The sequence below is a fragment of the Panthera leo genome, chromosome C2, assembly GCF_018350215.1.
Source record: "Panthera leo isolate Ple1 chromosome C2, P.leo_Ple1_pat1.1, whole genome shotgun sequence".
In the NCBI taxonomy this organism is placed as follows: domain Eukaryota; kingdom Metazoa; phylum Chordata; class Mammalia; order Carnivora; family Felidae; genus Panthera; species Panthera leo.
This window is the reverse complement of record NC_056687.1, coordinates 114,233,563-114,521,920: the sequence shown is the minus strand read 5'-3', so window position 1 is coordinate 114,521,920 and position 288,358 is coordinate 114,233,563. Positions and strand designations below refer to the sequence as shown.

The window sequence follows — 288,358 nt, the reverse complement described above, 5'->3', positions numbered from 1 at the left end:
ATTCTCATGATGGGGGATCATAAGCTATTATGTGTCAAATACTCAGCTACTGTGAGAAGCTCGTAGTAGGTGTTCATTGTCTTAATTTCATGGCTAAACATCCTGCGAACCCTTCCTTTCTCATGGCTCTCCTCACCTTTTACACAAGTTGAGCAGATACTTGTGCAATCTGCTGTTTTCTAAAGTCACAGACCTAGTTTCCGGGAAAGTAAAACAAAAAACCATACATGACTAAGCTAAGTGACAGAATTGGCTGGGGTCAGTGTTTCTAATGATCCATGCCACTCAATTATTTATATGCATATATTATATATTAATTATGGTTGTCTGAACAGGCAGACAGCCCCATGGGAGCAGAGCAGAACCTGGGGGCAATTACACACTTGGAAGTCAGTGGGCCTGATAAGTCCACACATCCATTCTGACTTTATAGGACTCCTGCCAGTTGTGGAGTTCAGGGGCTGGGGCCAAGCTCAGAAAGGCAGAGTTGGAATAGTTAAGTCAGGGACCCAACCAACTGGGCCCAAGGGCTGAGTTTCAGAGGGGTGCTTGCTCCTGAGGAGGATGGCTGTGGTGAGCCTCTCATCAGAGTGAGAGAGAGAGACTCTCTGATGACCACTTCCAATGACACTCAGTGGCACATCGACTATGGATAATATTAAGCCTAGACCAGTTGTCGGGCTGGGGATGAATTAAGGCCTGAAGTATGATAGTAGTGGCAGGGATGGAGAGAATATCTGTAGGGAATATTGGTATGAAATGGGGAAGGAGAGGGAGGAGCGTAAAGAAATTTCCCCTTCTCTGCTGAGAAGCAAATGGGGAGGTTGATAGACATACGAACTTCCCAGCCACACCCCCGGAGATTCTGATGTAGTAAGTCTGGAGTGGGACCCAGGAATCTGTGTATGTCATTCTTCATACAGGAAGATGACTTCTAAGTCTTTGGCTTGGGGTATTGGATAGAAGGAGTGTAATTCAGTTTTAGCTGATAAGGTTGAAATGCCTTTGGAACAATACAGTAACGGTGACTGAATCTTTTGGGCCTTCACACCGGTGCTTTATAGGTACCGTTTAATTTAATCCACACGACATCCTCATGAGGGAATTACTATTATCAGGCCCATTTTGTAAATGAGTAAACTGAGTTATAGAGACATTAAATCATTTGCCATTATTTACACAGATAGTAAAGGACAGATCTGGGTTTTAAACCCAGGCACACCTAACTCCAAACCCTTTGTTCTTTGTTCTAGTGGCTGCTGAGTCCATTTATACCCAAGCAGCAAGTAGCGCCTGAGCTGAATCACAGGTCGGGCTGGAGACAATGATTTGCAATGAAAATTTGTTTTAGATTGCCCAAGGAGGGCCTGCGGAGAGAGGAGAGTATTTGGCTAAAGATGGAGCTGTGTTCCTGTTTTCAGAGATGGGCAGTGGATGAAAAGGCCTTGAGAACCAGAGATGTTCAAGGAGAACCTGGAGAGATGGGAGTTTTATACACTAAGCAAGTTGAGTTGCCAGAGAAGTAAATTTAAACACAGCAGAGAGCTCCAGTAGACAAGTTATCCACTGAACACGGCCAAAGAGGGGTAATTTTTGACCCTGCCTAGGAAGGTGGGGGAGAGGCTCCGGCCATGTCTCTGCAGATTGAGGACCAAGAAAGAGATGAGGAAGTGAAGACAGCGAAGGAAGGCCAGTTTTCCAAGAGGCTTGGCTATGACGAAAAACCCTGGACAGATCTGCACAAGATGTTACTTGTGTCCGTCTCTGAGTAGCAGGATTATAGGTAACTTTCATTTTCTGACTTCATTTTTTCTTTCTTTCTCAGGCTGCATCGTTTTAACTGAGAGGAGCAGGGCTCCAGGAGGGGCAAGTTGCAGGGAACAGGTTTGCCTGGATGTGAGGAGAAAAACGTCGGCCCCGCCCTTACCTAGGAACAGACAAACTACAGGAACTTTTTGAAAAGAACATGCAGCATTTAAAAAAAAAAAAAAAATCGGGGCACGCCTGGGTGGCTCAGTCGGTTGAGCGACCAACTTCAGCTCAGGTCATGATCTTATGGTCTGTGATTTCGAGCCCCACGTCGGGCTCTGTGCTAACAGCTCAGTGCAGAGCCTGCTTCAGATTCTGTGTCTCCCTTACTCTCTGCCCCTTGCCCATTCATGCTGTCTCTATCTCTCATAAATAAATAAATAAATAAATAAATAAATAAATAAATAAATAAAACTTAAAACTTAAAAAAAATCTTCTTTAATTTCAACTTTAAAGATTCATCATGTATTGACTATACATCTTCAATAGGAAAATTATTTAAGGAGAAAAATAAGGACGTTTGGGGTTCAAGAGCAGAAAGGACACACAGTCATGGCTAGAGGGGCCTGCAAGAGTCTTTCAAGTTGGGGGTACTTGTGCCTGTTTACAGCCCCAGGGAAAGGAGCCTGGGAATGGAAAGATCCTGGCTGGATCAGGCTATCTTAGATGTGATAAGGCTGAGAAAACTGGGGCCTGGCAAGAGAGGAAGCCAGACTCCAGGGAACAAGAGCATCTCCTTGTCACCCATAACTTGTGGATAGTCCATCACATTTTCAGCTTCTGCTTCCAGTCTGGTTTCCAGATGTTTATATAAAGTGTTTTCAGTACAAAACGGATCTTTTTGTAATGTGATCTCTTTCACTTAATATTGTAGCATTTTAGTACGTCATTAAATATTGTTTTAAAATAATATGTTAACACCTAATAATCCCTTATGTAGATGGTATGTTTTGGGGCTAATGAAACATGTATTCCGAATGCTTTCTAGAAAAATTATATCAATTCCTTTCCCTTCAGGAATAGATCAGTCCCACTTCACCGTATTTTTACAACCTGTGGTGTTATCAATTTTTTCATCCTTGCCAATTTGATAGGGAAAACAGGATGCAGAGTTATAGATTTTAATTTGCATTTCTTTGGTTATCTTCAAGGTTAGCCATTTTTATGGGTTTATTAGTCATGTATATTTCCACTCTGAAATAGTCAGGTCCTTTTTTTCTTTTGTTTGTTATGATCATCTGTTTTTATTAACTTGAAATACATTTTAAAATATTAAATATGTTAATATTTACCTGCCATCTGGATCCTATGTTTTTAATTAAAAAAATTTTTAAATAAAATACAAAAATAAACACAAAATAAATAATTTTTTTCTGGGAACGGCCAAACCTCTATAGTTATTATGATATTATATCTGCATGTTACAGTGATGAATGACAATACCTGTAAGTATTTATATATGTTCCTTGTTGAGGACATGTTTTAAATGCCAGCAGGCATCAGCAGCAGCATCATTATTTCATGCTTCAGTATTTACCCCAGGTATTCTTTTCCTTATTTCTCACTGGCGTTGAAGATTTTCTACTATTATTATTGTATGGCATTTCACTAATGTCACTAGAAAGTAGGTTTCTTCATGGAATGCCAAGTGTTGAGAGGTGAGCAGCAGATGAACTGTGTGGTTTGTCTATGAAACGTCTAATTCTTTCAGTGAATTAAAACAGGAAGAAAAGCAGCATTTCATAGTGATTAAGAAGGGCTACGAGCTTTGGAGTCAGAAAGCCCACGGTCCCTGGTTACTAGCTGGCAGGGCATCTGTGGACCATGGCGCCTCTCTGAATTTCAGTTTCTTTCTCTGTGAAACGGGAATGCTCGGTCTTACAGGTTTTCATGGGAGTTCAATGAAAGGATGCATGTGCAGTGTTCAGTCCCAGGCCTGATACACGGCAAGCACCCCATAAATGGCTCCGTTCTTGGGATCATCTAATGAGATGCCAAAGCAGAGTGTCTTCCTGTGTTAGGTTACACTGTGATTCTACTTTTCCAGCATCTTTATCAAATCCTTACAACCATGAGCCCTCTTTTTATTTATTTTTTTAACGTTCATTTATTTTTGAGACAGAGACAGAGACAGAGCATGAGCGGGGGAGGGGCAGAGAGAGAGGGAGACACAGAATCTGAAGCAGGTTCCAAGCTCTGAGCTATCAGCACAGAACCCGACACAGGGCTCAAACCCATTAACCACGAGATCATGACATGAGCTGAAGTCAGAAGCTTAACCAACTGAGCCACCCAGGAACCCCACAACCATGAGCCCTCTTAAATTCTGCTCTCTGTAGACTTAACTTTGATCTTTTTATGGAACTGTGATAAAATATTACAAAGAGAACCAGAAAGCGATTATTATTGTCTGGTCATAGCCTAGTAATAGTTTTTCTGATAAAGGACCTAGATAAAGTGATTAGCTACCCACTTAACAATGGAAGCAAAAAAAAAAAAAAAAAAAAAAAGGTATTACTGTGATCAAATAAATTAGTGTTTGCATGATGAACTTTCAAATATTCAAAGCTACCAAGGAACTTAGCTATAGATGGGTATGGGGAAGTCAATACAAAATGGCACAGTTGCTTTTATCTGTCCATGAGGTAGAGAAGAAATGTCTGGGATGGATCCCCATAGCAATGGCTGTTGGATGGAGAAGTACTTGTTCCCGCATAAAAATCCAACATTAGATGTCTCACGGCATATTGTGGTTGCTTCAAATACAGGAATGAGCAACCAGATTTTGATCAGTGAGCTTGATTTGAATTCTTTCAATGAATTAAAATGGTACGAAAATTGGAGTTCAAAACAAAATTCATTCTCCCCTTTCTCGACTTCTCAAATTGCTAAAGTATAAGAGAAAACTTCCTGGCCGCCTTGCTTTCAGAATCTAGAAAATGGAAATAGGAGGCAAACTCGGGATCTTCTTGCAGAAACAAAAGCCATCTCTCAATTGTACTGCAGTCCTGGTCGTTCACAAGCAAATGCTGCTCATTCTCACCCTTTAATCCAACTCGCATCTTGCCTCCATGGTCTTGCCTCGGAGGCCTCCCCCTTTGGTTCTCAGTAGCTCCTTGTCCCCTACTTTCTGCTTGGTTCTCATATTTAAACATTCAAAATTGCTTATTTGTGTCACACCCCTGCATCATCTGTCCCTTTTCTAGGAACAGGAGTCCCATGAGGGCAGGAGCACACGCCTTAGCACCATTTACCCCAGCACCCAGCTCGGGGTCCAGTCCAACGCAGGCTCAGTGTACCTCCTGCAGGCACACTTGTGGACTAAGACACCTTCCAAGGTAAGCTAACAGTTCAAATCAATGATCTCCAGATTGACTCTCCTCTTCTCATGCTGGCTCCCCTTTGTATTTGATGAGGACACATACTTGAAGTTTCTCCAGACATGCTCAGTTCAGGCCTTTATCAGTTCTCCATCAGTCTACTAACTCTCTCATGGGGTCTCTGGGAGGGTAAATGGAACGCTAGGCAGTAATGTGGTTACCTCTTCTCTCTTTACTCCATACTAGAATTTTCTTCGAAAGTGAGTAAATACATAGCTATACTAGGGTATTTTCATGCCTTCATTTGCTCAATAAAGATAAAGCTAAAGATAATAGCTCATCGACAAATAAAAATAAAAATTTAAGTGGCATCTTTGTGATATTCACCTGAACTAGAGCCTGAGGATCTCTCTCTCTCTCTCTCTCTCTCTCTCTCTCTCTCTATATATATATATATATATATATATACTTCCTTATCTCTCCAATTCCACAGGACCTCCAGAGAAAGCCTTTGCTTCAAAGCCTGCCTTTGTTCCCCCACCCCCATAAATACCAGGGCTTTCCTTTAATCTACACCATTCAGCCTCAGGCCAGCATGCTTGGGCTTTGGGAGCTCACCGGGGGCAAAGCTTTATTGTTTTTTAGGTAACAAAACTAATACAAGTTCATGGCTACACAGAAACATGGTAGCACAGGAAAAACACAGGAAAATGCCAATCAGGTAAATACGAATGCTGAAAGAACTGCCTTTTCATGAGAAAAGCTAACAAGCGCCAACATTGTTCCAGGAGCTTTTTTTCCCCTATGGACTTATTTATCTAAGTACAGAAATAGCAATGATTCATTTCAAGGGAAACATCTTTAATCTGTCACAAACATTTACTTTTTTTAAAAGAGGCAACATTTTTGTTAGAGTAGGAGGAGAAAGATGATTTCGTGGTAACCCAGCAATTAGGACAGGCTTGGTTCAATGATTATTTGTTTGAATGAATGAATGAAAGCAAATAACATCACTCTGAAAAACAAGATAATTGCTCTATATTGAGAATGTCCATTTGGCCACATATCTTCTGCCTTTGTCTAAGATTTCCCTCTGTGCAACATATGGGCAATTCTTCTGAAGTATTGACTCCCTATTGGGGGAAGTTTTGAAAAGTGCTTTGGAGTCTTTACGGTGAGCATGTCCAGGGTCTCCAGCCAAAGTTTATGGTGTTTAATGGAAAAAGCTAAGCCAGAGATGAGCCCAGATCTTTGTTTATCCAGAAATAAACAAAATCTTTGAGTTTGTGACCTGATTAGAATATAAAAGAATAAAAAGCTGTCCGTCTGAAGTCCCAAAGGCTTAGCCTTCCAGTTATGTGAGTGTTGTCTATTTTTAAAGCGTGTGTGCAGTGGGGTGGGAGACTGAAAGAACACCATGTGTCTCCTGCCATCATCCATATAGAATTTCTACCAAGAGGTATTTCATCTGAATCTAATCGTGGGAAACAATCAGACAGATCCAGATCGAGGGGCATTCTGGCCTGGACTCTTAAAACATAAGCGAGCACGTATATGCGAACCACCAGGAATTGCAGGAGAATTTAGAGATGCCATTTTTTTCTATTGCCTCCTGATTTCCACTGTCTAGATTATGAAAGTGAGCTAGCCAGGAAGTAGACTCTTTTGCTCTGGAAATTAAATTAATTTAATATAGATCATGGCAAAGTCCTACTCATTACCTAATTAAGAGGAACATCTCTCCTTGAGTAAAATTGGTTGACCTCATTATCTTAGACCAGAAGCCCTAAGAGAATGCAGCTGCCCCTAGAACATATATTCCTGAGCTAATGAAATAAAAGCCAGAGTCACACTGTGCAATTTGAAGTTTTCTCTTTTTTACTCCCAATCGTCTCACCTCTCTCAGGCATGTATTACCTGATAAGGTACTGACATTTTGAAGTTTTTCTCTACTCTGTCAAGCACTGCTGTGCAAAGTGGTCCTATGAATGAAGGTGATTTTGGTTTGGGGGACATTTGAGATGTGGTCTTCTCATAAGGCAAAGGAGGCACCCACCAGTTCTAAAATATATTCACCGTCAGAAGTCTAGAGAAGAGCAGGAGGCACCTTTCTTAAATTAAGCCTCTCATCCTACCATTGCCTTTGGAAAACCTGCCGTTCCATTTTAACACTCAGAAATATAAGCAAGGAGTCAAAGCTAATCACAGAGTTTGGTTGGCTGGATTGGGTTTATATTATATATTTTGTGAGTCAATTGATTCAGTCTGTCCTTATTGAGTCCTTGCTATATTTGGGAATTCTAGAAGACACAGTAAGAGGGTAGAGGTCACTGATGGGGGGCTGGGAGGTCATTAAGCAGCTAGTATCTAATTATCTAATTAGCTACTTAATTTGAATTGAAAGGAGGGCTAAAAAGGAGGAATATATTGTGTTGTGAGAGCACAGGACAGAGGGTCTAACCCCTTCTGGGGAATGCAGCAATGCATCCCCGAAGAAGCAGTATTGACCGGGGTTCTGAAGTAGGAGTAGGAGTTGACCTAAAGGAGGCTGATGGGCAGGAGAGGGTATTTCCTGAGAGAAGCTAAGTGGTGGGTCCCAGGGTGCTTTGGGGCACCTGGCAAGTGGAGGTAAATAGAGATCAGAGGCTCCAAACCTTGCAAGTAGGTTCAAGTTCTGCCAGGTTTTAATCCTGACAGCAATAGGATGCCACGGAATGGTTTACACAGATGAGAGATGCTGCACAATAGGAGCCTGGGAACGTTTAGAAAACATTTAGTTCTCTGCATAAAACTGTGTACACCATTCAGATTACTTCATTGGGATATATTCCTAAATGGAAAATTATTTAGGTCGGAGGAGGTGAAGTGGTTTTATTGTTGTTGTTTTTACTTTCATTGTGGAAATTTTTACACACATTAAAAAAATGGAGAAAATAGCAAAATGAATCCCCATGTAACCATTTCCCAGCTTCAACAATGATGGGTATATAACCAGTCATTTTTCATCCACACTCCTATGCAAACACACCCAATCTCCAACGGATAATTTTGAAACAAATTCTAGACATTATTTCATCTGTAAATACTTCAAAATGTATTCTAAAATACAAAAAAGACTTTTTGTTTTTAGCCTTCACTATAACACCATAATTACATCTAATAATAATAATTCTTTAATAAGGCCAAATATTCATATAGAGTGGCGTCAAGATTTTAAATGCTTTGGATGCACATTATTAATCTGCTTCTTGGAAAGTCTAAAATTCTATTTTCACCAATCATGTTGAGACTGCTCACTGTACTTCCATCAAAATTGTATGTTATTTTTCTTACCTTCACCAATTTAATAAATGAAAAATGGTATCTTGTGAATAGTGAAATTTGCATTTCTTTTATTACCAGTGGGTCTGAACATTTTTTTAAAAGCGTATGAATTATTTATGCCTTGTCTTTTGCACACTGTCCACTCCTGGCCTTTGAGCATTCAGCAACTTGAATCTTAATGTTTTACTGAGACATTTGCATGAACCTTTGTTAGAAATGTGGTGAGTCTTTTTCCCATGTGCTGCTTGGTAGAAACTTAGCGCTGTCAGGAACCTTAGAATGTCATTGAAGGAAAAAAGAAAGAAATCTGAAATTTAAAACTCTCCCAGAGTCATCCAGTCCCACATCCACCCTCTACTTCAATAGTTTGCCTGAACCACTCCTGCACTTCTCTGGCAAGATGCTAATCTGGCTTCTGTTTAAGCATTTCTAGTAATGGAAATTGTCAATGTTTCAGGAGCATTAGCCCTGAATAAGGGCTGTAATTATTGGAAAATGCCTTTTATTGACCTAACATCTTTACATTGAACTTCGTAACTTCTACCTAGTTCCATCAGGCAGAACTACCCAAAATGTCTTTCCCAGCAGATGACATCCCTTTAAATCTTTGAAGAAAGCATAGTTCCCTAAATTCTCCAAGCCCACATTCCAGTTGCTTCAAGCACTCATTTACTATAATTTCTAAGCTCGTCATTATTTTGATGATTCTCTCCTAAACATACCCAAACCTAATGTTCCTAACGAAACGTCTCTCTCTAGCTCCTTATTTCCTTATCTGCAGAATGGCTTGCAGTACACAAGAGACAATAATTCTTGTGCTGCTGCTCTATAAAACTGATTATAATTTAGTATATTTTTGAAGTTTATTTATTTATTTTGAAAGAGAGAGAGCACACGCATGCCCACACCAGCGAGGAGCAAAGAGAGAGGGATAGAATCCCAATGCGGGGCTTGAACTCAAGAACTGTGAGATCATGACCTGAGCCGAAATCAGGAGTCAAGCGCTTAACCGACTGAGGCCCCCGGGTGCCCCTATAATTTAGTATTTTTACAAATTCTTAAAATAGTCTCTGATGTAAATCAAACTTACATGGAATGAAGCTTTTAGAATTAGAAAGAGACCATTATAAGTCATCTAATTTTCTCATATATATTATTCTGATATTTTCTATCAAATTAAAGTAGCACACGTTACAAAGTTGTTCAGGTTCCATACAAACCCAAAATTTATACTGCGTGTATGTTTTTGTGGTAGGGTATTGTGGTCAGTATATATTTTCCTAACCTTTGAGGATCCTGCAAAAATTAGATTGTGAAATACCTTATATAGTGCCTAATGCTTTTTTGTTTTTTAAGTTTTATTTAAATTCCAGTGTAGTTAACATACTGGAACTACTGTAGTTAACATTCCCCGTCAAAGATATTACAGGTGGTGGAATCTGCTAAAATAACTCGGATTAGACAACAGGGATAGGGCTCATAAAAAACGTCGCTTTGGGCTGTTACTAACGAATCGAGGCAGGACTTTGTAGCAGACTGTGTTTTCCAAAAGAACCATAACAATAAATCCTCAGGGAATTCTTAACCCAGTAACTCCAGAGATCTGTGAGGAACAATAAACTGTTGTTTTAAGCCCTGAAAATTTGGGTGGCTGAATACAAAGCAACAGATAACTGGAACTATCTTTCCAAACCACTCTCAATTTTTATTTGTTCTCTTTATAAACGATGGATATGATTCATTAACAGAAATGCTAACGAGAGGCACTGAAAAGTATTCTTGATTCCTTAATCCTCATTTGTAAAACCACTGGCCTTCATTCCTAATATTCCAGTTCCTTCAACTGTATATTTGGCTTATATGTTATATTGCCAGAGCCCTTGAAGCAAGACTCTATCTATAATTCCCACTTCACAGATGAAGTGCTCTCGACTCAAAGCTAAGAAATGCTCCCAGCGAGTAATAGAGTGAGATTCAGACCCCTGGCTCTCTAACTAATTCTGGAGTTCTTTTCACATTCAAAGTTGGTGAAAAGGGCAAGATACTTGGTGTGGGGAAGCCCTGGCTTTGGTTGGGCGTTAAAGAATTCAAGGCAAGTAGTGTCACGTCTGTGACAGGTCTGTTTAGTGCAAACTAAACAAGAGAACGCATGTAAAGCATTAAACCCAGTGCATGCCTTTGGTAGACAGTCTCCAAATAATTCCTCCCATCTCTGTACACACAAGCCGCTCCTTGCCCCAAGCAGCACAGTCTGTTACTCCTCCCCTTGAATCGTGGGCTGGCTTGCTGACTATTTTTCTAGTATCTAAAGTTTGCATGAAGGCTTTCTTAAAAATGCTGGCGGGATGAAAGTGGCATGTTTAGTTATTGCGGTGAAAACCCTTAATTTGGCTGGCACACGTATTAAGGATACTTCTGAAATATCACCATAATTATTGAACTCAAAGTACTTTTTCCCCTATTAAGAATAACAAGACAAATATTGACCCACGCATCTGTAGATAGTGAATCTACTGAAATCTAAATACAGAGATGGCCTTTAGCAAGCCTGGCAATCAACTGAAACTTTAAGTGTGACTTGCTTATGATGGGCACACTGCAGTGAAAATGACATCCTGGGGCTCCTAAGCCAGTGCCATAAGAGGACAGGCAGTTTCTACGCCTTTGCTGTTAAAAGGATTCCCCTTGGGCTGTCATGCCAGGAGGGAGCCCAAGTTAGCCACACAGAGAACTGCAGTCAGCCAGCTGAATGCAACCACATGGGAAATTCTAGGCAGGACCAGCAAAATGAGTGTCCATCCAATAGTCAAATGGTAAGAAATAATAATTCATGTTGTTTTAAGCCACCACATTTCAGATGGCTCAATCAGCAGAAGATAACTGAAATGCTGTCACATACGAGTGTTCAATAAATATAACCTTTCAGTATTACTATTATTCAGAAGTTGGTATGGTATTTATTCAGACAAAATTGGCAAAAAAAAAAAAAAAAAAGTTTGCTACGTGGGAGATGGGAACAGTGTAGGATGGTAAAGAAAATTCTCTTGAATCCTTCATGGATTTTCTTTTTTTTTTTTTAATGTTTATTTATTTTTGAGACAGAGAGCACACACACACACGACCAGGGGAAGGGCAGAGAGGGAGACTCAGGATCCAAAGCGGCCTGGTGCCGATGGCAGAGAGCACACCACAGGGCTCAACCCAGGAACCCTGAAACCATGACCTGAGCCGAAGTCAGAGGTTCAACAAACTGAGCCACCCAGGCACCCCTGGATTTTCATTTTTTATATGTAATTAAGGGGCGCCTGGGTGGCTCAGTCAGCTAAGTGTCCGACTTCGGCTCAGGTCATGATCTCCCGGTTTGTGGGTTCGAGCCCCACGTCGGGCTCTGTGCTGACAGCTCCCAGCCTGGAGCCTGCTTTGGATTCTGTGTCTCCATCTCTCTCTGCCCCTCCCCTGCTTGTGCTCTGTCTCTCTCTATCAAAAATAAATAAAAAATGTTAAAAAAAAAAAAAAGATTAAAAAAAATTAAAAAATAAAATTAAATGTAAAATAAGAGGGGCGCCTGGGTGGCTCAGTTGGTTGAGCGTTCGACTTCAGCTCAGGTCACGATCTCGTAGTCTGTGAGTTCAAGCCCCGCATCAGGCTCTGAGCTGTCAGCACAGAGCCTGGAGCCTGTTTCAGATTCTGTGTCTCCCTCTCTCTCTCTCTCTGTACCTCCCCTGCTCGTGCTCTGTCTCTCTCTCTCTCTCTCTCTCAAAAATAAATAAACATTAAAAAAATTTTAACTAAATAAAAAATAAAAAAAAATAAAATAAAATGTAAAATAAGAGCTCAGTTCATTCCACCCTGGAGAATCCTTGTTGCTATGATTGCTGAACTCTCCAAGATGGAATCTGAGACACTCAATCATTAATTTCTTATTTGACCTGGAATCTTGCCTCCATCAAATAGTTTATAAATACATGGCTTGTAACATTCTTGCTTTTCTTCCTGACTCCAATCTTTCTGTAATTGCTGTCTAAACAGACACTGCAACACTCATTTATCAGATTTACAGGTCTGAACCTCCTTCCTGGGTGATATAGCATCTTCTGTAGGCAAAAATATGAATATTCCACTCTCCCCGCTTCCCGGCCACCCACACACATCTGGAGTTTTAACTTCCTTTATCTATTTTAAACAAAGTAAAGATGTTAGTGGAGACATGTCTCCACTAAAAATGATTTGCTTTTCTTCCTCCAACCAGTGCTGAGCCCCATGGAAGAAATTTTAATTTGTTTTCTCAACAAGGGCATCTTGTTGCTTTAAGGAAATACTGAGGGGGAAAAGCAGGGCTTATGCTTGCAAATAGGAATTTTTTGAATCCAAAACTGGCAGGGGGGGGCAATTTTTTTTATTTCCCTTCTTTTTCATTTTGCATTTTTTCAAATTTTTTATTTAATTTCTAATTAGTTAAAAAGGAATTTTTAAAGTCCAGCCTTTCAGGAAGGGGTGCCTGGGTGGCTAAGTCAGTCAAGTGTCCAACTCTTGATTTTGGCTCAGGTCATGATCTCACGATTCGTGAGTTCAAGTCCCACATTGGGCTCTGCGTTGACAGCACGGAGCCTGCTTGGGATTCTTTCTCTTCCTCTCTCTCTCTCTCTGCCCTTCCCCAGGTCTCTCTCTCTAAATAAATAAACACTAAAGAAATTTAAAAAAATAAAATAAAATAAAATCTAGACTTTCAGGCAAAATGGCAAATGGACACAGCTGATTTCACCCCTCCTAAATTCTCACGTACACAGCAGTAAAGGTTTTTGGTGTTTTAAGATATATGCCCACAAAGATGTGGAGAATAGGAAAGGTAACTGCAACAAAAGCAGGAAAGCTCTAAAGCCAGACGAGTGGCAGAGAGAAAACTGAACCTGGAGGGTCTTCACTTTCTAGGGCTGCTGTAACAAAGTGCCAGAAGGTGAATGGTTTAAATAACAGAAATTTATTTCACACAGTTCTGGAGGCCCAAAGTCCAACATCAGAGTTTGGGCGGGGTGGGTTCCTTCTGAGGGCTGTAAAGGAGAATCTATTCCATGCCTCTCCCCCAGCTTCTGGTGGTTTTCTGGCAGTCTTTGAGTTCCTTGGCTTGTGGAAGCATCACCCAGTCTCTGCCTTCATCTTCATATGGCATTTTCCCTGTGTCCACGTCCCTAAGTACAAATACCTCCTTTCTAGAAAGACACCAGCCATACTGGAATAGGGCCCACCCTAATGACCTCATCTTTTTTTTTTTTAATGTTTATTTATTTATTTTGAGAGAGAGAGAGAGAAGTGGGGGGGAGGGGTGGGCAGAGAGAGAGGGAGAAAGAGAGACTCCCAAACAGGCTCTGAGTTGTCTGCACAGAGCCCAGTGTGGGGCTCAATCTCATGAACTGTGAGATCATGACCTGAGCCAAAATCAAGAGTTGGATGCTTAACCAACTGAGCCACCCAGGCGCCCCCCCTAATGACCTCATCTTAACTAATTATAGCTACAAAGACCCTATTTCCAAATAAGGTCACATTCTGAGATACAAGAAGAAGGACTTCAACATAAAAACTTTGGGAGGACACAATTCCACCTGTGATAATGAGCCTACCATAGGAAATATGAGAACCAAGGCAATTTATACCATGGAATCTCGCAAATTCCCACAAATACATGTCACGAGCTGTCTCTGGAGGTGGGGTAAAGAAGCAAGACTGAGGGGCGCCTGGGTGGCGCAGTCGGTTAAGCGTCCGACTTCAGCCAGGTCACGATCTCGCGGTCCGTGAGTTCGAGCCCCGCGTCAGGCTCTGGGCTGATGGCTCAGAGCCTGGAGCCTGTTTCCGATTCTGTGTCTCCCTCTCTCTCTCTGCCCCTCCCCCGTTCATGCTCTGTCTCTCTCTGTCCCAAAAATAAATAAAAAACGTTGAAAAAAAAAAATTAAAAAAAAAAAAAAAAAAAAAAAAAAGAAGCAAGACTGAAATAAGCAAGATGGGATCAAAGCTGTGTAAACACCTCAGAAATTATATTTATCCCACTTCCGCCGGAGGCTAATTCTCTGGAGCTGAGCTGTCCAGTGGGGTAGCCACTAGCCAAATGTGGCTAATTAAGTTTAAAGTTAAACTAACTAAAATGATATTGAATTAAATACAATTAAACATCCTCAGTGCCACCAGCCACACTCAGGTGCTCAAAAGCCTCATGTGGCTAGGGACTCTCTTATTAGACAGTACAGAAACAGAGCGTTCCCATCACTGTAGAACATGCAATTAGACACGCTGCCCTGGAGAAAATACAACAGGTTGTCTGGACCAGAGAAATGGCAGATGGGGTTGAACACGAAGGCAGCCATTAAAAAGAAGGGGATAGAGTGAAATCTGTGCTGCTGGATGCTAGGAAATCCGCAATCACACAGCCCTCTTCCTACCTTGATGTATTATTTTAAAATTCCAAACTGTATTTGGCCATTAGGAGCTCCAGCACCAGCCTATGTGCTCTACAAGAGATGCCCCAATAGTGATGAGGATCTGATATTTTCTTTCCATTACAGATGGCTGGGAACTGGGGTGGGCCCCACTGTAGACATGACTGGCCGCTACTGTGGTGCAAATGCCTGGACCACTAATAGTGACAACAGTGCAGAGATATCCCTGTTGGCTCCAAGAGCCCTAAGAGTGGTCCTCAATGACCAGGTTTATCCTTAATGACAAGAGTTAGCTAGCTGTAAAACTTCGCTGTAGCAGACTTTATAGAGCCAAATGTATAAAGAACGTTTCAAGTTCTCTGGCACATTTATTTCTAAGTGGATGTGAATTTGTTTGGCACGGTCATTGGTAGTGTGATTTCTATATCATTAACTCTTGCAGGCATCGGTTTCTATATCAAGAAATTAAATGATCGCTAATGAAACATTCTGAAATGCTATTTAGGGGGAAAGATTGTTTCCTGATTTCTTCCTAGAGCAGGATGTGGCTTCTAGAAAATTTGATTTTCTTCCACTGAAATATATCTTTCTTTATTGAAATTTTCCTTGAGATAAGTGTAGATTCATATACAGTTGTAAGAAATAACAGAGAGATCCTGTGCATCCTTCATTCACTTTGGAATATCTATTTAAGTGGTTTGGGATTGGTGTTCTTTCAAATTATGTAATGAAATTATTTTCTTCTGACATGTACTATTGATTTTCTATGTGTACATAAATAATGCAGACAACTAAGTCAATTACACTCTCTAACCCTCATTTTTTAATGTTTAAAAGGAAGAACTAGGGTGCCTGGGTGCTTTAGTCGGTTAAATGACTTGACTCTTGATTCTGGCTTGGGTCATGATCTCACAGTTGTGAGATTAAGTCCTGAGTCGGGCATTGTGCTGACAGTGTGGAGTCTGCTTGGGATTCATTCTCTCTCTCTCTCTCTCTCTCTCTCTCTCTCTCTCTGCCCCTCCTGTGCTTATGCACACATGTATGCACTCGTGTACGTGTGCTCTCTCTCTCTCACAAAATAAATAAATAAGCTTAAAAAAAGGGAAGAAGTTGTACCCATTCATTCGTAAGGGTTTACCCAGTTCTGATGTTCTAATAGAATCTGAGATCAAGATCTGTGGCAAACCACAGCCACCATTTCCATAACAGTCCACAAGCTAAAAATGGTTTCTACATTTTTAAATGGTTAAAAAAATCAAAAGAACATAACTTTTTGTGACATGTGAAAATTACAAAAAGTTCAAATGCCAGTGTTCATAATAAAGTTTTATTGGAACACAGCCATGCTCGTTTATTTACATATTACCTACGGTTGTTTTCATGTTGCGATAGCTATGACAGAGAGTCCCGCAAAGCCTAAAATACTTATTGGTTTTTTGCAGAAGAAGTTTGCTGACTCCTTCTTTAAACCATTCATGCCTTTTCTAGAAACTTATCCTGAGGAAAAAGCAGAGATGTCTAACACTAAGGGATTTATTACATAAAATGTTACCTGCGCCTGATGGAGAAGTATGCAGTCATTAAAGGCAACGTCTCATAAGATAACTTAATGAAATGGAAAGGGGTGCCTGGATGGCTCAGTGGGTTAAGTGTCTGACTGTGGCTCAGGTCATGAACTCACGGTTTGTGAGTTCGAGCCCCACATCGGGCTCTGTGCTGGCAGCCTGGAGCCTGCTTCGGATTCTGTGTCTCCCTCTCTCTCTGCCCCTTCCCTGCTCACACTCTGTCTCTCTCTCACACACACAAATAAACATAAAAAAAAAATTTTTTTTAAGATAATGAAATGGGAAATGCTCACAGTACAATCACTGTTCAATTGAAAATACAGATTTAAGGTGGGGGGGATGGGTTTAATGGATGATGGGCCTTAAGAAGGGCACTTTTTGGGATGAGTACTGACAGTTATATGTAAGAGATGAATCACTGGGTTCTACTCCTGAAGTCAAGACTATACTGTATGGTAATTAACTTGAATTTAAATTTAAAAAAAAAAGAAAAGAAAAAAAGGAAATACAGATTTAAAAAGAACATGCTCATGATACAAATTTTGTGAGAAAAAAAAAAAACCTTTCCATGCATTTATATGGCTAGGAAAAACAAAACAAAACAAAACCTGATGAATGCTCTCAGTGCTTATCTTGGATGGAGGGTTATAAGTGGTTGCCATTCTCCTCTTCATTGCATTCTGCATCTTCTAATGTTTGCACAAGTAACATATTTTCTAGCTGAACATATCTTCTAGCTGAATAGTCATTTACAGATGTTGTTAGCAGAGAATTAATATACCTCCTTATAGTTTGTCAAAAATCATCAGAATGCAAAGCATGGGAAAATCTGAGCAAAAGGGAATTGAAATTCTAACTTCTTACCTCATAATACTTTGTAAATATAATAGTGTTAATTCTGTGGTGGTTTTATATTCACTTGAAAATGTAGTTAGGCTCTGAGATACCATTTTCTATCCATCAGATTGACAAAATCTTGAAAATCTGAGTAACGTTGGGTAAACAAGAATTTTCATATATTTATGATGAGAGCATAAATTAGATCAGCCACTTTGGATAACAAGTTGCCAATTAAAAAAAAATTCTTTACTGTTTATTTTTGAGAGAGAGACAGAGCATAAGTCGGGGAGCATAGAGAGAGAGGGACACACAGATCTTGAAGCAGGCTCCAGGCTCTGAGCTGTCAGCACAGAGCCTGACACAGTGCTTGAACTCATGAGCTGCGAGGTCATGACCTGACCCAAAGTCAGATGTTTAACCAACTGAGCCACTCAGCATCCCTGCCAATTTTTAACAAGATTGAAATTGCACATATCTTATTCCCCGGCCTACCCATTTCTAATTATATACTCTAGAAAGTTCCCTCATTTGTGCAAAAGGATAAAAAACTCAGGGCAAAACTGTTTATAAATACAATTAAAAAAAAAATTAGATGCATTCTATATTTCCATGGTTAAGGAAATGCATTACTAAAATGTGTTTTATTCATGTGGCAATCTCATACAGCAATTAAAATGAATGAACTCTATATTATCATAATGATATCTTAAAAAGTAATATTGAATGGGCACTTGTGTGGCTCAGTTGTTTAAGCATCTGACTCTTGATTTCGTCTCAAGTCATGATCTCATGGTTTGTGAGTTCAAGCCACACATTGGGCTCTACACTGATGGTGCAGAGCCTGCTTGGGATTCTGTCTCTCCCTCTCTCTCCACCCCTCACTTGCTTGTGCTCTCTTTCTCCCTCTCAAAATAAATTTTAAGAAAAGCAATATTGAATAAAAAAAGGAAGGTGCAAAAATAGATGTATAACATATCTATGTAAAGTGTTAAAAATCAGAAGATTGTATATGTTCTTCATTATTACATATAAAAACAGAAAAATATTTGAAAGCATAGACCTAAAAGATACCTACCATATTTGTGATAGCAGCCACTCTGGAAAACGAAAAAGAGAATTAGGAGTACAGAAAAAGTTAAAGGGGATGCAACTGTATTCATGAAATTTTATTTCATTCCCAAAACAAGAAAGTTAAATATATATGACATAATGTGAATTTCTGGTTTTGTTGGATATCTGCTTGTATTTTATATGCTTTGTGTTTTCTCGCCTTACTATTGCTTTAACAGCTCAAGGAAGTCAAGATGGATAAAATTCACAGACTACTATAGTAGGAAAGTGAAAAGGATTTCTAAAAATAGAGAGTACTGAGTAATCTCACAATTTATTATGACTATTTTGAATTTCTAGCTATAAGGATGGTCTTCTGAGGTCTTATCTCTAAACCTTATTATCCCAGGAAGTCATGTGATGTGCCTACTGCGGTTTTACATTAATGTCAGAGTCATCTCCACCCAGTCCGTAACACTTCCATGTTCTATGATATTTACACTGATAGACATTGCCACCCTTTAACATAACTATAGAAGAGGGTAGGATATTTTGTTTCAAAACGCAAAGACTGTCTCACAAGTAAAACAAGAATCACAAAGGTTATTGGGGGGAAAAAAAGAGAAAAAAAATAGGTAATTGTTGGTTATTCAAAAGATAATTTACAGATTCTTTCCTCAGAGCAATTATTAATTAATATCAGCTTTCAGAACAGTCATCTACACTTCATCTACATTTTATCAAATTCTGTTTGTAAAATTTTCAATGGCTTTCTATATATACTTAAAAAAAATTATATAGGCGCACCTGGGTGGCTCAGTTGGTTAAGTGTCCATCCTTGGCTCAGGTCATGATCTTGGGGTTTAGGAGTTTGGGCCCCATGCCGGGCTCTGTGCTGACGGCTCAGAGCCTGAAGCCTGCTTCAGAGTCTCTGTCTCCCCCTCTCGGTCCCTCCCCAGTGAGTCTCGGTCCCTCCCCAGCTCACACTCTGTCTCTCTCTCAAAAATAAATAAACATTAAAAAAAAATCACATATAGCTGAGTGGTTAAGAGTACAAGTAATAGATTTAGAATACCTATGTTTGTTTTTTTAAATTTTTTTAATGTTTATTTATTTTTGAAGGAAAGAGAGACAGAGTGTGAGTGGGGGAGGGGCAGAGAGAAAGGGAGACACAGAATCGGAAGCAGGCTCCGGGCTCTGAGCTGTCAGCACAGAGCCAGACGTGGGGCTCGAACCCACGAACTGTGAGATCATGACCTGAGCCGAAGTCGGATGCTCAACCGACTGAGCCACCCAGGCGCCCCTAGAATATCTGTGTTTGAATCCAGATTATGCCATTTACTATTCATGTGAGTTTAGGGAAGTAATTTAGTAATTTAGCTATTTAGCCTTTCTAGTTTTTTAATCCATGAAATGGGAATAATGATAGTACCTATTGCACAAGGTAATTACAATTATTAACTGGGTTAATACATATGAAATAAAAAACAAAGAAAAATGCTCAGTAAATGTTGGCATTTTATATATTCCTTTAATATATTCATTTAATGGATGGCTAAATGACAGTATGACATTCCCCAAATGCTATGCACTTAGTAGGTATTCAGCAATACTGATGGCAATGAACATGAAACAGCCCAAATTTAGACATGAAATCCATTAAGTCACTGCAAAATCATTATTCAAGCCAGTAGATTGCTTTACATCTATTCTTGCATATTAAGGCCCCCATCATTCTTGGCACTTGATGTCACAATACAACACAGCTGTAATAATCTGCTTCTATAAGGCCCCAGAGCAAGATGGTAGTTTCCTTGAACCATGGCTTTCAGGAGGCACACAGTTGTGCAAAAACAAAGTGACTATCCCAGTACAGACAACAACAAAATGATAGAGCCTTCATAAAATTTTACTTCCTATTTAGCCTTCTCATCTTTGAGCCTAACCATCTCAACTCTTTATCTTTTCTTATACATGTTGTCAACTCATTTAATTTTTCCACTGGTTCTTTCCCTAGTCCCTCATGTGTACTTCACATGAGGAGTGGAACAGACTTCCAAGCTGGATAGGAGAGCCAGCTACTTTCCAGTGCACGAAGCACACTTAGTTTTATCATTATAGATCAAATCAAGGCACTTCCAAAATAAGAATGCTGCAGTGTCACAAGGGTTCAGCCTCTGGTACAGAGTTTTAGCTCTAGAAATTATGACTTAATATTGGGTGGCATGCAAGTATATGACTAACTCACAGTAAGTAGCCTTACGCTACATATAATTGAAATCTGCCACATACAATAAATTTCCTGGAGATACTGAAAATATACGGTCGTAATTCTGTATGCTAGTTTTGATGTGTAGAACCATAGTTTCTCTATATTTGTAATGTCCTATGGATGTTTCTTTGGAAGGAACACAGAATATATGTGACAGGAAGATTCTACTATTAAACAATAGAAGCCCCCCCCCAGAAAATAAATCCTTGCATCTTAAAGTTTTAATATGTCTACTTTGATTCTGTTCAATAGCACAAACTTCTCAACCGGGAGTAATAAGATCAAAGATAATTTAGAATTTTATTAAAAATAGTACCACCTCTCCCAACCCCCCAAAATAAAGACTTTAGCTTTTATAACTACATTCAAATCACTCAAGAATAAGCTAAAGAATTAGCTTACGCTTTGGGATCTGCAGGCCGCCAATTTTGTGTCTCTGTGTTTTCGACACACTTTTCTCTCAGATCTTAATTAGAAAGATTTTTCCATTCAAACCATCTTGTTTCATGTGGCACATTCTGCCAGCCAAGCCCCATGACATTTTAAAATCCAACCTTCTGTAGTAAGTGAAGGCTACAAATAAGCAATTAAAGAGAAGGAAGTAATTAGCTTTTCTTAGAAAACATTGAGGTGATTAAACTCCCTGCTTCCCAGTTATCTTGAGGTGTGGCTTGCTCTACTTATTTTTAGCAGCAGTAAAACATATGTGTCTTCCTACACTGTGACTGACTATGTGTTCCTAGGTCTAACTGGAATCTAAAGTATTTTCCACCATGGAGATTTGTATAGGGAAAGAGCAGAAAAGCAGCCTGAGGATTTTTAGGGCTTATGGGGGAAATCGCGGTTTCTTCATTTGTTTGTCCTTCCAGAAGGCAATGTGATGGGAATGTAAGATTGTAGTCTTTGAGGAAGTTGGCTTCCCCAACTGTCTCCTCTGGTTCTGGGTCCGGTCCTAACTGTGCAAATAACAAGCACTGACCTGTGTTGCAGTCTGTCTCTCTCCTTGCCTCTTGCTGAGCCCATATAAAAGGAGTACTCGTGCTCTGAATTCTGTGACTACAATGATTCTAAACTTCCACTTAAGGTCACTAATCTCTCACTTCAAACTTCAAGCACAGGTAGAAAACACTGTTCCATTTTAACTCTCTCTTTTGAGTACTTAAAATTTGTTTCCTGGGAGGGATGCCTGGGTGGCTCAGTCAATTAAGCGTCTGACTTCAGCTCAGGTCATGATCTCAGGGTTTGTGAGTTTGAGCCCCATGTCAGGCTCTGTGCTGACAGCGTGGAGCCTGCTTTGGGTTCTCTCTTCCTCTTTCTCTCTGCCCCTCCCCTTCTTGTGCATGCTCACTCTCTCTCTCTCTCTAAAATGAAAATAAGTGAACTTAAAAAAATAATTGTTTCCTGTGGATTAAGTTCTTATTTGATGGCATCATCACAAGCTCTTTAAAAAAATAAAAAGTAAAAGGACGCCTGGGTGCCTCAGTCAGTTGGGCATCCCAACTTCAGCTCAGGTCATGATCTCACAGTTCATTAGTTCAAGCCCCACATCAGGTTCTGTGCTGACAGTTCAGAGCCTGGAGACTGCTTCAGATTCTGTCTATCTCTCTCTCCCTGCCCCTCCCCAACTCACAGTCTCTCTCAAAAATAAATAAACATCAAAAAAATTTTTTTAATAAAAAAATAAAAAGTAAAAACTTTGCTTACAAATAGGTCAAACCTATGCCACTAAAACAAATAAGTACCTCTACAGAAATGCAATGCTTTGCACCATGGGAACACATTCTAATTGGAGGGGAGCCAGCATGGGAGTGAGAGACTAGCATTCAACCTCATTCATGGCATGAGACCATATCCTCTGGAGATGAGCAATAGGGATGCAAAGAAATGCTGAGGCACCAGTGGGGCGCTGGAGGGGTGGGGCACAGTAGGGTTTTTTGAAGGACAGAGTGGCATCATTAGAATGAGAGACTTGAAGGAGAGAAGAGCTGTACGTGAGCCTGGGGAAGAGATTTGAGGACAGAAAAACAGGTGGGAGAACAGGTAGATCTTAGGACACCCATCCTTTAAAGACCTTTAAAAGTCCTTAGGGGGGACCTGGGTGTCTTAGTCTGTTGAGCATCCATCTGACTCTTGATTTTGGCTCAGGTCATGATCTCAGGGTCATGGGATCAAGCCTTGCTTCTTCTCTCTTTCTCTCTCTCTCTCTCTCCCCCCCCCCCCTCTGACCCTCACCCCACTCATGCACTCTCTCTCTCTCTAAAAATAAAATAAATAAATATATGTTTAGAAAAGTAAAATAAAAACCCCTAGGAGAGCTTATTTTTTTAATAAGGCACAAAACTCTCTCAGTCTGCAAGCATTTTAATGTTTGTTTTCCTGTTCCGAAATACCCATTTGATATTTACCCACCCCTTTAATAAATAACTTTGAAACAGTGGGGTAGGGCATGGGGGAAGGACATCATAAAGATGGATGGGGATGACAGATGGGGAGGGGCAGACTGATTTCTAAAGTCATCACGTTAGATGAAAGTTGCATATATTGAAAATTTATCTTGAAAATTACCTAAATCTCCCATAACACAAAGAATATGAGGTTTCTTACAACTAAAGCAGTCCAACTCCTTGTCCAAAGTCATTTGCATATTTTCTCCCTGGACTTTTCCCAAGTGCATGGACTGTGTTGGGCTTGACCACATCCTTTGTCTGCTTACCATAATCGAGGTAATCAGCAGTTTAAAGGGCTTCCAATCCACCATGTAAAGGAAAATTCCCTTTGATACAAGGCACTGATGCTGAGACTTCACTATGCACGCATTCTAAAGTGTGTGCGTATGTGGGTGCATCCTGCTGGAGGGCAGCTGGGATAGGACTAGTGTGATCTCCACCGTTAATTTCAGGGCTTGATGAGGAAAGGCTTGAAATAGTCTAGTGTTTATTTGTTCTTTTTGTATGGAATCACCTTTGGTCATCAGCAAGACGAGAGAGGGACAGAGAGATGGAGAGACAGAGAGACAGAGAACAGACCTGGGAGGGGTCAGTGAAGACACTTGGGCATGAGAGATCATAAAACCAGAAGTGTGATCGCCTCCCACTTTGATAGGTGAGGGAAGCTCACTACTCCGAGCTGGAAAAGAGAGTCACCCTGCCACATTGGTTACATTTTGTTCATCTTCTAATACTTCTTAAGAACTTATTAGTGTCTGTCTGTGGGACTACATGGGCTCTTAACTTCCTCAAGGACATATTGATTGCCTGACCATGAGTAAGTATTTCTACTTCGTGATAGTTTTAATTTACTTTCCCTTTAACACTCCACAATTCCTGACATGATCACTTTCCTGGTGGATAAAACAAATTGAAGAAGAAGGAATTTTGCTTGTTGTAGAAAGAAGGCCATTTTTGTTCTAACAATTCTTTTTATAGAGATGGAGATTACTATTTAAAAGTTACAGCTTTTCTACTCTTTGCTCCCTCTCTCACAGGAGAAACTACTACTTGAGCCCCATGGCCAAAGAAAGTATTTTCAAGGTGACTTTCTTACAAACATGGGACAGAGAGTGGGTCTTTTCTATATGAGCATAGTTTTGTTTAAACCTGACTCTGATTAAATAAATCAAAACTCGGGGAGCCTGGGTGGCTCAGTCGGTTAAGCGTCTGACTTCAGCTCAGGTCACGATCTCACGGTCCGTGAGTTCGAGCCCCGCGTCGGGCTCTGGGCTGATGGCTCAGAGCCTGGAGCCTGTTTCAGATTCTGTGTCTCCCTCTCTCTGCCCCTCCCCCGTTCATGCTCTGTCTCTCTCTGTCTCAAAAATAAATAAACGTTAAAAAAAAAAATTAAAAAAAAAATAAATCAAAACTCAACTATTGATTCTCAGATAGGAGTCAGAAAAAAAATGCTTTTATCTCAGCACTTTCAGATGGCTCCATTGAAATAAAACTGCTGTTGACATCTTAACTCTGGGTCTAATTGCTAAGTTGGAAACTGAGCCAGAGATGTGATGTGTGAAATACAAACTCTGTGGAAGATTCACAAATCACAGTGCTTGGAACTGGAACGATCTTTTCAACCAGGAGGACATGTTTTTGTTTCTCCATTCCATTTTTAAAAATAAAATTTAGATGCATAGCTTCTATAATTTTATTTCAAATGAAAGCAAACATTTATAATGCTTTATAGTTTACAAAGACTACACACTTTTCATATATTACCTTACTTAATCTTCACAACAAACTTCTAAAGTGGGTATAAATTTGGGGCACCTGGGTGGCTCAGTCGGTTAAGCGTCCGACTTCGGCTCAAGTCATGATCTCGCGGTCCGTGGGTTGAAGCCCCGTGTCGGGCTCTGTGCTGACAGCTCAGAGCCTGGAGCCTGTTTCAGATTCTGTGTCTCCCTCTTTCTCTGACCGTCCCCTGTTCATGCTCTCTCTCTGTCTCAAAAATAAATAAATGTTAAAAAAAAATTTTTTTAAATAAAGTGGGTATAAATATTAGTCCTCTTTGACAGATGAGAAAAGTGAGGCTCAACCAGCCTAAATTCCTCATCTAAGGGCTCTAAGCGGCTAAGTTTCATGAGTGCGACATTAAGCCAAATTTCACTCCAAGTTCTAGCTTGGAGTTCTTTCCACTACACTTGGCTCTCCTCACGTCAGTCATTCTCCTGCATGTTTCATTTGCAAATCTTTTCCTGAAATTGTGGCCCAATCACTGAAACATAAAAATATACAATGGTTACAAATGGCCTGCCTTCTTTTCCACAAATTCTCATTTAATTTAATTCCACAGATATTTACATAACTCAGTGTTGATGACATAGGGGCTTGCCCTGTATTGGGAAGGCAGGTTATCAGAGCAGACTAAAGACTGGAATCAGACTGGCTGGGCTTGAATCCCAGACTCCCACCTCCTCAAAGTGTGACCCTGGGCAAGTTTTTGCACATTTTTCCTCTTGTGCGTAATGGGTATAATGATATCATCTCCCTCATAGGCCTGTTGTGGTAACTAAATGTGGTAATTAATATTGAGCACTTAGAACAATGACTGAGACTTAGTAAGAACCCACTAAGCCCTGGTTAATATTCTTTGGAAGGACAGAGATTTGTGGTGACCATACTAGATACATAACTATTTGAAGTGCATAAATAACTCTGGCAGGCTGGAGGAAGCTGACAAGTACCATAGAATAGGTATTAACCAGGTATTATTAAGATTCCAACTAGGGAGGCAGGAGCCAAACGAGGAGGCTGTTGGAGAAGGCCTGTTACTGTAGGGAGAGGATTATAAAAGATAGAACAGAGACAGGTTTTCAGACAGAAAACATGGTGACTGAAATTATTATTTAACAGTTGTTTTAGAGCAGTGCAACCACTGGTGCCAAACTTCAGGCGTGGGACATAGGAAACGGAAGGGCTTCCAGACTTCCCCAGCTCCCATTCCTAGGAAGCATCTGACCTGAATGGCCGAACTTCTCAGTGAGCTACTATGTGGTGATGCCACCAGGCTTCGGGAAGACAAGCGCAGTATTCCCGCCAAGGAGACTAAAACTCCCAGGGTACAGCCTGCCCTCCCCTTCAATTCTGACTTACTCGGTGACTCGCCTAAGTCACGTAGCTCCCTGGGGACCCCTCCTCACTTCTTGCCCCTTCCCCCTTCTGCCTCCTCCTTCCCTTCCATGTGATTCTATCGAATGATGTTTTCGCGTGTGTGTGAAGGATGACGAAGACATGAAATCATTCTGTAAAATTAAAAAATACCCCGTGGTGAAACGATGATTAAACAAGACATAAAAATCAAACCAGCAAAGCAGAAATATCTTCTAATCTTCACGCGTACTAGCTTACTCACTCGCAAAATGAATTTAATTGTGCCTCAGACCCTCAGGCTTGATACTGCTATTTTATAGAGGAGTCGACTGTGACACACAAGCGACGTGCCCAATAGAAGCCCACGAGTCAGGAGTAGAGCCAGCGAGATGCCTGAAAGACTTGACCCCTGGCTGAACTAGCAGCCCAAAGGGGACCTCCAATTTACTTTCTGCCACATGCTCTGGTGGCTCAGAGGGCTGTCCTCAGGGCTATTAAGGTAAGCTGCAGAAAAAGTCCTATAACCGTATGTTAATAATCTGGAGACCTCCTCCATCTTGAGGAGGTCCATCATCTCTATCTTAACTTCATCCTTTAAATTTCCCAGAACAGGGGCGGCTGGGTGGCTCAGTCAGTTAAGCATCTGACTCTTGATTTTGACTCATCATGACCCCCAAGGTGGTGGGATCGAGCTCTGTGTCAGGCTCCAGCTCAGCCTGGGATTCTCTCTTTCTCTGTCTCTCTCTGTCTCTGTCTCTGTCTCTGTCTCTCTCTCTCTCACTCTGCCCCTCCCTGCCCAAAATAAAATAAATAAAAACTGAAGAAAACATTACTTAAAAACCAAAGACACCTGAATAGAAAACAGGCAAAAGATGTGAATAGATCTTTCATAAAAGACGATATATACAATTAGCCAATAAACACATAAAAAGATGCTCAACATCATTAATCATCAGGGAAACACAAGTGAAAAGAACAAAAATATACCACTTATCCATTCCAGTGGCCAAAATCGGAAAGACTCATTCCGATTTTGAGGTGTGGTTAAGCTTAGCAGCTGGGACCCTCATACACTGCTGGTGGGAGTGTAATATGACACAGCCACCAGAGAAAATTATCTGACAATTTCTTACAAGGTGTCCACGTGAGCCTGCGATTCCATTTCTAGGTACTTAACCGAGAGAAAAGAAAACATGTGCACACAAAGACTTGTACATATATGTTCCTAGCAGTCGTATTCTGCGGAAGGCAGCCTCTAACAGGGATCCCGATGATCTCCGCTTCCTAGAATTTAGGAAGGTTCCTTTGTGTGATACCCTCCACTTCAGAGGGGGCTGAAGCTAGTGACTTAGCTCTCAAAAGAGATTATGGCAAAAGTGACCAGAGGTCACTTCTGAGATTAGGTTACAAAAGACTGGTTTTCATATGTTTGCTCTCTCTTATTCTCGCCCTCACTCACTCTGACGAAGCCACTGGGGCATATTACGAGCTTCTCTTTGAAGAGGACCGTATGACAAGTATTTGAGGGAGGCCCCTGACTAACAGCCAGGGAGGAACTGAGGCACTCAGTCCAACAGCTCTCAAGAAACTGAATCCTGACGAACACCATGAAGATGAGAGCAAGGAGCCTGGCCAACATCTGGATTACAGCTTTGGGAGAGACCTTGAGGCAGAAGCACCCAGCTAAGCGAGATCCAAACTCCTGACCCATAGAAACTAGGATATAATAATATTTCCTTTTTAAATCACTACGTTTTGTGGTAATGTATTATGCGGCGATAGCTAACACACATTCATAGAAGTCAAAAACTGAAAACAACAGGACAATAAACGTTGCAGTATATTCATTCAGTGGAACGCCACATGGCAATAAAAAGAAACTTCGGGGACGTCTGGGTAGCTCAGTCAGTTAAGCGTCTGACTCTTGATTTCAGCTCAGGTGAGTTCCAGCCCTGCACCAGGCTCTGTGCTGACAGTGCAGAGCCTGCTTGGGATTCTCTCTCTGCCCCTCCCCCACTAACAGGCATGTGCACACACGTTTTCTCTCTCTCTCTCTGTCTCCCAAAATAAATAAATAAACGTTAAAAAAAAAAAAAATTTTTTTTTAATGTTTATTTATTTTTGAGACCGAGAGAGACACAGCATGAACAGGGGAGGGTCAGAGCGAGGGAGACACAGAATCTGAAACAGGCTCCAGGCTCTGAGCTGTCAGCACACAGCCCGACGCGGGGCTTGAACTCACGGACCGCGAGATCATGACCTGAGCCGAAGTCGGCCGCTCAACCGACTGAGCCACCCAGGCACCCCAATAAATAAACTTAAAAAAAAAACTGATACATGCAACAACATGGATGGATCTAAAACCATTAAACTCGTTAAAACGAACACACTGCAAACAAAAGAGGACATGTAGTATAATCCCATTCATATGAAAGTCTAGAAAAGACAAAATCTATTCAAAGTGACAGGGCACAGATCAGTGGTTGCCCTGGGCCAGGAGGTGGGGGTTGACTGCAAAGAAGCAAAAGAAATTTCTGGGGTTATGGACAAGTTCTATGTCTTGAATGTGCCAATATACACACATGGGTGTCTATCTTTGTCATAACTCATTGGATTAAATACTTAAAATAGATATATAGGCATATTTTACCATATGCAAATTATGCTGCAACTAAATTGATTTGCAAAGTTAAAAAAAATCCCAGAGCAAATACAAGGTGTGATTCTATGGCAGCAATTTTTAAATGTCTGTAGGAAATGAATAGTTTCCTAGCAAATGTAAATAACCAAAATTGGCCCAAAAAGAAATGGAAAACCAGAATATACAGTGGCCACATATAATAGATTGAAAAGATGATTAAAGAACTACCAAAAGCTACTTAGAAATTATTGAACTTCTTGATCCCTAGTTTGTTACTCTGTAAAATGGAAATTAATACTTAACTCACAGAATATTTTAAGAATTGAGCTAACATGCTTAGTATAATACTTGGGATAAAGTAAGTGCTTAGTACTAGTTTCCCTGGTGTGCAGTGGTGTTTTAAGCCCTTTATTTTTTTTAAATTTTTTTTTTAATGTTTATTTTTGAGAGAGACAGAGACAAAGTGCAAGTGGGGGAGGGGCAGAGAGAGAAAGAGATACAGAATCCAAAACAGGCTCCAGGCTCTGAGCGGTCAGCACAGGGCCCAGTGCAGGGCTTGGACTCAAGAACTGTTAGATCATGACCTGAACCGAAGTTGCAAGCTTAACCGGCTGAGCCACCCAGGTGCCCCAAGCTCTTGAAATGATAACTTCACTTCTCTTTCCAGATGAAAAACACAGCATTACTTAATTCAGTCAACAAACATTGGACTCCTCCTTTTGAGGCTCTTCCCAAGGAGAGTCCCAACTCCACAGGAAGGAACAGAGTCTCTCTGTGTTTTTCTTTCCTAAACCTAATTGTGGAGAGAAAAGAGAAAAGACGACTACAAGCAGGAGGAAGGAGGGTAAACCCTCAGAAAAGAAAAAAACTGCGGGGGGAGGAAGGAGACATCTTAAGAATATCTGAAGCATATTCAACGCACATTCGTCTACAAGCCGGGAGCAGGATGCAACACCAGTTGTGTACTGAAGAGTAGTGAGGTTTCAGACGTCTAAGCCACAGGGAGGCCAAGCTAGATCTCAGCATCTGAAGCCAAGAGGAAGATCGCTGGAAGCAGAGCTTTTCACGTGGGTGCCTTCACCTCCCTCCCGGTCTCAGGGAAGCCTCTGGGCTGAGGGTGGAGGCTGCACTATCTGGGAGGTTTAGGAGTGGTGTTGGAGGAATGAGCGTCCTGCCCGGGTGGAGGTCTGAAGGAATGTGGCAGATCATTTTTTTGCTGGCCTCCCCACACCCTCCCACCCCCCGGCGCCATACTGCATGACTGTTTCTCTTGGCCCCCTCCACGATCTGGGAATGTTCTAGCTTTCAGATAAGTGCTGGAGCTTTCTGGAGCTCTGACCTGGGTGATACTGAATGCTGGGGAGCACATCTGTGGATAGCAAGGAGGAGACTTGGCTGTTATCCCAGGGAGCACGGGTGAACTCCAATACAGCCATTACCATATCCCCTCCACCTTCAAATACACCTTTCCCCACACTCACACAAAGGGTAAACATCAGAGAAGCAGGTCAGGCTCTGAGGGACAATTGCTAAGAATCTGCCACTGCATCATAGGAACTTTTCAGTAACTTCCATAGGTGACTTACAATGAATTCCCTCCAGACTAAAGTGCACATTTTAGGCAAGGGAACTGGCATTGCAATCAAACAGATCCATTGGGCTCTGCCATTCAGCAACTGTGTGGTCTCAGTTTTTTCATCTCTAAAATGGGGATGATTATATCACTTCCTTTGAATGGTTGTTTTGAGAATGAAATGAGATAGCATGTGTTGAGTGCTGCCCCTGGCTCATAACAGAGACTCAGTAAATATTAGTATTGCCTTGACCACTGTCATTTCACACATGTCCCATAGGACTGTGTGCAAGACAATTCACCCCATTCTGCTAATTTTCCCCAGTGCCACTTACTAAAAGCTGCAGAGAGGGGTACCTGGGTTGCTCAGTCAGTTAAGAGTCTGGCTCTTGGTTTCTAACCTTGGGGTTTCATGAGTTCGAGCCCCAAGTCGGACTCTGTACTGACAGTGGAGAGCCTGCTTGGGATTCTCTGTCTCCCTCTCTCTCTGCCCCTCCCCACTCACGCTGTCTCTGTCTTTCTCAAAATAAGTAAACTTAAAAATTTTTTTAAAGCTGCGGAGAAATTTAGACAGATCTGGTATACTCTACAAAAGACAGACAAGCATTTGTGGAGCACAAGCTCTGCTCCTTGCAGGTACTGGTCATTAAAGGTGATTTCTGGTTACCTATTACCAAAACCACCCCAAAAGAGAGTGTCGTAAAACAATGTATTATTAACTGTCATGGTTTTGGGGGTTGAGTCAACCTAGTTGGCTTGTTTTTGTATAATAACAGTAAGTGAGGAGCTGAGTTATCTAAAGGCTTGCCTGGTTTGGGCATCCAAGGTGGCTTCTTCACTCCCTTTTCTGGTATCTCAGTGACCCTTCCACATGACAACTTTCTCTCATAGAGCAGTCTAGACTTCTTATGTGATGGCTCAAGGTTCCAGGAAAAAGAAAGCAGAAACTGTCAGTGATCTTAAAGCCTAGAGGTCCAGAGCCTCTTCTGCCATTTTCTGATGACAAAGCAACTACAGACCAGCCCAGATTTAAGGAAGAGGAAGAGAGTCTACCTTTTAATGGGGGAGTAGCAATGTGTACCCAAAGGCAAGGAAGTGATTGAGGCCAAACATCTTTGGAGATAAACTACCAATGGATACAATACATGAGTTCCATGTGGATAAAAAACACAAGATATTTACTCGTATGATTTTACTGTTTTTAGCTGATAGTTTTTCATCCAAATATGTGATAACAATCACTTACCACATGCCTCAGGCTTCTGAGTTCCTACCACAGAAATTGATTTCTCAATGAAGGGAAAATTCAGTGAATGCATCAGATCATGACATTTTTTCTGTTAGCTAAGATGGCTTTGTCACTTTAGAACACTTTTTACCCACAAATTTCATCCCCAGCTGAGCATGTCACTTTGCGCTCATTGTCTTATCTTCAGAGTAAAAACCAAGGCTTTTGACCAGACCAACAGTCTGCTCTTATCCTATTCCATGACGCTGCCTTATCCTTCCATTTTCCCTAATCCCAGATTCCAAAGAGTTCTACTTACACAGGCAATTCTTCCAACTGGAATAAATCATATGCTTTAATAATTCCCTGTACTCTTCAAAACACTTAGCTTAATTTGTATCTTTATATTTGAGAGATTGTTGGACTAATTTCTCCCTTCCTCACTAGACCCTAAGCTCAGGTGCCATTTATCTCCAGCATGTAGGCCTGTGCCTAGTATATACCAGGTAGTCAATACTGTTCTTTGAATTAGTAAATATTTCCTCTTTCCAGAACTATTTAAAGGTAAAAGAAGGTAAACCCATTAATATGGAGAGAAATTTTAAAAATTCATTTTCAAAAACATAATGTTTGATTTTTAACTGTTAGACCTTAGAGATCTTGGTATCCAACTTAAGAAAAGTAAAATTGGGGTGCCTGGGTGGCTCAATTGGTTAAGCGTCTGACTTCAGCTCAGGTCATGATCTCACGGTTCGTCGGTTCGAGCCCCGTGTTGGGCTCTGTGCTGACAGCTCAGAGCCTGGAGCCTGCTTCAGATTCTGTGTCTCCCTCTCTCTCTCTCTGACCCTCCCCGACTCATACTCTGTCTCTTTTTCTCTCTCCCAAAAATAAATAAACATTAAAAAAAATTTTTTAAAGAAAGAAAAGTGAAATTATTGGAGTCTGGAATCAAGCAGTACAAACAAAGTAAGCTTTCAGAATGCCTTCCACAGCAGTAGATATGACCTGAAGCACTCTAGGTGGTCTCTACTAAAGGGCTATTTCTAGATTTGAACTCTTACTTACTATTCCAATTGCCGTGTTCTCCATCTCACATTCCTTCTCACTTGCCTCATACCCAGCTACCCACCCCTGTCTGATGGATGTTACAGTGTAGTTGGCTTAGAATCTCCCTAAAAATCCAAACCCCTTTGGACAACATCTTTCAAAAGTCTGTCCTTGCCTCACCTCCACACTCACATATAACTCTGGAATCCTCTACTAAATTCCAATACCCTGATTCTCAGCATATTCAGACAGAGCCTCATTTAGCCTTGGGGCTCCCCAAACTGGAAACACACATGAGCGAGGACTCCAGGAATCTTCTTATTCTTACTTTTTATTAAGGAAAATTTTAAAGGTAAAGAAAATACCATAATAAACTGTTATACTCATCACGCAGCTTTAATTATTATCAGCTCATGACCAGTCTTTTTCCATTCACACCTCCACCCACTCATTTCCCCTCTCCCCTGGATGGATTTCAGTAACTATCTCCAAACGATAAGTACTTTAAACACATGCACACAAGTAAAACACATTATCACACCTAAAAATACTCCGGGCACTCTTAATTTTCATAACTACTGATTTCAGTCTGAAAAATACTGACACAATAAAGCACCATAAAGTTAGCCCATCTTTACCACTGCCCTTCCCAAATATGCCACAAAAGTGCAAATATGCACTCTTTAAAGAGCCAAAAGACATGCATTTCTGATGGCACTGTTATTGTCTCATATAAGAAATGGTACTAACAGATAATTGGCTTTGCTTTTATCAATGTTCTCCAGACGAAGACCACCAGGAAAACCTGTAGTTGAACTAGCTGAGCTTTTGCAGGTTGCTGCGAAGGCAACACACACATGGAGGAACCTGGAGCATCTCAGTAAGAGGGTGTCAGAAAGAGGCTAGTAAATAATTTGAGCTTCAGTTGGGTAATTCAGGGGAGAGTCTTAGGAAGCAGGGACTTACTCTGGATTGTCAGAAAGTGGAGGCAGTTTTTTTTTAAGTTTATTTATTTTTGAGAGAGGGAGAGAGAGAGCGCAGGGGAGGGGAGAGAGAGAGAGAGAGAGAGAGAGAGAGAATCCCAAGGAGGCTCTGCACTGTCAGCACAAAGCCCAACATGGGGCTCAAATCCACAAACCATGAGATCGTGACCTGAGCCGAAATCAAGAGTTGAATGCTTAACCGACTGAGCCATCCAGGCACCCCTGGAGGGAGTTCTATGATTGGACATCCCAACAGGTCTTCTCGTGGGGAGAAGAGACTAGAGAGTCACACTCAGTCAGTGAGCAAGGGGAATGTTTTGTGTTGCACAGTGACCTCGTTTTTGTCTCAATCATGGTCTGAGAGTGACCTTTTTGATATTGATATTTGTAAGATTGTTTCTGTTCAGGGGCACCTGACTCAGTCTGTTAAGTGTCTGACTCTTGATTTTGGCTTAGGTCTTGATCTCATAGTTGGTGAGACTGAGCCCTGTGTCAGGCTCTGTACTAACAGCAGAGCCTGCCTGGGATATTCTCTCTCTCTCTCTCTCTCTCTCTCTCAAAATAAATAAACATTTTATAAAAATTGTCTCTGTCCAACAAAATGACATCATGAGTGTCAGACCAGCTTGTAATAGTATTGACATCTAACTGTGAAAGTCAAATCCATTCTGGATGTTGTAGGCAACTTTTTTTTTCTTATTATCCTACTACTTTCTAGGGTATATGAATTCGTTGACGACTACTATCTTTAGTCCTGGTTCTATTTGAGTTTCTGAACCCACTTTTCCTTTTAGATCATTTTGATCCCTCCCTCATTATTTATTAGTGTGTGTGTGTGTGTGTGTGTGTGTGTGTGTATTATATTATATTATATTCAAGTGTTAATAAATTTCCTTAAATCTTTTTCTGGAGAAGATAAATGAATTCACGCATTCCTCTTGAGATCCAAGGGAATATAATTGTTTAAAAATAGCTTCCAAAATTTTAATGATTATAAAATTATGATATATGAGACAGGAAAGATTAAAGAATACAGTATAATGTGACCCATGTGAAACACTGGCATGGAATTCAAAGGCTTCTGTTAAGTGCTGAGTGTGTGGCCGTGATTTAGTCACTATCTCACCAGACCTCCCTTACATCATCTACAATATAACTACTTTGGGCTAGATTATTTTCTACTTCTATCAGTCTCTGATTCTAGAGCATAAAATAGTCTTAGCTATGTTATATGTATAGATACCTCCTTCCTTCCTTCTAACTCTTTATCATGGAAAACTTCAAATATGGATAAAAATAGAGAGAATAGTAAAGCAAATCCCAAATAACCATCGTCAACTTCCCAGCTACCAAATTCCCAGCCCTGGCCAATGTTGTTGTGTTTCTACACCCACCCACGCCGGTGGCTATTTTGAAGTAAATCCCCAGATATCGTCTTGTTTCACTTGGTTTTCATTACTGGAAAAAAAAAATTTAAGAAAAAGGACAATTTTAAAATGTGGAGCCCTACAATATCGCATTTGCTCATATATAGAAATTTAAGGAGAGTCTTCATTTAATAGTGTGACTGCAAATGAACAGCAGTTTTATCAGAAGGGGTCTTAAGATGCATCATGGTCAGTTTTACAGGGGAAACAAAAAGTAAAGACTTTTTTTCAGAGTATTCTTCGCATTTAAAAATAGTTTTCTGAGGTGCCTGGGTGGCTCAGTGGGTTAAGTGACCGACTCTTGGTTTCGGCTCAGGTCATGATCTCATGGTTCCTGAAATCGAGCCCCGCTGTCAGTGGGGAGCCTGCTTGGGATTCTCTCTCTCCTTCTCTCCCTGCCCCTCCCTTCCTCGTGTGTACACATGACCTCTCTCTCTCTCTCTCCCAATAACAAATAAATAAACTTCAAAATATAGTTTTCTGCAGCCATTTGTCAGCTCTAATTGAAACAATCATATAAATGGGACCGAGGATCAGAGCTTGTGAGCCACAGCAAGAAGAAAGTTCAGTTCCAGCTGCAGTCAGCCATAATCTGTTTTTCTGCTTGAGCCTCAGCTTTGGGTAAGCTGAATACCTGGGTCCACAGTTACACTTGGGGCCTCCCCAATGTTGTAGGAAATCAATGAATATGATAGCGCAGATTCCACAGAGATTCATATTACAGGTAGGATTGCCAGAGAGCAAATAAAAATACAGAATGGCCAGTTAAATTCAAATTTTGCATAAATAACAAGTAATTTTTTAGTATGAGTATATCCCAGAAACTGCAAGGGATGTACTAAAAAAAATTCACTGTTTATCTGAAACTTAAATGTAATTGGGGATCCTATATTTTATCTGGCAACCCTAATTACAAGGCATATGCTATGGTTACTCTGGCTGCATAATAAAACTTAGTGGTTTAAAGCAATAATAATTATATATCATATCTCCTATTTTCTATGGGTCAGGAATTCGGACAGAGCACAGGAGGCTAGCTTCTGGTGTTTCTGCTTCACGATGCCTGGGGCTTCAGCAGGAAGACAGGCCCAGAATCATCAAAAGCTTATTCATCTGGGGGCGCCTGGGTGGCTCAGTCAGTTAAGCTTCCAACTTCGGCTCAGGTCATGATCTCGCGGTCCGTGAGTTCAAGCCCCACGTCGGGCTCTGTGCTGACAGCTCAGAGCCTGGAGCCTGCTTCGGATTCTGTGTCTCCCTCTCTCTCTGACCCTCCCCCATTCATGCTCTGTCTCTCTCTGTCTCAAAAATAAATAAACATTAAAAAAAAAAAAAAAGCTTATTCATCCAATGTATCTGGCAGTAGATGCTGGTTGTGAGCACAGCACATAGCTGTTAGCCAGAATGTTCACGTGGGGGCTTCCTTACAACATAGTAGATGGGTTCCCAGGGCAAGAGTCCCTAGAGAGAGAACCAGGCAGAAGTTGCATTACCTTTTATGACCTAGCCTCAGTGTCATTTCTACCCAGTTTCTTTGTTGTTGTTATCGTTTTTAAAAATTTTTTAATGTTAATTTTTGAGAGAGAAACAGAGTGTGAGCGGGGGAGGGGCAGAAAGAGAGGGAGAGAATCCTAAACAGGCTCCAGGCTCTGAGCTGTCAGCACAGAGCCTGACGTGGGGCTTAAAACCAGGAGCTGTGAGATCATGACCTGAGCCAAAGCGGACGCTCAACCGACTGAGCCACCCAGGAGCGCCTTGTTTCTGTTTTTAAATGTCTATTTATTTACTTTTGAGAGAAAGAGAGAGAGCACGAGGAGGGGAGGGGCAGAGAGAGGGAGGGAGAGAATCCCAAACAGGCTGGGATTGTCAGATGGAGTCTGATGTGGGGCTCGAACCCACAAACCATGAGATCATGACCTGAGCCAAAGTCAAACGTTTAACTGAGCCTCCCAGGTACCCCAACTTCCACCCAGTTTCAAAGGGAAGGAACATAGATCTGACTCTCTTTCTCACGTTGTGAGAACAGCATGGAGGGTGAATATATATATATTGGTACAGTCATCTTTAGAAATACAGGCTGCCACAGCTTGTCACGTCATTTAGATATCTTATATCTGAATATCCACCTGTAAAGATAGGTAACCATCCCAGCTATAACTTAGAATGGAGAGTCTCCTCACATGCTATTTTCATTAACGTTCTGTTGGACAGCTAAAGTGTAAATGTATACATTTACAATTGTAAGGGTAAAATGCCAAAATAGTCATGATTGTGAAAGTTGTTTATTTTATATACAAAAGCAACTGTTAAGAACTACTACTAAATAGATCAATAGGGACATCAATCGACAGTTTATGCAATAATCCTGACCTTTGTTGGGGTGTCTGAGTGGCTCAGTCAGTTAAGCTTCAGACTTCAGCTCATGTCATGATCTCACAGTTTGTGGTCTGAGCCTCATATTGGGTTCTGTGCTGACAGCTCAGAACCTGGAGCCTGCTTCACATTCTGTGTCTCCCTCTCTCTCTCTCTGCCCTTCCCCCACTCACGCTCTGTCTGTCTCTCTCTCTCTCTTTCTCAAAAATAAATAAACATTAAAAACATTTTTTTATTTTTTTTTATTTTTTTAAGGGTTCATTATGTTATTTTTTTATTTTTTTATTTTTTTATTTATTTTTTTAATATATGAAATTTAACATTTTTTTAATAAAAATAAAATAATGCTGACCTTGGTGGAATTGCATTTCATTCATGGTTATTTAAATTCCATTTAAGCCATATCTTTCAAGGAAAAGTCAAATCGGAAATTCTTTACATATTAGGAGGATATATTAAAAGCATAAAGATAACTTTACCACTTAAAATGTCATGGGCAGGAGAAACTCCAAAATCACACAATGACATCTGTGATAAATCATCCTTGATCCAGACAGGGTAATGCTATGATTCCATATCTTGTGAATATATATACAATGAAATATTATTCAGCCTTAAAAAAGAAAAAGATCTTGTCATTTACAACAAGGATGAATCTGGAGGACATTGTGCTTATGAAATAAGCCAGACACGGAATGAAAAAACTGCATGATCTCACCTATACATAGAATCTACATATTGAATACGTAGAAGGAAAGGTAGCATGGTGGTTACCAGGGGCCGGGGAGGTGGAGGAAATGGAGAGATATTGGCCAAGGGTGCAAAGTTGCAGTACGTAGAATGAACAGAAACCTACTGTACAACATGATGACTATAGTTAATAATACTGTATTGAATCCTGGAAATTTTGTGTAAAGAGTGTATGTCAGTGTTCTCATGACAAAAACAAAGGCAATTATGTGAAAAGATATGTTAATTTGCTTGACTATGGTAGTCATTTCACTATGTATATGTATGTCAAATCATCATTTGCATGCCTTAAATATATATGATTTTTATTTAAAAAAAAAACCTGGTATGAAGAAAACAAGGAAGTATTAGACAAAAGTGAGGTGTCCCCAAATACCTTGTTTTTCCACCAGCTTCAGTTAAATGAACAGCTATTTAGTATCATAAACATGCAGGATATTGGCTTCAGCAGCAGAAATCTAGAGGTAGACAGTGTTGAGTAATTACTGATCTGAGGCTAGTCAGACTTATAAATTTACTCTACTAAGGGGTGCCTGGGTGGTTCAGTCAGTTAAGCATGTGACTTCAGCTCAGGTCATGATCTGAGTTCGAGTCCTGCGTCAGGCTCTGTCCTGACAGCTCAGAGCCTGGAGCCTGCTTCACATTCTGTGTCTCCCTCTCTCTCTGCCCCTCCTGTGCATGCTCTGTCTCTCCCTCAAAAAACAAACATTTTTTTACAATTTAATTTCATCTACTAAAAGTTCAAATAATAAAATTGCAATGATAATTAGGCATGTTGGTAAAGTTTCAGATTAATTCTCATATAGCTCATGTTTATTCTATGAAGCTGATCTTTGGCTTTGGCCTCAATTTTGTATGAATATTGATTTTAACATTTGTTTGTTTAACATTTGGCCAAAATAAGTACAATGTCCACAGTGACCAGGGAAAATGTAGCATATGTAATCGATAGTTCTAAGCTTTCTACACAAGTTCTGTTTCCCTGTTTCCCTACACAAGTTCATTGTTTTTGAAAAAGCGCAGGTGAGGGAATTAACTTTCTGACAAGAAAAAACATACAAATGAATAAAAATAAAGATAAAATTTGGGTTGAAGAGGGAGTGTTGGCATAAAAATATTATAAATCTAAAAGGAAGATGGATGGAGGAAATTGGGCCTCCATAACCACAACATGGGAGGAGAGATTACAGGATGCAAAGGAGAGGGGCTGGGGGAAGAAGGGAAAGCTCGAAGAATGTGAGAGAACGTTGGAATAACAGTGTCATGGAATGCAGTAGGGAATACATGAGTAAGGCAGGAAGACTGCTGAACAGTAGGGCCCTTCCTACTGGACCTCAGCATGAATTTTTAATGGGCTTACGTTTTGAGAACTACTGCCTTAAAACATGCAGAAAACAGGGCAAGCCAGAGTGATGAGAAGCTCTCTTCCAATCCCAGAATCTTCTGAAATCCCCAAGTTGTCCATGACTGTCTCAAGAATGGAAATTTACTAGAGCAAGTAGCAACTGTCTGAAATACCCCACAAAGGGCAGAGCCAGTGGAAAGTCAAAGGGAGGGTATCTTTCTGGCCCCAAATAAATATACTAATAACTGTGTACAACTTTACTGTGATCCTAGGGCCATATGTATTTCCTAGGACAAAACCACCAGCATCGCCTAGAAACTTGTTAGAAGGGCAATATCTCGGGCCCCATCCCAGACCTTCTAGATCAGCATCTGCATTTTAGCAAGATAGCAGATGATTCACATGCACATTAAAGTTTGAGAAGCCCTGGTCTATAACTTTGCTAGAAGCTTCAGTATACATATGGGTAGTCACAGTAATGCTAATCTCAATAGAAATATATTGGGCCTCTGCAATGTGTCTCATATGATAGCGGGTACTATGAAGACCATCAAAGATCTCTGGGACGTATTTTCTACCCTCTAGGTTTAAAGACCATAATTAGGTAGGAAGGTTTTTTATTTTATTTTTGTTATTAATTTTTTTTTTTTTTTTTTTTTTTTTTTTTGCAATTATAGTTCAGTCTTCAAAGTCTATGAAAGGAAAACAGTGTATTTCACTTTGGCTTCCCGTGGTTTGGAGCTGGTCATTCAATTTCAAGTGAGGGAAGTATATCCTTGAACTCAGACTTCTGGACCGCACCACTGACAGAGGAAGGGCAGCAGAATCAGCACAGAGTAAGTACATGTCACACCAGCTGCCTACACCTTTAAGAGATCTGCCCAAATATCGATCGGTCCTAGATATCATTCTTGTGCCTGATACATAAGGGCTTAATAAATATGCCAAAAAATAAACGTGTGAAAGTTAAAACTGACCTTTCAAAGTTCAAAGCTCATTGATATGATCAGCGCTTTAAGTTCTGTCTTTAAAACTTGGTTTTAATGTTTTCGCTGCCTCAGAATGTGGTCTTAACCATACTTTTTGCTCTCTTTGCTCATCCTTTTATAGTTTGGAATCAGTCCTTAAAGTCAATCAATGTGAGCATCTTCAGGCAGTGGGACAGCATGAGCCCTCCAGCACTACCTTTTCCTTTCATTAAGACAAGCAGTGTGTAGTTTTGGGTTCAAGGGCTGACGTGATGCTTTCTAGCTGTTTGGGTTTCAGCAAGCCCCAGACCCCTCTGAGCCTGTTTCCTCTGGTATAAGAAAGAGGCAGTTACTGTAACCACCTCAGAGGGACGTGGTAGAGATAAAATGAGTTAAAGATGAAAAGCATTAAAGTCATACATAGCATGTAACAAGTGTACAAGAAATATTGACTACATAACCTTATTGAGATTTATTCCTGACAACGAACAGTTTCAAAGAAGCATTTTTACCTTCTCAGAGGAGCCTTTCCTGCCTCACCTGCATCCCCCTGCCACTATATACGCTTTCATGGCTTCCTCTATGCCATGGCACAGGTCACAGCTGGCTATTATGTTTCTGAGACTATGTGATTAACAAGAAGCAGCATAGCATGTGGGGCTAAGAGCACAGACTTTTGTTTGTTTTAGCACAGGCTGCATGGAATCAAATCCTAGCTCTTGCTACTAATTATAAGGTCTTGGGCAAGTTACTCTCTGTCTCTCAGTTTTCTCATCAGTAAAATGCACATTAATAATAGAACCTATTTTACAGGCACCTGAGTGGCTCCGTCCAGTAAGCGCTGGACTTTTGATTTCGGCTCAGGTCGTGATCTCATGGTCATGAAATCGAGCCCTGCATTGAGGCATTCAATGCAAAGCCCCCTTGGGATTCTCTCTCTCTCTCTCTCTCTCTCTCTCTCTCTCTCTCTCTGCCCTTCCCCTGCTTGCATATGCTCTTTCTCTCTCTCAAAATAAATAAATAAGCTTTTAAAAAATAAAAAATAATAGAACCTACTTTATACAGTTGCTATGAGAAATATATTGCTTGGCATGTAATGAGTACTAGGCATGTTTTCTATTGTTAACATTATCAGTATTTATCATCCTTTCCTTATCAGCTCTATTTAACATTTCTCCAGTGCCTAGTTCAGTGCCTGATACATAAGGGCTCAATAAATATGCTAAAAGAATAAATGAATGAAAGCTAAAATTGACATGATTTTAGCTCATTGATATGATAAATGCTTTCACCCAGTTGTTTTCAATACTATTTTCCAAATTTCAATTGTCTTCTTTCTGCTTTTGTTCTTCCTTTCTAATCTGTATGTGAATTTTTTAAAGCAAATATGACCAGGGAAAAATAGTATCAAAAATAATTGGGGAAGTACCTACCCAAAGGTACAGACCAAGAGAATAATGTATAATCTTACAAAGTCAGAGGTGTAAATATAAAAGAACAAATGTGTTAAAATTTCCCTGCCTTGTAAAAACCTTAACGTGGATTTCTAAACTTGGTCTCTCTTGCAGCCCATGAGTAGATTTCATTTTAAAAAGAGGATGAGAACCCTCAGTTAGTGATGTTATACTTTATGGAGAGTGGGTGGAGGCTGAGTTCCTGTTGAAAGTTAATTTTCTACCTATAACCATAGTGACATGAAACAATGCTAAAACCAGTCGATATTTGGGCAGCTCTCTTGGACAGATTTATCAGCCAGGGCTCATGCTTCTCTGAGAGGTCAAGCTGTGTCCTTTTGTACAGAGAGGGCCACACAACACCCATTGGAATCATAAGGCAGCACATGCGTGCATTTGCTCTTTCCGGTTGTGAAAACAGCTAGAAATACTGACTTTTACTTGTTAATGGCACCTGCAAGATCCCCAAGCCCAAATCTTAACTCGGGCTGTGTCTACTCATATGAATAGAGGGAATTACCCAGATTATTCAGCCTATAACTAAGAAAAGCCCTTAATCTGATACTAAATCCACACAGGCAGCCTTCCTTGTGATAATGTAAGAGTAGATGCCAGTTTGGGTTACCAAGATTTTACACTGTGGTAGTTAAGAGCACAGTCTCTGGAGACAGATTTCCTGGGTTCAAAATCCTACCTCGACCATTGTGACAATTTAAAGTATCAAAGACTTTGTGGCCATCTTTCCTGGAGAGATGAGGTCTTTGCCCCTTCCACTGAATCTGAGATGACTCTGACAATTCTGACCAAGGGGATATAATAAAAGGAGACCTGTCCCAGTTTCTGGCCCAGGCCTTAAGAAACTGGCAGCTTCCACTTTCTTGTCTCTTGGATCCTTAAGCCACCATGAAAAATCTGACTACACTGCTACAGAGACCACAAGAAGAACCCTAAAACTAAAGGGGGAGGTGAGGGCCCCATTGAGCCCAGTCTTACAGCCCTTCCCATCAAAGCACCTGGCAGGTGAGTGAAGCCTTCATGGGCCCTACAGACCAATGCAATGCAGTCTTCAGCTGAATAAGAGCAAATAACCCCAGTCAACACCACCTGGGACAGAAGAATCACCCAGTTGATTCCTCACCTACAAAATCATGATATGTATAATAAAACGGTTGCTATTCCAAATACAAAGCTCTAACGTGCCTTATGATACCTTGATAGATAACTAGAACAACACTTACTAGTTGTTTTGGTTTCCTCACCTTTAAAGTAGGGACAATAATTACAAGACCTACCTTAGCAGGTTGTTCTGAAGATTAAACAAGTAGTAACGCAAAACCCTTAGACTAGTGCCCAACACATGGCGATTGCTCTGTAAAATTTGTCTCCTGTTAAGCTTGGATGACAACTCTTATTAGCTTTCTGAGACAGAGAAGTCTGAGAGTGGGCCCCATGTCATCTAGTCTCCAGGCCATCTGGACCTTTTATAGTCTCATCTCAACCAGGACACGGGCCCCTTTTAGAGCACACATGTTGAAATGACCCCAAGTATGAAGGACTAGAGTTTACCATTCCACCTAAGATTAGCTACTGCCTTCCTGCAGGCCAGCTATCTCCCATCCCTCAGGACAGTGGAGGCTGAACTGGTTCCCAGTCCTGATCCCAACTCACGCCCCTCTGCATGATCCAGCTCCCCCAAACCACGCTTCATCCCATCTTCAACTTTCACTTGTTACCCTTTCTTTCCCTCAAATGACCCCTCCCCTTCTCCCTGCTAACACAGATTCCTTCACAAACACTTGGGAAATGAACAAGCTCCAAGTTTCCCAAGGATGTTCTGGGTAACCTAGTCCTTCAGGATGTGCCAAAACAGAAGAGTGCTGTGCATGGTGAAGTTTTGGAAACACTGGACACTACATTTCTTAACTTTCCTTCGATAATTACAAGTGCATTTGCCAATTACAAGCCCTAAAAAGTTATGCCATTCAGAAGTCTATTTAACTTTGTATTATCTAGATTTTTACAAACATACCTTGACTGTGAAACACTTTTCTGGTACAACAAGACTTCTTGGAAGGAGGGACCACTGAACTAAGTCCTAGGGATGTGGAAGAGGGAAGCAGGTGAAGGGAGCAGAGAAGAAAGCAAGAAGATGATTGACTTGATTTGGCAGGAAGGCAAATTAGAGAGGGATGGGTTTAAGGTATGAGAGTCATGGGAGGCTCCTGAGGGTTTTAGGCAAGAGCATATTAGATCAGATTAGCATTGGCTCTTAAAATATTTTTGACCCTTATTATTATTTTTAATGTTTATTTATTTTTGAGACAGCACAAGCAGGCAGAGAGAGGGAGACAGAGGATCTAAAGCGGGCTCTGAGCAGTAAGCACGATGTGGGGCTCAAATTCTCCAACTGTAAGATCATGACTTGACCTGAAGTCAAATGCTCAACCGACTGAGCCACCCAAGCATCCCTTTTGGAGATCTATAAGTAAATTAAACATGTTGCATTATTACCCATTATCTACACGCACATTATAAAACTTTCATAAAATGGCTGCAATTCTTGTTACATGCAATGCCCACTAATATTTTCTGTCATTTCTTTCTCCTTTTGGAAATCACATTTCAGGAGCTGTTTCAATTAATGTAGGCAAGCAAAGATGGGGAGCTAAATTGTTAACACCTGAATATGAATGTGTCGGCCCCTCATATTCTCCATGATGTGCTAGATAAATAAATAAATGAGAGTGATCTCCTTTCCGAGAAGCAGAAGAGCCTATTCTAGTTCTTCTGCTAAGGAGCAGTTAATTCTTATACTCTCTGTGCACGATTTCCATTGTCTCTTGTCTCAAGTAAGAGGTTGTAATACCATCAAGGACAGAAAGTAAGTCAGATTTTTATTGTTGTTGTTCATCAGAACAGCACTTGGCATATTGGTGGACACATTGTGGGCACTTCAAACACACTGACTGGTTGCATTCCACTGAATTGATGATTCTTCATCCATTGCAAGGCAAAGACGTTTAGCAGGCTGAGAAACAGTAGTATGCTTCGCCTAAGTATTGTGCACACCCCAGCAGGTGATCAGTCACCTGGAAAATATCTCCTACTCCTGTGCTTATTGTCTCATCACAGAGAGGAACCCCTGGACTTCCTGCTGCTTAATCTCCAGCAGTCAAACCTCCCAGAGGGTGAAGTCCAAGACTGCCACTGAAGGATGTTTGCATCCTTGTATTCTTTCTGCAAAGATCTCTACTGTCTTTATGTCCCTCCCAGAGCTGCCATCTGCTTTCACTTCTGAGGTCTTTTTATAGGACTGGATCCAAAATGGGACGCAGTCTCAACTCCCCCGCTCTTTATGATCTCTGAAAAAGAGGTCTTGAGCCTTTTTGGCTTAAGGGCTTCACTGCTCAACAGAGAGCAAGCAACAAACCATCAAGCTTGGGTGTCACAAGAACAACTGCCAGAATCTCACAACATTTTTTTCTAGTGCCTAGAGCAGTCTGTTGGTGACTCCCATCCCTTCCTGGGGGTAAATTTCTGCCTCCCTCCCCCCACTTTTCTCCAGATTAGGTGTTCCACTTCCTGCTTGCAGGTCTGAAGGCACAATTAATAGCTGAACAATAAATGAGTTAGTCATCCTCCAAGTGTTGAAGTCTCAATGGCCAGAGCATTCCAGAAAAGTGACTATCAGCGTTTCCTCTTCTCCACACAGGAAATAAACGACCTCAGCCCTCTCCCTCACAGTTACTCATGTGCCACAACTTCTCAAAAATTGTGAAAGGACTGTCTGGGCTCAGACCTAGTTTGTGGCGACATGGCTAAACATACCAAGAAGGTCAGTAATTATGGGATCCGTTATGGTGCCTCCCTCAGGAAATGGTGAAGAAGACTGAAGTAAGCCAGCAGGCCAAGCACGCTTGCCCTTTCTGTGGCAAAACCAGGAGGAAAAGACAAGCTGCGGGTATCTGGCATTGCAGTTTGTGCATGAAAACGATAGGCAGTGGTCCCTGGACATACAAAACCACTTCTGCGGTCACAGTCAAGTCAGCCATCAGACAACTGAAGAAGTTGGAAGACCAGTAGAAATTCTACCATTTGAAACATTGTTAGCTAGCCTATAATAAACGGGAAATTCACATAACAAAATTACTTTGGCTTGTTGTTAAATTTATTAACTAGATGTTCCAATTTTTGTTGCATTAATCTTGCTTTCTCAAAAAACTTGGAAATTAAAAATCCTTCTAATTTTTATTGGAAAGAAAATTGTGGAAGGAAACTGAGGTGTGGTGCACAGTACCCTTTACTAGCATCTATTCTCTCAGATAGTGTAGACTGGCAATTCCAGTTGCTGGTCTGAAAAGTCTAGGATGTCAAGGTTGTGTTGACTAGTGTTATTCAAATGCCATGATGGGAAATTCTAGGGACCAAAGGCCCTGGCAAAAGAAAGAAGGTTACCAGGACCCAGGGGGTTGGGGGTGAGGGGGCTGCCTAGCTTCAAGGTGGCATCAATGATGATTAATTCAAGCCTTACATTTCTAGAACCTTGTCTTCTTCTGTGGGATTACTCTCAAGACTCCCTGTCAAGAACTGGAGGGTTATAAATAAAGCCGATTTGCACCTGCTTGGAGTGTTGGAAAACAACTTCCAGAAAAGTGATAACAGTCCTTATCTGTTGGTGGTGGGAACACAGTTGGTTCTCCTTTTCATCCTTCTGTTTGTCTGTATATCTGACTTTTTAACCTCAATATATGAATATTTATAGGATTTTTAATAAGGGGACAAAATCAAAATTATTGTTCAGAAGGAAGTATGTCCCACTGTTTCCATATATTTTGCACATAGTGACATTCTATTTATATTGAAAAGATAATCTTTTTTTTTTTTTTTTTTTTTTTTTAATTTCTGAAAAGGAACATCTATTAGGGAGACCATAGCCCAGGTTTCGGCAACATAGCATCTTGATTTATAATCTTAGCTCCTTGCCTTATTATGCTGGAATGACCTTGAAAAATGTACTTTACTTGTCTGAGCCCGAGTGTCTTCACCTATAGAGGGGCATGATATCCTCTTCACAGAAGATGAGGAGCATTTAAAGTGCTCTTTGCAGGGCGCCTGGGTGGCTCAGTCGGTTAAACGTCTGACTTTGGCTCAGGTCATGATCTTACGGTTTGTGGGTTTAAGCCCTGTATCGGGCTCTGTGCTATGTGCAGCCTGCTTGGGATTGTCTCTCTCCCTCCCTCTCTGCCTCTACCCCCACTTGTGTGCTACAAATAAATAAACAAACTTGAAAAAAATAATAATCATTCTGATTTTATCCTTTAAAAAATTTTTGTAGGTCCGGGCCCAGTGATACCCAATGAGGCCATCAAATTGTTATTTTCGTATTGAGGAAAACAGAAGCTCTTTTGGATAATTCTTTTGCATTCCAGGCTTTCAGTGGAAACAAAAAGACATACACTGTAGACCATTAAGTACTTGTGAGACATGATTTTAGGATGCAACTCAATTATACAGTGATTACGAAGAGCCTGGGGGAAATATTTCCTTATCTGGGTAGTGACATTGACAGATTAAAGGTGCACAAATTCTAAATGCTGTTTGTTCCAGCCCTGTGTTCGATTGCAACAATGTGAGTGTCTTGCCTGTGTTGGTGGATTATTAACAGAGGTTATTGGTCTCCATGGCAAAATTATTGCTCTGCGCATAATCTCATTTATGGAGTGCAGGAAAAAAAAAAGGACTTCAGGTCAGGGAGAATATATAAATGTCCATCGTCATCAAGGGTGTGCTACATCTGAGAAGCAGAAGCAACTCCAAGGACACAGCTCACAGGCTGATTTGGCTCTCAGCTCCAAAACACGGATTGAACTGGGGACATTTACAAGGACGCTCTGGCTGATAACTTTGAAGAGACCCCGTGAAGGCAGCGCTGAAGAGCCTTGTATCGCAGACCTGTATTGTGCTTCCCCAATATGTGCACGGGGGGCTGCGCCAAGTGCCTGGGGGGCACCCTCATCCCCCTCGCCTTGTTTGGCTTCCTGGCTAACATCCTGTTATTCTTCCCTGGAGGAAAAGTGATAGACAATAACGACCACCTTTCTGAAGAGGTCTGGTTTTTCGGAGGAATATTAGGAAGCGGGGTCTTGGTGAGTAGGGAAGCCTTAAAATCCCCCCAGAGAATTCTGTCGAATCCTTTTAAAATTGGGTACTTTTGAACAAGAAGATATTTCATTGCTAACAAACGCCCAAGCATTGCATGATGAAAAGTCAGTGTCTTAATGATTTCCCTTCTCCATTAGGACCTGACGAGAGCGTGTCCACTAAATTTAATAAGTAATGAATTCCCAAGATTGGGCTGGCAGTTCTCATGGGTCAATTGAATTCCACGAACCAGACTGAGGGCTGCCAAATTTCTATATTTAAAAAAAATTTTTTTTCAATGTTTATTTAGTTTTGAGAGACAGAAACAGAGCACGAGTTGGGGAGGGGCAGAGAGAGAGGGAGACAGAGAATCTGAAGCAGGCTCCAGGCTCTGAGCTGTCAGCACAGAGCCAGGCGCAGGGCTCAAACTCATGAACCGTGAAATCATGACCTGAGCCGCCCAGGCTGATTTCTATATGCTAACAAGATAGTGCTGGGGGTTGTAGACACACACTTTCTGTCAAACTGATTGACTGAAAACCACCAAAAGAAGCAGGTGTTGGTGGATTCCTCTTCCACTCATTCACTAATGATACATTTACCCCTTGTTTCCAGTAGAGGATGGGAACCTCCAATTTAGAAAGAGAGAGAGAGACTAGACTCACTTTTCATAACGACTGCAGACAAGTTTCTTATCGCTATCCTAACCTACCATGTAAATGGAAACTCAGGGCGTCAGGTCCTGAAGTCTTGCCTCACTGAAGCTGCAATTAGGCCTCATGGAAACTAGACACTCAGTAATACTCAGTTAATACTCCATCTACTGCACCAGCCATGCTCTGTAAGTTCTTGCCATACCCTTTTAGCCCCTGAGTCCCACATCACGGACATAGCTCCACTCACAGCCAGGCAGGCACAGGCTCCCATTTCTCATGTCAGACCCAGTCTGAGGTGCTTCTCTTGCTGACAGATGATTTTCCCTGCGCTGGTGTTCTTGGGCCTGAAGAACAATGACTGCTGTGGATGCTGCGGCAACGAGAGCTGTGGGAAGCGCTTCGCGGTAAGTTAACCCAGAAGGCGGCTGCCAGAATGAGTCCAGGGTGCACTGTCTTCTTGTGCTTGGCATGGTGGGGATGGGGATGAATCACCAGCCCCAGGCAGGACTCTGGAGGCAGCTGGCACATACCTAAATAGGGATTTCTTGCTGGTGCAAAATAACAATAATAATGCAATTTTAAACACTAAAAAGCCCCGATACTTATAGGATATGAGTATCATTTTAGATTTTGTAAAGAGGCAGGGATGTCACAGCTAGATAACTGGAGTGGGGCCATATAAAGAATGCAGGTGCCTGGGTGGCTCAGTCAGTTAGGTATCTGACTCTTGGTTTCGGCTCAGGTCATGATCTCACAGTTCATGGGATCAAGCCCTGAGACAGGCTCCATGCTGACAATGTGGAGAGTGCTTGGGATTCTTTCTCTCCCTCTCTCTGCACCCCCCCCCCCAAAATAAATGAATAGACTTATAAAAAAAAAAAGAATGGCAGGCATGGAAGGCAGGAATGGGGGCTGTAAGTCTCCCCTCTGCCACTGAGAGGCCTGAGACCGTGGGCAAGTCTTTTCCCTTCTCTGGCCTGCATTGTCTCATCTGTAAAGGGAGTTGGGGCAGCATAAGGGCTGATAACAGCCCCTCCCCAACAGCCCTCTAAATTCCCCATCTACACTGCTGCCAGTTTCACTGCCTCAGTGCCCAGTACTTCCCCACTTCCACCCAGACGTTGTTGACTCAGGACTTCTGTTTCCTTTCTTGTTTCGTGCAGTCAAGCATCTTTCAGTAGGTGAGCTAGAGAGATTAGGCATCACCACTCCAGCCTGGGAAGTGGGGTTGGGTCCCATCCCTGCACCTGGACGAGTCACTGTACTGCCCTCTGCCTCCCTTTGCTCATCTGTACAATGAAGATATTGAACTAGATCAGAGTTTCCCAAGTATGGGACAGGCTCTGCTGGCAGTCAGGTGGGCTGTATCTTTCAATAGCATAGAAAGTTATTCCCTTGTCAATTCTCCTTCAGTCCTTTTGATTTTATCAAGAGAATATTCAATTTTGATTGGAAAGAGGTCTTTGCCATCCCAAACCCTCATAATCCCCCTTTTTAACAAAGGGAGAACAAACGGGCGCCTGGGTGGCTCAGTCAGTTAAGCGTCTGACTCTTGACTTCGGCTCAGGTCATGATCTCACAGTTCGTGATATCTAGCCCCACGTCAGGCTCTGCGCTGACAGTGCAGAGCCTGCTTGAGATTCTCTCTCTCTGCCCCTCCCCCACTCTCTCTCATGCACACTTCCTCTTTCTCTCAAGATAAACAAATAAACTTTAAAAAGCAAAAAACAAAGGGGGAATAAGTTTCAGGCTCCAGGAACACAAGCAACAAGAACTAAAAGTTCGAAACTACTGCACTGTCTTTGCTAATGTTTCTAGCTCTTCACTCCTAGTGGTGATATAAATGAATGCAACAGAGAGTTGTCTTAAAGAAAAATATTAAGAGCACGGGTACACTGATATGGCAAAAACAAAGAAGGTCAAACTGGAATTACTGTCTGGCTGATGAGTCAGGACTGTTCCTGCCCTCGTTGTCCCCCTGAAGTTCAACTGTCCTTCTAACAGGCTCATGAACCCCAAATGATGAATTACTCAAGCTTAACTTAACTTCTTAAAGGAAAAGGTATAGCCATCTGTTCCCAAATAGAATCTTTTCTAACATTTCTTCCCCATTATTATTTGCTCTTTTACTTAATCAAAAAATATTCACTGAGCACATATGAAGGGCTGAGGCTGGTATACTGTGCATACAGTTACGGTTTTCTGCGTGCAAAGATCATTCAAAGAGAATGTTCTTACCTTCTAAACACCATCATGAGTCCCAAGTAAGCACGGATCATTTTTTTTTGGCATTGATTATTATAACATTTAAAATCATCATTTACAAAGAGATGTAAAAATTAACCATGATTTATTTGATATAGTTGTATAACATGTGTTTTACACATGTATGTTTTTATATAATTAATTATAAGGGAAATGAAGAATTATGTAACTCATTTGCCCTTTGAATGTAATCCTGTTATACCTTGTGGATTTTTGGAGAATAAGCTGAAGATGAGAATTTGAAAAAGAACTGGCAATTAAGAAACTGGATGAAAATTAAAAAAGAGTCATTGCTTAGAAACCTAACAGCTCATTCTCTGGTATTGAGTAGAAGGCTGAAGATTACCCAGTATCAAAACAAGGGTTTTGTTTGTTTACTTTTTGTTTTTAGGTTTATATATAACCACAGTGAAAAGTGAAATAATATTCAAAGTATTGTGCGAACCTTGTTTTTTAAATAGACTTAAGCGAAGTCCAAAAGAAAGGGAGAAAAGTCATATTTTTACAAGCACAGTTGCATTAATAAAACCTGAAACATTTGGTCTGCCCAATTCAGGTTGTCTGTCTGAGCTCCCCAACCGACTCCCCCACCCACGAAGGATCTGCCCTTGGTGTGGGTTGAGGATGACTCCTCCAAATGACTGGCCGATAGTCCACAAGGGCAGTGCCCAGCAAAGGACCAGCTCTGCCAGACTGTCAACCAAGACAACCCACCACAGCCACCTTGGACCAGGGATGCAGGGACAGCCACCCTCTAGGTGGCCAGCAAAATTCCTTTTTCTTTTTTTTTTTCTTTTGTTTTGGTTCTTAATCAGTTGCCAGCTTTTGAAAATAGAGATACTACGGAAGTATTTAGATATCCTACTTCTTTTTCAAAAAATAAAAAGATGAATGAACCTGATACTTGTGGGCCTGCATTTTGACACAATGATGGCCTACAGTGGGCATGGCGGAGTGTTTCCTATAGGGTCCTCCAAGGGTTCTTGAGTTCATGCCTCTGTTTCAGAGCTCTGTTTCCTTCATGTTCTCAGGCTCTGGAGCACCAAGCAATAATCATTTTTAAAGAAAGGAATCTAAAACATTTTGTCAGACAAAAAGGAAAAGGCTGCAGCATACTTGGATTAGTACTATAATGCTGAAGATTCAAATTATTTTTCCAAAGGCTCACAGCATTCCCCGCCAGACGTTTAAGGGACACTAGGCTTCTGCAGAACACTGTTTAAGAAATCCAGCTAGGTATAGGGGCGCCTGGGTGGCTCAGTCGGTTAAGCGTCTGACTTCGGCTCAGGTCATGATCTTGCGGTCCGTGGGTTTGAGCCCCGCGTCGGGCTCTGTGCTGACAGCTCAGAGCCTGGAGCCTGTTTCAGATTCTGTGTCTCCCTCTTTCCCTGACCCTCCCCTGTTCATGCTCTCTCTCTGTCTCAAAAATAAATAAATGTTAAAAAAAAAAAAAAAGAAATCCAGCTAGGTACAAAGTCCTATGAGATGGAAACAAATTAGGCCAAGGGCTATGGGGCTAAATCCTGTCGCTGTTTCCACAGTCTTGCTCTCATTTGTTTCCTGGCCTCTCTGTCCTCTCTGCCTTGCTAAAGTCTTTCTGGAATACTTTTCAGAAGTCACTGCATCATTCTCTTCCCCTTCCCTGGCTGTAAAACCAGGATAATCAATAGATAGTAGAAGCAGGATATGGTGGTTGTAGAGATAAAGCAAGACAATGAGCTGGAAAAAATCTTGAGATCACCTAACCAATATTTCATGGTGAAACCAGAAAATGGAGGCCAGCTCTCCTCTGAGGCCAAGCAAACTTGAAGCCCAGACTTGGGGGCTGCACTCTTTTAAATAAATTAAGCTGTGGCTTAATTCAATCGGTTAAGCCTCTGACTTTGGCTCGGGTCATGATCTCATAGTTCGTGAGTTCAAGCTCCTTTTTGGGCTCTGTGCTGACAGCTCAGAGCCTGGAGCCTGCTTCGGATTCTGTGTCTCCCTCTCTCTCTACCCCTCCCCCCCCCCACTTGCACTCTGTATCTTTGTCTTTCAAGAATAAATAAATATTAAAAAAATTTTTTTTTAATAAATTAAGTTGAGAAAAGTGAGCCCTAGGGCAAAAACTATGAGAGGAAGGTGGCTTCTGAGGTGGGCTCTGAAAACCCAGATGGGGGATTTACTTTTGGGTCTCCACCCCCTTCCTCCCCTACAAGAGGTTCTCAGTGGCCTCCCAGCACTTTATCTGTGGCTGGTCAGGGTCTCCGGCACACTAATCCTTTAAAAAAAAAAAAAAAAAAAAAAGATCTCTCAGAGTCCCTAGGATCTCTTTTAATTTTATCCACTCATTCATGTTAAGTCTGTGCTTTAATAACAGCCTTTTGGGTATGCTTGGGTGGCTCAGTCGGTTAAGTGTCCCGACTTCGGCTCAGGTCATGATCTCGCGGTCGGTGAGTTCAAGCCCCGCGTCGGGCTCTGTGCTGACAGCTCAGAGCCTGGAGCCTGTTTCAGATTCTGTGTCTCCCTCTCTCTCTGACCCTCCCCCATTCATGCTCTGTCTCTCTCTGTCTCAAAAATAAATAAATGTTAAAAAAAAAAAAAAAAGATAACAGCCTTTTGAAGACCTTGGCCTTGACTCAAAGGAGTATCTAATAATGGGACTGAAGGGTAGATTGATAAAGGAGATATTAGGGGCAGGCCAACATTTCGGCATCCTCAACGCATATCAGGTAGATAAAGGCCCACCCCACCCACAGGCAGGGCCAGATGGTTGACTGACATGTCTCCAAGGAGGATCTTGATTACTTCTGAAATTAGTCGATTCAATGTGGAGTCAGCACTTCTGCAGTGCCTGGCTCACCAGTGCCCCCTAGGGACACCTCCTGTGTGAGCACTTCTGAAGGGAACATTTCCTGAGGCCAAAAGCACTGACTCTTTTACCTCTGCATTCCTTGGTGTGACAGCCAGTGTGAGGGGAATTTAAGAAAGACAGTTCTTTTGGGGCGACTGGGTGGCTCAGTCCGTTGACCAGCCAACTTCGGCTCAGGTCATGATTTCACAGCTCATGGATTCAAACCCCGCGTCGGGCTCTGTGCTGACCGGTCAGAGCCTGGAGCCTGCTTCCGATTCTGTGTCTCCCTCTCTCTCTGCCCTTTCCCCACTCACACTCTGTCTCTCTCTCTCAAAAATAAATAAACATTTAAAAAATTGTAAAAAAAGACAGTTCTTTTGAAATAATAGATCATCTTGAAAGAAGAAATAAAATATGAAGAATATCTTGAAAGAAGAAATAAAAAACTAAATGTTTTTTATGCTTCAAAATCCTCTGCTGTGAAAGAGATAATGCACACATGTCCCTTCCTAAGGACGCTACAAGGATGGGGGAAGATGTTGCAAGCATCCGTGTGCCCAGGAAGGGAGAGGAGCAGCAGGTGGCTGGGTAGGGAGGACACAAATGGTTGTTGAATGAGTGAAGCAAATGAATGCTCAGGAGGGATTTCAGGTGATTTCTATACTTTATCGGATTCAATTCTCACACTAACTCTTTGAGTTTGGCATTAAACCCCCTGTTTTATAACTAAGGAAACAGAGGTGCGTTCAAGTTAAGTTTCTGTTCATCACACTCCACCCCGCCAGCCCTCCCCCACTTCCCAAGTGTGATGAAGCAGAAAACATAGAACGTTAACATCCTAAAGGGGAAAAAATACATCAGGTCATCTCTATATATCTCAGAATAATTGTTAAGGAGGAACCTTCATGCCCATCAGTGATGTTTCCGCAACACGTTGCTACTACTCAAGTCTCTAAACGCTGTCCCCAAGCCACCCATTTTCCTCTTCCCTTCCCAGGCCCCAGTGGTTCCTCCATCGGGTTCAGCCAACCTAGGTACACAACTGGCCAAGAACACACCATGGGCAGCAGCAGAGCTGGGGTCCAATCCCATGTCCTCTGCCTCCAGAGCCTGCCGGAGAGGAAGGTTTTAAAGCTGACAGATGGTGAATTCGAGGGCATTTCATCATAGGGCATGTTTATCTTCTTTTTCAAGGGAAGTGTTTACAGCATATACTTAAACACATTTCTTTAACAATGTGAACAGAACGTGCGTTCTTAGAGTTGGCCTGTTATTTTTCTGCCAAGCGTGATGCTCTCGGTATTTGTGGAAAGTAAAGTGTGTCAGGATATGGTAATAAAAACATTACAATATAATAATGACATTTATCAAGTGCTTATTAATGTCATAGGAAATAATCCAAAACTCAGAAGTAGGCAAAAGAGGGGCGCCTGGGTGGCTTAGTCGATTGAGCATCCAACTTTGGCTCAGGTCATGATCTCACAGTTCCTGAATTCAAGCCCCGTGTCAGGCTATGTGCTGACAGATCAGAGCCTGGAGCCTGCTTCAGATTCTGTGTCTCCCTTTCTCTCTGTGCCCCTCCCACACTTATGCTCCCACGTGCTCTCTCTCTCTCTCTCTCTCTCCCTCCCTCTGTCAAAAAATAAATAAATAAACTTTAAAAAAAGAGAAGTAGGACAAAAAAGATTTCTAGGTATCCTATCAGTGAAGTACTGGGCATTATCTAATAGCCTACCCCACTTGAAGGTTATCTGATCCTGTGGAGATGTGTACTTTTGATTTCCTATTTACTATCAATTAGCCTATCTTTCATAATGATCTCCCTGAGCAGGTACTTATTTTTGAGCCTTATCTTATGGAAGAGGAAATGGAGGTCTTAGAAAGACTAACTTCCCAAGGTCATAAAGGAGAGAACCAAGACTCAGACCCAAATCAATATGTCTGTAACCCACGCCCTTGACCACTGCACAGTGGTGCCTCTCTTTACTATTTATTCATTTTGACTAGGGAAAGCATCGGCATAGTACAAAACCTACAAAGGGAGTCTCACATTCCTGACTCAAAAGTCTGGCAACTCCTCTCTCTAGAGGTTACCTCTGTTCCCAATTTTGTGTCTCCTTCCATAGATATTTCCAGGCCTTTTGCCTATTTTTTTTAAATGTTTATTTATTTATTTTGAGTGAAAGAGAGAGACCACACGTGCGTGAGCAGGTGGGGGCAAGAGAGGGAGAGAGAGAATCCCAGGCAGGCTCCAAACTTAGCACAGAGCCAAACACAGGGCTGGGCTAGATCTTGCGACCATGAGATCATGACCTGAGCTCAGATCAAAGATCAAGAGTCCAACCAACATTTAACCAACTGAGCCACCCAAGTACCCCCACCGTGCCTGTTTACTTTAACAACAATTTAGAATGTCTACCCTCGTGTATTCAACTTGAGCTTAATAACTTTTCTTTTAATATGAAAAATTTTTTACCATGAAACTCATGATATAGTTATCTTTAACATAACTAAAAGTTAGTGGTTTTAAGACTGATAATATCTCTGAGTAGTGAGTTTGATAATTTTTTAAAGACTTCTGAATGCGAAATTACTTAAAGCAAAGACATAAAGTTTACCCTGCTTTGGGGCACCTGGGTGGCTAAGTCAGTTAAGCATTCAACTCCTGATTTCAGCTCAGGTCATGATCTCACAGTTCGTGAGTTCAAGCCTCGAATTGGACTCTGTGTTGATGGTGCAGGAGCCTGCTTGGAATTCTCTCTCTCCCTCTCTGCCCCTCCCCCACTCATGCTCGCTCTCTGTCTCTCCCTCTCCCTCAAAACAAACAGACTTTAAAATTTTTTTATTTTTTTTTAAAGTTAAAAAAAAGTATACCTTGCTTCATATGGTTCATCCGATTTGGAAAAGTGATGAAAAATCAGTTTGGGTTGTTTCTTTATTTTAACGGGAAGTGTTTCAAATTTGGATACAAAATCAGACCATGCCACCAGTAGATTTCTGAGGTTGTAACCTGATGCTGCATTTTCTTCAGATAGTTTTATCAAGAAGTAAAATATTATTGATTCAGTTGGGAGTCACTGTGCTCCTCTCTTCTATCATATTTCCCTCCTCCCTAAGAGTACCCATAATCATAAATTCAGTGCACACTATATCCATACGTCTTTTAAACTTTTGCTACCAAAGATCAGTTTTTCAAATATTCTAGACTATACTGTCCAATATAGGACAGCCATTGTTCACATGGGGTTATTGAGCAGTGGAATGTGGCTGATCTAAATTAAGGTGTAGCATACGTATAAAATACACACCAGATTTCACAGAATTACTACAAAAACTGTAAAGTATCTCATTAGTAATTTTCATATTGATTATATGTTGAAATAATAGTTTTTGAATATGTTGAGTTAAAGAGAACATATTATTAACATTATTCTCACTGGTGGTTTTTTTGTTTGTCTTGGTTTGTTTTTGTTTTTAGTTTTTAAATGGTAGTTACTGGAAAGTGTTCAATTACATATGTGGCTCTCATTACAATTCACTGGACAGTACTGGTATAGAGGTGCTTACGATGGAGACTGCTTGCAAAGAGAAATACCATCTAACTGATATTTTTTACTAACCTGGTTTTTCATTTACTCAGACTTGCCTAACATGAAGAACGTGTGCATTTGTACTCACTTTCTGCATCTTTAAATATTTGCCTGCTAAAATGTTCCAGGAGTGCTATCTAAAATCCTTTACTCAGCTCACACAGCAGGAATAGCGAGTCAGACTTCTCCTCTCACTACTCATCAGCAGATGTTGAAACCCTGGGTTGTTTTAGTTCAACCCTGGATTAAATGAGATAAGGCATCTAAGGTTCTCACTGAATGGAGCTATTTTTATTCGCTAAAAGGCGAGATGATTGCATTAAATGGTTTTTGGGATCTTTGGTACAAAAATTAATTATAAGCGTATTTAACCATTGATTTAGTGGAAATCCTGGCTTTTGAAGACTTTTAACCAGTTTTAAGATACCTTTAAGAGACCTTTTCTTCACAGAATCTGCTTTTCATTGAGACAACCCAATCCATCACAAAGAACTGCACTGTCAACAAATGTTTTCAGACCATTCAGAGCCTCACTCTGAATTGAAAAAAGGTAACGAGAAGAAACTGCCCTGAGCATAAGTTTTTAATTGCTGTACTAGAATGTTCTGGCCATTCCTAGAGTTACATCAGCTGTGTCTAACTGACCAGCAATTTTGTTGGCCCAGAGACAGAGAACTAGGCAGATAAACTGTCACTAAGAATTGAAGCAGCATTTTCCAAAAGGTGTTCTTATAAGAACTCATGGAAAAAAAGTTATAGGTTCCAATGAGACCAGGAAACTCTGCAAATCACCATATACACCCAAATATAAGGCTAAACTGCATATCAAACCATCTTTTATTTTCCCATAAAGAAGTTTTTTAAAAAGCTCTTCGAGGAGTGCCTGGGTGGCTCAGTTGGTTGAGTATCTGACTTCAGCTCAGGTCATGATCACACAGTTCGTGGGTTCAAGCCCTGCTGACAGCTCGCCTGGAGCCTGCTTCAGATTCTGTGTCCCCCTCTCTCTCTGTTTCTCTCCCGCTCAGGCTCTCTCTCTCTCTCTCTCTCTCTCTCTAAGTAAATAAACATTTAAAAAAATTTTTTAAGCTCTTTGACTGACATTAATATACAAACGTTGAATTATGGGCACATACTTTAATCACATTCTATAAAATTTTAATACATTGATTTTGAAATAAGTCTTTCCCCCACTCATTTATTTTTAAACGTATTATTGCTTTTTTGACACCAGGTCTTTGCTACTACTACAGATACCTTTTGAGCCATCAAGAGTTTCCCACAGCACATCTTCCCTTCCATTTAAGTTTGGATACAACATTTTTGTAGCCATGTATGATGCTGGTCAGGGGAAATTTCACTCAGTCACCAATAGCAATTCACGTCAGACAAAGACAGTATTTGAACACCTCTCTTTCAGGTGTATGTTAACGATCCCCACAACTGTCAACACTACGTATGCTCATTTAGAATGCCCTTTAAAAGGTTTGTTAACTGTAACATTCAGAACTAGAAATTGCGAGGCCAACTTTCCTAGAATAATTAATACATCAGTGTTCAGAAAAAAAAATTGTTTTTCTCTCCCCCAGAAAAAAATTTTTATACAATTCTCTCAGCTAAAATTACTTGGGTTGTTTCTGACCAATGTCTTCCCCCATGCGGTACTTGGTTGTTCAAAATAAAGTATTTGAGAAAGTGCCCAATTGTCTGATAGACAAAATAAGGACTCAACTCTGAGGCAATTTCCTCACTTATCAGTGATAACTTGGGAGCTAATAATTTTGTTTATATTCCAGCATACATAGTATATCCCCTTCCTGGAGGTTCACTGACTTCAGCGTATCACAAAGATTTTTAGAAGTAAAACAGGAGTGAAGCCTATTTAACTTCATATAATCCAGAAATCTCCAAAATTGTTCACCTAGATATCCTTTGGAAAAGAGATGGCCTGTTCTAACTCGATAAATTGAACAAAATTTTCATTTACTTCTTACCTAGATTATGTTCAGTAATGTTACTAATGGTGAGAATGGATTTTGGCTACCCTAGACACAAAACTCAAAGGGAAAATGTCAAATAATGAGTAACATGAAACCATAGTCTTTGAAAACATCCAACAAGTAGTTATTTGGTGCCTTTGAAAAGGTGGGAAGAAGAAAAACCAAATACATGATGGCCAGGGTAAAGCAATGTCCTACCTATCTTCAAATAACTCATTGTCCATGACGGCAAGGAGCTTATGTTCCGGTTGGGGAAGACGGACATAAAAAGCTATGCATAAATGTCTTGTGGGCACTGTGCCATGAGAGAAGTTTATATAGTCCAGGGTACTGGGGTAAGAGATGAAAGAGAGGATGGTTAGTTTGACATAGGAAGTCTGATAAGACTTTATAAGGCACATGGGGCAGAGGTCAGTCTTGGATAGTTGCACCAAAAATACATTCACATATGATATGAAAACAAACACCAGCTAAAGTGGAACTCCATTATTACATAGATTCCAATTGTCCAGGCACTATCAGGTCCTCTCCACCCCCAAACCCATCCCTGCCCCGCCCCCTGGCCAACTATATTCTGTGATAAGATTGTTAGTAATACACAGAAGGGAGAAGGGGAGTACCTGACATTTAACTTAAGTTGTCATGTCTACCTTTCACAACAGACCTTGTAGGCAGGCCTTATCATGCCCATTTCATGCCAACTAGGCACTCCAGACCAGAAGACTTTTAAGATCACTTCCAATTCTAAGATTCTTTGATTCTGTAATAGACAGCCTTTCATATTAGTCCTGAGAAAGAGAAAGATCAGGAGGAGATTCTATTCTTAACAAGGTTAAAAACCATGGTTCAAAGGTATCAACCATAACTAGCACTTCAATCATCAATGAATAGGTAAAGAAAGATATGGGAATGGGGGGAAGAAGGGGAAAAAAGATACCAAAATTCATTCTAGGAGACACCACAGTTCCCACCTACTGTGAAGACTGGCTCTTACCCCGTAACTTCCCTGGAGACACTATGCTCAACGACAGACTGGTTGGTTAGGTGTGCTGGGGGTAACCTCTGGAACACCTTAAGAACCCGCCTATCTCTCTCCTTCTCTTTCAGATGTTCACCTCCACAATATTTGCTGTGATTGGATTCTTGGGTGCTGGATACTCATTTGTCATCTCAGCCATCTCAATCAACAGGGGTCCTAAATGTCTCATGGACAATAGCACGTGGGGCTATCCCTTCCACGATGGGTAAGGTGCACCCTATGATGTCCACGTGTCCCCACAAGGCAGGTAAATGGCCCAAGGGAGACCCTGCATAGGTCCTGTCACCTTCATTTGACTAGTGTCGGGCATGTTGCTCCTCTGAAGCAGAGCTGGAGAGGGGGTGGAGTGAACTTGCCCAAGATCTCACTCTAATTGCTCTTTCTTTTTTTTTTTAATGTTTATTTATTTTTGAGAGACAGAGAGGGACAGAGTGTGAGAAGGGAAGAGGCAAAGAGAGAGACACAGAATCAGAAGCAGGCTCTAGGCTCTGAGCTGTTAGCACAGAGCCCGATGCGGGGCTCGAACCCACGAACCATGAGATCATGACCTGAGCCAAAGTTGGACGCTTAACCAGTTGAGCCACCCAGGGGCCCTTTTAATTGCTCTTTTGACAGACACCAGGAGAAATAACCAAGAGGGGGTGCTTCAGCTGGCCTGAGAGAAGGAGATTTGCAGTGTCATTACTGACACCCCGACATTTATGAGCAGCGACATGAGGCAACTAATAATATTAATTAACAGAAAGTGGTGGCTCCCATTGAAAATCTTATCATAGAAAACGAGAATGATTACTCACTAACAGGGCTCAAAGGCTCCCTAGATCGTCTATGAGTAGACTATCTTTTCAGGCGCAAATTTATGGAAAATGACATTGAGAATATTGTAGATTCTTCACGAGACTTAATAGAACTGGTTAAAATAACACTGCATGTTGTCATGGAACTCTGTAGCTGATAAAGAACGTCCCCCCCCCCCCACAACAAATTTATAATTTAATCCCCACAACAACCGCAAGCGGTAGTTATACCCTGCCAAGGCAGGCTTAATAATTTTGGCTTGCTCAAAGTCGCACAGCTGGTTAAGGGCAGAGGCAGGGCTCAAACTCCTACCTTCCAACTTTTGAGTTCTAGTATCTTTAAAAAAAAAAAAAATTTCTTTAAAGTTTGTTTATTTTTGAGGGAGATAGAACGTGATCTGGAGAGGGGCAAACACAGAATCTAAAGTTGGTTCCAGGCTCCACAGAGCCCAATGTGGGCTCGAACTCATGAATCGTGAGATCATGACCTGAGCTGAAGTCAGACACTTAACCGGCTAAGCCACCCAGGCGCCCTTGAGTTCTAGTGTCTTTAGACTACACACCCTTCTGCCCATAGACTATACCGTGCACCACAGTAGACAGTAGCCATATGTAGCTGTTCAAACTTAAATTCATTCAAATGAAATAAAGTTAAAATTCCTCAATCACACTATCAGTATTTCAAGTATCAGCAGCCACATGTGTCTAGTTGCAACTGCATTGACCCTCACCGATACAGGACATTACCACTGTCACAGACGGTCTATGAGACAGTGCTGCACCAGCCTCTGACCTCCAGGAGGGCTTGGACCATTTCTGCTTTGTTCATTACCACCTGGCACAGTGACTGACACATCTAGGTGGTCAGGAAATGTGGTTGTGAGGTGCCCCTACAATGGACGATGGGACCGTGCCTAAAGAAATCTGTAGGACAACAATTTATTAACTCTACATGTTCATTTACAACGAGAGTCTAAAGAACTTCAAAAGCAGGCTTTAGATGAGGAGACAGAGGGTACTGGTTCTGTTATGATACAGCTCACAAGAGTTTCGTGTAAAGTATCATCCCTCCTTCTAAAGTTAAACAGGAGGGGGCGCCTGGGCGGCTCAGTCGGTTAAGTGTCCGACTTCGGCTCAGGTCGTGATCTCGCGGTCCGTGGGTTCGAGCGCCGCGTCAGGCTCTGTGCTGACAGCTAGGAGCCTGGAGCCTGTTTCTGCTTCTGTGTCTCCCTCCCTCTCTGACCCTCCCCCATTCATGCTCTGTCTCTGTCTCAAAAATAAATAAACATTAAAAAAACTTTTAAAAAAATAAAGTTAAACAGGAGTACAGGCCTCTAAACATCACATGCAGGGATTCCCAAAGGCAATGGTTGTACTGTGCCCCCTTACCTTGCAGAGGACTGCTGGGGCCCCGCTGCCGTGGGGTTAGCCTACGCATAGAAATCAGACACCAGATCCATTTCCTGAGGTTCTTCCCCTGAGAGTTTATGAAACTACAGATTATGTCTCCTTCTAAGGACCCTTCTCCTATTATTTCCATCAACAACAGAAGCGCAGTATTAAACACGCTTTTGTATTTACTGTTATGTGAATGATACTACCCTTGACGAACTCAAAATCAATTAGAATGAATCTATGTCCAAAACAAAGGACGGAGAAAGGAAACACACTTGCCCAGTAACGCCCGAAGGCAGTACAATAGCATTAGACCCTAACACCCTCCCTGGCACACCCGCTCCCTGCTTGGGATGGAATGGGATCCATGCCCAAGGTCAGGAGAGTGACAGCTGGTCTGTGGGCCACTACAGGAAATGCCAGCGTGGGGGAAGGACAGGAAACCACTTTTCAAAGTCCTCTGTCCTTCTGGTGAAGCAAGTTTTCATGCACATCATAGCCCTTTACTGCACATTACTCCGTGATAGATGCTTTCACAAATGGTACCGGATCTTCTCACAACAACTAACCCATTCATTAACTTGTATCAGATCAGAGAGGTTTAACAGTACAAACAGAACAGAATAAACTTTGCAGGCAAGCAGGCACATTTCAGAATTCTCCACCCTCCTCTGTTCATGGTAAGGCTTTGATGATTCTTTGACAGGAGAGAGGTTTGAGTGCCACCATATCTGCATAGTGGCTTCAAACTATCATGGGATCAAATATCGCTGTGTAGGGGTTTATTACAAAACTATGTAGCCTACGCTTTCCAGGTGATCGATAGGCTATTTAAGAGTGATTTTGACTATTTGTGGTTTGGTTTGGTTTTTTTCTCCTCACGCCCTGACTTTGGAATTTAATCCCACAGAAGGTGCAAGTCCTCTCTCTGTACAAGGCGTGAAATATGCCAAGATTGGCACAGGATAAGGCTCTCAGGAGGGGGGGGATCTAGGTGGAATGTGTCACATGGCATCCTCTCTGCCACCTGGCAGTCTCCTGTCAGCATTCCATTGTCTCCTACATCCTGTGTCCTATCTTCTCAGGCAAGAACTCACATTCCTTTATGACCTTATCTCCCACAGCAGCTCCAACCCTTCCCTCGGACTGCAGGGGCTCAGCTTGAATTTTTATAACAGTAATCGAACCTCGGTGGCTTGGTGTTTTTCCGTTAACAAAGTGCTTTCACCCACATGTTTCATTTGATCCTGACAGAAAACTTGTGGGATTATTAACTCTCAGAGAATGCTCAGAGAATGTCTGTTCACTGCAAGCCTGAAGCTCGGGGTGAATGTGGGGGAGAGGAACAGAAGGGGACACCACCTGGGGACGTGGTTGACAGGCCAGAACTTTGGGACCTCAGGGACCAGCGGAAGACTTCAAGCAGAACATGCCACCGCCACCTGGGATTTCTAGGACGATTGTGATGTCAGTGATGTGGAGGATGAAGACATGCTCAGTAAGAAGAGACAAAAGTCGGAGATTGGAGTAATAATCCTGATAAGGTTATCACCAGCAAGGCAGTGGAATTTGGCTCCAAAGGACACAGATTTCAGAGATCTGAGATGGAATCATCAGGATTAGGTGTGAGGAAATAGAGGGCAGGTTATTGAGTTGGACTCCAAGATTTCCAGCTTGGGGCACAAAATTCAGGGCTACTCAATGCCATAGGACATAGCCTGGGTTGGGTTTGTTTGTTTGTTTGTTTGTTTTTCCCTCAGAAATGTTTGTTGGCAATCTTGTTAAAAGAGCAAAGACAGTTAACTTTCTCTGTCATGAGAACCATACTAAAGAGGCCTCCTAGAAGGAAAAAGAAACCTAGGACATTTTGAGATACACCCTCTTGCCTTCCTTTGAAGTAGGACCTCCTCCCATCCAAGGTCTTCCTTTCTAAGACAATTGGCTACCTCTCCCTTGACCCTGAGCTGCTGAAAGGGAAGCAGCTGGCACAAGGCATGGGGACAGCCACAGAAGGGAGAACCAGAGGAAAGGCCAAGGACGATAGCAGTGGGGGAGGGACAAGGGACCTGGCCAAGCACAGCACTCCCCCGTCTGGCTGTAACCCTGCCTGCTCCCTGGGGAAGGTGAGGTGTGGTGAGCTCTTTCACACCAAAACACAGAAGTGAGTACAATAAATGTTCTGCCTGGACTTTCAGTTTAGACCATCTGCATTTGTACTTCAGAGATTGCTCATCAGCAAGGAACCCCGTAAGCTGCTCTTGAACACATTCCCTAGAGCTGAAAGCCACACTGACAGGGGGATGCGGGCTTGCCCCCCGGGCTTTCCAGCTTTCAGGAAGCACGAAACACTCATGGATGTCAAGCAGCTTCGCTCTTCGCCTGACTGGACTTAGGGACCAGTCACACCCCTGCCACATACCAGTGGGGTCATCTTGGGCAGTGCATTGACCTCTCAGCTCTTCCTCTGTCAGATGGGGTAACAGCATGCTCTACGTCACAGATTCAGGCAAGAATGAAAGAACGCGATGCACAGAAAGCCTTTGGCACAATTACTGCCACATGCTGTTTGCTAAACGTTCAGCCTTATTATTCTTTTTTGTGAATATAACTCATTACCGTGAACAGATTATGCATTAGAGCTTTCTGAAACGTTATGCTTTCATAATGATTTTGTGATTTAATTCCTATCTTTTCATCCAGTCACATGAAGGCTCAAAGAGACTATTCCCTTTATCATGGTACAGGTAACCTTAATTGACAAGCTATTATAAATATGTTGTATAAATCAAATGTAATAAATAAGTCATATTTCAAATATACCGAAGGGATATAATCACTCAACATAGGGAGTTCGTGTAATGATTAAGAACATTAGCTGCAGAGTCAGACAGACCGAAGACCACATCCAGGCACTTCCGTTCACTCGCCTCAACCTCTTAATCTGTGTGTATATGTTCGTTCGTTCCGTGAGTGTTTTGTGGAGGCTATACTCTATGCAAGGCCTCGTTCAAGTAAAAGAACACGTCCTTGTGGGATTCAGAAAGATGATGTAAAGCACGTGGGCAGGACCGGTACGTGACAGTTGCCGTTATTTATCGATCACTCCCTGTGCTGGAACTGGGGACGGTGTTAGGAGACACGGTCTCTGTCCACATGGGCATACAGCCCTGAAAAGAAAAACAGGAAAATGGACAGACGGTGATAGCACAGGGTCCTAGGTGCTCTTCCAGAGGAAACACAGAAAGCTGGGAGGCACAGAAGGGCTACCAACGTCAGCTGAGGGCAGGAGGAGGATCGGGGAGTTTGTCCCAGGGGATGTGACCCCAGAACAAGCCAGGCAGAGTGGGCCAGGCAAAGCATTCAGGAGCCCCTCTTCTTTCCGTCAGCTGCCTCTGTTGCTTTCAAGAGGTGAGTCTCATGAAACCCATGGCTTTCTATACGGATATGGCGGGATTACTACAGCTCAGATGGAAATACCCTTCACAATAATGGGATGCTTTAAAACTCCAGTCAAGTGGATTTAAACTGCCTCAGCTCTCCTTGCTTCACAGAATGTGGAAACATGATTTTCTCCACAAAAAATTAGGGCCCACTGTCTCGTGGGGTTGGGGAGTTGGCCACAACAATCATTGCCAACATCTCGGGGAGCCTCAGGCCCTGAGAATCTGGGAGGAGAGAAGAAGGGTCTGGAATGCGTATTTATGGTGGTTTGTGGGGGATGAGGTGGGTGGAACTGAGAGGATTTCTTTCTCCAGGTGCCCAAACTCCACCCTTACTTCCAAGGCTCCCCCGTGAGCATTGCACCAATTTCACCACCAGGAGGTGCTGTCATCCCATCTCTGCACAAACTCTTGCAGAGGGGAAAAAACTCAGGATTGCCAATTGCTTCATCTTAGAATCCTTTCTTTATAAAATGTGCCTGGAAAATATTGTGTCTTCACGACTTTCTATAGTCAAGTTTGGAAACTGTAAAGATAGACAGGACTACATCGAAAAATGCGGAACAGAAAGTTGAGTGTTTACAAGTAATTAATAAAAGGAAGTTTTCCACAACGGTACATAACATACAGTACATGATCTTTGTGAATCTTCACAATTGTGAGGTTGTTCTCAGCCCATTTTATAGATGAAGAACTGATGCTATGGGGGTGGGGGGGGGAGTAACTTGTATGAGGAATACACAGAGAGTAAGATGAATGCTTGGATTCAAACCAGGTTCAACTCAATCCAAAATACCAGGCTCTTTCCTTTAGACCACACTGCTCAGGTTAAGTAAAATAATAAAAATACTAGCGTTTACTGAGCACTTACTATATGTTAGGCACTGTCCTAAGCACGTCACTAGTGGTAGTTCAGGTAATTGTCACAACAACCCTACAATTTAATGATATTATTTCCACTTTACAGATAAGTACACAAGTCACACAGTTAATGAGCAGCTATGGAAAAGTGAATCAATGCTCCAAACAATGCAGTGTTTTACTTTTAAATCAAGAGCAAAATGCTCCTTCTTTCCTTTATTCCTTGTGCTCTATTAAACTCCAGGGTATCTGCCATCATTCCAAAGATTTTTGAAAATCTTAATATGGAATGTATTTAAAATGAGCACTGATGCACTGGAGAATTTGTCAGAAACAGGAGGTAGATGTTAATTTAGTAGCCAGAAGGAGTTTCCCATGGAGTCCTTGAAAGGATAGAGGATACATAAAGGCAGAGGTAGAGACCAATTTGTGGCCCTAAGAATGTGAGAAAAAATTATAGTAATCCACAGCATTTATCCACTTTTACTCTTGTTTTTGTCTGAAAGACAATAGGTTTCCCATTTCTCCTTCAAGACACAATGCCCTTTATATTGTAGTAAACTCCTAATATATATATTTTTATAAAATATTGCAGTTTCTCCTGTTTCAAAATTTTATAAACTATGTATTAAGGCAGCAGATTATTTCTTCCTTTTAATTAATTAAATCTTTTTGCATGCGGAATCCCTACATGTTAACAAAAATACAGTTGAGCAAAATTCGCAATTTGGCTAGAATTAGGCCTTCAAACATTAAGCTCTTCCCTTTAAGTGTCCTTTTGACATGACTGTACTTTACAAGGCCACTAGACTTGACAGATAATTTTGTCAAAAGCCCAAATGGTCCCTAACAACAACTGGCAGGATAATGGCCATGAACATTTGTAAGAGTCTACTCCCAGGGTATCTTCATTTTCCCAGTCCCCTCATAGATACTGGATTTACCCATCCTTTTGGTCCCCTCACAAAAATCACTCTGTCACTTAGTACCTATGCAACCTAGGGGTAAGCCACTTAACCTCTCTGTGCCTCAATGTCCTTATTTGTGAAATGGAAGGTTCCTCATTAGGTTTCTATGAGAAGGTTCTCATAAGGCTTCTATGCGGAAAAAAATGAGTTGATATGTGTACAAAATTTAGAGCAGAGTCTGGCACATAGTATATATTTAATAAAAATGTTAGGTGTTGTTTTTAAAATTATTATTATGGGATAGGTTTCCTTTTTTTTTCTTTTTTCTCTTTTTAAATTTAATAGAGATAGAGTGTGTGTGTGAATGGGGGAGAGGGGCAGAGGGAGAGAGAGAATCATAAGCAGGCTCCACGCTCAGCTCAGAGCCCAATGTGGGGCTTGATCCAATGACCCTGGGATCATGACCTGAGCCAAATCAAGAATCAGATGCTCAACCAACTGAGCCATCCAGGTGCTCCATTATGGGACATTTCTCTTATGGAGCTTATGTTTGGGATGGAAAGTATTGCAAAAGAAAAATCATTATGGTGTCTTTGTAGCCCAACGTATTGCATATGTTTTACAAATGTCTCCTTTCTCCTCCATATTTTGGACAGGGATTACCTCAATGATGAGGCGTTATGGAGCAAGTGCCGGCAGCCTGCCGATGTGGTTCCCTGGCATCTGACCCTCTTCTCCATCCTGCTGGTCATAGGCGGAGTCCAGATGCTTCTCTGTGCCATCCAGGTGGTCAATGGCCTCCTGGGGACCCTGTGCGGAGACTGCCAGTGTTGCAGCTGTTGTGGGGTGAGTTGAGGTCCTGGTCCTTTCTCCTTGGCATGCTCAGGAGGCCAGGGTAGGCCACCAGCACTAATGGGGAGAGGGTGGAGACAGCAGTAGCTGCAGAAAACCAGGCTGGAAAGGCCAGGCAGCCCTCTCTACCAGCTCAGGGGAGTGGTAACACTGTGTGGCTGACCCAGGCTGACGTGGACCAAAATTCTCAGTCTCAGACCCAGTTGACCACAATCCTGGAGGCAGAGGACTCTAAATACATGTAGAAGTTTACAATAATGTTTATTATTATTTATACGAAGACCCCCAGGAAGTGGGCATTTGTCATACACATGTATTGTCAATAACATGTCATGGTCTGGCCCAAAACGTTCTCACTATTCCCTAAATAGATCTAGACAGTGGATGGAAGTTGCCAAGAAATACATGGAACACACGTCAGGGCATTTTCTTTTCCCCAGAAAAGAACAGAACATACCAATGCAAAACCTAACACTGGATGAGATTTCTGATATAGAAGAGAGAAGTGGTTCTCACGCAGGGCGGGAAAAAAAGGAAATCACTGAGGATTTAGTCTCCAAGTATGATTATAAATTATCAACAATATAAAAAGTAAAAATAAACGTATGGCCTTCAAGACTGTGATTATTTCAACTAGTGACCAAACCAGATCAGGCAATTGTTCAAACACACACAGAATTATTTAAAAACACAAACTGACATATGAGGAAAAATTAAACAGAACTTGAGAGTCCCATAATTGAGGAACTATGTAAATAAATATAAACTGTGACCTATCTATTTAATACAATATTATGTCCAAATTTTATTTTATTCTTTTTTTTTAAGTGTATTTATTTATTTCAAGAGAGAGACAGAACATGCATGTGGGGGAGGGGCAAAGAGAGAGGGAGAGGGAGAATCCCCAGCCAGCTCCACACTGTCAGCACAGAGCCCCATGCGGGGCTCAAACTCACAGACTGTGAGATCATGACCTGAACCGAAAACAAGAGTCTGACGCTTAACTGACTAAGCCAGCCAGACGCCCCAGTTATGCCCAAATTTTAAATGTTTCCAATAATTTTCTTTAAATTTCTAACAAGCATTATACGTACACAGGTCAAAAATTAAGTCTGTGTGTCAGAAACATACAGCGGTATTCAGTTGGAAAGCCTGCCCTGTCTTCTACCTACCCAGTTCCTCTCGGTCTCTACCTGATTTCTTCTATATCCTCTCAGAGTTTCTTCGTTATTGTTTTTATTCACCCTCCCTGAAAAAGATTTTTAAAACTGTAATAATACTGAAAATGCTTATGAGATAGTGTTATTTAAAAAGAGCAAGATACAGAGGCACCTGGCTGGTTTGGAAGGGCATGTGACTCTTGATCTTAAAGAATTGTGGGTTCAAGCCCCACACTGGGTATAGAGATTACTTAAAACTAAAATCTTTAAAAAAGATAAAAATAAAAAAAGCTAGATAAAAAAAAGTATACAAACAAACAACCATGTAAATAAGAAAAAAACACTATGAATTGAAAAGAAACCTAGAGGAAATCCAACCCAAATATTAAATGATGGGTAAGAAGGAAATAACTTATTTCCTTCCTTCTAGCTTATATTATTCAAAAAAAAGGTTTAACAATCATAAATTTTAAAATATACAAAATATAAATAAAAAGGTCCCCCAAATTAACTGTAAAATGCATGTATTACAAATAAATTTCACTGAGTATTGGGTCTTTTGTTCTGTAAATTTTCAGTTCTATCATGTTGTATTTAAATTTTTTGGTCTTTAAACACAAATGAGAAGAAAAGAAAACTACCAGTGAGTAATCCATCAAAATGATTTTTATGATAGAAGTTAAGACTATTGAGCATCTAAATCTTATGGGTCATCCAAAATGAATTCATGCTTGCTAAATCATCTCATTTCAAACACTTTCATTATTTCCTTTTCTGACACAGAAGAGAATCATATATTTAATTAGGAAGCAAATTTTCATTGCAAGATTTATTAGAAATATAGCTGCCCTTTAAATAGAAAATAGTTTATTAAATTTGAGGATTATCTGTAAATTTAAAAAATATGTCCATAGGTGCCAGTACATTGACTTTTTTCAGTGAGTGTCATCTGTACAAACACTATATTTTAACAATTTTAACAAGTAAATCACTTGATAGTCAAAAGACAGTAGATGGACTCCATAGCTGTCAGTGCATGTGAATCGGAGAATCAGAAGGTGAATATACACCTCCTGAATACGCCTCCCTCCCTCCCTCCCTCCCTTCTCCCTCCCTTCCTTCCTTCCTTCCTTCCTCCCTCCCTTCCTCTATTCCTTCTTCCTTCCTTCCTTCCTTCCCTCTTCCTTCCTTCTTTCCTTCCTTCCTCCCTCCCTTCCTCTATTCCTTCTTCCTTCCTTCCTTCTTTCTCCCTTCCTTCTTTCCTTCCTTCCTTCCTTCCTCCCTTCCTTCCCTTCCCTTCCTTTCCCTTCCTTCTTCTCCAACTTTTTATTTGAAAAACTTCAACTGTACATAAAATTTAAAGGGACAGTAAAATGAACACCTGTATAATTTCACCTAGATCCACAAACTGTTCATATTTGCTTGCTCTCTCTTTCTGAACCACTGGAAAGTCATTTGCAGGCATGAAGAACCTTCACTACCAGATATTTCAGTGCACACGAGAGCTGCATTTTTTAACGATCAGTCTGCTGAGGATTCCTTTCTTGCTGGCAGCTTGCCTCTCGTACAGCTGGTCAGCATCCCCTGCAGCGTCCCACTGTGGGGGGACTTGGGCTCACGGCCTAGTTCCACAACCTCCTAGCTGAGTGACCCCAGCAAGCTTCCTAACTTCTCAAGTCTTAGTTACCCCAACTGCCTCTTGCCGAGCTTTTACGGAAAGCGTGCAGATCCACCCGTTCAAGCAGAAAGTATTTATTGAGAGATTTCTGAGCCTGGCACAGTCCTTAAATGAGGTAATAGATGGAAACGTGCCTTAAATACAAGCTATGAGATCGGGGTTGAATGCCAGCTGCACAGTCTTGGCAAAGTCAGCTGCACGCAACTGTTTCTTTGTCTGCAAAATGCGGTTTTTAAACCTATTTCCTAAGGTTGCTGAGTCTAACACAGGGTGATAAATATGCATCGACATCAACGGCCAGAAGGCTCAGGCCATTGTACTGATTGTTCTTTACTAAGATATGAAAATTGGTGAGGCAGTGCAGCTTCAAGGAAAGGGGCACAGTCTCTGGGATCAACCTGCCTGGGTTCAAATCCAGGCTCCTCTATTTCTTTGTTGTGGCTTTGGATACTCACTGAAGCTCTCTGCACCTCTTATCAAAAAAATTTTTTTAAACAATGCAGGGGAGCCTGGGTGGCTCAGTCAGTTGAGCGTCCAACTTTGGCTCAGGTCATGATCTCACGGTTCATGGGTTCGAGCCCCGCGTCGGGCTCTGTGCTGACAGCTTGGAGCCTGGAGCCTGCTTCGGATTCTGTGTCTCCCTCTCTCTCTGCCCCTCCCCCGCTCATGCTCTCTCTCTCTCTCTCTCTCTCTCTCTCTCTCTGTGTCTCAAAAATAAACAAACATTTTCAAAAATAATAATAAATGGTACAAAATAAATTGAAACCTCATCTCTTATAACCTAAAAACAGGTAAGCGACAGATTAAAGCTCTGAAACAGAAAAGTATTGAAAATATTCAATAGGTAACTAATACCTGGTAGGAATAATCAGGACGAAGGTGGGGGGGGGGGGGGGGGAGGGGAGGAGAGAAGAAAGCAAAAACAAAACAAAAAAAGAATGATGTCATAATTAACTTTTCTACCTTCTAGGGAGATGGACCAGTTTAAATCTCCTTGGTGAGCTGTTCTAACTCGACGGCAGTTGGGACGTTACACTAAACTCATTCTTCTTTCTGGGGTTGGCACTCCCCATCTGCTTCCCTGACAAAGTTTAGGGACAGCGGAACTATCCTTTCCACTTTCCAAGACAGCTTAGCTCACGGCTTAGCTCAACTTAGATGTTTATGCTACTTTCAAATAAAAAATAGTTTGGCCACTTCAGTGAGGTTTCCAAATCTTTCAAATTAGCTTCCTTTCAGAATTGAAGAACAGGTTCAAAGCAAATTTTTCATGATTTTTCTTTTCTAGTGAAAGATATGTAAAGTCACATGTACTGCCACACTGCTTCTTTGTATATAGAGCTGTTTATATCTCTGGAAGTTTTACATAATTCATAGGAGAGGAGCTCATTAAAAATGAGAAACTAAGACCAGTTTTTGTTTTCAAGATTTATGAGGAAAACAGAATGACTGATGTATTCTAAATAATTTTATTTAGTGTCTTTTTGGCTAACATATTTGAATCACCTGTGTCTAGTCTTTGATTTTTCTTATGTATATTAAATTAAATCATAATTCAGAGGTAATATAATAAAGATTGTGTGTGTTTGGGAAGGAGGGGGAAGACTGAATGAATACTACACTTTCTTCATCTTTTCTGCAAATGGCTTCTTTTGATCCAACAAAAACAATGTTTTAGAAAAGTTGACTTGGGTAATAATTTTGTCAGCGTATGACCAGGATGAAGGTAATAGGTATTATTAATTCTATGTGTTATATTACGAGATTAACTTTGGTTTTATGAATCAGGCACCATCAGTCAAATCCATTCTGTTGATTTGATCTCCACCACACCAGCTTGGGAATCCTGGGAAAGTTATTTCTTAAGTCTCAGTTTCCCCAGCTGCAAAAGCACTGCTGAAAGGCAACCAACCATCCAAGAAATTTGGAAGCTCCCCCAGGGTGAAACAAGGAGGCCTGTGGGATTGTCAACATGACTGATGTACAGTAAAAAGCGTCTCAGAAGAGGTACAAGCCAGAGTCTCACTTCTGTACCTGCCAGGCTCTTAGACTACACTATGTAGGGTAGGCACACTGAACCTAGGTTTGCCACAGTCATCAGTAAAGCAATTAACAACTGCCCACTCAGCGTTGGCCATAGGGCACTGGAGACATGGAGTTTACACACTCTGATTTTGCCCTCGCTACAGTGAGAACTCTGAGATCAGAGACCACATCTTGTGCTATTTAATAGGCAGAAGGAAGAAAGGCGAGCAGATAGGCACTTAAGATCCTACACCGAGGGTGCCTGGGTGGCTCAGCTGGGTAAGCGTCTGACTCTTGATTTCGCCTCAGGTCATGATCTCACGGTTTGTGAGTTCGAGTCCCACATCAGGCTCTGCGCTGACAGTGTGGAGTCTGCTTGGGTTTCTCTCTCTCTCCCCCTCTCTCTTTGCCCCCGACATATGCGTTCTCTCTCTCAAAATAAATAAGCTTTAAGATCACACACACACAGTTTCAAGTCAGCGTAGAACACTGGTTCTCCAATTTGATTGTCAGAATCACTTAAAAAATGTCCTGAAATTACAATTCCTAAGCCCCAGCCTATACCTACTGCATCTGAAAATCTAGGCATACGGCATAAAAGCCTATATTTTGTCTATTACTGAGTGTTAAAAGCCTTTCAGGTGATGCTAAAAACCAGCCAGTTTGAGCAACCGTTGACTTTAGACAGACTACAGACTGACAGGCACCAAGGATGAAAATGAGTCAGACCCTATTACAGCCCACCGGGAACTCACCCTCTACTGATTAATGTTAATACAGTGTAGTACGTACTAAATCCTATAAAGGGTGACATAGGTAATTATGGTCCAGAGGTTCAGAGACATCAGGCCATTAGGACTGATTCCCCTACCCAAGTTATTTGATGAGGAAATAAGAATGTAAAGGGGCACCTTAGGGGGTTCAGTTGCTTAAGCATCTGACTCCTGATTTTGGCTCATATCATGATTATCATGGTCCTGGGATCCAGCCTCTCTTGTGTTGTTGGACTCTGTGCTAAGTGGGGGGCCTACCTGAGATTCTCTCTCCCTCTTCCTCTGCCCCTCCCCTGCTCAAGCTTGCTTGTGGGGGAGCATGCATGTGCATGCTCTCTCTCAAAAAAAAATGTAGGGGCTCCTGGGTGACTCAGTCGGTTACGCATCCAACTTCAGCTCAGGTCATGATCTCATGGTTTGTGAGTTTGAGCCCTGAATCAGGCTCTGCACTCTTAGTGCAGTGCAGAGCCTGCCTGGGATTCTCTCTCCCTCTGTCTCTCTGCCTCTCCCTCACTGTGCTCATTCTCTCTCAAAATGAATAAATAGACTTAAAAAAAATGTAGGGGCGCCTGGGTGCCCCAGTGGGTTAAGCGTCCGACTTCAGCTGAGGTCATGATCTCACAGTTCTTGAGTTCAAGCCCCACGTCAGGTTCTGTGCTGATAGCTCAGAGCTTGGAGCCTGCTTTGGATTCTCTCTCTCTCTCTCTCTCTCTCTCTCAAAAATAAAACATTAAAACAAATTTTTAAATATAGATAAGAGCAATCGATTCCTTATTTAGTGGTTTTCACTGATTCACAACTTTAAAAATGAAGAAATTGTAGTCATCATCATATCTGATCTCATTACTATATAGGTGAAGAGCTAAAACAATTCTTTGACAAGTTTTTACACAAAAGGCCATTCTTTGACTCCAATTACCATAAATTTTTAAAAAATAGCTTACCATGGATTAGAGGGCTTATAGGAAGAGACAGGAAACAAAGGGTAAAGATGTATGGGCCCCTCCTTGGTGGATCCTCCTACACACACACACACACACACACACACACACACACACACACACACACACTTGGTCATAAGACTGTCTAAAAGCTTCTCTTCAGGGAGTTGCCAACTTTGTGTTGATTTCACACATATATGACTTAATTCTTTATTCTTTGGACTACAGATTCTTTGAGGCAAGGACAGTGTCTGATTCAAGTCTGAACCTCCAGTGCCTAGTACGCAATCAATAAATTTGTTGTGTCAGTGGAGCGATATACATATATGCAGCCATACACACACACACACACAACACACACACAAAGAACTTGCCCTTGGTAATTGTGGGAGCTAGCTAGCAGTCTCTGAAAACATGTTGCCTTCACGTCTGAGGCTAGAGCTGAGGTCCACAGGGCAGGCCGGCAGGAAGAAGAGATGAATGTAGAGCGTGAGGCAGTGAGAATGAGCTGAAACCCACATGAGCTAAAGCCGAGGACAGACAAAACCCATGTCAGTTCTCGTTGCCTCTGGCTTTGGTGGTAAGGGCGTCCTGCGGAAGCCAGGGCCCTTTGTCACAGAGCTAAATACCCCCCCACCTGGCCCAGGGGTCTGCGAAGCTGCAAGGGATACTGGGGGAGCCTGCAGGGTGGCCGTAGGGCCCAGTTGCTGCTCATTGTCAGTGAGAGGGGGCAGTGGACTGGCAACAGTGTGGATGAGCTACAAAACGGTGCTGCCTCCCCTCTGCCCTCCAAAGCTTGCCCGAGTTGTTCTCGGGGTGTCCTCTAACAGGAAGCATAGACAAAGGCAGTTTGGGGAATGGAGTTTGGCTTAGCCAAGTTGACATGTTACAAAGCCACCGTCACCAGTTTAGAGAGAGGAATGGTTCTTTCGTTTTCTTGTGTGTGACATATACTATCTCTTAGCGTGGATCAAAGTTTTTCAGGCTCTACCCAATTGACATTTGGCACCAGATGATTATCAAGGTGGGGAGAGCAGTCCTGAGCACCATACGATGTTAACAGCTTCCTTGACCCCTCCCTAGGGGATCTAATAGCAACCTCTCCTCCTCAGTTTGACAAGCAACAATATCTCCAGATATCACCAGATACCCCTTTGGGGAGCACACTCATCCACAGTTGAGAGTCACTGGTCTAGATCATGTGCTGCTTGAGGAGAAGAACCATTAGTTCTTTTTCCTGGAAACCAACACGGTGTTTTACCCTCGGAAAGTGCTCAGTAATTAGTAGTTGAAGGCACCCGTATGTGCATAAAGAAATATTTGCCTATCACCAAAGTGACACACATACATTTAAAAGAAGGTGCTCAGCTCCTTAAATGTTTGAGTTCTGACTTCAGAGCACTGCTTTTCTTGGTCTAAATACTCTCCCAGATGATCTTCGCTGCTGTGGGTTTTTTTTTTTTTTTTTTAATGTTTATTTATTTTTGAGAGACAGAGTGCAAGCAGGGGAGGGGCAGAGAGAGAGGGAGACACAGAATCAGAAGCAGGCTCCACGCTCTGAGCTGTCAGCACAGAGCCTGACGCAGGGCTTGGTCTCATGAACCACGAGACCATGACCTCAGCCAAAGTCAGACACTTAACCAACTGAGCCACCCAGGCGCCCCTTCACTGCTGTGGTTTTAACGACTACGTTCATGACTCCTGTATCTTTATCTCCAGCCCAGACCCCTGCCCTGTCTGCTAAATATCTGTTCTTGAGCATTTCATTTGCATCTCAAAGCAACAATTCTGGGCTGAACTCTTCCAGTCCTCCATGCATGGCTCTCTTGAAACCCTGGTGTCAGAGAGTGCCATCATCTGCATCAAGCAGATGCAGAACTACAGGAAGGACGCTTGAGGACTGTCCTAACTGCAGCCCCTACTACACCCCTGCCCTTTCAGTGGCTTTCATCACACAGCTCCCACTGGCTTCACCAGACCCAGTATCGCTGTGCCCAGGATCTGGGAATCCTTGTCCTTGGCCCCACACACTCTTTCAAACCCTGTTCTTGAGTATGCTGTCCCATGTGCGTGGGAATGTTCTTTCCCTCCTGTTCATCAGGGTAAAAGCTTCTTCTCCTTCCAGACACCATTCAGGGCTCATGCTGTCCAGGTTCTTCATTCCTGATAGTCCCCCCCAGTTCATCGACAGCCCCCTCACACTCTCCCATAGCATCCTGTATACATCAGAATGGCTGCCCTTCCCCACATAACATTTCCTTCTTTCCCTCTGGACTGAGAACCCCTTGAGCTCAGAAACTTCATCTCATCCATGTTTGGACCTCTCCCCAACCCTGGGCCTGGAACCTAGGAAATGTGCACTGGATGGGTGCTATCATTGTCATGACGGTGTGACTGAATTATTCTGCTCAGGGCAAAGAAAAAGCTCCCCCCAACCACTTGAGAATCAAGCATCTGGAATAATAATAATAATAATAATAATAATAATAATAATAATAATAAAAAAATAACCCCAGCATTTCTTGGTAACACCCAGAGTAATATACATGCATAATTTCACTGAGTCCACAAAACAACTGACCAAGTGCTCACAACTGTGCATGCCTCACATGAATGCTGCTTTGTCTTCCCCCAGCTTTAGAGAGGCTCCTCTCCTCCCTGAAGGCCCCTGAACTCTGCTTGCCCCCACGCCTGAGCAAGCACGAAAGTGTCCCTTTATTAGTTTATCCAGGGAATCGGCTGACCACAGGGAGACACATTTCCTGTCAGACCCCAGTGAGCATGCCATGAGCTTGCCCAACTTCCCATTGCTGCCAAGGTCTGCTTACCCCGACCCGTGTAAAAAAAAAAAAAAAAAAAAAAAAAAAGCCTTTTCTGTTTGTTTTTGAGACGCCCGCAGATTCCTGAGATTGGAGATTTTCGTGTTGCAATAGTCCTTCGGAATAAAGTTTTTCCTTATCTAAGTCTGTTTTTTTTTTCCATCTGACACAACCCTGTGATATAGAAACTATGATTAGCTCATTGCGCATAAGAGGAAAATAAGGCTTAGAAAAAATAAACTTTTCCAGGGCCCCATAAACAGCAAATGAAAAGTCCAGGATCTAAACCCAGAGAGTCTAACTATTGGAAGGTAAGAGTCCCACTCTCAGGCACTGTGCTGCAGACCTCACTAACTCTCCTCACAGCATCCAGGGAGAGATGGTTCCTTCTGCTAAATTAAATTCCTATATAGAACTGAAAGTAGTAGCCTTTTGTCATTTTTATGTCATCACTTATACTGTTCATGCTAGCCTGTAGAGTGCAATCAATTAAACAGCATGAAATACAATTCATGCTAACCTGAATTAGTGCAATCAATTAAAATATCAGAATCCAAATCAGCACTTTTATATAAACTTTCAGAGCACCTATATAAAAGGCAACCAACCACACACAGTCATCCCCTGCCCCTGTCCCTTGCTCACTCCTATGCCTTTTATGTCCCAATTATTTCTACTCCAGGTGTTATCCCCTCTGTGTAGAAGAATCGGGAATGCGGAGGCGGGTTTCAAAATGGAGAGGAAAGAAGAGGCAGGCTCCTAAGCTCTCGGCCTCCCATGCAGCAGCAAGGAGGCTTACCCGGTCACTTTGCTGCCGCCCATGGCGAGCTTACACTTGCAGAGCATGCCGTCTGATGTGGAAATCAGTCCCGACATGCGTCAAACCCCTTCAGCAGTCACAACCCATGGGGGTAGTTGTGCTATTATTATCGCCCTTACTGAGAAGTGAAGAAACTGAAGCATGAAGAGCCTGAGCAAGAAGCCCAGGGTCATAGAGTGAGTCAGTAACAGAGCTGGCATTAAACCCAGGACTCCTGGCTCCAGGGCCTGGGCTTCCCCCTCCCCCAAGCAGGCTCTCCTACCCCATCTCCCACCTCTCTTCTCATAGGTCCCAGTCTCATCGGAAAGGCTGTCCCACCGCCCCACTTCAGCTCTGCTGCTTTCCACCGGCCAGACCAAGGTTAAGCTTCTTCTGAAGAAAGCTTACTGAACTGAGTTCAATGAACAGCAGAGTTAAGCCAAAGAGGAAAAACCACTGGAAGCTGATGTCAATGATCTGTAGCTGAAAATGCCCCGGTCTAGGCTACTTTTAAATACGTGTGTCTTTGCCGGCCAGGCTTCTTCAGAAGTGTTTGGGGTTCACTATTGCAGTGTGTGGCACTTCCTGGAACAGGGGAAAGAGGGAGAACCGGCTGCCTAGACGTTCAGTAACCGTGCAGCCTTGGAAAAGCTTCTCAGTGTGTAAGTGAAAGTGATGAGTCAGGCTGTGGCGAAGGTCTTCTCTAGTGCTTTTAGGCTCTAGTTGGGGGACCGTCAGAAGTAGCCTGGGTTATTAACACCTTGGTCCACAGAGCCTAGCTCCTTTGGAGAGCTTTTAAAAATCCCTGTGTTCAGGATCCACCTCCAGAGATGCTGATTTAATTAAAGGAGATTGGAGCCCAGGCATCAGTCCTTTAAAAAAAAAAAAAAAAAAAAAAAAGCACCAGGTGATTCTAATAAGGAGGCCAGTTTGAGAACTTCTGCTCTGGAGTGTTCTCAAACTTGAGTATTCATCAAAAATACCTGGAGGGCTTATTCCCACCCCAAAGTCTCTGATTCAGTAGGTTTGGGCGTGGGGCAGCTCAAGTAAGTTCCCAGGAAATGTTGATGTTGCTGGCTCAGACTCCACACGTCAAGAACTCCCAAAGTGTTCACGCCCTCTGAAATGGTACATGTAGTGGGATGAGTATTTTTTTTCCCCTGCCCTGGAGAGAAAGCTCATAGATGTCATCAGATTCTCAAAGAGACCCATGACCCCAGAGAGGTTAAGAGCCAGATTTAGAGTCAAATCATTAACTTTAAAACTTTCTGTAGGCAGGGTTTCCTAGGAGACAATTTTGCAGCCTTTCCAGTCTGAAAGCAGCCTCAGGAGTGTGTGTATGTGTGTGTATGTGTGTTTATGTATTACCCGGGTATTGCCGGGCTGTATACCAACACACTGACCAGTCTACACTTGGTTTCCCACCTAGAATTTGCACTCGGGACATCAGGTTGGGGAGGAGGGTAAATATGACAACTTTCTTGAGCACCAAGTGTGAATTTTGTGGGGAAGCAGAGCGAGAATGCCCAGTGGTACTACTGAAACAGAAATAAAACCTCTACAGAAAATCATGCTGTCTCATGCCCATTGACGTTAGAGTCATAAACTTGAGAAAATGAGTGTTGTGCCATAACAATCACCCTGAGGATCAGTTAAATAACATTTCACCTGCATGAATTACCCTCACCCTCTCATCCAAAACGTGGCGTGGGAAGCTCATACATAAACTTTAATGTGCATGATTTCTCATCCTTTCAAATTTTCTACTTTTGTGAACGCTTTATAATATACACAACACATTAGAACCATCATCTATGCATTACTAACTTATAAGTAAAGAAATGAACACGTAAAATGCATATACTGGTGCTTCATGATAAAAAGTCTGGAGACTACTCACCAGGTGTGGTGGTCATCAAACGTGAGAGTGAGCCAGAATCACCTGGAAGCTTGTTAAATAAGTGCAGATTCCCAGCCCTCACCCTCCTTCAGATTCAGGAAGTCAGAGAAATTCACATTTAACACTAACATCTGAGGATATTCTGAGGCAGGTGATCCACTGAGTCCACTATAAATCTTGTTCTGAGAATGCCTTAATTTTTTTCCCTTTTTTTTTTTTTTTTTTTTAGCTCTGTTCTTAAAAAACAAAACAAAACAAAAAACCCACACAACTTTTCTCACCCAAAAGCCACAGGCCTTGGCAAACGGATATATAGGTGAGTGCAAACAGGGAAACAAAAACATCAGCCTCCGCCGGAACTTTCTACTTCCCCCTCCTTGAGACCCCACCCCTTACCCAGTCTGCAAGGTGAGGGGCCCAGGGGGCTGGTCGCCACACCCTGGCAGAGCCAGCTGCTGCCCTCTAGTGGCGGCTCAGCATACTGGCTCACTCAGCAGGTAGTTTCTCAGCAGACAGGTTTGGCCATCTTTCTAAATATCTCCCCGTAAAGAATTCTCTTCCCAAAGCCTCATCAGTTGAAGACCTGGACGTGTGAACAGAAAAGCCAATCAAAGATGGCACTGTGCAAAGGAAGGGTTGCAGTGTGAAAGACAATATTCTCACAAATTCATCCATTCAACAAATATTTTGAAAATAGTTTTGAACCGTCTACCAGGCATTGTTCAAGGTGCCAGACATAAAACAAACAAAAATCCCTGTTCTCATGGCACATGGGGAAGTGAATTATCTCTTACTGTTATATGGTGATAAGTGCTCTGGAGAAAAATATGGCCTGGGAAGAAGAGAGGGAAAAGCTCACAAAAAAGAAGGAAATGAACATTTGATGACCACCCGTGAATGGGTGTTCTATGTAAGTCACTTTTCTTAATCTTCACCTCTCTCTCACCATACCCCCCTCTTTTTATTACAAGAGCCAATTTTACATGTAAAGAAACTGAAGTTTCAAAACTGTAAGAGACTTGGCTAAGGCTATGGTGTTAATTAATAGCTGCATGGCATTGAACTTAACTGGTTGGAGGAATGAAGCCCATGGCAAATTTGTAAAGGGGACTGCTCACACATGCCCTTTCTTAATGCTCACACACCCACCTTCTCCAGGACTTGCAATGCTGCATGGAATGTGCTAGACCTCAATTTTCCCTATTAGTGTTTCCCTCTTCTCATTCTCTGAGACTCTTATTTTACTCCATGCTAATTCCATAAATGGATTCTCTTCCTAGAGGGTAAGAGATTACTGACTGTTGATCATTTGCTAATCCTGTAAATTTGTTTTCTCCACTTACAGCCCAATTAGTCACATCATCAATACTCAAGCGAGAGAGTTGAGTTGGGACCTTTTTCTGAAACAGTCCTAAATCTCAGTGATAGAAATGTCAGGGCCTCAGTTGGACAGTGATGAACATGCTTGCTGAAATTATGTCACTTTTGTGTATTAGAGTCATAGTTAAAATATCAGTTTCTCAACCTCCAGTCTAACGATTGGAGTCTCAAGAAAAAAAATGCTGTAACAAAAAGAGTGTGTGTTTGTGTATGTGACAAATCCATCTACCTCTCAATGTGGAGTATCTGTTCATACACTAAGGAAGATTCTAGAATGGGAGGGTTTAGTGCCATGAGGAAGCAAGCATTTTATGGATAAGGAGACTAAGAAATGACACGCAGAAAGGTTAAGTGGATTTCCAGAGATTATAATTACAGTTGATCCTAGAACAGTACAAGTTCAAACTACATGGGTCCACTTATATGTGGGTTTTCTTAGATAAATACAGTACAGTATTGCAAATGTATTTTCTCCTCCTTATGATTTTCTTAATAATGTTTTCTTTTCTCTAGCTTACTTTATTGTAAGAATGCAGCACATAATACATATAACATACAAAATATGTGTTACTTGACTGTTTTTGCTATCAGTAAGGCTTCCGGTCAACAGTAGGCAAGTTTTGAGGAGTCAAAAGTTTTATGCAGATTTTTAACTGCACTGCGGGTCACCCCTAATCCCATGTGTTGTTCAAGGGTGAACTGCATATATCTGTCATTTGTGATAGAGCAGGCGGGCCCTAATGCCTGACTTCCAAGACTGAGGTTTTAGCGGAGTTTATTTCTTTGGTTTTTGTCTACCCATCTTCAACTCTCATTCTTTGAGGATGTGAAGAAAACAGATTGAATTGAATAGAAAGACTTAATATTAAAAAGATGTCAATTCAGCCTAAATGACTCTAAAAGTATAATGGTACTACAGTAAACACATACATACACACACAGAGGAACTAATGATGTCTAGTTCCTGGCACACAGTAGGTTGTCAAAATATACATTGTTTTCCTTCCATTTGTGCTTCCATGCCTCTGTTTACCAGCTCCATGTCCCCAGAATGCTCTGCCTCATCCTACCAGCAAGCCCCAAGTGATCTCTCTCTCTCTCTCTCTCTCTCTCTCTCTCTCTCCTGAACTATGTTGGCATGCACTTGGTGCTAAATACATGGCAGTATATTATCTTCTTGGAGGCAGAGGCCATGATCTCAATTTCCTTCTATCCTTACAGCGCCAAATAGGCCCTTGTCCTTGGAGAGGGCCACCAACTTCTCTCTATTCCAGTTCATCTTCACTTTTCTGCATGTTTTCCTTAAATCACTCTACTATTGGAAACCTGCCCATGGCTTCCATTGTTCAGGCTAAACTGTAACTCTGGAACAAAGCTTTGGAGCCCCTTCAAGGATTATCTCCATCTATTTTGTTTCTTTACTTACCTCCTGCCTCACTGCCTTCCTATACTGTCCCTCCAGGGCCATGGGCCTTCTCACCATCGTGCTTTCAAAATTCTGGGCTTTCATATATGCTGTTTCCTTTTCCTGAAATGCCTGAGAATCTCCTAGAAGCTAAGGTTCACACTCCATGTCCTATTTGAGGTTGTTCACTCCTTTTCTTCCTTCCCTCTTCTGAGCTCCCATTACTCTTTGTCCTGTAATATGTGGCCCTGACTAAATATATGGCTCATCTAGAGAGAGAGTTAAGTTTTCTTCATCTTCGTATGTTTCTGATGCTTATTTAGTGCCTTCAGGATGGCAGGGGCTTAGCAAGTACAGAGTGGGTTCAATATATATTTGCTGGTCGTCTGATATTAGTGGCCCTGAGAATATTGGGAGATATCAAAGAAGATCCTGAGAGTCTTACATTCTTTGGCATCCTTAGGAGAAACCAAATCTGGCTTAGGACCAAGGGCCTCAGACCCACCTTAACTCTCTCCTACTGCTGGAAACACAACTGACTATGTGGAAGATTTGGTGAAAGGTCATTTCAGAAGAAAATGTTGAGAATTCCCCACCTTAATTCTTATAATTATGTCTTTCTTTCTGTTCTTTTCTTTTCTTTTTTATGCCAGCCTCTTCTTTCTTTTTCTTACACAGAGATATACTAGCACAGGAAATCCTTTGATCTGCAGGATTACAGCGAACAGGGCTGGCTTCAGGATGTTGACTCTTCAATTACAGAGGGCCCCACCCTCATAGGAGCTCTACAGTTTAATGCTCTAATGTCAATTCTTTTTTTTTTTTTTTTAATTTTTTTTTCAACGTTTTTTATTTATTTTTGGGACAGAGAGAGACATAGCATGAACGGGGGAGGGGCAGAGAGAGAGGGAGACACAGAATCGGAAACAGGCTCCAGGCTCCGAGCCATCAGCCCAGAGCCTGACGCGGGGCTCGAACTCACGGACCGCGAGATCGTGACCTGGCTGAAGTCGGAGGCTTAACCGACTGCGCCACCCAGGCGCCCCTAATGTCAATTCTTAATACATTTGAGCAAGGGCCCCATATGTTCACTCTGCACTGAGTCCCACAAATTATGTAGCCAGTCCTGCCAATGAGTACAAGATGCATCCTTCCCAACTCTCTCAATTTGCTGGGATTTTCCCAATTTTAATACTGAGAGTCCTGAGTCTTGGGAAACCCTTCCATTCCAGGCCAGCCAGGACACTTGGTCACCCTATTTCTGGTCCTCAAACTGCAAACATATGAGGCATGTGTCACTTTGTTCAATTATTAATATGACCTAATGACTTGCAAGCAGGAGAGTCCATTTAAGACCTACAAAACTTTATGGTAAACTCTGTGACCCCTGCAAATTATTACTTCCAAACACAACTTATATATCTCTGTGAACCACAGTTAAGGCTTTATCATCTCACTTTTAAGTTACTACAAGGGACCTATTTCAACAGACAGCCTACAGGAAAGAACTGCAAAATCTAAGGTCAGTGGAAGGGTTTCAGTGAGTCTATGAGCCATCTGGAACTAAGTGCAAAATGTGTGTGTGAGCATCTTACTGTGAACACCTAAAGCTTTGATCAGTTTCTCAAAGCCTTCAGAGACAGGGAAAAAAGAAAATGCATTGGCTAATTGTTTTTGTGAATCTTGAAATTTGGGAGCATTCCAGAGAAAGTTCTAAGGAGTTCTGCTGTGAGGACCTGAATGTACCTTCTGAGGCATGCCTGGAATGAATCTATTCTGTTTTAGGGCCAGAATTCACAGACCCATCTCACTCCAGTGACTAGAAATTCATCCAAAAAAGTCTAACATGACATAATGTGTCTGATCTTAATTCTAAATTCATTTTAATCCATTATATATATTTAACTATTCTGGGCACCAAGACAGATATCATAAATTTTCTAGATTTTAATCTTACATGTACAATACCTTCATATGTGCTCTCAATGGAAGATAAGTAAATTATATACCTAGGAGCTTTGATATCCACACAATATTAATCATAATTTTTAAAAATCAGTGTCCAAAGGGGAAAAAACATCTTAAGTTTGGCAGCTACAATTTTTTTAATTGGAAATACAAATACATGAATTTTTAACATTGCAATCCTAAAAGAAAAAAAAATGGAAACTTGGATACACTATAAACATGAGTCCCAGTTCTGAGCTAGTGTGGCTGCAATGCCTGTCACCCCATCAATTGGTGACAGATTTGTTTACTCAACTAAATCATCTAGAAAGTCCCTTCCCTCCTATTTTGCAACCCATCTTCCCCACGTGTCACCTCTGAAACTATTCACTTACTTGGGGAATACAATGTGCCAAAAAATTAACTCACTCAACAAATTTACTGGGCATCCACCATGATGTGGGCATCGCCCTAGGGACTGGAGATACAGTGGTTGTTCAGTAAAACAGACCAAGTGACCAGCCTCATGCCTTTATCAATTTACATTGCCACCAACAGTGCACTAAGTGTCCCCATTTCCCCAAATCCTAGCTGATGCTTCATGTTACCAGTCTTCAATTTTGCAATTTGCTAGAAATGAAATGGTACCACATTACTATCTAATTTCCATTTTCCTGATTAGTAATGAAGTTGGCAAGTTATTTAGCACCCAGTTTCCCATCCTATACACTTTCAATTCATATCTTTGGCCCATGTTTCTATTAGACTGTTTTTCTCATTTGACATGCAAGAGCTTGTTGTATATTCTAGATAGTATCTTAGGTCGGATTCTCTGAAGCAAACCCTGATACAAGTGACTTACTAAAGAAGCATTACTTAAGAAAGGATTTTTCAAGGGAGTGGGTATTTACAGGGGAAACTGGTAAGAGAGTGGGGAAACAGGACAGGAAAGGGAAGGAGACAAGAGTGTGCTCTCAGGCCAAGTCCTAGAGAAGGCAGTCTCTGCCTGATCCCACAGGGCACTTTGAAATAGAAGTTACATAGCCTCCTATCATTGGCTAAAGGTCTTGTTGTAAAATATAAATTCGTATGCATCTAGCTCGCTGCATGTGTGGGGGCAAAGTGACTGCAGTCCTTTTAAAAAGAGCCACAGATGTTAGCTGTTGGAAGCAAAAACGCATCAGGGTGGGGGATAGGAGGCATAAAACAGTAAAAAGGAGTCTACGGTGATCTAGGTGGAGAGCTGACATCACTCCCTATAGCATTATGAAAATATCATTCAATTACACTATTAATTCAAGAAATACAAACTGGGGGGGGTGGAGATACAAATTGTAACAGTAAGATGTTTTCTACCTACGGTATTTGCAGATTTAAGAGTTAGTAAAAAGTTCTCACCACAAAAAAAGAAATTGTAAGTATGTGAAATGACACATGTATTAACTAACCTTACTGTGGTAATCATTTTCCAACACATACATAAATAAAATCACTCCATTGTCCACCTTAAACTTACATAATATGTCAAATATATCTCAGTAAAGTTGGAAGAAAACCAGAAAAGAGACTACTTTGTATTATACTTATTGATAAAAATAGAAAATACATTTTTCATTCAATGTTTGAACTCTATATATTCTAGATATCTTCCCAAATATTTAATGGAATTTTATGGAATGGAAAGAAACCAGAAAATGTTAATATTTTAATCAAATTTGATTACTTTTATTTTTTAAATTTTATTTATTTAAAATTTATGCTTTATTTTGAGAGAGAGAGAGACAGCATGAGTGAGAGGGGCAGAGAAAGAGGGAGAGAGAGAGAATCCCAAGCAGGTCTGTGCTGTCAGCACAGAGCCCAATGTGGGGCTCGATCCTACGAACTTTGAGATCATGACCTGAGCCAAAATCAAGAGTTGGATGCTTAACCAACTGAGCCACCCAGGCACCCCTGATAATTTTTATTTTTGAAACCGCATGTTTGTAAGAAGACTTCTCAATCTTGAAAACAAACAAACAAACAAGGCAACATTCAGCTCCAGATTGGCAATGGTGAGACAGGCCTTTGTGTCTGTTGTTACTGGAAGTATAAATTGGTACAGTCCTTTTTTTTAAAAAATATTTGACAGAATCTATAAAGTTTAAGATCACATGATGTAATTGGGGCACCTGGGTGGCTCAGTCGGTTGAGCGTCCGACTTCGGCTCAGGTCATGATCTCACAGTCTGTCAGTTCAAGCCCCATATCGGGCTCTGTGCTGATGGCTCGGACCCTGAAGCCTGCTTCCGATTCTGTGTCTCCCTCTCTCTCTGCCCCTTCCCTGCTCATGCTCTGTCTCTCTCTGTCTCAAAAATAAATAAAAACATTAAGAAAAAAAAAAATTTTAAAAAAAAGATCACATGATGTAATCATTCTTTTCCTATTAATTTATCCTTCAGCCATACTCACACGAGAACAGGCTGTTTACTGCAGCACTATCTTGTAAACGCAAAAACTAAAAAGAATCAACTGGCTAGCAGTAGGGGACACCCATACAAAATATTAGTTGTTAAAAATTATCCAGTATATTGAGGCGCCTGGGTAGTTCAGTTACGCTCTACTAATTTCTGCTCAGGCCATGATCTCATGGTTCATCAGTTGGAGCCCTGCATCTAGCCCTGTATTGGGCTCTGTGCTGACAGTATGGAGCCTGCTTGGGATTCTCTCTCTCTCCCCCTCTCTCTTGCCACCCCCCCCACCCTCTCAAAATAAATAAATAAACTTAAAAAAAACAGTCCAGTATACAACTATGTGTACTGGCATGGAAAGATACCCATGAAGCATTGGATGTATTTGTTCTTACTGTATAGCCCTATGCAAATGACTTAACCTCTTTAAACCTCAACTTCTGCATCCATAACATGAGGATAATGTTAATGAAATGATAGGGTCACCATGCAGATTACATTAGGTAATATACATCACATGTTTTGCATAGTGCTTGGCGCATAGTAAATGCTCAATAACTACTAGTCATATCATTATTATTGTTAAGAGAAAAAAATGAAGGCTTGAAAACAGCATGTATAATTGTTTCTCTTTTGGTAAAAAAATACAACCTACATTATAGGAAAAGATCTTACATAATTTTTAAAGTGTGAGACTTGGGGGATAGAGAAATTTCACTTTTTTACTTTATACGTGTTGGTACTTGTAACATTTTCAAATTGAGCACATTACCTTAGAAGTGATGAAATATCGTTTTTTTTTTTAATTTTTTTTTAACGTTTATTTATTTTTGAGACAGAGAGAGAGCATGAACGGGGTAGGGTCAGAGAGAGGGAGACACAGAATCCGAAACAGACTTCAGGCTCTGAGCTGTCAGCACAGAGCCCGATGCGGGGCTCGAACTCACGGGCTGTGAGATCATGACCTGAGCCGAAGTCGGCCACTTAACCGACTGAGCCACCCAGGCGCCCCGGAAATATCGTTTTTGAAAAGAACACATGAGGGGCACCCGGGGGGCTCGGTTGGTTAAGCATCCAACTTCAGCTCATGTCATGATATCACAGTTCATGGGTTCGAGCCCCACATTGGGCTCTGTGCTGACAGCTCAGAGCCTGGAGCCTGCCTCAGATTCTGTGTCTCCCTCTCTCTGCCGTTCCCCCACTCATGCTGTCTCTCTCTCTCTCTCTCAAAAATAAACTTTAAAATTTTTAAAAAGAATACATGATACTACATCAAAATAAAAAGTACCTGCACAGTAAAGAAAACAACCAGCAAAAGTCAAGACAACCTTCTGATGGGAGAAGATACTGGCAGATGATACATCTGACAAAAGGTTAGAATCCAAAATAAAGAACTTATACAACTCACACCAAAAAAATGAATAATCCAACTAAAATGAGCAGAAGATGGGGCGCCTGGGTGGCTCAGTCAGCTAAGCATCAAACTCTTTGTTTCATCTTGGTAGTGATCTTGCAGTTTTGTGAGATCAAGCCCCATTTATAGCTCTGTGCTGATAGTGTGGAGCCTGCTTGGGATTCTCTCCTTCTCTCTCTCTGCCCCTCCTCTGGCTGTGCTTTCTCTCTCTCTGTCTCAAAATAAATAAATAAACTTTAAAAAAAAGTTTATAAAAAAAATTTTTTTAAATGAGCATAACACATGAACAGACATTTCTCCAAAGAAGACATCCAGATGGCCAAAAACACATGAAAAAATGTTCAACATCAATAGTTGTCAGTGAAATGCCAATCAGAACCACATGAAGTATCACCTCACACCTGTTAGAATGGCTAAAATAACACAGTACGTGTTGGTGACGATGTGGAGAAAAGGAACCTTCGTGTTTTGCTGGTGGGAATGCAAACTGGTGCAGCCACTGTGGAAAACACTATGGAGGTTCCTCAAAAAATTAAAAATAGAACTACCTTACGATCCAGTAGTTCCACTACTGGGTATGTACCCAAAGAATATGAAAACACTAATGTGAAAAGATACTTGCACCCCTATGTTTATTACAGCATTATTTACAATAGCCAAGATATGGAAGCCCAAGTGTCCATCCATAGATGAATGGATGAAGAAAAGGTGATACACACACACACACACACACACACACACACACACACACACACACAAATTGGAATATTACTCAGCCATAAAAAAGAATGAAACCTTGCCATTTTAAGTGACATAAGTCAGAAAAAGACAAACACAGTATGATTTCACTTATATGTGGAAATTAATACACAAAAAAAGAGACAAACCAAAAAACAGACTCTTAACTATTAGAGAACAAACTGATGGTCACCAGAGGGGAGGTGGGTAGGGGGATGGGTGAAATGGGTGAAGGGCATTAACAGTATACTTACCGTGGGGTGCCTGGGTGGCTCAGTAGGTTGAGTGTCAGACTTCAGCTCAGGTCATGATCTCACAGTTCAGGAGTTCAAGCCTCGTGTCAGGGTCTGTGCTGACAGCTCAGAGCCTGGATTCTGCTTTGGATTCTGTGTCTCCTTCTCTCTCTCTGCCCCTCCCCTATCATGCTCTGTCTCTCTCTTTCAAAAATAAATAAACATAAACAAAAAAATTTTAGAAAAATAAAAGTATACTTACTGTGATGAACACTGAGTAATGTATAAAATTATTGAATCACTACATTGTACACCTGAAACTAATACAGCACCGTATATTAATTGTCCTGGAATTAAAAAAAAATTTTTTTTTTAATTTTTAAAAAAAGAATGTATGAGACTTAAGACTCTGGAGTGTTGGTAAGCTGTTTCCACCACCATCTCTCCTTTCTGCTGGTTAGCTTCTGCTTGAAAATATTCTTCTGCTGAGAGTGCTGTCCCCTAATGTTTCTGTGGAGTGGACAAAGTTATTATAATAGTGAGAATCAAGGGACTCAATGGAGAGAGAAAATACACTGTCACAAGCCCACACTCAGATAAGCTGCTTTTAGTTTTGAAACAAGAAGCCACACTATATTGTTAATAACACAGGAAAGACTGAGAATCTTATAGTTTTTTTTTTCTCCCTCTTCCTGAAATATCCACCCCTACTCGCTCCACAAGGACAACTTTTTGTTTTATGTTTATTTATTCGTTTTGAGAGAGAGAGAGAGAGAGAGAGAGAACACCCACGTGTGCAAGCAGGGAAGGGGCAGAGAGAGAAAGGGAGAGAGAAAGAATCCCAAGAAGGCTCTGTGCTGCCAGGGCAGAGCCCGAGGTGGGGCTCAGTCTCCCAAACTGTGAGATCGCGACCTGAGCCCAAACCGAGAATCAGACACCTAAATCACTGAGCCACCCAGGCTACCTGAGTATCTTATAGTTCTGACACCTCAATCAAATCGGTGAGGGTGTTAGAAGGGCAGTGTACTTTTTTAAAAATTATGTATTTATGTATATATAAATTGTACATATAACATATTAATTACATACACACTAAAAAATCTCAGTGGATTGCTTCACATAAAGTGGGAACCAGAATTCCGTGGATATTTAGAATATCGAAGACCAGACATCTGAGCCAAAACAATGTTGGCCCACAAAATTTTCTTTTCTTTCATTGTCTGCCAGGAGGGTTACATAAGCTTTTCTTCAGTACCACTCAAAGCCTTGAGTAAAAGGAACACACACAAATAATGAAAAGACAAAGGCTCCAAGTGGAAATTGAGTTGTATTTATTTTTCTTATACAGAATCAGAGAAGTAAAAACCAGTACCAAACTCCAGGTAAAATGGTTTGATATGATTGATTTGGCTGCATACCTTCTGTACGCACAGCATTCTAAATTAAAAATAAACACACATATGTCGTATTACAAAATGTAGAAGTAAATTTTCTTAAAAAAAAAAAAAGTTAAAAGTACTAGCACATAAATGATGTAGTGTTTTAGGGAAACGGTCTCTGTCAATCGCCTATTTTCCCAGTGAAATTAATCTACAATTTCCTTTTTTAAAGCTTATTTTTTTTTCTTCAGAAAAGTTGTACTTTCAGAAGTTACTGTCTAACTATGTCATGAGAACACAACTTATAATTAGCAACACTTCTCTCACCTTCTACAGAGAGCTTTTCTACCACGCTGGGGTCAACAGCACCCACCCCACACACTGAATGTCCCACTCTGTTTAACCTGCCTCCCTGATGTGGCGATCAGTGAAAGAAAGGGCCTTTCACATCCTGAATACTATGGGGAAACACTAACAATTAGTTAGATTTAGTAGAATTGCAAATAGGTTTTGACAATGTATTTATCTCAAGAAAACGTGTTTTATCAGGAAAAAAAAAATACCTGGAAAGAAAGATCTCTGAAATTATTTTTCCATTTCAATTGTTAATATGCCTTTTCTGTGGCACAGGTATTGGATGAAATGTTGAAATTTGCTGATTTAGGACTAAAAAGACTAGACATCCTGGCATTCTTTTATAATAAGAAATATAAATAGCACCTTGTCATGAATTCTGCAGGGATTTTAACACTTACAATAATAGGAAATACCCTTTAAAAAGTTGTTCTTACGTTTAGATTTCTAGCTTTAGTGTTCTTTAACAAAGGCCATATTTTATGGCCTTAAAAACAAAACAAAAAATTACATCTGGCTTTGTCTATTAAGTAAACACATAGTCACGGTTCATATTTAATTCTGGAAAAATATTTGTTATGTTCATTAATAAATGTTCCAACTAATTTCACTAAAGAAAAATTCTTCTAGTAGTTTCTAATGCCACAAGCTTACTAGGAAATTACTTCTAAAAATTGATAATACAAATCATCGATGTTTTAACTACTTTAAAAAAGAGGGATATCTGTTTCTTTTACACTTAATAACCTGAAAATGAGTCTATAAAAATATTTTTAAAAAATACAGTAACACTGCTCAGTTTCGTTAGGTCCCTTGTTTTTTGTTTTTCTTAGAAAGAATGTACAACTCTTACTGCTCACAAAAGAGAAAGAGAAATAGTGCTCCCTTCAATTTAGTAGCAACATAAACATCTACCCCCGTCTCTCTCAGAGCGCTTAGAGAGAGAAGGAATCAGAAGAACATAGACCATGGGTCCTTCGGGGAAAAGAAATCACTTCATTGTGTCGGAAGCAACAGTGGGCGTTATGCTCTTGTCCACAGACACGCTCAGCATCGTGGACAGGGCAACACCAGCCCTTCCCCTCCTTCTTCCACATAAAGTGCACCAAAGCCTTTTCTCCTACAACAGAGTCTACTGGTATGAAAGTTGTAGTAGAAAATTGTTGCTTTGTTCGTTCGGGGCACCTCTCTGACCTCCTGCTTGTCTTGCTTCTGGGGTATCATCACTTGTCAATGTCCATTTCACATCTAGTCCTTTCCACTATATACCGTGACTTTACTACTTCATCTCTGACCTTTTCACTTGCCTTCTTTCCAACAAGATAAAATGTATTCTGCCTGTCTGTATTCTGGTAGATTGGAAAGGATCTTATGGAAGATCCCCAATAGATAAGCCCCCGTGGGAATTGAAGGTTCCTCTCAGAGACCTGAATTATTAATGTCTTTCAAAAAAGATATTAAATTCATAGATTATAAATAATGTCAGTTCAAAATATTAAACAATCGAGGACTTCATCAGCAATGCAGGCAGAGGTACGTGCCGGCTGAACCTGATGCTCTCTCTCAGTCCTTAAAAGCTAATAAAAAATGTTTTTGGTTACATAAGAGGTATTGAGTACATATTTCATGCCTTTTTATACCAACTGTAGCAAACAGGGTTAGGATAACATACTTAGGAATCAATTTTACTGAATTCAGAAACATACGTCTCCACCATACACCCTCAGAGGGCATTTTTTTTTTTTTACACGTCAGTCAGAGATCTGCTTCATCCTTCAAACAGTTTCATAGATAAGATTATTTAAACACTTGAAATCTTGAAAGCAAAACTGATAAGCCTTCAGAATTTGAAAAGCAACAGTTTCCTGTGTGTGCCATCAGTTTGAAAGCTATGTATGTTGTCCTGATGTCTTCAGAAAAGCTTTTCAAAAGACAAAAATACAGTTGCCACTGATTTATCAAAAACGTTTGGCTGCCCTTTGTCGTCGGCTACAAAATGATTGTGCTGTATAAAAGAAACATCAAATTCTAAGCTGCAATTAAAAAAAATCCAACCTGTAATTTTAAAAAAGTTTTGTTTAATAAATGCTCATCATTAGTACCAAACTGGTCTCACGTTCCTGCTCCTCTCCTGCTAGAAGGACAAGTTGTCTAGACGCTACGCAGTAGAGTAATGATAAAGGACAAAGTACAAAAGATCATGTGTGCCTTTGCAAATACAGAGTAAAAGAACCATCAGGACCAGCATGGATTCAAAACTACATTGTATTCCATACAGCAGAGATCTACTATCAATACAATGATTTTTAAAGCTCAAGTTAAATAATTTTTTAAAGCATTTGGTACTACTGTCATCAATACAGTTTTTGAAACTGTAAATCGGGTTTAATTTCATGTACATTTCCTGGACCGAGCCGCCTGTCACAAGTCACTGCCTGTGGTCAGCTTTCTGTGGCTTATAATCAATTGACATATAAATTTCAACTAACACCCCTAAAGCTTAGTCATGGGGCAGCAGATAGAAAAACAGAGAAGCAATTCTGTGTAATCAATTCTGCAGAAACAATTCTGCACAGCCCCGGATTCACAGGAATTCGGGCCTGCAGAAAATGAAAATAGAGTATTTATTTATTTATGTTTCACTTGAGTTACTGTCAAATCCAGGCGATGATTAAACTGGCCACATGGAAAGGAGGGAGGGAGCATTGAGTCATGGAGGCAGAAAGTGGTATACCTGCAGACTTACTCTGCTCCATTGCTTTTTCCAAGAGGCCCAGGAAATGTCGGGTCACGGCTGCATCCAAGTTACAATGGTACTGATTACAGCCAGGTTAGAAAGGGCTCGCTTTTGTTGAGAGCAGACTCTACATCATTGAAGAGGGGGATCAGATCTTCAGATTCCAAAGTTCCTAGGTCAACGTTTGTTCCCGGAAGACAATCAAGAAAATCGGGGAAACGGGTCTGCTGAGGATTGATGTTCATGGGTGTCTGTCCTGCGTTTTCTCCTATAACAGAATAAAAGGTGACCATTTTAATTCCTTTAAGTTCTTGAAGAGCTGACAGCTCTCATATCATTAACACAGTCCTTACATTGAAACAGAAGATTATACTGCTACCGGTCTAAAACAGCTCATCTCTGAAAATTGTCAGCTGCCACGTTACTGAAACTGAGTTTGTGGGTGCTCGCTCAGAAGATATGCAGATGGAGAGTGCCTGGGTGGTTCAGCCGGCTGAGTGTCCGACTTGGGCTCAGGTCGTGATCTCGCGGTTTGTAGGCTCAAGCCCCACGTCGGGCTCTGTGCTGACAGTTCAGAGCCTGGAGTCTGCTTCAGATTCTGTGTCTCCCTCTGTCTCTCTGCCCCTTCTCTGCTCGCGCTCTGCCTCTCTCTCTCTCTCTCTCTCTCTCTATCTCTCTCTTTCTCTCTCTCTCTCTCAACAAACAAACAAACAAAAACATTAAAAAAGGGGCGGGGGAGAGGGATGCAGGTGCTGGGTGAATCCTTCCCTCCTGGGTAGACATGTGCAGGATGGATAAGCCCAGCAGATAGCAAGGCACTGTGGATCTGACCTGTGATCTGCACCTTCCCATGACAGCTACATGAAGAGCTGTTTTGTGAAAGGCTAGAGAGGCCCTCCCTGTAATAAATACCTTACTACAGAGCTATATTCTAAGGATTTAATTGTAAGCGTATATTTATCCACGTCATCCCTCTTTATGCTCAAAGACAGTACTGAGGAGTTTCCTTTCACCATGTTATTAAAAAGCTGTCTTCATTGATGGCTCTAGGGATCATTTTAAAAGTATTTTATAAGGTGAGTTCTGCAAGAGAGAAGGAGAGGGAAGATCCCAAGCAGGCTCTGTGCTGCCAGGGAAGAGCCCAACAGGGCACTCAAGCTCACAAACTGTGAGATGACACTTGATCCAAAACCAAGAATCGGACACTTCACGCACTGAGCCACCCAGGCACCCCTATTTTTTTCTAAAACAGGAAAAACAAGTTTATCCTCAATAATAATATCTTTTTTTTTTAATGTTTTATTTATTTGTGAGAGAGAGAAAGTGACAGAGCATAGGTGGTACTGGGTAGGGACAGAGAGAAAGGGAGACACAGAGTCCAAAGCAGGCTCCGGGCTCTGAGCTGTCAGCATGGAGCCTGACGTGGGGCTCAAACTCATGACCCACCAGGTCATGACCTGAGCCGAACTCAGATGCTTGACCAGCTGAGCCACCCAGGTGCCCCAATAATAATATCTTTCATCACTGTCTAATATCCATTTAGATTTTGTCTTGTATTATTATATGTCCTGAGTTTTCTTGTCTTCATAAATTCTCTCTTACCCTTTTTCTCTGTCTCCTGCCGGTTACATAGCAGCTTACAATTCTCTTTGCTTGCATATTTAAAAAACGTTTGTCAAGAAGATCTACGTCCCATGATATAAGCGAGCACAAGGTTGATAACAATATTTTGAGGAATTTGTTTGGTTGACATGATCTGCATGTATTAATTGTATTTTTTTCAGCCTATTGCATACCTTACCATTGTCTCTTAAAATATGTTGTATAAAAAAATAATAAAGTAAGTCCTGCGGATCACCCATCCTCCACATACACACACACCTGGCACCCCACAACTATCTACTTTTCTCACAATGCATATGAGTCACACTGCACGTGAGCATATTAAGGTTCTGAGAAGTCTTGTTGTAAAGAAACTGGTTTTATTTTGTTTAGGCCACTATTACCTAATAAACCCATTTAATCATCCAATCCTATTTTGGCAGAATTTATATCCTAATGGAACTGGAGTCCACAGAACACAATTGAGAAAATGCTGTTCTAGAAAAATGAGATGCCTGGGATATGACACGAATGACACATGTTCTTTATGAATAATACTGTAGGAGAAAATGTACTGACCTTGGTGGCAGTGGACTGAGCTTTTTAGCTGTGTGACCTTAGACACACTTAATTTGTCTGAATCTCAGTGTATCCATCTGAAATTGGGGCTGTAGGTATCTTCTTCCCACAATGGAATAAAGCACCATATAATGTCTGGTTCCAGGAATCACTCATATATACAAACTTATACAAATACCCACATACAATAACTATTGATTATGCTGAGAAAGAAAAACCTGGGAACTCCGTCACTGTTGCTTACACAATATCAGAACAACTGATTAATTCAAATAGCCCTGATCAATTTTGAAGGGATAAAATAGACTTCAGAGACTGAGGGGCATCGTTAACTAAGGCCAGCTTCCACCCCAGAAGCATTTGTAAGAAACTTGTTAGATTAGCTTTTGTGTCTTGTAAGTACATTAGCCTTTCTGGAAAGGGTTCACAGAAATTTCATTATTCTGAGCAAAACCAGAGAAAATTCATTCTAACCATATGCATTTACCAAGGAAAAAAATCACATCTTTCTGAGTGATGAGGGAAACATAATCAAACTTGCATTTTGGTGATAGTAAAGTTTAATGGCTCTTCTATAACTCATACAGTATCAGTGACTCTTGGCAATATTTTAGAGGACTTTCTTTGCAAAAGGCAGTAATTTGAAAAATTAAATCACATTTGACATGCCCTCAATATAGTGTTACTGATATTGAAAAACAGTATCAAAATAGAACAGAAAACCCAAAATAACTTTTACTACCCACTGGAATGTAACAGATGGAAACGAGGCTTACAAAAATGATCTACCCTGAAAAACTATCTGATCTAAAATGCTGGGTGTCGTTTTTCCTCATCTCCAGTTAAAACCATTCATCTCTATTGATTTCCCATGAAAATGTTGTCATAATAATACATTTTACTTTTAGCCAAACACAATCTATTTTAAAGAATTTCTGTTATCCTTTCTTCTCAGACATGGAAAGCATGAGGAGACTAGTTATAAGAACCTTCACTAAGGTTAACAGTTAACAGTTTTAACAGTTTTAAGGTTAACAGTTAACAGTTTTAAAATCACTCTCTTTGGACCAATTTTGCAATCTCGGAGGGATATTTTTGGCCCTTGCCGTTTTATACATTTAAAAAGTGGGAGAGACAAAAAAAACAGGCAATTCTTAAAAAGATACGTTCTTCTGATTCCTTCTCTCTCTAAGCGCTCTGAGAGAGACGGGGGTAGATGTTTATGTTGCTACTAAACTGAAGGGAGCACTATTTCTTCTTTTCTTTTGTGAGCAATAAGAGTTGTACATTCTTTCTAAGAAAAACAAAAAAGAAGGGACCTAACGAAACTGAGCAGTGTTACTGTATTTTTTAAAAATATTTTCATAGACTCATTTTCAGGTTATTAAGTGTAAAAGAAACAGATATCCCTCTTTTTTAAAGTAGTTAAAACATCGATGATTTGTATTATCAATTTTTAGAAGTAATTTCCTAGTAAGCTTGTGGCATTAGAAACTACTAGAAGAATTTTTCTTTAGTGAAATTAGTTGGAACATTTATTAATGAACATAACAAATGTTTTTCCAGAATTAAATATGAACCATGACTACATGTTTAAAAAAACACGTATGAATATTCTGGAAGAGTGGATGACTTCCCAGCTTTTGCTCTCGTTGTTCCCTTTACTCTATTCCCCACTGCATCCAGTTATGGGTTGCATGTGTGATTTGCAAAGGGAGTGCTTAGCTGGCTTCTTTCCATTCATCATGTGGTCAGTGAATCTAACAGACATTTTCTAGCCACACTTGAGCTGTGCCCACCGCCAGTTGGTCCTCCAGGTTTATGCCTACTTCTTTGAAAGCCTTCACAAACATGACCCTAAATTCCCCAGGCTGACGCTCACTTAACCAGGATAACTTGGAAGCCTAGCTTTATCAAGTTCAATTTGTCCTTACTTCAGCCTCTCAGAAGGGGAGAAGAGAACTTTGGGCCAAGCTCTGTGATCTCACGACTCCCCACAATTCCATGAAGTAAGCACATTACTCCCACTTATAGGCGAGAAATCCAAAGCCCTGGCAGGTTCTATCACTTTCCCAAAGTCACTACTGAGAAGTAGAGAAACAAAGATTCACCTTGGGTTGCCTATCTACAAAGACTATATTCTTTTCATTATATCACGTAATTCCATATTTTGGCTTCAAAACATTCCCTACTTACCTACTTGAGGTCATTTTTAGAAGCCATAGAATGAACCCATCTTTCTTTCTTTTCTTTTCTTTTTTTTTTTTTTAATGTCAGGTTGAGATTTAGAGCTCCTGAGTCTTTTCTTATTTAACTTTTGGTTTTTATCTTTACTGGCTTCCCAGTGTTTAAAAGATGAAAGCAAACAATTATTAAATGTAGGAAGGAGCTACTTCATAAGGCTGTTCCCAAGAGGACACAATAAATCTCACACTAAAAAACAGAGAGATGAAGAAAGTAAGGGAGGGAAGCAGGAGGGAGGGAGAAAACCTAAGTAATAAATCGAAGAACAACAAAACAAACACTTCAAACTATTCTTGTATGACTCCTCACAAGAAGGTCTGTGCAATCGTCCAAACATGTCGATGACGAGCTGCAGGGAGACCCCAAAGCAGCTGGTCCATCCAACCCACTGCACTCGTAAGGTGCCCAGCTGAGTCTGACTCTTGTCTGACCAGTAGTTTAGCTTCAGAGCACAGAGAGCAGTCATCTAAGAGCACAGTGTAACAGATACAGACACTGTGGATGATGGCACTGGCGAGAGGACTTCTTTTCATCACGGACAATTCACTTACTATCCTCAGTGATGACGGAGGAGAAATTTGAATGAATAAATGCCAACAGTGGACCCCTCAGCCGTCATTTATTTTTGGTTCTAGACTATCTTCTGGGAGTTGAGCACTTTATGATTTAATCTAGATTTGGCTAATAAGACCAAATTTAGCTTTTGCAAGTGAAGGACTCACTCCTGGAGAAGAAGAGGAGACGTGACCAGAAGCCAGCTGGGGCCTGGCCTAAAGGTGGGGCAGGTTGGGGACTGGGTCACTAGGTCAAAGTTACCCTGACTCTTCTTTATATATATATAATTTTTTTTTTTTTAATTTTAGAGAAAGAGAGAGGACGCAAGCAGGGAAGAGGGATGGGGTGGGGGAAGAGAGAGAGAGAGAGAGAGAGAGAGAGAGAGAGAGAGAGAGAGAGAATCCTAAGCAGGCCCTTCACTTAGCATAGAGTCCAACACGGGGTTCAATCTCACGACCTTGGGATCATGATCTGCACTGAAATCAAGAGTAGGAGACGCCCCCCCCCTCAAAAAAAGAGTCAAACATCAAATCATCAAATGCTCAACCAACTGAGTCACCCAAGCGCTCCCTTTATTTTTTTCTTAAAATTTTTGAGAGAGAGACTGACTTCTTTTTTTATTGTTGTTTTTTTTAATGTGTATTTATTTTTGAGAGAGAGAGAAAGGGAAAGAGCATGAGTGGAGTAGGAGCAGAAAGAGACAGAATCCGAAGCAGGCTCCAGGCTCTGAGCTGTCAGCACAGAGCCTGATGAGGGGCTCGAACTCACTAGATGGGAGATCATGACCTGAGCCGAAGTCGGACACTTAACCGAATGAACCACCCATGAGCCCCTGACTCTTCTTTTTAATTGCTGAGGGATGTTACCATGTTGGGACTCGGAGCTGACAATTTAGAATCTTCTGAGTTGCTTAACTTTCCAAATGCCCACTACCAATTGCTCTCCAAATGCAGCAAATGACATGAAAAGATATGAAGTCCGACTTCACAAGAGAAAAAGTGGCCCATATATTACAACTGCAAGCTAGAAGGGCATAAATATTCCACTGTGGAAGAATGGCAGAGTAGACAGTGTGGCATTAATGCAATTGTGAGGGGAGGGTATATGAAGGAAGCAAGGAAGGAAGGGGGGGGAAGGAGGAAGGGAAGAAAGAAAGAGGGGAGGAGAGGAAGAATGAGAGGGAGGGAGGGAAGGGAGGGGAGAGAAGGAAGGAAGGAAGGAAGGAAGGAAGGAAGGAAGGAAGGAAGGAGGGAGGGAGGGAGGAAGGAAGGAAGGAAGGAAGGAAGGAAGGAAGGAAGAAAAGAGGGTCTTGGGTGCCTCAGTTGGTTGAACGTCCAACTTCAGCTCAAGTCATGATCTCATGGTTCATGAGTTTCAGAGCCCCTCATCCGCCTCGCTGCTGTTAGCTTGTGTTCTCTCTCTCAAAACTAAATAAACATTTTTAAAAAAAGAAAGGAAAGAAAGGAGGGAAGGGAGAGAAGGAAGAAGGGCGGGAAGGGAAGGAAGAAAGAGGAATTTAAAATTCCGTGCCATATATAAAACTGCATTTGTATAAACTGTGGAAGAAAGGACTAGAATTTATTAATAGTGCCTGAGGTTTGGGTGGCTTTTCAGTTGTCACTTTATGTTATTGTTGAGATGACGTGTTTCTGGTGGGATGCAGAACAGAGAGGACCAAGGGGGCGATGCAAGCATGCAAACACACTGCAAGTACCCGCAGGCTTTGCTCTCACCTGTGTCCATCTCGTCCACATTGCTGAGGAAGTCCTCTGGGGTCGTCGGGACACTGTAGCACCCTAACCCAAGGCCACTGTCGGTGCTCTGCTCCCTCGAATGATAGGGCCCTCTGGGGAGCAAAATATGGGAGAAACTTCAATGCAAGCCCACGCCAAGAAATTCCAAAATAAAACCACAGGTCACAAAAACCCTAAACTGGTGCAGTTCTGCCATTCTGTCCCGCTTTCCAGGTAATGAAGGGAGGCAGACTTTGCACCTCCCATTAACTTTAAAGCATGCACACCAATGTCAGTGAAATTAAAAGACTGTAGGCAAATAAAAGCGGCCTTTCATGGTAAATTGACACTGATTTCCTTTCTATCTCAAAATAATAAGTTGAACCATGTTCTGCAAATAGAGTATGATGGCATTTATGTAAATTTCTTAAAAAAGAAAACAATGTTCAATACTACTTATGAATGCATACATTAACAACCAAAAGGAAGTATAAAAATATGTGTGATGGATACACCAATTTCTGAATAGTGGCTACCACTAGGGAGGGAAGAAGAGAAAGAGACAGATTTCAGTGGCGGTGGGGATGGGTTTAAATATTAACTATAATACTTAAAAAAAAAAAAGATCTATGGCAGTATGGCAAACGTGAGTGTTGTATACATGGGTAAATCCTGTTATTTATATTATTCTGCACATTTGTAATATTTCAAGTCAACAATTTCAACAATTTAAAAATTTAAACAATTTAAACAATTTAAAAATTCCTTTTCTTCATTATCATGAATTTAAAAATTCCTTTTCTTCATTATTTCACTTACTGTTTGTTTTCACCTCTCTTTCTGTTTTTAAAAACTTTCAGAATTGTATTTGTTTGTTTGTTACAAGCCCCTGCAAGAGCAGAAAAGACACAGGAAATAGAGCACTGCCCTTTACTTGGGTTGAAAAAGCTACAATTAAGGTTTGACTACTTCTACTCATGAACATGTTTCTGGCCAAATTATCTTTTCTTTCTGCTCACATGCTTCATATTTTAAAAACATCATCTCTTTGTTTTAATTAAATTTTTTTACTGTAAAATAGTTTTAGACCCATGTAGAAGATGTAAAAAGAGTACAGAGTTCCTGTGCACCATTCACCCAGCTTCCCCAAGGACATCTTATATAACCATAGTACAATTACCAACATCAGGAAATGGAGAGCTTCCCTCTATCCCCACCCCACACTTCAAGCTCCCCACCTTTCCCCAACATAAACAAAGACCCATTATACTCTAAGACCACATAATAAAGAAAGCAAAAAGAAGTTACTCCAAAATGCTAACTTACCCATTGAGGAAAGGATCTGAGCTATTATTAGTGATGGATCTCATGTCTGGGGTCATGGCTGGCGGGTTGACAGCAGGCTGAACAGTGACTAGAGTCTCGGCTTCCATGGGGAGCTGTCTACAGAGGGCGGCTTCCTACAGAAATAGGACAGTCAGAGGGAGAGGCAAGTTATTCACTCATTTTCACGAGAATTGGAGCAAAGTATGTTTCACATGAAAACCTTCCGCCAAACACAAAGCACTTAACGTTTGTTCCCAATCAGTCAAAATCATCAGGAAATCATTACTGTTCTTTCTCTGGATAAAGTCTTACTGGCATAAGTCACTTTCTGACATCTACAAAGTTAATGAGAAGGTCCGTGACTATCTACCTCAGGACACTTCTGTAACAACTGTCCCACCCATCCAATCATTTAAATACTCAAATCATATAAAGGCGTCGAGACACTTTCTCAGAGACAAGGCTATTTTTATGCCAGATGCTCAGACCAAATCTAAGTCAATCAAAGCAACTGAACTCCTTTGATCTAGCAGGTACATTCTGGTCTTTGCCACAGAGTCAGGCTCTACATCAAATCGTATCTGCGTCAACCAGGAGAGCAAAACAACCAGTTAAAAAGTTTGTTAGTCGGTCAGTTTTTCTATTCGACTAATCATTCTGTTGACCTGATTAAAATGACTGAAGGTTGCGGAACCATGCAGAGCCAAACCCAATCTCACTAACAACAAACTGATAGCATATGGATTTCATTACCAAAAATTAGAATGCTAGAATTATTTTTTTTTTTTTAAGCTGGCATTACTTTGCCAAAAGAAGTCAATCCAAAAGGTTATGAATTTGACTGCAATTACTTTCTCCGGGTAAAACCTCCAGGGAGTCTCTCTCACTTTGACAACCATGAGCAGACATCAAATTCCTTTCAAATTTGCTGCTCTTTCCAGAGAAGAATACTTTTATATGTTTATACTCGCATCCAAAACCAAAGTTCGGCCCTTCCTATATTTATGCCTATCAGTTTCCCACTTTCCAGCCTGAAGTCATTGGTCTTACCATCCCTCAAACCCCAAAACCATGGCTACAATGGCAAACAGAATATTTAGGCCATCTAAATTACGGTATCTTTGTTAGATCTCTTCCAGCCCTAACATGCTATGATTTTAGAGAGTAACTGCTGTCTAGACAAGTCTAGTGAAGTCATCGGCAATAAAAACTTTCGGTTACTAGAGTTCATTGTACTGTTATGGGGAGTTATGGTAGTGTGACTCTTATAAAACATGAGACACCTGATTGATAAGAAACTGCATTGTTAATTTGTATTGAAATAAACACCCTGGCTAGAAAGGGCCTCTGGCTCACTTCTGTTCTGGTTGCAAATAACCAGAATACTTAACAAATTTTCTCCAGTAATCCAAAAAAAGCAAACAAAAAAAAAAAAAAAAAAAAAAAAAAAAAGGAAGTTAAAAAAAGTTTTTTTTAATTTTTATTTATTTTTGAGAGAAACACAAGAGCGCAAATGGGGGAGAGGCAGGTAGAGGGAGACACAGAATCCAAAGCAGGCTCCAGGCTCTGAGCTGTCAGCACTGAGCCCAACTTGGGGATTGAACTCACAAATTGCAAGATCATCACCTGAGCTGAAGTTGGACACTTAACCAACTGAGCCACCCAGGTGCCCCAAATGGACTCTTTTTTTTTTAAGGTTGATTTTAGTTCATAATTCCAATCTTGGAAGTACTTTCTGAATAAATCTAGAAAAATTAAGTTGTTTTCTGATAGTTGTTTTTACATTGTAGGATATGTGCATTAGAAAACTTATTCTCCAACCAAAGCTTACCGAGGACCTCATAGAGAACCTGAACCTGAACCTGGTGTGAGAAGACCAGAGTCCACCATGCACACTCATACACACAAACCAGTCTGAAAACATCTAGTCAATGATAAAATTTCTACTTCTTTGATTTTTTTATTTTTTTAACTTTTCTTTTTAACGTGTGTTTATTTTTGAGAGAGGGAGAGAGAATGGGGGAGGTGCAGAGAGAGAGGGAGACAGAAGATCTGAAGCTGGCTTTGCACCGACGGCAGAGAGCCCAACTCAGGGCTTGAACTCACAAACTGTGAGATCATGACCTGAGCCGAAGTCAGACGTTTAACTGACTAAGTTACCCAGGCACCCCTCTAGTGTTTTATAAACTGTGAATGCAGAGATCCTGTGGTCAATAAACTTCACGACATAAAAAATCAACTTTAACTAGCACATTCTATTTTCTAACCATTCTAAATAAATGTGGGGTTTACCCTTAAATGGTATGCTTTTGAACATACAAGTTGAAGAGACTGCTGCATTTCCTTATATCTGACAAAATTTTTTCACCATACATCTTTTGTTTAACTTTATCTATTTATTTTGGGAGAAGAGATAGTTCGTGGGAGGGGCAGAGAGAGAGAGAGAGAGAAAGAGAGAGAATCCTAAGCAGGCTGGGCACGTTCAGTGCGGAGCCCAATGCGGGGCTCGAACTCACAAACCGTGAGATCACGACCTGAGGCAAAATCAAGAGTCGGAAGCTTAACTGACTGAGCCACCCAGGCGCCCCTCTCACCATGTGTCTTAAGAATACTGGTTGAATTTCCAATACCAATGTGGTCTGAATTTAAATACAATAAGAATTATTTGTGGAACTTTACTGGATAAAAAATATACATGTACGTAATATATATGAACTATTTGTCTTCTATAATGACATGAAAGTAAAATGTTTAAATTAAAAGAAAAACTATCAAAAACTAGCTATAAAATATATAAATTAAACTTTCCTCTTCATTTAAATTATTGCTGGCATATTTCAAATAGATACAATATAAATTTTTACAAGACCGCTTGTGTGTGATTAAATACATAAATAAAATTCAAAAAGACTATAATAACCAAAGCTGAAATAACCTATACTATATTGGGGGAAACGTTTCACTGTGCCATCTGCCAATTCACATCTGTTCCCCCTATTTTAAATTAAAGATAATTGAAGTTCCATTCCTCAGCATCGTCATTTCCCCAACTATTTTGAAGCCTTGACCCCACGTCATCAAAAGAGGCAATGCTATGTTCTGTCTGTAGGGGGCTCACATTATCATTTTCCACCTTCAAATGACTGACGAATGAGAAAGAATACAGAAAGCGTGTTGAATGTACCTGAATAATAACTTTGAGACATCAATCATACTTGACTGAGTTAGAAAGTTATTATAGGGGGCAATACTCTTTCCAAGATTATTCTTGGATTACAAGTCATTCCACACAGCAGTCAAATAAGATCATGTTCGGCCCCTGCTCTACACCCTTCTGGATGGTGCCCCACAAAGCCCAATGTGCCAGCCCTGTCTGCTTCTCCTCCTGTGTCTCTGACATGCTCCCCTCACTCACTCCCTTCCCAGTGCTCCTCCCACTGCCATCATCTGTACCAAGTGTTCCCTCTACTTGGAACGCGCTCCTCGGATCTTCCCAAAGTTCATATGTCACCTACTACCTGCCTCCTACAAATGCTACCTCTTCAGAGACTGCATGAAATTTTCTTCATAGCAACTTAAGTATTTCCTTTTTTTTTTTTAATGTTTTTTCTACGTTTATTTATTTTTGAGAGACAGAGCATGAGCAGGGGAGGGGCAGAGAGAGAGGGAGAGACAGAATGTGAAGCAGGCTCCACGCTCTGAGCTGTCAGCACAGAGCCCAACTCGAGGCTCAAACTCAAGAAATGTGAGATTATGACCTGAGCCAAAGTTGGATGCTCAACTGACTAAGACACACAGGTGCCCCACAACTTAACTATTTCTCTGTCTTTCCCATTAGAATGTTAGAAAACTCCATGAGAGAAGGTATCTAATTTGTCATTTTCACAACTATATCCTCACTGCCTGGAACAGTCTAGGCCTATAGTAGGTACTCAATAAGTATTTAATGAATACTCAATAAGTTCAATAAGGTACTCAATAAGTTCAATGAATAAATGAAAAATATTACTAGACTTCAAATGGGAATATTTTAAATTGTGATTAGTAATAAAAGAAAAAACACACTAAGAACATTCAATTCTCATCTTCTATCACAAATATGAGTGAAATAACGCCCAATGTATACATCTCTCAACTAGCCAGGCACAAACTCCATCCTTGTGTGATGATCCCACTGCTCTCTTTCCTGCTCCTAAGACAGAAGATAAGCTGGAGGGCAGAGTGGTCAGAAGCAGGAATTCTGAGGCCAGGTGCTTGGATGTGAACCTTGGCTCTGCCGTCTCCCAGCCACTTAACCTCTCTGTTCCTCATTTGGAAAGAGAGGATAATGACAGCTTCTACCCACACAAGATCATTTAATAAATGTTAACTAAGTAATATTATTACCTCATGTTCTGTATCCAATCCCAGAAAACAAAAGCAAAAATAAAAACAATCTCAGAAACCACAGTATTGTGTGGAACTGATCCACACTGAGTGGTTTGACATTTCTTCCTGGTCAACTTTCACCTTGGAAGGATTAAACCCGAGTGTGAAATTCATCATGATGAGTCAGCAAAGCTAAAAAAACAATTTTCTTTCCTTCCTTCCTTCCTTCCTTCCTTCCTTCCTTCCTTCCTCCCTCCCTCCCTCCCTTCCTTCCTTTCCTTCCTTCCCTTCCTTCCTTTCTTCCTTCCTTCCTTCCTTCCTTCCTTCCTTCCTTCCTTCCTCCCTCCCTCCCTTTTTTAAATAAGGAGAGGTCTGTAAACTTCTTTATATAACATAGTTTTTAATATACACGGAGAATAGCGAGAAGTTTCACTTCACTTAATTATGTAAGTTCCATATTTAGAATTTTTAAAAGTCTACCTTTTTTTTTGAATGAAAATATTTTCCTATTTCTGTTCATGAATTAAAGGAGGAAAAAAGAGCAGTACAAACCCCAAAGTTTGGAAATAAAAGGACTAACATCACTAAGAGGTCCACATCCAAACAAGGGAGGATTTATTTAAAAAAAAAAATTAGGTATAAAATTAAATCCCAGACTCAGTATGATTTTGGCTGCCACATGACATCTGCTGTCCTACATGCCTGACTTTGGTTTGACCAAGAAGCAGCAGTCAAGACTGACGAAGGTAAAATAGCTAAACCACAGACAGAAGTGGTGGCAGTGGAGTAAGCAAACGGATGTGGAAACAGAGGCTCAGTCAGCCAAGGTTGGTCTAGGCCTAGACTCAGGCCACCAACTCAGAGAGTGGGTGTGGCAGCTGCTTTAGCCTGAGCTGGGGCCCCAGGTCCCCCTAGTCCAGGCAGGAGAACAAAGGCTAGGCTGGAGGCACATCTGAGCTTCTTGGTCTCACTCTCACCTCCCATTTCCACTCCAGTCCAGTGGGTATATGCACAGATGCCTTCCCAGGGTACCCCCACCCTGTCCTCTCGGACAAGTCTTCCGTTTCCTAGACTCCTCGTACTTCGGGTCCCTCTTCACTTAGTTCTATCTCCCCCACCCTTTGAGGTTCTGTTGTTCCATCTTTTCCAGAATGCCTTCCCTGACCACCAGAAGCACAGCAAGCCACCAGCTTCCCCTCTCCTGGCCCTGGACTCCTGAATACACGTATTCAGCTGGGATCTGAAACCCCACGTCTCACAATGCACTCCTCATCTGGCCCCAAAGCAGCACTTCCTGGCTGACTTTAAGCCTTCACCCAAAGCTATCACCACCTATCCCAGCTCAAAATCCAAGTCCACCAACTCCCTCAGCCCCCATAGAAATTCATTCATTTGTACCTGTATTTATTTATTTTTTTAAAAAAAATACGACAGAAGCTACCAGGTGCCCAGGTACTGTTCTTGGCAGCAGGGATACAACAGTGAGCACAGGCCAGTGCCCTACCTCACAAAGGATTCTAGAGAGGGAGAAAGAGGTGGACAAGGGCCAAGCCTTGTGGGTTCTGTCTCCCTGATATCGCCATACTCCAAACCTCCTTTCCATTTCAAGTAGCAGATCAGCACTGCTTCTCTAGATATTCCAAAAGACCTTCCTACCTCCAGTCAACCTCCACATGCAAGGCTACATCCAGGTCTCTGTTCTACACTTTGCAAAGAGTGACCGGAGGAGAAAACTCAGGCTGGAAGGGGTCTGGGTCTCATGACTTACGAAGAAGCAAGGCTCTCAAACTATCATGGACTGTCACGTGGAAGAAGGAAGATTCCTTCCACCACAGATTTGACGCAGATCTGATGAAGGGCTTTCCAGTTAATAGTCTTGTTGAGTGGTGGGATTGGCTCTTCTCAATTCTCTGGGCTACTAGCCACTGGAATTCTCAAGCAGTTGATGAGGGTTAAATGCTATCAGACATGTCCAGAGCTTGGCACAAGAGAGAAAGTGTCCTTGGAATTGGAAAGACTGCAGTTCAAATCCCAGCTTGGCTACTCCCTACCTATAACATCTTGGGCTAAATTCTTAATCTTTCTTGATAGTTTATTCATCTGGGGGAAAAAAAAGACTGCTTATAAAAGAGTCATCTTGCAGGGCTGTTAAACAGATTTAAAAGCACATTTATAAAGAACCTGGCCCACTGAGGCAGTCAACAGAATAAGTTACTGATAGTGTTACAGGTTTGAGGAGGCAGAGATGTTGGCTAACTCTTGCATATCACTTACTATGTGTGGCGCTCTGTTCTGGGCACTTTAGCATTTCATCCTCATGACAACCCAACTGTCTCCATTTTACAGATGAGAAAACCGAGGCTTGGAGAAGTTAAGCGACCTTCCCAAGATGTATCTCCAGAGTCTGTTTTTGTAGCCACCACACTGACAGTGTGTGGCAGAGAAAGAAAAACCAAAGGTTGAGGTCAGGAGACCTCAACGTTTTAGCTCTTTCACCTACTGGCTATGGGACGTAGGCAAGTTATTTCATTTCTCTGAGCCTATTTCCCCAGCTAAAAAATGGAAATACCAACCCCCTTCCTTTAGGCAGTTTAGAGGAGGACTGGATGAAACAGCTTGTTTAACTGTCCTGAACACAGTTTCCCTCCCTGAACTGGGAAAAAGATTGAACTGGACATATTTTATGCTCCTTTTCAACGTATATGGGTGGAGCTAGTGTCCTGGGAATTCACAACACATCAAGTTGTAAGTTCAGATTTTAAAGGCCAGTTTCAGAAAGATCTGGAAAGCTGCCCTTAGTAACCCCACCCCTACCCTTCTCTACCACAACTTTATTTTTCTCTATCCAAGCTGGGGGTGGAAAGACTGTTACAAAATAAAGTCCTGAGAATCTCTTTCAGAGTTTGTGGTTGTTCATCCAGGTCCCTGAAACAAATAATTATACGTGGGTTAAAAAAAAAAAAACGCACACACACACACAACAACAACAACAACAACAACAAACTCCTTTCCTAGCAGCTGGGGAAGGGGGTGGGTGTAAAACAGAGTGAGGGATGTGAAAGACAAATGCTGATTTGTAAGTTGAAGATGTCCCGGGAAGCAAACCTCAAAGCTCCTTCCCTTCCAGCTCCCCACTGGCCTACAGCTTGCCTGTGGAATAAATCAACAGAGGAGGTGAGAAAGTAAACAGCAGTTGAAAGCATCCTGCAGCCCTGTCCATCCTTGGATGAGGGCATGCCTGCAGCCAGCCAGCTCCTGCCCTCACTGGAATGTACTTCAAAGAGAAACAAATGACAATAACCCCTTCTGAGGGCGCTCTGTTTGATTCTAGCGTGTGTGGCCAGGGATTCTACAAAACTGGAAGATTGGCTTGTTTTAATTATAAAGGGTGGGGTGAGTAGAAACAAATGAAAAAATAAAATAAAATAAAAACAATATTTTGAAATCCTAACATTAAAATAGTTACTCTGGTACAGAAGAGTTGCTGTCTCTGCCAAAACCCTAAGGGACTTGAGGGAGAATGCTGAATTATTTACCTTCTTTAGAGGAAAAAAAAATTTTCCCAATGTAAATTTCTTTTTAACTCTATGCCAAGAGATTCTAGAAATTCATTGTCACATTTCCTGGAGCCTCCCTTTTTCAAATACCTCATCATACATTCTCAGCTGCCAGACTGCCGCTATGAAAGAACAGTCGAAACTCTCACACTTTGGGGAAAACATTTGTTGAGTCCATAATGATTACCATGGCCTGTTTGCTGATCTTTCCATTCAGTATGTATACAACTATCTTGTGTTATTCTATAATCTGTGTTGCTCCTTAGAATCATATTAAGGAAAGCATTACAATTTGGATATTCTCTCTTCACTAAGAAAAAAAACAATCAAACAACAACTGCTGAATGGATTTTGAAATGGTCTATTTCTTCATACCCTGGTGATCTTATTAAGATCAGAAGTATGAAGCTGGGTTTTTCCTTTGTGCAAGCTTGGTGACCCTCTATTTTAAACATGTGTTCAGTTTATACCGTTTTTTAAAAAGGGTCCTTGTAAAAAGAATTGATATTATTTCTCAACAACATAGGAGCACCGAGACATTTTAGAAAACGGAGTGTTTGCTGGGACTTGTAGACAAACGAAAACACTGACAGAAGTTAGAACTGAAGCTCTCTAGAAAGGAGGGACCACGTCTGTGTGCTCACTGCCGTGCATAGTACCTGGAGCGTTTGTTGAACAAATGAATGAATGAACTTAAGTAGCTCAGCTATCATAGGTAGATTTACATATTGGTTGGACAACAGTCGACCCTGAAACCTAATTCTATGAAATGCTTTTCGAAAAGTTAAATTATACCTTCTGAAGGAAAGACTCTTTATGAAACAGCCACCATTTATGCTTCACGACCTGTCATCATATAACACTTTTTAACCTCTCTAAATAGCTATTCTTCACATGACAAAAACCAGACTTCAGATCCTTCTCTCAGAGCAACGCTGCTCAGGGCCGGGTGTGTCCCTCCTGGGCCCACAGTCAGGAATGGCTGCTCGAGGCCGGCCAGCTGGCCAGCCAGACCCCGTAGTGGCTGTCAGGCCTAACAGAAATCTGTGAGACCTGCCAGAAGAATTCCAAAAGAGGCCTCCCGCCCAAACCCTCTGTCCCCATCCCCGTTGCCCTGGCAACCAGAGGCCAGGCTTAGTCAGCAGTTTTGTTTGACAAGCTACATTCTCCCGTCCACGGAGCTCCAATTATGAGAGAGACAAGGGTAAAAGCACAGCTGAATTCGTCTAGGAATAATAATGGTTTCTCAACAAGGCAGGCCCTGAGAAGGGACAAGGGGGAGCGAAGGCTTCTCCACTTAAGAATCTTCCAGGGGGCTGACAGGAAGCCCTTGAGGTTAAAATCTTCAAGGCAGAAGGCCCCCCCAGCTTCATATTTAAAAGAATAATACACATGAAAAGAAATACTCTGCTTAGATAAAGTCATGACTCTGTTTTCATGTCAAGGGATTGTTCTTCTCGATGAGTAAATAGTGACTGAGAGGCCTGTTTCTCAATTTCTTACCAGTTACCAAAATTTTCCATTTCATTGGGTAAAGTTGCAAACATGCCCTTTAGGATACTGAGCAACTACTGTGATTTTTAAGCTGTAACAGAATATTCTACAGTTATTGTGGGCATGTGTGGTTCACGGTATTTTGAAAATTATGTCCAGCCCCGTTGTGGAAAGGATCCCAGGCAGCTTACAATACATACAACCAAAGTCACGGCACAACTTCCATGGCTGATACACAATAAATAAATGACTTCCCGATATATTAAGAAGAAGAGATAACAAAATGGGAGTATGACATGCTACCAATTTTGTTTTAAAAAAACACAGCATACACACAGATACATACAAAGACTGGAGAGAAATCACCAGCATCTTCACAGCCACCCTCTCAAAGTAAGAGTATGAGTGATTCTTATGTTCTTGTTGTTGAGTATTTTAAACATTGTTTTACAATGAATGTGTTTTGTCTTTCTTGTATGATGATTTTACTTTATTATTATTTTAATTTATATATAGTAAAATTCACTCTGTGGTAGGCACTTCTTTTTTAATTTTTTATTTATTTTATTTATTTATTTATTTTTGAGAGAGAGAGAGGAGGGTGCAAGTAAGCAAGGGACAGAGAGAGAGAGAGAGAGAGAAGCAGGGCTCACCAGAAGTGGGGTTCGTGTTTTACCCGAAGCGGGGCTCGTGCTCACCTGAAGCAGGGCACAAACTCACCCAAAGCTGGGCTCGAGATCACCGGATGTGGGACTCAAACTCACGAACTGTGAGATCATGACCTGAGCTGCAGTCAGATGCTTAACAACTGATCCACCCAGGGGCCCTGCGGTGTACATTTCTGAGTTTTGACAAATCCATGGGGTTGTGAAATAGCTACCGCAATCAAGCTACAGAACTGTGCCACCAGCTCCAAAATTCCCTGGTGTTGCCCCTTTGCAGGCAGCCCCCCAACCCCCAACCCTGGCAACCACCTCCATTCTCTGTTCCTATAGTTTTGCCTTTGTCCAGAATGTCATATAAATGGAGTCATACAGTGTATGTTCTTTTTTGGACACGCATGCTTTCTTTCATCTCAATCAGAAAAAAAACCCTAGTCAATTATATCTTTAATAAATTAAAAACATTATATTTTTCTCATTAAAAAGAAAAAAAATGTCACAAACTGAATTCAAATTTATTTTTTAACAATAGGAAGATACTGGGAAGCACACCTTCAACTGAGATTGCTTTCTTTTCTAGAGTTGCCATTTTGCTCATCAACTTGAAGCTGCCTCTTCGTGTTTGGGAAACTTCGCAAAATAAAACTCTCACGATCATGGACAAGAGAGAATGTCTTTCACAAAAATTCACTCTCCACAATGTGTGTGATAGATGCCTGTTGAAAGCAGGGTAACATGCACTTTCCTACTATGACTGTGTGCCACAGACCTGGCTGGGATTTCTCTGTGCTTGTTTGGGGCACCCCTTAGCTTGGAGCACCTGCCAACATTCCATGATAACTCATCAGTTATGGATACAAGAAGTTCAACTGTTGCTATAGCAGCCAAGGCAAATTGTAGGGGCCATTTTTAATAAAACTCTCCTACTTTAGAAGATTCCTGGGGCACTGGGGTGGTTCCGTTGGTTGAACATACGACTTCGGCTCAAGTCATGAACTCACAGTTCATGGGTTCAAGTCCCACGTTAGGCTCTGTGCTGACAGCTCAGAGCCTGGAGCCTGCTTCAGATTCTGTGTCTCCGTCTCTGTGCCTGCCCCTCCCCTACTCATGCACGCTCACACTTCGTCGCTCAAAATTAAATAAATGTTAAAAAAAAATGTAAAAGAAAGAAAGAAAAAGGAAAGAAGAAAGAGGAAAGGGGCCTCTCTCTTGGAAATTCTCTCGTGATGAATGCAGGTAGGTCAAGGCTGCCTGCAACGCAAGGCCCCCAAGAAGTCAGCCTGTACAGCTAGTGCCCTTGGGGGAGCAAGAGGAGAGCCACGCTCATTACAAACTGCCCAGGGAGCAAAGACTATTCAGACAGTTGTTGACTACCAAGGGCACGGCAGCGGGACAGGATGAACAACTGGAAGTCTACAGATAATCTTCAGCCCTCATCAGGACCACCATTTCCTCTATCCTTATTCCTGTTTTCTACCAAATTCTAAAAGGCAGCTAAACAGGTGAGCCAAGTATCACCTCTATTGACAGTCCATTTCCCTGTCCTTGCCCTGGCCTAAGTGCAAATAGTGAGGCAGAAAAATCACCAAAAAAAAAAAAAAAAAAAAAAAAAAAAGAAGAAGGAAGAGGAGGAGAAGGAGTAAAGAAAACCCACCAAGATGATAGACATAATCCACACCTGAACAATCAGGCATCTTGGCAAGTGCCCCAGAAAACTATCAGAGAACACTCCAGCACTTTATTGTATGGCCTTAAATAGTATCTTTGACACTGAGTAGCAGGCTGCCTCTGGATGGGAGTGGGGAGACCTTCCACAATTAAAAAGTTTCTTTAGGCCTTTTTTCCTGTATTCCATAATAAAAATAAAAAGACATCAGAACCATCCATTCCATCTCCTTTCCTCCTCCTAACTACAACACACACACACACACACACACACACACACACACACACACACACAGTGTGAACTATGTGAGCCTCCATGAGCAAATCTGGACGTTTCTCCCCACTGTGCTGTACAGGAGAATTGCACAATATGATGCAGCAAAATGCTCCTAGTCCCACAGCCTCAAGGGATCAGTATTTAATGAACTTGGTTGGCATTTCTGTAATACGAACCATCAATACTACATTCTGGTTCAAAGGCACCTATGGTTGGAATAAAGGAAACAATTTGGGGCACTCTTCCCCACCCCTTTGCAGAAATACTTTCTGTGGGAAAGAAAGAGGTGGGGCAAGAGAAAGAGAAACACAGAAAGCGGCAGAAACTGAGAAACAAGCAGTTCTTTGCAGAATGGTGATAGCTTTGTGTAAGAAGAAAAAACTCACTAAAGCTTATTTAAATGTAAAACTAAGAGAAAGCTTATAAATGCTACTATAATACTGTTTAATTTGGTCTATATTACAAAACAGAAAAAATATCCCAAATGGAATTATTATCCTAAGACAAAAAAATAATACAATTACTTCCTGCTAAGAAACATGATACTGTCTATCTAAAAACAGTATAAACAACTGTTACCCTGAAATAACCATGAAAATTCAGACGTAAATCCTCAGGGAAAGAGGCACAACTGTAGTTATATTATGAAGTTGTATTCCTCAAATTCAGAGGATAGTTCTACTGAAGAACAAAGCACAATTTATATTCATTGCCCTCATTTTCAAAGGCCGTGTCTAAAGAATTATTTTAATTCACGATGTTTTTAAAACTTCACACAGTATACATACTTTCATCTTCGAATTTATTTCATGAGAAATACATTATTCATTTATAGATGTCAATGTATATTTTTTAAAGTCTGAGATGTAACTAAAAGAAAAAGTTGTGTTTACCATGATATCCCCACAACACTTGCAAGAAAGCTCTCTGGAACACTTAAAACTACTCACTTCCTTAAATGAGTGAAAGGAAGCCACCCATGTATCTTGCTTCATGTGAGTCAAAAAGGAAAGTCTGAAGAATTAGAACAATAAACGGAAGTTTTCTTCCCTAAAATGTAGCCAGCAAGATTTATGAGACCTAAAAACATAGGTTACATTAGTTTAGCAACACAGAAGAAATAATTCTGTTCTTGCACAGACCAAGCAACCAAGGAGGCAGAAAACTGTGGGTTCCTTCAGAGATTGTCTTTTATTCATTTTCTGAAATGCTGCATTGACCCTGACCCGTAGAGAATACACAGCAACATTCTATCCGCTGACTGAGTGACTGACTGAATGAATGAAGAATGAATGAATGGAGTATGGCACAAAGGTGCCTGATCAATACCCACTCTATCAGAGCCCATATGCAAACATTTTCCTTCTCATTCTCCCTCAATTTTCCCTAATTCTTTTTTATGCTCCATGGTAAACCAAAGACGGTTGCAAATTCTTTGTCATTTTGTCCATGGAACATCCCCTTCTACTATCTGCTTTAATCTAGGGCAAATCTGTGATTTCTCTGACCAAGAGCATATGGCAGAAGTGACTTGGTGACAGTTTTCAGAACCAGACCGTAAGACGTTGGCAGCTTTACTTCTTGTTTCTTGGAACATTCTCTTTGGGAGACCCACGCTGCTATGCAATATGTCCTACTAGTCAGACTGCCTTGCTAGCTAGAGATGCCATATTTAGATGCTCCAGGTTTTAGTCCCAACCAAGCCCAGTCTTCCAGCTATCTTCATCATGATGCGATGCACTTGAGTAAAGCCATCTTGGACCGACCCTCCAGACCAACCCCCCCACCAGTTGAATAGCACTAGGCGGCCTTTGTCAACACTATGTACAGCAGAATTCTACATGCTGAGATCTGCTCAGATTCCTGACCTACAAAATTGTGGATATAACAACATGGCTATTGTTAAGCCACTGTGTTTTGGAATAATATGTTACACAGCAATAGATAATTGGAACACAGTCTTCCTTTCCTTCTAACGATTAGCAGTAGAACTCAAAGGCAGCATGCTAACACCTCTAGTCCTTGTACTCATATGTTTGGCTACAAAGACAATGCAGGTAGATGCTGGGAGGAAAAACTGGGTTCTACTCATACGGTTTGGAGTAGGGTTTGGGCCTTTAATGCTTCTAGAGAAAGATTTACCCTGAAGGCTAGCAGCCACCTACCCTCCAGCCTTGGCACCAAAGATCACGGAGCCTCCAGCAGGCACCACAGAAGGCCATACCTGCCTCATGAGCTCCTCTTGGCGCATTCTAATCCTCTCTCTCTCCATCTGGATCCTCTGAAGCCGAAGCTTCTGCTGCTGCTGCTGTTGAGTGGTCAATGCATTGGGCATGCTCATGAGCCCTGCTGGTGGATTCTGAGTAGGGTGGTTCTGCTGGCTCAGGGTAGTGGATGCCATTTGCTGTTGGTGCTGGTGATTCATCACTATAAGAGAGAACGTGCAGGAGATTAATGAACAGGGCCTATAATACTTATCAAAAAGAGCCCATCAGAATGCTCTGTGCTTTGAAGTATAGATTCCTGAGATTCCTTCCAAAGTACTTTCTTGTTAATCATTAATGTTTAAGTAATTACTACCTTAATTCAATTCATGGAGGCTCAGATACTGGCCCTACTCCTGACTCAATTAACTCAGCATTTGTGCCCTGTTAAAAATTATTTCACACCTTCCCCGTGTCTAGAGCATATTTTAAGCCTTTAAGAACATAGTGGTCAAAAGTAAATTCCACAAAAGGTTACCACAACATATGATTTAATTTTCAGTAGGACATCTGGGTGTGTGTGCACTTTCTCAGACAACCTCCATGCTTACAGCAGAGCTAGGAAGGACATGAGATTACAGATACATAATGGTGGACAATATTATCTAGGATGGATGAGTTATTCACAAGCAAAGACGTAAAACAAAGCGCCTAGACTAGGGACCTACACAGAAGCAGGACACCACTGATGCTTTGTTCGTAAAGGGTACCCCCGGGGGCACCTGGGTGGCTCAGCTGGTTGAGCGTCCAACTTTGGCTCAGATTATGATCTCATGATCTGTGAGTTCGAGCCCTGCATCAGGCTCTGTCCAGACAGCTCAGAGCCTGGAGCCCACTTTGGATTCTGTGTCCCCCTCTCCTACCCTGTGTCTCACTCTCTCTCCCAAAAATAAAGAAACATTAAAAAAATTAAAAAAATAATTTTAAAATCCTTCAATAAATTCTATAATTGGCATTCCCACATACAAAAAAATTATTTTTAAAAAGTGCTAGTTTTTCTTAAAACAATTTACCAGTTAAATGTGCTTAACTTCTGCCTAGGCAATATCCTATAATAAAGAAAACCATGCTTTTGGTTTCTATTTGCTCTTAGATTAGAAACCAAAACAACATAGAGTTTTATATACTTCATTTCTGAGGAAAAACTCCTGATTTTTGCTACATTTGGGATCACTACCTTTAAAAAAGAAAATTATTGGTATCTTTAAGTTTATTCATTTATTTTGAGAGAGAGAATGTGAGTGAGCAGGAGAGGGGCAGAGAGAGAGAGAGAGAGAGAGAGAGAGAGAGAGAGAGAATTCCAAGCAAGCTCCATGTTGTCAGTGCAGAGCCTGATGCAGGGCTCAAACTCATGAGCCGTTGAGATCATGACCTGATCTGAGATCAAGAGTCGGATGCTTAACCAGCTGAGCCACCCAGGTGCCTAGACATATTTTGTTTAAAGTCTAAAGGTTAAATATTTTAGGTCTTTGGTTTGCTATATGGACATCACATAGAAACATGTTTTATAACTAACTTTTCTTAAATGAATTTTAAAGTAGCCTAATCAACCATATATTAAATGTATATGCAGACCCCTCACACACACACACACACACACACACACACACACACACACACTTGAAAGATACCAGCACAGATTTTCTGGAGACAAATTGGTTTCCTCATGCAACAATTAATTCCACGGCAGAAACTTCCTCCGGATGGGGGTAGAGGTAGGGTAAAAACATTCTTTTTTTAAAAATTTATTTATAACCCACTCAAATCTTTATAGCATTTCCTGTGTGCCAGGCACTGGGCTTGTCGTTGGATAAATAGCTCCTGCCCTCACAGGAATTAACAGGCTGTTGGAAGGAATGTGTGAAGAAATGAGGTGAATTTATATGTGGAACTGTGGAATGCTAGTGTTCGACTTTGTCAGGATTCTTAGAAATTATCTAGTCCATCGCTTTAGTTTGTAGAAGAGATTGAAACCTAGGAGAGGTAAAGGGCTGTACTCTGGTTAGCAGCAGGTAGAACCAGTCAACGTGGAGGCCTCCTGATGTCCTGTCTACCTGATCTTCCAACCATCCTTGGCCACCCTCTGCCACACCTTACAGTGAAGAACAGTAACAGCTGCTTGAAACTGAGGACAGCCTGCTAAACACGGTTTGCCTTCAATAGCAAGCAAGTTCCCACTGAAACAGCAGGGTCATCAACACAGGGCCCTGGGCCCAGAGCTGTTTGCGTTACACACGGGAAGGGTTCGAGGAAGGTCCGGAAAGATGGACAACTGTCTGCTGATGAGGACAGGAGCTAACGAGCTCCTAAAGGGGAGGTAAGGATGCTTGTGGAGTACTCTGCCTAATCAGGTGCAGGCTTCCCTTTCTAAACTGAGCTCACCATAAAGAAATCTCACCTTCTGGCACCATTCCTGGCACACAGGGAAACGCAGTAAAACTGTGGGATGAATGAATGGAACCAGCTGGCAATTTCTTATGTTCTCAGTTGGAGAAAAGAAGCACAGCCACAATGGATGCAAAATAATGGGAATGAGTGTTTCATTTCTCGAATGAAATTCTAGAAACTGTTAGAGCATTTTACAAACTCTACTAGAAGGCCTGGGTAAGGGGTCAGGGATTGTGCACACACTGTATCACAGGGGGAAAGTGCTCTTAAAATACAGATTAAAGTGAGACAAAGTCCAGATATCCGGAAAGGCTTAATCCATAAGACTTCTTTCAGGCCAGAAGGAAGCTTAGATGGAAGAACAGTGATTATTTCCAGGGACAGTCATTTCTGAACTTCTGAGAAAGTATGCTCCTATTTTTTTCTGCCATAACTGCTATAGACAAAAAAGAGAAATCTGTGAATTGAGTATTTCCAATCAGAAATCCCCAGACTAGGAGAAAGAAGGTTAAAAAAGCTAGGTTGTTGGTTGGCAGTACAGAGGTTATTAATTTTTAAAAGTGACTGGGGTCCGGTAAGTTAATGATAGGACATTGGAGCAAGGCCATCTTCAGTGATTCGGGAAAACTGCCCTGTCAGTGTTCAAAGACTGCCCCGAGTTCATTCACAATGGACTGTTTCTCAACTCCACACAGAACCAAAGGCTGCTCGGCAGATTTTATTAGCGTCTGCCTCCTTATCTGGGGGAGGTGAAGACTTGGGAGAGCTCTTCGAGAACCACACCCTGGCTCGTCTTCCAAACACCAGACCTCACAGAGACATCAATAGGGAGGAACGGGGGAGATGTTGCTTTCTTCCACTTAATTTAGATTTGATTATGCAGACTACACATCTCCAGTTATTAACTATAGTGATGGGACAAGAGGGGAACTTAGACAAGAGTTTGTTTTCAAGGTCAAGCACACACACCAACAGGATTGTGTATGAGAAGATTCACCACAGTACTGTCTATCATAGCAAAAGACTACAAATTCTATCCACCAAAGGGAGATGATGATCCCTCTATTCAGAGGAATTCTACAGAACTATTCCAGAGAATGAGGGAGTTCTGTGGGTACTTAAATGAACAACATAGAGGAAACACTGTTCGGAGGGGGGAAAAAATTGAAGGGATAGAACTAAATGCATGAGCATGCTATTGCTTGCAGTTAGAAAGGGAGAGCCTGTTTTTTAAAATGTTTATTTATTTTTGAGAGAGAGAGAGAGAGAGAGAGAGACAGGGTGCACATGGGGGAGAGGCAGAGAGAGAGGGAACAAAGAATCTGAAGCAGGCTGCAGGCTCTGAGCTGTCAGCACAGAGTCCGGCACGGGGCTCAAACTTGTGAACCGCAAGATCATGACCTGAGCCAAAGTCGGACGCTTAACCGACTGAGCCACCCCTAGAGAGCATATTATACATACACAGCAAATCTCTCTAGCAGGATACACAAGAGACTGGTGGGTGCCTCTGGAGAGGAAAACAAGGGTCAGAGATGGGAGGAGATCTTCCTTTTCTTCCTCTGTACCATTTTGTAGTTTTCCTATGTGCATTTATTACTTATATAAAACAAAAAAATATAAAAGTAAAACCATAAAATAAAAACGTGGTCACGTATGCATCAAACTCAGTATTTTCTTGATGGAGCTCAAGGAGATAACCCCCAAATTATCTGATAAGCAACAAATAAGGCTTAAGAATATGATCAAGATCATCAAAGCTGAGAGATCACCTGGTACAGCTCCTCCTTGTACAGAAGACAGAAACCAGCACCCAAAGGAAGAGTGGACTTGGTCAAGGTCATAAAATGGTCAGGGGCCTAGAAGCCAGGTATCCTGGGTCCACCGAGGTGCCCATGATTCAACCTGCCACTCTGCTCCATCTAGTCAATTCATTTCGAACTATTAACCTTCTCTGAGCTTGCAGCTCATGAATGTTACTGATGGTTGAGGTTCTTTAAAACCACTGCTTTTGCTAGCTATTCCGAGAAAATGGGGGCAAAAGAAGACAAAGATAAGCAGAGGGGAGGACCTCAGGAGAGCACGAGAAGGCAAAACATGTAAATCTGCAATGAATAGAACACATCTTGGGATAATATTCCAGAACATTTTAGGGAGAGAACAATAGTTCAGTTAAAAAAAAAAAAGGAGGGGGGCAGAGTATCCAAAATACAGTTTCTGAGGCCAAACCAGTTAAGGGCAGACTGCCATTAAATGCCTCAAAAAAGCTCAAGACCTCATCAGCTCTAGACTTTTGCCAGTCCCCACAGAAAGGAATAACCCAAACAGAAGATTTCTCCATTGAAGCAGGAATGCATGAAAACTAAAGCAGAGACATCTATTTTTTTTCCTTCCAAGCGTCAGAATTTAATTTTAAACACACATTTATCTTTTTCATTGTTTTCATCTCTTCTTTTTTCCTCCCTCCTTCACTAATTGGCTTTCTCTTCTGTTTTTGGAAATCAATATAACCATGCTCTGTAGCTATGTGGCCAGAAACATTTCACTGCTATCATTTAGTATAAAAGAAAACACACAGTAAAACAAACTCCACAGCATCTGAGATCCAAACACCCTTTTAATTCAATGACTGTGTCCTTGGTGAAATAAACAGTCAACATGGGAATGGGGTGTGGCAGGGGTTGAGTATCCACGTTGGATACAACCCTTTGGTTAATGCTGCTGAGGGCATTGTACACTGGTGAGCCCTCTGGACTGTTCCAGCAAAAACATTTGGTCACTTCTACAAAGACCCAAGAGTAGGCTCAAGGAGGAAGTTTCCTGAACTCAGTTCTAAGCCCACATATCATTTGCTACCTAAGAAACAAATATGTAAAAAAAAAAAAAAAAAAAAAAAAAGGCAAAGGCTTCACCCCTGAACTTTTGCCTTTTACAGCACAAGGGAATAGAAAGCAATAGCCCATAAAGTGCTTTGGCGGCTTCTCCAAGCCAGGAGCTGCAGACTACGAGGGAGGCTAGTGAATCAGAGGCTGCCCAGTGCGCCTCCTGGAATGTTTGACAAACGTCTTTTTGGCCTCGAAGAGGTTCAGTGACTTGCCATTCTGTGTCCTGGGCTTGCTTCCCTCATTTTAAAAATAGGCTTTGGTCACACACACACACACACACACACACACACACAAATGCCAAGTGAAGAAAACAAAATGTTAAGGGGTTAGGTTCAACTACAAAATTCATCACAGGCCTGGATGGAGCTGGCTCTGAGTAGATTATGGAAAGGACAACAGTGTGCTGAAAGCCAAAGACCTAGAAAGACACAGAAATTACTTTATTCCCTTCAAGTCTTCCTCCCCAATTCACTTGTGCGTCTGGGGAGGAAAAAGAGGAAAGTCTGTAGCTACGTATACATTTCTCACCTCATTCTCAGCCTTCTTTTTCCTTCTGACAAACTTCGCAGCTGAGGGGTCACCATACCTGGCACTTTGAAACCTTTATTATATTTTTTAATGTTTATTTATTTTTTAATTTTTATTTATTTTATGTTTTATGTTTATTTTTAACGTGTATTTATTTTTGAGAGTGAGAGAAACAGAGTGTGAGCAAAGAAGGGGCAGAGAGAGAGGGAGACACAAAATCTGAAACTGGCTCCAGGCTCCAAGTTGTCAGCACAGAGCCTGATGCAGGGCTCAAACTCACAACCGCGAGATCATGACCTGAGCCGAAGTAGGATACTCAACAGACTGAACCACCCAGGCACCCCTTAAGTTGAACCTTTAAAAACACATGGTTCTGTCAACATGTCAGAGGCACAATTCCATTTAAGTGAGGGAGAAGGCCTCCCCAAGCACTCTAGGATTTGGGGAGCACCCCAGCACCTACTCCACAACTGTGTTTGATCTGTGATAGAACTGTGTTCTATCAATAATGGAGAAAGTGTCACATGTTGATGACTGTGGTTCATTAGTTCCATAAAAATGTAATACCCATGAGTTCACACTCATATAAACACAAGGCTGAATACATAAATACATGGAGGGAGAAAAGACAAATCTCCTGATTTAATGTAAATACACTGTCCTTAAGGAGGGGAAGCAAAACTCCTGCTCCCTAGCAGCGGTTTGTGTATAGTGACCCCCTCCCAAAGAGTGCAGTATTGAATGGGCAGAGGGGGATAGTAACTTTACAGTGGAGAACTCTTAGCTATCAGCCAGATGATCAAGGTCAACCTCAACAATGATAAGACATAGTGATAGCAGGAGCCCCAATAAGATGTGACAAAAACAGCACTTCCTCCCCAAAGCCCATCATCTCAAGTCTAATCAGAGAAAAATATCAAATTCCAACAGAGGGGAATCCTCAAAATTCCTAAGCAGTACTCCTCAAAGCTATCAAGGTAATCAAAAAAAGGAGAGTCCAAGAAACTATCATGGCCAAGAACAATGTAAGGAGACATGACAAGTAAAGGTAATGTGGTATTCTGTACAGGACCCTGGAACAGAAAAAGATATTATATAAAAACTAAGGAAATCTGAGTAAGTATGGATTTTAGTTAATGATGATGTATCAACACCAGTTCATCAATTACAACAAATGTAGCATACTAATATAAGGTGTTAATAATATGGGAAACTGAATGAGAGTGTATATGGGAACTCCATCTTTTCAATTTTTCTGTAAACCTGAAATTATTCTAAAAAAACCCAAACCTGTGTGTGTGTGTGTGTGTGTGTGTGTGTGTGTGTGTGTGTGTGTAGTAAGCACGTCTTTAGTAAATACCAGGGACTGTGCAGGACATTGTCTCTTCAATACTATTAATTCATTTTTATAGAGTATATAAAAATGGACAATTTTTATAGGGTATATAAAAAAATGGATAAATACTCCAAAAAAAAAAACCACAAAAACCATGGTCTATAGTGTGTTCTATGGGAGCAAATAGATATTAGGCTAGAATTAAAATAATAATAATAATAATAATAATAATAGTTGCTTCCAGAGGTGTTCCATGGTCAAATAAGATTGGGAAATGTTGGCCTACATAAAGTTAAAAGAGTTCATTTTATTGCAGGATTCCTCAGAGCCTTTAAGGTTCTAACAGACAGTGAGACTTTCCAAGAAGAAGATATAAAATGCAGCACTTCTCAAACTTGGAAGTCTAGTGTTCTCCAGAGCAGGAATACTGGGAAATGCTGGTCCACTGCAACTTAGCAGATGTCTTGGCAGTGTGTTGAATTTGAACTGAAGATGAATTAATATTTATTAAGCTCTTACTATGTGCTAAGCCCTTTACAGTCAACTAAGCAGATGTGTAGGACATGGAGCCAGAGGCAGGAACACAGCAGCCTGGTGAGTGTTGAACAAAGTGGTGTTACTTGCCTAGGGTCACCTACTACTGTTCATGATACAAAGTAATGTAAAAAACAAAGAAAAGCAAAACACAGGGAAAACAAGTGTTAGAAAAGACTGCCAGAATATCTGCTTAAGTTCTCCATAAGCAAAGGCTGATTTAACAGGAAAATTGCAAAGATGGTTTAACTTGTGCATCAGTTTTCACAGGTGGTGAGCAAAACCTTACTGCATTAACTTTACTTCCATATATTCAAAAATAACCTATTTTTTTAGAGTTTTTTTTTTTTACTTGCTTCTGTGATAAAATAACATTAAATGTTCCAAAGAATCCTTCAAACATCTTCCCTTGAGAGAGGGGAGAGCTTCAAAGAGGCTGACTTAGAGCTTTGAATACCTGGGGGCAGTTTCCTCAAAGCAGGTGAATAGGAAATATTCAAATACACACTTGATCTGGGATCCAGGAAACTTCCTCAGTTTGATGTCTGAGCTAGTAAGTTTATATAAATTGCATGAGAAGTACCTTCCAAACACATAATTACCCTACAAGAGGGTATCACAAGGGCCCTGAATCGTGACCATTCGAATAGAAAGCTCTATCATCACTTCATTTTCTGTCCCTACTCTGCAAATGCTGGAACTGAGGTCTGTCACAAAGGGCAACCAACTGCCCTGATCTTACAAGAGACTGAGGGGTTTCCTGCAACACAGGATATCAGGGCTACATCTGGGAGAGCCCAGGCAGATGGGGTGGTTGGTCACCCTAGGCTGTGACTGTCATGGCCCCAGAGCTAACTCATGGTAGTAGAACCTCCAAAGTTTCCAGTTTCCACTCTAATGTGTTTCCTTACAAAGGAACTAATGCCAGTATGAAGTAACCATTTGATATTTAGAACCACAGCCAGGCAGTCCACCCAGACTAGCTCTCACTGTGCCCTCCATGGATTACAACTAGCTGACTGTCCTTTTGCATCCACATTATCTATCTGATAATCAGAGAGGAAATATCACTCCTCCACTTAGTCTGTAACTTTTTAAGGAAATCAAGCACTATTTATGACACTGCATTGCATCACTCATAAGCATGCACTTGATTAAGTCTGAAAGTCAGGAAATCTTTCCTGTTGGATTCTTGGTTGGGCCATACATGCTGAAGAAAAGCTCCTTTAAGAAACACTGAGCTATTCTCTTCAGTGATTTGAACCAATTCTCATCTTCCTGAGAGCTGGATTTGTGCTCTTTATAAGTAAGACCTGAAGAAGGAGCCAAGTCTCCACTTACCCCTTGGAACAAACACCAATGATATGGACTTTCTTTATAGAAACAGAACAAAAATAATTTAGTGTACTTCAGATATGCCTTACTGATGCACAGACATTAAATACTATACTAAGTTTCAGGGTTTATGGGTCAGAAATTGGTAGTAACCATTACTCCCATAATTTTACAAGTGAATATTTAACGAGTGCTTGATTTTTGTCTCTGTTTTCTCTTTACTTCCAGAGCATAGTTCTCTGCTCAGCGTCCATTTCATTTTGCTCTGTTTTATCATTAGTGGTTTACAAACTCACTTTTTCCACAATGCTCATTACTGGTGGGGCCATGTATTCACCCTATTTTGTACCATCACCATAGAAGTTCAAGATGAAGGGGGGTGCCTGGGTGGCTCAGTCGGTTAAGCAACTGACTTTGGCTCAGGTCACGATCTCGTGGTTTGTGGGTTTGAGCCCCGCATCAGGCTCTGTGCTGACAGCTCAGAGCCTGGAGCCCGTTTCAGATTCTGTGTCTCCCTCTCTCTCTGCTCCTCTCCTGCTTGCACTCTGTCTCTCTCTGTCTCTCAAAAATGAGTAAGCATTAAAAAAAAAATTTTTTTTTTAAAGAAGTTCAAGCTGAAGGGATCTGAGTTCATGTAGACCAGGTTCTCAAATGTTTCTTTAGCAATAAGATCCTTCCCCAGAGCCAATGTATGACATGAAGCAGAGGCAACCCTCATGTGCAGGGGTTCAATTCAAAGCAAGCCTAGATCCTGAGCTGGTACCAGTGGGTAAAGGAGCACTTAAATGGCAGCCCTTTTGACTATCTTCTCTAAATCATCTTGATCTTGCTTTCACTCTGCTTTTCCTACAGGCACTTCTCAGCTCTCGTACGACAGTATCAAACCAATTTTAAAAATCTGTTGAACAGACACAGCTTTTGGAGTCCAGATACTAACAAAGCTTAGCTTCTGCTCACTCACATCCCCTAAAATCCTGGCATGGGACCTTGGGACACAATTTAAAACCAGTGGCGTAGGCCAATTCACTCATTTTAGAGATGATCCTTGGAAGGATAAATGACTCCGCACAAATCATAGGCATAGACTGTGACAAACCTAGGCAGCCCACAGAATATGCCAGAATGCCATGGCTGGCATCAGTTGCACTGATCACCATTCGCTGGCCTGTGCTGCTCACCTTCAATAATCAAAAAGTACATACCGAGTTAAATTCAGTGACAAGGAGGGGCACCTAGGGGGCTCTGTCGGTTAAGCTTCCAACTTCGGCTCAGGTTATGATCTCAAGGTTTGTGAGTTTGAGCCCAACGTCGGGCTCTGTGCTGACAGCTCAGAGCCTGGAGCCTGCCTCGGATTCTGCGTCTCCCTCTATCTCTCTGCCCCTCCCCTACTCACACTCTGTCTCTCTCTCTCTCTCAAAAATAAATAGAACATTAAAACAAAAATAAATTCAGTGACAAGGATGTGTTTCCTTTTCCCTATCTTTTCCCGATTTCATGAAAAAGCCTAATGTAGACTAATGTAATTTATTTACTACTACAAAATGATGAAATCAATATGAATCACATGTTTGCATGATCTGGTTTTACAGAGAGTGATATAGGGCTTTCTTCCTCAGTGTTTTTTTTGTTTTTTTTTTTTAATATTTATTTATCTTTGAGAAAAAGAAAAAGAGCATGAGAAGGGGAGGAGCAGAGAGAGAGAGGGAGACACATAATCTGAGGCAGGCTCCAGGCTCCGAACTGTCAGCACAGAGCCCAACACGGGACTCCAACCCACAGACCACGAGATAATGACCCGAGCTGAAGTCAGACGCTTAACCGACTGAGCCACCCAGGAGCCCCACTTCTTCAGTATTTAAAAAAAAAAAAAAAAAAAAAAATTACAAATCAGATCACTTTGAAAAGTTACATTTCATAATTCGGGAAGGTTTAAACAAGAAAAGGTGCTGCCATCAGGTAACACTAGACCTTCTGGCCACAGCAGATTTTGGAAAGTAATGATACGCAACAGGAAGAAGCCAAAACATACAGGTGTAAATCGTTTCTGACATATGTGCAGCCCCAGCCACATCAAGCTTCAAAAATATTTCAGCGTCAAGAGTGTCTGAGTGCAGCTGTGGGTCTTTTCCTCTCTGTTTATGGGCCGTACATGGCTTAACTCATGTGAACTGGCCAATGTCAGGTGTCACGCAGCCCTGTCTGATGGAAAACACATGTCTATAGAGGTAGAAAGACAAATCCAGCCACAGTCCAGCCTTGACTCAGTCACGATACAATGAAGAGGAAAAAAGGGCTGCAGACACGTCTCGCGCCCTTCTTGTGTCTCTCTCAGCTCCTGCCAACAATGAGCCGCTTGTTTCTCTTATTTCCCAGAAACAGTATTAGCCGTCCAACAAGGTCAGCAAAAAAAAAAAAAAAAAAAAGGCAACTTTTCACTTCAGGGTCCATTTGGTTCCAAAAATCTGTAAAGTATTAAACCAAGAAGCTGTACTATCCCAACTTCACACTGAGCCCTTTATTCTGATGCTGGGTGAGAATAACCACAAGGCAATTTCTCAGCCGGCTTGGTTGATAAGGCACAGAGCTCCGGATGCCTACGTTCCTGGCCTCACTGTGTCAAGACTTAAAACCACTTCCAGGCGCCCCAAATTTGACAGGTGGACCTTAGGTCTTCCAGATACCCCCAGCTCTTCTAGTTTCAGACTTGTAAGTGGCCGATGCTTCACAGGAGACTCTGAATTATTAGTACCAGAAGATGACTCTCCCACTTGCTATCCTCTCTACCTGTCTACACAGCAGTATAGTTGACAGACCAGTGTGCAAGTATCCAGGTAACTGTGCTCTCGGAGGTGTACATGATCGAAATGCCTGTAACACTGGCTTTTATGTGTTCCTAGCAAGTGCATGACCTAAAATGCATATATTTTGGCATTTAAAAGATTCAGCCATCAGTTTTCATCAGTGTAATATATCCAGAACAAGCTAGATGTAATGTATCCAGAACAAGTTGGCGTGCGGGTTTCTTCTGGATCCTTTTGCTGTAAAGAAATCACATTTCTTCCACCCAAAGCAGTACCAGCATGTGCTACTCAGATTCCATCTGATTTATGGGACCTCACAAGATTTATCAAAAGTGGCCCGTGACAGGAAGCACATCTATGAAGCTGGCGAACTTAGGCAAATAATGACCTAAGTTGGAAAAAGAGGAAATTGGGCGCTTTGCCGTGCTGCTCCACAAAGTTATCTTTGTGTCTTTGAATTTAATTCGATGGCCTGGCAATAGTAAAACCAACACTATTTTATTATCTTCAGACAATAGGTACACTTTTATCCCGGCAGGAAATGGAAACTCTGATTCATGCATTTATTTTCATTAGTCAGGAGAGAGTTTATTGCAGCTTTTTATTGGTTCGCTTTCCTGAATGATTCTAAAACTACTCCAGGTGCAAAGCGTGGCAACCCAAGCAAAGTAACAGAAAATGAATCTATAGCTGTGTCCCACTGAGAGGGGAGGAGAAAAAGTTGTCAGCGTGGAATGCTAATGTTTAATCTGTTTTCTTTCCACAAGGTATCATTTTAGTAAACATCTTGATTATTTAAAGAGCTAGTACAACAGACATCCAAGAAATAGAGAACTTGAACAACTTATGAAATAGAACAAGCTATTAGTATTCAAACACAGAAAAATTATCAGCCTCACCAAGAATCACAAAAATGTAAAGTAAGAGGGAGCCACTGTTTGGCAATCAGATTAGCAAAGATAATGACATGATGCAGGTGGGTGCTTTGCATCAGGATAGCACTGCTCAGGGGACAAAAAAAAAAAAAAAAAGAATTTTACCAGGGGTAGCAGGATTAGGAAATCTAGTAAAACTATATTCAAGTTTTGGGAACATGCGCATGTATCCCTAGTTCTTATAGGATTTCTAGTGATCCCAAAAAATCATTTACCTCTGAAATGAAAAAATATCCAAGTATTAATAATGGTGGTGTTTGGATGCTAGGACTATAGTTGACTTTTTCTTTCCAGCATTCTACAGTTCATTTAATTATCCATTCACCAATTATCTGCTGAACCCCAGCCAAGTACAAGGCACTGTTTCCAGGTGCTAGAGAGACCAATTAACAGGAGTCCTGGCCCTTCGAGAGATTACAGTCTAGTAGGGAGACAGACAACAGCAAATACATAATGTCATTCTTGAGCAAAGGGCTTTGTACAAATAAATGTGGAATATATTAGGCACAGAAGTTAAGGAAGGCCTCTCTGAGGAGGTGATGTGTGATCTAAGAAAGGTGAATAAAGTGCACAAAATCAGGGTGGGGGCCATACTAAGCTGAGGCACTGTAAGTTCGAGGTCCTAGGGTTGGAAGGTGCGAACCTGTCAGTTTGGAGTACTTGTGCAAAACAGGGAGGCCCACGTGGCCGAAGAGCAGAGTGGGAGGGGCAAGGAGCAGGGCCCCTGGGGCCTCATGGCTGTGGCCAGCACTGCAGTTGACCTCTACTCCAGAGTGATAGAAATCTCCTTTCCGCTCACTGCTCAGACCACATGGGAAACCACCAGAGTGTTTCATACATTATGTAAGTTAAAAATTCTGAAGAAATCCAGAGATGGAAAAGTTCTAGGAGTACACACCTCAGGATTAGCGTCTCTGGGCTATTGTCTCTCAGCCCTGTGAAGTGTTCCGGGGCATCTTTGAGGAAGAAATGAATAAGTAAGCTTTGGAGTGGAGGTAAGGGGAGTTAGAAACCAGAGCAGCTCCACTTTTAAAAACTTACCAGAGGAGATTCTGGTCCCAAGGAAAACAAAACAAAAACCTATACCTCTAAGTTTTATTTGGGAGGCTGTGCCAAGGGGGTTTTGTTCTTAAAACCAAAAGTAAGTAAAATACACACAACAAATAAAGCTCCAACTCTGGATTTTCCAAAGTTTATCCTTGAATCAAACAGAGTATGTGGTCTTGTTTTGGTCTTCAGACATTCCTGGCTGGTGCTCTGAGATCCGGCCATAGCCCAATGTTTAGGCAGGTCACAGAAAACTTCCTTCTAAAACTCTTGGTGTTCTCACCATTGTGAGATTTTTTTGAGGATTGTCACCTAGAGCAATGTCTAGATCATTTATGAGAAATTGAAGGGAGAACTCCCTCTTTGGCATCTATATATATATATATAAAACTGCGTCTCTCCTCAACACCAGGCGAGCCTTTACCTCATAAACTCTTTGACTCCTGTAACTGAACATATCTTCCTCTTTGCAAGAGCCCCCAAGTCTCAAAGCTAAATGTGCATACACCTCTAGCATAGTGCCTGTGGTATACATTTTTCTCCCTGGCTTTACTATTTCCTCAGCCTTAGTCTCCCTTTACCACAACTTGACTCAATTATTTATATATGCCCTTTCTGATTGTGTATTTTGTAAGAAGCAAGAATAGGGAATAAATGAATGGAAGCATCAGTTTCAGTTTAAAACTCTATCTCTGTGTGTATATGTACACAGATATGTTAATGGTTAATTACATAATGTTCTGAGAAGTTTAACCTAGCATGCTGGAAATGGTGTTTGCTCGTCATCCCAAGGAAAGGAGTTCACATACCTTTGGTGGACCAAAAAGCAGCCCATCATATTGCACTGTCTTTACAGAATATACTCATTAGAGGAGCCAGCTGACCCAAGCAAACGAAGCTCCTCCCCCACATCTTCCACAGACACTACCTTAGCCAAGGGATCAAAGCCAACATCACACATACTATGATGAACTGACATCACATGCCTCTTGATAGGACGTGATGAGAAGAATACATCATCACTCGTGATGATGTGGCATTCCTGCCAAAAATGTGTAACCGAAATCTAAACCTTGAGGAAACACCAGACAAATCCAAATTAAAAAACAATCTACAAAATAACTGGCCTATACTCTTTAAAGATATCACGATCCAAAAACACAAGGGTCCAGGAATCATTCCAGGTAAAAAGAGATTACATAGACAGGACGACTAAACGCAGTACATGAACCTTAACAGATCCTGGACCAGAAACCAAAATAGCCAGAAAGGACATTGTTGTGGCAAATGAAGAAATTTTCATACACGGATATGGATTAGAAAGCAATATTCTATACCAATGTTAAATTTCCTGATTTGGATCCCTATACTGTGCTTATGTAAGAACATATTCTTTTAGAAAATACAACCTGAAGTACTTAGGGGTAAACGAGCATGAGGTCTCCAACTTAATCTCAAAAGGTTCAGGAAAAAAAGGAAAAAAAAAAATATATATATATACATACAGAGAAAGTAAGATAAGCAAATGTGGCAAAACATAAACAATTAACAAAGGCAAATCTGGGAGTTCCTTGTACTAGAAACTCTTCTGTAAGTTTAAGATTGTTTCAAAATAAAAGGTGACATATTAAAAAAATAATAACAAGAAAGAAAAACTTCTCAATACACACCCAAAACTCCCTGGAGCCTGAAAATTCTCAGTCTGGCAGGGCCCAGAGAAACTGCGTCATATACGCGCCATTGTATTGTAACATTTTTATCTTTGAGGAAACCCCCACTAAACAATGGTTTTGAGAACTGACCAGGGTTTGAAGGGGAAAGAACCCCGGTTGCAATATGTGCTAAGGATTCTGATACCTCATACTCACTGTTCCTCCCACCCTCCCCACCTCCACACCCAACCCCAACTGTTATTTGGAAATAATTCTGGGTGAAGTTTGTCAGAAGGTACTGACTTCCGGTTATAAAATAAATTAGTCATGGGATGTAATATAAAGCGCGGTGACTATAGTTAGCAATACTGTATTGTATAATTGAATGTTGCTAAGAGTAGATCTTGAACATTCCCATCACAAGAAAGAGAACTTTGTAACTATGTGTGGTGATAGATGTTAACTAGATTTACTGTGGTGATCATTTCCGTAACATATGTACATATGTTACAATACGTACACACTGCAATATGTACATATATCAAATCATCATGTTGTACAACAAACTATTACAATGTTATGTCAAATATATCTCCATTTTTTTAAAAAAGGAAGACAATCTCATATTCAAAAAAATAGCCAGGAAGACAGGAAGGAATTGCCCTATGGGACTGGTTGGAGACAGAGAGAGACAGAGCATGAATGGGGGAGGGGCAGAGAGAGAGGGAGACACAGAATCCAAAGCAGGCTCCAGGCTCTGAGCCATCAGCCCAGAGCCTGACGCGGGGCTCGAACCAACGGACCGCGAGATCGTGACCTGAGTTGAAGTCGGACGCTTAACCGACTGAGCCACCCAGGCGCCCCCTGGAGCAGTCTTTTAGAAGAAACAGTTCTGGATACCTGCCTGACAACAAGACACTGGACTAAAGAATTACAAGTTTTCTTAGGCAGAATCTGAGCTCCAAGAGTTAATTGACTGTAAAGCTCGAGGTCCTTCAGTGAAAGGCCCCCCCTTCCCAGAGTCAGAGCTGAAGAAACTGTTCCACGTTGGCCTTCTTGACAGAAGAAAGAATGGACAAGCTGGAAGGCCAGAGTTGGGTCTGGAGAAGGCACCAGAGAATGTAAACACATGGAAGTATGTTTCAGGCAGAAACCTGTCAGGCCAAAGCCTTCAATTGTAATATGGTTTGGGCGCTGGGACTCCCTCAAATTACAGGGGAAAAAGTTCTGTATTTAAAACCAGGGAAGAGACAGAGAAGATGATACACAAACAAATGACTGAGATGTGTTGTAGATTGGAGAAGTGGGGTCTCCAACAGAATATCCCTCAATTGCAGGGTCTCAGGCAGTAGCAGTAGAAAAACATCAGTGATGGAGGCCAGGAGGCCAGGAGGCCAGGAGCCTTCCCATTTGCAGCTGCACGGAGTGCTCATTTTATTAAGATGGGATGATCCAGTTCCACTTGGGGAGAGATTAGAGTTCCATTCTAATTCACTCAGGCATTATAGCAGTTGATGGGGGTGGAAATGGAATATTTTTCTTGATATTTAAAGTGGACGCTTTGAAGCAGCTAAATCAAAGTCTTGTGAGCCAGGACTAAATCACCCACATTAAAAAATATTTTTTACTTTATTTTCTTCCAGCTCTGCAAATATGTAACTCTTGGCAAAACGGAAAACTCACAACTCACTCTTCACTGGTGTCTGAGAAGTAGAATACTGGAAAGGAAAAGGACTAAAATAATATGGAATGAAATGTATGACATGTACTGGGAAGCAAAATAACTTCAAATATAGCTTCCATTTATGGCTTAGTCAAAAACATATGGATATGCAAGCTGAAAAACAGAGCTTGTGGGAGGATAAGTGCCTGGTGAAAAATACGCTTTTTGGGTACTGACAACCTTAAATCATTTATTGCACAAGAAAGTAGCGCTCCAATCAAACCCCTCACCGTCACCTCAACACACAAGGTGAATCTGCAGCCATTTACTTATTTAGTTTGATAAAAGCAAACCATTTCAACATTGTATTTTTTAAGGAATTCCTATACTTTACTAACAAACATCCCAAAGAAACTGAAAAAAATGAGGAAATTAAAGGGAGGCACAAAAATTTATATACAGGAGTATTTACTGCAACATCATTTATAATGGTAAAAAAAAAAAAAAAAAAGAATCAACCTGTATGTCTCTCAGCAGAAGAACTGGTTAAATATAGCATAGTCATCTTATAGAATATTGTATAGACATTAACATGATGTAATGGTTTACAAACAGAAATATGCCCAGGTCCATTCATATATATATGGTAAAACCTTGGCTTGTGAGTACTTGTTCTGTCAGTGTTCCATAAGATGAGCAAACATTTCTAATGATTTTTAACTTGATAAATGAGCGATGTCTTGCAATACAAGTAGTAATGTGATACCGAATGTCACAGGATCACAACTGAGTCAATGGTTCTTGAAATTCACCTTGATATACAAGTGTTCTGGATTACAAGCATGTTTCTGGAATGAATTATACTCACAAACCAAGGTTTTACTATATATATGAATTAAACAATGAGAATCCCGTTTGTACCTATCAGAATTATAAAGACTAAAAAAGTCTGATAATGGACATTATTGGCCAGAATAGAGGGAAAGGGGCATTTTGATACTCTGTTGGTAGGGTGTAAGTGGGTGTAACCTTTTTGGAGGGAAGTAGAACATCTATTAAAACTTCAAATGCACATAATTTTTGATTTAGGAAGCCCACCTCTGCAAAATTATCTTATTCATAAACAGCATAATTATAAAGGAATTATGTTAATTATGTTAAGCACTGAAGCACTGTTTAGTAACAGTGAACAATTAGAAAAGAATCTAAATATCCAGCATAGGGGACTGTTTAAATAAATTAGGTACATCAATAGTAGAATATTATATATTCCTGGCAAAGAAGGACTACATCTATACATATGAATTTAGAAAGCTCTCTAGGATATGTTAAGTTTAAAAAAGACATATACACCCAAGCATACATATGTATGTGGAGTATTTGTAGAACACACAGGAGGCTGGTAGCAATGTTTTCGATGAAGAGAGAAGGGCTGGGGGTCCTGGTGTGAAGGAGACTTACTTCTCATGAATACTCTTTGGAACTGTTTGAATTTTTCGTGTTACTTTTCTAATTAAAACAGCTAATCAAAAAATACTGTAGAAAAATATTAATTGACGGGTGCCTGGGTGGCTCAGTCGGCTGAGCGGCCGACTTCGGCTCAGGTCATGATCTCGCAGTCCGTGAGTTCAAGCCCCGCGTCGGGCTCTGTGCTGACAGCTCAGAGCCTGGAGCCTACTTCAGATACTGTGTCTCCCTCTCTCTGACCCTCCCCCATTCATGCTCTGTCTCTCTCTGTCTCAAAAATAAATAAACATTTAAAAAAAATTAAAAAAAAAAAAGAAAAATATTAATTGAAATGGAAAGATGTTCATGATATGTTCAATGAAAACTGGGCTACAAAAAAAGAATATAAAAGACTTTCCAACCTTTTTCGTTCACACTTATATTGAAAAAAAAAAAAAGAGAATACTACATGAGAAAACATTGTGTGATTTTGAATGGTCAGATTACAATGTTTTTTTATTCTTTCAGTTTTTGCTGATCAGCTGTTCTACAATGACCAAAGAGTAATTATATAATATGGGGGAAAGAACACTGTTGAATCTTGTTGCCTCAAATATGTTTAGGATCTCATCTTTTCCTGATTTTTTTTTTTTTAAAACCAGGGAAAGGGGGGTGATCTTCCTCTCTTCAGCACTTAATGAGAAAAGACCATGAAGGACTTTTGTTTTCTTGGCTTCTTACAGTATTTTGCTGACTTCATCACAGAGAATTATTCGGAGTCAAGCATGGTGGAACAGCTGTCCCTGACCACCAGCAACTGCAAAACACCCAAGGAATAAATTTAGACTTCCAGAAAGGAAGAAGAAATCAATCTTCCAGTTGATGTGGGGTGGGGGAGGTGATGATCACACACAGGCAGGGACATCACCAGGCACCCCAAAGAGGAGATCAAAGAATGCCCAAATGTCACTCAGCACTTATTAATTTGGAACAAGTGGCCAAAGGACAAACCATCCCGGAATCCCTTCGCCTTAAACTTTAACTGGGTGAAATTCCCCACAACAAGGAAGTTCCTGAGGGCAAAAGACTGGAAGCCAGCCAGCAGATACTACAAAAACTGTCAAAATTATTTTTTAAACTCTCAACAAAGACCCACAGCTTGGTGAAAAAATTAGACTCCATTAAAAATAAGTAAATAATGGAGGTAGTACACACAAAGAAGAGACTTCAAAAAAGTTTTCCCTGGCCTCTACCCCCTTCCTAAGAGGTTCTACGTTCCTTTGGGGTAGGAAGTGCCTGCCTCTCTGGAATTTTTCAGGAGTTTAGCCCTACAGAGGTCTGATTTTCTGGTCAACTCTCAGCAAGCAAAGTTTGAGGGGAGCTTACACACTTACTGAGTGAATTTAGACAATACAGTTCAATAAACTGGATCCCAAAGTACAATGTATTCCCTTGTTTTTAAAGTTTACTTGGTGTGATTGGGGTCAAAACTCTCTGGAAAGTGGCTTCAGCATTCCCGTATCCAATGCTCATGTATATACTAACACCAACAAGTGCCAAAATGACAGATGCCAATGCCATAATAAATGTCTATTTTGGACAAAGAACCCAGTCAAAAAGTTGGTGAGCATATTCAGCATTTGTTTCAGATAACTCAAGGTAAAGAATGGATCATTGGAGTGGGTTTCTGCCATTTATTATTATGGCATTCTCCGATCACTATGCTAAAACACACAATTCTCTTGTAGCTCCCCATACCCATACCTGGCTGATGACCAGGGTCATTTGGGCACCTGAAAACAGCACCCATTCCCAGACCCCAATCTACATCATCTGAAACAGGATTTCCCAGAGGTGGCGGGGGGGCAGCCATTATTCCAGCAGCAGCCCATGACTGCTTTTTAAGGAGCAATCAGACGACTGGATTCTGAAGACTCCTGTTTAACAATTGCCCCCAAGGGATCTTCCTAGTGCTAGATCTGGATCCCCACTGGGAGAAACACTGATCTTAGAGACTAGGGAATTACTCGTTTGCTAATGACTGACTCCGTCAATTGTAGAACCTTAAGGATTCATGGTTTTGTCTGGATTGCACATGGGTCCTAGAGCCTTCTTCCCAAAACCCCATCCTCCTCTCCCTCTATAAAAAAAGCTCAAGACATCAAATGGTTCTCTTTTTTTTTTTGTTTCCTTTAGGCTATTATAAAGGTAATAGAAACACCTTACAGAGAAAATAAAGGGAATCACCCCCAATCAAAAAGGCTTACTATAATCACTACTAACATTCAAAAATACATAATTGATTTACCTAATACATTAACTCTACAAAGTGGTGCACCTGTGATGCATAATGCACTTGGCTAGGGGCTAGAAATACACAGATGGAGAGCAAAGTCTGTGGGAAAGGAGAAACTAAACAGTCTTTTTTTAAAAAAACAAAATTATAGTTCACAATAAACAATTTTTTTCTGCTTTATAAAATTAGAGTAAGATAATAAAGTTCTCCATGTGCCACAGAATCCTTATAACTATTATTTTAATGGTTACAAATACATTTATTTTTGTATTGCAGGCAATTACTTGGGGGTGGCGCTATTATAAATAACCCTTCTTTGTGTACACAATTTTCCAAAGTGTTCATCCAAGCATACTACATAGGAATTTTATCTTAGAGAATATTTTCTTAGGGAAAGTGTAGCATCAAACATTTTTCATGGCTCTTGACACTTCTTATCAAAGAGGAGATTTTCTATCTAAATTTCTAAATTTCACATAATAAAATCTACAAGTGTTTATCACCTAATATTTATTTATCCATGAACAATACGGGTTTGAACTGCATAGGCCCACTTATGTGCTGATTTTTTATAATAAAGTACTATAAATGTATTTTCTCTTGTGATTTTCCTAACATTTCCTTTTCTCTAGCTTACTTTATTGTAAGAATACAGTATATAATACATATAACATACAAAATATGTGTTAGTTGACTATTTACATTAGCAGTTAAGGCTTTGGGTCAATAGTAAGCTATTAGTAGTTAAGTTTTGGGGGAACCAAAGTTACATGTGGAATTTGGGTCTCCCACCCCACGTTGTTCAAGGGTCAACTGTACTGATCTAAAAAAGAGATTCATCCATATTAAGATAAATGGAATATACATATGGAAACACATTTACATAAGGAAACACATTTCCTTATACACTATTACATCTCACTTTATTGCATAAGAGGAACTGAATTAGTCAATTTAATAATGTTTTTAAGGGTGCCTGGGTGGCTCAGCTGGTTAAGCATCCAACTTCGGCTCAGGTCATGATCTCGCAGTTTGTGACTTCGAGCCCGCATTGGGCTCTTGCTGACAGCTCAGAGCCTGGAGCCTGCTTTGGATTCTGTGTCTCCCTCTCTCTCCCTGCCCCTCCCCCACTCACTCTCTGTCTCCCTCTCTCTGTCTCAAAAATAAAAACAATTTTTAAAAATTAAAAAAAAAATAGTAATGTTTTAGCCCTCATTTCACATATCTTTAAAAAGCCTAAAAGAAAAAAAAAAACAAAACTGTAATGAATCTCTTTTTGGAAACTTCAAAGAAGAGAAGTCTTCAATAAGGCTGATTAGATAGAGTGAATTTTGACAATTGATGGCTTCCTCCAAATCTAAGACAAAAATAATGATTTCTACGGTATTTAGATATTTAGAAAACTGCTCCTTCTTTTTTCTAATCAAGAAAAAAAGCCTTTTTAACCAGAACCCCTTCCCTTTTTCCCCGTGCCCACCAATCTTCCTTCCCCGCCATACATGCCCACTTTCTATCACCACATTCCTACCAATGCCTTATCACTCTACCCCCTCCCATAAAGTGTGAAGGTTTTTCAGTTTGTCTTTGGGTTTGTGTGTATGTGCTTGTGCACACTGGGCTAATTTATGCTGCAGAGACCACAAAGTTCAAAAAGTAGAGGGAATATCAGAGCTGGAAAAATCACAGTAGCCAGATGTGTCTGCCACGAACTTACCACATAAATTAGACTAGAAAAAAAGAAAAAAAAATTGGAAAAAGAACAAAAAAAAAAAGATAGCCTACATATAAATCTCACTTTGAGCAAACCTTAGGATACCTTTCTATGTGGTTTAAACAACACTAGACTTCAGTGTCCCTTAGCTATTTTATTTGCTGATAAAATGTTTTTAAGTGCTTTTATACACTTCCTAGAGGGAAGAATAAGCCAATTTACCAAACTGAGCACAGACAAGATTTTCCATCTTGTCTTGAAAAGCATGCCCTGCAAAAAAGAAAAACACACACATGTGTTTATAATTTGAAGTACAAATCAAGACAGACCGGGAGGACTTAGACTCTGGCCTGGTGAACAGCACATCTTCAAAGAGAGAGTGAGTGAGTGAGTGAGAGAGTGAGTGAGTGTGAGTGAGTGAGTGAGTGTGTGTGTGTGTGTGTGATTTTAAAAATTCCTATAGCATTAAAAATACCCTCTGGCTGCACTTTACCAAAAGTTTCTGAACCGGCTAGGGCTGGCAGTCTGGTGAAGTTGTTATACAGTCTTTATTTTTCCTGTTCTGTCTGGGAGGATACTGGCACCCCAGGTCGGGGCCTCACTCCAACAAAGAGGTCTGTTAATGTGTGACAGGAGCCCAGCGCACCATGGTTTATGATCACTAGGATTATCACCAAAAGGGCAAAATTCACTTTCTCTTGGCAGTAATATTTTAAAATACGGGGATATTTTAAGTTGCCTCATGATTCAACTATTTGTGTGCTGAGAAACGGGAAAACCTTGATGCTGGCACACTTGTCGAGGGGGAAATGTCCTTCACACGGAACTTGAGTGTGCCCGCTCTTCACAAACTCCCTGTTAACAATATGATGGAGAAAGAGACAGGTCACGAGCACATACGCCTCCTCATGTTCCCCCAACTGCTGTCTGGGGTCAACAAAATTATATTTGCAACATGTGAGCAAAAGTGCCCAAACGATCCAAGTTGTGGGAATCGTGGTTGGGTTTTCCTGAGGGAGGAACAGGATGGCTTTGTAACAATGCACACCACAGCCTCTTCCTCAGAGTGCACACGGGCCAGAAAAGTGAGGGAAAATCAGGCTACCGGCTACCAATAACAGTTACAACAACATACTTCTTTGGGGCCTTTCTGTATGTTGAGTACTGAGGTACTCAAGACGACTTGGATGAGGTAGGGATCACAGTAGCTAGGGATGTCTGCTCTCATTATCACCACTTCACAGATAAGGAAAACTCAGACTCAGAGAGGCTGATAAACGAAACTAGTAAATGTCTAACCCAAGAGAGACTCAGTTGGGACTCCACGTTCCTCCCATCAACCACTATACAGAAAGGTCTCCTGCCTCCACTCTTCCCCTATCACCGCCCTAACACCCTAACCAGATTTCCTTAGCAGGCCCCATTTTCCCTCAAGCCCATTGTCCTATATGTTAGAATAGAAAGGGAGAGTCCTTTTTTTCCTGTTTCATTTTTCCCCCCCTTCCAAAAAATTTAGTAGTTTTTAATAGTGATTAATGAGAAGAACAACCTATTTAAAAGATGCAAGGTCCTGCCTGGTTTGTGTTATGAAAAAAATATATAATCAACTTTCATATGTATAATCATTTTCTGCCTTCACTGTTACATAAAAGCTGTGATTCTAAGCAAGTTGTGGGCCCCCAAACGATATGGCTTCCACCCAGAGGTAATCTCTCCTCTTTACTTTTTGAAGTTCTCCAAGGTCTTCCTTTCTTCTTCCATTCAGTAGGCATCTCTGGGGACTGAGATGCAAAGGTCACCAAGGTGCTCAGACAGAATCAAATAGGACAAAACCTGACAGGAAACCTGATTTGGCAGATACAAAAACAAAAATCTGAGTTAAAAACTAGACCAAGCCAGAGATGGTTATTTGAAATAAAATGCAAAGAAAGAAAAAGAAAAAGAAAAAGAAAAAGAAAAAGAAAAAGAAAAAGAAAAAGAAAAAGAAAAAGAAAAAGAAAGAGAAAGAAAAATTTTGTCTTTTTTTTTTCATTTCTCTCCTGCAGAGTCAATTTCATTTTACTTAGGCATTTGAAAAGTCAGTGAGTTTAGATACGTAACAAATCTGCCAGCCTACATAGATGCTTTTTCACTGGATACTGATGCAGCCTGACAAAAGTTTGCTCCATTTTTACAAAGTCACTCAATGCCTTTAAGTGATAGGTTTCTTCTCTACCAATTAAAATATGATTGGACTTGCAAATTACATTTCAGGAATAGATGTACTAAAAAAATAAGATATCCATGGATAAGCTTGGGGGGGGGGGGTGCTAAAATATTTCCACCAGAGGGTGCTATCCTCACTGAAAGTAATGAACAGTGTTCCTAATTTAAAGCACTTTATACTCTAACTCGCCCAAAATAAATCTTTTGTTTCTCGTGAGCTTTTATGATGAACAATGAAATTATCTTCAACTCTAACATCCGAAAATTGAATAAAGTAGAAAATAAAAGTTTTCCTTCCACAAAGAATAATGTTAGTAATAAGAATAAAATAATTATAGCTTGTTATGTCCCAGGCACCACATCTAAGCACTTCACACATATAAACTCATATAATCTCTTCATACTGTGATAATAATCCTCATTTTACATATAAGGAAACTAAGGCAAAATTAAGTAATTTCATAGGGTCATGAAGCTAGTAATGGGCAGAGCCATGTATCAAATTCTAACAGTCTGATTCCCAAATCCATATACCTAAACTACAGTAAAACAGAATCCCAATAAAAGGAGATTTATTGGGGTGCCTGGGTGGCTCGGTCGGTTAAGCGTCCGACTTCGGCTCAGGTCATGATCTCACGGTTCGTGAGTTCGAGCCCTGCGTCGGGCTCTGTGCTGACGGCTCAGAGCCTGGAGCCTGTTTCAGATTCTGTGTCTCCCTCTCTCTGACTCTCCCCTGTTCATGCTCGGTCTCTCTCTGTCTCAAAAATAAATAAATGTTAAAAAAAAAAAATTAAAAAAAAAAAAAGGAGATTTATTTCTGAATATACATTCAGAAAGCAATACCAAAGATTATATCACAGTTCTAGAAATGCGTAAAATTATCTTATAAAAGGTACTAATTTTATCATCTCATAATAATATTAACTATATTTTGACATTTTCATACATACATAAATACCTCCCTATAAAGGAGACACACCAATTAAGTTCACTTAGCTGTTAGTTACATTATATTGACAAGACCAAATTTCTAGATTCAAAAAGTAGAAGGATTTGCTCTTTATATTTTTTAAACACTGATAATGAAGAGTATGAACTACGGATAGAGCTATAGCTTGAAATAACATATTCTGAGTAAATCACTTATTATTAAGACCACATTATGACTCTGTAAATTATCCCCAGTCTTTGGTGCTCACTTGGCATTCCCTGTTATATTTCTTTTTTTTTTTTTACATTTATTTATTTTTGAGAGACAGAGAGAGACAGAGAGTGAGCAAGGGAGGGGCAGAGAGAGAGAGAGAGAGACACAGAATCCGAAGCAGGCTCCAGGCTCCGAACTGTCAGCACAGAGCCCGACAAGGGGCTTGAACCCACGAACTGTGAGATCATGACCTGAGCCGAAGTCGGACATTCAACCGACTGAACCACCCAGGCGCCCCCCTGTTATATTTCTATCCTTAGGACGTGTCTGTGATTCGGTGTGGGCTAGCAACACACTGTGTAATGGACAAATATTTAAATATTATTAGGAAAAAAACCCAGAATGTGTGTCTTGAGAAATTTACTGCTTCGATTTATTAGAAATCTGGAAACTAAGGTATTTTAACTCAGGAATAGGTAAACATGTTTCCCACATTCAGATTACAATTTGTTTAGATATACTTTACTAACCAATTGTGCTTCTGTGAGGAAAGGGGTGGCTCAGGTGCACAGGTTGACCCACATGTGCCTTCATTGTTAAACAGTTTCAAGCATTCAAGTTCCTTTTAATTAGTCCACTTTCTACGTGTTGCACAATTTTTTAAAATGAAGACAAGTACCACATAAACAGGGATATTCATTCCAGTATTGTGCAACACACAATAGTGACAACCTAAATATCCATCAGATGGGGGTGCCAGGTGTATGAATATGTGGGACTACTAGGAAATCTTTTAAAAGAAGGCAACTCTGTATGTACAGATATGGAAGCAGAAAAGGCAAGGTGAAGAACAGTAGGTATAATACACTAGCATTCGTGTGAAGAAACACATACCCATGACTGGAAGCACTGGAAGACTCCAGGACTAAGGAATGGGGATTCAGGGGGCATCGGAGTGACTCAGTCAGTTAAACATCTGGCTCTGGATTTCGGCTCAGGTCATGATCTCATGGTTCATGAGTTCAAGCCCCACATCGGGCTTTGTGGTGACAGTGCAGGGTCTGCTTTGGATTCTCTCTCTCCCACCGTCTCTCTGCCCCTCCCCTGCTCATGCACGTGCACTCTCTCTCAAAATAAATAAACTTTAAAAAAAAGGAATGGGGACCTGAGAAAAGTTTACTTTGTGAACAGTGCTGTGAAAAAGTGTTTGAATTTTTGTAACCAAGTCCATGAAAGATTTTTTCCAATTATAATACATTACAAAATTAAAGTTAATACTTTAATAATCAGTCTTTAGAATTTTTCATGAAAGCTAGATGGCTAAAAGAAAGACTGAAACTAGTCTAATGCTACCTAATTTGTGGTTTCTTTACTATACTTGCAACTGCTTTCTATTTGAGCTCTTATATATTGGGGACAAATGACTCATGGGAAGTTTTGGTTTACCACTGTTGGTAGAAGCATTTGTACCATTTTCCTTGATCTGCCCTTTAGATACGGGACACAACAGAAGTTATTCCAAGTCATTTGCTTTTTGGATATATTTTATATCTGCAAGCTTTAAATGGTAGATCCAGACTTCCTGGCAGAACAGACAATATATTTACTTGAAGCTAACTCGGGTTTACTTGAGTTCATACTCACTTTGGCTAAGTCACAGTATGAAGGAAGGTGTCTGGGAATAATGCTCCCTTTTTTATCCTGTTCATTCCTAAAAAATCCAACAAGAGCCTCTTTTCACGCTAAAATTAACTATTCTGTGTACAAAGCAGTATCTGGATACCTGATCTTAAATGGAAAAGTTATCTGAAAATGGCATCATCTTTTATAAGACTTTAAAAGTATCCTCTTATTTTTAGCCTTTGGAAGCAGGGAAAATGCCTACCACAGAAGCTAATTAGTTATGTTGCTGCTGTGTATTCATTCACATCTGATTATCTCTAGTGGGAAGAATTCTAGTTCTAAGGTAAAGGCAATTAGCAGAAAATAATCTTTTCTCAATTCTAAAATCATACTTAAGCATTTTTTTTAAAAGAGAGAGAGACAGAGCTCTCACACAAGCAGGGAAGGGACAGAGAGGGAGAGAAAGAGAGACTTTTTTTTAATGTTTATTTATTTATTTTGAGAGAGAGAGGGAATCTTTTTTTTTTTTTTTAATTTTTTTTAAAGTTTATTTTTGAGAGAGAGAGAGAGAGAGAGAGAGCAGGGGCAGGGAAAAGAGAGAGGGAGACACAGAATCTGAAGCAGGCTCCAGGCTCCAAGCTGTCAGCACAGAGCCTGACATGGGGCTCAAACCCACAAACCGCGAGATCATGACCTGAGCCAAAGTCGGACGTTCAACTGACCTGAGCCACCCAGGTGCCCGGAGAGAGAAGCTTTTTTAATGCATTATTATTTTGTTTAATATTTATTTTATTTTTGAGAGGGAGGGGAGGGGCAGGGAAGGGGGACAGAGGATCCAAAGCAGGCTCTGTGCTAGCAGCAGAGAGCCCAATGCAGGGCTCAAACCCACAAACTGTGAGATCATGACTTCGACTGAAGTCAGATGCTTAACTGAGCCACCCAGGTGCCAAGAGAGACAGACAGAGAGAGAGAAAGAGAGAAAGGGAATGAATCTTAAGCAGGCTCCACGCTCAGCACAGGGCCCAATGCACAACCCTGGGATCAAGACTTGAGCTGAAATCAAAGAGTCAGACACTCAAGTGAGCCACCCAGGCGCCACTACATTTAAGCATTCTAAATGAAGTCAAGGGTGAGCTGCATTGTCCTGGGGCAGGTGTCTTGAGAAGCCACCTGCAAATCACATAAAGGCTAAATGCACTCTAAAGTCAGAGCAGCCTCAGCTGAAACTCCAGACCCTGCCATCCATCCTGTGAGTTTAATGTGATAAGGCATGAAAGCACCAAGCCTGATGTCAATCACACGTTATGCAAAATAATTATAATAAAAGAAGGAAGGAAAGGGATTAGAGGCCAGAATTGTACCTTTGGCAGTCTTCAGGGACCAAATTCACAGAATGGGGGTATGTACCCGACTTGGATGAATGAGAGGAGGCCTAAGTAATTTTTCAAAAAACTCCAGTAAAGACAATTGAAAGAGATGCCGTAACCTTAGCATAAACCTAGGTAGCAAGAGTGTGAGGTGGTAGAAAAGGGGCCAGGAAGGAAGGCAAAGGTGGTGGCAGTGTAATGCACCCAAGAGCTATCTGGGGTGCATGAGGAGGCACTGAGACAACCAGAGCTGCTTCTGAGCTCCAGAGCCCCTTGGTTAAACACTTGTTCATTCACCTCCAGGTGAAAGCTTTAGGCTTACCGAGATTTGGCTGAGACACGGCCATGGACCTCTGGGGTGCTGGGGTGGGAGTGGCAGCAGGGTGGAGGTTCATCGGATTCAGGGACTGATTCATCGCCTTCCTAGGGTCTTGCCACGTGGTGATTTTTTCTATGTGACTAAAAGAAGGAAAACAATGATCTTTTTAATTGTCAGCACGATCATCATTATCACCATCACCAACAACAGCACAAGAGTTAAATGACGCCGGCTCTTCTTCCCTTAGGATCTGCTTACAGATGGCTGACACATTGTGTTTGTTTTCATCCAAGGTCACGCGTGCCCACATACCCCTCCATCCAAGGGCCCCATTGGGGATCTTGCAGGGAACTCTCTGAATACGAGCCCATGACTTAGCTGTCCTAGCTGCCCCTACATGCAAAAACCCTCGTAAAGGCTTTCTGCCTCACCAGTGTATCCTGTCCCAGCCAAGGATCCTTCGGTCCTCAGCTCCTCAGGTGCTTCCCCGCCATTCAATCACAGGGATGCCATGGTGTGAACTCCTCTCCCAAAGCAAGACCGGGCCCTCCCGCCCCGCCAAGCCTCCCACGCTCCCGGGCTCAAGTAATTGACATAATGAGGACACCTCTGTCAGTACCAGCCAAAGACAGAACTCTTGAAACCAACCTCATAAATATGACACTACTGAGCTCTTATTAAGAGCAAGGAAGGCACTGTGAGGTCCAAGCAGGTGATACATAAAACCCCCAAGAAGCTTATGTTCTACTAAGTAAAGTTAACAACTGTTTAGCTAGAGGACAGGGTAGCAGCAATTAAGTGTAGGAAGACCAGCAAGTGCCAGATTATGGAGAAGCCCAAATGTCAAAGCATGAAGGTTTCTGAGGGAAAAGACATGATTAGACTTTTGGTCATACACAACTTCCAGTATTTATATTGTGACTTAATCTCAGAGAAACTGGTACAACATAAGCTGCTGCCTAGAGTTTCCATATGTTCTTAGAAAGAGGGACAAGACCTCCAGCTTTGTCTGCCTCCTCCCAAACCACAACGTAAGTCATTCTTGGTAACTTACGTGCCCTACCGCACACCATCACCATCATCTCTTTTTTTTTTCCCTGAAGTTTATTTATTTTGAGAGAGAGAGAGAGAGAGAGAGAGAGAGAGAGAGAGAGCATGCGCACATAAGCAGGGGAGGAGAGGAGGGAGAGAGAGAATCCCAAGCAGGCTCCACATTGTCAGTGCAGAGCCTGATGCGGGAGTCAAACTCACGGAATCGTAAGAATATAACCTAAGCCAAAATCAAGAGTCAGATGCTGAACCAACTAAGCCCCTGGTGCCCCCAAAAACTTTTTTGAGATTTCATTATATTTTTCTTTTAAAGATGAGCATATTCATCTCGCGCTGTAACTTTGTTTTACGAATTGTATCAGAGTGCTTTTTATATATTGATGAAAGACCACAAAAGCTGACCGCAAAAACCAAACGTCAGCCTTTTGTTCTATGCCTTGCAACTAGGTTTACCTCTCCTAAACTATTTGTCTAGGCCAACCCCCACACACTAGGGACCTTCCCAGATCCACCTGAAAAGAAGCATGATTGTCCTTTCATTAAACACACCTTAATTTTGAATGACAATGGCCTCCTTTGAATCTTTAAGAACGCAAACCACTATTACTATCATTCAATTTAATCCCAAATCACTGTAATACCTGGCCCTGGAGTTTTATTTGTCTCTTCTCTGGCGTGTTTCCTCACATCTGAATGCTGCTAAATGAATGCTGCTAAAATTCCTCTTCAGACTTCTTTATCCTAGACAGCAAGTTATTGCCATGGGGAACTCATCCACTGCCTGAGTGAAAGCCTGGATGTTTTCCCAAGAAGGCCTTTAAATGAGTGTGATTTAAAAAAATATAAAAGTCAGGCTTGATATAAAGGAAGCAAAATTAAGTTTAACTGTTGAGTTTCCATACTGTAAAAGCCATCGACAGTTTTCAAAAATATAATAAAAAATGTGGGGCGCCTGGGTGGCTCAGTCGGTTGAGCGTCCGACTTCAGCCCAGGTCATGATCTCGCGGTCCGTGAGTTCGAGCCCCGTGACAGGCTCTGTGCTGACAGCTCGGAGCCTGGAGTCTGTTTCAGATTCTGTGTCTCCCTCTCTCCGACCCTCCCCTGTTCATGCTCTGTCTCTGTCTCAAAAATAAATAAACATTTAAATAAAAATTTTTTAAATGAACTAGGAGGAATAAAAATTTTAAAACCAAGACTGTCTTGTTAAGAAGAACACAAGTGGGGGGGGGGGGGGGCAGGACCTAAATAAAGAAATGAGAATCACTTACTCCAGCGCAAAAAGACAATAAAGGAAAGAAACAATGGTCTCATTTATACCTTCAGTTTAAGAATTGTAATTCTGTGAAAGCTTTCATAAAATCCTTTTGTCAACTTTTGGTCAAGTGGAAACTCATAACCAGCCTCAGGGGATTTGTCATAGTCGTTTCAGAGTGAGGAACCAATTGATGAGGATGTCAGAGTTGAGTAAACTCCCTTTAGCCAAGTAATTAGAGCCAAGAAACCCTTTGACTAACCATCCCTTCAGGACCCACACTATTAAAACATGTTTTCCAAGGTAGGTATGCCCTGCATACTTTCCACAATGGCACCAGAAGGAAAGGAATTCTTCTCTCTCTTATGAGCCCTTCTCAGACCCCCTGAGACCATGGGTCCTGGTGCTGTGCCAGAAGCAGCATGAGCACGGCCACGGTGAGACAGAGTGACGCAGTGGAAGACACTTAAGGACACTGCTGGGGATAGTGGTAGGAATGACACAGGAGCTGGAATGATGCATTCCCAAAGGCTGGTCCCCACTCTTCTTTCCCATCCTGAACCAGTGGGCTGTGGCCCCCAAAACTGGGGAGAGCAGAAAGGCCCACAGCTAAGTGGTAAAAACGAGCCCAGCTTGCCGAAGGACTGCCACCACAACAGGCTGGCCTCCACCGCCTGGGACAGACTGCTGGGGCTTTCTGGGAGGGCACTCTGGCCCCATCCCAGAGAGGTCTGACGCCAACGAGGCACAACTCAAACGTGGCTTCAAGTCCGAGAACTCCCCCAGGGCCGTGGGAGCCTCCTCAGCCCACCCTTCCAACCCCATACCCAGCCAACGCTTTTAAAGGAGTTTTGTTCCCAGCAGATTTGTTAATTAAAAGTGTCACTCACAGTATTCCCCAAAGACTAGAGTACAAGAGGGAGTCTTTCTTAAGTGAGCAGTTCTCATTGCTCAGAAACCACTCTGAGAAGAAAGCCACTCGAATTCCCAGCCTCTGCAGACCCACCAGTCGACCCGACATCAGCTTTGCTTTAAGGCTCGGCTTCTATGAAGTCCAGGGTGGCTCCCAGTCTGAATGCCAAAAGCAAGAGCATTGCTCACAAGAACTTAATGCATTGCTGATGATTTGATTTGAAAGCTAAATTCTGCTATTGTTCAAAACGTTTAGCTCCTGTCACCCTGTTCCCGAACGCAGGCTAAGCCACTGGCTCTTTCACACTGCTGTCTCATCTCCGCTCCCTCTGAGTTACTGACTCATTTCCTTTCTCGAATTTCTCAGTGTAACCTTACTGTCTGCCAGGACCCACAGTTTAGGATTAATCCCGACTTCCCTGCTACTCCCACCTCTTTCCTGATTTCATTCCTCCCTTGCTGCCCAGTCCTATTCAACCAAATGTCTCTGCTGTTTTTAAAAGCCCAATTTCTCCTGAAAATTTACATATATATTCAATCTGCTTATATATGTGTGTCCAATGAATACATATTCTGTACAGTTCTCATATTTTAAAAAATGGAACAAAAAAGGAAAAAAGGTATCAAACTATTTACGGGTATACATACAAGTTATAGGCCCACGGGTGCTTTTTTTCCTTACCAAACTCTCCTGTACTTTCCAGGTTTTTAACAGTGGCCATGCATTGTTTTCGTAAGCAGTAACAACAAAAATAATTATGAAGGCACAACATGACAAAAAGGAAAATGACGCATGGGCATGCAGGTCACAGGGTACTAAAATGTTATTAAAGATAAACTGTAGATTTGGCTCATAATTGTTGGGTGGCCAAAGGAAGAATGAGGGAAATGGAATTAATCACCTGGCCCCATCTTGTTTACCAAGAAAAAAAATGCCAGTTCCTAAGGATAAGGAAAACTTTTCCCGGCACCATAAGGTCTTTTTCCTGGGCAAAAAAAAACCAAAAAAAACAAAAACAAAAAAAAACCTCCTGTAATTCACAAAAGACCCTGGCCCCGGGGGCGGGGCTATAACAAAGATAAGAGGAGTGGCCTTCCCTTCCCAGACAGTCTTTCACAGTCGCGGGAAGAACAAACCAACTTCTCACCTCCAACCACATCAGGAGTCTCTCCTTAGAGAAGCATCCAGGTCCAAAAAGAGCTTCGGTGTTGGGGACTGGAGCTTGTGTTCAGGGGCAAGAAGGTCAGCGCTTCTCTGAGAAGACGTTTGGCTGGAAACAGTAGTTTATGGAAAGCTATGTTTTGTGAAATAATTTTTCCTTCTTGAATTAATATGTTGCTCAACAGAGATGCAAGTTCAGAAAGCCATTTTATTTATTACGGAAATTCTGTGTTTGAGGTTGAAATGTCACTGAAATGAGCAGAAGAGGCAGCTTCACCTCCCAATGTCCCTCCACTCACCGCCTGGTCCCTCCCATCGGCCTGCAGGGGATCTTTAACTTAGCTCCTATTTCCTCCTTCCAGGCTCCTGCATGACCTTTCACCTTGATGAGCACAAGGGTGCTTGATGAGCCTCCAGGCTTCCCTTCCTCCGTCTTTCTGGTTTTCCTCTGCCCTTCATCCCTTCCCCCACCCTCTCAATCAGATAATCCACTCTCCATCCCACCTCTAGACTCCTATCCCCAGGACAGCTGGGATCCAAGTCACTTCTTGGTTTTTTTTTTAATATTTATTTTGGGGGGAGGCTTGGGGCGGAGGGGGGTGGAGAGGAGGAGGGACAGAGGATCCGAAGGCGGTCTGCCCTGATAGAAGAGAGCCAGATGCGGGACTCGGGTCTCGAATCCATAAACCGCAAGATCATGACCTGAGGCGAAGTCGGATGCTCAACCGAATGAACCCCCCAGGCGCCCTTCACATATCTGAGTTTTAAGGCTACTCTGATCTGTGTGACCTAGTTGGACAAGCCACTTCACTCATCCTGGTCTCAGCACCCAGATCCAGGAGACGGGAGTAAAAGAAGTTAACAAACACACCAGTTCCTTGTTGCAGGGTGAAATAGGTCTGTTCAGGAAAACTAATGACAGCCAAAGTCACCTGCAGATTTCACGGCCAGTTCACTGGGCTTTCCAAGCTCACCTCCTTAGCAGTGAATGCATGGAAGGTAGTAGCTCTGGCCTCAAGCCCAAAGCTCACAACATAGGTTCAAGTTTACTCAACAAGCTTAGATTGTACACCTATTGTGCACTATGCACTAGGAAGGTATAAAAATAAAAGGCATTTTGTAAATATAAAACCCTGACTAGCAGCAGAACCATTAAAGGCAATGATAAAATCTTATCTGTAAAAATAGAACCCACTAGCTTCTTACAGCCCAGGACAAGGCCTGGTGCTTTTAGATGAATTTATCCTCCAGTCCATGACCTATTACATTAACTTTATGGAAGGAAGCCACACAACAAAGACTTTCTGAAATAGAGAAGGTCTATGTAATACATTTTGTATTGCTGGAAGCATACAAAGATATAAAAATAGAAAGGATCCTGAGTGCTTGATTTTGAAAGAATTTAGAGTCCTTCGCAACATAAGCCGCTTGCCTATTTCTATGGGCAAAGTTTTCATCTTTAAATCTAAGTGCTTTGCCTTTTTACTCCCTCTCCTCTCCACCGTCAAGGCTTTAATATGTTAGAGTTTCACATTAGTGTCACACATTACTCAGGGCTCCCTGCAATCAACAGACCTGTTAGGACAGGACTTAGAAGTAGCCTCCAACCTGCCTCTTCTTTTCCGCCACAAACTAGCTAGGCAGTTAAAGAAAACCACACCAATGAAATGCGAATTTAAAGGCAGCCTGGGGTCATAAAACCAAGGCTGACTGGTTCAAAACTCAGTTCACACTCAGTGCCACTTGGATCCAGTCCCCTGACAATCCCAGGCTCTCTTCAACTTCTCTCTTGACTCTCTCTTCTTGGGGGGGTGCCAATATTTCTTTTCCAATGGAACATAAGCTCTTTTGATGACAGAAATGACCCTATGGGGCATAGCAAAGTACTCTCTCTGCACATAGTAAGCATCTGCAAAACAATTCCCTTGCAACCCCCATAATATTCACAAGCCCAATTTAGGGCATAAGTAAATTGTCTTATATTTTTAAATCAGACATTATATACATTTTTTTAATTTAAGAGACCAGTTTACCTACCATCCTGTTAACATTATAGCAAATGTACATACACTGAAGATTAAGTGCTTAAAAAGTGCTAAATGAACTTTGCAACTTGCTTGTTGTGAACCAGTTCAATTAAACCCACCCTTGTTAAAAATGGAAATTGAAACAGATTTGCGTGAGGTTGATAATTTCCCAGACAGAGCTTGCCAAGTAAGTTTGACCCATTGTCAGCAGACAACAAATGCTATGCCAATGCTTAATCCTGTACCAGATGGCAAGACTTGTCCGAGACTCACATTAAAGTTCTGAAACGTTCCCCAGTTAGAATTAAAATACAAATATGCAAAAGCGGTTTACTTTTTTTGTTGTATTTCAGGGATAAATGCTGCCTGCGTTTCAATTACATTAAACATGCTGGCAGTGTGTTCTTATTTAAATTTCCAGACCTAGGAAATGACACATCATATCTTACTCATATCTTGCATTTCTTTGAGTGGCGCCTTTTGTTTTGTTTTGTTTTTTGCCAGTGGTACTTAGTTCTTCCAACTGACATCAGAGGTGGGTCTTAACCACAAGAACAAAGACAGCTGGCATACACACACCCTAATTCTCCCAAGCCCAGACGTACACTCTCCCCAGTACTTCCTCTGCTGTCCCCTAAAACCAGAACATAGAGGAAACTGATCACAGTATGAACCCCAAAGCTGGGGGGAGCCTCATAGCAGGGGTAGCCCCACAGCAAGGGGAGCTCCCATAGTTGTGCTCACAGCCCACGTCTAAATCGGCAACCCAACCTGATTAATAGCCATTCAGTAAACTGTTCCCATCTGCTTAACCCTATCAGTCCAGCTGGATAATGGACAGTAGGCTTTTGAACTACAATACATGGACAATCAGAAATAAAGTGTTGGCTCTTTACCTGGTTGAATAGATGTTTTACTTTATTTCCAAAGCCATCAACCTCCTTCCCACATTTTCATCCTTCCTATTGTCACCCTAACCGATGATTCTTTGTCCCAAAGCAGCTTTCACAACACTATACTTGGCTACAATTCTTTTTCTGTTCTGCCCGAATCCTAAGCGGTACCCTCTCGCTAGTCTGACGCATTACATTGGAATAAAAGATACAAAGAGGTGAAAGTCAGGCTGCAAACGTACATGGCTGACACATCCATTAGCAAAGCATTCGCACCATTCACAGATTAAATCCCAAAGCCATGAAAACTGCCTCATGTCATACAATAAAAGTGACTGTTCACATAATAGAAGTGTGCTTAATGAGAAAGCTCATCCTTCTTTGAAACCACAAGGAATTTATACTTGAAAGGTTCTGGTCAGATTTTCACTTAGGCAGCTCATCAAACATAGCTGTATAGTCTATGACATAGGAATGATAATTCATACATGAATGGGGGATTTTTTAGGATCCTCTAATAAAAGATGATACAAGACCAGCAGCATTATTTTGGTGCCTGTTTCCGGTCTCTACCATTCACTTGCCAAACATTTCAGAGTCCCCTGGAATTCTGAATGAATGGCAGCGATTGTATTTTTAACTACCAGGCTCTAATCCTCGACTTCCATCACAGCCATGCCAAGAAGCCTCCCCTTGTTTAAATTAGCAGCAGTAGTAGCCGCAGCAGCGTGGAAGGTCTCCTGGCACTTCCGCCACAGCCAGCTGTGGTGATCTATCTACTCAAATCCTTTTCCCCGAGCACCACAGACTTTTCCGCAGACTCATTCCCGAACCTGCTCCGTCAGGGCAGAGGCTGAGTCAAGGCCAGCTGCTGCCAGCCCGAGGCACAGTGTGAGCCCACTCGAGGCTGTAATACCCGTGGTTCCTACAGGGCTCTACTTACCCAGTGTGTTGTTGCTGGGGTGGGAAAGGAGGGGACACTGTGAATGTGGAGAAAACCACTTCGGGAAGCCGGTGACTCACCAACACAACCCCAAGGTGTGATTCACTGACCACCTCACTTCAGACGGTGAGCCCTTGTGTTAGAGGCACCCGACATCGCCACTGAGGTCCCCAACATCACCCAAAATGGGCAGACCTAACTCCCCCCCCCCCCCCCCCGCAAACTGAGCCAAACTCTTGCTTAGCCTTATTTTCCCTATTCCCTAAAAAAGCAGAAGGAACAGAAGGACTGGGTTTTTGTTTGTTTGTTTGCTGTAGGCCAAGAGCGCTACTAAAGAACTTTTGGCTGTAATGCAATTTTATTATTAACACTTAGCATTTTTTCCTCTTCTCACGCAGGATCAATAGTGTTATTAAGAGATTTATAAATCACATTAAATTTCTTCCGTTGAAACCAAACAACAACGTAAGAGTTTATTTCACTGTTTTATTATTTCCAGATATCAAGTATAAAATATGTACTTGTACATATTTTCCCACTTTCTCCTTCACAAACAAAAACACGGGATGAGAATGAGGAGAAGTGGAGAAAAGATGAGGTTCTTTATGAACGGTGAATTCTAGAATTATCAACAGGCCGTGAGGAATGCATTCACCCATTTATCCGTTTGACAATCATTTACAAAGGGGCCGTATCTTCCATGAGGACTCAGTCCCAAAATCAGTTTTGGGAAATGTGGGGTGTAGTGAAAATTACAACTGCAAATGCTTTCAGGGCCTATAATGTACAGTCTACTAGGCGTTCTGTACGTTAGACTGTCGATCAGTGAGCCCAAGGCAGCCAGTCCCTTCTAGTGTTAAGACAGATTAGTTACTGTTTCTACCGCCAAGCTCCAGATGAAGTGATGCTGTCCCCAAATACTTATGCTGGGATGTGCTAGGTGTGTAGTGTTGAATTCATGCCACCTGAACAGGCATACAGTCCTAAGTACCTGTGTTGTCTTTTGCTCCAAGAAGGGCGTATCAGAAGATGACCCAGAGTGAGCCTTCGGAGCTGGCAATCAAAATGGCGGGGAGGTAGCGGCAAAGAAATAATGAATGGCGTGGAGGCTAACAGAGCACAAGTCTTATTTTTGTTGTAATTCTAAATTGTCCAGAGCCCGACACTCTAGCTTGGTAGCTATGTGTTAGGTCTGCTCCCCCTTATCAACTGTGTCTGACATCTGGGAAGCAGCTTTTACCCTCACGATCATTTTTTAAAAGAAGTTTGTTTTTAAGCCACGGAACTACTTTAAATTCTAAAATACTTTTGAAAATTGTTTTTCCAGGCTCTCCGTGCCCAACACGTTTCAACGTGTTGTTTTTCCAGTTGTTCTTCCGGTGTGTCTTCTTCACTGACACACAGCTTACCCGCTCTGAACCCTCTCCGAACATAAACCAGCCCAACTAAACTCAGGATATGCCCTCCTTTCTCTGCCTTCCAATGGGGCCAACTGAATTAAATGTCACTTGCCCCAAAGAAGAGGCCAAAGCCTCCCTAAAAACCAAAAATTCTTCTGGATTCTTCTGGCTTCACTTCCATTCATGTGAAGAGATTCCATTCCTTTTCATTGGCTTTGTTTTCCCCAATTATGAGAAGAGGACCAGCCACACGTCCTCTGGTCACCGGAGCCACTTTCTGCACATGGTTGAAAGACATGACCCAGCTGGCACTAGCAATGAGACTGACAAGAACCCCAACGCTCGTCTGGAGAATGACTGCAGGTGTTTTTCAGAGCCAGCGTCCCATTTTGCAAGAAATGATCTGGACGATCGGAGACAAAAACGGAGGCATTAGGGAGCCTGGGTGGCTCCGTCGGTTGAGCGTCCGACTTCAGCTCAGGTCATGATCTCATGGTTTGTGAGTTCGAGCCCTGTGCCGGGCTCTGTGGTGACAGCTCGGAGCCTGGAGCCTGCTTCAGATTCTGTGTCTCCCTCTCTCTCTACCCCTCCCCCACTCATGCTCTCTCTCTCTGTAAAAAATAAATAAACGTTAAAAAAAAAACTAAAAAAAAAAAAACTGAGGCATTAACAGGGATTGAGTGAAACACTGGAGGCGGGGAGGGGAGAGGACTACTGGGGACCTAGATAATCACCAGGCAACACTGCTTATGTTTCGTGTTTTAAACCCAGCCCACATACCTTTTTACATGTATTTTTTGGCATCTTTGGTTGAAAATATCACCCAAGTGAGCAAGGGTGTTCCCCCGGTATGTTTTTGAACTTGGCCTCTGCTATGAACCAGTTAAGAGAACACTGTAACTTCACCTAGCGTGTCCAGGCCTCAGTGTCCTCCACTGTAAAATGGGCATAAAAACATCCTTTTCATGAAGTTGTTTTGAGTATGTCACCAAATAACAAAAGCAAAGCACCTGCACAGTGCCAGACATACATGTGACATTGTGAATATTAATTCCTCCTTTATCCCTGTGTAAATCTATCCCAATGGTTTAAAGGGATCTGAGGAATTCAAATTCAAACCCAGGAAACACACGATGGTACAATGAACCCAAGGAAATGACGGCAGTAATGGTGGGTATCAATCCACTGCAAAAACTGCAGATATACTTGATTTCCCACAGATCGGCTTAGTAACAACTAATTTAGAGAAGAAACATTCTCAAACCACAAATGAACTAGGTGACCACCAGCCCCTCAGGTGGTTCCTGCACCTCCTTTTGTTTTGCCTTGGGTTTTTTTTGTTTGTCTGTCTGTTTTGCATGTAATAATATCAACTCTCAGATCCAGGGTAAGAAAAGGCCGAAGCTGCTTTGTGTTCTTTTCAGGGAGGAGCTTCTGGTGGTGAGGAACATCCCCTGTCAGCATGAGACCTTCTGCCCTCGGGGAAAGTAGAAAGGGATTTTAGTTGGAAGATAAGATTGAACACTAGAAAAAGAGTATCTAATGGCTTTCCATTTTTCCTAACAGATTTCTGTTAGGAATGCTCAGGAAATTTTAGAATAATTTAGTTTTGCAATCATTTACAAGGTGACAATTGTTCACCCCCACAGTGCAGCCTAAAATGTAGGTACAGACCAGTTACAGAAATGCAGGAAGACCTGAAGCTTCTGAAAGTCCACAAACAGAAAAACAAATTTAGGCTAAAAAGTACTAAAGTTTTATACAAAAAAACATATTTGTACAAACTCCAAATAGAGTTAACTTGGTGCCTACAGATGAAGGTTTAATAATAAAAAAAAATACACTATTGCTTTAATCTTTACTTAACAAAGGACAGAAATATGTATCTGTTCCCATTTTTTATGATTTATTTCCCCATCCAAACCCCATTCTTTGCTAAAGTAGCCAGCATTAATTCTCACATAAAATAAATATCTATTTATGTGTGTGCAGTCTTTAATTTGGATATGATCTTAAACTTACAGGAAACATGCAAGAATGTGTAAGGTATTTCCACCTACTGATTCACCAACTGTCATTTTTTTTTGAAAGTTCTGACTGGAAAGTAGCACTAGAATAATCATCTGTTTTTATACGATCCCATAGTGACAGTAATACTTTGGCAGATCATTTTTCAAACTCTGAAGTGAATTTTATTCTGTAACGTAGGCAAGATAAATAAAGACCGAAAAAGGCTAAGATAGCCAATCTGAATAACCAAGTCAAGAAACAAAGTAACACCAGACTTATAATAACATCTGAACAAAAGCATTACAAATTTGGCAATAATGGTGACCCTTAATATCCTTTCATTGGAGGGGAAAATAGACCCCATGTGAGAGGAGAAAACCACAGGCAGAGGATTCCTTTATTTTCAGAGCTGCTGATGGCCACACCACAGTATAGTATAGTAGAGTTAGAGATCAAACATTTATGTTTAAACACTGACTTGGGAAGAGCAGCTAGCTTTTCCACTGTGCTTTTTACTTAAATTGGCCAGGAGAGTTTTCAAACCAGGAGAGAGCCAGTTTATTAAGTCAACCGACAAGTAAGTTTTCTTAGAAGTTGAGAAAATACATGTGAAAAACATTTAAATTCTCAGGCAAATGTCCTTCCAATACTTGGAATAGATGTTCTACTTATACAGATAGACGTTTTGAGGAAAAAATCGTAAATATATCAAAAATCCGCATATCACCCTCTGCAGAATGTGTGATTTAAACAAAAGAAAAAATACAGCTTCAGGAAAATATCTTTTTTTTTTTTTTTTAGCGTTAATTTTTGAGAGAGAGACAGAGACAGAGAGAGAGTGAGTGGGGGAGGGGCAGAGAGAGAGGGCACGCAGAATCTGAAGCAGGCTCCAGGCTGTCAGCACAGAGCCCCATGCGGGGCTCGAACTCATGGACTGCGAGATCATGACCTGAGCCAAAGCTGGCTCCTCAATTGATGGAGCCACCCAGGTGCCCCAGGAAAATATCTTTTCAAATACCCATAAAATGTTCACAAAAGAACCACAACCTCACTAAAGGTCACCCATGCACATCACTGGACTTAAACTGGTACCATCTTTCTGGAAGGCAGTTTGTCAGCACTTAACAAAATCATGGAAAGAGCTTTGATCCAGCAACTCCACTTCCACAAGGCACACGCCAAGGAAATAATTTGATAGTTGTGGCAGAGATGGCTGGCTGCTTCTGAATATCTGCTTCCCCCTTCTTCTTGGTGCTAGGTATGGCCATGAGACTAAGTTCTAGACAATAAACAGAAGTACTATGTGGGATTCTGGGGAAGTTTTTTAAATGGAAGAGATACAGACTTTTCTGTTTTACACCTCGTTCTTTGCTTCAGCCTGGAATGTGAACATGATGGCTAGAGCTGTAGCAGCCCTCTTGAATCATGTGAATGAAAAAGCCACTGAGTAAGAACAAAAAAGTAGAAAAATGATACATGCATGTGCACCATCAAATCAGCACTTGACTGACTTCCTTCAGGTCTCTTTAATGTTAGGGATAAATAAGCAATCTCATTTCGTGTCCCTGTTAATCACAAACATAACTCCAAATCAATACAAAAAGTATGCAAAATGTATGAGTAGAGATGTCCAATTGTAGTTCTGTTTCTATCTTAAATGTGTTGAGTGGTTGAATAAATTAGGGTTCAGTCAGATAACAGAAGACTGAACAGACATTACAAAATGACATAGATCTATCTGTATTTGTTTAAATGGAAAGATGTTCACATACCTTAGCAATATATTGCTAAGTGAACACAATCCCATTTCAGTTAAAATATATACATATGAACGAGGGGAAAGTAGGCTTTATTCATATCTTTAGATTTCTCTGTATTTTCAAAACGTTTTATACAATAAGCATCATTTTTTTCAATCAGAAGAAAAGAAAAGAGATTGAGAAAAGCTACCCTCCTCCCCCACCCTGCCCAAATGAACTCACCTCTTACTTAAAAGAGTAATGTTGCATTCCACATTTGAACCTATAACTGCTAATTACAGCTTCGGAGAATAATTCCACAGCTAGAGCACAGGGTAGAAACTCTTGTCAGTCCCTTAACTGTGAGTTGGAAAAGGCGCCATCATAATGCTCCCGTGAGTGCTTAGCCTAAGGGAGCTCTGAACCAGGGACGGGCACGAAAGGCGGGGAAAGGGGTTGAAGGAAAGGATAAAGAGGATCAACGGACATTCTATAATTAAGCAATATTTTAGGGCTGCCTCTGGCAGGTGTTCGAGTGAGGGGGAGAAGTTGAACGAGGTGACAACAGACAGGAGCAGCTCTCTCCATGGGCAGATCAAGCGGGGCCTATCATCCTGAACACTGTCTACACTTCACAGGACAATCTGAGGCATCTTATATCCAGCACCTGTCAGTTTTGGAGACTCCCGGCTGCGGTGCTGTTATTGCTGTCATCTACCTAATCCAGAGGGGAGAGGCATTTATTGTACCTAGAAAGATTAGGATGAAACGATCTTTGATTGTTCTTACGAAAGAGAATGCATAACTCATGAAACTGTTTTCTTCTTGTCGCTCCTGAATTTTTTTCTTTTAAAGGAAGAAACCTACCCTTGCAGCTGTATTTTTCATCTTTAAGCCCCATGTTAATTATATACTCGCTCCAAATAATGGTTTAAATTTAGTTTGATGACCAACCACAAGCCTCTTTCTCATCCCATTGCAAGGTACTTCCTGCCTTCAGACCGTTTACGCAATTGCCATTGACTTGGAGAGGAACTCCACAAGGAATGAAGCAGGATACAGATCACAGTATTGTCAGAGGAAATGGAATTTTCTTTACAGGATGCATTTAGATTTTTCCTTTCCATGAGCCTTTTTAAAGTGGTGTGGAAGTTGATGGACACTTTAAATATGCTTTCAACTTCTCAGTAGTTCCCCTTATGGACGAGTGTAGAAGGTCTGACAACACAGCAGATAATTCAAAAACTACTTATGGAATAAATGACTTAAAAAAAGAAAGTAATGAAGGAATATATTTAATGGGTTTCCTTTAGCAAATCATTTTACTTCTCAGTGTCTATATCAAATGAATCTTAGGCATATCTTACATATCTTTATCTACAAAATACTCAAAAAGCTCATCCAGGGGGTGCCTGGTTGGCACAGTCAGTTGAGCGTCCTGGCTCTTGATTTCAGCTCAGGTCAGGATCCCAGGGTTGTGGGATCGAGCCCCGTGTCAGGCTCCAAGCTAAGAGAGATTCTCTCTCTTTCTCTCTCTCCCTCTGCCCCTCTCGCCTGCTCACATTCTCTCTCTCTCTCTCACTCTCTCTCTCTCAAATTAAAAAAAAAAAAGCTCACCCAGGAAAATTTGTTCCTTACTGCTCCCAGAAGGACAGAGAATGCTGCAACATCTTCTAGAAAAGATGGTCCTAAAGGACCCCACCTCTGGCATACAGAAGACACTCAAAATATGTGTGTGGAATGAATGAATGAACAAACTGGTATTAATATCCATTAATAATGATAGTCATGATAATAATTCATATTAGTCATACATCCTAATGTTCACAACAATGATGGTAATAATAATGTCTGAGAGTAACAACTGACATTTATATAGCATTTACTATCTTGAAAAATTGTCTTAATTTCATCCTCCCATAACAGATCTATTAATCTCCATTTTTTTTTTTTAATTTTAAGTTTATTTATTTTTGAGACAGAGAGAGACAGAGCATGAACGGGGGAGGGGCAGAGAGAGAGGGAGACACAGAATTGGAAACAGGCTCCAGGCTCTGAGCGGTCAGCACAGAGCCCGACGCGGGGCTCGAACTCAGGGACCATGAGATCATGACCTGAGCCAAAGTCGGATGCTTAACCGACCGAGCCACCCAGGCGCCCCTTAATCTCCATTTTTAAGATCTAGAAACTGAGTTGGGAGAAGTTAAATGATTTAACAGATTCCTCAAGGTTCTATAAGGCACATCAGAGAGTCCAATCTTATTCTCATAGTTGGGTCTGGGGCTTCTTCCACAACATGCCCTGTGAACCCCAAAAGGCTGACGTGAATAACTCAGACCATTAAGAAACAAGGAAAAGAGAGTAAGGACAGTCAGTGCTGCTGCGAACCTGACTCTGTCCTAGAACAACATCTCTTGTAGACTCGGTCCTTCAGAGGAAAAGGCCCCACAAGATAGATTCATCCCCCTCTTGCTTCAAGAACGCACCACCATCCTCCTCATCCCTCCTGCAGCCCTTAAGTCACGTACTGTCATGTGCAAACTTGCCTGCAAAGTTGACCTTTTAACTGCCTGCTTTTAATCAGGCTCATCCTGTCAAGAAAAGGGACTCTCGTAACAGTAAAACAAATTAGCTTTATGTGATCCTGTAGTTGATGCTAGGGAGAAAGGCAAGGAAGAAATACAAATACTACTTCATAAATATGAACCAAACACAAAGCAGAAGCCAAACTCTCTGCTAGGACTTACAAGGAAGAGGTAAATGGACTCTAAAGATGGACTTGGAGATGCAAAGGTAGCAACTGAATGCACCTGCCATGAGCAATGTTGGAAAGCTGAGCCAGAGCTGGGGGTCTGATTTTAAAGGTCCTGCCTCCTGGAAAGTCTGTCCCTTCAGAAACCAGTCTCTGACAATAACAGCTTCAGCCTGACTTGGCCTTAATTTTTATTAATGTTGATTACTATGAAAAATATTTGAGTAGGGCTGATGTTCCATAAAATAACTGTGTTCATTCTCTAATGTTATGTCACTAGGCTTTACAATTGACTATAACTAGAATTCAACACGTAATCTTATCGGAATTTTTCAGACTAAAGCTCAATTGCCTGGCTTATCTTAGCCTCCTTTTGTAGAAAAGTTGGGGGGAAAAAAAACTAATGTTGAAAAAAAACCTAACGTTCAAGGAACATTCTGGAGCAAACTAAGAAAATACAGTTAGTTCATTTAAAAAGTCATTTCAAATGAATGTAAATCCTAACTCCAAATGAAATGTTTCTTTTAATATGAATTCTGATAATACGAACATAATATAACAATTACTTTGACTAAAAGATGAAAGTGTGTGCTAAATTGGGGACATGGCAGGGGGTAGTTGATACTAAGTCACTATGAGGTAATTAGGGGGAGACCCTCCTTAATCTGCCAGTATCATCACTACATGGAAGGACCTCATCTGGAATTTCTACCTAAAATCTACTTCTCAGGGAGCAAAAGCTTTCAGGCTCAGTAACACTGGCTGCGAGGAAATAGGGTTATGGGCAGGGTACCCTCAAGTGTGTTCTACAGGAGTTTAGTCCTAGAAGATCTTCGTCCCTCATACCCACACTCAAAAGAGTTTTGTTATCAAATCAGTTTGGGAAACATTGAATGTTACATTTCCCTCTTAAAATTCATAAAATATATATGTAGCATTACAAAAGGCCCTGGATTTAAATCAGCTTAACCCAATATTTCTCTAATTTATTTCTAGCTGCAATCTTTTTTTTTTTTCACTTTATTAATATGCCGTAGAATCTGTTTTAGGATTTGGAATATACCATCTGTGGTATCTATGGCAGGCATAGCTTCAGATTTAGTTCAGCAGCACAGTCTGAACATACACTATGCTTCAGACATTACAGCAATATTTTTATACCCAACTGGACAAAAGTGAGAAACTACAGGCAGTTCCTACAGAGAGTCACTGGGCAAATGTTAGTACGTTGGTTGCTATGAAGCCCTGATTCCGAAGCATCCTAATGACAGAGTCTATCCGTATCAGAGTTACAGAGATTAGAGATAGAGGCATTTATTGGCATGTATACAGACTGCGTGTGTGTGTGTGTGTGCGCGCGCACACTGAACACAAGTTTGATTCCAAGCTTTTCATATATGGAAATATATACATATATACACGTATATATGCATTCCCATACGTGAAAGCTTAAAACTAAACTTGTTTTTAAAAAGTGAACTCAGCTGTTTGCACCCAGAAGCTTTTAACCTTCCTCCTTACTTTAAAATCGGGAGCCTGTAGGTGTCTATTCTTAGTGTGCTTTCAAAATGCAGCTTCCCTTGGTTCAGGGTCACAGCTGCAGCAAAGCCCTCAGGGTGGCTCCCACCAATCCCCTTGAAACAACTGGTGGGAACCTAGCGCTGGGCCATCAACCCAGCTGTTCAATTTCACTTTCTAACTTTAGCAAGTCACTTCCCCACTCATGTCACTAGGGCATGCCACGCTGAAAATCACACCAGTGAAGGTACATTCCCAACCCCCCCCCCCCCCCTAAAAAAACTCCAGGCACACAGAGCAAAGTCACACTCAGATGCTTACAGCAGTATCTCGCCCAGATGCAGAATGCAGGACCCACACGACCTGATTTACATGGGGCAGGCCAGTGATCTAAGAAAACATCACTAGACACCGCAAACCAGCAGACCTCCGTCTCCCCCCAGTTCCAACCCACTAGAAAGTTACCTATTAGCGGCTGCAGGGCCCAACAGCCTAGAGTCTGGAAGACCATGAAAACCAACCTCCGGTCAGGAGACTGGCACACACACTGTACCATCTGTTGGCTTTCTTACTAGAATGCAGGATGCATACTTTTCCACCCTGTTAATGTAGCATAAAATTGTCATGAAGCCCTCATAATGTAATTACTTGCATTTAATTGATTATACATGCCCTCATTCTAGTTTTCTTTCTTTTTAACTGCGTGCTCATTGTAATTACTTATCCCAAAGCCAGATTCCAGAATTATCTGACTGTTTATTATCCTTTGAGAGTTACTAATTAAAATAATTTCCTTCAGTGAAGAGAGTTGCTCTTTTCCTGAATTTGCCTTGACGCTGCTCACCACAGAGGAGAACTCTAAGAATGCCTTGCTAAGCTCCCCTGTAATTGACTGCCTCCATTGTTAACATATGCGTGGACTTAAAAAACATTAAACCACTTATACAAATGGAAACAAAATGCCCTTTGAGTTCTATTGATAACTTAACCTTTAGGGTTTTGGATGAAATCCCATTTCTCGGGAAGCAGAGGGAGCCACTGAATGAAACCATTATGTAAAACATTGTTGTGGGAATTATTTTGTGTGAAAATATATACAGTATTATCATTTAAAATGTCTTTGATGGCAGGTGGGCTTTCACAATTCCTAACTAAAATATACTATCTTTTATGGCTTCTCTAACTCATGCTCCATTTTTCAGGGAAATAGCGGTGATTTTCAACAGGCAAACAAAGACAAACCATGACACTGGGCATCAGGACAGTGGCACCTTTGGAGGTGGCACAAGGGTCTGCAAGAGAACAAGGGTCTGGAAATGTCCTGCTTCTTGAAAGCTGCTGGTGTGTGTTCAATTTGTGAAAATTCATCAAGCAGTACATTTACGATTTGTATACTTTTCTACAAAAATTACACTTCATTTTTAAAAGTAACTAAGAGAAATTACTTGTTTTTAAAAGTAACTTCTATTTAAAAAAGGGGGGGGGGGGGATATAGTTGCCACCTAGCAGAAGCATTAAGAGTTAACTGAAGGTGTTTATAAGGCATAGAATTAAGAGCGTAGCTCCATTTTTTACTTTGTTTTTTAAGTAGTACACCGAGGGCACCTGAGTGGCTCAGTTGGTTAAACGTCTGACTCTGGATTTCAGCTCAGGTCACGATCTCACGGTTGGTGAGCTCGAGCCTTGCACGGAGCCTGCTTGGGATTCTCTCTCTTTCTGCCCCTCCCATGTTCTCTGTCTCCCTCAAAATAAATTTTAAAAACTTAAAAAATAAAAATAGTGCACAATATTTGGTTGAACAAACCAATGTTTAAAAAAAAAACACACCTGGGAAAATTGAAAAAGTTTGAGTATGTACTGGGTATTAGATGATATGAAGAAATTACTATATGTATCTTGATGTGATGCAATAAGAAATTCACAAAATTGTTTGTTGTAGTACTGTCAAAATTTTTAACCTAATTTAATCATAAGGAACCCATGTGGGTTATTGGTCTAGTCTTTTCTGTGTGTGTGTGTGTGTGCGTGTGTGTGTGTGTGTGTGCGCGCGCGCGCGCGCATTGGTCTAAAGTCTTAAAATAAAAAGTTAATGCTGTTGAAAAAGAAACAAAATGGTAAGGGGGAGAAGGGCAGTGTTCTAAATCAAGAGAGGGATATAACAGGGCACCTGGGTGGCTCAGTTGGTTGAGCATCCGACTTCGGCTCAGGTCATGATCTGGCAATTTGTGGGTTCAAGCCCCACAGTGGGTCCTCTGTTGTCGGTGCAAAGCCCACTTCAGATCCTCTGTCTCCCTCTCTCTCTCTGCCCCTCCTGGCTTGCACACTCTCTCTCAAAAATAAATAAGCATTAAAAAAAGAGGATGGGGCAACTGGGTGGCTCAGTCAGTTAAGCATCCGACTTTGGCTCAGGTCATAATCTCATGGTTCATGAGTTCGAACCCCACGTCGGGCTCTATGCTAACAGCTCAGAGCCTGGAGCCTGCTTCAGATTCTGTGTCTCCCTTTCTGCCTTTCCCCCACTCACGCTCGGTCTCTCTGCATCTCTCAAAAATAAACATTAAAAAAAATTAAAGAGAAAAAAAAGAGGGATATAACAACTAAAAGCAGTATGTGAACCCTGAATGGATCCTGGACTGGGCCCCAGCATGTGCACATGGAAGTAGAATTTGAATAAGGGCTGCATATTAGGCTATAATATTTAACTAAGGTTAATTTTCTTGAGTGTAAACATGCTATTTGTTATTGTCTAAAAGGATGTCCTTATTCTTAGGAGATGAATGCTGATTCACTTAGGGTGAAATCTCATGTTACCTGTAACCTGCTTTTAAATGGATCCGAAGAAAGAAAGAAAGAAAGAAAGAAAGAAAGAAAGAAAGAAAGAAAGAAAGAAAGAAAGGAAGAATGAATTACTGAATCTAGATGAAGGAACCTTTTAAACATTAGTTCAGGTTTAAAAATGTTCAAAATGAAAAGAAAGGAAAAAATCATGGCTAACTTTGTTAGGTATAAAATGGTAATTCTGTTATGTAGGAAAATGTCTTTATATTTTAGAGATACTTATTGAAGTATCCAAGATTAAAACATATCTGTTATTTGCTTGAAAATACTTTCATTAAAAATATATGAAACAAATATGGCAAATGTTAATCATTCTTAATTCTAGATAAGGGGTATATATATATATATATATATATATATATATATATATATATATGATGAGTCTTTAATACTGTTTTTTCTGCTTGCATGTTTGAAATTTTGTATACTCAAACGTCAAAAATAGCAAGTTTTGTGATATTTATTCTCTCTTTAATAATAGTTAAATCCTTTTGGTCTCAAGTTATCATAATAAATTTCAATAGACTTCTTCCCCAATTAATTTTCAAAGGTTTCCATAAATTGGTAGAGACTGGGGAAACACCATTAGTTCAGTGGACCTAGAATTCTCATTCTTTGTAAACAAAGTCAAATAGCACACTTCCCTCTCAACTCCAGTTATGGCAGTAATTAGGGGAAGTGATGGTTAGTGTCCTAAAGGAAATAGTCACGTCTGTTCTGAACCTGAAAGTTCTTTGGACGTTTTCCAAAGACAAGCCAACACATTCCCTGCTGTCTCAGATGCCGCCATTCATTAACACAGCAGTCTTCAGGAATTCATTTTTTCCTTCTGGATCATTCTCCATTGGGGAATTCTCTCCAGTACTTCTAATGCCCTTGCTGAAACCCCCAGAACCTAGCACCACAGAACTCCCAGGAAAATCACTCTGTCACCTGCTGTCAGGACAGCGCACAGATTACCTTCGAAAGGAGAGCCTACGTCTCTGTGACTCTCCAACCCCAGAACCAAGCAATTACAGATTTTCATACACAAGGCAGGGGCGTCTGGGTGGCTCAGTTGGTTAAGCTTCTGACTTCGGCTAGGGTCATGATCTCACGGTTTGTGGATTCGAGCCCCACATCGGGCTCTGTGCTGACAGCTCAGAGCCTGGAGCCCGCTTCGGATTCTGTGTCTCCCTCTTCTCTCTACCCCTCCCCCACTCTCTCTCCCTCTCCCGCTCTCTCTCTCTCAACACTACATAAACATTTAAAAAAACTTAATACATAAGGCAACAACTAGTGCAAATAGGCTGTCGAGGGGGACTTGTCCCTCTTATGCATTGTCTCTGCAGTTAGGACAACAGAGGGCAAAAAGCCCTCAGAGCAGTACCTACTCCCATAGCCTCAGACTCTGGGCTCTACTGCGTAGCAGGCAACAGCATGGGCAGCGGATCCAGACAGAACCTGGTTTTAAGGCCAGCTCTGCCACTTACTAGCTGGCCATGGTCAAGTCACTCAGCCTCTATTTCTTGGTCTCTCTATCTTAAAATGGAGATACCCAATACTGGCTAATAGGTTTGGAAGGGGATTGGGGAAATGGGTGAAGGTGGTCAAAAAATATAAATTTTTTGGTTGTAAATTAAATAAGTCATGGGGATGTAATATGCAGCATGGTGACTATAGTTAACACTACTGTATTGTGTATTTGAAAGCTGCTAAGAGAGTAGACGTTAAAAGTTCTCAGAACAAGAAATGTGTAACTAAGTGAGGTGACAGATGTTAACCAAGCTTAGTGTGGGAATCATTTTGCTATACATATATCAAATCATTACGCTGCACTCCTTAAACTTCTACAGTGGTATATGTCAATTATAGCTTGATAAAACTGGAAACATTTTTTCCCCCTAAGAGAGTGCGAGCAGGGGAGAGGGGCAGAGTGAGAGGGAAGAAAGGAAAAAGGGAGAGAGGGAAAGAGGGAGAGAGATAGAGGGAGATGGAGAGAGACAGAGAGAGAGGGAGAGAGAGGGGGAGAGAGAGAGAAAGAGAGAGAGAGAGAGAGAGAGAGAGAGAGAGAGAGAGAGAGAGATAATGAATCCTAAGTGTGGAGCCCGACACAGGGCTCCATCCCAAAACCCTGGAATCACAAACTGAGCCGGAATCAAAAGTCAGACACTCAACCGAGCCACCCAGGTGCCCCGGAAACAATTTTTAATTAAAAAATTTTAATGTTAGAAATAAAAAGAGGTCTGGAGCCAGACTGCACTCTAGTCCTAGATCCTATACTTAATACTTGTGGCTCAGTTTCCCACCTATACCCATGACATACAAAGACCTTAAAGCCTGGCAGGGAGAAAGCATCAGTAAGCATTAGCTACCATCATCATTATGAGGACAAGAGCATCTGCCCCACAGTTATCTTGAAATTAAAGTTATTAAGGCAGGTAAGGCTCTTAGCATAGTGCCTGCACATCGTAATGGTTTATAAATATTTGCTATTATAATTAGGTTTCCCAATAACTCCGTTAGGTCAGCAATGCCAATGTTCGTATTTTACTGATGGGGAAATAGGATCGAAAAAAGACTCAATGACTTTCCTTCTGTTGCATGCTGACAGCAATGACTACTACTCCATTCTGCATCCTAAAATTCTCCATGCCCCAAGGGTCCACCATGAAGGACAGAGAAAAACTAAAATAGCATTTGCAGATGTACTCATGAACGACAGCCTAACTATCCTGAAGCTAAGCTGAAATTATAAAATAGTAAGTGCTGGGAGTAACTGTAGCCCTGCCCTGAGAAAGATGCTTGGAAGACGTGGACACAGGTGCACTTTACTCCGTGTATATGCACTTTATGCTGAGGGGTGCCTGCGTGGCTCAGTCCGTTGAGCGTCCGACTTTGGCTCAAGTCATGATCTCACTGTTCGTGGGTTCAAGCCCCAGGTTGGGCTCTGTGCTGACAGCTCGGAGCCTGGAGCCTGCTTCTGTGTCTCCCTCTCTATCTCTGCCCCTCCCCTGCTGGTGCTCTGTCCCTCTGTCTCTCAGGAAATAAAATGTTAAAAAAATGTTTAAAAAAGTTAGAAAGTTTATGCTGAAATCGTTTTTCACTTGATTTGTTTTCATCACATTTTAAACGCACCAGAGAGCACTCTCTGAAAAACAAGCTTGTCGCAAATCTTTTTGGAGAGTGATTATTTTCCCTAAAGAAATAAGCACCCCCCCTTATCAATATTATTGTAGATACAGATTTTTCTGTACCTGTGTAACTGAAAAGAATCAGCATTTGTATTCAAGAGAGCAGATGCCTTCGGGTGAGTGCTGTTGGTCCATCTCGGGTAGAACGATGGTCCCAGAACACGTGACAGTGCCTAACACAGGTGGTGCTGGCACCTGATCTACAGGGGACCAGAAAAGCCATTACAGCAAATTCTCCCCACAGATGCTTCATATCATCCCTGTTTCTCAGTAGCATGTCAGATGAGGAGCTAACAGTGCAAAAATCACAGCACAATGCCAAAGTCAAGAATACAACTCAAGAGCACCTTCTTGAAGTTAGTACCAGCTACCACCCAGCTGTTGGTCTCCTATAGAATCTCAAGAATTTTACTGGCACCATTATCTCATTTAATACAATAATCCTGCAAAGAGAAATTATTATCCCCACTTTATGAATGAGGACACTGAGGTTCAAAGAGTTGACGAGAGACTTGCCTGAAGCCCCAGAGCTCATAAATAGGGTAGGAATTTAGACCCAGGTCTGCCTGGCACCAAAGCCAAGCACTCCTGAAGTTTTCTTTAATCTTCTTGTTAGTGTCCCTTGGAAGAAAAAAGAAGATACTCAGAATCTTAAGAATCTGAATCCAAAATTAAAAGAAAATAAATATTTTAAAGAATTAAGCCCAGGAGAGCCCAAGAATTCCCCCATGGGCTCTGTACAGGGCAAGACATCACTTTCTAAACAAATGCAGGCGGCTGGGTTCCGGCCCTTGTGCTCGGCTGACTGTGCATGTGGCCTCCTGGTCGGTTTGCAGCAGTCATCCACGGTGGTGACCACGGGCTCTGGTCTCCTACAGGCTGTCCTGGGCCGACTCATTACTCGGAGATTAACACTCCCGAAGCCACTAATACCTGGGAGGTTGACGAGGTATCAAAAGAAAGGCAGAGAAAGACACAGAGGGAGAGAGGTGAAACAGAAAGGCGGGAAGCACTCGCTCTCACTAAGGAATGTGATTCTAATGCTGGCAGGGACGGGGAGAAAAGCAGTCGACAGCCATCACAGCATCTCAGGTTGGGCTTCAGTTCAAGGGTAACCCAAACTTTTAGCTGCTGCCTTTGCCACAAAGCTGAATTTCTAAAGCTTGCATTTAGGTAAATGTATGTTTTCCACATCTTTGTTCTCTTTTACCTCCCAATTGGCAGGCTTTCTTCCCAGATCTCTTCAAGATGAAAACTCAACTGAATGAGGAAAGCTGCTGGGAGCAAAATGATTCAGATTTTTTTTTTCTAGCAACATAAAATATAGATGGTGTTTTTAATCATTGAGACCTGCAGTGGTAGGTCCACCCTCTCAGTGAGGGGGTGAGAGGGGTAAGGCTTCAAGACACTTTTGCCTGTACTGTCCCCATAGTTTCATATATACAAGAATTTGGCTTTTTTAACTAAAGTACACAAAAAGGAAGAAAACGTTGATAAATTCTCCACATTTTAGTGACACTTATGAGTATCAAAGCCAGGCAGGACTCTTAGCACTTTTACATTTAACTTTTGAGCCCTTGGGGAAAAAAATGCATTTAAACAGACTTTCCTATACGTAAGGACAAACAGTTATACCTTCAAATGCAGACCACAGTTATTATCGGTTTCAAAAAGTCTTGCAGAGATGTTCCAAACACAGATCAGGCTGCCCCATTCCCATCCAGCTTTGTGTAACTTTAATAAATATATTGATAATTAAAATATTGGGATTCTTTAACATTCACTCAAAATACATCCCAGGTATCTCCAGCAACTGTCTTGTCACTGACTAGAACAACCACCATAAATCATGGAGCGCCTACTACAATCTATAAGTAACTTTTTCCCAATAGAACTCCCTTGTTCCTCGAGCAGCCTGTGTTACCCAAAGCCCTCTGGGAGCCTACAGAGCAGACCAGATTTGCAGGTATCTTTGGGGCAGGCTCACTCCATACATAAATGGTTTTATCATTAGTATCCAGCAATATGCATCCAGCAATTCATCACTTATCAGAAAGGCTGTGCTTCTCAAAAGCTACTTTCAAATACAACTTTTAATTAATTAACTAATTAATTAATTAATTTTTTTTTGAGAGAGACAGAGAGAAAGAATCTTAACCAGGCTCCACGCCCAGCGCAGTGCCTGACACGGAGCAGAGCCTGACTCAGGGCTCAATCTCACAACAGTAAGATCGTGCCCTGAACTGAACTAAGAGTCGGATACTTAACTAACTGAGCCATCCAGGTGCCCCTCAAAATACAACTTTTAAAATCAAAGTACCTTGTTTCCTTTCATTTGCATTATGATCAAAGAACTTAATCCTAGGAGATAAAGATGTATCCATCATTCCATGCACATCTAGGATGTTAAGAAATGGAAAAACCTGGGGCGCCTGGGTGGTGCGGCTGGTTAAGCGGCTGACTCTTGATTTCGGCTCAGATCGTGATCTCGCAGTTTATGAGTTCAAGCCCTGCACTGGGCTCTGTGCTCACAGTGCAGAGCCTGCTTGAGATTCTCTCTTCTCCTCTCTCTCTGCCCCTCCCCTGCTCTCTCTCTCTCTCTCTCTCAAAAATAAATGAAAATGTTTTTTTTAAAAAAATTTTAAATAAAACTTTAGAAAAAGAAATGGAAAACCCTGGGACACCTGGGTGGCAGTCATTTAAACGTCAGACTCAATCTCAGCTCAGGTCATGATCTCACAGTTTGTGAGTTAGAGCCCTTCATCAGGCTCTGCTCTGACGGTGTGGGGCCTACTTAGGATTCTGTCTCTCCTCTGTGGTCCTCCCCTGCTTGTGCTTTCTCTCTCTCAAGATGAATAAATAAACATAAAAAAAATTAAAAAGAAGAAAGAAATGGAAAAACCTTAGAAACCATCTAATCTAACCTCCTTGTTAATCTGCCATCTGCTTTATTGTGTCACATTCCCAAGAGACAGCAAGAAGCACCACAATCACATTCATCTTATAGACCATCTCAAACCACCCCACCAAAGAAAGAGAATGTGACTTAGGCATGAGTAGCTTTGCTTTCTGGGTGCCAGACCAGTGGATCTCTCCAGTTTTCCACTGTCAGAGGGCTCTGTTCCCCTTTTTTGAGGACTGGCAGTATTAACAGTCGACCAGTGGCAGAAAACGAGTTTTATTTTTTGCTTATTTTCATAGGGTGAAAAAAATGATCACCCTATTATTGAGGATAACTCATTACATATAGACTTTTAAATTATTATTTGTGTATAAGAGCATTTTAATGATATTTGCACTATAAAATTATCTTCAGCTGACCAAACAATTTTCACTCATACTCCACTCATGTTCTGTTCCTGTCATGTTTGCTTTATGTCGTTCTATAAGGTAACAATTCCAAAACTGTAATGACTGAGGTCTACCATAGGAATCTTGTTCAGAAATTAACATCACTCTGCACAGTATGGACTTGTACATTAAAAGCTGGATATTGGAAGGAAGATTTCATTCAACAAAGTTCATAGGGTGGAAATAACAATGGTCCTAATTAGCAAATGGATTATTCTTAGACCTTTTGCTAGTTTCAAAAGGATAAGCTTATTGGTTCCCATGGCAGAAAATACAGAACAAATAACCAGGTTAATCACTGAAGTTGGAAAAAAAGTTGGCCGGTAATGGTCGTCAAGGCTCTGTGTCCAGGAAATCCCGCCAGACAGGCACTGTTTGCAAATGGCTGGGAAATATGGTCCATTGCCATCAAAAACAGATGAAAAGCAGGATTTGGTTAAAAGAGTGAGTCTTTGCCCGAGCAAAACCTTTCCAAAATAAAGAACAGTGTATGCTGGCTGCCAGCTGACCTTGGCTGAAAAGAGGGGACAGTCCCGCACTGGTGCTCATTATACTCCATCTCAATACTATTAAATGGTGTTGAGTGGAAATAAGACTTAATCAAGGGAAGACCCTGTCAACTCTGACATGTTGGTAATATCCCAAACCAAAATACTCGGATTCTCATTAAATCAGATTTTTTTAACTTAAAAAGTAAAATACACCAAGATAATATCTATTCTGGGGTTAAGAGAAACTATAATAACACAAGCAAGGATTTAGGTATGTGCTCCAAAACATCAAAATTCCAAGAATTTCCCAAGTATCTTTAGAATATCTTTAAATAGCAACAAGGTATATATTATACAGAGTAATAAAAAAGGAAAGGGGATTATTCATAGTTGTATCTTCCAGAAGCCATGTCATTCTTAAGAATCAGCAGCAGTACTCCAATTAAGATTCAACCTGCCACATAGTCTCCTATGGGAATATAATTGAGTTAATATATATAAAATGTCTGGTACATGGGAAGCACTGTGTATTAGCTAAGCTAATAAAGTCATAGGGCTAAAAGGGAAAAGAGAAGCCAGCCTGCCAACTTCCTTACCTCAATCCAAATGTTAAGTGTGCCCTCTTCCTCGTCTAAGAAGCTCAAGCTGGAACCCAATCCTCTGTCCCTGGCCCTCTACTCACCTATAATAAGCATTAACTATACCTCATGGACTTGACTCCTTCCTTTATTCCTTGGTAGGAATCAGGCCACCTTCCTCAAGGCAGGCAGGAGCCACCCTGGAGGACTCATTAGATATACATTAAATGAAGTTCAAATAAAGTATTTCCATAAGTCATGAAACTGCCTATTTAAAATTTACATTATAAACTGTGTGACCAATAGAATATGGTACCAGTTGCCAGGCTTACGTCCTAAGAAACTCACAGCTTTCACCTTCTGTCTCTTATAATGCTCATTCTCAGAACCCTGCCACCATGCCAGAAGGAAGCTCAGGCAGTCAACACAGAACCAAAAAGAAAGAAACTGACATACCCAGCTGATAGCCAACACTAGCCATGAGTGAGTTGCCTTGCAAATGATTCCCCTAGTCCCCAGTCAGCTCACTGAGCAGAGATGAGCTGTTTCTGCTAAGCTGTGTCCAAACTGGTTAGAGCAAAATAAATAATTAATGTTTTAAGCAAAAAAAAAAAAAAAAAAAAAAAATCACATTATCTCAGTAAAATACAGAGCCATGCTCTGGTTCTCCTTTTCTTGAAACTGCAAAGTCAATCCTTCCTTGAGAACTTTCCCATAATTAATACCTAATACTTCTCTAGTTAACCAGCTCAAATACCCCCAAACCAATACATCCCCTGATTCTTCATTCTATAATGTCACGGTAAACAAAGCAGCGTGACCTAGGATATGCAAAAAAAAAAAATTCTGTAAGCTTATTTCTTACAAGATCTTGCTCCTTGTGTACCTTTTAAAGGATCCTCTAGACTACTTGAGAAATAAGATGTGCATGTTTACAATACCCAGCAAACAGTCCTAAAGGCAGGATGGCAAGTAAGCAGCCATGTAAACATATGGTACGGCGTGGATGCCTCAGGACAGGGGTCACTCAGTGTCTGCAAAATGTGAGAGATGGGGTGCATTACACTTGCACTTACATTATCCACAGACATTTACACCAGTGGTTGTGGCAGGTTTTATTTCTGTCAGATTTTAAACGCCTTTTGAGCCTGGACCACATCTCATCTTCACATTCACCGCTAACAACCATAAACCAGGCTCCACTAGAAACACGATCAATATGCATTTCATAGGCACTGAAATAGTTCTGGGGGGAGAAAGGAGGGGATGAGGGAAAAATTTTAAAGTTTTCCCATGGGAGAAAAATCTATGTAAGCTTCAGAAGGAATGTTAGGAAAACTCAGGGCAAAGTCCAGTTAGAATTTTTCATTTCCAAAGTCACAGCATAAAAGGATATATCTTTTACATTCTTTTTTTAAATGTTTTATTTATTTTTGAGAGAGAGAGAGAGTAAGAGAGAGGGGGAGGGAGGGGCAGCGAGATGGGGACAGAGGATCTGAAGCGAGCTCTGCACTGAGAGCAATGAGCCCTATGTGGGGCTCGAACTCACAAACTGTGAGATCATGACCTGAGCCTAAGTCAGATGCTCAACCATCTGAGCCACCCAGGCCCCCGTCTTTTATATTCTTGAAAGAGCATTTGTTCTTACGCTTTTGCTAACAACTATTTTGGAATGAGCTGAGGATTTGGTTTAAAGAATAAGCAAAGGATATGAATTGAGGCAACCGGAGGTGGGAAGATGCTTTCGGTAGCAACAACCTTCCTTCCCTCATTTCACTCTGAGCCCGAGCAACTTTGAAAGCCCCGAAGTCACAGTGTCCTGAATGCATGGAGACATCCGGACTCAATCTCACAGACTTCAAAGGTATAAAGCCCAAGATCTCAGCAGGAACTTAAAACCCCAGCAGTTGATCTTTACCACGACACAACTTTTCAATGATAACTAAACTCTTTAAATAGGAGTTTCAGGGGTGCCTGGGTGGCTCAGTTGGTTGAGCATCCGACTTCGGCTCAGGTCACGATCTCACAGCTCGTGAGTTCGAGCCCCATGTCAGGCTCTGTGCTGACAGCTCAGAGCCTGGAGCCTGCTTCAAATTCTGTGCCTCCCTCTCCCTCTGCCCCAACCCACTCACATTCTGTCTCTGTCTCTCTCACAAATAAACAAACATTAAAAAAATTTTAAATAGGAGTTTCATATTTTTATTATTGCTTAAATTGACCATGCTGATCAATTAGAAAATTAGAAAAGCCTAATTTTAAATAATAATAACAGCCAAGCTTCATCCAACTCCAGACTTCAGCTGTTGAGATCTACTCTCAAACTGCAAAAAACTATTAACTTTGGGCAAGCATTTTTAAAATCCAACAAGCGACTCTGAGTTAATAATTTGGTTTTTCTTACTTTGAGAAGCCAGTGTCCCAGTAGGTCCCCACCCACCCTGGGCTCACACACTGTCCTCATCACTACCACTGGCTGGCTTCCCACCAAGTCCTCAAGAATGATTTACTAAGTTCAGTCAAGTAACTAGATTCTATGAAATAATAAAAGGAAAATGGAGTTCATGACTGAAATCAAGCTGGGTGGAGACATAGAGGGTCTTTTGTTAACAACTATACAAGGGAATGCAAATGAAGACAGGCTTCACAAGGAATTCTGACATCTTAATGAAGATTTATGAAGAATTTTTGGCATGGAAACCACTAACGCAATGAAAAACGGTCACATAAAAATACTGTTTTATGATTTCCTTAGCTTAAAAACAATTCAAAAGACAGTTCCTTCATAATAATCCTAATAATTGAGTGGTGAAGGGTTTTTACTTCTAGAAGTTCTCTCCTCTAATTACACTCCCCGCCCCCATTATGCTCCGCGCCCGCCTTTTCGTCTTTCTTTGGTTAACTCTGAAGTGGTATAGCTCATCAGCTTGCCCTAAAGCTGTGAACTGCCCCACTGATGAAATCATGAGAGTGATTCGATTTCTCTATTCCACATAGAAAGTTTTGTGTTACACAGTTTTCTTTGTTCATGCTCTTAGCAACGCAGAAAATCAACTGACATTTTCCCCTAATAATGATTGGATTATGAGATAATGTCAATGAAAAAAAAAATGCCGTCACGGTGAAATGCTTCACTGGTGCTACGTAAATGTCATACAAAAAAACAGCATGTGAAGCAGTGCAGATCTCAGTAAGGAACACATTTCCCACATCCAAGGTCAGTGATAGTATTTTGTCACAGTCATGGGTTTTATGTTGCATCCATAACATACTGGGGTAATTAGAGAGGCTGTAGTTGATGAAATATATTCAGGGGCAGATTTTTTTCAAGCTTTATAAGCAGTAATAATAACATTACTAGTTGTAACAATACTATAAATAACACATACAAGGTGTTTTCACATTTCATAACATGCAAAGCATTTTTGCTTTTGATTCTCCTAATATTCATTTCATGCTCTAACCCGGAAGAAGTATTATCATCCCCATCTTAGAGGTGAAGAAACTGGATTGGACGTTACATAATTTTCCTAAAATCATGCTGCTGCTAGTCATCGGCTGCTCCCTGGGACAGGCCCTCGACTCGGCTCCCAGCGTGCAAATTTCAGGGCAGTCCTGGAAGGGGTTTGCCACAGGGCTTTGCAAAGGCCCCAGAGTGGACGAGGCTCTCTGCTCATCATCCAGGGAGCTCCTGCACTAAAAAGAAAAGCTGACCTCAGGAAATCAACGCTAGAGGCCTAGTTTACTCCTAGGGATCCAACTCCTCATCTCTTCACTGGAATTCAGAAAATGTAGGAAGTGAAGGAAGGAGGTCAAAGCAAGGGCCCTGGGACTTCCAGGAGGGCCAGGTGCTCCCCCTGTCACAGTTGCTGTTACAAGGACTGCCTTAATCCCCAGTCCCTAGCCCAGCCCCATTCCTTCCAGCCCACATGCTGACCAGCTGCTCAGTACTTCTGTGTAGGGAGTGTTGGGGGGCAGATGTCAGGCAAGCCCAAGGCCCTGGGCCTCCACGTGCTGCCCTTCCTGCTGAAGCGTTGCTGACCCACCCTCACACCCATCCCCCACCCACCACCCCCCGCCCCGGTTTCCTAGATCAGACACACTGGCAGGCCAGAAGGCAGGTGTGAGGACAGGTGCCAGGAGAAACCAGGCACAGGGAAAGGCCCACACAGAAGCTGAGGTCATAAATTCTGCATTCTCACCCACCAAGCACAGATGAGGAAATGTCAAAGAAGGCTTGAGATGCTGAGGCTCACGGTCACCTTATTCATTAGATTTCAGGGTATTCAGGTTCACAGAAAGGCTTTCAGACCTATGCAATGGAGGAGGAAAGGATCACTGACTAAAGAGATGAACAGCACTGCAAAGATCCAGAGACTGGACAGAATATAGTAAGAAGAATTGTAAGAAGTTCAATATGGCTAGGAGGTCGGAGCTAGGTCACGAGGGTCTCGTCAGCTTACTTATGGCATTTGACTTCATCCTAAAGCCAAATGAGGACCTTAAAAAAATTTTTTTAATGTTTATTTATTTGTGAGAGAGAGACAGAGAGACAGAGCACAAGTGGTGGTTTGCGGGGGGGGGGGGGGGGGGCGGCAAAGAGAGACAGAGACACAGAATTCGAAGCAGGCTCCAGGCTCCATGCTGTCAGCACAGGGCCCGACGCGGGGCTCAAACCCACAAATCGTGAGATCATGACCTAAGCCAAAGTCAGACACTTAACCGACTCAGCCACCCAGGTGCCCCTAAAGCCAAATGAGGACTTTAAAACAGATGGCATGATACTGACATTTATCTTTTAAGAAAATGACTCTGACCACCGCATGGCAATAAATCAGAGACTAAGTCAGTCCACAAGGAGGGAGATCAGTTAGAAAAGTATCGCAGAAGCCTGAGCAAGAGACATTGATGCCCTGGACTAGGGAATATGAGCAGGAAAGTTCACGCAGTGGGAATAAGAGGCTTAGAGAAGGGCTGCATGTGATGGGGGAGGAAGAAATGCTGGGTGAGGTTTCAGCTTGAGCAATATTTATGAGCTCCAAAACAATGGGAGAGAAGCATGTTTGGGAGTATTCACTCTGGACATGCTGCCTTTGAGGTCACTGTGGCACACACACCGGTGGATATGTCTAATGGACAAATGGATATAAGGGCCTGAGGCTCAAAAGACAGATGTAAGCTGGGGTTTAGACTGGGGACTTGTCTGCATACAGCTACTAAACCTTCTCTCAACTGACATGTGGCCACACCTTAATTAGAGACCCTATTAAGCCTCAGCCACTCCATAAAGCTGCTTTCTTATTACCAGTTCCTATTGCGGACTCCTTTCTTGAACTCAATAGACCGTACTCCCTGAGGTACCCGTGGGGGAAAGATCAGACAAGTGTATAGACAGAAGGACACTGTCATTGGTCATATACTAATTATTTCATGCATACGTATTTTCCTGTGTCACCAAACCTTTGTTTAAAAGCAAAGAAGGGGGCGCCCGGGTGGCTCAGTCGGTTAAGCGGCCGACTTCAGCTCAAGTCATGATCTCGCGGTCCGTGAGTTCGAGCCCCGCGTTGGGCTCTGTGCTGACAGCTCAGAGCCTGGAGCCTGTTTCAGATTCTGTGTCTCCCTCTCTCTGACCCTCCCCCGTTCATGTTCTGTCTCTCTTGGTCTCAAAAATAAATAAATGTTAAAAAAAAAAAATTTAAAAGCAAAGAGGTATCTGATATATATCCTGGTTTTTCCAAGGCATCTCCTCAAACGGTAATTGAATAAATCTACTCAGCAAACACTGTAATTTAATATATGTCATAAAAGATTGAGACCCACAAAAAAACAGAGAGAACCACAGGATGAGAAAATACCAAGATTTCTCACTAAATCACATGATTAGTAGCTAAAACTGATAATTCTCTAACTGAAGTACCCAGGAAGGATGGGAAGGCAGGGAGGGATAGTGGTTTCATACAAACCTGGGTTGGCATTCCAGCTCCAACATGGATAGAGATGAACCTTGGGCAAGTTACTTAACCTTTCTGTGTCTCAAAAGCCCCCTATGAGAGGGGACGATGGATATACATAACTAAGTCCATTTATAACAAGTACTGGGTACTGAGCGACAGGCAGTAAGACTCCACCTTCATACACCTTGCTGTCAGATAATAGCAAATAATTGATTTCAGTTGCTCTGAAGAAGTGAAGGATAAAGGGCATAAAAACAAGAGAAGTCTTCTATCTCCAAGAAGGTCAGGGAATGCTTCAGTAGAAAGGATCTTTTAGGATGAGACTAACTAAATGGAATTAAGTAAATTGGTAGGGTTAGAGTGAGCGGAATCCCGAGGAGTGGCCAATAAATGTGTGAAAGGTCTGAGGCCAGATTTAACTTTATTTTATTAGAAAAATTAAGGGGCTCTTGGGTGGCTCAGTCGGTTGAGTGTCTGACTTCGGCTCAGGTCACGATCTCACGGTTTGTGGGTTCAAGCCCCACGTCGGGCTCTGTGCTGACAGCTCAGAGCCTCGAACCTGCTTCAGATTCTGTGTCCCCTCTCTCTCTGTCCCTCCCCCGCTCGCACTCTGTCTCTCTCAAAAATAAAAATAGGAAATAGTTATTTTTTTTCAGAAAAAATAACTGAAGTACAAATGTTATCATTTGGATCTAAAATGTTAAGATTTACGTGAAGGCTTTTAAGTCATCTGGTCCAACCTTATCATATACCAGATGGGCATCAGGCCCAGAATGCCCCATGACTTTGTATTAGTAGAACAAGGACAAGAACAGACTCCTAAAAAGTCATCCATACTCCAATAGGGATTTTCTTCACAAGTTTGTGTTAACTAATCATAATCAGATTATCTCCTGAGAGGTATGACTATGCAATGGATTCCCTACTACACCCTCCTAGCCCCTTCCAGAAATTATTATGCAAATTCACCAGCAAAAGGGTCAGCAAATCATGACCTGTAGCCCAATCCCACCCACATCTGTTTCTGTACAGTCAGCAAGCTAAGAATGGTTTCTACATTGTTAAATAATTTAAAGAAACTAAAGTATAATACTATTTAGTGACACATAAAAACGCAAATATCTGTGTCCACAAATAAAGTCTTATTAGCACACAGCCACACTCATTTGTGTATCGTCTAGGACTGCTCTCGTGCTACAACAGCAGAACTGGTTAGTTGTGATAGAGACTATATGGCTCGCAGAGAATAATACATTTATTATCTGGCCCTGTACAGAAAATGTCTGCAGACCCTTCCATCAGAAGATAGTTCATGTGACTTTGGTCAATTTCACCTTCCAAATGAGCCCGCCAACCAGCTGCAGTCACTCACATGCTATTTCCTCTTCTTTGATTACTGAAACGCCACGGCAAACTATTGTTTTTACCAGTTACTCAGAAAACAAAGATAAAAGTTTCCACAGAGGAAATAATAACCTTCCTTTTCCAAGGTCCTCATCTGCCTCACTTCCAGTGAAGTTAAAAGCAATACTTCAGTCATAAGTGTGTCTGCATCATTTTTCTCAACTGAATTCAACTCCAGTGGTTCACTTTTTAGAAGGAAGGGCTCGGGCAGAAAAAAACAAAAACAAACAAACAAACAAAACAACAACTAGCTAGGTTAGCAAAAATCAATTTATACTAAGGAAAAAAAAAGAATGTTTACCACTTGGAACTGAAAACATTTTTCTCTTCCTTTGAGATGCTATTCTTCTAATATTAAAATGTGAAAACTGCCCTCATATACTACACATCTCCTAAAAAGTGAAAATTACAATATACACACTAAAATTTTCAACTTACCAGTTTTCTGGATGAAAACAAAGTACCAAATTCATACCTGTTCAGTGTCGCGAATTATATTTAAGATGTAATGAATTTTTTGTTCAATTTTGTTTCACATTACTTTCCTCCACCAATATACAAAACACGGCCTTGTAATGCATAAACTAGGAAAATCCCATCCCAGGGCCTTTGGAAATAACTTTAAGGGTGTCTATGTTCTCTTACATCATGACCCCAGCTGTTATGCTCCTAAAGTTACAAACGGCTACTCTTCGTTTTAACAGTACATTTAAAGAAACCTAATGTTAGTTCAACATGGGTAAACAGTCTCCAACACTGTATAAATAAAGAATTCTTTGAGTTGTAAATAGAAGTTGCTCAAAGTAGTGGAAGGCTGGCTGAGAAAGACAGAGACAAGGGATGGACACAACTCTTGAAGGGCCTCTCTTTGCCCTTTCCGGCAGGGCAGGGAGAGGACGCCAGAAGTCTGGAAGAGCTCAGCCATCCAGAAGGAAACTAAAGTGGCAACGCCTGAAATCAGCAGCCATTCAGTCACTGTTCACTCATTTGCCAAAACAACTGAACACTATCCTACCTATACAACATCCAGGGGGTTACAAAAAGTAAAAAGGCCTGAACTTTGCCCATAAGAAGACTAGTAACGCAGGTTAAGGTAAAATATGTGTAGGACCAATAAAGGCTATGAAATGGACAATGACATGTGCCAGGGGTGGCTAACTACAGCCTACAGGCCAAATCCAGCTGGCAGCTTGTTTTTATAAATTAACTTTTAATGGAATATGGCCACATCCACTCACTTACGTTTTGTCCGGAAATGCTTCTGTGCTACAGTGGTAGAGTCGAGTAGATGCAAAGAGACCACGTAATGTGCAAAGCTGAAACCTGTTATCACCTGCTAGTATATACTATCTGAAATATTGGAGGGGTGGCCACATAATCTACATTCGAGACTAGAAATTCAATAACCAAACACCAAATAATCAAAGAGAAATGCTTTTCTGGGATCCATCCTTGCCAAAGCTGAACTGGGGACCTGATTAGAAGTTTGGTGCTACTCAAAATCTAGATCAAAGACCAAGAGTTTGAAGTAAACTCATTCTGTGTTTCAATGAGCTCTGGTCAATACCCATTATTTTGTTACAACAGTCACTAGGCAAATGTTCACATAGATTAATTTGAATCCATTACAGACAAAGATAAAACACCTACCAATATATACCTTGGCAGTGGGATCACTGAATCTTGCACTGGAAACCTTAGTTAAGAGAAAAGCAGTGTTAATAATTATTTCCCCTGTCACTCTGTACAGGCAAGTACACAATAAACAGGGTTTGAATAAGTCCCTTAGAAACCCTAGTTGCCTGCCAATTGAGCAATATCTTCTTTTCAGGGAAGTGTCATAAAAGAGATTCTAATACCTCAGGTCGCTAAGTATTTCCTATGGAAGAGGATATGGGGCTGTAGCACTGAATTTCTCCACCAGCAGGATATTCAGTGTGATGAGTAAATTAGCATGAAAAACAGGAGTTGCTCTCATTTGTCATTCTAGAGGTCACAGTTCCACAATCACAGAGTTTGTATAAATAAATGGCTCCTCTTGACCCCTTCCTCATGTCTCTCCACTCACATCCCACCTCTGCTGACCCCTAGGACATTTCTTCCTGGACAATTTTTAATGTTTTATTTATTTATTTTTATTTTTTTTAATGTTTTATTTTTTATTTTTGAGAGAGAGAGACAGCAGGGCAGGGGCAGAGAAAGCGGGAGACACAGAATCTGAAGCAGGCTCCAGGCTCTGAGCTGTCAGCACAGAGCCCGATGTGGGGCTTGAACTCACGAACCGTGAGATCATGACCTGAGCCGAAGTCGGATGCTTAACGGACTGAACCACCCAGGCGCCTCCATAATGTTTTATTTTTTTAACTGCTTGTCTTACATAAGCCTGTTCTAGGGTCCTCTATAACTTAATTATTTTTCTCTTCTGATTAACTTCAGAATAGATAAGCATAAAGAAAATCATTTTGGGGGCACCTGGTGGCTCAGTTGGTTAAGCATCTGACTCTTGACTTTGACTCAGGTCATGATCTCATGGTTCGTTAGTTTAAGCCGCACATCAGGCTCTGCACTGACAGTGCAGAGCCTGCTTGGGATTCTCTCTCTCCCTCTCTCTCTGCCCCTCCCCGCCCCCCCCCCCCCCCAAATAAATAAGCTTTAAAAAAGATATCATTCTGAAAAATTTAATAATTCTGTCAAAGTCAAGGTGGGTAGGCTGGCGACAGAGCAGAGATGCATTTTTATGCTTTCAGAATAAGAGAAAGAACATACCTGATGAGATCCCTGTCCCAGTCATTCTGCTAAATATCCTGTCTCCCAGCATCCACTGTCTCCTAGCCTTTCCCAATGCCCTCTGAGGCCAGCCTCAGAAGGCAAATCGGGAAACATAAGGGCAGAGGACAGAACAGAATCAAGTAGGAAACCTAAACACAGTTTAGGGGACTGGCCTGGGAAGTATGGTAACTGTCTTCCCACCTGGCCTAATCAGATGATGTCATGAAAGCCCACATCCCTCCCCACCATCAGTAACAAGGAAACAGGCAAGAGCCAGGAACCAACTACAGGCAGTAAGGCTAAGGGTAAAAACTTAGTAGTTAAGAAAAGTATCTGGCTTCGCCTAACATATTCACCTCAATACAGCTAATCTCTATTCTTTGTACGCCTCCTTTCATTTTGGTTAACTTACACGCTTGTCTTACTTTTTTAGCAATCAAGTAATCTAGGCTCATGGTGAAAAAAATTGTACAATACAGATAAACAGAAATGAGAAAGATGAATGGGTGGAAAAAAGAAAAAAAGAATAAGAAAATCCACCAAAAGAACCTACTGCTAACGTTTCAGTATTGTCTTCCAAACTAGTTCTTGCTTACATGTCTTTTGAGGGAGGTCTTTCTTGAACTGCTTTCAAACATCAGATTTTACTTTCATTCCATCTGGAAAAAATCAATTCTTCTGAGAGCTATCACTGACATATTTCTCAAAGGCAACGCACTGATGACTAAGAATTTCTTTCCATCTGGTATAACTGTTTGGTTCTATACCTTTTTTCAAATTAATAAGGTCATTTTGACCTAGAAGTCTTTTACAAACAACATGAATATCTTTCAAAAAGAGACATCGGAGTGACAGCTTAGGTGATGGACATGGAGGGGTTCATTATACTACTCTAATAGTATTGCATTATGTTTGAAATCTTCCATTATAAAAAATGCTTTGCACATGCACTTAAATGCTGTTTTATGTGTACACCAAAATGTGAAATATACTAAATGAAAGACATATAACTTTTCACTTTCAAAATGCAACTCTTGAGTAAAATATCTGCCAGCAACCGAAGTATCTATTAATACATGAATGGATAAAGATGCGGTATGTATATACAGTGGAATATTACTCGGCCACAAAAAAGAATGAGATCTTGCCATTCATGGCAACAGGGATGGACCTAGAAGGTATTGTGTTAAATGAAATAAGTCAGACAGAGAAAGACAAATACCATATGCTTTCACTTACACAAAGAATCTAAAAACAACAACAAAAAAGAAGCACACTCATAAAAAAAGAGAACAAACTGGTGGTTGTCAAAGGGGAGGAGGCGTGACGGGGGCAGGGGGCAGTGGCAAAATGGGTAAAAGTGAATCAAGAAAAACAACTGTTGCCATTTCTATTTATATACTCTAGGAATCCTACCATTACCAGCACACCCTACAGAACCATTCAACATATAAACAACAAACAAACAAACGACAACCAAACTCACCAAGATTCAACTGCCCCCAAGATATGAAATTTATGACCATTCAGGTTTTCTGCCATGACTGACTTCCTCTGCTTATGCTTGTTTTCTTCTCAGAATAATTAGCCACCTAAACCCTCAGTAACAAAGATGTCATAAAGTCTTGGCTTGTTTCTAGACTTCTAGGTTAATCATTTCTTTTGCTATTAGAATACATCAAAAAATGGAAGGCAAGAATATATTTTCTTTTTTTTTTAATATTTATTTTTGAGAGAGAGAGAGACAGAACGTGGCAGAGAAGGGGCAGAGGGAGAGGGAGACACAGAATCCAAAGCAGGCTCCAGGCTCTGAGCTGTTAGCACAGAGCCCGACATGGGGCTCGAACTCACAAACCATGAGATCATGACCTGAGCCGAAGTCGGACACTTAACTGACTGAGCCACCCAGGCACCTGAAAAATATATTTCCTAAAAAAGTTGCAAACATCTTTTGATTTAATGCAGAAACACTTAAAACTCAGCTGTGCACATTGGGCTCAAAATACTGGTGTCTGCCATTTTTAAAAAGAGTTTCTTCTTCGGCCCACTGATTTCTCAGACTCCTAAAAATTATGCGCAAAATTATAAGCTATTTGGAAATCGCTTTAAAATAATTTAGCTGGCAATTAATCATTAAAAACCTTAAGACATTTATAAGAGAGAAAGCAGGGGCACCTGGGTGGCTCAGTCCATCAAGCGTCTGACTCTCGATTCTGGATCAGGTCATGATCTCACGGTCGTGGGACTGAGCCCCGCTGACAGCGTGTGGCCTGCTTGGAATATTCTCTCTCTCTCTCTTTCAAAATAAGTAAATAAATAAACATTTTAAAAAGAGAGAGAGAAAGCAGATCTATGAACAAGAATAGCAGAGTGCCGATTACTGCTCAAGCAGGGTGATGACAGTATGTGGGAATTGATGTACATCTGAACATTTCCATAACACGAAGTTTGTGTTAGATCACTGTAAAAATATTGCTCCTATCATGAATACATCTTTTATACCTGGTATAAAAATTATTAACCTTTACTGGAGTGGCCCCTATGCACCCAACACTGTTCCTAGCACTTTACACTCCTGGTTTTATGTCTTAAGAAACGGGAGACCCAGTGAAATAAGCAACTTGGCCAAGGACTCAAGGCAACCGAGATGGAGGAGGGAGATGAGCCACACCACAGAGGTATCTGCCACACATATTGTTTGCTCCCTTTATAAATATTATTGTACGTGAGCATGTCTGTTTCATTGTCACTTGCAGTATTTTAGTGCATCCTGTTTTTCTAGAAAAATGAATCAGCCTCACTCTGTTTATCCAAGATAACAAAACAAAACAAAAAAGGCCCGAGAACAATATTGGTCTGATGGAGGCCATCCTGACTGTAAAAGGAAACGTCCCTGAGTCAATATCCTCAGTGAGAGACATCCCTTCATAAAACAAACCAGGAATATTCCAACGGGGTTCAAATAAGCATAAACATCCACACCGTTCAGTGGAAGCTACTCTGCCCTCACCAGCTGGAAGTTTGACTGCTTTTTCCATCTCATCTCAGATTCATTCCATGAACTGTAGTCCTTCAAATGGCTCTTTAAAGCTGCTACAATGTCTCTTACTTTTCCTTCAATGGAAATGCCCTCCCCCCACCTCTCTTTTCTGCTTATCAAAACTATCCTATCCTTAAAAACCAAGCTGGGGAGGGGGATACTGGGTGGCTCAGTCGGTTGAGCGTCTGACTTTGGCTCAGGTCATGATCTGGCAGTTTGTGGGTCTGAGCCCCACGTGGGGCTGCTTGCCGACAGTGTGGTGCCTGCTTGGGATTCTCTCTCTCAAAAATAAATTAATAAACTTAAAAAAAAAAACCAGCTCAAGAAGCACCCTCCACTGTGGCCCCATGTAACTTCATGGCTGGAACTAAGTGTTTCCTCCTCTGTACTTTCCTAATAAAATGGCTGTTGTCTCCTTTAATAAATTTCCTTCAATTGCCAAGTATCATGATAAGCCATTTTCATATTTCTCTCCAAAATTCAACGTCAGTTATTTAGGGCAAAAGCCATGTATTGATTTGTTATTACATTCCATAGTCCCAGCATATAGCAGCAGCTCAGTGTGCAAAGAGAAGAAAAAGGAGGGAGGAAATGTTGCTTTATATATACAGGCCAGAAATGAGTCAAAGAAGGGGGTTAGGCTCTCAAGTCGCCAAGCAAAACTGATGTAGAAAAACTACTTTTGAAAATCTAACTCAAGATTTAGGTTTGCTGTGCCATTTTTAAACATTCTATCTCTGAATAAAACCAGCATACCCAGTTTTCCCTCCAGCTTTAGGACAGACAGCGGGGAAGATAGCTGGCTTGCACTTAGGTACCATATGCGGTCACACTCTGAGGGTCTCCTTGGAACCAAGACGAGAAGGAAAAGCAGACTCACATCTCCTTTCACACTCACTCCAGGGCACACACTCCTAGAGTTGGAGTGGAGCTCCACGCAAGCCATCTTCACTGTCTCCTGGTGCCCGTCTCTCCCTGGTTCACATGGTTGCACACGGGTACATCCAATGCACATGTGATGCAACTCCGCTGTGCTTCCTCCAGTTCGCAACTCTTAGAGGCGAATGGGTTTCCATGGGTTAGGTGCTTTGTATTTCCAGCTGGCCTCCATCTAACAAAGGATTTTTCTGAAGCCCATTAAAATTCCATAAATCATATCAATATCATTCACGAACTCTAAAAACCTCTCCTATGGATATGAAAATATATGTAGAATATTCCACCATTGGATAAAAGAAAATAACTAGTATGACAATACATGTACATAGAAATACCTGTAAGGAATTTGGGGCCCCTGGGTAGCTCAGTTGGTTAAGCATCCGACACTTGATTTCAGCTCAGGTCATGATCCCAGGGTCGTGAGATCGAACCCCTTGTGATTCTCTCTCTCCCTTTCCCTCTGCCCCTCCCCTGCTCACGTGCACATGTGTGCACTCTCTTTCTTTCGCTCTCTCAAAATAAATAAATTTAAAAACTGAAAGAAAGAAAGAAAGAAAGAAAGAAAGAAAGAAAGAAAGAAAGAAAGAAAGAAAAAAGGAAAACCTATAAGGATATATGCCACAGTGGGCAATGGATATTCAAATGGTGGACTATGGGAGATTTTTTCCTCTTATTTAATAAGGAACTATAAAATTATTTTTTTAATGTTTATTTATTTTGGGGGGGGAGAGAGAGACACACACAGAATGAGTGGGGGAGGGGCAGAGAGAGAGGGAGACACAGAATCCAAAGCAGGCTCCCGGCTCTGATCTGTCAGCACAGAGCCCAATGCCAGGCTTGAACTCACGAACTATGAAATCATGACCTGAGCCAAAGTCAGATGCTTAACTGACTGAGCCACCCTGGTGACCCTTAAAAAACGATAAAATTATTTTTTAAATAATTTTTAAGAGTTACTTTTTAAAGGCTACTGTCAAGTTCTTAGGGATGGACTGAAACAAGAGATTCAAAAGATGAAGTCTGTGTCCTTTGTAGACACGTTCTTTCAAGCACTGAAGAATGGCATGAGGGGCTCCTCGAGCCAGGAGGCTGCGTGCCCAAGTTGGCCACGAGCCTGGGGCTACAATGTCATGCAGCCGACAGATACGTCCGGGCGTGCCGGTGGGTCAGCAGACACTCAGGCGCTAGAACCAAGCTGAGAGTGGGTGGGCCAACATCTCTGAGCATCCATCTGTGCCAGTGTTGGTGCCAGAGGCCCCATACATGTTTATCTCTAATCCTCACCCAAGGCAGGCAAGAAGCTAGATAACTTACCCAAGGTCACATAGCCAGAAAATGGCAGAGTCAGGGCTCAAAGCCAGGTAACTCAGGCTCCAGAAAGTGCTCGGAGCCAATGGAATACAAAGATGTGGTCCCCACACATCTGAAGCTCACAGACCAATGGCCAAAAAAAAAAGCAAGGGGTATTTCATGTCAGATGTGAGGAATATCAGTGAAGGGTAAGGACAGGAGGATTCAGGAATGTAGAGCAGAGAAACCTTATAAAGGGCAGAGGTGAGACGTGAAACCAGTTCTGTCTGGACCTAAAGTCTTTGCGCTTTGCACTGCATTAGGCTGTCTCTCCAAGCAGCAGGAGCCTACAAAGGCAGAGGAAGTGCCAAGTGAGAAGACAGTGACCTGAGGAGTACAAACCTTTCCCCTTTCCACCTCCCCCTCCCCTGAGTACCACCGGGCTCCAGAAAGGGGCAATGGAGGAGCCAACATGGCCCCCAAGCCACTGATATCGGTGTGATACCCACAGATATTAAACCCAGGGGTGTTTAGGCTGCTGGCCAAACAAGGAAATCCAAGATAAACCTGCCATTCTGTCATGACCTCATCCTGCTGAGAGACAGACAGAAACAATGACAAAAGGAATAGCCCTGCTATGTTTTCACGGCACCTTTCAGGAAGAGATGAAATTCACTGTCAGTCACACCTCTCTGAGGTTGTGCTCTGTGGTATAGAGCAGGGACTCTCCTGTAGGCAATCCTATGGGCCCCGTGCAATTTCTCAAAGAATGAAAAATAAAAGCACTGCTTCCCCTCAAACTCTTCACACCAATTGACAGGAATTCCTATAAGGCAGTGTTTTCAGCAGTATTATTAAAATAGAAATTAGGTATAGAGCGCTGGTAGGTATTCCCTCAATTCCCACTCTCTATTGCAGCACTCAAAGGTACTTTCGTTCAAGCTTATTACTTTAGGCTTGAACTGACTGCCAAAGGGAATCCCACATTTTCCTTTATTGCCCAAAGATGAGATGGCCTAGCAATAAGGCCTGCTTGGGTTGCTGGTTAACCCTAAAAATAGGCTAAACCCAGGGATCATATTACACCAATAGTCTGGTTCAATATCTCAGGGATTCAATTTCTAATTTTTGTTTTCCCAATTGGTGGTCCTTTGGAAGCATCTAGGATTCTATCATTGCAACTCCCTTTAGGCGTCCATTTAGGGTCTTGGCTCCATTTAACATCTACACTTTGACTTTTTTTTTTTAATTATATTTAATATTTATTTATTTTTGAGAGAGAGAGACAGAGCGTGAGCAGGGGAGGGGCAGAGAGAGGCGGAGACACAGAATCCGAAGCAGGCTCCAGGCTCTGAGCTGTCAGCACAGAGCCCGTCTTGGGGCTCAAACTCACGAGCTGCGAGATCATAACCTGAGCTGAAGTCAGACGCTTAACCAACTGAGCCTCCCAGGCGCCCCTACACTTTGATTTTTTTCTTTTTTTTAATTTATTTTGGTCTCGGGCTCCATCATATGGCACTCTTGAGCACTGACCTAGTACTTTACATAGACTGTTTTTCTCAATCCTGGAATCAGCCTTGTTGGGTACGTGCTTTTGTTACCATCTCTGTTTGGCGATGAAGAAACTGAGACACAGAGAAATTAAGCGATGTGCTCAGGGTCACACTGTTCCTAACACAGAGTCAAGAACTGAACCCAAACATTCTGACTCTAGAACGTGTATTGTCAACCACTACGCTAGACCAACTCCTCTTAAGGCAGTTGAGGGTGACTCGGTTTCTCTATGTTTTAAGTAAGGTACTCACAAGTGGCAGCACAACATGTGGCATATAAATAAAGGCACAAGGTCATGCGTGGACATCCTAACCTCAGGGGTATGAAACCCAAGGATGTAAGTGGATTTTCTTTGAACCTGTTTGGTCAGCCCTCACATTGAAGCAACAGAATTCACCTTCCGAGATGACAGTCCAATGCAGAGCTTAGCTAGATTGACAAGTCTGGATGAAAGAGAGTATTCAGGGATCAAGTGCCTTCAAATTCAGTTCCAAGTGCCTTAAGGAAGACCCTCTGGGGGAGCTGAGTCTCACGAAACTGCTTATCATGGTCTCCTGCACCACACCGACACCTCCAACACAGAATAGCTTATGTACTCAACACGACAGAGGTGGTTTCTATAGGAGCTGAAATGAATGTCTAGATCATGTTTATCTACAGCCTATCTATCCACACCTCACGATCCAGTCCAAATCCCATCTAATTCCACTAGCAGCACTTCCCTTGCAAAAAGTTATTATCCAGGAATAAACCAAAGTTCCAGGTTGCAGAGGCCACACACATCACCCCTTACATAAAGATCTCAAGCTTTTGACTGCGGTGCCTTCGGTCTACTCTATTCGCTTGGAATGACAAAGTAGAGAGGGTCCAAAGTACCAGAAATTTGGAGCCTCATAAAAGAATCCACGTCACCCCGGAACTGGGATGAATTTTTGCTGAATGAACCACAGATCCCTGAAAACAAATGTGCTGCCATTCTAACTTTATGATCCTGAAAATGTCAGAGAATGACATGCTTTTCTACCTTGTCTTTCGCCTTGCTTGAACTATTTTCAGGTATACTAAACATGGCATTTTTAACAAGGACAAAAAACACTAACAGCTTCTAGGCCTCTCCTACGAAGAAGCGGTCCTTGTTTTTTAAACTTCTCAAGCTTAAGTTTGCTTCTTCACTGTCTACTTTTTAAAATTCCAGACAGTAGTTCTAATCACAGAAGTCTTTGTGAAACTATATTTCTGTGATTTTTTTTTTTAACTCAAGTAATGTTATTGGAAGGAAGCAGAAAACCGCAGTACCCAAACAGAAGTGACTAATGCTGGTAGCAAGTGCTGTAAGACATAAGGCCCCACAGAGAAAGAGGCAGCCGGACCACAGTAGCCTGTTGTATGCTACCATGGCCAGGACTATTTGGAGATCACGTTTCCCAGCTCTCTGGATGTGGTGACCAAAGTAACCAGGTGCAACTCCTTTCACTGGCAATCTTTTGCCAAAGATGATAGAAAGAGAAAATACAAGAAGAAAAAAAACTAAAGAGAGGAAGACATTCCAATAAAACCCTCAATTCAACAGAAGGCAGAAGTCACACTGTATGACCTATGCTCAATTATACTACAGACCTATTTTTAAAGGACGACTTTTGTCCTCTTGTCTGATGGTACGCATTGCAGGTGTTCTCTAAAAGTTTTACACGGAAGACAGACCAGTGACCTAACGTTCAACTCTTTGAATTCCTCTACTATCATTTCAACACGTTGTTGGCACCATTTCCAAATTGGTATGTGATTCTTCTTTGCAGCTTTAAGGATGTTTGTTCTGGATCCCAAAGAGTCAGTATGCCATCATCATTTAACTTTCTTTATTTTTATTCTGTCAACTCTCACTCACTCACCTTTATCTAAAAAAAACATTTTGGGAGAAATCATGAACCCATATCCCACACCCTCTGCCTGTAAAAATAATTGCTCTATCTGCCACTACTCAGTGCCCCCTCCATCTTAGGACATTATTAGAAACAACTACTTGTTCATGAATATAAACTTGTTCATCTTAAAAGCAGCAAGGGGCTTATTTTAGCCCAGTCTTATGTTTCCCTGACAATGAAGTATTAGTTACAGCTGGGTTGATGAAAGCAAATTTGGGATGATGCTATTGTTAATGTTTTCCCCAAGTGCTAGTATCTTTTCTATCAAGGTGGATATTTTTCAAAAACCATGAAAATACAACCAATTGTCAAAGTTATTAGGGATATTAAATAATGAGTGTATACCAATAATATAATATAAAATATGAATAATAAGGGAAGTAATGATAATAATCTTTTGGTATTTACTTCCATATTCCATTTTCCAACAAAACAAAAGCAAATAAAGAATTAATGCACTTGAGGGGCTCCTGGGTTGCTCAGTGGGTTGATTTAGGCTCAAGTCATGATCCCGAGGTCATGGAATTAAGATTCTCTCCCTCTCTCTCTGCCCCTTTCCCTGCTCATGCACGTGCTCTCTCTCTCTCTCAAATTAAAAAAAAAGAATTAATGCACTGGATTCAATAACCAACTAAAATGATTCTTAGTTGATCATCATTCTTTCCCCAATATCCCCTTAAAATCCATAGCAATAATAGCTTTGGACCCAATAATTGCATTTCTAAGAATTAATTCTAACAGTGAAATCATAGCTGCATCTTAAAAATCTATAATTTTTCACATGGCTATTGAAAGTATGAAAACAGGAAACAATCTGAATAATCAGCAATGGAAGCTGGGTGAATAAATTAGGGTAAAACCATAAAATGGAATGTTGGACAGCCACTAAAAGTCATGCTGTGACAACATTAGTTGTGAAATGCATCTCAAATGTATTTATGTTTGCAAAATGTTGTCTTCCTTTTTTATGAATTAAAGCTTATATCCACTGAATAACATCACTTTCATGAACTTGCATTCTGACACCCTACTTGAACAGGAGAGAATAATTCCTACAGGTAGATGTAGTTCTGTATAAATAGAAATGATATCATTGCTTTCTGGACTAATCATCTTCTAAGAGTCCACAGAGAAGACGTAAAACCCTGATGGCCTGGAGGGCTACTACTTAAGGCAGACAGAAGTGGGATACAATGCTAAAATTTCAGCCCTCTCTGAATCACCTCAGTTCATGCAGATCACACTTAACTCTGCATCTCTTCATTACCTTTATGTAATTTGGGCAACACCATGCTCTCGCCCACGTACGCTTGTTATCTCCCCAGTTAGCCTACATGCTTAAAGCTAGGGTCCTTATCTCAGGAGCACTGTAGTGAATGTAAATAGTTACTGTCTGCCTGGTATGTCTTCCCCTCTTCTGGACTTAGAACCTCCCACCCCACCACCACAACCACCATGACCACCTCCACTGAGAAGACGCTCTTCTTCCATTCCAACTGTGTGTTTCTCAGTGACCAGTCCAGTGCCCCGATTCACTGGGTTTGGGGGATGGCAAATTAGCAGATACTGGCATACTGAAGTGAGGGTAGAAGTCAGCCTTCTCTTCCCTTTGAGTTGCCCAGCTGGGATATGGGAAGCTTAGATCTACCTCAGACCACACTCCTGACTGCGGGAGAAGAGGTGTTGTCAGGGGGAAGAGGGATGCTAAGGAAACAGCTGGGAGTCCAAATGATACTCCCTGGATCTGGAATCAACCTTGGTCTCACTTGATAAGCACACAAGCTAGTATGAGCTGCCTATCTGTTGCTTTCAGCGGGGACAATCCTGACTGGTCCACACTCACTCCTACTAGCCACAGACAGGGCTCTACATTCTGTGCTGTGTTCATGGCCACAAGGTCCAGTCAGTGCCTGCCAAGCCCTCCAGGTAACTGGGTTATCACCTTGGAAATGTGGGTCACACAAGATCCAGTTTGCTGCATCCTTCTAAAATACCAGCACCTGTGCTAAGGAGAAAGCACTGGCTCATTCTGTTTCTTAAGAAAATTAGTAAAATAAACCATAATCGCTCAAATTTTCATAGGAAGTCTCTTCTCAGGAAAAATTGTTGTTGGTGAAACAGACAACCCTGCTCTTTTTTATCCCTGCCTTCTGTGACGGAGTTATGGTGACCTGGTTTGTTTATTTATTTTTAATGTTTATTTTTGAGAGAGAGAGAGAGACAGAGAGACAGAGTGTGAGTGGGGGAGGGGCAGAGAAAGGGAAACACTGAATTCAAAGTGGGCTCCAGGCTCTGAGCTGTCCGCACAGAGCCCGACGCAGGGCTGGAACGCACACCACGAGATCATGACTTGAGCTGAAGTCAGACGCTTAACTGACTGAGCCATCCAGGTGCCCCTGTTTATGTTTTTAATGAAGCAGAAATTAGGACCACATGCAAATGAGTGTTTTCTCATAAGGAAGACACACATTGTTGTAAGCATGGCACTAAAAGCCCTGACTCAAACCAAATGCCACCTCCTTAATCACTAATACACCTCCATATATACAGCACCCTAGTTTCCCATTGAAGTACCTACCAAGTCCCTCCCTAGATGTCTGACACCCAGTTGAGCTCATGGATTAAGGTGACACTCATAAACCATTCTTAGCAATAAATGTGCTGCAACCACATAATGATGACTGTAAAGTAATTGTTACTCATGACAAATGAGTTTTCCTGTAGGGCCCAAGAAATAAAAACATCCCAGATGGCTTCGAGTCAAACCAAGGTATAAAGGACAGGACTTAAATTGGAGAAATTATTGTATGTGAGGTTTTCAATGGCAAACAATTGTAAATAAATTAATCCCATCCTGTCAATCCTCCACATACATTACTAGAACCTGCCAACTAATAACAGAGCTTCCAAAAAGGGTGCCAAAAAACCCCACAGACAGTCAGCAGTGCAACATCCAGGGGCAGACCATCTCAGATGAGCATTCTTTATGAGTCATGATCATACTTTGTATGGGTTTTTTTTCTCCCCTAAAATCCCTTCAGTTGAAATCAATCACTATTCAAGAAACAAAGCTAATAACTTTTCTTGGTTGAGACAGAGTTTAAAGAGAATGTATACAATAATATACATTTTTGTACGGTGTGTAAAGACAAAAAAACAATGACTAGAACCAGTGTGATGTTTAGCATACAAATAAAAATAATTTTTATTTTACTTAAATAACTCACATTAAAAACCCCAAAGCAGGGGTTCCTGGGTGGCTCAGTCAGTTGAGCATGTGACTCTTGATTTTTGGGTCAGGTCAGAATCCCAGGGTTGTGGGATAGAGCCCATGAAGCTCAGCGTAGAGCCTGCTTAAGATTTTCTCTTTCTCCCTCTGCCCCTCTCCCCAGCTCGTGCTTTCTCTCTAAAAAAAATAAAAAATAGGGGCACCTGGGTGGCTCAGTCGGTTGAGCGTCCGACTTCAGCTCAGGTCATGATCTCACAGCTCGTGAGTTCAAGCCCTGCATCAGGCTCTGTGCTGACAGCTCAGAGCCTGGAGCCTGCCTCAGATTCTGTATCTCCCTCTCTCTCTGCCCCTAACCCACTCGCATTCTGTCTCTGTTTCTCTCAAAAATAAATAAACATTTTTAAAAAATTTTTTAATAAAAAATAAAATACAATAAAATTTAAAAAATAAAAAAATAATAACCCAAAAGTAGACTCAGTATTATTGGTTAGAGATAAAATCCTACTACTCTTTTTCCAAATTTCAAGAAAAGATACCGAAGGTATTTGCCCATTAAGAGCATCAGTTGGAAAATTGCCCAAACTAAATGGGTGTTCCGATGGGGTGATGAAATACATAGAACACATGGGTGCATCCAAGAATAGTATCAAAAACAAGGTGTTGCCCAACCTTGTCCTATAGTGAACAGGTAGTTGAACACCTACTCTGTCCTAAGGCCACCAAGCAGCTGCTTGGCCAATACTTTATTTATGCCCTACCCTGACCTCTCTTAGTTCACACTAGTGTAATATCCTGCCTGCTTGCCACTTCCCGTACCTCTTCAAAGCAAATCTAGGCCAGATAAGCTAAAGGCTATCAAAAAACATGACATGACACAAGAGAAGTATCTTAGGGACTTAGGGTCGCCAGATTTGGCAAATAAAAATGCAAAATGCCCAATTAAATCTGAAATTCAGACAAACAACAAATAATTTGTTTAGTATAATATGTCTCATGCAATACTGAGGACATACTTATACTAAAAACGTATCCATTGTTTATCTGAAATTCAACTTTAACTGCACATCCGTATTTCATCTGACAATCCTACTTAGGGGAGACATCTGTTGTTGACTACCCATTATCTATTCCCATTTCATTTCCAAATATAATCCAAATTTCCTGGAAAACACCTTCCTTCATTTTCAGCCTTGTAGGGTGTCAGGTGGGGTAGTCAGCCCTGAATTTATGCTGAGCAATGAAATGCAATGAGCAAAGAAATGCCAAGTTTTGGAGGGAAAAACTATTCTTTATTCTCCTAGGGATGAGGAAGCTTGAAAAAAAGGAAAGCATGACAGCTGCCTTAAACCAAGCCCTTCCCTACCCCCACTTTGAAATGCCAGAGAAGCGAGGAAGGAGGGAGAGGTGGTGACAGGGGTAGCGGAAGAGAGTACGCTATGGTTACAGCAGGGACCCCAAAATCAAACCGGTCAAAATTTGCACGAAATGAACCAGAGACATCCATGCTATGTGGCCCATACACAGAGTTTGTTATCCATTGATAAGATTTACAAAGCTCTTGGGGCACTTGGGTGGCCCAGTTGGTTGAGTGTCCAACTTCAGTTCAGGTCATGATCTCACAGTTCATAGGTTCGAGCCCCAGGAGCCCCAGGTCAGGCTTTGCACTGACAGCATAGAGCCTGGGTGGGATTCTGTCTCCCTCTGTCTCTGCCCCTCCCCCACTCAAGTCTTCTCTCTCTCTCTCTCTCTCTCTCTCTCTCTCTCGCTCTGTACTTTTGAGAGAGAGAGAGAGCGAGTGTGAGTTGGGGAGGGGCAGGGACAGAGGGAGACACAGAATCTGAAGAAGGCTCCAGACTCTGAGCTGTCAGCACAGAGCCCAGCGTGGGGCTCAAACCCATGAACCAGGATATCGGATCCGAGCCAAAGTCAGACACTTAACCGACTGAGCCACCCAGGCACCCCTAAATAAATTTTTTTTTTTAAAAAAGATTTACAAAACTCTCTAAGGTGGGTCTTTCCTCTTTCTTCCTACAGTGCAGGCCATGAGGATTTTTTTTTTTTTAAAGAATGTATTATTTTGAAAAAAAATCCTAAAGGCACAAAAACTTCCCACTATTAAGCTAATTTGGACACTCTGCTTTGTAACAGGGAAGCTAAAATGAAGAAACACTATTTTAACAAATAGCACCCACTTTATTCAAATTTTGATTCCTGGTATCGCCCATTGCTTTGTATGATAGGCTAATTCTCCCCGCACCCCGCCCCCCACCAGGGAGCCTCTTTTCCATATGATGGAGTGTATGTGTCCCTACCAACAGGAAATACACATGAGCTTTTGTTTTTTTTTTTTTTTTTTTAAATTTTTTTTTTTCCAACATTTTTTATTTATTTTTGGGACAGAGAGAGACAGAGCATGAACGGGGGAGGGGCAGAGAGAGAGGGAGACACAGAATCGGAAACAGGCTCCAGGCTCCGAGCCATCAGCCCAGAGCCTGACGCGGGGCTCGAACTCACGGACCGCGAGATCGTGACCTGGCTGAAGTCGGACGCTTAACCGACTGCGCCACCCAGGCGCCCCGAGCTTTTGGAAGTAGGGAAAAATGATTACCGAGACCAATTAGCACAAGGAAAACCGTTAATCTGATGATACTCACAGATCATTCTTCTAGCAGTAATATCCACCAAATATTTTAAGGAAAGGTTAAAAGAAAAACATTCTCCCTTAATTGTGCAGAAGGTTTAAAAAAAAAAAAAACAAAAGCCTTCAATTACCACAGCATTTTCAAGTCTGAAATCTTAGGAAGGCCTTTGCCTCTCTATTTAAATAACTCATGCTGTTTATAAGAAACAATTTCACTCCTCTCTCAATCAAACTAAAATATTTGTCTTTGATCGTACAGCAGAGTTCCTCCGGCTCACAAAAGTACTTATTTGTACTTCACACCTATGTATTTAGGACATTTACATCCTTACAGAGAAGGACTTCAAAGCTCATCTAAAATCAAGTTTAATATTTCTTAGATTAGGAACCTGCTAAAACCAAGCTAACCCCCACCAAGACTCGACTATGGCCTCGAAAGCCTCTTCCCAATGCACCCTGAGGTTTCCCCAACATCACTTCTGTGCTTGGTCATTGCTGAATCTGAAGAAAATAGGGTCTCTCTACTGTTTTCCAAATATCAGTAACTTGTTGTCCAGACTCTTGGTGAGGTCTGAAACAAAGCTAGAAGATATCTTTCCCTACACAATAATCTTGGAGAGGTACCCTTTGTTTTAGACAAAAGACTGATCTTAATGCATTAAAAGTTCCTATAAGTTTTAAATAGGGCAACAACACGTATCAGAATAATTTAAAAAATAAACTTTTCAAGTCAGCTAACTCATCTACCCTGCAATACTTGGTTATGAGAATATATAAAAACACAAAAAGTATATACACAAGCACATAGGAAAATACAAGAAGTTAGAGTGATGAGATTATCCACAAGTTTTTCTTTCTTGTTTAAAAAAATTACCGGGGCACCTGGGTGGCTTAGTCAGTTGAGCATCCAACTCTTTATTTTGGCTAAGGTCATGATCTCACGGTTCATGAGATCGAGCCCCGCGTTAGGCTCTGCACTGAGTGTAGAACCTGTTTTGAGATTCTCTTTCTCTCTCCCCCTCTGCCCCTCTCCCCAACTCGTGCACCCTCTCTCTCAAAAATAAGAAAATTAAAAAATTAAAATTTCCAGTTATCATTATCTTTTGGCAAAAGTAATTATTCTAACACTTAAGTGAGCCATACTCGTAAGAGGTAGTCCCAAAATAACTTGTGTAAAATGCAAGTCTTTAATTTTGCTTCTGCCTCAGTTCTAGCAATGAATAGAAAGAGAGAACAGGTTTTCTATACAGGACAAAAGAAAATCAGCAACTTTTCTCAGACCCATAGCCTAATCACAACCTAACACAAATATCTAAAATTTTCAGAGGTCATTTACTGTCTCCACACTCACTTCTGGCCATCTCACAGACAGGATTAAGGACAGGTGATGAGAATTTCTTCGTGCACCTCCTCTAGACTAGCTCAAGCCAGCTCAACTCACTGTATTGTCCAGGCAGCCATGAGCCAGAAATGCAGGGCCAAGATTTGTGGCTTCCTGTGAGGCCCCAGTCATGTGCCCAAGCTCCTCACCCTGGTAAACAGCAGGAATCTGCATGTAAGTCAGGGCATCGCAGCCCTAAGATGGATAGGGAACAGTCATGATGCTTCAAGTAATGAAAAGAGCTAGTAACCCAGATGTTTCCTTTTCCAAGGTCCACAGGCCCTGAAGTCACCCAGGAATAATGTCCCTTTTTTTCTCTCTTTTTTTTTTTTATAACACAGTTTGTATCTTTTTGCTCTAAATTTTCTTTACTCATTCCTTCCTTGTTTCTAAGCTCTACTCAACTCCGAAAAACAGTCACAATCTAATGATGGAAAGGTCAGACTTAATGGAAAAAAGGGGCGTCAGTCCCCCAGCAACAAGTATTCTTTTGTCAAAATCTCCCACACAAAATGGGGTCATCGTGTCAGCCTGGAAATGCCAACCTGTTCACAGTTGCTGCGCACAGTTCAGACTAGTGCAGAGGATGCCAGGCAAGACCTGTCCCCACGCACCTGGGGACAGAACAGAAGAGGGGAGTGAAGATTCAGATATCCCTACAGTCAGTTTTCTCTACATCCCACCAAACTCACAGGGGCAGAAGCTGAGTTTGCATGAGGAAAAGGACTTACTTTCCAAATTCCCTCAAGAGACATGCTGTTGTAAATGTAAGAATTGTATATTTCTAGGGGCGACTGGGTGGCTCAGTCGGTTAAGTGTCTGACTTCAGCTCAGGTCATGATCTCACAGTTTGTGAGTTCAAGCCTCGCATCAGGCTCTGTGCTGACAGCTCAGATCCTGGAGCCTGCTTCAGATTCTTTGTCTCCCTCTCTTTCTGCCCCTCCACCACTCGTGCTCGCTCTCTCTCTCTCTCTCTCTTAAAAATAAAAACATTTTTAAAAAATTTTTAAAAATTGTGTATTTCTAAAACCTATTTATTTAAAACAATAAAAAATCTTTTTGTGATTCTGGGTGTGGTGGCAGGCCTCGCCTAATATCCAGAATTATAGGACTCCCTGATTCTTAATAACCACAACTAGCCCAATCGGTGATATTATTATGAACACCACCCTCCAAGTAAAGTCTGGATCATATTAACATTTTATCCCTTCTTCACCCAGTTACCAAAAAAGGCGTTTTCAGTCTTCACGTACAAACTCCAAATATATGAGCCAATAGATGTTTAAAAACCATAAACACAGCTACATTCTGAGACAACAACCTTCAGGTAAAGCCTATGAAGGAAGCACTCCATCTTCTTTACCTAACCCCACAAGAGTGAAATTCACTCCCTCTGTTTCTTCTTCTCAAAGAAGGTCTCACCCCCTAGTTACTCTTCTCAAATGAGTAAGAGTAAGCTCACTGATGAAATAGTGAGCGGAGCACAAATCTAGACCCAGGAGCAAAAAAGCTCATTAACACACGCAAGGGGAGACCCTTAATTGCTCCAACGAGATTAAGCAGGTCCATCCTGGCCACTGCAACTGGGGTGATGGCCCTGGGCTCTGTGCTTGGCAGGGAGGCCACGAGGCACTGCACCTTACTGAAACTGGCAACTTTAAGCACTTACTTTTTATAGCTTTTATTTTTACCTATTTACTTATTTATTTTTATAGTCATAATGATGTCCCTCTGTACTGGTTGAGTTGCCCTAGGCTCCACACCCTTTCTAGCGTGACCTTGACTCTAAGGAAGCAGGCAAGATAGTTTCCATTTTACACACGAGGAAACTGGAGCTGGCTGAAATTATGCAAGCTCATTAAGTGGCAGAGCAGTGATTCAAGCCAGAATGTCTGACTACAAAGCTCACGAGTACTCCCTATGACAGCTCCCTGCCACTGATGACCAAGTATCTACCCACCTGTCCGTCCGTACTGCGCAAACACAGCCATCAGACCCAGATTTCTACTTTTAAAGCAGAAGGGGAAGGCTGCAGTTGGCAGCTGTAGAAACCACTACAGGGAAGGCCATTTTCCCCCTGAAAAATAAGTGTAATCAGCCAAAGAGTGGAAACAACCGAAATGTTCATTAACTGATGAACAGATAAACAAAATGCAGTATACACATACAATGAACTATTAGCCTTAAAAAGGAATAGAGTACAAATAGATGCTACAACATGGATAAACCTTGAAAACACTATGTCAGGTATAAGAAATTAGTCACAAATGACCACATAATATATGATCCCATTTATATGAAATATCAAGGAGACAAACCTATAAAGACATAAACTAGATCAGCGGCTGCTTAAGGCTAGGGAGGATAAGGGCACACATGTGTACATGCGTGTGTGTGTGTGTGTGTGTGTATGTGTGGGTGGGGGGTGTTAGCTAATAGCTATCTCGCTAATAAAGGGATTCTCTTTGTGGTGATGAGAATGTTCTAAAACTGACTGTGGTTATGATTGCACAAACCCATGGATATTCTAAAACCCACTGACTTGTATATTCTAAATGGATGAAATGTATAGTATGTAACATATCTCAACAAAGCTATGAAAAGTGAGAGTAACTGGTTAAGCAAATTAAGAGAGTCTTTAGCTATTATCTCCTTCAAGTTCCTCTTTTACAAGGAAACCTAGCAGTGAGCACGATATTAGGATCTAAATCAGTGTCCCAATGTGCTCTGCTTCCCAGTCCCATTATTCACTGTTCCCCAGGTGCTGGGTTCAGTGCTAGGCCAGGGATGTTGGGAGACCTTCATCCCTGCCCCCTAAGAGCTCAAATGTGGTTGGGCCTTTTCAAGCCTGAAACAACGAAGGTATAGCCAACAGCTTATCGGCAGCACTGCGTTCAGAAGAGGTGAAGACCACAGACACTGAGTAGTCAGGCAGGAGGTGAGGCCTGAGATGAGCCTTCAGGGTGGAATGAACTGGATAGAGGGCTGGAGAAGAGATGTGAAGGCACTCCAAGAAAGTGAGACGGGAGCGGCCAAGCAAGCATTCAGCTTATACCAAGTCTTTCAGACGAGGTTTGAGTAACATTACAGTCTCACTAGTAGGAAAATGGATACATAAGCAGGAGATCAGCCTCTCCAGGACAGGACGGCAGGGAGCGTTCTGAAGTGATAGGATGAACACCGTCTTTACAGAAGACAAGCCCGGCCACGGTGTGCAAGGGACTGAGGTCAGAGGGCCAGTGTGTTGTAATCCGCAAATGAGGCATCAAGACACACACTAGGGTAAGGGTAATAGCAACGGAGAGGAAGGAAGGGAGACAAAAAGGTGAAAAACAGCAAACCCCAACCATGTCAAGACCTGTGGAAGAGAAAAGAGGGTCAGCCAGGACGCTGACTCTGGGCCCAGACTGCCTGCGTTTATCCTCTCTAGCTGTGCCTGGTCAAGTTACTTAAGTGCTCCGTGCCTCAGTTTCCTGCGTAAAGTGGGAATAAAAATAGTTTACTTCTGTCAAACAGTTGTTGGGAGAATTAAATGTGGACAAGTACTTAGAGCAATGCCTGGGACCGAGTAAGTGCTATGCCTGGGTTTATTAAATAAAGACATGTAAATGCATGTGAAGCATTCTATAACCCAGCTTCTGAAGACAACAGCAACGAGGAAAAACCTCATTCATTATCTCCCATTAAACTTCCATTTTCACTCACTTTCCCCCATTTATTCATCGCTAGGTTCTAAGTTCTAGGAAGAATAAAACATGCTCCTTGCCCCTGAGGGTGGGCCTCCAGGGAGAAACAGGCCAGAAAACAGAACAATGACTATCCTCTGCCAAAATGCATGCCTAATAAATGGTTGAACAAACATGCTTGGTGGGCAGCCAAAAAAGCAAGCGAAAGACCCCGGACCAGGCAGGCTAGTGTTCAGCAGGCAGGCCAGCGATTCTGCTGTTAAAAAGCAGCCGGTGCCCTGAGGTAACGCTCGGCTGCCATTCACCCTTCACCCGAGGCTGCCTCAGACTGGTGAACCACCCAGGAGGCTCTTCCCCGCCCTGTGGACCACGGTGAGCGCCTGGCCCCAGTATCTCCTCACCATGTGTGTCTCCTCACCATTTCAATGAAAGACTCTAAGGCCATAGCTGGAATTGACAATGCTGGCCAGAAAGCTCTGGGCAGAGCGTAAAGACTACAGAGAGGAGGGGTCCGTGCCTTCTCTACATGGGAGGGAGAAACACATTTTGTGATCTTGACTAAAGAGGTGCTCAGAATCAGAACAGGGCTCCGCAACACCCTCAACGGCAGGTGGTTGTGATAATGTGGGCGTGTCTCCCCAATCCAACCCCCTCTCGTGCACACTCACAAGCTGGGGATATGTTGCCTATATCTGAAAGATGTTTAAACTATCATACAAATGCGATGTGTTTTTAGTAACTGGACCTGAGTCTCCTATCTTTAGAGAATTACTAAAAAAAATCTCCCTTCACAAATGATAAAAAATTCAAATGAAGTAAGAATTCAGTTTATACTAGATCTTTTAGATTAGGTGTAAACAACATCAGAGTCCCCTTATCAGAATGGGTAAATAAACTAAAGTATACACATATGATGGGATAGATCTGTGGGCACTGTTATGGAAAAACATTTTAAATAGGAAAAAAAAATGAATGTTAAAGTACAACATGTAAAAAAAATATGTGCACTGCAGGTCCGTATATGCACAGGTATGTATGTCTGAAGGACAGACCATGAACTGAGAAAGGGACTCACACTTGGGGGGGCGGGGGGGTGGGGGGAGCGGGGATCAAGCAGGACAGCAAGTAGAGAGTAAGACACACTGTCACTTTGGCTGAACTTCTCAAAACAAGAATGTGTTTATGTATAATTTGGATGATTTTTTAAAAGAAGAAATGGGAAAAAAAAAAACCCACAGACACTCTTGCAGGTAAATATACAATCATCTATGAATACAGTAAACCTGGTTTATAATTTTATATTCTTCTTCCCTTTATTATGGTCAGAAGGGGGCTCTTTTTCCACTCTTCAGAGATCTGAAAAGACAATACTATTAAATCCTGGTTCTGTGTAACCTTAAGGAGCATGTAAAGAATAAGAGATCCTAAACTGAAACTTAAAATATTTATAATGGATCTATGAGTTAGAATGTGACGTTCCCAAGAGAATCATTTCTTCTGCGTTTATCTGGCTAAACTTCCTTTCAAGTTTGTTTGTGGATGATGGCGATACCACTGGGAATGAACTTGAGGCTGTGTTTAAATAATTGCAACTAACTAGCTCCTCTGACATGTCTGCATTCACTATTGACACAGTTAATCTGCTTAATTACAGTTTTGTTGATATCTCAGATTCCCCTATTTACTTTGCATCCTGAAAAGTCCTTTGAAACCTAAACAATCTACTACCTCTCCAGCTCAGTTTGGAAAGGTTACAATCTTACCATTATTTAAGGGGGAGGGGTGTACTTCCAGCATTGAGTGGAATGTGGAAATAATCTGGGAATAGATAAATATACTGAATTATTCTCAGCAACTTTTGCTCTCTTGGATCATCATTGTTCAGTCTGAGGAAGTGATTTCTTAGAACTTAGAGTAAGAATGACAATTAAATACAGAGGATAAAATACATCCCAAAGTGTAATATACTTTATGTGTACTCACTATGGTGAGCACAGTATGTTCTCGATAAATATTAATTGGTTTATTGCATTGGAAAGAAGTGCTAGATGATTTAAATAATAGAGAAATAAAAAGCATTCTTTTCTTTCGACAAATATTATCTGAACTCATATTATGTGTGCCATGCATTGGCCTGGGTATTGTAGAGTTACAGGCCAGGTAAGATTTGGTTTTTGTCCTTAAGAGTTTATAGTATAAAGAACGAAAATAAAGCATAAGCACTTTCCATTGGGGCATAAGATCAAGAGTTGTCTATTACTGCTAACACTCAAATTCAAATCAAACTTGTCCTATTAAATCTAATCCAAAAGTATCCATTTCTGTTTCTGACCACCCAGTAACATTCTGATTATTTCAAGAGCACGTTCAACATCAGCACTGATCTCAACAAACATTCCCTGGTACCAACATGTGCTGGGCATGAAGGAGAATACAACACCAGGTCCATGTTCTAAGAGCTGACATGTCAGGGAAATCAAATAAATCCATGTATTCAACAACAAGCCTTACACAACATGTTAATGGACAGTAGAAAAGATCAATTGCCAAATTACCCACACAGATCAAATTACTCTGGGGATCTGGAGTAGGAGGTGATCCCTTCTAGCTCCTTGGTCCAATGGGTGTTGGAGAGGAGATGGGGTTGGCTGACTGTTAACAGAGCAAGAGAGGGAAGGCATTCTAGGACGGTGAGAAAAATGACACACTACTCTTCATCAGCAGGTCCAAAGACAAGCCACTCTGTATGAAATGTGCAGAGGCCATGAACATAAAATAGAAAACTGGAGAGAGAAGCTCCCTTCAGGCCCGTCTATTACCATATTCCAAAAAAATCACTGCACAATGACAGACACATATGCCTTGAGATGAAGGTGACCACCTGGAAAGGGATACAAGCCACAAGTAGAGTGCAGTCTAATTCTTTGACATTTGTATTTTTAAAGAGTTCAGATGAAGGGCAATGGCATTAGCATAATACTGGCTGTGGACTTTGGCTTTTTAACAAACGTCAAAAATGAGTTTCTCTTTTCTCTGTGTGTGTTTCCCTCACTCTCTTGGCTCATTTCTCTTTTCTCTTCCTTTATTTTTCTCTCTCCACCCTTTTCTGTGTAAATCAAAAAAAAAAAAAAGAAAAAGAAAAAAGAAAAAATCAATGCCACAAGTCTGTACGTTTAAATTCAGCCCACATGACATTTCCTTCGAGTTTAATTGCTTCCATACAATTTATATCCGCTAGTCACGCTAGACCCCAGAGTATTAAACATGCTCTTGTACAAAGAAGCTCTTGTCCTATAATAACCCCATAATCAAAGTGCGGGAATTATGGGTAAGGCCCAGCCGGATGATGGGCGAAACAAACAGGTTTTTAAATTCACCCAAAGCAGGCTTCGGGCAGGAAACAAATCAAAGCTAGCCACTCCACCATCAGGCTTGAGAGCAGAAACCCCGGAGCACTGGCTCAAACAAAGATCTGGGCATCTCTTGCACGTTCACGGTATCTAAATGAAGTCAGATACTTTATCTTTGGGCCGCTATCAAGAGCCACCACACAATGCCACCCGAGGACACCTGGTTACATTCTCTCTGCTTTCAAGTCAGCCCATCCCAAAAAGTTCCATTGGCGGTCTCCAAAGGCTGCTCTTTCAAATCAATCTTCTTTGTTATTCCGAGTAGACTAAAACGACCTCTTCCATCTCCCTATAAACGAGTCAGGCAGTATAGCAAAGGACACCTACAAACATCTCAAAGTCTCTTATAAACCCTTATTTTTCCAGACACTTGTTCAACCTATCCCATTATCTTCCCCTCCTTAAACAAAACGTTTCCCCAAAGTTCACCTTTGAAAGTTTACCACCGTACAGAGGCACTAACAGGACTCCTTGGATCTCCCTTACCTAACCCACTTTGCACAGGAATTGTGCCTACTTTTCTTACAAAATCCCTTAAGCAACATTGCTGGTCCTCCCACTTGTATTCAGATAAGTGCCTCTCCACCAGGATCAGAAGTTTTTAAAAAACAACAATTTTTGATTCCATGCAATCTCTCCTCATGTTCAAAATCCATTCAGAGCAAGAGCAAAACAATCTGAATTACTTATCAGATCCAGACACTCACACGTCAAAGGATTTATTAAACGTTTCTATAGTTTACCCCTTCGCCTATGTTTCCTTGTTGATTTTCTTTATTTTTACATTTTTTTTAATGTTTATTTTTGAGAAAGAAACAAGAGCAAGCGGGGGAGGGGCAGAGAGAGAGGGAGACAGAATCTGAAGCAGGCTCCAGGCTCTGAGCCGTCAGCCCAGAGCTCGACGCGGGGCTCGAACTCACAGACCGTGAGATCATGACCTGAGCCAAAAATCACTCAACCGAGCCACCCAGGTGCCCCCTCCTTGTTGATTTTCACAGACCAATGATTTTATTTATGAATAAAGGTTAGAACCAATACAGTTTGGGTGGGATACGTTATTCTAGCCTTAGAAACTGACAGATGAAAACATTTTGCTTATTGCCAATGAACTAGTTTTGACCTATTATAATAAAAAAAAAAATCGATTCTATCACTAAAACACAATGTCATTCGACGTTTATTTATCTTTTGCACGCTACACATGTGTATTATTTATTGCAGTAGTCTAGTTCTGGACATATTCAGACCCATAATCTCTTTATGTATCAAGTCACTATACAAACCACAGAAAAATCAGATTTTTAAAACATTCATTTAGAAGCGCATACTTACATTTTGGAAAGGAAACCTTATATTTTAATGGTATGAGTTATTTATTATGCAATGTCCTTTTATCTTGTTCCACAATATGACTTTTTTGTTCTACACTTGGCAGACTTTACTCTCACCGTACAAAACAGACATTGTTTTAAAAACCCATTTGTAATACGTGTCAGTACGTATGATCTTTCACTTCAGCTGAAGCAACCCCGTGGCATCAGTTTGCACCTCCATGCTCACTTGGAAGTTTATAATACTCTTTTTCAACAGCTCTGGAAACTAGACTCCAAAGAGATACATACCAATCAACCAGGATGTTTACCAGGGCCCAGAAGGACCTTGCAGAACGCTTATTAAAAACTTGTTACTGATGCTTTGCTTTAAGGGCAGTATATAAGGACAAAACACTTTCGTTAGCCACACCAGGGGCGCCCTTATCCACACACAAGGTGAGCTGGACATTCCAAGGCATGTGCAACTGGGAAATGCGTGTCCTGTGATGGCTTTCAAATAATTAACTAGGGCTGGCCAACTATTAGGTTAAATGAAAAGCACTGTGGCAAAACATGACTCACTTCACCACGGCTAATAATTTAAAAAGGCTGTGCTGGACCATCCCCTGAGCTGCTCACCTGACAAAGTTTCAGGCAAACGTTTCAGCAATTCTGGATCTAACCTTTAAAATCGTTTCTTGAATGTTGACACTCCAAATTATCCATAATTATTGACCCTACCATCTAATCTGATCCTACTGTTAACTATCTGTTAATAATCACTGACTGCTCAATAGTTATTAAAATGTAAGCAACAGGCAAATACAGAGAACAATGGATCCACTGTCTACCATATGGGTTAGGGCCTGTGGACCTTCACCGAGAACTCCACTTTCCAAAGCCCAAAGCACAGCCCTTGCTATCTTAACACTTACAGAAATGCAACATCAATAAACTCAAGTTTAACTTTTTCAGACTACAGATACCTAAACTTTTTTAAAACCCAAAGTAAAAAAGCAATTACATGTGTAAAATACACTAGGGTGCAGCTTAACCTTTAAGTAGCTCATCCTTTCTCCGTTCCTGCGTTTCCTTCCTTCAAGTTTTTCTACAATATCTATTTATAGTTGGATTTTATGTTGAAATGCACAAAAAGACAAGTACATGTTGAATGACATAATTACTTAAGAATTCGTATTTGCCAAGAGTTCTATTTGCATAGGCTAATATTTCACACAGTACATAAAGACCCATAAAAGTAGAAACAGTTGCACTAGAGAATGTGTCCTCAGAAAACAGAAGTACTTTTATAAGCAACACTGAAGTTCACTGCTTCTTTTATGATTCTTAATCCCACCTACTAACTTGACATGTTTATACAAATCTCAAACCAGTAACAAGGCTACCAGGTGCTCCCAAATTAGCAAAATGCAGCAGAATATAACCAAACCCAAACTGCAACTCAAACCAGTCTGATATAATCAAACGTGTTCCATTTACCTTATATTGTGACAGGCCTCGGACATTTACCTGCATCAGATTTGGAATCCCCTTTGCCAGGTATCAGAATCAATTCCCGCAAGTGGAGAAATAAAGATAGGAAAGATAAACGTTTACCTGAAACAACAGTTACATAATATTCTGAACCATAAATTTTTAACTGATACTCACCAAACATAATCTGCTATTTTTATGGTTGCAATTAAGTATGACACATCCCAGCAATAACAGTCCTATGCACTACAAACTGCGACAAAGGCTTTACCACAGTCAGGATCGAAGACTAATTTTCCTCGTGGCAAGTGATTATCATATCAATTAGAGTCATATTTTTACCCAAGTCTTTGAACTTATCTCGGTTAGTTATGTAACACTGATTTCCAACCTTGTTTTAACAGGCTGTTTGAATAAGCAAATGTGTGGTCTTCCCATATAGCACGGGATCTGTACAGTGAGAGAAACATGCTCCTTAGCAGGGACACTGTAAGAGTCCTGTAGAGTATATGGGAATTTGTGGGATGCCCCTTACCTAATTGAGATGCTTGTTTTCTTCATTTTTCCCTCTTCAAAAACTAGACTATAGAGTTAGTACCCCAGGCCCCATCCCTTGCCCTACCCTGGGGAAAGAAAGAAGCTTCGGTGGAAAAACCATTCACTGAACATCTTTCAGTTCTCGTCTTCCTAGATGTCTAAGAAACATGACACAGAATTAATCGTTCCTTTTTCTTGAAAGATAATTTCTTCCCTGGATTTTCTGCACTGTTTTCTGCATTTCTGCCAACCTCTCTGGCTGGCTGTCTTTGTACCGAGTCAACCTGGACTTTTCTTCTCACCTGTTCAATCTGTAACCTCTCTCGGAGGGATCTCATCCACACCTAGATTAGAATAATTATATAAAAAGTGTAAATATATAATACATAATATAATTAGAGAGAGAGCGGTCTGAAAATACACATGTATCTCCCTTGGATATCTTAAATTCGCCTCAAACTCAAGATTTTAATATTTTCCTCAGCCTCTTCTGAACTTACCGACTGCTCGTTACAATAAGGGCACCTCCATTCATGCCATGTGCAGCCAGCAACCCGCAAATCTTCCTTCTTGCCTCTTTTCCTCACTACCCTTATTTAATCCAACACCAAAGCCTGTCAAATTACCTCCTTAATATCCCTTACACGATTTCACTATCGCTCAAATGAGGCCACTTCTTCCCTTTGCTAGAACCACCAGAGCAACTTCCCAGTGACTAAATCACTTGTATGAGTACCTTCGTTCTAGAGTGGAAGACTATTCAAGTCACTGCTCCTGAACTCTCAAACTGCAGTCAGAACGTCTACCCCCATTTCACCCCAGTAGGGCCCACAGCAGAAAGTGTTTGAAAACCTGATCGGTTTTGGAGCACCAAGGACACCGACTTCCAGAACCACACAAAGCTAAATCCCAGGCTCTGAACCACAGCAACCCCAAGCCTTTCACCCTGAGACCTCTCCATCAGGCATTACATCCAGTTCTCCATAATTTAATCCATATCTACACTCAGTCCCGGGGTTACATAAGGGTCGACAAGGAACAAGAAGCACCTAAGCTGTGCTTCCCCAAAACAACCAACCGCTGCCATTGTAAATGAAGTTGTGTCGTGCATAACAAAATCCCCGGAAGACGCACCCGCAATTGTGAATAGTGGTCATAGCTGAAGAGTAAACCCAGTGGGTGTACTTCTACTTTTCACTTTATAGCCTTCAGTTCTGCTTAATACTATTGCTTTGGGGAAAAGCCAGCTTTTAAAAATAAACCTAAAAGAAAAATCAAGTCAGTAAGAATTATGTCTGTTCATTTTAATCACATTTATCGTTTGCTCACATTTTCTACTTTTTGATGCGTTATCAATTGCTTCTTCAAACCCTGAACTCTAGGCCACAAAATGCTTTTCATGGACAAACTGTTGAGAAAGACAAATATTCAGTATCTTATTGTTTGCAGAAAAGCCACCACAAAGCAATACATATTCTTACTAAATAATCTAGCACATGTATTCCTCTCATCACCACGTTTTGTACTGGGTCCGTAGCTGACAATGCTTGCAGGTAGAGTAGTCACAAGAAAGAGCAGGACTTGGGTTTACCTACAGTGTTCAGAACTGAAGTATATACCAAAGCGTATTTTTAAAGCAATGAGCATAGGGGCCACAAAGACATAAAATATATTATGTACTAGAAAATAGATGGTATACATCCTTTCTGCCACAGAATTTGTCTTCATATTAAGACTCAATATTCAGGGGCACCTGGGTGGCTCAGTCCATTGAGTGTCTGACTTTGGATCGGGTCATAATGTCATGGTTCATAGGTTCGAGCCCCATGTCGGGCTCAGTGCTGACAGCTCAGAGCCTGGAGCCTACTTCAGATTCTGTGTCTCCATCTCTCTCTGCTCTCGTTCGTGCTGTCTCTCTCTCTCAGAAATAAACATTAAAAAAAAATGTTTTTTTAAAAAGGTCCGATATTCAATCTTAGATTGATTATTTTTGTTAAATTAACGAGAGGTATAATGAATTGACTATTTGGTTGATACATAAAAGGTAGTTCGTTTTAAGGATGGATGGAAAAATAAAATGATAAGTACATAAATGGATGGATGGATGAAGACAAAAAGGAAAAAATTAAAAGATGCAGATCGGCACCTTTCAAACGATCTGTGGAAAAAGATCAGTGTTTTTCTATTTTCAATCTGTCAAGACTAACTAGTATGTGGTCCTATTGTGAACGCCTTGTGTATAGCTTGGGCCACATGTGACGCGTCACACAAACTTGGCACACCCAAACTACTGCTGTTCCATTAGACAATCCCACTGATCACGTGCTCAGATATCACAGCAGTATCATTTTGTTATACAAGTTTCTAAACACTCTGGACTTCTGTATCTAGCCTGTCCTGGGCCAGTTACATACATCTGCACACGAGTGTCAGTTCCCCAACCACCTTTGAGGAGCACAGATACTTGATCAGCCACTTCAGGCTGCCATGCCATTCATTCTGGTTGGTTGGGCATCCATCTAACTGGCCAGTGCATCTGCCAGACCATGTATCCTCCTTGTATAAGAAGGGTGGGTGTAATGATTAATAGTTAGGATAGTGGATGATAGATCAATTAGATAACAGACAATCTAAATAGGTCATAAATTAGACAGGAGCCAGACTGCCGCTCTTTGCATAAAGAGTATCTCTGGATGAAGTGTAAATAAACAATGGTTCTCTCTAAACCAGGGATCCGGGGAAGATCGGAAGAATTTATTTTTCCGTTTTCATTCCTCCAGTAGTGTTTGGGCCTATATTATTTTTAAAATTAAAAAGAGAAAATCAGAAACAATCTAAATGTCCATCAATAAGGTATCAGTTAAAACAAACTGTACTACATCCGTACAATGGAATACTATGTGGTCCTTAAAGAAATAAAATAGAGTAACCATTTATGTACCGAAGAATAAATACCAAGATCTACCAAGTGAAAAAAGGTGCAGGTGAGCGTGTACAGTACATTACTATTTGCACCATACTGAAAATAGTCTAAGTGGACATATATATATACACGCATGCTTATACCCACATAGAGTTTCTCTGGAAAGACAAAAGAAATCGGTGCTCTAGAGAAGGGACCAGAGGACTGGGGGAGGGTGAGACTTCTCACAGTATATGTTTTGGTACTGAATGCTTTTTTTTTTTTTTTTTTTTTTTTTTTTGGTACTGAATTCTTTATCATTTACATGTATCTATTACCTATTTCAAAACTTTTGTTTTAAAGAAGTCATCTGAAAACATTTACACATGATTCAGTGTAGTGACTCAGCGTGAAAAGGCTCTCAGTAGGCTTTACTAAGAGTTTAGGAAGGATGTGCCTGAGAGGAAGGCCCCCAGCTGCTCCATCCAGGCATCCTCAGGGGACCAGGGCCTAGCTGGGCTTCGGTGGGATAACTGTGCTACAAGAATCTCAATTTTGCCTGTGCCCACTTGATCAGCCTCAGAGAAAGTGAGAAACTATCCAAAACCACAAGAGAGTATTCCAGGAGCAGCCAGACCCACAGGCTATTCAATTATAAGCAGAAATGGCAGATTCAGTGGGGGTGGGCCTGAGTCAAGGGTAGCCTCATAGCCTACTAACTTGGAAAGCAAAGATCACACACTACTGTGGCACAGCACAAGCTAAATTGAGTAGATGGCTGATGGATACGTCTATGGATGGTCAGATGAACGGATGAACTGTAATGAAAGGCTCTACTGACTCTTTTAAATCAGTATAAAATCCTTAGTTCCTCAAACAACTGGGAAGATCTCAACATAGGAGATAATGGTGGGGTCTTACGCTACATTTAGATAAAGCTAGGATTCGAGTATCTCAAAATTAGGGGATGAGAAAATTGACATTTACTAGCAAAAAGTCAATGTGCTCATTCTAGCTGAGTGACGTTCCAAAGTCTCAATGGGATGTACAGTCATCCACCAACCATCACTTACCTTTTAATCCAAGTCAGGCCAGACTTTTCTTGGTCTAAAAACACACCCGTGGCATTTCTGCCCCTGAACTTCTCTTCCTACCTCCTCTTTCCTAGAAGGCCTCTTTGCTCACCTACCCACTTTCTTCCCATTTTTCAAGGCCCACTTATGTCCAACCACCTTTACAGACTTCTCTGAACACCCTCTCTTCATTCATCTTCCTCTCAGCTGCATCATAGTATGAGGAACTATGATTCTAAACTTTCAGTCCAAGGGGCACGGACAAGATGAAATTACACTCCTGAGCATGGTAGATTCCCATGAGGAATGCTAGTGTACAAGCTTGCAATGCAAATGGTCAGAAGAAAGCATTAAAGGATCCCCTCCTTATCAAGCACCCACCTATTTGATGGGCACTGTGCTCAAGTTATACAATGACAGGCAAGACAAATATCAATCCTGCCCTCACAGAGGTTATAGTGTAGTGAGAAAGAGAAACAATTAAATAGAAACATGGCAGTAGTTTTACGGCTAGGGAGACACAGGGCTATGGGAGAACAATAGCCAGAGCATCTAAACTAGTGTGTTGGGGAGGGCAGGCAGGGACACCTGGGTGGCTCAGTCAGTCAGTTAAGCCTTGGACTTCGGCTCAGGTCATGATCTCACGGTTCATGAGTTCAAGCCCTGCATTGGGCTCTCTGCTGTCAGCACAGAGCCCACTTTGGAACCTCTATCTCCCTCTCTCTGCCCCACCCCCCATACACGTGTGTGTGTGTGTGTGTGTGTGTGTGTGTGTGTGTGTTCTCTCTCTCTCTCTCTCTCTCTCTCTCTCTCTCTCAAAAAGAAATAAACATTTAAATAAACAAACTAGCGTGAAAGGCTGTGAGTCCGGGAAAAACCTCCTGCAGGAGTAGCATCGAAGCTGATGCCTGAAGGTAGCATAGGAGTCAACCAGGCAAAAAGCAAGAAAATAATGTTCCAGGCACAGGTAATAGATGATGCCAAGTTCCTACGGCCAAAGGGAGGACAGCCAATGGGAGAACTAGGAGACGTTCAGCACGGCTGCAAGTTTCAGACCCGTAACCATAATAGAAACGATTGCCCTATTATGACACACCTCCCAAGAGCTTCCACCACACGGACAGCAGCTGCTCAAGGCTCTATCCCCACATAGGTCAGGAGGCAGCTCTTTAGCCTGGTTTCGTCTGTGTTCTCCTCGTCTCCCCAGCTAGACTGTCAGCTGCCTGAGGTCGGAAAACGTGCCACATATTTCTCCCCTTACAGCATACCGCAAGGAGCTAACACACAACAGAAGTTCAGTGATTTTTCATTGTCGATGCTGAAAAACAGCCAAAGATCCTTTCAGTGGCATGAAGGAAATGTCTTTGGAGATGGCACCCCCACCGCCCTCTCTACTGGGAACAATAACAGTCATAAACTTTCAGCCGTGATTACTATGCCAGCCACAGCATGAAGCACTTTACATATATTTCCCAACTGCACTTCATCCAATACTGCCAAGAAGTGAATATCATTTCTTCCTTTCGTATTTATCATCTGCTGTGCCAGGATGGAACATTAAATAAAAGCTAGAAGTTCAGGAAGGAGTGCATGCAAATAAAGAATAAGCTAAAGGAAATTTCGTGTGACCTAAGGATCTGCCATAATCCTACTTCTTATCCTGAGGCGATATGGAGAATTCTCAGTAAAGATTTTAGGAATTACTGTGTCAGTTCATCTCTAAAGAAAATAACCCAGGGGCGCCTGGCCAGCTCAGTGGGTTAAGCGGCCAACTTCAGCTCAGGTCATTATCTCACAGTCTGTGGGTTCGAGCCCCGCATTGGGTTCTGTGCTGATAGCTCAGAGCCTGGAGCCTGCTTTGGATTCTGTGTCTTCCCTCTCTCTTTGCCCCTCCCTCGGCTCACGCTCTGGCTCCCTCTCTCTCTCTCTCAAAAATGAATAAACATTTAAAAAAATTTTTTTTTAACAAAAAGAAAGAATATAACCCAAAACAAGAAAAACAAGCAGTGCTGAAGGAGCATCCATTTAGTAACATAAGCTCTAAGCTTCAGTTACTGAGCTATGGCTAAGAGATTTCCCCACACCCTACCACACCTACCCAAATCTACGACTCCATCTTTTTTTTTTTTTTTTTAAAGATTTTATGTTTAAGTAATCTCTACATCCAACTTGGGGCTCAAACTCACAACCCTGAGATCAAGAGCTGCATGCTCCACTAAGCTAGCCAGGCACCTGGCTTTACACACTTCTCTGCTTTCATTCTCCTCCACCATTTTTATAACTCCCCCTCCCCAATTTAAGAAGAAATATGTAGGCCATTTAGAACATACAGAAAGGTAGAAAGTAAACAAGAAAAATCATCCATCATTCCAGAAAGGACCACTGTAAAATAAACATTTTGGTATCTATTCTCCTAGCGGACACACACACATACCTTTGAAAGTAAAATCAGGATGATATTATCACAATGTACTGTATTTGTTGGTTTTCTTGTGTTATATCCCACTTGTCTGATATTTAGGACTTATTTCCAAGCATTAATAATTAACCATTAAATCAAGACATAAAAATGAAAATATAATACATATCCACAAAGCACACTGGAAAACAAAACACTGTAACTTGATTCAAATATGAAACTCTCAACTATGAAAATAATGAAAGTCACAAAAAAGGTTTCCCAGAGTATAGTCTGTAAAACATTCCTGAGTGGATGGCAGTAGATGATACTTGGAATAAAAATGTTCAAATCACATGAGTTTGTGAAATACTGACTTAAACAAAAACAAACTGGTTTTTCTGATAAGTGACTTTGGAGTCCTTAATGTACACTGTAAAATTCCAAGAGAGGGATAGAGCATGCGACATATCCCAAACTTATTGGTCCAGGAAATCCCATGTTCACAAAGCATCTGAATGGACTAGGGTTCCAAAGAACACACTTTGGAAAACACTCCTCTACTGATATTTCAATGCACTAAAACATGCACAGTCCCCCTCAGACCAGTGGAAGGGCCATCCTCTCAGAATCTGCCCTTCTTTAGTAAGCCAATTACTTCAGTCCTCAGCCTTCCAAACCACCTTTCAAAAAAAAAAAATGCATCCCTTGGCTTGGTTGATCCTATTACTTCTATCACCCTTTCCTGTGGTTAGATACATAATTTAAGGAGGAAGGGAAAGGAGGAAATGATATATAAGGCTGTAATTCCTACAAGTCTTTTTTTTTTTAATGTTTATTTATTTTTGAGAGAGAGAGAGTGTGGGAGGGAGGTTGGGGGGGTGAAGAGAGGAGACGCAGAATCTGAAGCAGGCTCCAGGCTCTGAGCTGTCAGCACAGAGCCTGACAGGGGGCTTGAACTCAGCAACCATGAGATCATGACCTGAACAGATGTTGGCCGCTTAACCGACTGAGCCACCCAGGTGCCCCTACAATTCCTACAAGTCTTAAGTCAACAGGTCAACAAACAAAAACTAAGACTCAGTACTGCCTCAAAACTCTACAGCAATTTCTCTCTCATCAATCTCTGCAATTATAAAGGCAATGAGAAGCAACCTGGGTTTTTTTTTTTCCTTGAAACTACTTTACTAACATTATTTAATGAACCCTTTTAACAAGCCCTTCAAGTATACCTGGATCCAGACATCAATTAGGTCACCCGCCCTCCCTGTCACATCTCTGTTCCCTGTAAAGTGATATGCATCTAATAATGGTGGAAAACTGGATAAGAATAAAATATAAGTAGGCACGGTAGTTATATTATCCATTGCTGGTTTGTTTTTCTCAACACCTCTCTCTCCAGCACCAAGAACTCCAAATTTGACCACCCAGACTGAGTTCAGAAACAAACTCTAATGCTCCATCCACCATTCTGGTAGTTATCTGGTCACCAAGGACACCTAATTATAGGGTCTAATTATGGGCACCTAATTGGCATGAGGCATCATGGTGCAGGGGCATACAGGTTTTAGAATCACACAATTCTAATCCCATCCCTGCCACTCACCTGATATGTGACCCTGGGCCATTTACTCAACTTCACTGAGCCTCAGTTTCCTCAAAAACAAAATGAGGTAGTAATATGTACCTATTCACAGGGTCACTGTGAGGGTTAACAAAAAGTATATACGTGAAAGCACCTAGGATTATGAGAAAAAAGTTTCTACACACACGTTGTGAGTGTGCTCCACAGGGGATTCTGATGTTGTGTCTCTGGAAAGCACGGACTCAGCTCCCTGCCTTGTCTGGCACAGAGCAGGCCATCAAATGTCACTTACCTCCCCTCCTCTTCTCTCTCCACTTCTTGATCCCTCCACCACTCACATCTCCCACCTCACACACAAAATGGCCCAAGTGGTAGCCATCAGCCAGATTCAAAAAAAAATGAAAAGGAGACCCTCCTCAGAAGGGACTGGGTATCCTCTACCCAAGATGCTAAAGTAAAAGGCTACCCACGGTGGGCATTCCCATTTAGGTTTCTTAACAGGAAAACTGACTCCGTCTTATTTTAAATTTACAAACTTGACTTGCAATTCCAGATCTAGGTTGTCGTCCACAGCCGTAACTATAACCAAGAGTCACAACCAGCTTAACCTATTGCCAAAGTTTCTGCATCTGATTTTGACCAGGTAGAGAGTGTATGTGTGTGGAGAGAGAGGAAATGGGAGGCAAGAGCAAACTTGTCCTGAAAGCCTGCTAGATGCCAGACACTTCATTTTATTTTATTTATTTATTTTTTTATTTATTTTTTTTTTTTTATTTATTTTTGGGACAGAGAGAGACAGAGCATGAACGGGGGAGGGGCAGAGAGAGAGGGAGACACAGAATCGGAAACAGGCTCCAGGCTCCGAGCCATCAGCCCAGAGCCCGACGCGGGGCTCGAACTCACGGACCGCGAGATCGTGACCTGGCTGAAGTCGGACGCTTAACCGACTGCGCCACCCAGGCGCCCCAGATGCCAGACACTTCAAATATGTTATCTTACCTAGTCTTTCAAAATACCCCGAAATAGGTATTACTATTACTAATAGGTATTTTACACACAAGGAAACTGAGGCAGCTGGCAATATTTTTTTAAGGACAAAAGGCCCTTCATGAAAACAACTACATTATATTGCCATCCAAAGGTAAAAAAAAAAACAAGCCAGAGTCAGTTCTTTTTTTTTTCTATAATGTTTTTTTTTTAACATTTATTCAATTTTTGAGAGACAGAGAGAGACAGCACGAGGGGCAGAGAGAGAGGGAGACAAACTGTGAGATCATGACCTGAGCCAAAGTCGGACACTTAACCGACTGAGACACCCAGGTGCCCCCAGAGTCAGTTCTTCTTTAAAAAAATAAATTTAGGGGCACACACACAGTTGGTGAGTTTGAGTCCCACATCAGGCTCTGTGGTGACAGCTCAGAGCCTGGAGCCTGCTTTAGACTCTGTGTCTCCTGCTCTTTCTGTCCCTCCCTGCTCATGCTCTGTCTCTTTCAAAAATAAAATTAAATTAACTTTTAAAAGAAAGAAAGAAAGAAAGAAAGAAAGAAAGAAAGAAAGAAAGAAAGAAAGAAAGAAAGAAATTTAAAACAAGTTGTTTTTTTTAAGTTTGCTTATTCATGTTGGGGGGCGGGGTGAGAGAGAGAATAACAAACAGGGATCACAATGTAAGCGCAGAGCCTGACATGGGACTGGATCCCACGAAATGTGAGAGTCGGGTGCTTAACTGACTAAGCAACCCAGGCACCCTTAAAACAAATTTTTAAATAAATATTTTTGATTAAAAAGGATTTGAGGGGCTCCTGGGTCTCAGTCGATTGAGCCTCCGACTTCAGCTCAGGTCATGATCTCACAGCTCATGAGTTGGAGCCCCGCATCACACTCTGTGCTGACGGCTCAGAGCCTGGTGCCTGCTTCAGATTCTGTGTCTCCCTCTCTCTCTGCCCCTAACCCGCTCACAGTCTGTCTCTGTCTCTCTCAAAAATAAATAAACATTAAAAAAAAAAAAAATGGATTTGAAAATGTTACCTCCCACAAATATATATTTTTTTAATGTTTACTTAATTTTTTGTGAGAGAGAGACACAGAGTGTGAGCAGAAGAGGGTCAGAAAGAGAGCGAGACACAGAATCCAAAGCAGGCTCCAAGCTCTGAGCTGTTAGCGCAGTGCCTGATGCGGGGCTCGAATTCAGGAATGGTGAGATCAGACCTGAGCCCAAGTTGGACGCTTAACCGACTGAGCCACCCAGGCACCCCTAGTAAGTTACTCAAGCATGTACTCCAGCAAAATGAGGGCATAAACCAACAAAGAGGAGGACATGAGAAAAGGAAATACTACTTTCAGCCACAGAGAGAAGAAAAGAGAAGTCCCAAGATGACAGCTCTGTTGTAAGCCTAGAGAACAATCAGAATCCAGAATGGCACAGAAAGGTAAAAGAATCTGGGCATAAAAGCTTAGGGAAACAAGACTTGATAGAACTGATGGGATTTAGAACCTAAAAAATTTTGAGAGGCAAATAATATATAAATATATAAAAAGGCAATTAGAACTGCTTGAAAAAATGTTTAAGAAAGTCAAGGTCCAATTATGAAGAAACTAAAAGGTGATACAAATTTAAACAAGTGATGAAGAGTTTGATGAAAAGAAAGAATCCATTTGACCTTGGTGCTTCACATGTTTCTCCTGTGACTGGCCAGGAATCCTGACACCAGACCCAATGTAACAAGTCTAACATTTAATCTTAATATAAAAGGCATTTAAATTATATTTACAGAAATGTACTAATGTAAATGTCTCTAGATTTTCAACTTTAATAATAATTTACGAATAAAAAGGTCAATTTAAGAGCAAAGCACAAAACTTTTATTGATTATGGGTTCAGGGCTTTGGGCTATTGAGGTGTGATCACAAAAAGAGAATGGTAGGACAGGTATCCCCCCAAACCTTCTTGACTTACATAATGGGGAGTCAAGAAACACTGTCAAAAATTGACAAAAAATAACAAAGGTGATCTAACAAACTAAAAACAATATAAATATCAAATTTAGGAGAGGAAAAAAATAGTTTAAGAAGCTAAATTCTCATTTTCAATCAGAAGTTAAAAGCTGATGATAAATCAAAAAAATTGTGGTAAAAGCACATCAGGGTTAAAGAGGTAACAATCTAAGAATTAAGTACAGAAACAGTTAAAAAAAAAAAAACTAAAAGGCTCCTTCTGTGAGCCTTGAGGTGAAGGAAACCATTGTTTTTCAACAAAAGTCCTTCTGTACTATTGGATTTGTTACCAAGTGCATAGATCACTTTGACAAAAATAATTTTCTATGACACGTTTCAGAAAAGGCAAAACACTAAAATTATTACTAAAAATTGGGAGTGGCAGGCAAATGTTATAATTGAAATTGTATTTAAGAGCGAGGGTAAAATATTTTTTCCTATAGAATGTTATTCAAATAAAATTTTTCTGTAAGAAGGTAAGGTTCAACTGAAGCCAAATTTTTTTCTTCTTTGTAATCCTCTACTTTCCAGTTTATGTGTAATAAACATGTATCCCATTTATAACCAGAACTTTTTTAAATTTTTAATGTGATCAGTGGTCAAAGTCAGTGTGCCTGGTGGCTAAGAGCCCAACACCTACACCCCCCAGGCCTGACTTATGAGCTTTAGAGGACAGTGGGAACAGTGCAGCAATTTTCAGAGGCTGTGTGTTTTAACATCAACATCTCCACTTTTACATGTGGCTCTAAAGAAACAACACAGGAAAAGTGTGACGGCTCAGGGAAGGTCCCCTTTAACAGATAACAGAAAGTCATTACATCATATACCTAGGAACAATCTTACCTAAGTAAATGACAAAAAGCTTTTTAAAGCTTCTTAAAGTCCAGGCTTTGTTTCCCATAAAGCTCATTGTTCAGCAGGGGAAGTGACATGGGGGATAAAGGTGGGAGTGAGGAAAATGGAAAACTGCTCTGTAAGTAGAGGTCAACAGATCCAGTCCAGAGTCTGCCATTAAATAACCACGTGACTTTTCCAAAGTCATATGGTCACCTTCTAGCCAAAAAACAAAACAAAACAAAAAAAACTGGCCCTTATTATATCTAAATACTTTCTCATTTATAAAGGCGCTCTCTCTCTCAACTGATATAATCAATAATAGGATGTTATTGGTAGCCCCATCTCATAGATGATGGAGCAAAAGACTTTATGAAAATTCGGGGTCAGTTGTCACCGTTTTTCAAGCTTCTATTAATCCGGCAAAATATGTTGCCTTTGGAGGCTACATAACAAAGTATGACATACAACATTTTAATGTACTCCATTGTTAAACACAGCCCCCCCCCCACTCTAAATTCAGAGAACTCCTGGCGGATTTCTTATCTTGAAAGACAATAGTCATGATGACTTAATTTCTTAAATTCCCTTAGCTACCTGGCCAAATAGTTTCCAGGGGCCATATCAAATCACGCTAACCTATTCCCTCCACATTTTTTCAGCTGTGGTCTTCACTGACTATCCAAAGTGAAATGGAGATATGTTCCGCTTTGGGCTGTGAAGTGGCTGTAGTTGTGGGGGATGGACAAATGAATCAGAGGCAACTTTCTCTAAACCCAAAGCTAACTTCCATTTTTGCCCTAGTTTCAATGATTCAAACGTGTGCATAAATTTTTTTGCTCTTTGGGGGGCTCTTTTTTACCTGGCTTTCCTCAGATATTAGGCAAGCCTAGCTCTTACTTCATATATTTAATAACCACAGTTATACTGATCATGTATTATATATTTGTGGTGTGCATATTTATAAACACAGCTTAAAAGTCATTTGAGACCAAAAAAGATCCCCCTAAATTACTGTAAATTATCACACCTTTTTCTATTTGTATTTATTACTAAATCCATTTCTATAAAAGTCACAATAAATATGCAAAACTGCATTTACCTAAGTAAACTTAATATAATATTATTTTAGAGCTTTATGTACCATAGAAATTAAGGTCATCCTTTAGAACAATACCATCACATTTAGAAAAATGTCATGTTATTACATCACATACTTGAATTCCACCAGCCATTCAGAAGCCAAAGCATTGAGTACATGTCCACACTAACACTCAAAGACTGGGAGGAGGCCAGATGTGGAATAAAATGCCCATCAAGTCTGTTTCAGGACAAGTGCTTCTCAGCATCACACCAACCCCAGAAACAAAATTAAGAACTGCTCCTTGCACAAGATGTCAACAGGTTTGGGATGGGGAAGAATTGGTCACCAGGATGAGTCAAAGACTCGGCTATACTAAACTGCATCCACTACTGTATATTTGTTATCAGTGCCAACTGACAGCAAAGTATCAAATGTGAACACCAAAGAAAGGCTTGATTATATATTTTCTAAATAGCACATAATGTCTTAGCATAACTTTTAAACTGAGGCTTCTCCATCAAATATGGGCTTTAAAATAAACTCTAAGGGGGTGCCTAGGTGCCTCAGTTGGTTAAGCGTCTAACTTCAGCTCAGGTCATGATCTCACGGTTTGTGGGTTCGAGACCCCGCGTCGAGCTCTGTGCTAACAGCTCAGAGCCTGGAACCTGCTTTGGAGTCTGTGTCTCCCTCACGGTCTTTGTCCCTCCTCTGCCTGAGCTCTCTCTCTCTCTCAAAAATGAATAAATGTTAAAAAAAATTAATAATAAAAAAATAAAATAAAATAAAATAAAAGCTAAGGCAAGTTCTAAGATGAGGAGTTTCCCTCCATGGCAGAGAACTGCCAACCAGTGCAAGGCAATCATGAATCAAGTGGACCAGCTGGCACAACCTCCATCTAGACCATCAATAGCCTGACCCGCCCCCCACCCTTGACCTCACTGGTTACATTTCAAGTTCCAACTTGATTTCTCTTTTGTAATAGAATTATCTTAGGGTACCATAATTGAAACAATCTTCTTCATGTCTGTGAATGTATTTTCCTGTACAGTCTAATTTGAATCTAATGTAAAAGTCATTACATCAAAAAGCCCTAACAATGTGGAAGGAAAGAAGAATGACAAAACAGGCTCCTGATTCGATGGTATTTTAGGTTACTAAGTGCGACACAATAAAACTCCTGACCCAATTTCCACACAATTGATTTTCCAGCCCACAACTACTTCACCACGGAGTTGCTCATTACATCACTGTGCTGTGTGGTCATTACATCACTCAGCTGGGAGCAATAAGGCCTATCAGGCAGTGTTCGCTTCTCTAGCTTGCTTTTCCCAAGAATGGAGAGCCTGCAGACCACCTACACTCCCAAGAGTCCCCCTCTTTCCCAAGCCTCAGAAATTTTCTCGAATTTATTTCCGTGTCACATCCCAATGGACCAGGCTCGGGGGCATCTGACTTGGAGTGGACAGGTAAGGGTGTAAGGGTTTGTGCCCAGAAGTCTATATCAATATTCCAGATTCAGGGAAACCTATGTGTTTCAGGAGAATCACTCCAAAACTTTTTTTTTTCTCCTCTTACCTCTATGAGTTTCCAGGTCGGCAATCTCTTGGGACTTCCAGGACCCCGGAAGAACCTTTCCAGACTCTCTACTTCTGATCCTTTACCATTCCAACACCCAGAGACTCACTTCCTATTTCCAGTTTCCCTTATCTTTCGGAAAGAAACGTGTAAGGGCACACAGAACACACACACACACACACACACACACACGCAACACACACACACAAACGCAACGCACACCAACAAGCATGCACACCCTGGGCACCGAGACTCTGTGCCCCCCTGGCTTCAAGCTGACTTACTTGAGGAAGTACCTCTGGCCAGTGGCCGTGAAGGTCATCTCCCAGCCCGGGGGCAGCGGCAGCTCGTCGGTCACATCGTAGGACTGCTGGCGGAGGTGCGCATGTTGCTGCGCTGGACTGCCTGCAGCCCCCGCGCCGGTGCCCAGCTGCAGGGACGCGGGCGACGAGTGCGAGCGGACGTGCTGGGCGCCGCTGGCTAGCCGGGGCCCAGGGTGGCCGCCGGACGAGTCGGTGCTCGATTGGCGCGAATGCGAGCCAGAGTCAGGCTCCTTGAAGAACGACTCGGGCAGGATCTTCTTCCGCCACGAGCTGGGCTTGGGGTTCATGACCGAGTTGAAGAGAGCTTCGAGGTCCGTGTCTAGGTCCTGCGTGACGTGGATCACTTGCTGCCCGGGTGGCGGGAGCGGAGGGGGCACCGAGGCCGGATTCATCTTCTGCAAGGAGAAAGGAGGGCAGATCAGCCTTTCATTTAAAGTCGGAGGAAGGGGTTCGGAGGCAGAATAGAAACAAAAGAAAAAGTGGAAACAGATAGGTGTCCGCCTCAAAACCCCAGACACTCAGCGGTAAGGCCAGCCGGATGGGGGAGGGGTCCCTCCAAGGCTGGAGAATTATGCAACTTTCTTGAAGCAAATAAGTTGCCGGGAGGAGGAGAAGAAGGAAAGGCGGGGGAGGGGGAGTAACTGCACTCAGGAGGTTGCTGCACTGCTGGTGGCAAAGGACAGGTCGCAACTTTCCCCGGCAGGCAGCCCCCCCAAAGTTTAAACCCAAACCAGCTCCACGATGTCTCGACGCCGGAAGCCCAAGGAGCCCAGGCACCCCGGGGTGGAGCGGGGTGAGCGGGCGCGCTCCAGCGGGCTCTACCTGGGCGCGCAGCGAAGCCGAGTCTGGGCGTGCGGCAGCCGCCGTCCCGCCCGAACTCGCCGTCGGGCCTCAGTCGCTCGGGTGCGTCCCGAGCTCGCAGGGATGTAGCTGGGGCCCGGCTGGCAAATCCCGACTCGGAGCCTGGCAGCCGAGGGGCTTCGGCTCTCACATCCCCCGAACTGGCCTCAGGCGTTCGCGCCCCGCGAGAAGGAGGCGGAGGAGAAGCAGACAGCGCGGCCGCCGCGGCTCCCGGACTGTCCCATAAACAAAGTTTGGAGCGAACTCCCACTCCCAGAAAAGAGGCGGGCCCGAAAGTTGAGCTGTTGAATTATGCATGACCTTCAAGTCCTGAGCCTGCCTGCCTCCTCTCGTCCCTCCCCTTCCTTCTCCTCCACCGTCTCCTCCCCCACCCGGCTCCAGAAACCCCTGGGCGTGTTAGGTACTTTGCCGGGTAAGAGGAGACTGGTGCCCCCCACCCACTCCTCCCGGGCGCGCGGACCTCTCCCGCGGAGCCCTGGACCTGCATTCCTTTGAGTTTACTACGGACTTAGGGCGGGATCAAAGGGAAAGTGGCCTGCGCCTGTTTAATCAAGGACTTGTGGACCGAAACTAAGGCTGGGGGCGGCGGAGGGCACGCGAGTGAGCGGCCCAGGCCGAGGAAGGGCCGGTCCTGGGTGCCGCGCCCTCCCTTCCTCCGCGGCGGAGAGGCCTGGAGCGCGCAGAGCGCCGCACTGATCTGAGATTCTGCCTGAGGGCGGGCTCGGGTGCGCCCTGGCGCGGGGAGACAAGGCCAGCCTTTCCACGGGAGTCTGCTTAGCGCTTGTGACCATATTTGGTCTGGCGAGGAGGCATCTTGGCTGTTTGGCTTGCAGTTGTCTGCTAAAGCGCAGACGGTGCCCAGAAAGTGCCTCTGTCACTAGAGATGCGGATTCGTCAATGGGTGCGTTGTAAACAAACAACGTTCAATCCATTCATCCAACCTAAATCTCCTCTACGGGTTACTCAGGTCACTAGAAATTGAAGAAGAAACCTGGTCAAAGCTGGGTGCTGGAAAGGGAGAGCAATCGCGCCCCCCTCCCCCGCGACATCCGCGCGGTTGTGGGAGGATTGGAATGTCCCCGACGCCCTCCAGAGAGCCTGGAGCCGGGATGGAACCCGAGCAGGTGGCTGGGAGTAGAGAGGGTGCGCCAGTGACCCGGAAAAAACCACGCACCCTCCCACCGACTGGATCTAGGAGAGGGGTGGAGACCCCCAGCCCCTAGATCTAGCCTGGCGAGACAACTGCGGGAAGTAGGAGGCGGCCTTGGCCTTCGGAGCAGCTCAATTCCTTCGTTCCCTAGTCCCCTCTCCGGGGTGGGGAAAGAGGGAGGGGGAAGCGGCTGCGAGGTAAGTCACGTTTCACAAAGCCCCTACCCCACCCCATTTGATTCAAACAGAAGTTTGTGAAATAAATCAAATGAGGCAATATACATACAACCGGGACTTCGCCGTGGTTGGACTTAGGATTTCTTGACTTTAGGATGGTGCAAAAAGGATATACCTTCAAACTTTACCTCGAATTTTGAATTTTGATCTTTCCCCAGGCTAGCGATACGCAGTACCATCCCCCGTGATGCTGGGCAGCAACAGCCACAGCTCCCGCTCAGCTCTGCCCTCAGAAGGGTAAACAACTTACATCTGCAGCTATTCCGCAACCCTGTGACAACTGTCATTCGCTTTCACACAGTAGTCAATAAGTTACTGGAGACATTCCACACTTTATTATAAAATGGGCTTTGCGTGAGATGATTTTGCCCCGCTGCAGGCTAAGGTTAAGTGTTCTGAGCACATTTAAGATAGGTGAGGCTAAGTTATGATGCTTCCCTATTAAATGCATTTTCAACTTACGATATTTTCAATTTACAATGGATTTATCAGGACCTCAGCCTACCTAAATCAAAGAAGATATGTAAAACACTTTAAAGAGCACCTAGCCATCTGTAGACCTGCTTGTTAAATAAAATAGAATTGTATTAAGTGCAGGTATTGTACCTCGACATTTTTATAAGGGTGAAATAAAGTCAAAATCTGGAGTTGCCTTGAAGGAGAAAAGTTTACAGGAAAGACAAGACCACCCCATAGTTTTGCCTTGGAGACAGGGGAATACTATATTTGGGGGCCATTCCCTGAATGGCTACTCCCTGTCACTGCCCACAGTAGAGCAGAGCCACCAAAATGAGGCACCCCTCACCCCATCATCTGCACTTGAAGGTGTGTTCCGATTCCAGACTCCCCACAGAGTGGGAAAAATCAGGGCTGCCTTAGAGAAAGATAGCCGTGTGAGTCACCTTCAAAGATAAGCAGACAGAGCATAGCTCCTTTCAAGAGACTCAGGAACCCCAGATTTCCTGTGTGGCTAAGTTCTCTGCCCATAGGACCAGCAGAAGGAAGGGGGAAGCTACCACAGGTCACTCTATGGGAAACAGTATCTTTGCAAGCCATCATCAGAAGCCACCACAGTTAAAATAATTGGGGCAATGAATTATGGAACTAGAGGAAGTGACTAGGACCAGATGGTTACTAATCAGAAGCCACAAGGCTGACTTAATGATTTAAGGATGGAAACTGAGTCCAGCCTTACTCCAGGAAGGTTCTCACCCAAGAAGGAAGGGCCTGCTTTGTAAAGGGTACCTGGCAGCTACCAGAGAAGAAGAAAATGCTAAGGGAGCCATGAGAATCAGCCAGTGAGAATCACAGTTGGGATTGGATGGGTCTCCATTCCTTGCCAAGCTTTAAGAAATAGTGGAAGACAGAGAAGTAGATGCCTGAAATGGAAATTGCCCAGACCAGAGGATAAGTCAAAGGGAAAACCCCCAGTTTTCAAATACCCTATGTGATGTATAGTGGACAGTTGAAGACATTTGCTTCAGTCCTTCAAACCACAGCTTCAGATGACATAACATTTACAAGTACCTCGGATGTGTCAGGTACTACCATGGAGGGGGCATGGTGTAGTGGCTACGTGTATAATCTCTGGAGCAAAATACCTGAGTTGCCTTGAACAAAATACTTGAGCTTCCTATTCCTGGGTTTCCTCCTTTGTAAATTAAGTAGAACCCACTTCACAGGGTTCTAGGTTAAAACACTACCAATTTTATCCATTGACCCATGATAGAACACAAGTTTTGAAGTGCCTGGCTCTACTGCCAATATTGGGCAAGTAATTTAGCTTTCCTAGGTCACAGATTATTCATATACAAGTTGGAGATAATATTATGGCAGTCCATGACATTGCTGCTTTTCAGTGGCCCACCTTCCTGTTAGTCACACCCTTATGGAGTCCCTTCCAGCTTAAATCTGGTCTAGGCCAGTGACTTGCCTTAACCAAGAAAATACAGCACTAAATCTGTGCTAGTTCCCCCCACCGCACCCCACTCCATCCCCCGCCTTAACCCCTAAGAAGGTATCGAAGTTTCTATTTTTGTACTTTTGGGACACCTAAGTCTCTAGGTAAGAAATCCAACTATCCCACTGGAGGGACCACATGGAGAGGCAAAGACCATGAGATACGTGGAAAGAGGGAGAAGTCTGAGCTAAGCCCAGCCCCTCACGGGCCCACGGGCTGACTGCAAACACCTTAGTGACCACTATCAGAATGAGTAAAAGAACTACAGAGCCCAGACAGGCCCAGACTGCAGATCTGTGAGTCAATAAAATGGATATTTGGTTTAAGCCATTAAATTTTGGATTTTTTTTTAATGCAAAATGAACATTCAAAGGATTAAATAAGAAAATGCAAAATGAAATTTTTAACACAAATTCTGTTACATACTAAAGCACTCAACAAATACTGGCTGTGATTTAAGTCTCATGGAGATCTGGAGAATAGATAACATGTTTTATATCCCTATTTTACAGATAAGGAATCTGGCCCAGTGAATTTTAAAGTACGTTGTCCAAGTACATGCAGTGAATTCATGAAAAATCGCTCATATTCAGCCCAGTACTTATTCTAGATCAGAATCCTTTTTCTACTCTCCCATTCTGTGTGAGCCAGGAGTTGCTCCCTGGTATTGTCATTTTAAATCAGTGTACTTCTTCCCACCTACTTATCTCATAGAGAAACTCCACAGTTTTATAAGATAATCAATCGAGAGTAGGGGAATTTTTCTCTCCACTTGCAAAGACTCTCCCCTCGAAGTTGATTCCTGCTTCCTAATTTTCCCCTCAACACTTTTACTACAGAAAGCTTCCCCGAGCCATCAATCCCTCCTCCCTGTCTACATTCAACCAATAGCAAGTGATTCTTTATCCTGGTGTCCCTCAAAACCATCCTTCCTTTCCTACTCCCACAACAGGACCTTATCTCAAAATGCTTGGTGGCCTCCTACCTGGTTTCTCTGCCTCCAGTTTCTCCTTTTTGGCCTCCTGTTGTCATGATGTCATTCCCTGGCCTACCAGCTTTTAACAACTGCCCACAAGAATAAAGGTCAGAGCTGTCAATCTAGCACCCAAGGACTCACAACAAACTGCCATCTTCATTTCTTTCTGACCTTGATTCTTACACAAATGTATCTTCATCCAGTCCAGCCAGGCTCTCACCCAAGCATATTTAGCCTATTCCTTCACTACACATATCACTCTGAACCCTGCTCAAAACCGCCCTCCATACTCCATTGTCAAGCCTCCATTAGTCTCTCTCCCCTAAGTTCACATTATTGTTTTTTTCTTTGTTTCCTTGTCTGTTTCTTTCACACATAATCATATATAACACTGCCTCATATTCTAATTTTTACCTCAGTTATCTCTTGCCTCCTCAACTATAGCTGCTGGGGCTAGAAGAATCTTACATTTCTTTGCGGAATTGCTCCTCTGAAGCCCATAATTCTTTAATGAGGGCCTAAGGAGCCTAATATGATTTTGCCCATTCCTCTTTTAGCACCCGCTGGTGAACTCTAAACAGTTCATAAGGTAGACTCTTACCATTCATTATAGTTTGGGCACTTAAAATGAACTCAGCTCCTCCAGAGAACTGTTTGAAAACTTGTTTGAAAACAAGTTTAAGAGGGCTTCATTTTCTTTTTGTTTTAACCCATGCCTGACAAGGTATTCTCCACACAGCAGTGTTCTGTACAGGTGGTCACCTAGCCCAATGGTTGTCCTGATTTTGTCATCTGCCATATTTGCCTCAGGAAAGCCACAAACTGCTTTTCTCAGCCCTACCCCTCTCAATTGCTGACTTGGTGTGAGTGACTGACTCCAGTTAAGGCGAATGGTCAGAAACTTGGTGGGGTGGGTAAGTTGTTAGAGGACTCCAGCCCAGAAGCCCTTGAGGCAGAACCTGCCTGGGCTTGCTGAACCAGTACAAGAAAATTCCCAGAGCAGGATCACCATTAGCAACTGAAAAGGAACAAAACAGACAAGGACCTTGAATAGATAAGGACTTGAATAATCAAGAGTCCAGAAAACTGTTGCTTAAGATTAATCTTTATTTCAATAGGAGAATAAGTAAGAGTTGACCAGTTCCTTGACAAATCAGATATGACACTTGTGTATTCATAATTCATTGCATCCCAATGTCAAGCACAGTGTCCAGCATACAGCAAGTTTACAAGTACTTAGATCAAAATGAGTTAGCCCTGCTACACATTTTTGCACTTACCCTTTATAGGTACAGGTCTCATTGTCAGGCTTCACTTTTGTGTTCCTAATAAATGCATCACTGGCGTGATCGGAAGGAAGATAATTTTGATAATGATGATGATGGATGGGACTCTGTTCTGCCTAATGTTCTCTATTGCTTCAGCAATGCAGTTAGACCAGAGGAAAGGGGAATTTCTGAGATTTAGTCTTTACTTGGGTACTGAGTGCAGGTGGTTTATCATCCAGTATTTTCACTATTTATTTTTACAGGGGAAGATATTTTTAAGTGGAAAAAATAAATTAATAAATGTTTTCTTCGAGGGGCGCCTGGGTGGCTCAGTCGGTTAAGCATCCCACTTCAGCTCAGGTCATGATCTCATGGTTCATGGGTTCAAGCCCCGCATTGGGCTCTCTGCTGTCAGCACAGAACCTGCTTTGGATCCTCTGACCCCATCTTCTCTGCCCCTCCCCCACTCGCTCTGTCTAAATAAATAAATAAATAAATAACATTGACCAATCAATCAGTCAATACTCTAAGAGAAGAAAAATAGAGATCAACTATCAAGATATATTGCAAAGCAGGGTGCCTGGGTGGCTTAGTCAATTAAGTGTCTGACTTTGGCTCAGGTCATGATTTCACAGTTCATGGGTTCAAGCCCTGTGGGGCATGCTGACACTCAGAGCCTGGAGCCTGCTTCAGATTCTGTGTCTCCCTCTCTCTCTCAGCCTCTCCCTCACTTACACTCTGTCTCTCTCTCTCAAAAATAAGTAAACATTTAAAACAAAGATATATTGCAAAGCTATATTGTCAATTGCAGCATCATCTAAATTAGAAGTTTCCTAAATATTTAACAAGAGATTGGCTAAGTATATGTGAAAGCTTAATATCTAATGAAATTTTTGGTAGCTATCTGAAATAGTACTTCTGAAGACAACATACCAATGTGAAAAAGATGTTTTTTTATTATTTTCGAAGAAATAAATCAGAACCCAGTATCTATGTTAAAAAATTCCTAAATGCTAAAAAATAAGATGTTAAAATAAAAAAGATAAATGTTTCTGTCTATGTACTTAGATCATCACTCTCAGAAACCCAAACCATATTATTAATACCATTGTGGGTATGATGAAAGAACTAATTAGCAGTGTTTGGGGATAAATTTCAATGTTCTTAGCATTATCCATACATTCAAGAAATATATATATTGTTTGAGTGCCTACTGCGTGCAACACCAGAAGTGGTCTTTCAAGCTGAACTTGGAAGAGACTGCCACCTGATAGGAAAGTCATTGGTTGACCATGTCATTGAACTCCTCCCTCTACCCAAAGAAGTCCCAGATCTGGTTACACCAGCTGTTCAAGCCACTGCTCCTCTCCTGTCTTATTTGTCATGTTGACAGGAGCCCAGGATATACAAGCTCTACTCTTATCCCTCTGTCTCAGTATGGTCCAGACTCAAGTGAGGCCACCTTTCATGCCTGGTCATAAAAGATCCATCCCTTTTGGAGCCAAGAAGAGGAGAGAAGCAGTCAAACCAACATGGAATGGAGAGAGGGCCCAGGACTCAAATTCTGCTCCATGAGAGAGCTGACCCGATGACTATGAGTTCAAATCATACTTAAAAATGACAAAAGTTTTCTTTAAAAATATATATTTGCAGATAATCTTAAAGAGTGAATTTATCCTCATGTAGTGTCTGCCCTAATTTGACTATTTGATCATAGACGCTTCTACCTGGCCATAATAATTAAAAGTTGCTAGTATTTCAATTGTCACAGTAACAGTAAATAATATTTATATGTTTTACAGGCTACAAAACAATTTCACCTGTACAATCACACATGAACTTCACAGTAACTCTGAGAATTGGCAGAGAAGCCTCACTAGGCCTCCTATTACACAGAAGAAAACAAAGGTTCAGAAAATGTTGTACCTTCCCAGAGGTCATCAACTTATCACAAGAGAGCCAAAACTCAAACCCTGTCATGCCTCTAGACTTTCATATTATATTTCTCTCACAACTTCTTACCTAAATCAGAGTCTTAATTGCTTCCTCCGTTGTGAGAATACAGAATCCTATCTATTCCTCAAAGCGCGAGAGAGAGGCAATATTTTTAGTTATTTTTCCTCGACTGACTTACAGTATCACTTCACAAATGCTTTGTCATCTAATGGCCATTCAGTGTATAGAGGCTCCTAAAATTTAAATTGAAGTTTAGTTGTCTCCTCCCTCTCATTAAATACATGAGAACTCAAATGCGTTAGAGGATACTTAAAATGCAATCAAACCTTGATTAATGGAGTACTTGCGTGTATTAGAAAACCTTGTGTCATGTGAATCCTCACTACTAATTAATATGAACAGGCAGTCCCTACTTTTTTTTAAAGGGTTTTATTTCTAGAGTTATTTTATAAATTGGTTATTTGAAATTCAGAATGTGTTTTGTTATAGAAAAAACATACATCGCAAATGATGGCTAGGCACCACAGCCATCCTTGGGAGTCCTAAACCTCACTGTGTCCTGATCCTCAGGCTGAGTCTTTCTAGACACTTAGAGGACTGATAAGGGAGACTGAGAGCACAGAAAGCAGGGCAGATTCCTTATAAAGTAGCAGCAAGAGAAGGTTCTTGCAGGGTCAAAGTGTCTCCTGTGACTTCAGGACTACCTGGTTGGGCAAATTCACATTTTCTATATCATACATTCTCAAGAAGTGGGAAGAAAAGTAGCTAAGACTCCTCTTGGCTGCAGGTGAAAAGTTACGTTCACTTAAGCAAAAGGAAGCAGTTATAAGGATACTGCATGAAACCCAAGGAAGTCCATACCTCTCTCACTCTCCCTTCTTTCCCCTCTCCCTCTCTGTATCTTTTCTCTGCTTCTCTTTATATATCTACTTCATCGTTTCCGGACAGACTAGCTTTTTCTGCTCTTCAATCTACATGGCACATGGTTGTCTATGCCTCACGATTTCACATATTACAAGCAGTTCCTCTTAAAAGAGAAATGGATTTTTGCCTCGGTTCCAAATTCCCAGGGAAAGTTCTCTGATTGGTTTATTTTGAATCAGGTGTCCATCTTTGGGCCACTTTTAAAGGTGGGGTGGGGGGAAGAGCAAGATCAAGAATAAGTGCAATGAGCATAACTCTCCTCCCTCATGGGAAGACAGGAAGCTCCCAGAAAAAGAGGTGTAGGCAGAGACCCCCAGAGATGGAATAACTGCCTAAGTTCATATTCTTGGTATTTCTTAGCATGAACACAAGTCTTTTAGCTGTTTGCCTTTCAGAAATAAATCACGACAAAATGCTTGGAGGAACTGCATGATGCTCTGGACAGCTAAACAATTTCAAGGTTACCTGGCTACTAACCTAGAGGCTGCACATTGTAATTCTACTAAATCATCATCTCCCATTTTTTAAGCAAAGATTTCAGGCAAGAGACACTCATTCTACTTATTTCCTCCCATCTGTCACCATTTTGGGTTTCACAGAAGAGAAAATAATCTGAAGATAATTTGAGAAGAGACTTAAAACACCTTGATAAAATGACAAAGAAAAGCTGAATGAGAAGACCCCTGAGATTTAGCCACCATTTTACTAAAAAAATCCATAACTACTGTCTATGAAAATGTCAGTCAAGGCTCTTCCCTCGTATAGACTGCACAGCCAGGAGTACAACATTAGAGATCATAATAATTTAGAGTCTGACTAGTCGGCACTGCATCTATAAAGATAAAGCTGGTTGGGGCGCCTGGGTGGCTCAGTTATGTAAGCATCCGACTCTCGATTTCAGCTTGGGTCGTAATCTCATGGCTCATGAGATTGAGCCCCACTTCAGGCTGTGTGCTGACAGCACAGAGTCTGCTTGGGATTCTCTCTCTCCCTCTCCCCGGCTCATGCTCGCTCACTCTCTCTCTCCCTCTCTCTCTCTAAATAAACATTAAAAAAAAATAAAGCTGGTTAATAGCTTTCAAGGAAAAAAGCCTCTAGAATTTTAGTCTTCTGTTTCTCTTGTAATTGTTAAAAGACTGCCTTACCTACTTAAATGTGGTAACTCATACTTTTCAATGAGGAAGGACAAAGTTCTGATGTTGATTTAAACATATTCTCAAGGGAGAAATCTATCTCTTCTCTCTGTCCCTCAGACAGGTATATTAAGGTGTCCAAGAACTGGTGCTTCATTATGTCACATCACAGGACAAGGTCTTAGGTTAGAAGTGGTGGGTTCCATTCTTGGAACAAAATTAGTCTCCAAAACTGAGGAACCCTTTTGATAAATTCTCTGACAGCTCAGGAGCAACAGCTCTATTCATTCCTCCACATAAACTCCCTTAGACACTCTACTCACCAAAAACATCACATGGCTTTCAAAACTTTTTGTGTTAGCATTTCAACATCCCACAGACAGACTACCAAGAAACAAGTTTCAGTCCATTTGGCTGAAAAGACAGACACGATCTGGTAGTAAATTTCATTCTTACTAATGAATCCTGCCTTTGATTTTCTGGACGGCTTGGCCAAATAGATTTGGAGGCCAAACTTTACAGCCTCCAAAGCAAGCTGTCGGTATGAAAGAGACCATCCTATTTTACCTAAAATCACCACAAAGGCCTCTGTGCCAAGTCCAGATTTTCACCCTTAGTCAATCTTTTCTATTTCACCACTGCCAAGGGGTTTGGTTTTCTGGGAGAGGAAAGAAAAAAACCCACATATAGGCATTTTCCCACTCAGACTTATTTGCTCACAAAGGAAACTTATTGGTGGCCACAAAATCATACCAAAGAAAATCCCAACCACGTTTATTCCTGTGCCAGTTCCATTAATCCACAGCTTAGAGTGGCAGTGACTAACTGGCCTGGGAACAAGACTGCTCTTTCTTTCATTTATCACAAATCCATCTGAAGTCAAAAGGACCTCACTTAAATCAGGAATTTCTATTCTTCTCAAAATGTCATGTCATTTGAATTTGTAGTTCTATGGAATTACAAATATCTTCTAAAGGAGACAAACAAGGTCCCTATCACTGGAGTCCAATGGGTGAGGAGAAAGGAGGGAGCCATGAAAGTAATCCAGGAAAACACTAACAGTGAACCTGCCCTTCAGCAAACAGACAAAAATGGACTTCTAAGTTCTAGAAGACACTAACACGTTCTGTAACTCCCCTGCAGAGTAAAATTAGAGCAAATTGGCCAGAAGAAATACTTGTATTTATAAGATAAGTGTCTGTTTAATCTTCAGTACTCAAACTGTTCATCAAGAAAAAAATTGAGGGGCACCTGGATGGCTCAGTTGATTAAGCATCCAACTTCGGCTCAGGTCACAGTCTCACAGCTTGTGGATTTGAGCCCTGCATTGGGCTCTGTGCTGACAGCTCAGAACCTGGAGCCTGCTTCAGATTCTGTGTCTCTCTCTCACTCTCTGCTCCTCCCCTGCTATCTCTCTCTCTCTCTCTCTCTCTCTCTCAAAAATAAACATTAAATTTAAAAATTTTTTTTTTAATGTTTATTTATTTTTGAGACAGAGACAGAGCATGAACAGGGGAGGGGCAGAGAGAGAGGGAGACACAGAATCTGAAACAGGCTCCAGGCTCTGAGCTTTCAGCACAGAGCCCGACGCGGGGCTCAAACCCACGAACCACGAGATATGACCTGAGCCGAAGTCGGACGCTTAACCGACTGAGCCACCCAGGCGCCCCAACATTAAATTTTTTTTTAATTGAGATGATTACTTGGAAAAGAACTAGCAAACGTGATTTGTGGGTCAATTCAGATCCACCAGGAAGCAGACACCAAGATGGAATTAGATGAGTAAGAGATGTATTGGGGGATATGCCGTGAAGAATAAAGGAGAGAAAGAAGGGTAGGCCAGGAAAGTCTTTGGATTGCAGTGCAGGTCTGACAGCTGTGAAAGGGGGAAAGAAGGAAGGAGGATTGGGTACAAGTGCCTCAGAGTGCAGTGCAACTTGAAGAAAGTCCTAGCCAGGCTGAGGGGAAACTCTAAGTCAATGACTATTACTGGTGTCCCAGAATGCGCGGGAATGACTCAGCTTTAGCACACTGCTGGGCTCAATCACTGGCAGACTGAGGACAGCACAGCCTTCCCCATGTGAAGTGTGCAGTAATTCCACAGGTGTGGCCCTTGGTGCTGTCAGCTGACTGCTCTCCTCACAGATTCCCTGCTGAAGGGAGCCCTAAGCAGTGAACCCACATGACTTTCACTACAGATGTATCAAAAAGACTGACTCCTCCATCCGTTTCAGGAAGCAGTTCTTCCGCGATTCTCATGGACCTCTCTCCTGAGGGGAAACTTAGGTGATTAACGAGACAAATCACAGCCCCTGTTGTGGTAGCTGGTCTTGAGGCCAGAACTGGTATTTATCTTCTCTCTCTCCTCCACTACCCACTCTAAAGTCTCCACAGCCTATGCTGTCTCCTCTACAGGTGCTGATGGCTTGCTTACCTGGTGGTGCAACTCAAACTTTCATCTTTAGGGGACCCAAGCCCTTGGAATCATACCCTTCTCACACTGGGGCTGCTGAGTATGCCCATGCATGGTTATAATTGGGAAAAATAACGTCCAGATGTACCAAGTGGATCACCTAGTTGTGCACATTTCCTCCCTATCTAACGCTTTGTGTAACACCAGCCTTTATTCCTCCCGCTGCTCATGGTCATTGATCCCAGACAGAATGATGGTGACTCTTCTTGCTGTTGTCTCCTGGATACAGGAGTCTAAAGTGTATACATGGTATTCACAGATTATAGTTAAATGGTACTATTGTCGTGTCCCCTAGCAAGAGTGTGCTCCCTTTGGGGACCCGGACCTCCAGCCCTATAGATTCCATAGTTGTGAAGATGGGAAGCACCAAGTTCCCCAATGGACCACTGGGAGTGTTGTTAAATGGGCCCACTTTTTTCTTCCACCCCTTCGTTTTTAGACACATGCATTCTTCCTCTAAGTGATATAATATCATATAAGGGACTTTGATATGGTGTAAACACTGCATCCTGAAGGATGGCACCTCACCCCTGCAGAATATTGCCTACAAGCTGGCACTTCAGCTGTGCCTTGGCTATCAGTATAGCTCATTCTAAATATTGCAATATGTAATACACTCAGTGGATCCTATAGCCAAGGGGTAATTTCTGCCCCTTTGAATTCCCTGATCAAATGCTATGTTGTGTGAAATTTTATGTCTATGGATCAGGCATTCTGTAAGTTTCCAGATAGTAGTGCTAACTGAGGCACTGTAAGCAGGAAGGGTAAATCCCTGCCCAGAATAGGTCTCTATTCCTGTGCAGACAAACTGAATGGAGTGAGCCTACTATAGTCAGCTTGCCAATTGGCTGATTGGACTCTTCCAGGAATAGTACCATATTGGGGGCTCAGTCTTTGTTGTTGGTACATTGAACATTTAGAAGCAGCAGGAGCTAGATTAACTTTGGTAAGTGGGAGCTCATGCTGTTGGACACATGCATAGCTTCTGTCTCTGTTACTTTTCATTTGTCTATCGTGTCAATTCTGGGGTGGTTGATGGCAAAGACTGGCTAACATCAACTGGCCAAATCCATTTTTTCTACCTGGTTTTTTAGTGCCTCTTCAGTGATGAATACTTTTGATGAGCATTAATCTATAACACAAAATCTTCATACTTCATGCCCACTCTCATATATCCGTCTACACGCCTCTGCTTCTGACCTCTTGGTCTTCAGTGTTCCAGTCCTTTCCCTTTCAGGGTTACTGCACAGGAAAGTGTTTATATTTGCATCTCAAGCAATTACCTCTCCTTTAACACGAAGTAAATAACCTTGAAATCCTTGAAGCTCTACCCACTGGGAAGTTCCTGAGCCACTGTCCATTTTTGTCTTGCACCCACATACTGAACCGAATGACCCATAAAGCAAGCTTGGACTTTTTCCTCCCCCTGGTTGGGACCCTACAGGGAATGAGGGCAGCTGGTACATCAATGGTGAATGACGTGGGATCTGGGATACCTGCTCATTCAGTTTACTTACGCCCTCTGATCCTGTTCAGGCTCAATCCCAGATGTACCAATACTCTTAGACCTGTTCAATTGTATGACTTGATGGATCCAATAGAGCCCAGCTTAGTATAGGCAATTGGATATGCCTTCTCACTTAGTGCCCCATGTCCAAGTCCTCTGTCATCAGGTCCTGGTAACAGACCAGGAGCTGTTTCTCAAAAGATGTATAATGCTCTGCTACAGATGACGTGGCCTTGCTCTAGAAGTTCCAGGACCTATGTTGTTACTCTCCCACTGGGGCTTACTGTAAATCCCACACTGTATCTTTTCCTACCTCCAACACAGTCGGCTCTGCCAGGTAATATGGTAAAGTAACAGAGTTGCTTGCGCCACAACCTGTACTGCTATAGAGTCTTGTTCTGGGTCTCTTCCAAAGACAGAGCCTTCCATGAATCCTAGCATTTGGGCCACAATAACATTCCTAGGTATGGAATATGTTGCCTCTAGTACATAAGGAGACCCACCAGGCATTTTGCTTCCTTTTTTATAGTAGGAGATGCAAGATAGAGTGCTCTGTATTTTACTTTGGAGAGGTTGTCCCAAATTACCCCTGACTACTGTACTGAATCCTTATAAACTTTACTGAAGTGGCAGATTTGTGAATCTTTATCAGGTTTATCTCCCATCCTCTGGTGTGAATGTCTCCTACCAAGGCTTCCAGCATACTAGCCACGTCTTGCTCATTCTACCTGATCAGCACAGTGTCACTGATGCAATGCATCAGACTGATATTCTTTGGGATGTTCAGATGGTCCAGATCTATATATGAACTATATATAACAGAGGGTAGGAGAGTTAGCCTATCCCTGGGGCAAAATTATAAAAATAAATGTTGTCCCTTCCACATGAATGCTATTTCTGACCCTCTTTTCTAATTGGAATAGAAAGCAACTCATTTGCCAAATCAACCACCTCATAGTAAGTACCTGAGACTTTATCAGTTTGCACTAGCAAGGAGAACGTGGCTACTTGGTTGAGCTTGCAGTAGTCTAGTCATTTCCGGTCATTCAGATTGGTAAATTAAACAGAGATAAGATAGCGATCACCCATTCCCCTGCACACTTTAGTGGCGGCACTAATCTCTACCACTTTCCTCCCCCGCCCCCAGAATGCAGTATTGGTTTTGATTTGCTATCTTGCCGGGAGTGAGCAGTTTGGCAGGGTGCCATTTCAGAGACTTCTACTTGGTCTTCACCCCCGCCCCACAGTAGTTCTCCCTCCACAGGCCAAGGGTCCAATATGGGGATCAGTCCAAATGACAAGTTTGTCAACCCCAATTATATATTCAGAGAGATGGATCTGCGTACCCAGGGAATCTGCTCTAAGTCAGACTTCAGCCAGAATTCCATTTACTTATCTGGTCCCCATATCTCCATATCTAACTGTAGGCAAAGGGGCATGACAATGCTTCAGAGCTCCAAATGTCAGTATCAACTGAGAACCTCTATCCAGTAATCCTTGAAATGTGAGTATCTCCTTTTCTCCAGTATACAGTCAATAAAGCCATAGAGTCCTTCAGATATGACTGAGAATCCTTAAAGCATTACTTGCAATGGTGTTCCAGGGTCCCTACTCCTGAGGACCTGGCCCACCTCTTTGGTCAGTTGGACTCCTGACTGACAATTGGCTCCAATCCAGGAACTGAGCAATGTTTTGTGATGTTTTATTGGGGTGACCAGTCTTAACTTTCTGCTCCTTTATTCTTGCCTTATTCTGATTATAGATGTAAAACAGTGCCCTTCAGGTTATGGACAATATCTAGAATGTGAAGAAAGGTAAGTAATATTTTAAATGCTATCATTAAATGTCAAAGGTGGCTCATTTAAAAAAGCAATCTTAATAGTCCAAAATATTTCAAGCCATGAACTTTCACCTCTAGGTACAAACCAAACAGAAAATTTTACATATGTTCACCCAAAGGTATATATTAGAATATTTATAGTTCATAGCACTGAAAACTCCAAATTTGAAATATCCAAATACTCTTCAAGAATATGTTGAATACATAAATAATGAGGCACCATGTAGCAGTAGAATGTAGCATGAACAAACCACAACTACAAACATCATATGATCTAGCCTCTGAAATCACCCAGAGTCACTCCACTACATTCTGTTGGCAGAAAGATCACAAAAGTCCACCCGGGTTTTAATGGGCGGGATATAGATGCCACCTCTTGATCAGAAAGGAACAAGGTCACATGATAAGATGAGCAGGTAGGATGAGAAATATTGGTACAGCCATCTTTGGAAAATGTTACCTGACACAGTAAGTGTCTTTCAGTACTGTTGAACAGATGCTGAGTGAATACAAGTTTCTTGGTTATCTGACTATTAATTATCAGGAGCTCCACTGAAACACTGTGGTATAGGATAGCAAATGTCACCATAATAAAAATATTCATTAATATACACTCAAGCATCCCATTTCTCTCCATTTAACACTGAGAGAGTCTCTGGTTATTGGAAGTGGTATATATCCACCCACACAATGCAAAATGAAAAGGTAAATCTTGCAAAAAATAAAAGATTTCATTAAATCAATTATTTTTAGAGTATACAGTAGTCCCCCGCCTTGTTCCAAAACCCCCCTTTGATGCCTGAAACCACAGATATTACTAAATCCTATACTATGTCTTTCTTATACATACCTACCTAGGATAAAATTTAATTTATAAATTAGGTACAGTAGGAGATTACCAACAACACTAATAATAGAAGAACGGTTGTAACAATATACTTTAATAAAAGTTAAATGAATATGGTCTCCTTCTCTCTCAAAATACATTATTATACTATACTTACCCTTCTTTTATGACAAAAAAGTACCTAGTGATGGGATCAAGTGAAATGAATGATGTAGGTATAGTATGTAGCAATAGACTACTATTGACCTTCTGATGATACATCAGAAGAAGGATCATTTCCTTCTGGACTGCAGTTGACCATGGGTAAGCGAAACCTCAGAAAGCACTACAGCAAATAAGGAGGGACTACTGGATTTGTAATCTTGTGTAATGGGTAGATCAGTTAACAACTGGGGGAAAAAATCAACAATGATGATTATATGTTAGCAGAATTATCTGAAAATCCAAAGGTTAAGAAAGACATCAGGGAAAATTAATGAAACCCTTTGATGATTTCTACATGTTAAAGTGAAGGGTATTATGTGTGTTCTTAATTTTTTGTGAAAAACGTTTGTTTATTTTTGAGAGAGAGAGAGAGAGAGAGAGAGAGAGCATGCACGTTCACGCAAGTGGGGGAGGGGCAGCAAGAGAGGAGGACAAAGGATCTGAAGCTGTGCTGACAGCAGCCAGCCCAATGCGGGGCTTGAACTCACAAACCACAAAATCATGACCTGAGCCAAAGTCGGATGCTCAACCGACTGAGCTACCTAGGTTCTCCAGTGTATTATTAACTTTAGTTAGAAAAATTATGTGCCCTCATTAAAAAAAAAAAAAATGCAATACTTGGTCTAGTTTTTCAAGGACTAGCCCATAGTTTCTACAATAATGTAAATTTGGTTATAAGATAAATTATTTTTACAATTTTTAGTTCTAATAAACAGGTACAGTCCAAGTCAGACTTCTTTCTGTGAAATTTTTATCCCTCTTGAGTAGATTTACTTCAGTGGCCTGTTTTCTATTATTAAGAAATAGCGCTCCTATAATCTGCACAAGGTTTCATCCTTCTCTGGAGAGTTAGTACGTGCAACATCAATTAAAAGCACTCCAGCGATAGTATTTTCATAGCTTTCTTAGAAAGCCTATTATATTCAGTGAAATTAAACCTGAGATCTTTACAAGAGTATTCGTTTTTGCCTCAGATATTAGGGCAAGATGAATCTGTAGTTATCTGACAGACACTCTTTCGTCAAATTTTTATTGAATACCTGCTTTGTGCAGACAGTGTGCTGAAGTGCTACGGGAATTATAAAGATGAACTGACTCCATGATGAAAGCATTAATATATGTATTTTCATGCAAGGTCACTGTGAAGTTTACACCACTGTCTCTACCACTAGCCCCCTTCACCTCCACTACCACCACCACCACCATGACCCCCACCTCATCACCTCCACTGCCACCCTCACCACCACCATTAACACCATCATCACCCCCACCACCATTATTTCTACCACCATGACCCCCACCTCATCACCTCCACTGCCACCCTCACCACCACCACCATCACCAGGATCACCTCCACCACTACCACGACCACCCTCACCACCACCACCACCACCACCACCACCACCACCATCGCCACCATCACCTCTGTCACCACTACCACGACCACCCTTGTCACTTTCACCACCACCACCATCACCTCTCCCATCATCATCACCTCTACCCCCACCACTACCATTACCACCCTCATCATCACCTCTGCCACCACCAGCAACAGCCACACAGATCTAACAGCACAAAACACATTTATTATGAAAACTGGAATCAAATAAAGAACTTTATCCTAAAGGTATTTGGACAATAATATCTCTCATTCGTATAATTCAGTTGTACTTCTCTTGGTATATATTGCATGTTGCCAATTGATACATACCAATATGCTGAAACTTTCAGTGTTTTTCAGCATTTTGACATGCTAAGAGGAAATTGTAAGTGTGAAGGACTCATAGATAAGGAAAGAGGAAGTGACTTATCCAGGGTCATGTGAGTGGACAAGAACAGATCAAAAGAAGAACTGACTTCTTGAGTTACTCCCTGTCCAGGGTCTTCCTCTCTTACACATTCCTGGAGTAGGAGGACCAAGTAAAGACTATCAGTTCCACCTGAGGACAAAGTTATCACACACCTCGTAGATGGACAAACTCTCTGAAGAAAAGGAGAAAGTGCAAATCCTCTCCCAGGAGACCTTTGTTAGCTCAATCTGTGGCCAGTTATGTAAATGAAGAGGCCTTGCAAGAGGATGGGGTCAAGAATTTCTTGGGGGATCAGCATGGTAATGCTGTATGGCCTGGAAAGAAAATGATACTTTGCACTTGCATAATACTTTTTATCCCTCCAACAATAACAAATGCGACTTTGTAGTTTCAGCCAAATACTGCAAAGTACTCTACAAATGTTTAACTCGGGAATCCTCAGAACAACCAAGAAAGGAAGACTTTTGAAAGGAAGGAAGCAAACAGCTCTCATCCTCATGATTCAGTGAGGAATCTAAGGTCAGAAGACATGAGTCTACACCTAGCTGAAGGGCACCACTGGCAGGGCTCCTGACATGCAGAGACATTTCTCTGAACACTTTCTAAGGTGACCTGGACAAAGGCTTTCAAAAAGGGCAGAGGTGGACCAAAAAAAGCCCCTGCTCATTCTTCCAGCCTGTGAATCTATGAAGCTTTCAAAAGAGGTTTGGTTCTGAGTCTTTAAAGTTAGTGCTTGAAATTCTCTTCAAAGATTTTTGGCATGTCTCCTAAAAGAATTTTTTAAAACCATGAATCCCTTCACAAAATTTTTAGTTGACATCTAAAATATTTCATATGTTTAAATAATTGCAAAGTCTGTAGTTTCCAGCATATTATTAATAGAGGTATTTTAAAAGAAACCATAGCAATACTCTTTTTAAAATCTCCAATTGAATCTAAAATCTAAGCAATTTTATGCCCATCATCATCCATTTAAAAAATATATATATAAACAGGTTCTTTAACAGTCAGAAATTTTGCATCATTCCCTTTTGTCCTTAAGCTTATATTCTTTTTTTATTTTTATTTTTTTGATGTTTATTTATTTTTTAAGGAGAGAGAGACAGAGCGTGGGGGGAGGGGGGAGGGGCAGAAAGAGAGGGAGACACAGAATCCGAAACAGGCTCCAGGCTCTGAGCTGTCAGCACAGAGTCAGCTTATATTCTTATATCACTTCTCCTATGTACTTTTATCTATAGTATTGTGTCCAAAGGTCTTCCTATTCATTATTATACTTTAATGCAATAAAAATGTTTGTAAATTAAGTTTTTAAATTTTCTGTATTTTTGTTAGCCTAAGCTATAGCAACAAGTAGACTGAAGCGTGTAATGGCTCAACACAAAGTTTATTTCTTTCTTACATAATAGTCCTGGTGAGATGCCCAAATAAACAAGGTGCTCTCCTCCACACAGTGATTAAGGGACCCAATCTCCTTCTATCACATGGTTCTGCCATTCCCCTGAACAAGGATCTAGCTTGCTGGCCTATTTTTTGTGCTTGGTGAGCTAAGAATAGATTTACATTTTTAAAGGGCTATTTAATGAAAAAAAAAAAAAAAAAGCAGAATATGAGACAGAGGCCTTATATGGCCTTGCAAAGCCTAAAATAGTTATTGTCTGGCCTTTTATCAAAGTTTGCCAATCCCTTTCCTAGAGCCTCATTCTTGGCTGTATCTAGCTGGTAGAAGGAGCAAAGAGTGCAAGAAAGAGATTTTACAGGAACGGTCCTGCAAGTGACCCACACCACCTCCACTCGTATTCTGTTGCCAGAACAATTACATGGCCACACTCTCCAGCAAGGAAGATGGGGAAATGTAGGCTAGCTGTGCCCCCAAAGAAGGGGAAAACAAATTTTAGGAAGCAGCTAATAGAATCTACCATTGTCAGGCTCTAAAATATCAAAAAGAATGTTAGCATTATACTTACCAGTAGTGTACAATTTATCAAAACAACCCACACATATAACAAATTAAGAGAAACATTAAACACAAAAAGTAAAATTTTATTAAAGGTGCAGTTCTTAATTAGATGGATGAGACTGTTTTCAATTCGTTCATGTGTCCCAAGCTAGAGCATCAACTTTATTTCTATTTTTCATTTTTATAAATGTTACTGCCAAGAAAATTGCACTGAAATAAGAAAATAGGAATGGAAGCTTTTTTTAAAGGCAGTTTTAACTAAATTACTTGAACTTATTTGAATCATCAGCAAACAACTCAACTAAGGACTCCTTTTAATTTTATGGGAAGTTTTTTATTAGAAACAACTTGACTTGCAGTCAAGTGATTTGGTCAGACCAAAATGATTTACTACCCAGTTACAAAAGCCCGCAATTTCCAGGGGGGCTGCTAAAAATTTCTACTAAGATTTATCAAACAACTACCTCTTTTCTCTTTCAATTAAAGGTGTCTTGCTTACTCTGAAAATAAAAATATTCATTTTAATATACTTTCAACAATACATTATTTATTTAGTGCTTTTGTATAAATCAGCTAAATCAGATTTATATTCTGCTGGAAAAAAAATCTGCATTCATTTATCAATTCAAATAAGTAAGTTAAAACGCAATTTGAGGAATAGTATGAAACCCCTGAGAACTGATGGAACACACCTTCTAAGATAAATTACTAAAAGCCATACATCAGGATATAGAGCTAATGTAATTAATGTAGCCATTTAAAAATGTATAAAACAATTTAGGGGCACCTGGTCGGCTCAGTAGACTCTTTATGTCAGGGTCATGAGTTCAAGCCCCACCTTGGGCGTGGAGCCTACTTAATTTAAAAAAATTAAAACAAAAATTAAAAATGCATAAAACAGTTTAAAATATTCTTTTTCATTACTTAATTGTAATAATTACAATAAAATGTAGCTGAAATTTTAAGGAAACAAGAATGTTAAAAGTCTGGGGCACCTGGGTGGCTCAGTTAGTTGAGCGTCAGATTTCAGCTCAGGTCATGATCTCACGGTCTGTGAGTTCAAGCCCCGCGTCATGCTCTGTGCTGACAGCTCAGAGCCTGGAGCCTGCTTCGGATTCTAGGTCTCCCTCTCTCTCTCTCTGCCCCTCCCCCGCTCATGCGCGCGCGCTCTCTCGCTCTCTCTGTCAAAAATAAATAAACATTAAAAAAAAAAAAAAGAATGTTAAACGTCTTGGTATATTCCTTTGGCAAATGTGCATGGTCTGCAGGTAATGGACCTGGGCATGGAGGGGGGCACAGAAGCGGGGTGGATTAAATACCACTCACACACAAAAAATCAGAAAATAATCCACTAAGGTTTTAAAACTTATTACTTTCCTATTTGTTTAATGAAAGAGAAAAAGTATGAACTGCTAAGAAGTAGTCTGGCAGTTAGCATACTATGTTATTTTGTGTTAATAAGAGTGAGAAAATACACTGGCTTTTTAAAGTTTTTTTTTTAAATGTTTGTTTATTTTTTGAGACAGAGACAGAGACAGAGAGACAGAGCGCAAACAGGGGAGGGGCAGAGAGAGAGGGAGAAACAGAATTCAAAGCAGGCTCCAGGCCCTGAGCTGTGAGCACAGAACCTGACACAGGGCTTGAACTCAGGAACCACGAGATCATGACCTGAGCCAAAGTCGCATGCAAAACCAACTGAGCCACCCAGACACTCCAAAAATACACTGTTTTAAAAGAATAAATGAGAGGGGCGCCTGGGTGGCTGAGTCAGTTAAGGGTCCGACTTCAGTTCGGGTCATGATCTTGCAGTCTGCGAGTTCGAGCCCCGCGTCCCTGCTTTGGGCTCTGTGCTGACAGCTCACAGTCTGGCGCCTGCACATGGGCGCTCGCTCTCTCTCTCTCTCTCTCTCTCTCTCAAAATAAATAATTAAAAATAAATAAATAAAAGAATAAATGATAATTGACTACCACTGGAAAGACATTCCACGATGTCATTTCATATACGTAAGTTTTAATTACTCTATTCAAGTGATGTCCATATAATATAAAGAAAGCACAAGAAATTTTTATCTAGGGTAGTAGAGAATGTAGTCGTCTCAGAAAACATTTCAATTAAATTTTTAAAAATTGCATATCACCCCCCAAGTTGCACAGGTTTAGAGAGCATCACACACACACTGTATTCTGGTAAAAGCGAGGGACACCTAGGAACGCTATGAAAATCCGATGTGTGCCCCATTTAGCTGTGTCACTCAGCCCTGCATAAGCATCAGAAACCTGCACAGCTTCTCCTATGCATAGACAGATTCTTTCCAACTAATGGTCCCTCCTAGGGCTGAATTTTGAGAATAACTGAGAACAAATAGCAGACACCATTTTCAGCGCTTGAAGTGGTCTTTGCCATCATGGGTCTCTTTGAAGAGCTATGCATTCTCTAACAATAATCAGGGAACAAGAGATATGGAGTCACTCCACCTCTACACTCTTACAACATATCTGAATCCAGAGCCTCCCAACACAGGCCCAAATGCTCCACGTCTAAAGCCACAACTCATCCTTAACGGAAAGATCTACCTGGTGATTTTGCCTAATCATCAAAGAAGGCTTTCCCAAAATCAATACTTCAAATCACCCCTTTGTTTTCCTTTTGCCCTATTTCCCAGAGATTCTCAAGACCCTAGAGGTATTATTCCAAGGTAAGATCCAGGATGAATAAGGAGAAGGGAGGTTTTTTGAAATGCAAACTGAAAATGAAGAATTACCTAGTTTTCAGAAAGAACAAGTTGAAAATCTGGAAACTAATTCTCATTAAAAAAAAAATAATAAATCCACGTGCATACACCTTGGAAAGTTGCTTAACTCAGTTTGAAAATTGCTCTTTTAGGGAGATTTCTGTAGATCGAGCCTTTGGTTAGACAAAAACAAATCTATAGGTGAGACCACACACATCTGTTTGTCTAGTCCAGTTTAAGCCAATATACCTGGGGTGCCTGGGTGGCTCAATCAGTTAAACATCTGACTCCTGATTTCTGCTCAGGTCATGGTCTCACGGTTCATGAGATCAAGCCCCCATTCCAGCTATGCGCTGACAGCACAGAGCCTGCTTGGGATTCTCTCTCTCTGCTCTTCCCCTGCGTGCTCTCCATCTCTCTCAAAATCAATAAACATTAAAAAATAATAATAAAGCCAATATTCCTGGTGCCAGCCTTTGACATTCCAATCTCCCTGGGTCTTCCAACTCTTACGTTCTATGTCTTCAAAACTCTACGGTAAGATTAAATGTTTCTCTAAAGGTCAGAGAAAACTGATGACATTTTTTTCAACAAAAGGGCTTTGTGGCCAAGCAGTGTTTTTGGAAGATTAATCTGGCAATATTGTGTAAGGTGGGCTGTGAGGGAAAGAATGTTGGGAGACTAGTTAGGAAGCTATGACACTTGTCCCTGAGGGAGCTCACAAGGGCTTGGACTAAGATGGTAGGAGGAAACCAGAATGACGTTATCTTCCTCTTTTTATTCCTTCCTCCTTTCTTTTTAGTAGAACTTTCATTTGTGTATCCACACCTCAGGGAAGATGATCCTATCCCTGGCTCAGAGGTATATTCTGATTAGCCTAAGCCAACCATTAGAACCCGGCACTCCTTGCCAGTGATTTAGAAATGAGCATGTGACCCAGTTTTGGTCAATGAGATGTGAGAGGTCTGCTAATGATTTCTAGGACAGATTTCTTCATTCTTACTAGGCATACAGGAGATGATGCTCTCTCTTCATCTGCACATTGCGTGTCTGGTGGTGATGCCTACATCTCTAGCTTCTGTCTTGTAACGAGAAGGCCTGAAAATGAGTGAACCAAAAGACAGGAACATTTGAGGTCCCTGATCATGTTGTTCAGCCACCCAGTCTCCCAATTTTTGAGCTTGTATTATCAGGAAAATAAAGACACTGACGAGAGAAATGAGGAAGGTCAGAGCTAAGGAAGGATTTGGAGGAAGACGATGATACTCTGTGTTGTAAACGTTGGGGGCACCTACATGGCTCAGTCAGTTAAGCATGTGGCTCTTGATTTCAGCTCAGGTCATGATCTCGAGCCCCGTGTTGGGCTCTGCACTGATAGCACGAACCCTGCTTGTGATTTTCTCTCTCTCTCTCTCTCTCTCTGCCCCTCACTGCTTGTTCTTTCTCTCTAAAAATAAATAAATACATTTTTTAAAAAATTGGACATGAGGAGAGGTGGTGTTTCTAGATGGAAATGGCCAGCATCTAATCAGAGGCATAAAAATAGAGCTCAGGGGTGAATCAGAGCCCCAAATGTCAATGTGGAGTTATTTGCAGAAACTGGTATCTGTAAAGGGAAGAGAGGCAAGGAGGAGCATTGGCCCTAATATCCCACACCTAATTCTTCTGAGGGGAATCTAACAACAGAGGAAAAATAGTAAATTACCATCTGCTTAAAGAAAAAGGAGAGAGATACCCCCTGCCAACATATACTTTTTTTTTTAATGTTTTATTTTTTTAAGAGAGACAAAGCATGAGCGGGGGAGGGGCAGAGAAAGAGGGAGACACAATCCAAAGCAGACTCCAGGATCTGAGCTGTCAGCACAGAACCTGAAATGGGGCTTGAACTCATGAACTGTGAGATCATGACCTGAGCCAAAGTCAGACACTTAACCAACTGAGCCATCCCGGTGTCCCCCTTGCCAACCTATCCTTCATATTCTAGAACAGGAATCCTCTTTCTCCATAGAGAAAAGAAAGAAAGAAAAAACATTTTCAGCATTGCTTGTTCATCAGCAAAATTTAATGGGACTGTTTCCTGATAGTTTAAGGACTTCAGCAACTCTGGTTGGTTTTGTTTTGTTTTTTTTTTTTTTTAATATTTATTTTTGAGAAAGAGAGGCAGACTGCAAGTGAGGGAGGGCAGACGTAGAGGGAGAGATGGAATCGGAAGCAGGTTCCAGGTTCTGAACTGTCAGCACAGAGCCCAATGTGGGGCTTGAACCCACGAACTGTGAGATCATGACCTGAGCCGAAGTCGGACACTTAACTGATGAGCCACCCAGGCACCCCATAGCACCTCTGGCTTTAAAGCGGAGTCCCAATCATCTATCATCACTTTAGCAATATGAAAATTCGGTCTCATTCATATCGAATCAGAGCATATTCTTTAATTAGACTCTTTGTGATTTTCACAGAAAAGAGAAACAAGAAAAACAAAAGTCCATTAGAGTAGATGCCCTATTTGATGATAATTGCCCCAACTTTAGTATGTCAGGTTTTGTGTAGGATGCCTTTACATATTGTTTCCAGTCCAGCTCTGCCAGGGATATATCGTTAGTCAGATTGACAGATGAGGAAAACACAAAAGCAGACAGATTAACTTGTCCGAGGCCACAGTCAGCTAGAATTCTAAACCAAGTCTGCCTGCTGCCAAGGACATGCCCATTTTGCCACACACCACTGACTTTTTTAAGGCAGAGCATATAGAGCATGAGGGCAATGGGCCTTGGAGTATGCACATTTTTTAATGGAAGAAATCTATGAAAAAGTCAGAAAAGGAGCAGCCCAAAAGAGCGTCAAACCCTGACGTATCTCACCACCATCCAGTCTCCAAATACCTGGATGATTTTGAGACTCTAAAATGTAGAGGGCGCAGTCTCAAGGCAATAGGATACTCCACTTCAGGAGCCACTTTATATTTGCTAAAAATTTCTTTCCCCCCAAATACCATTGACGAAAGAGACCACTGTAATGCAAACAGACCTAGGACTGGAGAGATTAGTGGTCCAAGTTCTGGCCTTGCCCTCTTGTCTTCTCACTACATGGTGTCTTCTCAAACTCATCCACGTTCATGGCTTTTACTACCTTTCCTATGCTGACAAGTCCTATAGTACACTTTCCAGCTCTAGACCCCACATCTCCTCATCGTGCTCCCACAGGCACCTCAGGCACTATGTGGCTAAAGTAGAGCTAATCACCTCACTCTCACCCTTCAGTCTGTTTTTCACCCCACATTCCTTCTCTTGGGAAGTGCCATCACAGCCAACTGGTGGTTGAAAACTGAAATCTGTGCATCCTCCTCCCAGTTACTGTCCCTCTGTTCCAGCGCAATGCTACTGTCTAAACATCTCTCTAGTCTTAAGCTTCCAAACCTTCTTTTGTGTCATGGCACACAAATTAAATTTGTGAAATCTGGGCCTGCTCTGACTGAAATAATTTATTTTTAGTTTAGTTTTTAAAAACCAGGGAATGAACACATAGGTTCATGGTTAATTCATAAAAGCAAGAGCAATGATGCATTTAGGCCTCGGTAACCCTCTGGATCTGGGGTCTGAAGGGCTGGAGGGAACCCTAAAGCCCCTTTCTTTCTCATCTTTCTTCCTTTGTGTTTTATTTTCCTCTTGAAGGCCAGCTCTCTCAGTTTTCCTATTCACTTGGCAGAAGGTGATCCCATCCCTTGAATGAACTAGAAGTTTCTTAAGATCAATTCCAAGGTCATAGATGAAAGGTCTCATTGGTACAGCTTGGATCAAGAACTAATTCCTTGTCCAAGTGACTGAACATTTTTTTCAGCTTTATTGAGGTATAATTAACAAATAAAATTATAATATATTTAAAGTGTACAATGTGAGGATTTGTTATCTGTATATATTACAAAAGGATTCCACCATCAATTTCACATCCATCACCTCACATGTGTACTTTGTGGTGGTGGTTATTGAGAACATTTCAGTTCTACTCTCTTAGCAAATTTTAATTACACAAAATAGTATTATTAACTATAGTCATCATGATATACTTTAGATCCTCAGATCTCATTCATCTTAGGAATGAAATTTTGTACCATTTTACTAACCTGTCCCTACTTCCCTCACCCTCCAGCTCTTGGCAGCCACCATTCTACTCTCTAGGAATTAAAACTTTTCGTTTTGTTTTTCAGATTCCACATATAAGTGATACCATGCAGTATTTACCTTTCTCTGGCTTATTGTCATAATGCCCTCCAGCTTCATCTGGGTTGTTGCGAACGGCAGGACAAATTGACTGTTGCTAAAAAGTCTTAACTATATAAACAAGGTTGCTTTGGCTGTCACTACGTGGATGCAGTGAGAGGTGGAATTATCAGACAAGGCAGAATTACAATCAACCATGGAGATAATCCATTAAAAATTAAGCCAGGACTAGAACACAGGACTCCAAGTCTTCGCAATTTCTCTACTAGGCAGGGGTAACTCTAGACAAAATGGCAGCTCCGGCAAGTGGCACCCTCAGCTGACCCTTTTGTGTCCTGTGTTTATCATCTGTGTACCTGTATTGGAAGGTGATTTGCTAGGCTGCTGATCTCTGTCATGTAATTGTGTATACTTGGATTATAAAATGGACAAATTTATCTTTGATTTTGTTATATATCAGCAATAATAAACACATTTCCTCTTGGCACATCTGAAAAGTGCCCTACCTTCAAAAATGAGCATTGCGCAAACAATATAAAACTCTTACATGCATTGTCTGTCTGAGCCTGGCGGCTTGCTCAATACAAAGAACCTGGGCTTTTGAGAAAAATTCTAAAAGTCTTCCTTTTAAATGCTCTTCAATTTTCAATAACGTTGTGATCTTAGGTAAGTTACTCAACTTTTCAGAGACTCATATTTTTTCATATGCAAAATAGATGTGATAATAACACTGCAAAATTGTTTGGGAAGATTAAATGAGACCACGTATATAAAGTACCCACCAAATAGCAGGTAGGAAGTAATAACAATTACTATGATTCCTTGATTTTCAAAGGCAGCTTTTTCTTGACTTTGCTCTTATAAACCGAAAAAACAAAACAAAACTACTAGACACATTCTGACTGACTAATGAAATAATAAGCAAGATCAGTCTTCCTTTGACTGTGGAGGCCAAAAACCAGTTTAAAGGGCTTCAGTTTTGACTCTTACTTACGAGGCTGGCCATCGCCTCTCTGAGACTGCAGGGGCTGTTCACTCTGTTTTACTGCCTGACTTGCCCCCAACGCCTGAAATCAGCTCTGGCAGGAGAGTATCAATTGTAGGAATTCTCACTTCAGCAAATAAAATCAAGGTTTAAAACGTGGAAGGTGTTCACGTTTACCAGGGACCTAAATCCTCGCTCATCTTGCTACTCACGTGGTGACTCCCCACCCTTCATGCCTTAAGTCCAAATCTACCCACACCTCACTCTGTCGAAAGAAGGTGGAATATAAAGTTTCCCACCAAAGCGGATATTGAAATGTAGGCGTTTTCTCATTATAGAGATTTTAGTCATCCCAGATTTCTCCCTTGAGAGTTGTCAGGACACAAGCTGAAATGAGTAGATTTAGGGACTTGTGTTTGGAAGCCTCGGGTGTTGTTAAGGAGTGTGTCACAAAGTGGGAGCCTGGATTTCAGAGCCCATCTGGGGCACACATGTTGTTTACATCTATAACCACATAAAAGGTGATGAACAACCCAAGAAGGTTTTGCCAACAAAGAGAAACATTTACCACACAGCACTTATAATGGCCAAAATATTAAAAACTGGTTAGAAATTAGTAAATACATTTACAAAACCATTCACATAGATTGATTGAGCTCATCAAAATTCTTTGATTTGGGATTCTGGCAAAGAAAATCTAATTTTTCAAATAAATCATTAGACTAAGAATATCTTCTATGAAAAATAGTGATTAAATATGGATGATTGAACAAATATCTTTACTCTCTCCTCCCAAATACCCCTTAAAATAGAAATAAAGGGATTTGGGGGTTGCCTGGGTGGCTCAGTCTGTTAAGTGTCCAACTCCTGATTTTGAAATTTTTTTTTTAACATTTATTTATTTTTGAGACAGAGAGAGACAGAGCATGAACCGGGGAGGGTCAGAGAGGGGGAGACACAGAATCTGAAACAGGCTCCAGGCTCTGAGCTGTCAGCACAGAGCCCGACGCGGGGCTCGAACTCACAGACTGCGAGATCATGACCTGAGCCAAAGTCGGACACTTAACCGACTGAGCCACCCAGGCGCCCCCAACTCCTGATTTTAGCTCAGGTCGTGATCCCGTGGTTCGTGACATCGAGCCCTGTGTCAGGCTCGGTGCTGACAGCTAGGAGCCTGCTTGGGATTCTCTCTCTTCCCCTCTCTCTACTCCTCCCCCACTTATGTACTTGCTCTCTCTCTCAAAATAAATAAATAAACATTGTTTAAAAAAAGGGACTTTTCTTTTTAAATTAAAAGGAGGAAGAAATAATGATAGCAACATGATTTTAGAAACTGAAAAGTAGGGCAGTTGTTATCTGATTTAGCGAATTGAGAAAGCTAAGTCCTAAACCAGCAGAGAAGAAAACCAGGAAGCAACCCAATTCCCAGGATAGGCCACGCCAGAAGTCCCCCTCTCAAATGTAGCTTAGTTGACTGCCTCTTCCCAGTCCCACGAGAAGATGAGGTTTTCTTCTGTGGAGGGTATAATAAAGATCTCAAAGCCAGAATTAGGGGCACTAGGCATGATTAAGACTGGGAATACTATACTGAAAGCAGAGAGATGTGAATAAAAGTTTATATAATGAAATGTTGTAATCCTCAGTCCACTTCCAGAACACTGGCAGCTTGGTATAACTGCCCCCTGCAGACAGAAAATAAACATTTCTTCCCTGGAAAACTTAAACAGACCAAGAAAAAAGACCTAAAGATAATGGCATTCTCTCGCCACCCCACCGCATATAAATTGCCCAAGCAGATCACCCTAAACTTAACAAGTTTTGTCCATGACACAGAACTTCTCACCAGATCTAAAATATTGATAAAAGGTAAGGATTACCAGACATGTGAATAAAGCCTCCACCAGGAAATATAGAGACAAAAAACACAAAGAAGACAAAACTAGAGAAGAAACAGAGGCTATGGAGCAAAATAAAATCTTCAAAAAAAAAAAAAAAAAAAAAGCTAATATTAATATCTTCAGAGAAGTAGAATAGAGATTATAAGAATAGAATACTACAGGAGTGCCTGGGTGGCTCAATTGGTTAAGCTTCTGATTTCAGCTCAGGTCATGATCTCACGGTTCATGGGTTCAAGCCCTGCGTTGGGCTCTGTGCTGACAGCTCAGAGCCTGGAGCCTGCTTTGAATTCTGTGTCTCCCTATCTCTTTGCCCCTCCCCTGCTTGTGCTCTCTTTCTCTCAAAAATAAACAAACTTAAAAAAAAGAGAGAGAGAGAGAGAGAGATACTAGAATACTCTTGGAAAGAACTCTTGGAAATTTAAAATATTGTAAAAGAATTTAAAACTTAACAGAAGGTTTAAGGTGATAAAGTTGAGGACCTCTCAGAAAAAAAAAAACAAAAGACAAAAAAAAAAAAGGGATAATAGGAAAGAATTAGTCTACAAGGCCCAATATTCTAATAAAAAGGAGTTCCAGAAAGAGAGAATAAAAATAATACTGCGGAGGAACTCATAATAAATAACAATTCAAGAAATTTTTCAAAACCAAGAGACACAAACTGCCAGATTGACAGGGCCCAACGAGTACCTGCTACAATGGATTAAAACAGACAACAACAAAGCACGTCGCTGTAAAATTTCAGAACCCAGGAGATAGAAGAAAAGCCACAAGCTTTCAAAGGGAAAAAGCAGTTGTCATACAAAGAATAAGGAGTCTGAATATTGGAAGACAATATGGGATGGTAATCACTAATTCATATGAGAAATAGAATACCACTTTAGCTTCTGCAGAATAAAGTAAAACAGTAGGTATAACTCTAGGGACATTTGGGGGAGAAATTACGATTTGTTTTCAAATTAGGATTTGAAAACGTACGTTTGTAAACCAGAAAACTGAAAGCAAATGCTCAATGTTTGGAGTTGGATTGAGAAATAGATTATAGCTAGGATTTCTTCTTAATCCTTGGATATCAGCAAAATCACAATTTTAATAGCTAACCTGGGCCAGGTATCTCACTAAGCACTTTTTTTTTAAATTATTTTTTTGAAAAATATTATTTATTGTCAAGTTAGCTAATATACAGTGTGTGTATACAGTGCGCTCTTGGCTTTGGGAGTAGATTCCCATGATTCATCGTCACTAAGCACTTATAACACACATTAGCCTACATATTCCTTATGACAATCTAAATAGGCAGAATAATTACAAGGATTTTACAGATTAAGTTATGCTAATTAAGTAACTTACCCTAGGTCACACATAGTTGGTTAAGAGGAGGAGCTAGAATCCAAACTCTAAAACTCAATCTTTCAATCGCTATGCCATGTAGCCTTGGGAAATAATGTTCATATTTAAATATTTCAGGGGTGTCTGGGTGGCTCAGTTGGTTTCAGCGTCGGATTTTGTCTCAGGCTATGATCTCATGGTTTGTGAGTTCGAGCCTCGAGTTGGGCTCTGTGCTGACAGCTAAGAGTCTGGAGCCTGCTTCAGATTCTGTTTCCTTCTCTCTCTGTCCCACCCCCGCTCTCACTCACACACTCTCTCTCTCTCTCTCAAAAATAAACATTAAAAAAAATTTTTTTAAATAAATATTTCAATCACAATTTTTATAAATTTATTTCTGCCAACATTGACTTCTTAGAGATAGTGAAAATATGTGTACCAGAACTGTATTTTAAATCTTTATATTTTGAGAGAGAACAAAGAGGAAAGAGGGAGATTAGCTTAAAATTATTATGAAATAAAACGCTAGTTTATGATTCTTCACAAAGGAGTATCTTGGTTAGCTGGCAGGACTTCTAGGAAACCTATTTTTTTTTTATTTTTTTTTTTTTTTTTTTTACATTTATTTATTTTTGAGAGACAGAGAGAGAAGGAGCACAAGTCAGGGTGGGGCAGAGAGAGAAGGAGACACAGAATCTGAAGCAGGCCCCAGGCTCTGAGCCTTCAGCAAAGAGTCTGAAGCGGGGCTTGAACTCACAAACCGTGAGATCATGACGTGAGCTGAAGTCGGACACTTAACTGACTGAGCCACCCAGGTGCCCATCTAGGAAACCTTTTAAGAAAAGGCAAGTGTTGGGGCTCCTGGGTGGCTCAGTTGGTTAAGCATCGAACTCTTGATTTCAGCTCAGGTCATGCTCTCATGTGAGATCGAGCCCCTGCACAGACAGCACAGATCTGTTTGGGATTCTGTCTTTCCCTCTCTCTCTACCCCTCCCCCACTCATGTTTTTTCTTTCTCTTTCAAATTAAATAAATAAACATTAAAAAAAAAAAAAAGAAAAGAAAAAGGACAGGAAAGCCTCAAAGATAAGGGTTCAAAAGAGAGTAGCAATATTTCAGTTTTAGTTGGCCTACCACTCAATTGCTTAGTGGTATTAATGCCCAAACTACAAAAGCATTTTGCATAAGGCTTTTATAAGTTGGCCTGGCAGCCATTTTTATGTACACAAGCCCCCCCATACTGAATTTTCCACATTAATGTGCTTCCATTGTTCTCTGTTGGGCCTGCAGTAACTTTAGCCCTCTTCCAGATGTTTCCTGACATCAGCATCCAAGATGTGCTGGCCAGCTGTCTTTAAAATTGCAGGAACTCTGTGTTGTGTGCATTAGTTATGCAAATGGAAAAGCAAGGACAAGAAGCCAATGTAGAGGATAAAAAAGAACCATGGGAGGTTTGGACCAGGGCTTTACTGGCACATGTAATGTAGGTAGAAAGCCAAGACAGCAAGCTGCCTTTGATCAAAACCCCCAGCAGCTTTCACCCACTACTGCCCACGCACAAAGGTCAGTGTCCTCAGTTCCCAGGTCAGGCCTGGATTTTCTGGAAGTTTCCTCACTCTGCTTTGGTGACTTAATAGAGATACACTAAATACCCACAGATCTATCAACCCTCTAACCAGTTTCTCCTTTGCTCTACTTTGTCAAGAGAAAAATATCTGCATAGATCAGAGAACAATTCCCCAATGTGTAGTCCTCAGTAAACTAATAGATGTCTCATGAAAAAAAAAGGGGGAGGACAAATAAGTTTAGGAAAAAAAAGGGGAGTCAAATGAGTTTAGAAAAGACTAGATTAAACAAAGTTAAGCAATTCTCTTTCCTAAAGCACTGTCGGGGTCTCCAATATGCTCATGGGCACCGGGAATATGAGAGGGAACCATTTTTTCAGAGAACTGAGTCCACCTGAGAAAATGGTGGACAAGAAGCAATATGGCTTCTCAGCCCCAATCACCTTCTCAGATGCCAAACTAACTGCCAACTGAATAGCTTTGCATATCCTGATCTTAACATACCAGTTACTGAGCTCACAATCGCCTCCTCCAGCTGCTCAGGTTCCAGCTTCCCCTTCCTGGGTTGTGCCAGTACCATCGCCATCCTCCTAAACTAGAATTACGGCAATCATCCTCCATGTCTCCTTTGTCCTCATCTTCACCCTCCCCCCCCCCACCCCCCGTCTAATCCACCCTGCAGTAAAGGGCTACTGCTTTATCTTCCTAGCACCTCCATTAGTACAGATCACCAACCTCAGACCTGCATCCTTAGCTGATGATGGGACATTTCTATTTGGTTCACTCGGGAACACTGTACCCGAGCTTGTCAATGATAGAGTTCATATCTTCCTTATCCAACAGGCGGGCAGCCTTTTAAATTCTCTGTCACTCTGAATGACAGAGAATCATTGTGTTCTCAGCCCTCCTATGGTGGGTTTTTTTCCCCCTAATCTGTTTTCATTTTTTGTTTTATTGGTTGGTTCATTTTTATTTGTTTGTTTTGGTTTTAATTGTGGTAAAATGCACGTAACAAAATTTACCACCTTAGCCATTGTTAAGTGTATAATTCAGTGGTATTAAGTATATTTCATATTGTTGTACAACCAATCTCCAAAACTCTTTTCACATTGCAAAACTGAAACTCTGTACTCATTAAACTCCCCGTTTTGCTCTCCCTCCAGCCCCTACTATTTCCTCCAATCACCATTCTGCTTTCTCTATGAATTTGACTGCTCAGAATACCTCATATAGTATTATGTACCCCATTCAGTATTTGTCTTTTTGTGACTAGCTTATTTTACATAGCATAATGTCTTCAAGGTTCATCTATGTCATAGCATGTGTCAGATTTCCTTCCTTTTTAAGGTGAAATAATACTCCATTATATATATACACCCCTTATGTTTATACATCTATCTTCGATGGACTTGGGTTGCTTCTACCTTTGGCTACTGTGAATAATGCTACTATGAATATGGGTGTACAAGTATCTCTTTGAGATCCCACTTTCAATTCTTATGGATATATACCCAGAAGCGGAATTGCCGGATTACATGGTAAATCTATTTTTAATAGATTGGAACCTAGGATTGGTTATGTAACATCTATGTTTTGTTTTCCTCATCTGTAAAATAGATTTAATTATAGCACCTAATTTGTAGGGTTTTTGTTAAGATTAGATGCATTAATACCTGAATTGTATTAATACCTGCATTGTAATTATCCCTTTTTAACAAAGGAAGGATTTGAGGCATAAAGAAGTTAAGAAACTCGCCCAAGTTCTCATATCTTGTAAGGAGCAGAGCCAGGATATTAACCCAGGTCCCAGCCCAAGTCTGTTCTCTTAACCACTGTGCCAAAGTCATTTCACTCCCCAGTTCTAGGATACTTTTACTGATGAACTCCACCCAAGTTGCTTATGTATTGATTCACCTATATGGGTACAGTTTGGGAGGAAAATAAGGGAGCATAGTGGAGGGAGCCCTACATACCAGAAAAAAAAAAAAAAAAGAACAACCAAAATGTTGAAATACTGCCAAAAGTGTATGAGATCAGTAGTAAAATCATAACATAATTCTATTATCATTAGCATGACTTGTTAGAAGTGATATGAACCAAGTAGATTCCCTCCTGTTTATTTTTGAGATGCCAAGTATCAGCAACTTCTAGACTGTGTGCCTGTGAGTAAGTAGGAGTGAGGGTATGAGTGTGTATGTGTGCTGGGAAGTGGGGGGACACTATTGTGTCCAAACTCCACTCATCTCACTAGCTATTTGACATTCACTATAAAGTTATTTCTCTTTCCCGTCTCTTCTTAGGGGTTTATATGAAGACCATTTTCATAAGAAATAAAATACCTAAAATGAAGGGACAACGATGTGTAATAATAATATTTTACAACTAAATCACAGCTTTAAGCTCTGTACTTATGTTTCTTTGTAGCAATGCTTCTAAAAGCCATAGATGTAGCTAATAAGTTTTCTGGCAACGCGGCTTATTGCATGGAGAAATTACACAAAACGATTAAGTGACTTGTTCAGAGAGACTTAGCAATACACTCTAGGCTTTCATGAAGATGAGCTCATGGATAAATTTGGTGGTGTGGTCATTCTGAATGGAAGCGGTTCAGCTCAGCCAGATGTTTCACTGAGTGCCACAAAAGACTGCACAGTTACACCCAAAAGAGCTACAAGATGCATTTCTTTTGTGAGAGAGGGCACTGGAAGTTGTTATTTTATCTTATACAGAAAATCTGCCTCAGATCCTGGGCAGACACAACCTGACCACTAGTTCTGTCCTTCGTAGACTTTCCCCCTCAACCTTCACCAGCTGGCCTTCCATCCAGATCATTCCACTGACTCTGCTTTTGCCCAGGTCACCAAAAACCATCTCTAACAGTCACTTCTGGCTTTCATCTCACCTACCATCTCTGCAGCACTGGCTGACCTGTCTCTTTCTCTTGAAACATTTTCCTCTCTTGGCTTCTAGGGTACCACATTTTCCTGGTTTTATAACTACTGCTTAGGCTGCTATTTCTCAGTTTTCTTTGGCTGTTTCCCTTTCATCCATCTGACCTCTTAAAGAGGATGGGCCCCGGGGCCCACAAGGATTTCATCCAGGACTTAGCTCACAGCTCTCCAGGTCCTCTTACCATTTACATGCCAAGTATGTGTTCATCCTAGGGAGTTTGTACTGGCTCTGCCTGGGTGTCCAGGCAGGTGTCCTCACTGATAACTCCTCACCTTGTCAATGAGGCCTCCTTGTCTTCCCTATTTAAAATCATAAACCAGCTCTACTCTCACAATCCTAATCCTCCACAACTTTTTCTTTTTTATAACCCTTGTCATCTTCTAAGGTAATTAATTATATAACTTACTGCTCTAGTGATTATATAATATGTCCACTAATACATAATAGGTACTCAGTATATATATTTTTTTAAATAAATGACTCAGTCTTCACCCTAACAACTGTCACATTATATCTCCAAGTCTACTCTCTCTCATGAGTGTCAGAAGTATATGTGTTTTTTGTTTTTAGAGAGGAGAGGGCACAGGTGAGTGAGGTGCAGAGAGAGAAGGAGAGAATCCTAGTAAGGAGACCTAGAGGTGTAGAGAGAGAGGTGAGGGGAAAGAGAAGTGGGGCTCACCCAAAGCAGGGCTTGTGCTCATCTGCATTTGGGTATTAGAAGGAATCTCAAAATTAACATGGCTAAAAACAAACTCTTGGGATACATCCCTCACCCAAATTTACTCTTCAACAGCTCAGTAATGGCACTGCCATGCTCCAAGTTGCTCTGGTCCCAAACTTAGGAGTCATGGTTGAGTGCTTAACCTAACTGGTGTCCTTGCTTCTAATCATTACCACCAGCAGTACAGAGCAATTCTTTAAGACGTTAAGCAGATCATTTAGACAGATTCCTTGTTTAAAAAGCTCCAGAATAAAATCTAACATCTAACCACCACGGTCTATACAGTCTTTCACAAAATGTCCCTCCCCTCGGCCTACCTCTTGGACCTCCTCTCCTACCATTCTTCCTATCACTCCTCCAGTTCTGTTCCTTAAAACAAACTAAGTTCATTCCCACCACAAAGCCTCAACCTTTGCTATCTTTGAAACGTGTAAAGCTCTTCTCTCAGATTTTCAAATGGCTCAGAATGCATTAGCCAGGTCTCAGTTCAAGGTCATTCCACAGAGAGGCCTTCTCTGACCACCCAATCTAAAGAGGCTCCCCAGTTACTCTGTTATATTTGTTTGTTTTATTTTCCACATAACATTTAGCACTCTTTCAAACCATCATATTATTTATGTTTGTTTATTTATTTATTTATTGTTGTTTACTTATTGTCTGCCTTTCTAACCAATATGAGTTTCATAAGATCAGAGACTATGACTGTTTTGTTCCTCATTATATTCTCAGTGCTTGGCACAGTGTCTGTTATTAGGTGCTCAGTTTATATGTCTCAATATGAATAAATGCTCAGCAAGGTTGAAGTAATGGAAAGAAAGGAAAGGGAAGGCAAGGCAAGGCAAGAAAAGGGAAGGGGAGGAAGGCAGAATTTTATTTTATACTTTTAAATTTTAAATTATTGGGAACCTTGATAGGGGAAAGAGAAGAAGTGAGCAAAACCACAAATAATTATCAATTCCCCAAGTCAGAGTTTTTTCCTAGCCATGGCTTTCTTCATGTTCAATCCTCAAACTGCCATTTAATCAACATTCCCTTGTTCCTGAATTCACAACAATTCCTGTTATGATATGATATGACCCCACTTCTTGACTATTCAGGGTGTTTTAATTGCTGATAAAAGCTTGTATCAGGAGGAAAAGCAAGGGCGCCTGGCTGGCTCATTTGGTAGAGTATGTGACCCTTGATCTCAGGGTTGTGAGTTTGAGCCCCATATTGAGTGTAGAAATTACTTAAAATTTTTTAAATCTTTAAAAATAAAAAAAGGAAAGTAACTGTCCCTTACACAATTAGGATTGTGTACCCCACCTTTATATTATTGAAACATGAAAAATAAATTTTTAAAAATTAAACATTAGTGTGAGGTCAATCCAAAGCTAATTCCTATGACATAGTAACAGCCCAGCCGTAGGTTTCCTGACTGTACTCACTACTCTAAACCATAACTAAAATGGCAAAATAATTTTCTGATAGTAACAACTAGCAATAACTAGAATTTACTAGTAAAGAGGATGGGAAGTATTTTAGAACCAATTACACTCCAGGACGACACAAATGATGTTTCATTAACTAAGAGGTATGTATTATTACCGTGTTATTGCTGAGGTGGAAACTGAGGCTAATCAAATCACAACATTTGCTCAAGGTCACGCTATAAATAAGTAGGGAGGGGAGGTGCCTGATGCCCAGGGCTACATTTTTCCCTCCACCCACACTGCCTCCCAAGTAAACATCCAGATTTGACATATCCTGTGAATGTGAATGACTACCCGGTGAGCAGGGTATGTGGGTGGAGAGGAAAGGTAATACAATAGTCCCCCCTTTATTCGCAGGGGATCTGTTCCAATAACCGTAATGGATGCCTGAAACCACAGACTGTACCGGACCCTACCTATACTATGCCTTTTCCTCCACACACATACCTATGATAAAGTGTAACTTATAAAGTAGGCACAGTAAGAGATTAAGGACAACAACTAGTAATAAAATGGAACACTTACGACAATATACTGTAATAAAAGTTATATGAACATGGTATCTCTTCTCTCTCAAAACATCTTATTGTGTTGTAGTACTCACCCTTCTTGTGATGGTGTGAGAGGACCAAATGCCTAGGATAAGCTGAGGAGAGGTGAATGAGTTAGGTTGCTATTGACATTCTGACGATTCCTCTGAAGGAGGATCCTCTGGTTCTGGATGGTGGCTGACTGCAGGTAACTGAAACCACAGAAAACAAAACGGGTGGGGGTGAGGGGTGGCACCGCTATTGTCCTGCAGCATGAGAAGGGGTCTGAAGCTCACAATCTGGGGTCAGGTTAGGGTTGAGAGAATTGAAGTTCAGAATATATTTTCCCAGGTACTCAGTATTTCAAGTTCAAATATTTGACTTAAAAAAAAAGCTTATCACACTTAACCCATTAGAAATACAGGATTATGGTCTATTCTAAAAAAATAGAAAACAAAAAACTAATTTACCTGTAACGATGTTATATCTTGAATTTTTAATTTTTTTTTTTTTAAGTAGTCTTCCCACCCAACATGGGAGAACTCCAAGATCAAGAGTTACATTCGCTACTGACTGAAACAGCCAGGCACCTGTGTATCTTGAACATTTTTTAAATGTTTATTTTGTATATTTTGAGAGAGAGCAAGAGAGAGCACTGTGTGTGTGTGGGTGGGTGGGGGGCAAGGCAGAGAAAGAGGGAGACAGAGAATCCCAAGCAGGGTCCATGTATCAGCACAGAGCCCGACAGGGGGGCCCCAACTCATGAACTATGTATGAAATCATGACCTGAGCTAAAATCAAGAGTCAGAGGCTTAAGCAACTGAGCCGCCCAAGCGCCCCTGTGCTTTAAATTTTTAAATCTATCAACCTATTTAAGTTCTCTAAGGCAGTTGTCCACTCCATAAGGTGGAGATGTCTTTCACATGAGAGTTGGGAGACGGGTAAATGCGAATATGTATGAATAAAGGGCTGTACAAATACAAATTTCTCTTCCCAGTAATCACAAAAACAGTTAAAGTAACAATAACAAAGAGTGGGGATCCCAGAGGGGACTGCAACATACTTAACCAGAAATGTTCTATTTTGTTTTGGGTGGAGGTGAGGCAGGGAGCTTCACCAACATTTATAACATTGTCTTCCTACGAATAATGGTCCCAAGGTTGCTTACAAAGAAAATGGCTGAAAAAACTTTGAGCAAAAAATCTTTTTATCCAGAGAGGGTTATTTGTGTTGAATTCAGATACTGCTATTGTGGTGCTCTGAAGTCTTTGATCCCTTCAGATAAATCTGATCATAGTTGTTAAAGGAACAAAAAGACAGATTAAAAACAACCCTAAGAAATTTGAAACTACTCTCTGGGCGCCTGGATGGCTCAGTCGGTTAAGCGTCCAGCTTCGGCTCAGTTCCTGAGCTCACGGCTCTCGGGTTTGAGCCCCACGTCGGGCTCTGTGCTTACAGCTCAGAGCCTGGAGCCTGTTTTAGATTCTGTCTTCGTCTCTCTCTCTCTGTCCCTCCCCTGCTTGTGCACTCTGTCTCTCTCTCCCAAATATAAGTAAACATTAAAAAAATAAAAAAATTAAAAAAAAAAAATTTGAAACTACTCTAAATGTACTGTGATTGAGGGATGGCCCAAAGGAAAATAAAAATATTCTTATTTGGCATTAGGGGGAAAAAAAAAAGATATTTTACATATTTGTACTTTTACATTTTGTCTTGGAACTATTTGCTTATTGATGGCTGAGACCTGGTTTCTCACAGTAAACAAACAGAAAGTCCTACTTTATTTTTAAAATTCAATTTCTAGATTTCTTAATATCCACAATATTCTGTAGGTGAGCAAATGGCTATTTGCGTGGTTCTGAATGTGAAGTTTAGGATAAGTCCACAAGAGTTAACAGGTTTGGAAAATGAAAATTTTTAAAAAAGGGAGCGCAACAACACAATCATAAGAAAAAACAAACTATAAGATCTGTACTTATGAGGACCAAAAGTTAACTTTACTGTTTTGAAAATGTATCCCTGGCAATCATTGTTGCCCATTTATTGATTACTTATTAGGCAAGTGTCCTCGTCTAGTTAACATATCTCCTAAAGGTAACTGCACTTTGCAATTTTATGGTGCCTCTTTCCCCTTCGAAAGCGGTTTCACTTCCATAATCTTTGAAGGCTAGAGTAATGAATAGAATTTTAGATTGTCTTTAGCCTAGAAACAATTAAAAGTTAACAGGAATAACAACAACGAAAAAGATTATGAACTGATTGTTCACAAAGACTATTCACAAGGACAATTCTTTTGATTGTGCAGATTGACAAAAGGGTGGTGGGGCTGCCTCCTGAGTAATCCTTACTTTCGGTCTCTGCTGGGTGTGTTGAACCAAGGAGCCATGGGAAAGACGTTAATTATCCGGAAGAGCCTGAAACTGAATGGTTCCTTTAAGCTTCTTCAAGGCGCTGGAGCAAATCCAGAGAAAACTTTGCTGTGGAGGGAAAAAGGATGTGTCCCAGGTAAGTGAAATTTAAGATGTCTGCCCCCTGGTGCCCAAGAGGTGAAGGACAGAGTGACAGTTTTCACATAACCAATATGTAAAGGGGAAACTAGTTGAAAGACTAATTCCCTGATTAGGTGTGGGGAAGAGGTAGTGGAAGAAAATATTCACAACTGAAAATAAAGACATAAAAATTCATACATTTGGAGGGTCTGATTTAAGTAGAGGTTTAGAAAAAGACTATAGTAACTTATGAGTATTCAGCTATCTTCTAAGCATTTATGTTCCTGTCAAAAATTTTATATCACTGTTAATAAAACAAGTAACATTTTTACCCTCATTTTGGAAAGAACAGAAATTGTCATATCATGAAGGCTGGATTTATACTAAAAAATAAGTGAACAACAGGGATAATTACACAAAATTCTATCCCTAAAATGCTTATTCAGAAAAAATATCACAAAATTGTTTACTCTTTTACTCAATACCCCTGTATCAATGTGACTAAGTTACCAGACCCCAGAGATTTTTTTTTTAAGTCTATGTGATTATCAGAAAATTAAAGGGCTTTCCCTTTAGGGAAAGAGGGTGACATGGGCCACTAACCTCTGCTCTCACGACAAGTTCAATGGCTCTCAAGGACTTTTTCTCAGGGTCTTCTTGCTATCTCATCTGGGACTCTTTATTTAAATTTTTCTTCTGATTTATTTTATTGTGATAAAATAAATATAACAAAACGTATTATCTTAACCCTTTCTTTGAATATTTTTTAACATTTTTATTTATTTTTGAGAGACAGAGACAGAGTGCAAGCTACGGAGGAGCAGAGAGAGGGAGACACAGAATCTGAAGCAGGCTCCAGGCTCTGAGCTGTCAGCACAGAGCCCAATGTGGGGCTTGAACCCATCAACTGTGAGTTCATGACCTGAGCGGAATCAGACACTTAACCGACTGACCCACCCAGGAGCCCCTATCTTAACCATTTTTGAGTGGTGTTAAGTGCATTCATATTGTTGTGCAACCATCATCACCGCCCATTCTCCTGAACTCTTTTTATTTATTTATTTATTTTGAGAGGGTGATGGGAAGAGAAAGAGGGAGAATCTCAAGCAGGCTCTATATTATCAGCACAGAGACCATGTGGGGCTCAAACTCCCGAAACCATGAGATCATGACCTGAGCCGAAATCAAGAGTTGGAAGCTTAACTTGACTGAGTCACCCAGGCGCCCCCTCCTGAACTCGTTTCATGTTGTAAAACCAAAATTCTGTACCCCTTAAAAATCAGCTCCCCATTCTTCCCTGCCCCTATCCCATGGCAACCACCATTACTTTCCATTGTTTTTTTATTCTGTTTTATTTCTGCTCTAATCTTTATTATTTCCTTCCTTCTCCCAGCTTTGGGTTTAGTTTGTTCTTCTTTTTCTAGTTCCTTAAGTTGTAAAGTTAGGTTGTTGATTTGAGACATTTCCTGTGTGTGTATGTCTTTTTTTTGAAGGAGAGAGAGACAGAGTGTGAGCAGGGGAGTGCAGAGGAGAGAGGGAGATACAGGATCTGAAGCAGGCTCCAGACTCTGAGCTGTCAGCACAGAGCCCAACGCGGGGCTCAAATTCACGAACCCGCAAGACCTTGACCTGAGCTGAAGTCGGATGCTTAACTGACTGCGCCACCCAGGCGCCCTGAGAGATTTCTTGTTTTTTAATGTAAGCACTTACAGCTCTAAAATTTCCCCCTCAGCACTGTTTTCACTGTGTCCCGTAAGTTTTGGTATGTTGTGCTTTTGTTTTCATTCATCCCCTGGTGTTTTCTAATTTCTTGTGTGACTTCTTTAGTTTCCACAAATGTGTGAATTTTCCAAAATTCTTAGAGTTTCAGCCATTATTTCTTCAAATACTCTCTCTGCCCCTTTCTCTCTTCTGTTTCCGGGACTTCTACAACGTGTACTTTGCTCCATTGATGGTGTCCCACAGGTTTTGTTTCTATATTTTTTCTTTTTGTTCTTCAGAAGTTATAATTTCAATTGTCTTCACTTCAAGTTCACTGACTCTTCTACCTGTGCAAATCTGCCTTTGAATCCATCTAGTGAATTTTCAATTTCAGGTACTGTACTTTTCAGCTACACATTTTTTTTTCTTTTAAAGTGTCTATCTCTTTATTTGTATTTCCATTTTGTTCGTGTATCATTTTCTTGATTTTCTCCACATCTTCTTTTAGTTTGAGCATCTTTAGACAGTTGTTTCAAAGTCTTTGTCTAGTAAATTCACCTTCAGGGACAGTTACTGCTTTTTCTTTTTTCTTTTCTTTTCTTTTCTTTTCTTTTCTTTTCTTTTCTTTTCCTTTGGGCCATACTTTCTTGCTTCTTTATATGCCTTGTGGTTGTGGTTGTTGAAAACTGGACATTTGAATCTGATAATATGCTACCTCTGAAAATCAGATTCTCCTCTATCTCCAAGATTTGCTATTTTGTGTTGTTTTTTTTGTTTTGTTTTGTTTTGCTTTGTTTTTGTTGTAGGCTGTCTCTGCCAAGGGTCACCTGAGGTATAAGCTTAAGGACTTCTCAGGTCTTTTATGAGCCTGTGCCTTCCCCTGAGCATGTGCCATGACTTTCGAATTTCCCTTATGTGCAGTTGCTTTTGAATGTCCTAGCTTTCAATGTCTGGCTCCCAAAAGGAAGAAAAGAAAAAACTGAAGGGTAGGGGGAAGGTGCTAGCCCTCTATATCCCCTGAAAGTCCCTTCAGCCAGAGGGGTAGGGGCTTGTGACAACGGGGGTTGGTACAACAATAGCTAGTAAATTCTAGCCTCTTTGTCTACACCTCTGTGATCAGAAACAGCACTCTACAGTCAGAGCACAGATCCTGATAGTGGGAGGACAGGGTCCTTTATTCTCACCCCAGCTTCTAGAGACTGTGTGCAGATGCTCCAGAAACACAAGCTGGGCAGCCTGCCAAAGGCCTGAGGGGTAGAAGGTGAGTAGCTGCTACTTTCCTTAGAGCTGAAATTGACCAAAATTAACCTCAAATTACCATCCAACCCTTCTCCTGGAATTTGCAAGCCTTCCATAGACTTGAGAGTTCTAAAGTACTTACCTCAGACAGATTCTGTTAGCGCAGTTGTTGTCTAGATAGGAAGATAGATTTCTGGTGCTTCCTACTCTGGCATCTTCCCAGAATACTCTCTGGGGAGTTTTGTTTTGTTTTGTTTTTTATGTTTTATTGTGGAAATGTCAAACCTAATCTAAAGAGAATGATACATGAATCCCTATGTACATACCCTCATGCAGTTTTAACCATTGCTATCTACCTGTTCTCTGACCTTGAATTTCCATCTATGGTTTCCTATCCACGGCTCTGTCTTTCTCCCCATGACAGGCTTCAAACAATGTGATTACCAGCATTCTGCTCCAGCTTCAAGAACCAATGGGATCCCTCCAGATAGCTGACTAAATCAATAAGCCCTCTTTTCTATCCTAACTTGAATAGTATTTATACCTTCCGTCCCTGCGCCCCAGACTCTTTTTTTTTTTTAATGTTTTTATTTATTTTTGAGACAGAGAGAGACAGAGCATGAGCAGGGGAGGGGCAGAGAGAGGGGGAGACACAGAATCTGAAGCAGGCTCCAGGCTCCGAGCTGTCAGCACGGAGCCTGATGTGGGGCTCGAACTCACAAGCTGTGAGATCATGACCTGAGGCCAAGTCTAATGCTTAACCGACTGAGCCACCCAGGCGCCCCCCAGACTCTTTTTAAAATAAACTAACAGGGGCGCCTGGGTGGCTCAGTCGGTTAAGCCGACTTCAGCTCAGGTCATGATCTCGAGGTTGGTGACTTCACGCCCTGCGTCGGGCTCTGTGCTGACAGCTCAGAACCTGGAACCTGTTTCGGATTCTGTGTCTCCCTCACTTGACCCTCCCCCATTCATGCTCTCTGTCTCAAAAATAAATAAACGTTAAAAAAATTAAAATAAACATCAATAAATTGGAAAAAGAAAGCAGTATTTAATCCTTTCCAATTGTTTGAGAATCTGATAAAAGTCATGGGCCATTACTCCAGAAACAAAGGGCACATACATAATTTTGTATGTAATTTCAGGAGGTTCATGGATACCTTGAAGCTCTCCAAAGATCGCAGGTTAAGAATCCCAGCTTAGTTTACTCTCTAAGGTATATCCCCCTTCCTAGGCCTTACCTGCCCCTTCTTTCACGGTTCTCTTTCACAGACACACAGAACTGTAAGGCTGGGAAACATTCAGTTCCACCTCTTTTTGAATGTGCTATTGAGGCAACTGGATATACAGAACTAATATGTTGGCTCCAAATCCTGGAGAGTGAGCAACCAAACTAGAGGCTCCACCAACATTTTCACACTAACCTTATGCTACCTCTGTTTGAATATTTTTCTGCCCCTTTGAAGTGAATAACAACTCCAAAATAGTCCTAAAGTCCACTCTAAAACTATCTTCTTTAGCACAGCGTTATTCTCTCTTCTCCTTTCTCTTTATCCACCTATATTGCGTTTTCATGAAATACAAGGAAAAAAACTAACAGATTCAAAAGCCAGAACAGATTAATTGAAAAATTAATTCAAAATAACTTTTTAACAAATATATTTTAATTACAAGGGTGTCCATGCTTCTTTGTTAAGGTTCAATTTATGTTTGGCTCTGCTATTTTCTCATCTGTGGGGAATCTTCAGGATGGACCAGTCAACTACTGCCTAGTCACATTGCCTAGAATTTTGGGTTGAGTCCCCTGGGTGTATTCCCTGTAACATTCTCCCCAGTTCTAATGCAGGACTTCAACCGTAGCCGTACATCAGAATCACCTGTAGAATTTTGAAAATTAAGAAAAGAGGTGGGCTCACATGAGCTTACTCCAGGTTTACTCAACTTGGGGCCAGGCTGTATGTGTGTATTCAGAGATGAGAACCCTGATCTAAGGCTATGGCAAGGGATTAACATCATTTCTAATGTAAGCCTGAAGGGATGCTATAATTGTTCCACAGCTTGTAGTTCAATAAGAGACATATTTTGCTTCTTCCTTAAAAAAAAGGGAAAAATCTCAGAAGGAAAATTTAGAAGGAACCTGGCAAATGTAAACTATTCTGGGGTAATATTTAAAATATGCTATTTTCCTCCATTATTTAATTCCTAATGTAGCATACATTTCTTGGCTCAGCTGGGGAATGTTTTTAGGTTACATAGATGTGTATTTAAAAAACATTTTTTTTAATGTTTATTTATTTTGAGAGAGAGAGAGAGAGAAACAGAGTGCGAGCAGGGGAGGGGCAGAGAGAGGGGGAGACACAGAATCCGAAGCAGGCTCCAGGCTCTGAGCTGTCAGCACAGAGCCCCACAGAGCCTGAAACCGTGAGATCCTGACCTGAGCCGAAGTCGGACACCCAACTCACTGAGCCGCCCAGGCGTCCCTATATATGTATATTTTTAAAGTTTATTTATTTTGAGAGAAAGCAAGAGCAGGGGAGGGGCAGAAAGAGGAGAGAATCTTAAGCAGGCCCTGCACTGTCAGTGCAGAGCCTGATGTGGGGCTCGAACCCACGATCCGTGAGATCATGACTATAGCCAAAGCCAAGAGTTGGACACTTAACTGATGAGCCACCCAGACGCCCCTAGGTAATATATATTTTTAAACATACCTTTCTATCTTATTTTAGTTAATTTATATTATAAAAGTAATAAATATATTTTGTAAACTTTTTTTTTTAGTGTACAGAAGAATACAAAGTGAAATCCCAAAGGAAATCCTGTTAACACTTTCTTTTTTTTTTTAAATTTTTTTCCAACGTTTTTTATTTATTTTTGGGACAGAGAGAGACAGAGCATGAACGGGGGAGGGGCAGAGAGAGAGGGAGACACAGAATCGGAAACAGGCTCCAGGCTCCGAGCCATCAGCCCGGAGCCTGACGCGGGGCTCGAACTCACGGACCGCGAGATCGTGACCTGGCTGAAGTCGGACGCTTAACCGACTGCGCCACCCAGGCGCCCCAACACTTTCTTAATGTAACCTACAAATTTACATATTTGATATCCACATCAATCATGTATGACATATGTTAATATGTCTTTATCTCTGGTAGGCTCAGGACTCACAGGTCATGTTTTCTGTACCTCCATCCTACCCATGGGGTAACAGGAAGCCCAGTCTTCACTAGGTTCCCCTTCCAAATAACCCTAAGAGTCCTTAGGAATATTCTGCTGTCCCATAGGACCATCATGGTCATTGCATTTGGCTTTGAGGGGTAGAGGGGGGTGGACCTCTGTGCAAATGCCCTTCTGCAAAGTCAGGACTGGTCTCTCATGGCAGCTTGCTTCTACTGTTGTCTCTTGTACTGATTTGTCTTGTGTGTACCCAACCTCTTTACTTAAGTTCACACCAGATTGGTGAAACCAGAACACAACTTTTAATATGACTCTGTTGAAGGTTCAGAGATAATAGAAGGAAAATACAACACAGGAAGACAACCTATACTTTTTACCAGATGTGGCCTCAATCAGAATGTTTAGTGCCAGGTCCTAGACTTTCTCTACCTAAAAAGGCAAAAGCCAAGTCTGCGGCCCCTTATAGGTGGCCCTCTAGCCTGTTTCTCTAACTAGAATCCAAGCCCTCAAATTCCCTCAGCCCATGAGAGACAGGCATGTGCATTAACTTCAAAGCCCACTGTGGCTGTCCACCTCCAAGTGACGATGGGAATGTATACTCCTTCAGAGAATGCGTTTAGCTTTTCACTCAGGAAAGTGTGATTTTGACCCAAAAGGTAGTCAGAACTCAGGACATTTTCCCCAGAGTCTGGAATCTTCAGTGTTAGAACAATACCATGTGTGGCAGCAGGAGTCTCCTGTGGCCCACTCTGGTCATGCTGAGCCAAACCCAGACCAGTTCTCTAAGACTCAAGGTGAGGATCTGGCCATCACACCTTTCCTACAGTCCTCAGACTTGCTCCTGATTTCCTGTGGACGACCCCTTAAATTACAGCACATCTGGTACAAGTGAAATCTCACTGGGATAATGCAGCCTAATCTCATACTTAGCAAGGATATGTTACCATAAGGGAATCATAATCTGAAGAAATGAAAGTCTTCCAGCTGTGGTGACCATGTTCACACTGTCACCCAAAACAAGTTAGCTCTTCAACTAAAAACCTCAATCTCAGTCTGAGATTTGATTCAAAATCACATGGGAGTGGGAGTGGGTGACACAGAGCAAAGTGGGTGGGGTTTTGATGAAACAAAATTGGCCAGGAGTTCATTGCCACTAAGTGACAGGTATATGCAGGTTCATTATACTATTCCATCTACTTTTGTGTATGTATGAAATCTTCTATAGTTAAAAACAATAACTGCATCTCTGCAGAGGGTTTGCCCATGATGCTTCATCACTGGAAGACCCTCTTTGGGTTTTAAAGAATAGCACAACTTGAAGCCCTGCAGATGAATTTGGTCTCCATCTCTTGCAAATAAGCTTCTTCACTCCCTGCAAAGGTGATGATTCCAAAGATTTTATGGCCAATATTTACTCAATACTCACATTCTAGCTACCGACTTCTTCCCCATAAGCTCTCTTCAAGGGAATTTCTAGACTCATGATGATCCTGAGGGTCTTGTTCTTTCACTGTATCTAGGAATGTGCATTATCTTGCTAGGTATATGGACAGAATGCAGGCACTGCATTTCTAAATGGTAAAAGAAACTCTACTTGTGCTGTTTTATGCCTCTCTTTTAAAAGGATTTTACTGGTACAATTCGGATAGAAAAGTGTCTGGTGAGGGTGGCTTGAACAATGACTGTCTGGCTACCAGGACAGGATAACATCTCTGCTCCTGGTAACGTTTTTGGCACGGGCTTTGTTCTGGAATTGTGGTCCTCAGTTTTATAAACTCAGAAACTGAAATGTTAGCACACGTAGACACAGTGGGACTCTAAAGCTTGCTGAGCACCAGTGAATTAACTTGCGATGGGAAACATAACTATAAGCAGACCCCAAATCCATGTTTGCTGGTTAGCACATTTTCTGTCTATGGGAAACTTTTTATGCAAAGCCACATTATAATTAGAAGGATATTTGGTGAGAGTACTTTAGAACAGTGAGTTTCCAACTAGGGAGAGTTAGCATGCCCTGGGGGATAGGCAGAGGGAGGGGGGCTTTTAGGGGAGTTTGTGTGTGTGTGGCGTTATTTTCCTTTTTCACATATGTCATTAGGAATGGCAAGCCCAATATTATAATTCAATAATATATTTTGGGGAGAAATTTAAACCCTAATGCTTTCATAGTGAAAATTATAAAAAGCAAAGCCCAACAGAACCTTTTTGGCTGGTAACACTCAGCTTAGAGGGTGGGAATCCACAAATCAGACACTCTGGAGGGTCTAAGATTTTTTTTTGTTTTTTAAAATGAGACGAAAAGACATTGTTCACTGAGGCATTAAGCACAAACCATACATGAGGCAACTTATATTTGCTGGATCCAAATCAAATTTTCTGTCCTTAAGTTCTTTCTCACTAAATGGTTTTGTATTGAATATAATCATATTTGGTTTATTAATAGTCACTAGCTGTGGAAATGTATCTATGTTACTTATACTATATACTTTATAGTATACAGTATAATACTATTAAATACAACTACAGTTTTGTGACCAAATTCTGCTGCTAGGCCAAACCACTGTGTAGTTAGGCATTTATTTGGTGGTCTCAGCATTTATTTTTCTCTGTCCTCCTTCCCAAAAGACCTTGTATTCATTTGGGGGATTGTTATGATTCCTGGGAAGAAAACTCCACTCTTGTTCTAGCACATGCCAACCCAGTGAACACAGCAATTGGTTTGTAACCTAATCCAATCAGAGTGAACCTAAAACCTTTTTCCAATAATGATGCTGGGTCAAAGATGGGCTTACTTTCCAGGTGCCTTTAGCAGCCATCTTTAGCCATGAGGAAGGACTAAGTTAGGAGAAAGCCAACAGCAAGACAGGGTAAGAAAAACAGAAAGACATGGGGGTCCCTGGGGCCATCACTGGGCCACTGGATCAAGTTTGCCTGAAACCAACACTTGCTCTGCACTTGACAGTTACTCGTCCCAACAAATTCTTTTGACTGTTTCAGCCATTTTTAATTGCAGTTGAGGGCACTAGTGGGTGGATCAGGGCACTGCTGAATCTGGATAGTTTGAATTTCTTTTTTCCAGCGAGCTCCAATGTCAGTCAGTGAAGCATGTCACAAAGAAAAAAGTCTAGTACCTGTCATGTCATGATCTTAACTCCTGTTGTAGATCAGAATCATGTGGAGAGTTTTTACAAATCTCAGACTAATTAAATGATAATCTATGAGGCTGGAACTCAGGGAGCAGAATTTTTAAACTCCCCAAGTGATTCCAAAGGGCAGCCGAGGCTGAAAACCACTGGTCTAAGTAAAAACCTGGTTTTGTCCATTCAATAGAATCTGCCGACTAAATGTTCTAAATATGTCTTCCCACTAAAGGAAAAAAAGAAAGGCTGATATATAACTTGTATTGTGAGGTTAATGCAAACCATATTTGTGTGACAGAAAAGCAAAATTTGTTTGGAGCCTGTTGTACCTTTAAAATATATGCAGATTTTGCTCTGTACTCCCTTTTACATTTCTTTCCTTCCTTCTCTCTCTCTCTCTCTCTCCCTCCCTCCCTCTCTCCCTTCAACATTTAATAGGAGCTTACCATGTATGAGTCATAGTGGCAGACACCAGGGATATAGAGGAAAACAAGAAAAACACAGTTCTTACAATCCAGAAAAAAAGGGGTAATTACCTAGTAATTACACTAAAATTTGTTAAATCTGTGATAAGGGCAAGCACAGGGTAGTGTGTAAACAGAACAGCTCTCCTAACCTCTCGGAGGAAATGATGTTAAGCTAAAACCAGAGGAATGCATATGAGTTACCTTGGTAGATGACAGAAGAGGATCCAGACAGTGAACGTGAAGGAAATGAAAGAACATAGCATGGGAAGAGAAGAATGTGAGAGAAAGGAGACTGGAATAATGGCAGGAGCCAAGGCTTTATCCCAAAGGCAATGCAAACCAACTGAGGGGGTTTAAACAATCAAAGGTTGTGATTTCCATTTTGGAAGATAATTCTACCTGCTGTGTAGGGAATGCGTGGGAATGAGAATGGGGAGCTTAATAAGAGGGAGTCAGGGAGTTAACGGGAGGTAGATGTCACAGCCTAGGCAAGAGCAGGGAGGCCATGGGGATGGAGAGAAGTAGGCTAATCTGAGTGATATTACAAAGGTGGAATTGGTAGTATTTGGTAAGGGACCATTTGTGGTGAGTGAAAGGGAGAGGAAAAAAAAGCCAAGAGTGACACACATGTCTCCAATTTGAGCAACTGGGTGGAGAGCAATGTTATTTCTTGAATAAAGAACACTGGAAGAAGATCAAGTTTGTGAAAGTTCAATTTTGTTCATCTTGAGTTTGAAGTACCTGTTAGACGTCTAAGCACACACAGATGGTAGTAGTTACATGTGTCTCAAATTCAGGAGGGCAATAAGAGCTGGAGATCCAAAATGGACAGCCATCAGCAAACTGATGGTAATTAAAGCCAAAGAAATGAGCCAAATTACCTGGCATATGTCTGTAGAGAGGAATGGCTAAGGACAAAGCTCTGGGGAAAATGTACAACTAAGAGAACAGTTTTGCAAAGATTGAGAACACATTGTTAGAGATGTAGAGGGCCAAATAGAAGAGTGTTTGATACCCCTCCTCTCAAAAAAAGGATATTTAAAAAATTTTTTTCTTAATGTTTATTTTTGAGAGAGACAGACAAAGTGCAAGCAGGGGCGCGGCAGAGAAAGAGGGAGACACAGAATCCGAAGCAGGCTCCAGGCTCTGAGCTGCCAGCACAGAGCCCGATGTGGGGATCGAACCCATGAACTGTGAGATCATGACTGGAGCTGAAGTTGGACACTCAACCACTGAGCCACTCAGGCACCCCCCCAAAAAGTATATTTTTTGGAAAGAGAGAGTAACTGACCATGTCAAATGCTGCTGTAACATCTAGTAAGATGAGGACTGGAAAATGTCCATTGGGTTTAGCAACATGGAGGGTCCTGGAAATGTTACCAAGGGTGGCTCGGGAAGGGAAGGTGAACTTTTTCAGAAGTTACTGAAATGGAGAAGAGAGTGTGTGGTAACTGGAGAGGGATGTGGGTCAAGGGATATTAAGATAGGGATTTTTTTTTTATGTGAAGAAATCAGGAAGATGGATAAGTAGAAAATACAAAAGTGTCAAGACGCTGAGAAGAACAGGATCAAGAAACATAAGGGATGCCTCTTCTACTGGAATAGGAGAGAAGGAGGAGTATCAGTGCAGAAAACAGTGAGGGTTTTAAAAGTTTGTTGGTCAGAAGTGGAGAAAATTCCTATCTGATCATTTCTATTTGTTCTGTGAAGAAGGAGGCAGTTATTGATGGAGAATGAGAAGCAGTGGTGAGTGGATCAGAGGCTTAAGGGGAGCAGAGAAAGTTTGAAATGGTTGTTGAAAATGAGAGAGAGCTGACTAGGGAAACTGTGGGCTAGTTAGGCAGTGTTAAAGACTTGAGAGTCATGACCATTAATATAAAAGCTCGATCATCTGAGTGGTTTCTGCATATTTTCTCCTGTAGGTCTCAGCAGCCCTTGAACTGGCAAGAAAAAAGAGGGACAGTTGGATTCATATATGGTAGACAAGACAGGTGCAGTGCAAAGTACAACAGAGAGGATTTAGAATATTGGCAGTGATGGGTTGTGTGAAGTGATGGGTTGTGAATCTGACCTGGATAAGGAGGGAAATATAGAAAGGCAGAGGCTTTTTAAAAAAATATTTATTTTTTGGGAGAGCGCAGCAGGGGAGGGGCAGAGAGAGTGGGGGACAGCGGATCTGAAGCAGGCTCTGTGTGGATAGGCTGACAGGAGCGAACCCGATGTGGGGCTTGAACTCACGAGCTGTGAGATCATGACCTGAGCCAAAGTCAGACGCTCAACCGACTGAACCACCGAGGTGGCCCAAGCAGAGGGGTTTAACCAGTGAGAAGGTAGGGCAAGAGAACTGAAGAACTTGGATGCTGGAAGTTATTGCCCAATGAGTGGGATCAATTTCAGAGGACAGAATGTCCGAAACTGTGATTTCAGAAACAGAACAGTTCAGGTAGGGACAAGGTCTGGAGTGTAGAGGATGAGTGGAGCAGGGGAAGCCAAGTGGCTGAAAGAAACAGGGGAGGCCTTGGGAAATGAGATCAAAGAAAGGAGAAGCCGAGATATTGGATGGATCATCCACACACCCAGTTTGATGGAAGGACTTGGGGGAGAAGAAAACTTGGAAGCTAAAGGCCCCATGTGTTGCTGCTGCTGCTGCCCACTCCTCTGGTCACTTCTGTCCTCACTTCCCTCCAGCCATGACAACCTCTGTGCACTCCCTTAAGCATACTAACATCATACTCACCCTGGGGTGTTTACATATACTTTACCTGCTGCCTTGAATGCTCTTCTTCCAAACCTTCCATTGCTCGCTTCTTCACTTCATTCAGGTTTCTGCTCCAATGTGACCTCTTCAGAGCTTTTTCTGACCAGTCTACCTAAAATAGCAGTTCTCAACTCCTCACTCGGACCCTTAATCTGCTTTTTTATTTTTATTTTTTTAAGGCTTATTTATTTTGAGAGAGGCAGTACAAATGGGAGAGGGGCAGAGAGAGAGAGAGGGAGAGAGAGAGAGAATCCCAAGCAGGCTCTGCACTGCCAGCACAGAGCCCAATATGGAGCTCCAACCCATGAAGCTGTGAGATTATGACCTGGGCAAAACCAAGAGTCAGACACTTAACCGACTGAGCCACTCAGGTGCTCCTATTTTTATTTTTTTTAGAGCAATTAGCACAACCTGAAATTATGGTTCACATTTTTTTTTTTCAATCAATCATCCTACTAGGATGTAAGCTCAATGAGAACAGTCATACTCCCTTGTCCCCACTGTATTCCAAGCACCTAAAACAGACCAGGAACATACTAGGTGCTCAATAAATACTTGTTAGATAGATGGACAGATGGATGAATGGGTAGAAAAGAGGAAGAATCCAGGAAATGCATGAAAGGCAGCTATTAATGGTAAAGGGAACAGAGCTGAACAGCATAAATGCTAATGAGCTAGGGCTTTGAAACAAGGAGGAATGGGGAAGGTTTTAAAGACACAGTGAATTGGGGCACCTGGGTGGCTCAGTTGGTTGGGTGTCTGACTTTGGCTCAGGTCATAATCTCTTGGTTTGTGAGTTCAAGCCCTGTGTCAGGCTCTGTGCTGACAGCTCAGAGCCTGGAGCCTGCTTCGGGTTCTGTGTCTCCCCGTCTCTCGGCCCCTCCCACGCTCATGCTCTGTCTCTCTCTCTCTCTCAATAATAAATAAACATTAAAAAAATTAAAACAAAATAATAAAGACACAGTGAATAAATGACAGACACTCCTCCCATTTCCTAAAATATCCAAGGCTCCAGAGAATACCAACCTCCACTAGAAAAAGCAAAAGAGATTACGTCTGGGTGGCTAGTCAGGTAAGCATCTGATTTCAGCTCAGGTCATGATCTCACTGTGAGTTCGAGTTCTACTTTGGGTGTGCTTGAGCCCCACTTCGGGTAAACATGAGCCCCACTTCTCTCTCTCCCTCTCTGCCCTTCGTTTCTCTTTTTTTTAAAAAAAGACTCTTTTTTAGTGTTTGTTTATTTTTGAGAGAGAGACAGAGCATGAGCAGGGGAGGGGCAGAGAGAGGGAGACACAGAATCTGAAGCAGGCTCCAGGCTCTGTCAGCAAGGAGCCTGACGCAGGGCTCGAACTCACAAACCGTTTGATCATGACCTGAGCCAAAGTCAGACACTTAACTGACTGAGCCACCCAGGTGCCCCTCCTCACGGGTTTCTCTTTCTCTCTCACCCTCTCTCTCTGTCCCTCGTGGGATTCTCTCTCTCTCTCTCTCTCTCTCTCTGCCCCTCACTCACTTGCGCCCTCTCTCTCTTTCTCAAAACAAAACAAAAACACGCTGAAAGGGAAATGGGATCGCGAGGGGAGGACCTGATCTAAGGTTGCAGTGACAGTTCATCCTGCACAGGGGCCCACAAAAGCAGCAGCCACCACGCACACCACAGCTCCAGCTTACAAAAGTGCAGCTGCTGGTTTTCCACTTGCGTGCCTTTGTTCTTGTTCATCGGCATAGAAGGCTCACCTTGCTCGTCTATCTGCTCAACTTCTGCCCTTCTCTCAACAACTCAGAAACACTTTTCTGACCACTCCAAGCTGAAGTGCTTTTTCTCTACGCTGAAGTTCCACAGGGTATACTGTACATACTGTTCACTCATCACTCTTATTTACTCATTGATTTGCTCATTAATTTCTTTATTATGTGCCAGGAGCTAGTCTAGGCATTGTTCCATTTGATAATTACTATTTTATGTTTTCATCTTATTTATACAAGCAAACTGTGATATACTAACTAAAAGATTACAGTGAAACCACCAGATTTTCTAAATTCTAAGGAAACAGGTTATAGACACAATAAAGAAGATACAGAAAGCAAATAAAAGGAATAGCAGAACATTAAAAGGAAAATGCTAGTAAAGACTGTTTTGAATCTGGTCTCACTAATCAGACTGTGAGATCCTAACTATGAGTTTGTTAGTCAACCTATATCCTAAAATACTGTCTAACTTTTAGATGCATGACAATTTGTAAAGCTATTTTACAAAACTTCCACTTTATGAAATAAAGTAGCCAATTTTACAAAATTCATCTAATTGTATCATTGTCTTCTGTAGCACTTAGGGTTCTTTAGACCCTAACCTAAACAGAGAACAAATGTATTGTACACATTAGGTACGCTACTGAATAAAAGGGTAGCTCTGAGACCAGGCCCTTAAACGACAGGAACATTTTTGTGAGGCCATGGAATAGGTCTCAAGCATCTTGCAAGGCTGCCACTAAAATGAATTTGTGTCAACCACTCTCTCTAATTCCTCAGGTTTCAGAGTCCCAGGAGAGAGACTTACAGGTTCTGCATGAATAGCAAAAGGTGTCGTCTCTTTTCTGACAGTCCCACCAAACAATATTCAATTAGGAAGAGATTATTCCCCAAATGTAACTTGGGGTGCAATGACCAAAAGTGTGAAAATGATCAAGGGCAAAAGAGTACCTACCTGATGCCCCTAGTGAGAACTACTCACTCCCTCTCTTACGTATGCAGAGCTCCTTATTTGTTGTATCTCTTCCTCTGCCTAGTCACACTCTGAGTTAATGTTTACGTACCTTTCCATTCCATCCACTAGCTTATCAGCCCCAGAAGGCAAGTGGCTTCAGCAGCTGCATTATCCAGAGAATGGTGTCCTAAAGATCCCCATAATTAGTTTACAAATATTCTGAGGAGTAAACTTAAGCAAAAGTAAATGCCTTTTTCTCTGTTCTATTACAGTCAATTTTTATAAATTTTTAATAGTTTTACCTAATATGAAAATACACAAAATGAATATGGGAGGACATAAATCCTCCTTAGTTGCTTTCCTATCTTCTCTAAATATGTAAAATGCTCACAGAACATTCCTCATTTTAGTTGGAAATATTTTATTTTATTATTGTTATTGTTGTTGTTATTTTGGAGACAGAGAGAGAAAGAGAGAGCGGGGGAGAAGGGCAGAGGCAGACAGAACAAGAGAGAGAGAAAGAATCTTATTCAGGCTCCATGCTCAGTGCAGAGCCCAAAACAGGACTTGATCCTATAACCCTGGGATCATGACCTGAGCCAAAATCAAGAGTTGGGATGCTCAACTGAGTCACCCAGGAGCTCTGGAAATCTTTGAAATAAAAATAAAGATACAATGTTAATCTAATTGCTTCTGGAGCTGATTTCTGCTAAAAGTCTCTTTAACAGGTTAATGAATTCTCCAAATGGTATAACTTTGAATAAGACTAAAACTAAAACCTCTGATCACTGGAGAATAACTCTACTAGTAACTGGCTGGGAAGAAACTGTTCCCTGACTTTTCTAACTTGTATCTGGGAAGAAAACGATAGGAAACCATCATGGTAGAAAATACATGACTAAATCTATCAGAGTTTCTCCTACAAACACTATAAAATAAAATGCAACAGATTAATTCCATAGTAAGACCAAGAATAAGACTCAAATACTGTAAAAACCAAGAAAATATCTACACAGTGGAATATTATCCACCCATTAAAAGGATGAAGTCCTGATGCATGCTATGACATGAACCTTGAAAACATAATGCTAGGAAGCCAGACATAGAAAACCACATACGATATAATTCTACTTATATAAAAAGTCCAGAAGAGGCAAATCCATAGAACATAAATTAGCGGTTGCCAGGGGCTGGACGGAGGAGGAATGGAAAGTGACAGCTGATGGATATGTGTATCTTTTTGGAGTGATGAAAAAGTGCTGTAATCAGATAGTAGGGATGGTTGTTCAACTCTGTGGACATACTAAAAACCACCAGATTGTACACTTTGAAAGGGTGAACTTTATGTGAATTATTTCTACAAAAAAATTTTTTCTTTTTAAGGAACAGAGGAGGCTTCATGAGATTTAGCGTGAAAAGAAATTGTTTGTAAGAGCCTAAGAAAGGCATGTAACTTGGTATTTGTATCTGGGAAAAGACAAAGAGTAGAAGAAAAAAAGCATAGAAAAGAATACCCAGTAATTACATCCTTAAGAGTCTAAATATTAAAGATTTTAATTACACTGCTCATATCATTTCCCCCTTTTAGGAAAGTATATGGTGACGTGCTCTTTTTTGGGAGGGTGGGTACTAAAAATATTGCCAGCAGTCTTTCTTCGTTCTTTTGCTCTATGAATTGTGCAACAGTCTTAGCTGCAAATCAAGCAACTTTATGATGTTGTAGCATTTAAACTCACTTGAGCTTTGTAAGACCTTCCTATTTATTTGCAATAAAAGCATATGGTTTGTAGACCATGCCAGGGAATCATATCCCACCCATCTATACTTGCCCCAGTGAAACTCAAAAGACCTCCCTGGATTTTCTTTTCCTCATTCTTTGAATTTTAATCCGTGTGTTTTTAGTCTTTGAGTTAACTAAGAAGCCTTTTCGTACTGTGAACTAAGCACATTCCTTCCAAACCACAGGCATCCACTTCTCATTGGATTTATGACAATCACAACATTGGCATGCAGGTAAAACAAGAATTAAATTTGCTTTTCCCATCGCACCTCTGGTTACCTCAAGGAACCCCAATTTAATGGGAAGGAAGTAAGGATAATTTCTGCCATCTTAACCAGGTCCAAGTATTCCACAATATTCCATAGTGATCTATCCTTTCCTCTGCACACTTCTACAGCTCTAGCTATTGAATCACATTAGAGTTTTACCTTTCAGAAAATGGTGGAATTTCAAGGAAAAGGAATTCTAACAGACAGAAGCCCATAGGAACTTCCCTTCTTCAGAACAGCCTCTTTAGGAAATTCCTTTCTGAATCTATAAGTTTATGGATTAAACTACTTCAAGGACAGAATGGCCTGAGAGCATTCTAAACGGAGATTAGGACTTTATCCTTTGTTTGACACACAACGTGGGTCACTCAAAGCACTTAATAAATATTTAACAAAACTGAATCGGTAACATTGTAAGAATGAGCTAGAAAAGGTTTTAAAATTTGCTTTGTTTTCTCTATCAACACAATGACAAATATAAATGACTGGATTATAGCTGAATATAAGAATAAAGAGTAAGAAAAATTAAGAATAAAACAGGTAAAATGCCTCAGATGGTTTGTGAGAAAGGGCAAACATCCCTTTTGTGTTGCCTCTTTTTAGCTGGTTGTTGGGCAGATTGTTCTGCAAGAGAAAATGTGGTAACTTTGGCGCGCCTAGGTGGCTCAGTCGGTTAAGTGTCCAGCTTTGGCTCAGGTAATGATCTCATGGTTTGTGAGTTCAAGCCCTGCATCGGGCTCTGTGCTGACAGTTCAGAGCCTAGAGCCTGTTTCAGATTCTGTGTCCCCTCTCTCTGCTCCTCCCATGCTCATGCTCTGTCTCTCAATAACAAATGAACATTAAAAAGAAAAAATTAAAAAAAAAGAGAGAAAATATGGTAACTGTAAGACAGGAAAATGAAAATCATGGTCTTTCCAAATAAAAAGTGTCAATTTAGTCTCAAGAACAAGAAAAGAGCATGGCCTCCCACTCTGACAGCTACATAATTAGTAATATTTCCTATGATAACAAACATAGTTTATGCTATAATTATAAAAAAAAATTTATCTTACAAAAAGTGGCTTCAGTTTAAAATGACAATGACTTAAGTAGTAGCCAAATTTCAGAGGGCTCTGATGTAGCTATTTGTATTCCTGATGCTCCCTTTTACTTAAAGCCTACTAAGAAGATAAAATTACTTTCCCTATATTTCCCCATATGGTAAGTAGAATCTTACAGATTCGTGCCTATCAACCATAATTAAGTCATTTGAGTTCCTGGGCAGAGAGGGGTGGAGCTATGCAAACACGGGAAAAAGAGCCATTGCTATTCATTGATCGAACCATTAAATATGTATTTTAATGCCATAAGGTAGATCATTGTTTTCTTACATCCATCGTATACATTTTTTGCAAAGTAGAGAAATAATGGGCTTATTCTGCTTTTATAATTAAAACATCACTTTCAAAGTTTGTAAAACTCGGGGCGCCTGGGTGGCTCAGTCGGTTGAGCGGCCGACTTCGGCTCAGGTCATGATCTCACGGTCCGTGGGTTCGAGCCCCGCGTCAGGCTCTGGGCTGATGGCTCGGAGCCTGGAGCCTGTTTCCGATTCTGTGTCTCCCTCTCTCTCTGCCCCTCCCCCGTTCATGCTCTGTCTCTCTCTGTCCCAAAAATAAATAAAAAATGTTGAAAAAAAAAATTAAAAAAAAAAAAGTAAATATAGGGGCGTCTGGGTGGCTCAGTCGGTTAAGCGGCTGACTTCGGCTCAGGTCATGATCTCGCGGTCCGTGAGTTCAAGCCCTGCGTCGGGCTCTGTGCTGACAGCTCAGAGCCTGGAGCCTGTTTCAGATTCTGTGTCTCCCTCTCTCTGACCCTCCTCCGTTCATGCTCTGTCTCTGTCTCAAAAATAAATAAACGTTAAAAAAAATTTTTTTTTTAAGTAAATATATTTAAATTAGAAGCAATGTAGTATGATACTCTTTTCATGAAAATATTTTCTATCACTTATAAAAGAAAGGTAAAGAGAGGACAGTAGCCTATGATTATGTAAACTGTGGAAGGATAAGTTAAGGAGGGACTTAATACATACATTTAAATATATATGTATTTAAAAAATAGCCTGGGTGGCTCAGTTGGTTAAGCGTCTGACTTCAGCTCAGGCCATGATCTCACAGTTCGTGGGTTTGAGCCCCACGTCTGGATCTATGCTGACAGCTCAGAGCCTGGAATCTGCTTTGGATTCTGTGTCTCCCTTTCTACCCTCCCCCCCCTCCCCCGCACTCTCTGTTCTTCAAAAATAAATGTTAAAAAATAAAATTAAAATAAATACAGAGAAGAGTGATATAGTAGAGCAGGAACACTTTAATATAGCAGTTGGCAGAACTTCTTGACCATAAGGGCTGTGAAACACTACAAAGTATTATTTGTTTTCCTTTGGAGATTAAAAACTATACAGATAATTTTCCATTTAGATGTAATATTATGCAGAAAAAGAGGAACACAGGTAATTCTTCATTTAGATGTAATATTATGTAGAAAAAGAATTGGCTTAAATAATGTTTTGAGAGTCTCATTTTTTTTCCTGCTAGTATGAAGGAAAAAAAGAAAAAAGGGAGTCAGGACCAACCCTATATGTACAACTCTCAGCCTGAGTCCTTTGGGGGCTGAGTAGTTTTGAATAGCTCAGTTTTCTGGAGAGCTATGTGTATAACATTCCAAGAATTAAAATTTTGAATGAAAATATTACTAAAATTGTATTTAAATTCCATGATCTTTATTCCTCCCTTCAGATTCCAAAGTTGTTTTTTTTGAATGAGTCATTCAAACTTACAGAAATTAAGAAGGAAAAGAAACAGCTATAATCTTACCGACTAGAAACCACTAGGAAGCGTACAGAACATAATTCAAGGCTATAAAATAATGAGATCCTCAGTCTACACGACTATTTTCTAAACCCTGTTACTATGCTGTATCTTATTATGCTAAATTTATACCCTTTTTGTCCAGTTCCAAAGACTAACCTCTTAACTTTCTCCAAAGATTATACCCTAAAAGGCCTCACAGTGTTATAATTTTAAGGACTCATACATCCTTCCACACATACATCCTTCACACACTGTTAATGATTTTTCATACTTTCCTTAGCAACAGATTCTGTTTTCAAAGGTATATTTTGTTTTTATGGCATCCCCACCACCTTTCCAATTTGCTGCTTTAAATTTGCTTAAGCTTGGTAACATCAGTAACAAAAAAAGCTCACTGAAATCTTGTGAAACACAAAAAAGACTTCCAATGGGTGAAGTATATATAGAATTTGTGATATATATATATATATATATATATA

At 41.4% G+C, this 288,358-nt stretch overlaps 2 protein-coding genes and 1 pseudogene across 2 annotated transcripts; 2 read left to right on the top strand and 1 right to left on the bottom strand.

Moving 5' to 3' along the window:
* Positions 1–45,787: 45,787 nt before the first annotated feature.
* Positions 45,788–46,089, top strand: LOC122229880 (annotated as a pseudogene).
* A 1,559-nt stretch (positions 46,090–47,648) lies between these two features.
* On the top strand, positions 47,649–73,147 carry TM4SF4 (transmembrane 4 L six family member 4). Its single transcript, XM_042955421.1, has 5 exons — positions 47,649–48,119; positions 49,085–49,174; positions 60,563–60,699; positions 68,552–68,741; positions 72,556–73,147. The coding sequence occupies exons 1-5, from the start codon at positions 47,946–47,948 to the stop codon at positions 72,571–72,573; spliced, it is 609 nt and encodes a 202-aa protein (XP_042811355.1). The 5' UTR covers positions 47,649–47,945; the 3' UTR covers positions 72,574–73,147.
* A 21,049-nt stretch (positions 73,148–94,196) lies between these two features.
* On the bottom strand, positions 94,197–226,928 carry WWTR1 (WW domain containing transcription regulator 1). Its single transcript, XM_042954809.1, has 7 exons — positions 226,650–226,928; positions 225,789–226,222; positions 146,417–146,553; positions 117,162–117,364; positions 102,915–103,048; positions 101,589–101,701; positions 94,197–95,143 (listed from the first exon to the last, which is right to left on the bottom strand). Exons 2-7 carry the CDS (start codon positions 226,217–226,219, stop codon positions 94,959–94,961), a joined length of 1,203 nt encoding a protein of 400 aa, XP_042810743.1. The 5' UTR covers positions 226,220–226,222; positions 226,650–226,928; the 3' UTR covers positions 94,197–94,958.
* Between the last annotated feature and the right edge of the window lie 61,430 nt (positions 226,929–288,358).

Bases quoted from the DNA above. Each gene is read 5' to 3' on its own strand.
- WWTR1 (XM_042954809.1), bottom strand. From the start codon at position 226,219: ATGAATCCGGCCTCGGTGCCCCCTCCGCTCCCGCCACCCGGGCAGCAA. The intron at 117,365-146,416 runs GTAAGCCTAAAG...TCTCTCTTATAG, and splicing joins CGTGTCTCAGCCAAATCTCG to TGATGAATCACCAGCACCAA. The intron at 101,702-102,914 runs GTAAGTTAGCAT...TTTGCTCCCCAG, and splicing joins TCAGATCCTTTCCTCAATGG to AGGGCCCTATCATTCGAGGG.
- TM4SF4 (XM_042955421.1), top strand. From the start codon at position 47,946: ATGTGCACGGGGGGCTGCGCCAAGTGCCTGGGGGGCACCCTCATCCCC. The intron at 48,120-49,084 runs GTGAGTAGGGAA...TCTTGCTGACAG, and splicing joins TATTAGGAAGCGGGGTCTTG to ATGATTTTCCCTGCGCTGGT. The intron at 49,175-60,562 runs GTAAGTTAACCC...CTTCTCTTTCAG, and splicing joins GCTGTGGGAAGCGCTTCGCG to ATGTTCACCTCCACAATATT.